Source organism: Leopardus geoffroyi, chromosome D4, assembly GCF_018350155.1.
Source record: "Leopardus geoffroyi isolate Oge1 chromosome D4, O.geoffroyi_Oge1_pat1.0, whole genome shotgun sequence".
Lineage (NCBI taxonomy): Eukaryota > Metazoa > Chordata > Mammalia > Carnivora > Felidae > Leopardus > Leopardus geoffroyi.
In genome coordinates this window covers 87,434,834-87,711,955 of record NC_059342.1, presented here as the reverse complement: position 1 = coordinate 87,711,955, position 277,122 = coordinate 87,434,834, and the positions used below count along the sequence as shown (strand labels likewise).

General features: G+C 53.1%; 11 protein-coding genes and 1 long non-coding RNA gene across 41 annotated transcripts in view; 5 read left to right on the top strand and 7 right to left on the bottom strand.

The window, feature by feature from the left end:
• The window catches only part of IER5L (immediate early response 5 like), a 2,755-nt gene extending 206 nt beyond the window's left edge, over positions 1-2,549 (top strand). The window contains exon 1 of the mRNA XM_045468351.1: positions 1-2,549. This exon is cut by the window's left edge and continues 206 nt beyond it. Coding sequence (XP_045324307.1) covers positions 1-1,218 — 1,218 coding nt within the window. The 3' untranslated portion in view covers positions 1,219-2,549.
• Positions 2,550-21,658: 19,109 nt separating this feature from the next.
• Positions 21,659-51,956, bottom strand: PTPA (protein phosphatase 2 phosphatase activator). The gene is made up of 10 exons (XM_045469475.1): positions 51,645-51,956; positions 46,562-46,659; positions 42,950-43,036; positions 38,231-38,356; positions 36,341-36,458; positions 34,365-34,464; positions 33,351-33,475; positions 32,227-32,327; positions 27,289-27,396; positions 21,659-23,180 (listed from the first exon to the last, which is right to left on the bottom strand). The coding sequence occupies exons 1-10, from the start codon at positions 51,673-51,675 to the stop codon at positions 23,103-23,105; spliced, it is 972 nt and encodes a 323-aa protein (XP_045325431.1). The 5' UTR covers positions 51,676-51,956; the 3' UTR covers positions 21,659-23,102.
• A 105-nt stretch (positions 51,957-52,061) lies between these two features.
• Positions 52,062-65,747, top strand: CRAT (carnitine O-acetyltransferase). 2 transcript variants are annotated; one of them, XM_045469474.1, is made up of 15 exons: positions 52,062-52,622; positions 54,191-54,329; positions 55,027-55,290; positions 57,698-57,816; positions 59,004-59,057; positions 59,575-59,740; positions 60,108-60,282; positions 61,008-61,186; positions 61,703-61,803; positions 62,199-62,318; positions 62,514-62,636; positions 62,738-62,873; positions 63,256-63,318; positions 64,075-64,212; positions 64,876-65,747. In XM_045469474.1, exons 2-15 carry the CDS (start codon positions 54,303-54,305, stop codon positions 65,089-65,091), a joined length of 1,881 nt encoding a protein of 626 aa, XP_045325430.1. In that variant the 5' UTR covers positions 52,062-52,622; positions 54,191-54,302; the 3' UTR covers positions 65,092-65,747. The 2 variants fall into 2 exon arrangements, with proteins under 2 accessions (XP_045325430.1, XP_045325429.1); XM_045469473.1 differs by lacking the exon at positions 54,191-54,329.
• A 4,167-nt stretch (positions 65,748-69,914) lies between these two features.
• DOLPP1 (dolichyldiphosphatase 1) lies at positions 69,915-79,397 on the bottom strand. 4 transcript variants are annotated; one of them, XM_045468281.1, is made up of 9 exons: positions 79,212-79,306; positions 76,519-76,585; positions 75,643-75,743; positions 75,343-75,427; positions 75,155-75,254; positions 74,826-74,924; positions 74,145-74,273; positions 73,620-73,709; positions 69,915-71,416 (listed from the first exon to the last, which is right to left on the bottom strand). In XM_045468281.1, exons 1-9 carry the CDS (start codon positions 79,227-79,229, stop codon positions 71,380-71,382), a joined length of 726 nt encoding a protein of 241 aa, XP_045324237.1. In that variant the 5' UTR covers positions 79,230-79,306; the 3' UTR covers positions 69,915-71,379. The 4 variants fall into 4 exon arrangements, with proteins under 4 accessions (XP_045324237.1, XP_045324238.1, XP_045324239.1 ...); XM_045468282.1 differs by lacking the exon at positions 76,519-76,585 and having other exon boundaries at positions 79,212-79,376; XM_045468283.1 differs by lacking the exon at positions 74,145-74,273 and having other exon boundaries at positions 79,212-79,314.
• Positions 79,398-84,281: 4,884 nt separating this feature from the next.
• Positions 84,282-111,295, bottom strand: MIGA2 (mitoguardin 2). 4 transcript variants are annotated; one of them, XM_045468577.1, is made up of 16 exons: positions 111,167-111,295; positions 108,247-108,486; positions 107,421-107,631; positions 104,913-105,025; positions 103,628-103,757; positions 103,093-103,229; positions 96,724-96,841; positions 94,670-94,770; positions 93,952-94,067; positions 92,691-92,763; positions 92,411-92,497; positions 88,549-88,647; positions 88,106-88,240; positions 87,311-87,364; positions 86,434-86,550; positions 84,282-86,208 (listed from the first exon to the last, which is right to left on the bottom strand). In XM_045468577.1, exons 2-16 carry the CDS (start codon positions 108,340-108,342, stop codon positions 86,002-86,004), a joined length of 1,794 nt encoding a protein of 597 aa, XP_045324533.1. In that variant the 5' UTR covers positions 108,343-108,486; positions 111,167-111,295; the 3' UTR covers positions 84,282-86,001. The 4 variants fall into 4 exon arrangements, with proteins under 4 accessions (XP_045324533.1, XP_045324534.1, XP_045324536.1 ...); XM_045468578.1 differs by having other exon boundaries at positions 103,628-103,745; XM_045468580.1 differs by having other exon boundaries at positions 107,421-107,573.
• Positions 111,296-115,984: 4,689 nt separating this feature from the next.
• On the top strand, positions 115,985-134,329 carry SH3GLB2 (SH3 domain containing GRB2 like, endophilin B2). Of its 9 annotated transcripts, XM_045468564.1 has the most exons (14): positions 115,985-116,199; positions 120,387-120,528; positions 121,356-121,484; positions 127,410-127,543; positions 127,798-127,890; positions 129,363-129,374; positions 130,050-130,112; positions 131,128-131,277; positions 131,678-131,701; positions 132,192-132,281; positions 132,607-132,707; positions 132,945-132,959; positions 133,054-133,294; positions 133,582-134,329. In XM_045468564.1, the coding sequence occupies exons 1-14, from the start codon at positions 116,137-116,139 to the stop codon at positions 133,687-133,689; spliced, it is 1,365 nt and encodes a 454-aa protein (XP_045324520.1). In that variant the 5' UTR covers positions 115,985-116,136; the 3' UTR covers positions 133,690-134,329. The 9 variants fall into 9 exon arrangements, with proteins under 9 accessions (XP_045324520.1, XP_045324529.1, XP_045324521.1 ...); XM_045468565.1 differs by lacking the exon at positions 129,363-129,374 and having other exon boundaries at positions 115,986-116,199; XM_045468566.1 differs by lacking the exon at positions 132,945-132,959 and having other exon boundaries at positions 115,987-116,199.
• An 847-nt stretch (positions 134,330-135,176) lies between these two features.
• NUP188 (nucleoporin 188) lies at positions 135,177-194,127 on the bottom strand. Of its 4 annotated transcripts, XM_045468559.1 has the most exons (46): positions 193,953-194,127; positions 179,503-179,513; positions 179,315-179,369; positions 177,264-177,337; positions 174,620-174,704; positions 172,456-172,536; positions 171,929-171,973; positions 170,834-170,926; positions 170,318-170,437; positions 162,491-162,702; positions 160,881-160,995; positions 159,801-160,001; positions 158,805-158,894; positions 155,967-156,032; positions 154,868-154,987; positions 154,248-154,374; positions 153,133-153,285; positions 152,832-152,958; positions 152,541-152,628; positions 152,371-152,447; positions 151,680-151,794; positions 150,190-150,310; positions 149,996-150,062; positions 149,185-149,313; positions 148,721-148,860; positions 148,042-148,047; positions 147,788-147,894; positions 145,915-146,121; positions 145,632-145,801; positions 144,758-144,827; positions 144,289-144,356; positions 143,666-143,861; positions 141,651-141,728; positions 141,307-141,392; positions 140,944-141,089; positions 140,454-140,635; positions 139,069-139,269; positions 138,790-138,882; positions 138,196-138,354; positions 137,840-137,977; positions 137,081-137,155; positions 136,768-136,998; positions 136,501-136,632; positions 136,161-136,234; positions 135,898-136,027; positions 135,177-135,785 (listed from the first exon to the last, which is right to left on the bottom strand). In XM_045468559.1, exons 1-46 carry the CDS (start codon positions 194,013-194,015, stop codon positions 135,609-135,611), a joined length of 5,301 nt encoding a protein of 1,766 aa, XP_045324515.1. In that variant the 5' UTR covers positions 194,016-194,127; the 3' UTR covers positions 135,177-135,608. The 4 variants fall into 4 exon arrangements, with proteins under 4 accessions (XP_045324515.1, XP_045324516.1, XP_045324517.1 ...); XM_045468560.1 differs by lacking the exon at positions 148,042-148,047; XM_045468561.1 differs by lacking the exons at positions 148,042-148,047; positions 179,503-179,513; positions 193,953-194,127 and adding an exon at positions 189,439-189,517.
• DOLK (dolichol kinase) lies at positions 189,565-191,658 on the top strand. Its single transcript, XM_045468563.1, has one exon. The coding sequence runs from the start codon at positions 189,887-189,889 to the stop codon at positions 191,501-191,503; it is 1,617 nt and encodes a 538-aa protein (XP_045324519.1). The 5' UTR covers positions 189,565-189,886; the 3' UTR covers positions 191,504-191,658.
• Positions 194,128-194,150: 23 nt separating the features above from the next.
• On the bottom strand, positions 194,151-205,764 carry PHYHD1 (phytanoyl-CoA dioxygenase domain containing 1). 3 transcript variants are annotated; one of them, XM_045468574.1, is made up of 11 exons: positions 205,632-205,764; positions 202,923-203,078; positions 200,018-200,093; positions 199,830-199,877; positions 198,494-198,549; positions 198,333-198,395; positions 197,658-197,679; positions 196,053-196,181; positions 195,837-195,953; positions 194,682-194,808; positions 194,151-194,578 (listed from the first exon to the last, which is right to left on the bottom strand). In XM_045468574.1, exons 1-11 carry the CDS (start codon positions 205,662-205,664, stop codon positions 194,533-194,535), a joined length of 873 nt encoding a protein of 290 aa, XP_045324530.1. In that variant the 5' UTR covers positions 205,665-205,764; the 3' UTR covers positions 194,151-194,532. The 3 variants fall into 3 exon arrangements, 2 of the variants coding, with proteins under 2 accessions (XP_045324530.1, XP_045324531.1); XR_006710088.1 differs by lacking the exon at positions 194,151-194,578 and adding an exon at positions 194,973-195,107 and having other exon boundaries at positions 194,695-194,808; XM_045468575.1 differs by lacking the exon at positions 196,053-196,181.
• A 3,295-nt stretch (positions 205,765-209,059) lies between these two features.
• Positions 209,060-239,238, bottom strand: LRRC8A (leucine rich repeat containing 8 VRAC subunit A). Of its 4 annotated transcripts, XM_045467626.1 has the most exons (5): positions 239,129-239,238; positions 235,847-235,953; positions 219,433-219,519; positions 216,250-218,414; positions 209,060-210,962 (listed from the first exon to the last, which is right to left on the bottom strand). In XM_045467626.1, the coding sequence occupies exons 4-5, from the start codon at positions 218,404-218,406 to the stop codon at positions 210,687-210,689; spliced, it is 2,433 nt and encodes an 810-aa protein (XP_045323582.1). In that variant the 5' UTR covers positions 218,407-218,414; positions 219,433-219,519; positions 235,847-235,953; positions 239,129-239,238; the 3' UTR covers positions 209,060-210,686. The 4 variants fall into 4 exon arrangements, with proteins under 4 accessions (XP_045323582.1, XP_045323578.1, XP_045323579.1 ...); XM_045467622.1 differs by lacking the exon at positions 219,433-219,519; XM_045467623.1 differs by lacking the exons at positions 219,433-219,519; positions 239,129-239,238 and adding an exon at positions 238,437-238,893.
• A 133-nt stretch (positions 239,239-239,371) lies between these two features.
• KYAT1 (kynurenine aminotransferase 1) lies at positions 239,372-274,200 on the top strand. 7 transcript variants are annotated; one of them, XM_045467628.1, is made up of 15 exons: positions 241,484-241,519; positions 241,635-241,848; positions 263,876-264,088; positions 265,902-265,960; positions 267,792-267,939; positions 269,848-269,997; positions 270,078-270,164; positions 270,391-270,519; positions 271,405-271,525; positions 271,875-271,951; positions 272,089-272,178; positions 272,299-272,485; positions 272,582-272,661; positions 273,427-273,513; positions 273,614-274,200. In XM_045467628.1, exons 3-15 carry the CDS (start codon positions 263,993-263,995, stop codon positions 273,677-273,679), a joined length of 1,377 nt encoding a protein of 458 aa, XP_045323584.1. In that variant the 5' UTR covers positions 241,484-241,519; positions 241,635-241,848; positions 263,876-263,992; the 3' UTR covers positions 273,680-274,200. The 7 variants fall into 7 exon arrangements, with proteins under 7 accessions (XP_045323585.1, XP_045323587.1, XP_045323586.1 ...); XM_045467629.1 differs by lacking the exons at positions 241,484-241,519; positions 241,635-241,848 and adding an exon at positions 239,372-239,480; XM_045467630.1 differs by having other exon boundaries at positions 240,909-241,848; positions 264,026-264,088.
• LOC123592513 lies at positions 268,795-270,773 on the bottom strand. The gene is made up of 2 exons (XR_006709811.1): positions 270,524-270,773; positions 268,795-270,225 (listed from the first exon to the last, which is right to left on the bottom strand). It is a non-coding gene; the product is annotated as an uncharacterized LOC123592513 (long non-coding RNA).
• Positions 274,201-277,122: the final 2,922 nt, after the last annotated feature.

The window sequence follows — 277,122 nt, the reverse complement described above, 5'->3', positions numbered from 1 at the left end:
GCCCTGGACGCCCAGAGCCTGATCAGCATCTCCCTGCGCAAGATCCACAGCTCCCGGACCCAGCGCGGCGGCATCAAGCTGCACAAGAACCTCCTGGTGTCCTACGTGCTCCGCAACGCGCGCCAGCTCTACCTGAGCGAGCGCTACGCCGAGCTCTACCGGCGCCAGCAGCAGCAGCAGCAACAGCAGCAGCAACAGCAGCAGCCGCCCCACCACCAGCACCAGCACCTCGCGTACGCGGCGCCCGGCATGCCGGCCAGCGCGGCCGACTTCGGCCCGCTCCAACTTGGCGGCGGCGGGGACGCGGAGGCGCGCGAGCCGGCCGCCCGGCACCAGCTGCACCAGCTCCACCAGCTCCACCAGCTGCACCTCCAGCAGCAGCTGCACCAGCACCAGCACCCGGCGCCCAGGGGCTGCGCGGCGGCGGCGGCCGGGGCGCCCGCGGGCGGCGCGGGGGCGCTCTCGGAGCTGCCCGGGTGCGCCGCGCTCCAGCCGCCGCACGGCGCGCCCCACCGCGGGCAGCCCTTGGAGCCGCTGCAGCCGGGTCCTGCGCCGCTGCCGCCGCCCGCGCCCGCCGCGCTCTGCCCGCGGGACCCTCGCGCCTCGGCCGCCTGCTCCGCGCCCTCCGCGCCCCCAGCGGCCGCCCCTCAGGCCGCTGCTGGCGCCTCCCCGCCCGCCTCCCCGGCCCCCGCCTCCTCCCCCGGCTTCTACCGGGGCGCGTACCCGGCCCCCTCGGACTTCGGCGTGCACTGCAGCAGCCAGACCACCGTGCTGGACCTGGACACTCACGTGGTGACCACGGTGGAGAACGGCTACTTGCACCAGGACTGCTGCGCCTCCGCCCACTGCCCCTGCTGTGGCCAGGGCGCCCCAGGACCCGGCCTGGCGTCCGCCGCCGGCTGCAAGCGCAAGTATTACCCTGGCCAGGAGGAGGACGAAGACGACGAGGAGGACGCTGGCGACCTGGGAGCCGAGCCCCCCGGGGTCGCCCCGTTCGCCCCCTGCAAGCGCGCCCGCTTCGAGGACTTCTGCCCGGACTCGTCCCCGGACGCGTCCAACATCTCAAACTTGATCTCCATCTTTGGCTCGGGCTTCTCGGGGCTGGTGAGCCGACAGCCGGACTCCTCGGAGCAGCCGCCGCCGCTCAACGGGCAGCTGTGCGCCAAGCAGGCGCTCGCCAGCCTCGGCGCCTGGACTCGAGCCATTGTCGCCTTCTAGGGACCCCCGAGGGCACGGGGACCCGGGGCCCCGCGGGGCTGGGGCCAGACAAAGACTCGGCCAAGGGGCGAGAGGAGGGAGCGAACGGGCGCCTGGCCACCCGGGGCTGAGCTGAGGGCGAGCAGGGGGAGGCGGCTGATGTTTTATAAATTGTAAAATAAAAAAAAAAAAAAAAAAAAAAGAAAGAAAAGAAATCTATGATCTTGGACTTTATTTTTGCAGAGAGAAAAAGCGCCTATTTAAGTATGCTTTGTGTTTCTCCTACTCTTTTTTTTTTTTTCTTTTTATTGTAGTGATTGCAGTGGTGTTTAGCGAGGAGCCAGCCACGTGAGGGAGGGCTGCTGCCCGGAGGAGGTGCCGGGCAGCCGGGGGCGAGGCAGGGCGCCCGGGCCGCCAGGGCGCGCCGGGGGCGCAGCGCAGGAGGGCGCGGGGCCCGGGACGCCGATTCCAATCAGTTGTCAGACCCGGGAAGCCCGGCGCTCGGTTCTCCCGAGTCCCTCCATGGGGTGAGGAATGGGTCTTGTGAAATCCTGAGCAAAAACAAAGGCAAACTCTCTATCTCCGAAAGGGACGTTTGGGTCACATTTCCTCTCCGGGGGCGGCCTCCAAAGTTCTCAAAATGAGAAGGCAGAAATGAAAACACTTCAACTTTTTTTTTTTTTTTCTTTCCCGGGGCGGGTGTCTTGAACCCCTCCTCTCCCCGCCCCTCTGGCTCCGCTCTCTTCCCCTCCTCCACCCGTCTCCCGGACTCGGGGGGTGGCGCCCGGCACCCCGACACTCCCGGACACCGTTTGGGGAAGGGGTGGGGGGCGGGCACGGCGGACTACATTTCCCATCATGCCCAGCACTGCGGTCCTCACTAAACAAAAAAGGAAGTCGATTCCTTCACCTGGATCCCCGGCGGCCCCGAGGGAGGGAGGGAGGGGCCGGGACCGCCGACTGCGTTGGAGACTTTTCACTAAGTTCCCGGTCAGATGTGGTGTTTGTGTGTGTGCTTCTAAGTTGCACTGTCCTAGTTCAGGCTTCGGTTGCATTTCATGAAACCAGCATTGTTCGAGGCTGTGAGAACCCTGTCCTGTGTCTTCAGCTCGATAGATTTTGTTTAATTTAAAGCCTTTTGTTGTAAAAAGGTGGGGTTCATCTGCAGCCCCTCTGGTTCTCTGCCATCAGCTCCATGTGGACCCCAAAACAAGTTGCCAACCCTTCCTTTCTTGGCCCTTCTCCCTCATTCTTCTGTATTTTTGTGCATACTGAATTGTATATCACCGGGTAAAACTGTTCAGATGATTTGTTTAAATTTATAATCTTAATAAAAAGCCGATTATAGAGGATGGTGGTGTCTTGTTTTCAGATCGGCCTGGAGGTGGAGGGGAGGACAGAGGGAGGTAGGGAGAGACCCCTACCCCCATGCAAATCCCAGCTCTCCGGGGCCTGGGCGGGCGGGATCTGCCCACATCCGCAGGGCCGGGGGTGGGAGAGGGATTGGAAGTGCGGGATGTTGGTTGCTGGGGATGTTAGGGCTGCGCGCCTCCCCGGCCGCCTTCCCCTTTTAAAGGGCTCTGCCCCCCCCCCCCACGGGAACGGCCGCCCCCCGGGGTCTCCAGCAGGAAGCGGAGCCTGCCTTCAACACATTTCCTGCCCGGCCTGGAGCGCAGGGCCTGGTCGGCCTCAAGTCTAAGCCCTCTGCGGCCGGGGAAAGCAGCCTAGGGACCCTGGGAGGGGGGCTTTCTGGGCCACCCACACTCCCCGCCCCGCGCCTCCGCCCGCTCGTCCGCACGTCTCGGGCTGCAACTTGGGGAAGTTTTTTCCTTTTCCCTTTTTTTTTTTTTTTTTTTTTAAGTTGAGTTTGTTATCACTGCTCGGTGCCACTTGGTGGTGTGCTGGCGGCGTCTCCCTCCCTCCTCGCGCCCCTCCCCTCTCCCTCCCGCCTCCCTCCCCCCCGCCTCTCTTCCCTCCCCAGTGGATGGAGGCAGGAAGGCTCCAGGCGCGCTCTCCCCTCTGACCACCTACGGAATGACCTCAGAGTGGGAGAATGTGCCAAGGCCCCGAGGAAGCTCGCGTTCTCCCCACTGGAACCAAATTCACATCTGGAGCCGCGGCTCCGGCCCGGGGGCGCGCGGGGGTGGTTCCAGCTTTACAAATAGGGGATAGGAAAGAAAGACTGAGAAAAAGAAAAAAAAGCCAAGTGGCAGCTTGCTGTTTGTTTGACAGTGTCTCTCGGTGTCCCTCTGGCTCTGGCTGCTCTCCCCAGTGCTCTCGCGCTCGCTCTCTCACCCCTGCGCTCCCCTTTCCTGCGCAAGCCACCCCTCCGGACGACTGGCGTCCCCACCCCCCCCCCTCCTGCCCCCTGCTTCACGCCTCCAGCAGCGACTGGAGGGGCTGCCGCCGAGAGGCCCCACCCCAGCCTCTGAGAGGAGGACGCACGGCAGTCCCAGGGGCCCTCTCGGCTTCGGGTCCCCGTGTCGCGCGAGGCGAAGTTCTCGGGGACACTCCAGAGCGCGGGGGGGGGGGGCCGCGAAGGTCTGCGATGGGGGCGGGGGAAGAGAGAGACTACGGAGGCGTGAGTTACGGGGAGGAACGGCACCTCCACCCCAGCCCCCCCACCACCACCCACCCAGGGCTGTTTTCTCGGCCTCCCACGGGAAGAGTCTGGAGCTGCTGGGGAGGGGGAACAGTGCGTCTCCCCGCTCCCCATTTTCTCCCTGCTGCACAGGGAAGTACCAGGAAAGCTGTTTGATGCACGGTTTTGCTTCAATCCACCAAGCCAGTTGCCAGAGCTCCCCCTAGCGCCACTTCCCGGGCGCTGCAGCGGCTGCGGCTGGGAGTGGGCGAGGCACAGCCGCCAGCGGCGGGGCCGCCGGGGGGCGGGGGGCTGCTCCGCGCCCACCTGGGGCTCAGCGCCCGGGCCGGAGGCAGCCCCGGCTGGAACGGGAGCCCCGGGCCGCGGGCGTCGCCACTCCGGGCCCGCGTCGAGGAGGGGGCACGTGGTCCAGTCGCCTTTGTTGGGAGCGCGGACCTGGGCACGGGAAGGGACCAGCCAAGGGGCTTGGGATCCTGCACCGCCCCCCCCCCCACGCCCCATCCGTCGCCCGGAGGCCTACAGCAGAGGAGTGCGGCTGGTAAGCTGCCAAACAAGAGCTGTGGACCCAACAGGATCCCGGGACCAGCGTTCCCCTCCCTTTTTGCCAGGTTTTCTGAGCTTCAGCAGTGCCGGGAGCCTCAAGCACATGGGGTTCTAACTGGTGGAGGGAGGCGAATGGAGGGCTCTGAGAGCCCCCAGAAGGGAGGTACCCTTCCCCCCCCCCTTATTTTTTCAGGACTCAGGCATCCACGCAAAGGGTTAATGCCCCGAGCATAATAGGCAGTGACCCAAAACACAACCCACCCGGCGATCTACATCTCACGCTAAGATATTCCTTACAAAACAGTTGCACTTGCTACTATGCTGCCCAACACGCGGGGGTGCGGGGGGGGGAGGGAACCACACCCGGCCACACTGTCCCCAACACAAGACGCTCTAAGCAGCATCTTCACTCAAACCCCCAGGGTACTGCACAGCACGCAGCATGCCCACCCAGAACATCCTGAGAGACTAATATTCCTGTGCATAGCACAGACTGAAAGGCTGGGGGCTGTGGAGGATGCCCGGTTATGACAGTCCCCGGGAAGGGGGAAGGGGGCAGGCAGGCAGTCCATCCAGAAGTCCACAGACCCAGATCCACAGACAAGCCCCTCTTTCTCCAGCAAAAAAAAAAAAAAAAAGGCCAAGCCAGACCCCACAAGAGCCCCCAGGCAGCAGTCGGGGTGCTGCTTGGGGAGGTAGGGAGACCCAGGGAGTGATGGGGTGGCGGGCTTCCAGAGCACAGCGGCTCTGGAAGCCAGAACTCCAGCAAACCTCTCGCTCATTCCCCTAGGTCCCCCCCCCCCACCACCACATGCAAACACACACACACTTCCCCCAGCTCCTAGAACACCGCAGATCCTGCTGCCCTTGATACGTGGCGTAGGGTTGAGCCAGGCTCCAAGCGGCGCTCCCAGCAACATAGAGCTGCTGGGATGACAGTCCAGATCCTCAGGGAGCTCCAGGCTGCCCTCCAGAGAAGCCAGGGACTGGGGATGCCCAGGGTTCCCAAGAGAGCCACTGTGCAGGGCGCTGAGATCTGAGTGCTTTTATGGAGTATGCATGCGTGTGTGTGTGTGGGTGGGTGGGTGGGTGTGTGTGTGTGTGTCCTGTGACTTTCTTCTCTGCACTTGAGATTCCCACTCCCCGACTACAGACCCACTTCTCACTACAGCTATAGACGGCAGCTGCTGGTTTCCCATCTCCCAGCTTTGCCACCCGACCGAGACTGTCCTCTTACTGTCAGATCCCAAGCCTGTGTTCTGTTCCCAACCTGGGGCCAGGGCCTGAGGGTGGTTGGTAGCCCCCACGGGAAGCTCCTGGGCAGAGAAGGGGCGTTCTTCTCAAGGAGGGTGGTACCCGGTGACAGACCAAAGGTGTCCAGAGAGAGGGGCTACAAGCCAAGCTAAAGGAAGCTTTTAGCTGTGGGACTTGGGGAGACCCAGGACACAGGCATGGCTGCTTCAGGGCTTGGTGACTAAGTGCAGCCAACACAGCCCTGAGGAAGGAACATTCTCCTTGCTCCTAGCTCCCAGCCAGGATAAGGAGGCTCCAGGGCCATCTGGTGCCTCCCAGGTTTGCCACTCGGGGAACCCCCAGGGGAAGGGAGGCTGCAGCCCCCAGGGCAGGGGGGCAGGGTTCCCCAGCAGGCTCCGCGGCAGGGATAGTGACATGGGCCACCGTTGTGGGGCTGAGGGCAGCAAACAGCCAGCCGCAAGGAGGCCGAACTGGAAGAACTTGGCTGGAACTCCTGTGTGGCCCTTCCAGGCACTCCCAGATACCACTGCAAAGGCTTTGAGGGGAAGCTGGGGTGATGAAGGGGTCTGGCAAGTAGGGATGGAGGGGGAAGGGCCATGCTGAGGTTATCGTGCCCACCTTCAGACACAGACACGCAGCTGGTGGGGTCTGGGGACATCGTCGTCGGGGGGCAGGGTACAGGTGACATGATCTCTCACATGCAGGTGAAAAAAAGGCTGACTAGAAGCTCTAAAATACTTAAGTGATTATTACTAGGTGCGGACTTTACAGACCAGCTTTGTTTGATCCTTCATACATTTCTAGATTTTCCAGATTTTCTGCAATGAGCACGTATCACTTTCATATACTTAGAAGAAAAAACTAACACTACATGTGTCGGAGAAAAATGTGACGTGACAGGTGCCGTAATCGATGTATGGACGGCATGCTACGGAGCAGAGCGGGGGGGAGCCGCTGTATTCAGCCTGTCTGGGCCAGGCTCCCCCCTGACAAACAGAACACGCACCAAAAAGCCTTGATTCACCAGAATTCGCCCTCCTGCGCTCTGTCTTTGTTAAAAGAAGCCTGAGACAAAAAACGACAGCTCATCTCAAGGATGTTGTTGAAGACGCCTTCTGGAGGGAGCCTTGTTAATTCTCACCTCTGACCCCTGGCCCAGCTCCACCCCGTCCTACCCATCAATCATCACCAAATGATTTGCTCAGAGTTGCTAGATTACCTGGAGAGGAGGGTTGTAAGAGCAAATGTGCTTGAGAAACGTTTGTAGCAACTTAAGCCAAAGAGCACTGGACCAGGAGTCTGGAGACCGAGGGGCAGGCTCTGGGTCGGCCACAGGCTTACCTTGAGACCTGGGCTGAGTCGCTCTCCTAGCAAGCCCACATTCCCTCACCTGTAGGGATAGAGTTAAGAGGAGGGGAGTAGGGGCGCCTGGGTTGAGGCAACTTAACTTAGTCGGTTAAGTGCCCGACTTTGGCTCAGGTAGGTCATGATGTCGCGGTTCCTGAGTTCGAGCCCCGCGTCGGGCTCTGTGCTGACAGCTCAGAGCCCAGAGCCTGCTTCCGATCCTGTGTCTCCCTCTCTCTCTGCCGCTCCCCTGCTCGTACTCTGTGTCTCTCTTTCTCTCAAAAGTAAATAAGACATTAAAAAAATTAAAAAAAAAAAAAAAAAAAAAACCACAGCCACCTATAAGCACGGTCAGATGCCTGTTTCACTCATTCATTCAAAAAATCCATGCATTCAGTCATTCAAATATTGATCGAGTACCTATAGGTGCCAGGCAGCGAAGACACAGCCGAGAACAAGACAGACAAGGGCCCTGTCCTCATGGAGCTTACATTCCAGTAGGGGAGACAGACAAGAAGCAACGAAACCAATAAACATTAAGTTACATGTTACAGAAAAATAAAACAGGGCCAGACGGGACTAGGGAGAAGGGGGCGTGGCACCACTTCCGAGTTGGTGTCACACAAGGTGACATTTGCGCTGAGACCCAGATGGGTCAGCTGGATTAGTCAGCATAGGAGAGGCTCTGCGGTGGTAACAAATCAATCCCCAAATCTCGGAGATTTGGCACAACGAAGATGGGTTTCCTGACCCTGCAAAATCCCGCTAAACTGACGATTCTCCGAAGGCTGCTGTCCCCCACGAGGCGACTCAGTGATTCAGGAGTACAGAGTCCCGCAAGGGCCCTTCATCACCTCAGTCAGGAAGCGATTCCTCTCGGGGCGCCTGGGTGGCTCAGTCCGCTGAGGGACCCACTTCGGCTCAGGTCGTGATCTCCTGGTTCGTGGGTTCAAGCCCCGCGTCGGGCTCCGTGCAGAGCCCGCTTCGGATCCCCTGTCGCCCTCTCTCTCCGCCCCGCCCCCGCTTGCACTCTTTCCCACTCTCTTTCAAAAATAAATAAAAAACATTAAAAAAAAAAAGGAAGTGATCTCCCTCACCTATACTCACAGCCAATTGGCCAGGATTAGTCGCACGAACTTGCCTAAGGGCAAGGGCAGTGCTCTTGGGGGCCTCGGAAGGAAAGGCAAGGCACAGGTGGTGGGGCACTAGAAGTCTCTACCACAGCAGCCGGACAAACGACAGCGGAAGAGCAGTCCAGGAGGCAGCAGCAGCACAAAGACACAGGAGCTACTTCGGTGTGTGGGAGGCCCAGGAAGACAGCTTGCATGGCCGAGGCAGAGGGCAAGGGGGTCAGTGGCAAGAAATGGGACCAGAAAAGAAAGCAGGGATGGGAGGATGCGGTTATGACCCACGAAGGAACTTTGAGCCGTGTCTGGCACCCAGCAAGCACCCGAGAAATGGTATGATTACTGGCGTAGGAACTTCCTTCCTTTCCCCAGGTCAGTGGGGGGAGGGGCAGAGGGAGGAGATAAACCAGTACAACCACAGTCCGGGTCAGTTTCCCTGGTCCGGACCAGTTTCCCTGGTCGCGCTGGGCAGGCTGAGGCTCCAGGCCAGTTGGAGCTCTGTCCCTCCTCCTAATGGATTGAGCCCCATAGACGCAGGCATCCAAGGACCCTCAGCAAAGAGGGACGGTGGCAGGGTTGTCCCAGGGCCGCATGAGTGTTCCTTGTGTGACATCCCCTCCCTGGAAGTTGTAATACCAGATGAGCAAAGGTGGACCAGCACACCTAAGGCCTGGCAACCGAGGGCTTCCCGAGGCCACCCCCACTGGGGACGCCCGTCCGGAGCCCAGCCTTGTGGTTCCAGTTCAGCCTCCAGAGCCACACGGGCCGGAGTGCAAACTGGGTTCTGTCACTTTCTAGGGAACAACAGGCTCTTCACTTCCCCTCTCCAAGTCTCCAGTCCCCTGTCCACAAAATGAGGATGTGCATGAGAACTCACCTGTGCAGTGAGCCTTCTAGAACACCTCACCTGGTATACAGTAGGTCCCCGATAAGCAAGAGTTTTGATATTGTCACCACTCAGCTCTGCGCAGATAATAAGCTTTCACTGCAAGATGCAGGACAGGCTTTCTACTGACTCTACTGACTCCGAACAAAATTGACGATCAAAGAATTCCGATGATGTATCTTTTTCCAGAGAGACCCACACTTCTTTTTAACTCTGAGGCCAGGGAAGGAGGGCAGAGAGAGTGCCCCATACACTTTAAACTTTGTTGGATTTTGTGTGCGTGTGTCTTTCCATGATCGGCAGTCATGTTTTCAAATACGCTAGTCTCCAGGAAGGTGCCTAAATATCTTCAAGGTCTGGCTATACCCGACAGTCAACATTTACCCAAGGTGTGTTTAACAATTTCATTCAGGATGTCTGCTTGGTGATTGAATGAATGGATGGATGGATGAGTGGATGGGCTATCCGTCCCATTCATTTTATTTATTTTTTTTTCAAAAAAATTTTTTTAATGTTTATTTTTGAGGGAGAGAGACAGAGAGACAGAACATGAGCGGAGGAGGGGCAGAGAGAAGGAGACACAGCATCTGAAGTAGGATTCGGGCTCTGAGCTCTCAGCACAGAGCCCGATTCAGGCTTCGAACTCACAGACCTTGAGATCATGACCCGAGCCGAAGTCAGATACTTAACCGACTAAGCCACCCAGGCGCCCTTATTTTTAATTTTTTTTTAATGTTTATTTATTTATTTTGAGAGAGAAAGAGAGAGCACAAGTTGGGGAGGGGCAGAGAGAGAGACAGAGACAGAAAATTCCAAGCAGGCTCCATTCTGTCAGCGAAGAGCCCAATGCGGGGCTCGATCCCCCAACCTGTGAGATCATGACCTGAGCTGAAATCAATCATCTGAGGCTTAACCCACTGAGCCACCCAGGCGCCCCCTAAGGAGTGGTTTAAAGGGAAAATAGTTGGTGAGAGATGGCCTGCCTTCCCCTAGCCAGGCCCTTCCCACCCCCCAGTCCCCTCCATCTCTAACCCCTCCCCCTCTTGCCCCCACCCCAGTCATTTCCTGAAGTTTCTTGAACATTCCCACGCACCCTTCCCAGGTTTATTCCCCCACCTCCAGTCACCCTCCAGGACACGACACACACACACACACGCACACACACACACAACCCGGGGTGGAACTTGAGGTTCTCCTTCTACACCCACCCACATCAACCAGCCTGGGGAATGCTGGGAAGGCTGAGGAATAAAGCCTCCCTTTCTCCCCAGAAAGAACTGGAGTTCTGAGACAGATAAAGGACCTGGCTGAGAACAGAAGAGGTCCTCGTGGGGAAGGCAGTTAGATCTCTGGCCTGCAGACATTCCGAATGGATGGACATCCTGTCTCTCCTTGGCCTCTCCTTCAGTTTGCTCTGGGGCATGGGCAAGATGGCCACCGGCCAGGCCCAGCTTCACAGGCCTGTGACCAGTGTGGTCACACAGGGCCTCACGTTCAAAGGACCCCATGCTTGGGGTTTAACGCTCTGCAGCTGCTGTCTTGAAATCCATAACCATTTGTCTTTGAATCTGTGTTTTGTAAGTGACATCTGATGGGACAATGGAGCACGCGCCAAGAACTTGGAGCTTCAAGCCATGTGCTGTCCTGCCTCCTGCCACCTCCCTGCCTCCCCGGGACAGGTTCTCAGCTCCCCCTTACCCCCTGGCACCGTGGCCCCGCCTGGCCTCCCCCTCCACTGACGCCCTCCACCCCGGGGACAGGCACAGGGAGGGTGGGGGTCAGGTATCGGGGGTGTGCCAGCGGCCATCACTGCCCAGGATTGGCAGCATGCACTTGGGCACCCGTGGCAGGGGTGGCAGGGTGCCTGGGAGGGTCTGCAGTATCCCCAAGCCCAATAGCACTCCCTGAAGCAGCTCTGTGTGGTCAAGGATCTTCTTCCTCCTCCTGTAGCCCTCCCGGGACTGCCTTGTGTTTGTCTTCTCTGGCCAGCTCAAGGCACCCTCGGGGACAAGCCACGAAATAAAAAATTGTATACTTTTGGCGATTCTGCACAGGAACGAAACGCTCTGGTTTTGCATTTAAAACCGCTATTGCACAATATGGAGATGAATGGTAAAATTCATGCTAGTCATTGAAAATTTTTATTTTTCTTTACTTAGAATGACATTAAGCAGCAAACAGAAGACACCGTGACAAGTTAGGAGAGAGCCTGTGGAAGTAAAAGCGTTTTTTTCCCGCTTCTCCGGCAAAGGGCCCCGCATTTGGCTGGGCCCCACAAGGACACAGCTGGCCCTGCCACTAGCGTCCCCAGGACAACACCGACCCAGAAGCCCGGCACAAGGGGCATCTACCCAACAGCCCCAACAGGAAGTACCACGGATCGCACTCACCTGCACAGCCTGGGTCACATGCTCATTTCTGAGCCAATCACAGCAGATGAGGAGGCAGGAGCCCTCTGATTGGTCAGGTCTGGGCATGTGTCCATCCCTAAGACTAGGGGATTGGTCAGCCCACCTCAGTGCCTCCCAAGGGGTGCTCTATAGGGAAGAGGGATTCCGTTCCCAGAGGAGTGGGGACTGTCCAGCCACCAACCCCTCCTCCCCTCAACGCTGTCCTTCCTTTACACACTCCTTATGCTTAGTTTAAAAGAGAGAACAGGGGCAGCTGGCTGGCTCAGTGGGCAGAGTGTGTGACTCGATCTCGGGACTGTGAGTTCGAACCCCACTTTGGGTGGAGAGATTACTTAAAAAACAATTTTGGGGCGCCTGGGTGGCTCAGTCGGTTAAGCGTCCGACTTCAGCTCAGGTCACGATCTCGCGGTCCGTGAGTTCGAGCCCCACGTCAGGCTCTGGGCTGATGGCTCAGAGCCTGGAGCCTGCTTCCGGTTCTGTGTCTCCCTCTCTCTCTGCCCCTCCCCCGTTCATGCTCTGTCTCTCTCTGTCCCAAAAATAAAAATAAACGTTGAAAAAAAAATTAAAAAAAAAAAATTTTGACGGTGCCTGGGTGGCTCAGTCGGTTGAGCGTCCAACTTCGGCTCAGGTCACGATCTCAGGGTTTGTGAGTTCAAGCCCCGCATCAGGCTCTGTGCTGACAGCTCAGAGCCTGGAGCCTGCTTCAGATTCTGTGTCTCCCTCTCTCTCTCTCTGCTCATCCCCTGCTTGCACTCTCTCTCTCTCTCTCTCTCTCTCAAAAATAAACATTTTTTTAAATTAAAAAAACTGAATTTTGGGGGGGACCTGGTTGGCTCAGTCAGTTCAGCATCTGACTCTTGATCTTGGATCAGGTCATGATCTCATGGCTCATGGGTTCGAGCCCCAAGTCAGGCACACACTGTCCCTGCAGAGCCTGCTTGGGATTCTTTCTTTCTTTCTCTCTCTCTTTCTGCCCCTCCCCAGCTCACTCTCTCTCTCTGTCTCTCTCCCTCCCTCTCTCAAAATAAATAAACTTAAAAAAAAAAAAAAGGGCTTACTCTGGCCTGCTGCCCCCCCAACTTCCCCCCCCCCCCCACCACCACACTGTCCTTGCTGTCAGTCCCTTGAACTCATTGGCTCCTGCATCTGGAGAGAACAGAGCCTCACACACGGAAGGTGCTCAATAAACTTCCATTGGCTCAACGGCCCCACTTCCTGTAGATCAGGCAGGCATGGGGAAGGCGGCTGTGAATGAACCCTGGCCTCCGTCAATGAAACAGAGGAGGCCCAGGGGTGGGGGTGGGGGAGGACTCAGATGTGGAGAGGCAAGTGGGTGGTCTGTTTCCAGGAGGGGCTTCAGTGCCAGGATGGACACTTGCCCTGCGATGCAGGGTGGCATCTCTGTATTACCAAAAGCAGGGCAGCTCTCGCTCGGTGTCTTTCCTTCCCGCTTTGCCTCTCTGCCCTTTGGGATCTCCCTGAAACCCAGCCTACTCAAGGCCAAGTTCACACAGTCGGCCTCGAGGGTGCCGTGTGAACCACAGAAGCACAAAACCCCAGAGCCTAGGACACTGGGAAGCCATCCTGCCAGGGTGGCCCTCCGTGGGGTCCCAGAGCTCCTGCATTAGAGTTGTCCGGGGAGGGACAACCCGGCACCCAGGGCTCCATCTAGCACCTGTTATCCAGATTTTTCTAGGATTTTTCTATTCATTCATTCACTCAACAAATAGGTATTGGGCACGCACCTACGCTGGGGCAGTCACTATTCCAGGCCCTGGAGCTTCAGTGGTGACCACAATAAACCTGCTTCCTGCCCTCCAACCGAGCTTTACATTCTCCTCAGAGCAATGATAACCAAGTAAACAAATCAATAGTAAATTCAGATCGTGATGAGTGTCCTACAGGCAACTAGAACAGAAGGCAGGTTGGAGAAGAGCTGGCCTGGTGGAGGCTCCCTCAGCAGCAACTCAGAGAAAGCAGGGAGGGCCCCTTGGAGGTGGCGTCACTTGAGCTGAGCCCTGAGCTACCGGACAGAGCCACTGCTCACCCTGGAGCCCGAGCAGTCCCAGCAGAGGAAACAGCAGGTCCAAATGCCCTGGGGCAGGAAGGAGTTGGGCATCTCAGAGGGCCAGGGGGAGAGCAGTGTGACTGGAGCACAGGAAGTGGGGCAGAGCACAAGGACCAGAGGAGTCAGATCCCGTGGTGGATTGATCCGCCAGCAGTGAGAAGCCCACTTGAAGAATATGATGGGACTTAGAGGGCAGAGTGGAGTCAGGAGACCAGAGAGGAGGCTGCCACACTGTTCTAGTGAGAGCTGGGAGCGGCTGAGATGACACAGGGCAGGCAGGGGAGAAGCGGACAGACGTGGGTTATAATCTGGAGAGGGACCCCACGGGGCCCGTTTGCGGGTTGACTTTGGGGAATGGAAGAGAGGCTAATGCATGGATTTGGGGCCTGACGGTTGCTGTCCAGAGATGGGCTGCCCAGAAGTGGAGGACAATCGGGAGCCCGCTGGCCATAGGCAATTTCCACGACAGGGGAGAAGTCTTTCTCTTGCCCAGCAGGAAGTGCCTCATCATGCTGACAACGTAGCTCCCGCGTCAGACAAAGTCAGGGTCCATCCTGACTCACAGGGTGAGCTGGAGACCTTGTGCGCGTCCCCTCCCCACCCCCCGCTTCCTCATCCCTACGATGCGGGTGATGCCACTTTCTCAGCTCACCCTGGGGACTCCGTGAGGGCGCGTGGAAAGCTGTCCTGCAGGCTGACACATGGCTATGAGCCAGAACTGTCATTACTGTCCTTGCCATCCTGCCTCTTCCTTGTCTTTGTGTGGCTGGCCCTGCCTCCCGGAAAGAAATGGGGCTCTGGAAGTGGGTGCCTCTCAGACAGGGCCAGGGTCTGGGGCCGGTCCTGGAGGGATGGACGCTGATGCGGGGGGGGGAGGGGGGGAAAGGGAGGGCTCTCGGGCCGCCTGAGTGGCGACAGCGCAAGGCAGCCAGGGCCACCCGGCAGGTTTCAGGTAAGGCCCAGGGAGGGGCTACGGGAATGTGAGCTTCAGCAGGAAAGCGACCAGCACCTCCCTGGCGAGCCAGTGTCTTCACCCACCAGGGTCTCAGCTTCCTCCTCTGTGAAATGGGGACATAGTCGGCCCATAGTGAGGATTGAAGTGAGACATGCTTTTAAGCACTTCACACAGACACACGGGCTGGGCTCAGGAGCCACCAGCCCCAAGGCCTCTTGGGGACAGCCTGAAGGGTCAGGGTGCAGGCAGCTGCTGGGGCCTGGAGCAGCAGTGGCAGGTGGGGACATGGGGTGGGGGGGTGGGGGTAAGGAATGTGCACGGAGGACTCGCCAGGCCAGCGTGGTCCAGGCCGGAGGTTGGGCCCGGGGTCAGCAGGCGGCAATGGGACGAGCCCCCCACCCCCACCAGCTACACCTCAGAGCCTTCCCGGGGGCCCTCGACACCCACCAGCAAGCCTCCCCCACCCTGTCGTCAGGCCCGTCGTTCCCTAAACGCTCTCCCGTGTCCTTCTAAAACCTCCACGGGGAGTCGACGCCATCACCGAACTCAGTGGCGAGGATGTCCGTGCTGGGGCCCGGCAGCCTGGGGGTGCGTACCTCTTGCCGAGGACGCCCTCGCCCTCTAAGCCTCCGTCACTGCGACCCCCGCCACGGGTGGCTCGTGAAGACTGAATGAGCTAATGTAGGCAGAGCCCTGCACTGACTGGTTCCTCTTCGAAAGATCGTGCAGTCACCCCTGTAAGACCAAACTGATTTGTCCCCAATTTATACCTGAGGAAACTGGGGCTCCGACAGGTTAAGCCACTGGCTCAAGGTCACACAAGGGCAACAGAAGAGCTGACTCCAGAGGCCAGGCACACTTGGACCACTGCACTCCCCATCCCCGGCAGAGACCCTAGAAGAGTCTGCCCAGAGATCAGACCAACCCCCCAAAGCCCCCAAGTGGAGGTCTGAGCAGCCTGGTCCAACTGAGGCTGGACTCCGGTTAGCTGGGGAAGGGGCATCTGCACTCCCGCCTGCCTTGCCGGTGTCCCTTCTGAAAAGCCCCAACATAGTCCCAAGCACATGAGGAGGGAAAAGGGACTTGTCCACACCCATACCTAGAGGTCGGCACAGGTCCAGCCGGAGCGGGTGCTTGGTGTCCCGGAGCGGTGGCAGTGGATAGACGGGAGAGCGCTGAGACCAGAGTCAAGGGCACGGCCGGCCACCCTGTGAGGGGGGTGCACTTCCCACTTCTTTCTGCTTGCGGGGCACCGACTTCATGCCAGTTTCTCGCTGCCAAGGTTCCGAGATGCGAGACGCACAGATGCGAGACCGGAGAGGCTCAGAGAGGTGAAGACCTTTGTCCAAGGTCACACAGATCTGCCTGATTCCCGAGACCTCGCTGCCACTGTGTTCCCTAGAGACCCCGTCCTGTCCCGGGTCCCTGTGGTGCTGGGCACAGTGCCCTCCACACCCCCTGCTCAGAGGGCGGTCGTGGATAAAGCTGGGGCTCCGGGCTCCGCTCCTCTGCTGAGTAGGGACTCAAGCCGTAGGGCTTTGCAGTAGGGCTGCAGGCACTGGGAAAATGGAACCATTCCTCCCTTGTTTATCACCGCCACAGTCCCCACTCCAGGCTGGGGACAGGAGAAGGGCACCTCAACTCTGGCGGGGGGTGGGGGGGTGCTCTGAGCCATACCCTGCGCTGAAAGCTCACCTCCCATCCTTTGTCCCACATATCTGAGTAGGTCCCCTCCTCCCTTGTCTCCCTCCTGCCTCTCTGCCAGAGGTGCACCAGACTCCGTGCTCTTTAAGGGGAACACTTTATCAGGTTTTTTTTTCCTACTACAAAATAGCATGTGGACACTACAGAAAGACTTAAAATTCAAAAATGAAAACCAAAAGGCAAAGTTAAAACTTACCCACAATCATCTTCTCCTTCTTTTGTGGTTCACTAACGTTTAACATTTTCAGAACTGTTTTTAGGGAGCAGGAAAGGCAGTAAGGGTTTTGTGAAAACCCTCATATCCCCACCACCCAAAGATAAGCACCTGGAGAAACGGCCTCCCGGCCCTTTGTCCGTGTGGATGGACAGAGAGACGGATGGATCAAAATGTAGATCGTTGGCTTTCTTACAAAAAGGAGTTATACTTTGCCTACAGTCATTGGAGCTGTTTTGCCTGCTTGGCAACTAACGGGTCACAAGCGCCTCTCCCGAAGAATAGACGGAGACGCGCATCAGCTGAAGGCTCACTGTAGGACTGTTCCGTCCTGCTTCTGATAATCCCCAACTGTTGGACACACGGGGCAGTTCGAATGTCTCATCAGGGCAAGTCATGCTAGGATACGCTCCAGGAGGAAGGGCCCAGTCTGTCTTGCCCACTGTAGCATCCCAGCACCCAGCACACAGCTTGGGAGCAGAGAAGCCTCCGGCGACGTTTGCCAAATGAGTGAACCGACACGAGCTCAGCCCCGACCTGGGCCTCTCCGGCCCCATCTGGCCCCACGAGGTCACCGGGTCCTCAGCTGCAGCTGTCTTCAGGTTTCCCAAGGCTTCCCTCTCTCCTTTCTTTCTCGACCACCCAGACCACACCCTCCTTTCTCTCTCCTCCACGCTCTCTCTCTCCACACTTCTGCCTCGGCCCCAGGGCCCTCAAAACTGTTCTGAGGTCCCCATACCAGCCATCTGGCCTCCCTGCATCCCAGCCTCCTCTCTCCCCGCCAGACTCTCCCGGCAGCCGTGGCCCATTTCCGCACCGACGCCATCCCTCCACGGGGAAGGCTCGGACTCGTGGCGGCCGTTCCCAGATGCGTCCCAGGCCCCACAGCGTCCTAGGGGTGCCAGGAGACAGGCCAGACATGCCAGGAACAGCGACGGTGAGTGCCGTGTGTAGGGGTAGGCTTCAGCCCCCATCAAGGAACCCCACGTAAAGAGAAGCTGTGTCTGCAAACAGTCTCTTGTCACTCCACCTTCCAATTAAGTGGCTGCGCCTCTAACGTCCCCCCACCTAAAGATCTGGGGCTGCCACCGCCATACATGTAGCCCCCACAGCCAGGGTGGGCTGAGTGCTCAGAGCGGGGACAGGCAGGTGGCCATGGGAGATGCAGGGGCCAGGGAAGGGCTCTCAAAGGAAGTTCGGCCTCAGCTGAGCTCTGAAAGATGACCACGGATTCCCAGCAGGGAACGGGGTTCTGGGAAGAGTGCCAGATCCTACTGTTCGGTGGTCCAGGGAGTCTGAGGGACAGAAAGGAGGCCAGAGCAGCTGGAACCCACAGAGCACGGAAGGAAGGGAGCTTGGGGGCTGGAGCACTGCCGGCAGGGCCCGGGAACAAGGGCTCCTGGAAGTCCCTGCAGCCCAGGCTCCCCCACCCCACCGGGACCTGGGTCTCAGCAGCCCTGCCAGGCTCGCCACCAGCCAGGTCCAGATGTCTACCCTACAGAGCTCCTCAAACTCAGCCCCCACAGCTGAGCATACGCACACCCACCCCAGCGGCGGTCCCCTGGGCCACTGAGAACTCATCCCTCTCCCTTGCCACCAGGTCTTACCTGGATCTCCCCCTTCCCAGCCCAGGGCCTCTCTCTGCCCTGCAGACGGCCTCCCACATTTCTGACCTGGGCCGAGTCCCCAGCCTCATCACTGGCACCAGCTTCTGACCCAGCACCCAAATAGCTGTCAGTTCTTCCTAAAACCCAATCTGGCTCTGTCTCTTCTCTGTCTCTGTCTGTCTGTCTGTCTGTCTGTCTGTCTGTCTCTCTCTCTCTCACACACACACACACACACACACACACACACACAGGCACCAATTAAGCATCCTTCCTGGCAACTGACACCATATTTACAGGGTGCCTCCTGCACACCAGTCTCACTGGCTCAGGGATCCAGCATCGAGCGGGTCCCTGTCTTCCTGGGGCCCATCTACTAGCCGCGCAGACAGACGTTAAGCATACGTTTTAATGATAATTACATGCAGTTGTGTTGTGTCGAGGGGATGTGCATCATGGGAGCCTCTTACAGAGGTTCAGAGCCCTCTGCAGACCAGCCCCCATCTGCTTTTCCAGCCCGGCCTCTTGTGACCCACACCGCCACACCTCTGCTCACAGCAGGCCCCACCGGAAGGCCCTTCGTCCTCTGCCCATCATTCAAGGCCCCATTCAAATGCCATCTCCTCCCTGGAGCCTTACCTGAGCTCCCCTTGGAGGCTCTCCTCCGGCTTCTCCCCACGGCTGGCCCAAGATCCCTCTGTTTCCCCCACTAGGTTGAAGTTTCTTTCTTTCTTTTTTTTTTTTAAAGACTTTTTAAAGTCATCTTTACACCCAGTATAGGACTCGAACTCACAACCCCAAGCTCAAGAGTCACACACTCCACTGACTAAGCCAGCCAGGTGCCTCCGTTTAGAAGTTTTTTTGTTTTTGTTTTTGTTTTTTTAAGTTTATTGATTTATTTTGAGAGTCAGCAAGCAGGGGAGGGGCGGAGAGAGGAAGAGAGAGAATCCCAAGCAGTCCCCTCTCTGTTGGTGCAGAGCCCCACACGGGGCTCGAACACCCGAACCATGAGATGGTGACCTGAGCCAAAGAAATCGAGAGCTGGACGTTTGACCGACTGAGCCACCCAGGCACTTCTGGAAGTTTCCTAAAGGGAAGAATCTCGCCTTTTTCATCTCCACATTCCTGCAAATGCCATGTACTCAGCATGTACTTACTGCTTGTTAAACTCAAGAACACGTCGCCTGACTTGGGTGCAGGTCTAGGGCACACCTTTGCTCTCCTTCCAACCGCAGCTCCTGCCAGGGGTTCTGCTAGCGACAACCCCCACCCACCCCCATGACCACGGCCTGGCTTCGGCCCCCTGTGAGCCAGAGTTCAACTTGTTCTCTGGGGCCTCTCTGGCCCAGAATGGGGGGCAGGCGACACCTCCACCCCCAGCTCTGGGAGCCAGCCCCACTCAGGCTCCCTTCAAGCTCGCTGACACTCAAGGGGGGAGACAGAAATGCAGCCGTCTTCCGCTGAGCGCCCGTCCCGTCACCCAGGTCCTGGGTGGGCTTCCCCACCCTGCACTGAAGATCCTGCCCACGTGCTCAGTGTCCAACTATACCCCACACACCCCATCTCCCACCCATCCCACCCCACGGATGGCCTTGCTCATACTTCCTTGCAGAAGTGAATCTGGAACAACACGGGAGTCGGGGAGAGGGTCTGCCTTCCCTCTGATAAGGGACAAGCAGCCTGGCACCTTTTCAAGGCCCTCACTGCCGTCAGCCTCCCTCTCCTGGACCATTTCCAGCACGTGAGGGACACGGAGCACAAACCAGCCTGATGATCCTCCTCTCGCAAAGCCTTCCCAGACGTCCAGCCCCCACCCGCTTTCCCCACCTCTGCTCCCTTTCCGACAAAACTCCGCGAGAGGGGAGTGAGGTGTTGTGTGTGGCTCAGCAACCAGACCATCCAGCTCCACGCTCTTCCTTCCAGGCTGGTGGGCTTGGACCGGGGACCCCACCTCTGTGCTTCCGTGAGCCCCTCGTGGGGACGCAGAAGCAGTGGCTCCTCCTCGTCTGATTCCCATTCCCTCCCCAGCCCTCTTCGGCCCGCCACCCACCCCACTGAAGCAGCCCTGAGCGAGGCACAAAGACCCAGGGCCCATTCTGTCCTCTCAGCCGCGTGCCCAGGGCTCTGACCTTCAGGGTCTCCCATCCCCCATGTCCAGAACGAGCCAGCCCTCTTTTCTCGCCTTCACCCCCACTCCTGCCCTGGTGACCCGGGGTGGGGGATCCATTGCGTGCTGACCACTCCCTAGCCTATTTCAGCAGCCGGACCCGCCCCCAGCTCTAGATCAGCAGCCCCAGATGCCTACTCCAGGCCTCCCCTTCGAGGCTAACAGGCATCCGCCGGGCCCCCAACACCAAATCCCTCTTGTCACATCTCCCCTGCCTCAGTAAATGGCATCAAGCTACACAGGCCGAGAATTGGGGCTGCTCAAGGCTTCTTGTCCTTCTCACACCCTCCTTCCTGTCGGTGATAGCTCTAAAGACAGCCCAAATGGGACCACCATTTCTCACCACCTCCACGCCGCCCACCGTCCTAGCGCCTCCCCTCCTGCCCCACATACTCCAGGCCATTGTCACTGGCAAAGCCCTCCAGCAGCTTCCCGGAGGATACGCAGACACTAAATCCCAATCCTGTCGGAGAGGAGCCCCTAAGACCCTGCTCCTCCCCGACCCACGTGTGTACCCTCCCCAACCCTACTGAGGCGCTGGGCTCCCAGCTGCTCCCCCGCCCTTCAGCCTGCAGCTCTCTCCAGGACTCAGACTCGCGCCTCCTCCGAGGTGCCCTTCCCAACCCTGTAGCTCAAGTAAACCGCGCCTGCCGCCCTCTCTAACGAACTGTGCTATTCGCTTCGTAACACCTACCACTACCTAACGTTCTGGTTTTCTGGGGTTGGCCGCTGTCATCCACGCTAGAACAAGGAATATTCGGCCAGTAACCACTTGTGAAATGACTGGGTCCTCACAATCCATGGCCTGAGTATCATTATGCCCATACTTCAGATTAGGAAACCAGGCTCAGACACAAAGTCAATCACGAGGGCCGCTCAGCTAGTAAGCAACGCAGCGGGCCTTAGGTTGGCTGGGGTTGGCTCCCGGCCACCAGGCTCTCCTGGGCAAGGCCTCCAAGGCCAGGAGAAAGGCCAAGGGCTCATTCTCTGAGGAGACTCATCTATATACCAAGTCCAGGAACACGTATGTCAGAGGAAGGGTCTAAGAAGCCTCGAGTACTGCAGCCCCCCAAATCCCAACTCCAGCACGACACGGACAGAAGGGGTGGGGTGCATCCCTAGAAGCTGCCGGTGCGTGGGTTGCAACCAAGTCCGGTCCAAAGGCTCCCCCGTCAAGCCTGGAGTCCACAGGGGCTGCCTTCATCTAGAAGGGCCATGGTGACCGAGGGCATTTGCTCTGTGCCAGGCCCTGGGCGGAGGACTTCACATCCTTCACTCACTCCTGGCAGTCACCCTGTGATGGTCCCCATTTTGCAGATGAGGAAACTGAGGCTCAGAGAGATTCAATAACTTACACAAGACCTTGCAGCTGGGAGTGGGGACGGCCAGGAGTCGCCAGAGCCTGCCTGGGTGACCGGTGCACGTTCACTGGCTGCCCAGGAAAAGCTTAGCCCAGACACCAGCTGAAACAGTCCCAGCCCCAGACTCCATGGCCCGAGGGAAGGGGACGTGATGGGGAGACAAACAGGCATGTGGAGAAACAATAAACGTGTGGCATGAAAAGACACACCTCACACAGGTGACAGGTGCAAAACAGAGGCTTTAATCCGAACAGCAATGAAGGCGCACGGGGCCAGGGGAGGCCGAGGGGGCAGGGCAAGAGGAGCCAGGAAGGCGGTGATCTGGACCCTGGGAGGGAGGCCAGCACTGGACCTCTCCTAGGAAAACTATTTCTGTGACTCTCGTGGTTCCCGTCCTGGCCTCTGCCCAGGCCATCGGCCCAGGTGTGAGGGTCAAGTCCCTGAATTGTGCTTCTTGGGAGCTCCCCCTTCCCACAGGGGATGTGGACCCAGATAAAGGGCAGGGGTCTGGAGAAGGGCAGGCCTGGACTTTGGCCGGGGGAGCCTGTAAGAGCCTGGCCCAGGAGCAGCCCTAGAAGAAAACTCAGGACCTGTCATGTCAGCATCCCCTCACCTGGCCAGGCCCTGCCCATCCTCACAGCCAAAGCCTGGGCTTGGGGGGGGCCATCGCTGCCTCACCTGAAGAACCGGTGGGTAAGTTCGGGGAGAGGGGAGGACAAGGAGGGGGCGCTGCTGAGTGCTCCGGTGGCCCTTGGCCCATCGCCCCAAAGGGCAGGCAAACAGGGCCAAAGGGCCCTGGAGAAGCAAGCGGCAGGGAGTTGGGAGCAGAACGGAAGATGGGAGAAGAATCCAGGCTCCCCACAACCAGAGCGGGCCCCGAGCCCCTCCCTGCGTCTCAGCCACCCCCTCCCAGCCTGAGAAACTTTGGAAAGGCGGGCCTCACCCAATCAGCCAGTGGGCAAGCCCTGCCGGGGCCCTCCCGAGCGCGCCCAGGGGCTACCCTTGCAGAGGGGGATAGGACCGACTCCGGCCAGGAAACCCAGCAAAGCCAAGGCCAAAGAACAGAGAAGCCAGAGTGAGGAGGCACTAGACACAGGTGCCCGCAGGCCCAGGGGGCAGCCGTGAAGAGGAGCTGGGAGGGTCACCGGCCAGCACAGCCGATGCTTCTCGGCCCCCGACCCCACCCCAGGCTGGCCGCCTGCCTCCGCCTCCAGCCTTCAGAACCCCCAGGCACCCACCCAAACATGGCTTCAGAAACCGACCCACCCCACAGGGAGCAAGCACTCCAACCCCTAGAAAGGCCACAGGCCTTGGGAAAGGAAAGCAGTGGAAACCGCAAGCTCCTCCCCTTTCCAGCGGTGCAGAAGAGCCCAGGTGTCAGACGGGACTGGACAGAAGAGGAAGGAGGAGAGGAAGGCCGAGCACGGGACCAGGGCCCGAGCACACCCTCCCCACCACAGGGAGACAGGGCCCACTTCTCCCTTCACTTTGGGTCCTTCGGCCTCATGCCCTGAGCCTCCGTCAACCCCACACTCACCACCCACCCCAGTAGACAGCCTCTCAGCAAACAGAAAGAACAGAGGGAGGGGGCGGGGGCGGCTGGCGCTGGGGCAGGGGAGGGCAGGCACAGGAACTGCGGCCTGGGTGGCTCCGGCTGCTCAGCCCCTAGCACGAGGTGACCGGATGGATGGGCAGCAGGCTCCCGAACTTGAAGTGCTGGATCACAGGGAACTTCTCCAGGCACTGTGGGGGGGCGGGGGGGAGAGGGGAAGAGCAGAGGTGAGGACTGCACCGCACCCCTGCCGGGGCCCACCCGGCCTCTCGGACACCTCCGGAGGCTCGGACCAGCACAGTTCCCACAAAGTGTCCCCCCAGGGCCCAGGAAGGGGATGATCTCAGAGGAGCACCCAGGCCTTCAGGGAAAAGCAAGGCTTCCGACCCCTTCCCGACCACCCCCTCCTATCCAAAGACCCCCACTCAGTGACAATTAGACCTCACTCATTAGTGAGGGAGAGGGAGAAAGGAAGGGAAGGAGAGCAGGCAGCCCAACCTCACTGCGGGGAGGGAGGGGAACTGGGGACCAGACATGAAAAGAACCCTCCAGACCACTGGGGAGCCCCTAGCCCAGGCCCCAGCCCTGGAGAAAAAGTGTAGGGATGTTTGGACACAAGCTTGACGAGGGTCCAGAGCCCATTTTTCTCCAATTTTCAGTTCTCTGGACTGAAAAAAGGCATCCTGCCACTTGAGAGCAAGACAGTAAGAATCAGTTAACATCCCCACACCCCCAGGGCAATTCCCAGCAGCCCTGTGCATGGGGCAGAGGACAAGAACACTGAACAGGGGCATGGCCTACTCCCTGAACCCAGCCCAGCCAGGACCTCAGCCCAGGGCTCTGGTGGAGATGGGGATATTGGCAGGGCCTACCACAGAAGCTGGCCTGGTCCATGGGCAGCCGGGCCCCAGGCCACACACCTCTGGCCTCTGGCCCCAGCACTGCTTAGCACCACACAAGTCCAGGAAAAGGGCGCGGCCGGGGGGGGGGGGGGGGGGGAGCGGGCAGCTCCCAGCCTCCCCTCACCGGCCCTGGTCACTGGCGAGCTCTCTCAGGCAGCAGCTCTGGGCATGTGAGGATTTGCCTGCTCTCACACCTTTGACCAAGAAAATAACCAGGATGGCTAGGTTGGAACATGACTTATGGCTTCAGATAAGGTGAGCCCCATTCCGTGACTGCGGTCTCAACATCCATCTAACTTAGGGAGACAAAGGTGTGCCACGACTGGCCCAGGTCCCCACACCTCAATGACCAGGCACAGAAACGAGGACGTCTCAGACCAGCTGGGCCTGTGTCAGGTGGGGGCTGATCAAGGCCTAAAGGGGGCCTGGGAGGTGAGCGGGAAAAGGGAAATCTTTTTGTGCAGTGGAAGGACAGGAAACTAGGCCGAGTGTGGGATCAGAGCTCCAGGCCGCAGCCAGACTGCTGGGCCCAGGGCAGAGCAAGTGGGGAGCAGGCAGCCGGGGGGGGGGGGGGGGGGGGGGGGGGGGGGAGTGGGGGGGTGGTCCCTGGTGGGGGGCGGGGGGGAGGAGGAACAGCCAGCAGCTCTAGGCCAGAGGCAAAGGCAGCTGCCAGTGTGCTTACGTCATCAAGGAAGTGGTAGGAGTTTGTAAAAGGGGGCCCCCAGGGCCCTGGAATTCCAGAAAGGGTCAAAGGTCAACCTGTTTCTAGCTCTCCTCCAAGAGAAGCTGCAAAGGCAAGCGGCTTAGCAGGAGGGGCAGGGGCAGTTCTGTGCACTCTGCCTTCAGGGGCCCGGAACAAGCCTCCCCAGGGCCACAGGACAGGAGAGCAACGGGCTAAAGGCCAGAGGCTGCTTGGGGCAAAGGAAATCTTGAGGCTTCAGAACAACAGCAGAAGGGGGCCTCTGGCCAGGCCTTCTCCCAGCTAACTGTGCCCTGGACCAACACCCCCCTGTCCCCCGGACCCCCACTGAACTGGGCAGAGCGAGAGAGCAACATCTTCAGCTCACCCGGCCCCCCAGGGACTTTTTAGCTGGATGCCACAGTGATGCAAGGGGGAGAAGGGGCTCTCCAGGCCCCGACAAGGTCCTTCCGAAGGGAGCCCCGGCACAGCGACAGCCCTTGGGAAAGACAGGCCCCGCTGCCCACAAGGGCACCGAAAGCATTTGGTCGATCGGTTCAGAAAGGCAGGGGCAGAGCCTGGAGACGCACACAGTCCATCCCAAATCCCAAGGCCGCCTAATGCCAGGCCCAGTCGGGCCTCTGCGGCAGCTCAGGCGATCAACTCGCCTCCAAGAGCCAACTGTGACTGGTGGCCTTGGCCGTGGGGACGCTGCTCTGGACTTCAGGACTGGTGGCCTCGCTGGTCCTCCCCATGGACAAAGAGCTGACCTGAGAACACGAGTCCTTCTCCTCGGACCTCTGGGAAGGGAGCATGCGATCCCACAGGCTCTCGGGGACCAAAAACTAAGGGCTATTTCCCAGCAACGCACAAACGAGGGCCAGCCATCAGAGACGTGGCGCTCCTAGACCACCAGTCAGTGGGCTCCAGCACCAGCCTACAGAGAAGTCTGGCCGCCACACAGCGCCCGGCAAGGCTGCCAGCTCCTGTGCCTGAGCACATCCAGAGCTGGAGTTTCGGGAGGAGCGCTCCGGGGTCCACGTGTGTCCCCGCTGTCCGGGCCTGAGCTGGGGTCCCGGTCTCCCCACACCCGCAGAAATCCGACAGCTGTTACGCTGACTTCTGTCTCGTTCCTGTAGCACCGTCGCCAGCCATTTGGATTCTTAGCTTGCTCCTCCCTCATCCTGTCAGCCTGGGACTCCTCCTCTGGAAGGGGCAGGTAGGGGAAGGGGGCAGGGGCTCCCGCTCTGCCCCGAGGGGGACCGGCTCAAGGTAAGTTTAGAGTCACTTAAGTAAGAGCCCTGCGGGAAGAAGAGCACTTCAGATCCCAAGCAGGGAAGGCACGAGAGTCCTGCCCTTGGTGACCTGGTGACCAACCCGGAGTGGGGGTGGGAGGCTGGAGGGCCCCCGCGCTCCCCACTCGCTGCACACGGGCCCCCGCAGTGGGGAGGGCTCCGCAGGGTGATGAGGTTCCCAGCAGCACCCACAGCGGGACCGGCAGGGGGCGGGTGTGTGTGTGTGTGTGTGTGTGTGTGTGTGTGTGTGTGTGTGTCAGGAACAACAGGACGCCCGGAGCGCAGTGACCCGAGCCAGACCGGAGGGCCCAGCGGGCCGCAGCCCGGAAGGAGCCTGGCCTGCGCAGCCCCAGCAGACGCTCCTCTCAGATTAGAGAGGTATGTGGGCCGGAACCCAAACACAGGATGTGAAGTCCAGAGGAAGGGAACCGGAGGGGGAGGGGGCGGAAGGGAGACAGAGGGCCGGGCGGTCGGTTCCAGTGCCGTTAACCCCTTCGGGGCCACGCGGAGGGAACAGGGCCGACCGGAAGCATCTGTGCCACGCAGCCACACCCTGGCCTCCAATACCCTCTCCCCCCTGCTCCCCCTGCCTCCCCTGATGGGATGAGTGTAATGAAGCCGACTCAGAGAACCAACCTCCCTCCCTCCACGGGAGAGGGTTGGCCAAGGGTCAAGAGCCGAGGGGTCAAGAGCACCCACGGGACAGCATCGAAGACCACCAGCCTGAGGGCGAAAAAAGGGGACTCCGGGGACTCGTTAGTTTCGGTGAGGGACTTTACACCCAGGTCCTTCCCTGGCCAAGGTCAAGCAGCTCCAGGATCGGTGTGCACAGACGTGAAAGAAGCTAACAGATGGGACGGGATGGAAAGAAAATGTCTCCTCCCTACCTGCAAGAAAAAAAGCCACCTCCTTGGCTGGGAAAAGGTGCCAAAGAGGAGGAGAGAGGACAGGGGACACCCTCAAGAGCTGGGCAGCCACCTCCCAGCAGGGGGAGCTCAGGGGAGCCACGCCTCACCCTGCCTCTCAGATCTGAGAACTAGAACACCACCTGAAGTGACTGCTAGAAATGTCAGCTCTGGGCCTCCCTCGAGGGCTACTTGCCCAGATATCAGACCCACCAAAGTCTGAGAAGCACCAATTTGGACGATGCCTCCAAAGCATGTCTTCACTTTCGTGTCCCCATGTGAGACACAGCTGTGAGGGACCTCTGGCCATTTGACAGACCCTGGGCAGCAGGGCCTTGCCTCAGTCACTGGGCAGAGCCGGGCCTCAGCATAGGGATTCTTTGTCTGCCCACTCCCCAGACAGAGACTGAGGCCTCGAGGGTCAGAGGGGCTGGCTCAAGATTTGGAGCAAAGCAGCAGGGTGGGGGTGAGGGGATCAGCGGCCCCAGGACCAAGAGTACCAGCCAGCCCCCACTCACCTCAGCCTTATACATGCGGATCAGACCCTGGTTCACTTTGGACCAGGAGGGGACGGCACTGATGTTCCACAGCTGGTTGGAGTGCTCTGCAAAGGGGCCGGTCTTCATCTGAAGAAAAGAATCCAGAGCTGGAGAGGCGGGCCATCTGGGAGCTCATCCCGTTTCCCTGCAGCAAGGCTGTGCACACGTATGTGTGTGTACACACGCACGCATATGTGCACGCACAAATATATGCACACGTGCTAGAGCGCACATACATGTGCGTATATATGCACCTACATACACGCTCACACGTGTACGCGTGTGTGCTTAAGGACCAGGCTGCATCACCTGTAGGGGGGAGGTGTGCACACTCACATGTGCACAAGCACGTACACGCGCGTACCCCCCCCCACACACACAAGCACACATAAGTACCAGAGACAGGGTCTCTCTCGGCCTGCAAGACCCACTGGGAAAACATAACCCCCAGAGTTATCCTCTTTCTCCCACAGCCAAAGAAAGGAAGCCTGATTCCCACCACCCACCACACTCAGCAGCCTCAGAAAAATACAATCTCAACCCAAGCCCCTGCTGAGACTCCCGTCAACTCCCCCCAGCCACGGAGCACTCCAACAGCACAGGGACCTGCTCCCTTCCAGATAAACAGCAGCAGCCTCCCTGAGCCTCCCCGGCCCAGCCCCGCACAGGGTGGGCTCCACCACCGGGCGCTCAGGCTGCACCTGCCACTGGCAGAGCTGGAGAAGCCGGGGGAGGGGTCCGTGCAGGGGAAGGCTAAGGTGGGAAAGACCAAACCCAGGCACCCAACCACCTTCTGAACGGCAGGCAAAAGGCAGGGAGGAAAAGAGGGGGAAAAGAGGGGGGAGACGTGAGCCTCGAGCCAGGGGCACCTGCAGCAGATTCGGGAGGAAGGTCTGTTTAGACGGTCTGCCTGACCTGGCTGGGGGGCAGGGAAGGGATGGCAACGACGGCGGCAAGGGACAGGCAGGGGCAAGGCCAGCTCCATTCCCGTCCCTCCTCTTGCCCAGAGTTCTGACCCTCCAGGAAGGAAAGCGATTCTGCAGCAAGCCCAGTGAAGTTCCCATGACATCAGAAACCACAGCACTGAGACAGGGAGGCTTGTGTGCCTGCGTGGACTCCTCCACACAAGGCCAGTGCATTTGTTAACAGGCGCTTCACAAGGCTGCCTGGGGGAAAGGGGTTCAGCGCCCTGAGCCCCAGGCTTCAGAAGAAAGAGTCTGAAAATCAAAGAGGCTGAGCTGGCAAGGAAGCAGAGATTTGGACCCTGAGGGGGTGGAAGGTTCCAGAAGAGGCTGTGCATGGAGGTGGGGCTGGGGGAGAGCTGCTCCAGGGAGAAAGGATGGACCCAAAGCTCCCTCTCCATATTGGGCCTAAGAATAAGGGCCCAGGAGCACACGACACCCCCACCATTTGGCTGTGGGCTCGTGAGTGACCTGCTCCTACACGCCCCTCACTTCTCCAGCGAGGGCCTCACACCACAATGCAAGATTTAAGTCCAAAGCGCTGCCATTTACTGCTGTCACCTCCCTTCCCTGCCCGAAGTTCCCCAAAAGCCTGTCTCAACTCCCAGGTTCGGTAGCGAGGACCTCAGGCTCCTTCCTCCAGTAGGGAGGCCACAGCCCAAGGTGCTAAACCCACCCTGGTGCTCCCAGGGCTTTTCCAGGATCAGGGTCTACACCCACTTTCTTTCTCTTCCTCTCTCTTTCTAACACTCCCTCCTCCAGGGTGGCTCCCTCCTCCGGTGCCCCTAGCCTATGGGGCCTGGCCTTCGAGGAGCTTTGTTCCAACCATCCTACTCAAGCAGGCTCCGCCCCCAACAACCCGCCCTTCCCCTCACCCCGCCCCTTCCCCCAAGGCTCTCTGCCCCTTGGGGACCAGCAGCAGACTCGTCTTCTGCACACTTCCAGGCCCTGAGAACCTCAGGGACCACTGGAAATGTGTAACCAGTTTCAGTCTGGACAAGGCCCTGTGAACAAACCACCCCAGGGGCACCCTGCCGGCTTCGTCCCCCAGCACAGCTCCATAAGCCTGCTCAGCCAGGGCCCCGAGGCTAGGGCCAGCAGATGACTGGGAAACCAGAGGCTCTGCTTCGTGGGCTAGCCTCAACCACTAGGGGCACAGGAAGGGACCCCAAAAGGCCTCTCTGGCCTGCTCTGACCCCATGGAAAGGCCAGAGATGCTATTTCTTTAGAGGGGCTGCCCCACATCCCACGCCCCCCCCCCCCAACCCCCGGGCCTGCGGTGCCCCAAGGCCACCCTAAGTCCTTCAGGAGGGGACTCTGCAACTCTGGGAAAGGAAAAGAGACGAGGGGAAAAAAGGAATCGGGAGCAAGAAGACAAAAAAAAAATTAGCTCATTCTAGCCACAAAGGGAGAAGAGAAAGAGCGAGAACGAGCAAGCAAGCTGCAGTCCCGCAGTGACCCCAGGGGAATCGTGTGAGTCAGAGCAGCCATATTGAGCAGGAAATTACTCACAGACGCTGCGTTCCTGCCTCTCCACTCCCAAGAGAATCGGCCTTTTGTAAATGGTTCCTCTGTCAGTAACTGAGGGGGGATGGGGAGAGGCTCTGCACAGCGCCTTCCTGTCAGCTCCTTCCCTTCCAGCTGAAATCTGATCCCTCCCTTCCCAAAACTCCAAATTTAGAAGCCAGATTGAAACTGAAATTCTTTTCCTGCCTGCCCTGGGCTCTTAAAGGCGCCAGGGCTGCATTTCCTGAGACAGCAGAAGCCCTGCAAGGTGGGGTCCCTCATCCGGGATGCCCAGGGCGACCAGGGCAGGTCCTGGGAGACGAGCAGGAGACGCCCGGTTCCATTTCACTTCTTGTTGTTTTGGTTTTTTCTCCTAGTTGCACCAGCCATCCTGATCCCCAGGTCTCCAGAGGCAACACCGTCTTTTCCAGACCGAAGCACACAGAACTCTGCACAGACCTCCGGGTCCCTGTGTCCCAGCGACGGGCCTTCAGCCTCCCTGGGTCAGGGTGGGCCAGGCCAGGCCACTCATTCACGGACCAGCAACCAGGACATACTGGTGTGAGGTGGAAGGGGAGTGGGGTGGGGGGGGGGGGGTGGGAGGGGTGGGCGTAGCCCAGACCAGAGCTCCGGAGAACTGGCCCGGCGCAGCCGCATCAGCAACCACACCAGCCAGGTCTCCGCTTGGCCAGGGGGACGGAAGGGAGCCCTCAGCCCTGCCAGCAGTCAGTGTTTACCACCATGCCCCAGCACCTAGACCCAAAGTGAAAACCAGGCCTTGCGGAGAGGGTGCAGAACAAGCAAAAACTCTAGGGTCTGCCTCTCAGCCAAGGAAGTTACGAAAACCTCCTCAAAGTTCAATGTGCCGTTAGTGCCACCTAGTGGCCGCCGTAGGATTTTCTCCAGCAGAGGAACCGCATCCCAAACTTCAGGAAAGCTTTTGGGTTTTTATACCAGAGTAACCAACCAACCAAGTAAAAATACAAAAGTTGGACCTGGAATCAATTCCCATGTTCCCCGAGGCCCGGCCCAACCTTCTTCCTTGCGAGTCACTGACAGGGACCCCGGGGTTTGGCCAGCCACCAGAGGGAGCCAGAACAGCTTAGTCTTTTACCCCCAAGTGAGCAAAGCAGGGCTCAGCCTAGAACGCGCACCCCTTCTCTCTACCCTGCTCCTCCTGCTCCTCCTGGGGTCTCCCAGGGCTCCCCAGACCCTCACAGCCCACTCTGGAAAGGGCAGCACGTGACTGGCTCGTGAGGCAATGAGCCAGGCTGCCCCGAGTCCTTCCGACCTTGGGCCTGCCACACTGCTGAAGGCAGCAGATCTTGGACTGGAGCGGTGGCCGCCCAGCCGTCAGTTCCAGCTCCATTTGCTGACTTGGAAAAACGTGTCATTCCCCTCTGGCCTCTGCAGTTTGGCAGAGGCCTGAGCCGAACGCTGACCATGAGGAGCCTGGGGCTACGGCTGCTTAACCAGGCTTCTCCTCCGTTCAGGGGGCTCAGGGGGCTCAGGACAGGAGCCGAGAGAGCAGCCTCAGTGGGGAGGAGACCACAGTCGTGCCAGGGGCATCACTGGGGCGAGACGTGCATGTGGGTGTTGGAAGAGAGGACAGTGGCAAGACCCTCTCCGGACAGCAGAACCAGGGCGCCCTTTGAAAGTTTCCGGGGTGAGGGGGACAGGTATGCAGCAGGGAGGACTGAAGGCCCTGACAATTCCTGAGAGAAAGGCCCTAAGAGCAGTGAGTCCCCAAATTCCATGCGAAGTCACCTGGCAGGTGTATTTAAATACGGGTTCCTGGTTCTTGTCTCCCAAGATTCTTGACTCAGGGAGCTGGGGTTGGACCCAGGAACGTGCGTTTTAACAAGTTCCCCGGGTGATCTGGGGGAAATGGGAGACCTTGCCTCAGCGGGCAACAGCGCCCAGTTAAACACCCCCCTGCCAGGTGGGCTAGGGGTCCAGGCCGTCTTGGTTCACCTCCGGCACTACATCTGGTCCATGTCCTCAGGTACCGACACAGATGTGTCCCCAGAAATCTAGCCTGCTGTCCACATGAGTCTCTCCAACTCCTGCAACGGCTTCACCCCACACACATCCCGTGCACGTGGCTGGACAGGCCTCGTGGGCCCCACCCACCCCTTCAGACCTGCCGCACGGGTCACCAAGTCCAGCTAGTGACTGTGTCTCAGTCCCACAGCTCAAAAGTTCCATGGGGTTCAGGGGTAACCCCAGACCACTGATTTGGGGGACGAGATCCTGGACAGTCAAAAGCGGGCTTACAACCTTGCAGAGGCCTAGTGTGGCTTCCTTTCCAACAACCCACCTTCTGGGGCCAACCCTGCTGTCTCCAGGCGAGGGCCCTGGCTCCTCTGTCTCACTCCAAAGCCACCAGCCTCAGGTTCCTCTCGGCCTGGACGTGGCCACGGGCTTCTCCCTCACCCCCTCCCCTCACCTCAGTAATAAACAGGATACACTCCAGGAACATGTAGTCCTTGTGGTTCTCGTTCACGGCCTTCTCGTCCACGAAGTGCCTGGGCTCCAAATACGGGTGGTCTGGGAATGGCAAAGAGCCCCAGGGTTCAGAAGCAGGCACTCCCACCACGGAGCACCTCAGCCCAGGGCACTCCACACCCACCCCGGGGCCACAGTCCCGCCTACGTGCCAACACTTGACCTTGTGGAGCAATGAAGGACCTGTGTGTGTATTCCAGTGAACGAGCTTTGGCTCTGCCTTTTTCTAGCTACGTGACCTTGAACCAGTGACTACAGTCCTCCGAGGCTCCGTTTCCTCATCCGTGCAGTGGGGACACGAACGGCACCTCCCTCTCACTACCTGATCGGGGATCACTCGCCATGGTGCCCGCACAGGTTAAGTGTTAGTCAAAGGTGGCTGGTCTCGTGCTGGCAAAGACCCTTCCCAGCGTCGTTGAGAAGGTTCTGGGAGATAATCTACCCAACATGCTTAGAGCAGTGCCTGGCACAGAGCAAAATATTCACCAAGGGTCGTTTATTAATACTATTCTGTAGGCAGTTAATCCTACGTCAAAGCGGAAGTTACCACCCGACCCTCACCCGCTGCAGATCCCAATGCGCCGCCCGAGCCTGGAAAGCAGTTTCAGAGTGGGGGGAACCGCTACACCGCGCCCGCCGGAAGCGGCTCACTGCCCAGCACTTGGTGGCCGCTCCCTGACGGGCCCCCTGGCACACAGCTCGATAATAACAGTGGATGACACCAGTCACCGAGTCAAAAGAGCCCCTCGTTTTCAACATAAAACCCCGCAGCTGCTGCCAGGAGCTGGGGCGCGTTTCACACCAGCCCATTACGCGCCAGGCGAGCGCCCTGGCTCCAGCCCGTGTCACCTTCCATTATCTCGGCACACTCTGCCTCCGCCTTCCCGAGCCCGCCTCACCGGCTCGCAGCAGAAGGTCGACAGCAAACAGCCTCCGTCAATAGCCGGTCTAATGCCTGCTTTACAAGCTGTCACCGTCCGCCCGGAGCGGAAGTAAGGAGGGGAGGAGGAGGGGGACAGAGAACGCACCCTGGGGGGCGGAGGGGTAGGCGCCCCCTGTCCAGTACCTATCAACTGTGAGCTGCCCCAGATGAAAGGCAGGAACTGAAAGTCGTCCAGGCCCCACACTCCCTGGCTGCCGGCTGGCTCCATCCTGTACGTTTTCTGGAGTTTCCGCATAACCTCGAGGTACCTGCGCGAGAGGGAGGTGAAAACAGAGGCAGCACAAAGTAAAAAGGCGGCCTCAAGCCTTCTGCCACTGGGAGCTCATGGAGGCCAGAAATAGCCACCTGAGAGTGTAACTGGTCTCTATTTCAATTAAAATCCACACGCATAAGTTATGCATCAGCTGGTACTCTCAAAATAATGTGGCTTTATTTTCTTCTCCCACGTTCAGCCTTCTTTTGGCCCAGGGAAGGGGGTTTTAGCACCATCAACTCCTGACAACGTGACACCCTGGGCAGGAGCCTCAGGCTCTCCAACTCTGGCCTGCCTGTAGGAAAGTGGCTGGGAGACAAAGCAGATCATCTCCTGGGGCCTGTCGGCTCCCACCCTCCCTGTTCTCAGGGGCTGTGTCAGTTCTGGCATCTGAGGAGCTCTGGCATCGGCATCGCCAGAGGGGGGCCCAGAACAGGCACTGTCAGAGCGCTCCGGTGACCATACCACACCTGTGCTGCCGGGTAGGGGGTTTCGGGGGTGGGGCTGGGGGGGGGGGTCAGAGTCCCTCTGCCTGGGTTCAGCTGGCTGTGTGGCCTCAGTGATCAGAAGACAGCTGATTTCTCTGGGCCTCTGTTTCTTCGTCTATAAAACAGAAACGAAGGCTGCTGGGGAGATCAAGGGAGGGAGCTGCATGGCAAAGCCACGGAAGCACTGGCAGTCGGTACATGACATTTCCTTCCCTTGTTCTTCCTTGAAACTGAACCTGTCAGTCCTTCTGTCTTGGGTGCCCCACCCACAGCCAGGGCTTGATGAGGACGGGCCGAAAGAAGAAACAGGCGCTCAGGAGAGCCCTCCAGCACCCTGTCCTCAGTGTGACAGTGACGAGGAGGAAAGAGACCCCCACTGCCCCTCCTCTCACTCACCGATTGAACACCTTGAAGACGATAGCTATTTGGTCGTCTACCCGGAGCACCCCAATCTTGCAGAGGCAGCAGAGGAAAGCGGCAAAGGCTGCTTCATGTCCTGAGGGAGAAAAGCCAGCTGAGGCCGACAGGCTTCCAGAGAAACGAGTGGGACTGTTCTTGATCTCACCAGAGTGCAAATCACTGATACCTGCCCCCTGCGGAGGGAGGCCAACATGGAGATAATGGGGCCACCTCCCTTTCTAGAAAGACCCAGGCCCTCTTGAGAGCTACCACTAATGTAATTCTATTCCTAATGGGTCGAGGCTGAGGACTTCTTAAACAGACACTTGCATTTTATTTTGTTTAACTCACTCATCAATTCTGTGCTCTCTACTGAGCACCTACTATGACGGCAGCCACTGTCCATATCAGGCACCAGAGAGACTTAAGTCCATGCCCTTGTTTGACAGTTTATGATCTATCAGGATGACAAACATTAAATAGATGATCACTTCTATAATTCTAGCGCTGAAGGAGGATTGAGTGATAATTGGAGGATATCACAGAGGAACCCTGACATAAGGGTTCAAGAAGGTTTCCCCAAGGAAGTAAAAGTGAATCTGAAAGATGAATAAGAGTTGGCAAGGCACTGGGTGTGAGGGAAGCAAGAAGAGCAATCTAACCGAGAAGAAACAGCATGTGCAAAGGTCCTGAGGCAAAAAAAAAAAAAAAAAAAAAGGTATGTTCGAAGAATGCTAAGGCAGCCAGTGTGGCTAAAGCAGAGAGGGCAAGGGAGAAAGTCTAACAAGATGAGGCTGGCGATCAGATAGGCTTTCCCTGCCACAGTAAAAAGCTCAGACTTTATCCTAAGAGCAATGGGAGCCACTGAAGGCTTCCAAGCAGGGAACGCATGGTCACATCACAGGGTCAAAAGGCACCCCCTTCCTTTCCCAGTCATGTCAAATAGGAGTGGGCAGTACTACAGAAACCACTGACTGGATTCCGGGCTGAACGCCATGGTTCATAGTGTTACCAAAAAATATATATTTGGAGGGAGGCAGGGAGAGAATATTTCAGCAACCTCCTGTCCCATCTCTGTAGAATGAAGGTGCCTTCAGGGCCTGGGAAGCTTGTGAGCAGTTTCTCTCGCCTGCAGGCTTTCCCATCTCCACCCGCCGGAGTCCCAGCAACCCTACTCAGGGGCTCTTGCACCCCTGAGAACGGAAGAAACCTCCCCACTTCTGACCTGGCCAGTCTCCCCTCGGGGTTCTTCCCTGTTGTTCTGAGTCAGAGCCCTACCCGCGGAAGTCCCCCAACACTTGATAAACCTGCTCCCCGGCAACAGGGGAGCAGAAGACAAAACCTCCCCATGACCCAGGTCCAAGGGGGCCCTTCTCCCGGCCTGCCTCTACGGCCTGTGCTCCTCCTGAAGAACCCGAGCTGCAGGCAAGGGGAAGGCCCAAAAGAGCAGCCGCTCTTGGACTTGCTGCTTCGGGTCAGGTCAGAAAGCTGGGCCTACCAAAGCGGAGCCCTCCTCAGTTACCCCCACCCAGACAACGCTTCCCTCCTGAGGGGCCTGCCTCTCCCGGAGAACTCAACGCAGACGCGGGGCCGGGGAGAGGGCGTGCCGCGATGCTGCCAAAGGCTACTGAGCTCCTTCATTTCGCAAGGGCCTGGGGAGGGGTTGCCTTGAGATATAGTAAGCACTCAATAAATTATTTTGCGATGGCGATGAGCTCACAGAGCTCGGCTTTACAAAGAAGAGAACCGAGGCCGCACACAGACACCATGCACGTGCCAGCAGCGCCCCCTGGTGGACCACGACAGAGCCGCGGAGGGAGCCCCAGGCCTCCCTGCGCCGCGACCCGGGGCGCTGCACCCAGCTGGCCCTGAAAGGCGGCCTGCTCAGAGGGCCCCGAAACGAGCCAGGGCACGAAGGAAGCAGCCCAAGAAGAGGCCGCAGTGAAGCCAAGGAAACACGGAGTGGCGGGTACCTGTGCCATAGTCGATGCGCGTGGAGTTCCCCACGGACTCCTTTAGGTAAACGGCCACCTCGGGCACGGCAGCTGCCAGATGGGTGGGGACCACCGTGGCCACCAAGTTTTCTGCTTCCTGATAACACAAGAGACACAAAGTGGTGGCAGCAGATGAGGCAGCATCCCGGTGGGCAGGCACCCAGGGGCAGCATTTGGCTGGGGCCCGGCTGGCCACGCCAGGCCGGCCTGGCTCCCTGCTCTGACTGGCTGCAGAAAGAGGAGGAGGGAGACATTTCCTCTGATACCTCTCACGCTACAGAGAGACGACCTGGGGCGGCTTTTAGCCTGCTGAGCCTTCCTCCGGGGGACAAGGGCCTAGCACAAGATAGGAGGGAATGGAAAAGAAGCCATCCAACCACCCCGCCCCAATCTGGTAAGTCACTGACGTCCCCAGGGCAGCGAGGATGTGTGCCACACGTCCACCAAAACACGCGTGCGAGAATGGTCACAGCAGCAACATTTACAGTAGCCCAAATGTGGGCACAGCCCTCAACTGCAGTGCCCATCAGCAACAGATTGTGGGCTGGTTATGTGATGGGGCACCACACCGCAGCGGAAAAGAGCCACTGCTCCGCACAACACGGGTGCATCTCAGAGACGTGACACTGAGCAAAAGAAGTCACGTCTGTCGGCAGTTCAAAAACAGGTAAAACTGGTCTATGGGATAGAAATCAGAGGAGTTTGGGGGATATCAACTCAAGGAGGCATAAGGACCCTGCTAGAAGGCTGGAATGTTTTATCGCTTGATACAGGTGGTGGGTGCAAGCATAAAAACATAGGTTAAGATCTATCGAGGTTGCAGACAGCCTCTCCTCTGCTGTCCTGCCTGCCGCTCCCTGGTGGTGTAGTCAATAAACTTCTATCTCCTTTAGAAAAGAAAGAAAGAAAGGAAGGAAGAAAGATCCATCAAGTTGTACAGCTATGATGTGTTAAACTTCCTTTAAGCCAGTAACTCCACACAATCTTAAAAAAAAAAGACCATGTGCCCTCTTAGAGTCCAGAGGCAGCCCCAAGCTGCTCTTAGGCAGGGACGGTATTTTGTTGGGTCCTTGGGACTCCCCTCTGCTCCAGGCAAAAACACTGAGCCAGACAAATCAGGACCCAAGTTTCTCTAAGTTCAGTCTATGGACACCTGAAAATCTCCTGGGGACCTGTGGAAAATCTGGCTTCCTAGTCTCTACCCTAAAGACTGTTTTTCCAAGGGCAGGGCCCAGGATCCTGCATTTTAATTTTTTTTGCTTGCTTTGAACAGGTATCACCGTTACATGATTCAAAAACAAACGCATTATAAAAGGGATGCACTGAGAAGTTTCTGTCCCCCTCCCCACTCTCCCCTGCCTTCAGAGAAACCACAGCTTTATTAGCCTCTTGTGCATCCTTCCAGTGAGTTTCTTTATGCAAACTGAGCAACACAAACATGTCTTTTTATTTTTCTCTTTCCTGCCAAAAAGTAGCTCACCACATGTCAGAGCCCAGACTCCTCTTGAACGGAACAACAAATCCCAGAGCACCTTCCCCTGAGCTCCCGAGTCAGCCTCCTCGTCTTTCTCAGAGCTGCGTAGTACTCCAGGGTGGATCCACTAGCTTATTCAACTGATGCCCTGCACACAGACGCCTGGGACATTGGAATCTATTGCTGATGCAAACGCGGACCTGATTAACAGCACTGTGCTGAGGAATGGGCCTCCACGGCAGTGATTCCCAGAAGACGGCCGGGGTACAGGGTAAATGCGTTCGTATTTTTGGCAAATGGAATTGCTGTTTAACAAACTCCCCAGTGATTTTGAGATGCCCGAAGTCTCCCACACACCTAGCCCAGCCCCCAAGCATGTCCCGGGGCAGCCTCACCTCGTCGAGTTTGGCATACCAGGTCCTGTAGGCCTTGTTCCCAAATCGAGAGGGCTGGTCCACCGGAGGGGTCTCATCGATCCACCTGTCCAGCGTGTTGAGAAGGGCAACCAGCTTCTCAATGGCCTGTAATGGACAAAATAGAGGGGGCCAAACCACAATCGCTAGTGGCCTCCAGCTAGAGCCACAGAGCGAAGTCCCAACTGCCAGGGGACAATGACCCCTAGGCATGGCATTAAGTGGCATTCTCCTGGCTGTCCCCCTTTCTTCTCGGCCATGCTGAATATGAAGGAGGGGCCGGGGGTGCAGAGTGAACTTAACAGAAAGGGACCAGCATGTGGCTGAAGGGACAGGAGTGGCTTCACCACCTGGTCTCCTAGAGCCAGCCTATCAAGAAGAAGTTGCTGGATAAGCAAGAACCCCAGTCCTGATCTTCTTCAGTACCTTGTACTGGGGTCTCCTGTTGGGTACACGACACCAACTCGTCACAGAAAACAGGCATGTCAAAGCAAGAGGACAAATCCCGCTACCCGGGAATAAATGCTATTCATATTTTAACGCAGTCTCCAATTTTGTCTTTTTATAGTGTTTTCTACTGTTTCTCGTGGAAAGGATTTAAAGGCTGACAGACCTGGATTCAAATCCGCCTGAAAACGCCATCAGGGGCTGTGAGACACTGAGAAAGTGGCTTGAATTCTCAGAGCCTGTGTTTGGGTTTTCTGTTTGTTTGTTTGTTTGTTTAAGTGAAACGATGCTGCCATGCAATATGGGATTAGTCTCTGGTGCAGAACACAGCAATCTGACAACTCTGTAGACATCAAAGCTGTTTCGTCACCTCGGAAATGGGCATGATGATAAACACCTCCTGAGGTTGGGACGGGACCATACCGCAATCCAGAGACTGCCAGTGCCAGGCGGTGGCCACGCATACGTTTATACACACACAGGCTCCAAAACACAGGTCTCACTCACTCACACACACACACACACACACACACACACAAAGAGATCTGCCAGTCTTCATAAAAAAGAAAAATAAAACACAGGTCATGGGACACGCACTGCCTTGTAGCCTTGTCAAGTGCCTCAGGAGCCTCGTTCCACCTCAACACGTAAACTCAATCTTACAATAGCCTTTAATACGCGAATAGCATTTCACTGCGCCAACGTGCTATAATTTTTTACCAAATCCCTCACTGCTAAATGCTTGGGTTATTTCCAAATATATGCTCACTCCCATCAACAATCTGCTAACTCCCACTCTGTGGACCTGCCGGGTCATAGGTACAAACCCCTGTGAGGCTTTGTAGGGCCGAGTCTGTGTGATGCTTTGTGGGGCTGCGGTGTCTGGGAGCCCATCGCCCTACACCTTTCCCACAGCAGGCAGGAACCAAGGCGTGGAATCGGTGCCGCAGGCCAGGGCAGCGTTAGCACACACAATGTTACTCAATGAGGAAACCAGGTGAGGCTATCTGAGACAGAGGTCTGGGAGGGCTAGCGAGAAAAGGGCTCCTTCTTGCCTGTGGCTTGCAAAATCAAGAAATGAGTAAGTAAATAGGCCACGACAAAAGGCTAGCAGAGGGCACAAGGGCAGAGCGTGTGCGGAGGTGGACAGCCCTGGGAAAGCAGCCCTTGCCAAGAAGCAGGTCTTGCCTGCGCCCACTAGGCACACACAGGAACCCATGATACTAGGAGCTACCAGGGTGGGACCCACATGAGAAGCTGTGAGGAGGAAGGCGAGGCAGGGTCAGGTCCACTGCTGCGTTGCAAGGCCCTGCAGAGGAACAGTCTGAGAGCTGGGGGGGGGGGGGGGGGGGGGGGGGGGTGGAGTGGATTTGAGCCAACAGAATACATGTCAGCCAGCGCCCCCACCCTGCACCCTCCCCGCCCACAGTTCCAGGGACACAAAAGACACTGTGGTCCACGGCAATGGCGCCCCCTGGCGTTGTGCAACATGACCTTGGCCTGACTGCTGCCATCCCTCACCTCCCTTTCTCTATGCTTGGCGGTGCAGGAGAGTAAAAGTTACCTGCAAGAGGAGAAGGTCCCTGTAGACCTGGCCGAGGCAGAGGGCCAGGGTGACTAAAGCTGCCCAGCTGAAATGTGACAGAAAGCACTGCCAAAGCCAGCTTTGCGAAGAACCAGGTCACCAGGAACCGATAGGCCAGAGCAAGCCTGACCCCACGCAGCAACTGGGACTTAGGAGTGACGGCTCAGTAATCCTGGCCCCAGGGAAGCACCAGCCTGGCCAACTCCCTGGTGATCTCCGTGGTGGGCAAGGCACTGAAGGGGATAAAGAAGATGCTGGGAGGCTGCGGAAGCCAGGCCCCAGCTGCTGGCTCGGCTGGGGCGATGAATAATTAAAAGGCTCCTAGCTCCTCCTGGAGAGGGCTTTCAGAACACAGGGGCTGCCTCTATTGTCTGACTGAGGCAGAGGGGCTGAAGGTGGGGGCGGGGGGGGGGTGCTGTGGGCCGGAGCCCCCAGGAAGGACAAACAACCATTTGAGCTACCCTCCGTTTCCCTAAACCAATGTTTCCTCTTGGATTTCACGGACCAGTAAAATTTTCTCCCAAATGTTACCTGCCAGGGTTTTTTTTTTCTTCTTCTTCTTTGCCTCCAACTTAAAAATCCAATCGAACAGCAGCAAAACCAAGCCTCTTATCTACTCACATTTTACAAAAATCAAACACCTGAACCCCCAAAGATTAGGACAGATAGAATCTCAAACTTAACGAAAGCCTTCTAAATGCTGGTCTAGACAGCCTCACTACACCGCCCTTGCTCGTTCCCTCTGCTGCTGCTGGTCTGGAGGCCCCGACACCCAAGGCCGTGCTGCCCTCTCCCCAGCTGCCATCCTGGCAGCGGCAGCAGGAAGCAGGAATGGGAGGAAGTAGGAGCCCCGAGCAGCCCGTGGCCCTCGGCCCCCGTCTGTGAGCTGAGACCACATGCCGTGAGCCGCTCCTTCCAATGCCCTAACAGCTGAGGACAGGAGCCGGGAAGGCCAAACTAGTCACCTCTGCCCAGCACATGAGAGGCAGCCCACGACCCCGGCACTGAGATGAACCCCACCCAGCTCAGGAAGAGCCTCCAAATGAAGCAATAACATCACTCCTAGAACTCAGACCTGAGAAACAGCTAGTGATAAGACTTCACGATGACAATGTCACCCCCTGTGTGCAATACGCACCGAGCACTAAACCAACAACCCTACGAGGAAGAGCTCAGTGAATCTCCCCCAGGGGCCATGACTAGGTCTGCTGGCTCCTCCGCCTACAGATGAAGAGCGAGAGCGTGAGAGGGACAAAGCCACTCAGCTCGGAAGGGAGAGGTTATCAAAACCCAGTCGGCCTGCCTCCAGAACCCGAGCACTTAAAGCATGCTGCGATCCTGCCAAAAGAACAGCTCCTGAGCCAGGACAACACCTGGCTGGCGTGGAGTCTACCATCAAAGTGTCAGGGGCAATTATGGGACCTGAGGGGGATTTGGCAGCTCAGGGTCTGCCAGGGTAATTAGAACATCCCCCTGTAATTAGACTTCCTCCACCATACTTCCCGCCCACTGAGCCCAGCCCAGCTTCCCTCACCACAGGCTCAAGGACGAGCCCACTCTCTCCCAACCCACGAAATCACTGGTGGGCCAGCTCCCAGGAAAAGGCTGTCTATTCCTAGCACAGGCCTGGCTCCCCTCCAGTCATAGAACGAGACCTCAGCCACCCAGCAGCCAGTTACGGCCCAGGAAGAGGCAGCTCTCACGGGGCAGGGTGTGAGGGCCAGCGGGGTAATGCCAGCCTCAGGACAGGTGGAGAGACCCGGTCGTGACAGAGCCAGGCCTGGCCCAACAGGGTGGGATACTGAGAGGCCACTTGCACCCTGGTGTCTGAGATAAGAGTCTCAAGGTGACTATGGGCCAACTGGGATAGGAACTGAAGAGGCTACTGGAGGCCTGGGGCCCGGCTGTGGGAGACGGCATCCGGCAAGAGCCAACAGCCTGCAGGCCCCACACCTCCCCGCAGCTCTCGGCCTCTCTTCACAAACACTCTGTCTCCGAAACAGCAGCCAGAGAGCACCCACCCTGCCTTGTGCACCCTCAACTCAACATCCCCACTTCCGGAAGGACTCCTCAGGGAAGAGCGCCCACAGATCTATACGCAGAGATATTCAGAGCAAAGACATTCAGAGCAGAGACATTTAGGGACACAACCTAGAAGTCCACAGTTAGGGGCTGTTTAAGCAAATGAGGGCCGGCTCGATGAGGCAGCCATTTCCATGGTGGCAGAGGGACAGGAGGAGCTCAGAGGGCAGGTCTGGGTGACATTCCCCAAACCGTGCCCAGGGCTGCCCCGGGAAGTTGGGTAGGAGATGGAACATAGGCGGGGGTCAGTTCGCTGTTAATACGCTTCTGTTAGTGACCCTTTCGCTAACAGAAGTGAGCACGCTTCCTTCATTCGCGATCTTTTTTTAATTTAAAAAGTTACGTAAAAACACCAGTTAGCAAAAATGCAGGCTATAAAGCGGCATGTTTAGCTTGATCCCATTTTTATAAACATACGTCAATTCACAGATTGAACAAAACAGAACAGAAAAGATCGGACATACAGACACCAAAGCGCCAACCTGCACGTGTGCTTGGACGATCTCATTTTCTGCCCTGGCCCGCCGTGGGCAGCGAGCACATGACTCTATGGGCTGTTTTGGGAGAGGCTCCCTGCTTGTGCCTACCTCAGAGACTTTGTACTCGAAGGTCAGCTTCTTCCCCTTCACACCTTCGTTGAGGGTCAGGATGAACCCGATGTAGTCAGCGTATGCCTACCAAACAAAGCGGGGAGTGGGGACGAGGAGAGGGGTGTCAGACCCACGGCCCCCTACAACCCGGGCCAGCCCCAGCCCCACCCGGCTACCGAAGCACCCCGAGCTGGCCCCGGCCCCCAGCCAGCCAGCAGCAGAGGCTGAAGGCTAATGCCAAACTCGCCACCACTACCCTCCATCCTACACGGCTGGCAAGCCAGTGACCGCAGTGACACCTGGACCCCAGGCCAGACTTTACTGTGCGCTCACCACTACTGGCAGCAGTTCCTTCACACAACTCCACAGGGCGGACCCGGTCACTCTCCCCATTTCATAGATGAGGAAACCAAGGCTTCAGGAGAGGAGACCCGCCCAAAGTCTCCTAAGACCGAGATCTCATTAGACGTGGAGCCAGGACCCAGCAAGGCCGACTCCAAGGCTGTGTGGCCAAGTGCTCAATGATTATACCCTATCACCAGGAGCGCAGGAATACTGGCAAGACCTGGTGGTCTTCCAGAAGTTTCCCCCACCAGACAGACCAGGCTGTCAGCCTGCAGTGCAGACACCCTGCTCCCAGGAGAAGAAACTGTTTTCTGTCCACGGCCAGGTCTCCCGGCACAGCCATCCCCAGCTTCCAACTGGGCGCTCTCTTCCCTGTTGCTGCCAGCACAGGGGTTAAGAAAGCACCGAGGGGTGCCTGGGTGGCTCAGTCGGCTGAGCAGCCGACTTCGGCTCGGGTCATGATCTCACGGTTCGTGGGTTCGAGCCCCGCGTCAAGCTCTGTGCTGACAGCTCGGGGCCTGGAGCCTGCCTCGGATTCTGCGTCTCCCTCTCTCTCTGCCCCTCCCCTGCTTGCGCTCTGTCTCTCTCAAAAATAAAAAAAAACATTAAAAAGAGAAGAAAAGAAAAGAAAAGAGAAGAGAAGAGAAGAGAAGAGAAGAGAAAAGAAAAGAAAAGAAAAGAAAAGAAAAGAAAAGAAAAGAAAAGAAAAGAAAAGAAAAGAGAAAAGAAAAGAAAAGAAAAGGAAGCACTGAGGTGCAGGCCGCTGAAGAGGGAATTCTGAGAGCAGGTGACTTCGGTTTGGTCCTGTTTCCTCTTCTTCTCTTTCGCCTCCCATCTCCTTCCTTCCTCCTTCTCCAAGCCTTAAGGATGCCAGCAGCAGCCACAGCAAGCCCCGAGAACTGACGACTCAGTGTCTAGAAGGGAGCATTCCTGCACCAGGCCTTTCCTACCGCCCGTGTAACGGCAACAAGTGGAAATGAGGGGTCGCAGAGCAGGTCTGAGCCCTCGGCCCGCCGGCAGCTAGCGTTCACGGTCATTCCTACAAACTACACCGGGACACAGAGACAGGAAGCAGCAAGGGGCAGTGTGGCCCTCCGTGGCCCCTGCTCCCGCACGGGTCTGGGTCTCTTGACCAAAGCTCCGGTCGTTCTTATAAACATGACATGCAAGGTCTCCACCAACACCACCATCCTCATCGCTGCAACAGTAACAACGCTGCCTGCCGCTCAGCGAGGCTCACGGATGCCTAGTGCTGAGCCAGGTACTTTTTGGCCTTTGTGTCATTATGGCCTCCAAACAAGCCCATTTTATGGTAGAGGAAACAGGCTTGGCCAGGTTACGCGAGTTGCCTAAGTACAAGAAAAGAAATGGCGGCCCTGGGCTTCAACCTCTGACCTCCCTGGCCCCAAGCTCATGCTCTTGGCCGCTGCACTCTGCTGAAACTGTGTGGGCCACGGCACAGAGCCATTCATCCACCCACAAGACGCCCGTACACTTGACCGACAAGCGAAAGGCTTCTATCCAGTATCGTTCAACATACACTCCAGAAGAAAAAGTAACCAACGCTTCTCGAAAAATGTTGGTGCCTACACAATGGGGTCAACGACTTTACCTACAAAGGACCAAAGAGTAACGATCTTAGGCTCTGCGGGCCCCCAAGTCTGGCTCACAAATTCTCGATTCTGCCCAACTCTGCCACTGTATTGGGAAAGCAGCCATGGAAAATACTTAAACAAATGAGACTCACCGTATTTCAAACTTTATTTACAAAAACAGGCCAAGGTCCAGATTAGATGAGCAGGCAGTAATTGGCTGATCTGTGGCCTAAAGCATAGCGGCTCCCAACCCCTGGGTCTCTGGAGGCAGAGGACCCGGGAGTGAATCCTGAACCTCATCCCAACCACTTACCAACTCTGCCACCTTCCTAAATTTCTTTATCTCCCGGCCTCAGTTTTCTCACCTTCAAAATGGGAGATGACCACTGAGCCCACTTCCCAGAGTTCTTGTGAAGATTAAATGAGCTAAAAAAAATAATAATAATAATACTTGGCCCACCATGAATACCCAATCCTCCTTGGAAAACATCCAGGGGGAAGGCAAGGAACTAAAGTCACATTTGGGGGTAGACTCATGGTTTTCAACCCAGGCGATGGGGCTCCCAAGCAACTTCTGACAATGTCTGCAGACATTCTGGGTTGTAATAACCAGGGGCAGGGGTGCTCCTGGCATCTAGCAGGGGGAGAGGCCAAGGAAGTTACTAAACACGCTGCAAGGCACAGGACAGCCTGCTACAACAAAGAATCATCCGCCCCAAGATGTCAATAGTGCAGAGGTTTAGAAATCCCGAGGTAGAACAATCGAGATGACAAAAGGACTCAAACTGTGCCCTTTGAGCAGACGAAGGGACTAAGGTGTTTGATCCTGGCAAAGACTTGGTGGGGGAACACACAGAAAAGACATGTTAACCATCTCCAAATATTTAGAAGGCAAGCTTGTGAAAGAGAAGCCAGAAGGCTTGCACAGCTCCAAGAAGGACCAAGCACGGCAACGCTGGGTGGGGGTGCAGGCTCAGCATAAGCCCAGCAGACTCCCCACGGGGAATCTGTCCTTCTGTAGAAGTGACCCTCCCCACCCCCGCTGCGCAGACCAGGTGTAGGCACCTGGCTGGAGCTGGGACCAAGGCTTTCCCTGTGGATCTGAAACTGACTTTCTTTTCTTAATCCCAATCTTTCCACAGCCTGTGCCAGAAGCCTGGGAGGCAGAAGCTGTTATTTTCTGCCCACCATTGGACTGAGCAGCACAGAGGGCTGGTCTGTACTCCTCCTTGTTCTAGGTCCCAGCTCCTTGGTATTTTTAGGCTCAGCCGCCTCCCGGGCCTAAGCTTCCACGCGGTAACCTCAGCTCTCTTTGATACGGTGGCTCCCTGACTGGCTGTAACCTACAACCAAGAATCAAAGTGACCCGTGTCATCATCTAGGACACTCATGTTCGGCGAATACAACACTCAAGGGATGATGGTTTATGAGAACCAGGAGCAGAATTCTCCAGCGTTACCCTGGCCCCAGACCCCAGAGACCTTCCCATTAAAGCGTTCTCTGAGTGCTCCCCCTGAGAGAGAGGGACAGCCGGCTCCCCTGTCATCTCTCTCCCTAGCTTCTAACAGCTCCGGTTCCAAGAGCAAGAAAGGTCAGGAGCTCACCGTCTTTGAAAAAGCCCAAGTTTGTCATCCCAACTCTGACCCTACAGTGCAGATGTCACTGGTACCTGAGAACGCTTCCATTTGCCCATGTCTGGAACCGTGTGGATCTCCTTTTTTGGAATGATGAAGTTCTGAGTGGCTGGAGGGGTATCCTCCGAAGAATCTTGACAGAGAAAGTGAAAAAGCAAACAGATGAATAGACTCTTAGCCCCAACCCAACTTTCTCCCTCTCCCTCTCTCCCTCCCTTTCTGTCTCCCTCTCCCTCTCTCTCCCCCCCCCCCCACCTCCCCCCCACACACACTTTGAAACCAAGGCTCCAATATCCAGTCCCTTCGGTAAACCAGACATATACTCCCAGGACAGAGTAATGGCTTGTTAAGCCTTTCCTTACTCGGCAAGGAGCCCCCACAGTACTGGCCGCCCCCTCTACAAGTGGTAAGTTCAGTGGCTCCACCATGCCCCACCCCTCACCTCCAGCTCCCTAACCAGAGAATGGTTAGAAAAATAAAGCCAAGTCGACCTTTTAGACATAAACAGGCAATTCAAAGACGAGAAGAAAATACAAATGGCTGATAGACATTTGAAAAAACGCTGCCAACCTCTGAATAAGCAAAGAAATGTAAATTGGATGAGATGGCTTTTCCAAATCAGGTTGGCATATTGAAAACATCCAGCAGCGACTGTGAAGGGGAAACAGGAACTTTCCTGCACTGCTGGTGGGAGTCTTGGTAGAATCTGCTGAGGAAGGAACTCAGCACGGGCTTCTGAAGTAGAAACCACATAGGGGCGCCTGAGTGGCTCCAACTTTGGCTCAGGTCATGATCTCAGGGTTTGCAGGTTCGAGCCCCAAGTCAGGCTCTGTGCTAACAGCTTGGAGCCTGGATCCTGCTTCGGTTTCTGTGTCTCCCTCCCTCTCTACCTCTCTCCCACTCATGCTCTCTCTTTCTCTCAGAATAAACATTAAAAAAAAAAAAAACTTAAATAAATTAAAAAAAAAACCATATACCCATTGAATCAACAGTTCTTTTTTCTTTTTTAAAATTTTTTTAAAAGTTCATTTATTTACTTAGAGAGAGAGAGGGGTGGAGGAGGGGCAGAGAGACAGACAGAGAGAGAGAGAGAGAGAGGATTCCAAGCAGGCTCTGCACTGCCAGTGAGAACCTGATGCGGGGCTCAAACTCACAAACCATGAGCTCATGACCTGAATAGAAATCAAGACTGAGCCACCCAGGCGCCCCTGAGCCAAGTTCTACTTGTAGGCATCGACCCTTCAAGTGCTCACAGAAATGCACAAGGAGGTATATAAAGGTGTTTACTGCATGGAGAGGCGCCTGGGTGGCTCAGTCGGTTGAGCGTCCGACTTCGGCTCAGCTCATGATCTCACAGTTTGTGGGTTCGGACCCCGCGTCGGGCTCTGTGCTGACAGCTCAGAGCCTGGAGCCTGCTTTGGAGTCTTTGTCTCTCCCTCTCACTTCCCCTCCCCTGCTCATGCTCTGTCTCTCAACAATAAATAAACATTAAAAAAATTTTTTTTAAAAACTAGCACACAGTACTTTGGAATCAGACAGAAAAAAAAAAAAACTATTTTAAACAGAGTTTCTATACAGGCAGGAGTTGAGGAAAGGAAAACACAGGGCAGTTCCATGTACTGACCTAGAGGCAAACTTAGCACCAAAGCTGACTGCTTGGATGACTGGCCTCTCTAGCCACAAGTCTCTTTCCCACACTGCAGGATCCCCTTCACTTTGTGATGCTGTGAAAAATAAACCCTAAATCTCTATAATTCCAAAATCCAAAGAGCTCCAAATACCCAAAGTTTTAAAAAAGTTCGGCACAAATTCATCTGGTACAAAACTTAAGCCTAAACCAACATGAGGACATTGGCAGGCTTTGCAGAGATCTCTCTTAGGGAATTTACAGTTTGCTGCAAAAGTATTTTTGTTTGATTATGGGGCATTGCTTTCTGAAATCGGAGAAACTCCGAATTCCAAAATACACCTGGAGCCAAGGGACCTGGATAGAGGGGCCATGCCTGAATGTACTGTTGAAGATCTGTGGTATTAGTGAATGCCTCCTTTTGAAAACACAAACTCTCTTGGGGCACTTGGGTGGCTCAGTCGGTTGAGCATCCGACTTTGGCTCAGGTCATGATTTCATGAGTTCCAAACACCCCGCATCGAGCTCTATGCTGACAGCTCAGAGCCTGGAACCTGCTTCAGATTCTGTGTCTCCCTCTCTCTGCCCCTCCCCCACTTGTGCTGGCTGGCTGTCTGTCTCTCTCTCTCTCCCTCTCAAATTAACATTAAAAAAATTGTTTTAAATAAATAAATAAAATAAAAAACACAAACTCTCCAGAAAGAGTCATTCACAACATATGATAAATGTGTCCTAAAACCAAGTTGACACTGGCTGCATGTATAAAGGGGACAGGGCTCTAAGAAGGTTCTGGAACATGTGATATTTGGGAGAATGGAGCATGCCTGGAGAGGCCCTGAGGAAAGGGAAAGCACTAGGACACCTGGAGACCTAAGGAGGAGGATAGAGAATCTGAGATGAGAATAAGACCAACCTCTACCTAATTCAAACTTCAAATCAGAACCCAAAAAACAGATCAGATACTCTCTTCCTCCTCCCACCTGGTCTGCAAGCCCAACTGAGACCTGTACTATTGGTAAATTACTACTTTAAGATGCTCAATGATAAGCTTTATAGGTCAAGCTGGTAACCTAACCTCATTGTTTTTACGAGAAAACGTGTTCCACACTCCAAATAGCCAACTCGCAAATGATCTTTGGGAACAGAGAGCCCTTTTGTAAGTTTGAGAGAGAACTGCTCCTTTCAAGGGGACGGCCCTTCCGAAGTTATTTCACAGGTGGGAAACTCTCCAGGCAAAGGCCAGGCAGGTACCAGAGGGATGGCTACCATGCAGGAAGCATTGCAACAAGGACGAAAGACACATACACACGTGTTGCTACCGGAACACACGATCCCAAATCAAAGAAACAAGCCTTCAAACTGAGAACTATGTTAACAGTCTCTCCAGCTTCAGATCTAATCTCTGACAAAGGTGCCATGGGACATGTGGATACCCTACAAGCTCACTGTATAAGGTGGAACTATCTAGAGTTTTAGAGATGTTCCCAAAACCCCCCAAAAGAGGATAATGTATCATCATCTATCATTAGAGAACCAGCCTACATGTTCAATCTGTACCATCTTTTATTTATTTATTTATTTTAATGTTTATTCATTTTTTTAATTTTTTTATTGTTTATTATTTTTGAGACAGAGAGACAGAGAGCAAGCAGGGAAGGGGCAGAGAGAGAGGGAGACACAGATTCGGGAGCAGGCTCCAGGCTCTGAGCAGTCAGGACAGAGCCCGACACGGGGCTTGAGCTCACAGACCAGGAGATCATGACCTGAGCCAAAGTCGGCCACCCAACCGACTGAGCCACCCAGGCGCCCCTGTTTATTCATTTTTGAGAGAGAGAGAGAGAGAGATACCATGCCCTCGCACGGGGGAGGGGCAGAGAGAGAAGAAGAAAGAGTATCTGAAGCAGGCTCTGGGCTCCATGCTGTCAGGGCAAAGCCAGATGTCGGCTCGAACCCACAAACCACAAGACCGTGACCTGAGCCGAAGTCTGATGCTCAACCGACTGAGCCCCCCAGGCACTCCTGTACCACCTTTTAAAAGGCCAATAGCAATTAACATTTCCGGACTACCCACCACGTGCCATGTTTTGCCCACATCATCAATGGAACACACACTGCAACTCGGTGCAGAAGATATAACAGCCCCAGTTTCTCAAAAAAAAAAAGAGAGAGCCAGGCAGAGCCAGCTCTGTACAACCCTTAAAAATCCAAGGTTTTCACCACTACACTGTCTAAGTCAAGTAGTTCTTTCTACTTGTTCCAAAATGTCCTGTTTCAAACTTCAAAGAGAACCACCTCCAGGGACCTGGCTCTTTCCAGCCATATAGATACCTTCCCTTTATCTCCTTCAGTGCCCGGGTCGTCTCTCCAGCCACCCAACTTTGGAGATGCACTCATCTCCCTAGAATTCCGGTTGGCTTATAGCTCTCACAGTCATTACCAGAACTTCTAAAGGCACAGGCACGGGAGTTTTCTACTGAATGAAGTAAATGGTTTCAAATGCCCTAACAGACCACAGCCAGCTCTTTGTTAATCTGTTGGGGGCAGAGGGGAGGATGAATTTCTTCTTCCTGAGTGAGACCTTCCCAGAGAGCCCCACGTGCAAGACAGAAGGAATATCCAGTGCTTTAAACACATTAGCTGTTGGCCAACCTATTCGCCCTGTCAGAATTTTAAATTCTCTATGGTCAGTCCTTCTTAGCTCGAGAGAGGGCGGCAGGTAACCGCCAACAGACTTCCCCTTCTCCAGGAAAACAGGTCTCTAGAAGATCCCTTCCTTCCCTACCACTGGCATCCGTTATTTGAGATGAACTAAAGCGAGGCCACAGCGCAAGTAAAAGTTACAGATGGCGAGGCCAGGCTCATCTTGCACAACCAGCTTTTTTTAATCAGCGGTTTACACAACCAAGGGCAGGTCTCTCAATAAATTGTCAGCCAATGGAAGAAAACTCCACAGCCCGATGTCCAAGAGGGGAGAGAGGGGTAGGAGGATGAGGGGTGGGAAGGGTGCGGAGGAGTCTGGAAAGCCGGGGCGGGCGGGCGCAGGCCCACTGAGCACCACCCGTCGCCCGCTGGGCAGGGGCTAATAAAGAAGGCAGCCACCAGAATCACTTTCGCCCCCATCCCAGGCAGTTCCCCACCAGCTCAAGAGCTGACTTCACGCGCAGCCCAGATACGGAAAAGGCCTCCCCTTCTGGCCACGGCGCTGCCCTCCCGGCCCTCTGGCAGCCGGGGCCCCCCAAGTCCCGGTGTCGCGCCCCACCCACCACCCCTTCGCAGTCCCGGGTTCTTGGCCACCCCGCAGGTCCCAACATTTCTCTCTTGGGGCGCCTCCACCGGCTCCTCCTCGGGGCCCAGCCGCTTCTGCCGCTCGAGTTCCCCCACCTCCCGACCCCGTCTCCCGCCGAGCCCCCCACACCACACCCTTTCCCCGCCCCCACGCCGGGCGCCGCCCCCGCACCCCCCACACCCAGGCCGGGCCCGGCCGGTCCTACCTGGCGGCGGTTGCCGCTCGCCCTCAGCCATCTTCCTCCCGCCAGGAGCCGGCCCGGATACGTGCAGTCCCCTCTTCCCTTTCACGCCTGCACTCCCTTCCTTTCCCCGGCTCCACCAGGCGCTCAGAGCTTTCTGAAGAGAACTGAGCACCGGCCGGCTATAACCGAAAACCGAGAATTAAAGTCACCCCGGTGAAGACGACCGCCATGCTGGTGCGGGGCACTCAGGGAGCATGCCCAGCAACGGCCGGCTCGCGGCTACGGCGCTCACGGGGAGGCGGCGGCCATGTTGGTGCGGGGCAACTGGGAGCATGCGCGGCAGCGGCCCGCTCGCCTCCCTACCAGCCCACCGTCCGCCCCGTGATGGGAGCGTGGCAGCCATGCTTGTGCGGGGCGCCCCCCACCTGTCATCTTTGACCCTATCCCGAAGCATATTGGCGGACAGTCCCTTGTTGACATGGTTGTGTTTTCCTTTCGCTCTAAGAGTAGCGCTCAAGGACACCAAGCGGACTGAGAGGGCTGCACACTACTGCGTCCAACAGCTGAGACAACTTTTGGAGGTGGGAGACGGAGAGGGGCGCTATGCCTGCGGTTTGCCCCTCTTCCTGGGTTCCACCGCCTCGCTGGGTCTCGGGACCGCTAACTGCGCCCTCGGCCCCGCCCCCTGTCCAGCCCCGCCCCGCGCCATGGCCCCGCCCCGCGCTCGCGCCTAGCGGCCCGGGCCCGCCCCAAGAGTGCTCCTCCTCGGGGCCACCAGCCCGCGGCCCGCCAGGCCCGGTGGGTGGACGCCAGGCCCGGTGGGTGGACGCCGGGCCATCTCTACCGGCCGGCCGCGGTGACTCGACGACCTTGGTCCAGAGGCTCTAGCAAGGATCCAGCGGCGGCGGCGGCGCGGACTTTGCCCAGCGCGAGGAACCTAGTGGACTCTGTGTCCGTGGGAGGGCCGCAGAGATGTTGGCTTTCGCGGCCAGGACCGTGGTGAGTTTGGCCGGGAAACCGGCCTGGCGGGCCCTGGACGTGGCGGGTGGGTCGGGAGTGGAGCCAGACACGCGGCTGCGCCGGAATGGAGTGACAAGCCGTCGAGGCGACGGGGGCAGGAGGCCACCCACTGTCCTGCCTAGCCAACAGCTGCTGGGGTGGGATCGGCAGGGGGCTTAACCCCGCTTGGAAAAGGAGACTGAGGCTCAAGGTCAGAGACCGGATCGAACCCACATCGTGTGGTGCTAAATTCCTGCCACCCGGAAAAGATAGTGGGGACCCAGGGTTCAGGCTGCACCTTCACCCTTAGACCCAGAACCAATTTGCTGGGAGGCCAGCAGTGTCTCTCAGACGGTTATTCTCTGACTCACATACCTGTCGCTCGCTCAGCCTGAGCCATCTATGCCCGGTCCAGAGCCACTTCTCCAACCTCACCCAGTTGCTCAGGTCTCCTGGGGCTCATCAAACGGCCCCTGGGGAATTGTGTGTGGCCAGAGAAATTCATGTGGAGGCCTCCAGCTGGGCTGCTCTCAAAGTCCTCTGAACTAGCCAGAGGCTTCAGGCGGCAGCCCCCTGCCCTTCTTCTCCACCAGTCCCTCCCCCAGTTTTGTGTCTATGCCACAGTGCTCTCCGCAGGGCAGCCTGGAGCCGGCAGTGCTGTTCCTATGATTTGAGTTCCTTTGCTGTCCACTCCAAGCATATCCCTGCTTGTATCTCCTTCTGTCCGTGCCAAGAAGGATGTTCAGATACTACTTGGCCCAGAGGGCTGAGGGTACCCATCCGCTGGCCCAGAGGCTCTTCCAGGTCTCCCAGGACCCGAAGGCTCCACTTCACCCTTGTCACCAACACCTAAATAGTGCCCCCCTCCTACAGACAGCTTCTAGGACCTTCTCGGTGGCCTGATCGCTTTACCGCTGGGGAAACTGAGGCGAGGAGCGACTTGGCCAGAATCCCCTGGCTCCGGTGACTCAAATCTGGCAGAATCCCAAAACTAGCATTCTCCTTCGGTGTATTTTTTTTTAGCGCCCAAAGTCCTTCACTCTTAGCCGCCAGCCGAATGAGCCACAGCTCAAGAGAACCAGGCTTTGGTGGAAGGGAGGCCCAGAAGGGCTCCAAGAGTCCTGGAAGGAAACAGGATGGGGTTTTAGCAGCCACTGTCCACTTGTGGCCCCTTTTCAGCGTCCGCTCCCTTGCGCCAACCCCAATTTTCAGGTCTAATTTCAGGGTTGTGGCGTAACCTCGGTGGCCGGACGGTTTCTGCCTCCAGCCAGGTTTTTGCTCATTAAACAGACCTATACAGATTCCAACAGGTGGATTTTTTAATCCCTCCTGGCCTGCCTCCCTGGCACCGAGCCCACCCAAAGAAGAAAGGAGAACGTGTTCCCGGTTTCCTCCTGTGCCGGTGCCTACTACCAGCCCCCTCACCTGCTCCCTAATCCTCCACTCCTGGAAGCTAGAGAGGGTGCCTGCCACAGCCACAGCCCGAGGTGTTGCCATGGCCACCATAGCCATTGCCATTGCCATCCCTACCACCCCCCTGAATCTCGGCTCTTGTCTTTTCTTTCCAGCCCGGGCAAGTGGCTATCTCTTGCTAGGTTCTGCTCACCCACTTGGTAGCACAGTTAGGCTTAGAGGTCCAGCCCAAGGCAGACAGACAGGGCTCAGAACCTCAGTCCTGCCATGGAGGACGGGCAGCAGAAAGAGAAGGTATGGAACGGATCCTCTGCCACTTGCCTACCCACTGCTTCCAGCTCCTCGGATCTCCTCTCTTTCTGCCTGCCTCCAGAGCCTCCCAGACTTTCTCTGCCACCTCTCACCACACCCCCGCACCCCCGCCAGGCCATTCAGCTCTCGCTTGCCACACGGCTGCCCCAATGTCCCTCTATCCCCACCCCCAGACAGGTAAAAACCGAGCCTTCGCCCTCACCCCAAGGGGCTGTCCTCCTCTGGCTCTTTCTGACTTTCTCTTCTTCCCTCTCGTTTCTCAATGTGGCGAGGGTGGGAGAAAAGGAGGCGGGGACCCCCGGGGGCGGGAGCAGTTGCCTCACTGCTGGCTGGCCGGCTGGCTCCTGGTCCCAGGGGGAGAAAGGCGGAGTCTTGTGCCTCCAGACAGGTGAGAGGCCGCCCTCAGCTCTGCCGCCCCCAGCAGGTGCCATCCATCCCGACTGGGACCAGTGGCCACACCTCCCCCCGTCCCCTAGCCCTCCCTGTGTCTCCAGGCCCCAGAGAGGCGGAGACACTCACTGTATACAGTGTGAGGGCTGGGAAGCCAGGCGGGCACCATCCAAGAGGCCAGCTCTGACCCCACGGAGTGGCACATAAGTGCCCAGTACTGCAGCTTTGGGGATTGACAGGGCCTTCCAGAGCCAGCGAGAGAATGAGCAAGATGTTCTGCTGCCTGCAGGTAAAGCCCCTGGGCTTGCTCAAGCCCTCCTCCTTGGTGAAGGTTTCCGGCCGCTTCAAGGCACACCAGGATTCGCTGCCCCGGCTGCCCGTGCCTGCGCTCCAGCAGTCCCTGGACCGTTACCTCAAGGCGCTGCAGCCCATCGTGAGCGAGGAGGAGTGGACCCAGACCAAGCAGCTGGTGGAAGAGTTTCAGACCGCGGGGGGCGTCGGGGAGCGTCTGCAGAAAGGGCTGGAGCGCAGGGCCAGGAAGATGGAGAACTGGGTGAGTGGACTTCCTCGTTCCCACAGGGGCCCGGGGAGGAAGGGGGGCGGGGGGCACAGGGCCCTCTCGGAGGCTTATGAGAGCACCCTCGCTGCGGCCCGTTTGTCCGCTGGCCTCACACCGACCGAATTTTCCAATACCTGCGACTCGGGGGCATTCACGTGCGCCCTGCAGTTTCTTCAGTGCTTGCTCTGTGCCTGGCACTAGGCAGGGCCCCGAGTGAGCGAGAATACAGTCCGTGGTCCCTTGGGGCTGACATTAACGTAGGGTGGGGATCGAGGTGAGGAAACAGGACACAAGTGAGGGGACGAGGTTCTTTCCGGCAGCGAAGCTTGCCAGGAGAAGAGGAGAGGGGAATATGGCAGTGGTTTGAGGCCGAGTGGGCTGGGAGGGCAGGGAGGAGGCGGTGTTGGATCTGAGACAGGGAACAACACGGGGAAAGGTGGCAACGGCCCAGCGTGTCCAGGGACAGAGGCTGGAATTTAGTGCAGCGGCTTGGGGCTGGGGCGGGGGGCATCAGAGCAAGGAAGGTGGGCTGGAGTTCAGTGGGAGGGGGGCTGGCCACAGGATGGCCTAAAGCAGGGCATTTGTGTTGTTCAGTGACAGATCGAATCGCCTGTCACACAGGTCCACACTGACGCCCCATGCACTCTCCTGTGGGCTTCTTACATCTGAACGTAGTTGGAAAGGACCACCCTGACTGCTGGGAGGGAAGCAGGAATGGGGGCGGGAGGCATGCGAGGAGGCTGGTGCGGGCATCTCCCGCGGTCAGGGTCAGGATGCGTTCTAGAGGCAGCACTAATGGCACCTACTGATAGAGAGCAGTCCTGACTTAAAGCAACGGCAGGGGCATTTGGGGAGGGGCAGTTGGGGGAGGATGGGGGAGACTGACCAAGAAGGGGATGGCCGAGCGGGGAGCAGGTTCTCTGGGAGAGAACCACAGCCAGCTTGTGGCCCTGTAAAGTGGGAGATGCTCTTCTGAGTGGGGTACATGGGAGCGGGGAGTCCTCAACGGGTGGGCGTCATGTACTGAGCCTCGGCAGGCACTTCAGGAGTCTGTGGTCTGGCAGTTTCCCTCCATTTTTAGCCAGGAATTTCTTTTTCCGACAGAAACTTCTAGCTAAAAGGGTGGGGCTACCTCCTTCTCCGCTCACAAGGCCCAGCAGATTCTCAACAGGGGGAATGCCCACATCTGCAGGGTTTCCCTGTATTTCCCAAACTCTGGTCAGAGGCCCTGAGATCCCTGATGGAGTGGGGGCCCCTGGCTGAAGGGCAGCCTGGCTGTCACCAAGGGGAGGGAATTCCTGTCTGCCCCTCCCTGATCCACAGGAGAGAGGGTCTGGCTGACCAGGAGCCTTGTCCTTGGGCCACAAGTCAGCAGACAGCAGTTGCTTGCTGGCCCACTGTGCACCCTGGGCCTGTCATCGTCCCTCTTGCCTTGCCAAGAGCCCAAGGCTGGTGGCCTAGCGCCACAGGCTAGCTGTGCCCCAAGGGGAGCCTGTGTGGTGAAGAGGCACGTCCCACGGCTGTTTGAGATGGGATAGGAAACACAGTGGGGGTCTGGGGTCCCTGGGATTGAGAGACCTGCCAGAGAGGCGCTTGCGGGGGCAGAGTGAGGGGGATATTACAGTCAGCACGTAAGGCTCAAGGGTGATAGTTACTTGGGAGTCTGCACAGCCCCGAGACAGGGGTCTTTAACAGCCTGGCCATGGCTGGTCCCCAGAGAGACTGCTCACCCGATGGAAATAGCCCCTTGGGCAGAGGACAGACCACCAGATGGAGACACAGGATGTGGCACCCACATCTTGTCACTAGGGCAGTGACTTATCCTCGCAGGGAGCTTTCCCTAGATGTCCCTGACCTTGAGATCCAAGGGAGTGTCTGCTCCCCAGTCTGACACCCAACAAAACCGTGGCCAGGGAGGACCAGGGTCCCAAGAACTGCACTGAACCCTGGGCTCCTGCCTCCCCAGAGAATGTCTACCTGGAACCGTCAAAAATACATTCATCAGACTTTGACTTTATATAGATTTTTCCTTTTCTGTCATTCATATATTTTTCTTTCTAAAAATAGTAAAATCATTGCCCAAAAGTGTGTAAGATGAAGGAAAGTGATCCACATTTCTGCCTCTTCCCCTCCCCCCTCCCCCATTTCCTGGCCGTCCTTCAGTCCTTTTCTCTCTAGAATCATTGGCTCCTTTGCTCCGCAGTGTTGTCTAATTTGTCTTGCTAATGTTGATTGCCTCAGGCTAAGAGGAAACGCTGAGGTGCCACAGGTTGGTTTTTAAGGGGGCGGGAGGCTCAGAGGCTCTGAGCGTTCTCTTGGAGACTCCGTGCAGTATCGAGGGGGCAGAGGGGACCCAGCCACGTCCCCACCCGCTCCTCACAGGCTGTGGTCCTTTCTCCAGCTGTCCGAGTGGTGGCTCAAAACAGCCTACCTCCAGTACCGCCAGCCCCTGGTCATCTACTCCAGCCCTGGTGTAGCACTGCCCAAGCAGGACTTTGTGGACTTGCAGGGACAGCTCCGGTGAGTGACAGGGCTCTGGGCATGTCCAAGGCCCTGATGTCCAATCCCCCGGGAGATGGCAGGGGCCCCAGTCCTGTTCATTATCTTTCATCGGCCACCTCCTCCCCACCCCCCGCCGCCCCACACAGCCTTACGAAGTAGGGAGCATCATCCCTATGCCACACATCGGGAAACTGAGGCTCAGAGCAACGAAAGGACTTGCCCGATGTCACCTTTCAGGATTGGCTGAAGCGGGGTCTTCCTGGCTCTAAAGTTTCAAAACTGTTAATCACGTTGTGGACCGTATCCCCTCCCTCTCTGTGAACCTGAGGCTACCCCTCACCTCATTCTGACACTTCAGCCCCTCCTCTCTCTCCAGCTGGTCCCAGGAGTGACCTTTGTACACCATCCCCTTTTCCACTTTCGGCCGTGTCACTTGCCCTGGCCTCTGTTCCAATACTACCAGGGATAAAAATACCAGTGACAGGGATCTCCTGCCCAAGGACCAGACACCCAGGGCCACCACCTGCTTCTCTTAAAGGGGCCGGGGCATCCAAGAATTCAGGCTCAGGCTCTAGCCAGTGGTCCCCATGTTGGGAGCCAGGGGCAGACCAGGTGTCAGGCCTGACTGGTGTGGTCCGGACGACCCAAGCAGGAAGGCCCGGTTGAGGGAGATGGCCCGGAAGACACAGCGGCCCCCAAACAGGAAGGTACCTATCAGAGAGGACACCCTGAGCCGCTGCCCTCCTGTTTATACTCCCCATCCCCCAAGGTCCCGGGTCCCTCTCTAACTGACGCTTCAGAGAAGGGGTGACCTCCTTCCAGGCTCCAGGCTGTGGTTCAGGGCCTCAGGCCCTTTGTGGGTGAAATCAGCCAGTACCAATGAATAAACCAGCCATAATCGCGCTCCCATTCATTACACCTACATCCTTCCAGCATGTAGGTGTCCCTGGCCCAAAGCGTCTCCCTGGGCCCTCTTGGGACCCTCCCTCTAGAGATAAGAGAAAGCTGGCTCAGAAGGGCAAGCCAGGACTCAAACACAGGTCCTACACTTGAACTCCTTCAGGCTTTCTGCCAGCAGTGGGTTCAGAGTGAAGCAATCTGTCTCCTCCCTTGGCTAGGCCTTCCCCTCACCCCACTGGTGTCCCTGGCCTGGGACCTCCCTTGGGGTGTCCCAACAGGTTCTGATCTCTCATTGGTCCCCCCAGGTTTGCTGCCAAATTCATCGAGGGCGTGTTGGATTTCAAAACCATGATTGACAGGTGGGCAGCCTCCCCCGCCCCGCCTCCCCCCCCCCCCCCCCATCCCCGCAGCCACTCCAGCCTGGGCCCAGCGTGTCCAGCGTCTCCAGTGTCGCAGCCGGGTGTTGGACAGGTCCAGATCGCCTCTGTTGGGGTTGGAGAGACAGTATGGGGATTGGGACACTTAGGTCCTCTGCCCCAGCTGCTGGGACCGCCTCCTGGTGACACTGTCCCAGCCAAAGAGGACCCCGGAGGCTGACTCACCGCCTCCTCTCTTCTGTGGCTTAACTGAAGTGCCGAGGGGAGCGAGTTTCCGGGGCGACTCAAGAAGGGCCCGCCCAGGGTGGGATACAGGCCCCCTGAGCAGCCCCGACGCACCTCCCGCTCACACTGAGTCGGGGTAGGGACGCCCCTCGCCTAAGCCCCTTCTCAGCCTGGCCCGGCTCCCAGCGGTGCCCAGCAGCAGCTCCCTGGTGGTCTTGTCCTCCACCCTGCTCCGTTGCCTGGTGGCCCCCTCACTGTCCCTCTGCCCCCGCAGCGAGACCCTGCCCGTGGAGTACCTGGGGGGTAAGCCGCTGTGCATGAACCAGTACTATCAGATCCTGTCCTCCTGCCGCGTGCCGGGCCCCAAGCAGGACTCGGTCATCAGCTTCAGCAAGAACAAGAAGCCGCCCATGCACATCACCGTGGTGCACAACTACCAAGTGGGTGGGCTCCCCCCACTTCCCCAGGGGAGGAGGGCGCAGGGCCAAAAGTCAGCTTCCCCAACACGCATGCCCCTGTGTCCCTGGGATCAGGCGTGCCCCGGGCATCTCTACTGGGTGCCTGGCTAGGCCCCAGCCGGAGGGCACCCAGGAGGGGCCGTGGGCCTGCCCAGCCTGGGGAGAGCAATGCAAGGACCTCCCCACCTCTCGCCCCTGTAGCCTGACTCATCCCTCGGCAGGACCCCGACTGGCACTGGCTGTGACTTCTGGGCTGCCGGGGCCAGGAGGAGGCTGGGGTGGGAGGTGACTGCTGCCTGTCTGAGACCCTCACCCACCTCCCTTCTCCCCACTTGCCGTGCCCGGATAGTTTTTTGAGCTGGACGTGTACCACAGCGATGGGACACCCCTGACGTCAGATCAGATTTTCGTGCAGCTGGAGAAGATCTGGAACTCATCGCTGCAAACCAACAAAGAGCCCGTGGGCATCCTCACCTCCAACCACCGCAACTCCTGGGCCAAGGCCTACAGCACCCTCATCAAAGGTGCCCGTGGGGGGGGGGGGCGGTGGAAGAAGGAGGAGAGGCCCACGTCTTGGCCTCTGCCCACACCAGGCCCTGAGCGGCCACGTTTCTCCCTGAATCCTCTCAACTCGGAGCGGGTGCTGTTGGCCCATTTCACAGATGAGGGGACTGAGGCTTGGCTGGGTTTAGTTTCCCTGTATTAAGTAGCAAGTTACGGTAAGAGTCAAGCCCTCTGGCTGCAGACCCCACCTCTGCCTCCACATTCTTTCCAAATCCTTTGTTGGTCAGGGGCGTCGTCCCTGGAGTCGAACCCCTGTGTTGGATCCCTGACTATCACGCTGGCTCTCCGTGTGACCTGGGGCTTCGGTTTCCTGGTTTTTTTTTTTTTTTAAGTTTATCTTTTAGTAATCTCTACACCCAACGTGAGGCTTGGGATCACAACCCCTAGACCAAGAGTCACATGCTCTTCTGACTGAGGCAGGCAGGCGCCCCCGTTGCCTCGTTTCTAACGTGGGTCCGGTATCGGGCCCCGGCTCGTGGAGCGCTAGGGGGCTACAGGGCCCTGTCAGAAGGCAGCTGTGTTCACCGCTCTGCCACCAACCCTGTCACGAGGCCCTGTTGAGTGCAAAGCTGCCTCTGCAGCCCTCGCCCAGCGCCCGTGAATGCTCTGGAAGCCTCTGAGGCTTCCCCGGGCCTGACATGCACCCCGCCCCCCCGTCTCGCGCCCCTCCCACACGCCACCCTAGACAAGGTGAACCGGGAGTCGGTCCGCTCCATCCAGAAGAGCATCTTCACCATGTGCCTGGACGCACCCGTGCCCCGCGTCTCGGAGGATGTGTACCGCCGTCACGTGGCCGGCCAGATGCTGCACGGGGGTGGTGGCAAACTGAACAGCGGCAATCGTTGGTTCGACAAGACGCTGCAGGTGGGGACTTGGCGGAGCCCCGACTCCCACCCAGGACGCACACCCAAACTTGGCCCACGCAGGACTTCCTGCCCCTCGCCCGGGCGTCCCTGGCCTCCCAGCTAGTAAAGCAGGTGGGAGGCCAGCAGGTGGACGCGGCTGTAATTACCAGGCAGTCAGCCTGTCATTACTGGGCCCGGCCCAGAAACCGCTGTCACCTCGTCAGCACAACCGAGAGAGCTGGGATGTGGGGCCAGGCAGAGCGGCGCGGTCTTGGCCGTGACTTTCCCTCTTTGCGCCTGTGGAATGACTCCCAGGGAGGAGTCATTATAGGGACTCGACGCGGTATACGAGTATGGGACGTGTCGTGGCCTGAAATGGGCCCAAGGCCCCTGGTGAGTGTTAGCTGTTATTAAAAACAATAATAAAGTCAGCATAACCCCTGAGATGGCTTCAGAGAGGCCCTTCCCACGGGACCCAACCAGCAGAGAGTGGCCCCAGGGACCCGGGGCTGACGGGTCCCTCTCCCTTCCACAGTTCATCGTGGCCGAAGATGGCTCCTGCGGGCTTGTTTACGAGCATGCAGCAGCGGAGGGACCCCCCATCATTGCCCTCGTGGACCATGTCATTGAGTTCACGTGAGTGTGCCTGTCCCACCCTCCACCCGGCTCCCGAGCTCCTGGTGACAGGTGATAGTCATGGAGAAACGCCATTCTCCCTTGTGCCTGCAAATCTGTGTTTTCAAAGGAAGCCAAAAGAAGGCATGGGTTTAGCGTCATCAGACCCGGTTTGAGTTCCGGCTCTGCCGCTTCCCAGCTACTTGACCTTGGACAAGTCCCTTCCCCTCTCCAGGCCTCCTCCATGTGGCCACTTGGAAACTGGAGCGAAGGCAGTTTTCTAAAGAACAAACGCACAGTCTCCCCAGGCTGGCTCCCTCCGGCCTCAGGAACCCATGCCCCCCACCTCAGTCCCAGGGGTGGACCCAGGCTCCCGAGGCCCCAGCATGAGCCTGAGGCCCCCGTGTCCCACGCAGGAAGAAACCCGAGCTTATGCGGTCCCCCATGGTGCCCCTGCCCATGCCCAAGAAGCTGCGGTTCAACATCACCCCTGAGATCAAGAGCGACATTGAAAAGGCCAAGCAGAATCTCAGCATGTAAGCGCGGCATATCGGGTGGGTTAAGTCAGGTTAGGGGACTGTGCTCCTCGAGCCCGGCAGGCTCCTGTTCCCGGTCGATCGTGGCACCTGGCTGGTTCTGAGACCGCTCTTGGGCCTTCCCCGGGGCCTCCCCTGGGGTTGGCAGGGGCTGCCAGGTGCCTGCTCCTCACCCACCTCTCTCCCACCCCCCAGCATGATCCAGGACCTGGACATCATGGTGATGGTGTTCCACCATTTTGGGAAAGACTTCCCCAAGTCGGAGAAGCTGAGCCCGGACGCCTTCATCCAGATGGCACTACAGCTGGCCTACTACAGGTGCGCCACGCCCCAGGGCCTGCCAGGGGAGGAGGGAGGAGACCTGGGGGTGGAGGGGGGCAGCCTGCCGGGGGGTGTGCTCAGCCCCCTCCCGCACCCAGGATCTACAAGCAGGCGTGTGCCACGTACGAGAGCGCCTCCCTGCGCATGTTCCACCTGGGCCGCACCGACACCATCCGCTCGGCCTCCGTGGACTCACTGACCTTCGTCAAGGCCATGGATGACTCCAACGTGTCGGTGAGAGGTCCGGGGCGAGGGCAGGCAAGCTGGCCTTGAGCCATCTCCCTTCCTGTACGTTCTGTCACTACACACTGATTGAGCACCTACTGTATTCCAACCCCCCCCCTCCCCGGCCCCCGGGGTGGGCACTGGGAATCTAACAGAAGGTGGAGTCGTGAATTTGGCCCTGAGCTTTCTGGCAGCCAAGGGCAAAAGGGAACTATTGGTTCATTCGCTCATCAGCAGGGAGCGTCTGCCTGCGTGTCAGGCCTTGGTTGAGGGCCAACAGGGGAGGACTGCTCTCGAGGACCTCGGATCTAGTGCCGGGTGGAGCGGGCCATTGCGGTAGGTGGCAGGAACGGGGAGGGAACATACACTTCAACTCCCTCACCCCTCTTAGGAGCACCAGAAGGTGGACCTGCTGCGGAAGGCCGTGCAAGCCCACCGAGCCTACACGGACCAGGTGAGCGAACCCCTGCTGTCCCCATTTGCTTGACCCTTGGCGTTGCCCAGCTGTCCATCCCTGCAGCCGCTCCCCCTTCGCATGAACCACTCCTCTCCAAACCAGGGGGCACCCAGGGCCCCTGGAGTAAGGCTGAATATCCCCATTTTAAAGTTGGGGAAACCAAGACTGAGCTCAGTGACTTTGTTTTGGTCCCAGGTTAGCCTCTGGCGCTCGCATCGTGTTCTCCCCTCGATGGCCCCGGGGCCCCGGATGCTGAGGGCTTGCATGGTCTGGCCAACAGCGGGGTCCCCGCCCTCTGACAGCTTGGGCTGCAGTCAAGGGCGGGAGGTCTAGGTTCCCATCTGGCTCTGAGCACCTGTGTGTGCCAGGCTCTGCCCATGTTACCTGCAGCTGTCCATTTTGCTCCCACTGCCACCCCGGGAGGGACATTCAGTACCCATCCCCATGTTACAGATGAAGACCCCGAGACTCCAAGATGTAAGTGACCTGCCAAGGCCCCGTGGCCGGGATGGGGCCAGGCCACCCAGCTGCAGGCCTGTGTCCTTAAATCCTGCCCTGTCCCCTCCCTGGGCAGGTCCCTGAGCCTCAGTTTCTCCATCTGTGAAGCGAGGGCTCTCCTGTCTGGACCCTCTGGTCTCATGAGTCCGAGGGACCGCTGTGTGGAAGGGACGTTGCTGCCACAGGCTTTTCAGGAGGGCTAGGGGTGCACCCTCTGGGCCTGCAGCCCCTGCCCCTGACGGTCCCCTCTCACAGGCTATCCGTGGGGAGGCCTTTGACCGGCACCTGCTGGGCCTGAAGCTGCAGGCCATTGAGGACCTGGTGAGCATGCCCGACATCTTCATGGACACCTCCTACGCCATCGCTATGCATTTCAACCTCTCCACCAGCCAGGTGGGTTTTCCTGCCCTCCGGGCCCCTGCCACTGCCCTAGGTGCCCTGGGGTGGGACAGAACAGCCCCCGCTAGAGCTGGACGAAGGCTGCACCGAATAGAGCCCGGGTCCAGAACATGGCCAGACTTGGTCGTGGTGTGACCCATTTGGGCCACCCCGGGTCAATGCTGAAACGGCTGAGTTCCGGTGAAGAGCAGGGCCCGGGGGGCCTCGCCGTGACTCAGGCAGGCTGAGAAGGGGTCAGGGCCCCCCTCACAGGAGAATCGACGTGGTTCGTTCACCGGTCAGACACGAAGGAACATCTGAGTCAGGCCATCCTATGCCGGGCACTGGGAAACAGCAGGAACAGACCACCATCCCTGTCCCTTGGGAGGAGGGGACAGCGTAGGCCGGAAGCACGGGGACGGAGGCGGCGATGGCCCCCTGCAAAGTGCCGAGGGTCGGGGGAGCCTCCGGGAGGGCGCGGCTCCCTCAGGAGTGGCAAGGAAGACTCCAGGAAGGGTTGACGCCGGAAGTGCCCCCCAAGGAGCAGACGAAGTAACCCGCCCGCTGGAGAAGGGGGGAAAGGGCACCTCGGGCCGAGCGCAGTGGAAGCAGCGCTGCGGAAAGGCAGGCTGGTGGGGTAGGACAGAAGTCCCGTGCTTAGTCCTGTGCTGTCCCCAGGTCCCTGCCAAGACAGACTGCGTCATGTTCTTTGGGCCCGTGGTCCCGGATGGCTATGGCGTTTGCTACAACCCCATGGAGACGCACATCAACTTCTCCGTGTCGGCCTATAACAGCTGTGCCGAGACCAACGCGGCCCGTCTGGCGCACTACCTGGAGAAGGCTCTCCTGGACATGCGCGCTCTGCTCCAGCACCACCCTCGGGCCAAGCTGTGAGCCCCCTGTGCTCAGGCCTGCCAGCGTCACAGCCAAGCCACCGGGGGTGGGCAGCCCACCAGGGTGCCGCTCCTCTGCCCCCGACCGCCCCCCACCCCCAGGCATCCCCCAGCAGAGGCCTGCAGGCCTGAGCCAGTGCCTTCCGTGGGTCTTCGCCAGCATTTGCTGGGGCCCGAGTCCCGGGCTGAGTCCAGAGGCTAAGACCCGGGCGCCCGCTGTGCCACCCAGGCGCCCTCCTGCAGGGAGAGGAACCAGAGGAGCCTGTCCCTGTCCCTCACCAGGTCACTAGACCGGAAAGTCCTTTTCTTGCTAGCTCGGCTCTAGCCAGCCCCCTGCCCTCTGCACTGCTGGGCTGGTGTCTGTATCCGAATCCCCAGGCTCCCAAGGATCTAGAGGCAGGACTGTCTAGGGCCAGGGGCTCCAGGCCTCTCCAAGGCTGAGGCCAGGGTGCAAGGTGTGCTGGTAAGGGAAGCCCAAGGCCTCGCCTCAGCCCGCCCTGCATGGAAGTACGATCTTCCCCTGCCGTGCTCTTTTGGACGATGTGGCCCGTGAGCCCCAACTCACTCGCTTCCGTTCAGTTTGATTCCTGAACCACGTTCATGGTTGTGTAACAGTAACGTGCAAGGTGATTAATAAAGGGGAAATTTGTCGGTGAAGAGGTGTTTCGGCCCCGGGGGCAGGCAGTTTGGGGCACACGCCTGGCTCTGCCTTCTCCCAGCTTCCCCTGCATCTGGGAACCATGGTCCAAGCAGCCGGTGAGTTCAAAGGCTCCCAGAGCAGCCAGGAGGAGGGTGCTCGGACTTAGGCCAGGGAGCCACGGGCCAGCGCCAACCTCGGGGCACTTGGCCAGGAATGGCACCAGACCCATGGCTGCATCTCCACAGACTTGGGCCTCCCTGTCCCATGGGCTGTGAGTGAGACCGACTCTCCCCGAGGGCTGTGGGGCCACGTAGCCTCTGCTGTGTTGGTGTGTAGCTCACACTCAAGGCCGCCACCTTCACGAACCAACAACAGTGTGGCCAAGCAGCCTTGCTCAGCCCAGCCCAGCCCCAGGTGCTGCCAGGGGCCACCAGACTAGGTCATGCAGCTAGCCGATCAGAGCCCTGTATGTGTCCCGCCCTCCCAGGCCCAGCAGGGCCAGGGTGTCCTGCCCAAATCAAATAGGCTGTTTGTGGAGAGACGTCTCGCTCTCCGAGGGATGCTGGCTCTAAGGAAGGCGGGGGCGAAACCCTAAGAGCAGGATGCCAGGGGGGTGAGGGTGGGAAAGGCCACTGAGCCTGTGGATGAGGTGAACTGGCTGACTTGTGACAGTCACAGGACGGTGGGTCCTGTGGTTTTCTCCATTTTTCAGATAAGGAAACTGAAGCTCAGAGAGGTTAAGGTCACCAGACCACTAAATGGCAGAGCAGAGGTTTCCAGAGGAGCCCCTGTAGCCAAGCACCCAGCCCCAACAACACACCCAGTCAGACAACCCAGGACAGTGGGTGGAGAAAGAAGGAGACCATGGCTGGAAACCAGCCCAGACCCGGGCCCATAAGCTGGTGATGGAGGAAGACAGAGGGCCCCAGCCTGGGGGGCACAGGAAGGTGCCAACTGGACCAAGGCACTGGTCAAGCAGAACTAACCTATGCCAGGCACTGGGGACTGTCAGGCCTGACTGAGCCTCCTCACAGCCCCACGAGGCTGGGGACTATGTGTCCTCTTCTCTCCGAGGCTAGGAGAGGGACTCCTGTCCCTTTACCCAAAGTCCCCGGGAGCCAGAGGTGGGGCCCAGATAACGGGAGGGGGTATGGCCCAGGGCTTGGCCACTCCTCAGGACCCCAGGGCCAGCAGGGCAGGGTAATGCCAAGGGAAGGCGAACGGTAGTGCCCTCTCAGGGCCTTGAGCACGAAGACCTTTGAGAGAATTCCACAGCACACAGCCTTTGCTCTGCCGCTGGGGCGCTTAGGCTGACCCCTGGCCTCCCTGTGCCTGGTTGTCCTCGTCTATACAATGGAGGTGGTGCTCCTCCCTCTGGGGGCTCCTGGGACTCTCAGGAGCAGGTCCCGCAGCAGGAGTTGAACGATTACCTGGTAACCCGCATGGCGGCGGCAGGGGGCCCACACCCAACCCAGCCTGGGGCAGCAGGAGAGCAGGGACAGGGATCCAAGCCAAGGACAGTGCCTGGACAGATGCCCAGGACTCCAGAGGCTCAAGTGCTAAGAACTGCATGAGTCTGAATATAAGGCAAGACCTTGTTCCCCAAAAAGCTAGATCCTTCAGGAGTGAGGGTGTCCCCTTGCACTTGAGTGGTCACAGGCCTCATGCTACAGAGGCTCATTCCGTTTTCTAGAGCCAAAAAGTACCGGTTGGGGAAGACACGTTTAGCAAAGACAACCCCGAGCAGTGTCATGGGGAATGCATGAAGGTCCCCTGGCGGAACTGGTTGGTGGGGGGCAGGGGGAGATGAGGAAAGGCAAAGAAACCATGAAGATTCAGTCATTATTGCTGAGGGCGTGACCTGTGACCTCACCCTCTACGAGTGTTAGATGGGGGACAGGCAAGTATTCTAAAGGCCTCTGGACATTTGGGGAGGTAAGTGTTGGGGAGATCGCCCACTCCTACAGGATCAAGTTTTTAAATCCACCTGTTGGGATGTTACACCAAGAGGCACTTGCGTCTTGGGAAACAAATTCTGGGGACGCCATCGTGCTCTTCGCCAGCAGACCCACAGCACTGTGGGCCCCCAGGAGCCCGCAGACCCCGAGGCCAATGACACAGATGACGAACTCAGTTTTGCGGGTGGTGGTGGGTTTTTTGTGGTTCGTTTGTTTTTGCAAAATACGAGCGCAAAAGAGCAGCCCTATATTTTGTGCGATACATCATTAAATTTGAACATGCAAGACAATGAATGACTGAATGTTACTCGATTTTTTTACCTAGATCCATCCCCTAAAAGTTTGTCCACGTTGGCACGAACTTGATTTGGGCGCTCTTCACTGGGAAAGTGCAGGGACAGGAGTCTGCCAGGTGAGGTGACGGCAGGACCACCTGAGGCCCCATCCGGGGGCCAGGCTAAACACCCGGCTTTCTCCCGAGACAGAGGAGGGTGTTTTAGGAAGGTGCTGAGGAATGCGTTGAAGGGGGCCCGGTTGGGCTGGGGGTGGGGGAACCGTATGGGGAGGCTTCACTGCCTCCGGGGGGGCCTGGCCAGTGGGGGAAGGCCGACATTTCAAACATGCTTATAAAGTAGAGTCGGCGAGGCTTGGGGACCGGACTGCGGGGGACGGGGAGGAGCAGGGCTGCCCGAAGATGGGGATGGTAGGCAGAGGGGGGTCATGGGGAGGGCTGTCAAGGGGGGTGAAGGCAGTGAGTCCACCTGGGACTCAGGGAACCCAGATGTTTATTCATTTTCGAGAGAGAGAGACAGACAGAACACAAGTGGGGGAAGGGCAGGGAGAGGGAGACACAGAATCCGAAGCAGGCTCCAGCCTCCGAGCTGTCAGCACAGAGCCGGACGCAGGGCTCGAAGCCACCGACCGCAGGATCATAACCTGAGCCAAAGTCGGACGCTCAACCGACGGAGCCACCCAGGCGCCCTTTTTTAAATGTTTTTAAAATTTCATTTTAGGGGCGCCTGGGTGGCGCAGTCGGTTAAGCGTCCGACTTCAGCCAGGTCACGATCTCGCGGTCCGGGAGTTCGAGCCCCGCGTCAGGCTCTGGGCTGATGGCTCAGAGCCTGGAGCCTGTTTCCGATTCTGTGTCTCCCTCTCTCTCTGCCCCTCCCCCGTTCATGCTCTGTCTCTCTCTGTCCCAAAAATAAATAAACGTTGAAAAAAAAAATTAAAAAAAAAAAAAAATTTCATTTTAAAATCTGTCAGATCTCACTTTAGTTTCCTGTTCCCTACAGACATTTTCAAGTTTGTCTTTTATTTCCTTAAAACGGTAAAAACGATTCGGCCTGTGCCTGACCGTGCCGGTACCATTCTGGTCTGTACGGGTCTGCCTCCGTTGCCTGCTTTCCGCGGGCTCTCGGTCACGATGCCGCTTCCTTTTGCACCTGGCCACCTCGCTCTGTATCTTGTGCACCACAAATACAAAACTGTTTACATAAGTAACCCAAATCTGGGGTGAAGGTTCCTCCAGAGATTTGTTTGCTCCTGCTGCTCACCTGGGGTGAGGTCACCGTAACTGAACGTCAAGGTTCTGTGGACTCAACAGGGATCTGGCCCCAGCCTCTAAGCTCCTGTGAGGACACACAGTTCTGGTTCACCCTGACCCCGAGGGTGTCTAGTGCAGCCCTATGGCACCTCTGCTTTGTGGACCAAGGAAGGACTAGACTGCCTGCCTGGGGCCAGCCCTTGAGTTGGACTTGTACCCAGCTCACTCCCACAAGGGCCTCCGCAAACATCCGGCTCAGTTCGCAGTTAGTTCTTGCAAAGCAAGATGCTCACCCGTCCACGCGCTCAAGAAAAACAGATTAAATAGAGAGTGGAGGTGGCAGAGGCTTAGGAAGGGCACCCTTGCCCAGTCCTCAAGGGCTGTCACACAGAGGGGGAACGGGCCCGGGAGCAGGGCCAGAGCCAGCCAGGACCACACAGCGGGGCAGAGCAGGACTAAGAAATGGGGAGACTTGTAACTGAACAGCTGACTGCGAGGTCTCCTCAGACACTGGTGGGGAATGTCACAGAGGCGGTTCCGACCCCACGTTCGGGGGCTGGGAGGGACTAGAGGCCTTGGAGAGCTTATGATTTTATGGTGTTTGCCATAGCCTTGCCCCTCAGGGTCACATGTCCCCAAAGGCACCCCCAGCTTCCTCTCATGAGTTCATGTGCTCAGGCCGCCAGAGTTCAAGATTTTATTTTAAAACAATAGTAAACAATTTCATTGATTTTTCTTAAATCAAACCACCTCACACTTGGCTTGTCTCAGGCAAAAAGTAAAAAATAAAAGTAAGAAGGGAAGGGGAGGAAAACGTGGGGACTGACCAACCTTCCCCAGAAATAGGCCCCTGGTCCTGGCATCCGGAATGGCTTTTGGACACTGTCTTTACCAAATGAGAAAAGAAAGCACCGGAATATTGTGCTTCAGCAGCAGATTAGGAACCTCCACAAAGAAAAAAGGGTGGGGTGGGGGGGTGTAGAACACAGCTCCCGAGCAGCTTGGTTCAATTCTCGAAACTTCCAAAGAGTCTGGAAGCATCTCTTCTCCACAACTCCATTTGAGAGTCAGACTTCAGAGATCGGGTTCCATGCTGGACAGTGGGGATCTGGGCACCCACACCCCGGACACAGGCGTAAGGGCACCCGAGCAGGTGCCCAGGCTCTCGGGAGGGCATCAGGAAGGACAAGGGAACGTTCAGAGCACATGGAAGGAAAGGAAGGAAAGGGAAGGACAGGGACATCACGCACCCACGGCTCCACTCCCCTCACCCGGCTCCTGGTTCCTCTGCCCTCTGTTGGGGTGGAGATGAAAACTAACTGCTACTAGATGGCAGGACAAAAAAAGAGCTGTAAACAGCCTGGGTTTGCTCACCCACATGTGCAGGCTCTTTTGTCAGAAGGGGACCATTGTCTTGGGGACAGGGGACCGGAGAAAGCCCTTGTGGTGCAGGGTCGATATGGGGTAGAGAACAATGATAGCAGCCGCCAGATGCGCGCTCTCTCTGGGCCCTGCCCCCCAGACAAGGAAACACTGAACGAAGTTCTGGAATGGCATTGGTGGCACGGAGGGTGTGGGGGGGTGCTCGTCTCCTCCTGGGCCCCCAGGCCACCTCTCAGGCCCGGGGAGCGGCGGTCTGTCCCCTGGGCCCAGGGCAAAGGGCCCCGGGGAGGCTGACCTCAGCCCCTCCTCTGTGTGCAGGGCATCCAGGGCGGAGCAGATGGGCCCTTCCCGCCCCGTCCCCAAAAGCCCATCTGCCTTTGACAAAACCAAAAAATAAATAGTGTGTATTTTTCACGCCACCTGGATTTCCTGGCCCTGTGACCAGGGGTGCAAGCCCTCCTCCTCTCTACGCCACACCCCGGTGCCCATGCTGAGGGCGCTTTCCGCCTGACCAGGGGCTGGCAGCAGCACAGCGAGGGTCTCTGGCCGTGTGCCCCTTGGCAGCAGGCCCTCCAGGGTCCCGGTTGAGGGGCCGGCTCGGCCCTTTGGTCCACCTTGTTCATTAAAATTAAAAGAAGAAAAAAAAGGCTCCACTTGGTGACTTGGGTCTGTAGAGGTCTCTGCTTCAACCCTCTGTCATTCTGTCCATCCTGCAAGGCATCATGCAGGCCAGATCTGGAGGCTGGACCCAGCCACACTCACCGGTCACTGCAGTTTGGTCCCCAGCTTACGTTGTCTGTTCCTGCAAAGTGGGGGATGGGGGTCAAATGTGAGGAGGATTCCGGGGCGGGGGGGCGGGGTCAAATGAGGGGACTCCTGGCATTCAGTGACCCATGCCCTCAGCTGTCCCCTCCCTATCCACGGTCCCATCAAAATGGGTGAATGCCCACCCCGGTAGCTCCAGTGATTGACTCAAGCTGGGCCGATCAGCACCTGGGATTTGGACCCTAGAGAGGATCGGTGTCTCTGGCCCGGGACTGTGTCCCAGACATCTCGGCTCTGGAGTTCAGGAACAGAGCCAGGAGACTGCGGCAGAGGTGGGGCCCAGGACGAGAGACCTGAAGCCAGAGGGACCTGGCTGGAATACAACTAATTATGGGGATTACAGATAGGCCAGCACAAGCAGGGCTCTGTTATCAACAACTGAAACAGACAAAAGATAGCGAGTTCTCCACCTGAAGGACCGATGGATGTTATACAGGGGACTTGAGTTATTTGGTTGGAGGAAGGACTATATCCATGATGGGCCCAGCCACCTGAGGGAAGCAGGGATAGCGTCCCCCATCTTCTTCTTTTTTTTTTTTTTTTAATATTTTTTTTTTTCAACGTTTATTTATTTTGGGGACAGAGAGAGACAGAGCATGAACGGGGGAGGGGCAGAGAGAGAGGGAGACACAGAATCGGAAACAGGCTCCAGGCTCTGAGCCATCAGCCCAGAGCCCGACGCGGGGCTCGAACTCACGGACCGCGAGATCGTGACCTGGCTGAAGTCGGACGCCTAACCGACTGCGCCACCCAGGCGCCCCACGTCCCCCATCTTCTAACGGGGCTCATTGCGGCTCAGAAAGGAGAATGAATGGGCTTGACTAGAGTCCCACATAACTTTCAGAAAATGGGGGCGCCTGGGTGGCTCAGTCAGTTGAGCGTCCGACTTTGGCTCAGGTCATGATCTCGCGGTTTGTGAGTACAAGACCCGCATGAGGCTCGCTGCTGTCAACACAGTGTCCACTTCCGAGCCTCTGTCCCTCTCTCTCTCTCTCTCACACTCCCCTCCGCTGCTCACAGTCTCTCAAAATTAAAGTTAAAAAAAAATTTTTTTTTAATTCAGAAGACGAACCATGCCCACCAGACAGATCCTGCATGATGTGGCCCCAGGCTCATCCCCTGTCCCTGTCCCTTCATTCCCTGAGCTCCAGCCACATCGGCCTCTGTCTATTTGGAAGACTCACCAAGTGTCATCCTGCCTCAGAAGCTTTTCGGGTGCTGTTCTCTCAGGATCTTGTCATGGGCTCTCAGGCCCAGGGCACCGATCACACAGGTGCTTCATTCCTCCTGTCCCCCTTGCTTGCCGTGACCATCTCGCTCTGTGCTACCCAACAGCCCGGCACAGAGCAGGTGCACATGGAAATTTTGGTTGATGAAGGCAGGTGGCGGCCAGCCAGGTGGGGTGGGGCTGGGCCAGGAGGGGCCCTTCCACCAATAATGGGATTGCCTGCCCTAACCCCCTCAAATCCCCTTTCCTCATGGATCCAGGACTTTACCCTTAAGCTCATTAGGATAATTTGGACCACGATGCACCAGACAGATTTCTCAGATGCCACGACACCCTGCCCCAGCCTGCCCCCGGGCTCCTCTCGCCAGCATCCCCCAGGAAACCTCCCAGGCTTACTCTGGAGCCTGGCCTCACCTCAGCTTCCCTTCTGAGCCTGGGGAGAAACCAGGCGTTCCTCAGCCCAGCTGACACCCCACCCAGGATTTGGGGTGAGTGGAGAAGGACAGTCGAGTCAGGAGGCTCCAGAGCCCAGCTTTGCTCCCACTTGCTATGCATCCACGGGCAGCCCCTAACTTCCTATGCCTCGGTTTACCCATCTGTAGGAAAGTGTCTGGACTAAATGACCCCCAGGGGCATCCGCATTCGGCAACCCTGAGAATCTCGGCTGCCCAGCTGTCTGGTTCTGAACTGCGGAGACTACAAGCACAGCTCTGGGCCAGACAGCCTGGGTTTCTTGCCAAGCTCCCCCATCCACCATCTGCAAATCCCCAGTCAAGTGACTCCTCCTCTCTTCCTTTGAGCCTCCGTTTCTCCTCCGTAAAGTGGGCCCCAAGGGAGGTTCAATGAGGTAGTACAAGAAAAGTGCTCAGGCAAGTGCCTGGCTATTGGGGAGCCCTCCAAAACAGGGGGCCCCACTGAGTCAGGACCCAGTGACTGCTGTCCCCTGACTCACCTGGCTTCTGCCCGGGTTACCGTGTACTCAAACCAGAGTACGTTGGGAATGAGGCTCGTGTCTCGGATGAGGAAGAACTCAGAGATAGGCCTGGAGAGACAGACACCCGGAAAGCCAGGACCACATCAGGACGTGAGCCTATCACCAAACCAGACTCCCCCGCCAGTGCCTGGGGCTGGGGATGCACCCTCCCCCACTGCTCAGAGAGCCTTTGCCTGGCCTGTGACCCAGCTGCCGAGAGACCCAGACATGTCGCCAGTGTGACACTCAGGCAGAGGCACTGCCCCAAGGTGTGCATAGCCCAGCAGGCCTCAGGCTGCTTCCTAAGTCCTTGAGAGCCTAGTTGAGGACAGAAAATGGTGCCCTGGCTTCTGGGCTTGAGAAAACCCCTGGGGGAGGAGGATGCCTGGCAAGCAGGGCCTGCAGCCCAGGCCCACCAGACGCGGGGACGCTAGGGCCCTCCCAGGGGGCCCGAGGCTGGGGGCAGAGGCGGGTGGGGCAGCCACAAGGCCAGGAGGCAGTTACCAGGCTGCTATCCTAGGGAACAGCGGGGTGAGGACCTCCTGGGTGAAGACGAACCAGGCGATGGCCATGAGGCTCCCAGCAACGCCCCCATAGAGCACCTGGCTCCAGGTGTGATACAGCAGGTAGACCCTGGGCCAAGGACAGAGGGAAGTTCATGAAAGCCAGCCGGCCACAGGCCTGCACGATCTCCCAGCCTGAGTGCCGGCTTCCCAGGGACCTATGCGTGCACACGGCAGGGACGCACGCAGATGGGACAGACTCCTGCGACCACGCAGCCTCCAAGCTATTTCCAGAAGGAGGCAGGGGGTTGGACCCCAAGGGCTGCTCCCCCAACCACAGAACTGAAGGGCTGGTTCGGCTGGGATCTGCCTTCCGTTCAGCCTTCAGCTCTGAGTTTGTCTCCAAGAAGCTCCTCTGGGACACTGGGAACAGATGGCTGATGTGTACAGGTGTCCCCAGGACCTTGGGCTCAGCCCAGAGGAGAGAGCATGGACTGGGCTAGAAGGGGGAGCCGGAGTCCTAGCCCTTTAAAACCAGGGGCCTGGGACCCCCTTCCCAGCGCTGCTCTACAGGCTGTGGGACTCCGGTCCACACGGAGGTCCAACAGGGACCACAAATCCAGCCAGATCCCAGTGGGCGGGGTGGGGGTGGTGGTGGTAGGGGCTCTCCCTCCCTCCATACCTGCTATAGGAGACTAGAAAGGCCGCGGTGAGAAGACCCAGGGAGAGCACGTGCCTCCACAGCAAGTCCAGGAACCTGGCGTTGTTTGTTTGGTGCATTCTAGGAAAACAGGCCCATCAGGTGGCCTCAGCCCACAGCCTGGAGCCCAGGCCTCCCAAACAGCCCCCGGCCCCCTCCAAATACTGCTTGGACATCTCTTCCTTGGTGGCAGCTCCTCCCACCCCTGGCAGAGGCCAAGCCCCAAGGGTGTCCGAAGGGCTGAGAGTGAGTTCCTGGCAGAGCCCAGCCTGGGCCAGTTCAAGGCCACCCCGGCCAGAGCAGAAGCTTACCTTAAATACAGGAAAAGGAAGGAATAGACGGAGAAGAACCACATGAACTGGGAATGGCTGGAGGGCATCCCGTACTTGGTGCCCACTGCCTCGTGGGGGCCTGGGAGAACAGAGCAGGATGGAAGGATGTAGGCGTCGCGGTAGCATCCTGACCTGGGCGCCCCCAGACCCCACGGCCCAGGCCCTACCTCCACAGGGCCGTGGCTCCTGGATGACGTGTTTGATCAGCCAGTTGACCCCCTCGTTCAGTGCCAGGCCCCCGAGGAATGAGATCTGCCAGGAAGATATGTGGTCAGCTGGGCCTCTGTGCCTACTAGCCACCACCCAGGCCCAGAGACTGTGGCATCTGAATGAGCCTCCCAGCCCAACCAGTAAACAACCCAGAAGGTGAAGGCAGGGAAAGCAAAGTAGCTGGGATTAAACCGTGCAGAGCCCCTCCTCCCTGGCATGGGGGCAGCAGACGGCTGGGCAGGGCCGGACTCACTCACCGTGTGCAGTTCCCGCTTGAATATGATGAGGGTCACAAAACCGACAATGACAAATACAGGGCTGAGGCTCAGGTAGGCAAGGAGGTGGCCAGAGAGATCACCTGGGGGGGGGGGGGTGGCGGGCAGACAGGGAGAAGAGGATGAGCCACGCACAGTAGTCAGAAAAGGGGCCAGCACCCAGCAAGTCAAGTGAGGTCTGAGCCAGAAAGGAGGCCCCAGGAGGGCCCAGAGGGCAGGACCAGGCAGCCATGGACGCCTCAGTCAACCAGGGTACCATACCAACTCAGTCATGGGCACAAGCCCTAATGTGCATAGTTTAAAGCAGGTGCTTCACTGGCCCCATTCTGTGGATGAACAAACTGGGACCCATATGGGTTGCGTGACTTCAGCCTGGAGTCACACAGTGAGAAAGCGATGAGGTCTGGACTAAAATCCTAGCCTTGGGCCTGGTCCAGGTAGTAAACCCATCACCCAAAGCAGGAATTTTAACCCAGCCGGGTCTGAGCTAAGAGGCCAGGCCTCATATCCCAAGGCTGCCCGGCAGGCATACAAGGGCCTCTGGAACACAGTGCCGTGCTGGGGCTGCGCCAGCCTCGTCCTGGGCCTCCAGGGGAACCTGATTGTCTCTGGACCCTGCAGGCTCCCGACAGGGACCAAGTGAGGAGAGGGGCGAGGCTGCTTTGCCCAATATGGCAGCCTCTCCACTGGCAAAAAACTGGCACCTCCTACCTGCTTTTCACCCTGCTAACGGCCTGGAAAGGAGGCCATGCAAGGATCAGGAACCCTTTTGAGAGCTGAGGACACTGAAACCAAGAGACAAGAGCCACTTTCCCCTTTGGTTAATGGCAGAGCTGACAGTGAGTCCAAAGCCCTCACCATCAGAGATTGGACGCTGCGTGGCTACTCTGGGGTCAAAGGGCATGCACGGCTCATGGAGCAGTTCCTGTGGCAGTGAAAAGGGGATATTAGCATCCACATCTTACAGCTGTGTGAGCTTTGATGCGGCCAGGCCTGTGAGACACCCAGCTCAGCCCCTGGCACCCCGGACACTTCCATGTTGGGAGAACCCAGCATGGGAAATGGTCCACACCACCAGCCTGGCTTCACACAGGCAGCAGGAAGGTGCCCACGCAGGGCTGAGCTCAGAGTCCAGGTTGAAGAGATACATGCTCCCACACCTGGCCTCACATCTATCCACGGGAGGACTGGCTTGGGACTGGCATGGGGGTGGGGGATAGGCCAGCAACCTGGGTCAAAGGCTAGTGCTGCCCCAAGCCCACTAGGTGACACTGGGTGAGGCCCTCCCCTTTTCTAGGCCTTTGTCTCCTCCCTCATCTACCTGATGGCCTGGTCCCTCCCAGCTCTGAGACTCTGGGTCTCTTGGCTACCCAGCTGATGCCTGGCCGTCCCACAGCCGATGCTACCCTTGGACCCTCCCGCAGGTGCTGTAGAGACTTTGGCCTCACCACTCTGATCTAAGCCCCTCCATGGTTCCCTCTGCCCTTGGGATGAACCCCATCTCAGCTCAGCTCATCAGGCCCTGCAGTCCTCCCACCTCTGCCACAGTTCCCAGGACAGAACTCTAGTTCCCTGAATGATCCCGGCCCTGTCCCACTTCTGGACCTTTGCACACACAGGCTCCCCCAATCAAGATGCTGCCTGGGTTAATGCAACATAAATTAAGTACCCACCACAGCTGCAAAAAAAAAAAAAAAAAAGAAGAAGAAGAAGAGAGAGAGAGAGAGAGAGACGTTCCTGCCATTGCAGAGCTCTAAGTCTGTGGGGGAATCTGTAACCAGGGCATCGCTTATGATGCACTCGTTAGTATAGATATGGGGCCAGTGTTTCTCCCTCTACACAGTAGGCTCCAGGAGAGCAGGACGGGGTCTCTGCACCCTGCTCAATCCCCCAAGCCCAGTACAGCATCTGGCCCTTAACTAGGCTCAAAACTGATGCTAAACGAGTAGAGAAGGGGTGAAGGAAGCAAGGATCAGTGTGATGAGGGCACGAAAGGGGCTACAGAGGAGTCAGCAGAGGACTAGACCTCAGAGGAGGCCCCCAGACTCACCCAGGTCCCTCCTCCGGACACCCACAGTCCCTGCAAAGGGTCCCTCATCACAGCCTGTGTCATGCTGCTCATGAACACCAGGTTCCTTCTTCTCATTTGTGAGCAGAGAAGCTAATCAGAGGCCACGGAGGGGAAATAATGAAGGTACTAAGGCTTAGGCAAGTTCCTTCCCCTCTCCAGGCCTCAGTTTCCCTCATGTAAAGTGGGTTTTCTTCACAGTCCATAGAGTGCAGGGGGCATATGGGCCTGTTCATCGTTCTAAACGCAGAGCTAGCTCAGGGCCTAGCACCCAGGAGGTGCTCAGCAAATACCAGCTGAATGAATGGTGGGCATAAATGGTGGGTGGGTGGGTGGGCAGGTAGAGTCCAGTGCCTGGCAGGGCTGCCCTGCCCCCAGTATAACCCAGCATACTTAGGGTCAAAGCTCCCTGGCATCCAGCCCTGGGGCCCTCAGCAGGGTCAGGTTCTTACATCTCTGCACCAGAGAGCAGGGTGAGTAGACCCCCCCCACCCCACCCCCGTCCTGGGGCAAATCAGGGTTCCATGAGGGGCCCCCAGCCTCACCCAACACCCAATCATCCTACCCAGGGAGGGTGGGTTGGGCCTGAGGGTCCTGGGAAGACAATATTAACTGCAGTTCCATGCTGAAGGCTCATTGTGTCCCAGGCATGGCACTCAGCATTTCTCACACCTCGTGTTGTTTCTCACATCGCCACTAGAAGGAACGCACTGTGATCAGTCCCACTTTAGAGATGAACTGACTGAGGCACAGAGAGGCGCACTTGCACCAAGCCTCAGCCCGAACTTGAGCCCAGATATCTCTGATCCTAAGGCCCAAGCTCTACACCGCTCTACTAGCCTCCAGAACGGTCGCTAAAGGACCTCTCGGCTGGAAAACACTGCACTTCTAGAGATGCATCTGATTGGGAAACTCCAGAAATCAGATCCCAGGGGCCGCCTGTCCCCTCCTCCGGTTCCCTCTGTCGCGGAGCAGGGCCCTGCTCAGGGCGTGGCACAAGTACTCAAACAACGAAAAGCTTCCCGGCCTCGGTTTGCACACTCCCAGCAATGGGGAGCTTTTTGCAGCCCCAAAGCGCTGTTCGAAGGAAACAGGCACTCCCTGCACGCAGACGAGGGAGTCTGGCTTCTCTGATTCCAGGGAGGGCAGGGAAGAAGGACCCAAGTCCAGGCCAGTCAGCCTTCCCCGCCTCACGCGGACCCCAGCCCCATTACAGCCCACCCACGTCCCGGGACCCGGGGGAGCGGCCCGACGGCGCAGCCGCAGAGTGCGCGAGCGAGCCGCTCACAATTTCGCCCAGCTCATCGCCGCACCACTGCGCCTGCGCGGCGCGCGCGCCGGCCGAACCCCTCCATGGCTCACTATTTGACAGTTCCCACCTCGGTCCCCCGGCGCCCCCTCCGCGGGCTCGCGCTGGCCGGAGCGCCCGGGGCTGATGACCCGGCCCCAGGAAGGCGTCCTGCAAGGCGGCACCGCCTTTTACCTGTAGGATATTCGACATGGGTGAGGGTCACCGGCCGCCATGAAGCGGGGAGCGAGCACTGTCCGTCCGCTGCCATCTTACCCGGAGACCGGGCTTCGCCGAGCAGCCAATGGGGAGCCAGGGGGGCGGTGGTCCTGACCTATCACGCCGGGGAGGCGCCGCGTGCCCAATCGGAGGCCGATACAGGTACCGGCGCAGCCATTTAGCGTGCCGGCCCTGAGGCTGACCCGAGTGGCGAATCAGAGAGCCGGGCCCCGGAGCATGCGAGCCGACCGAGCCGGCGTCCAATCCAGGGCGAGCACAGGTAGGAGCTTGGCCAATCAGAGAAGAGGAGGGTTCCAGCACACAACAGAAAGGAGAACAGCCAATCATAAAGTGAAGCGGGCTCACGATGTGAGCAGGGCGGGCCAATCAGGCTCTAGCTTGGGGGGCGTGTTGAACTTTGGTGGGAGCTTTGGTTTGTCTGCAGAGGCTTCCCCTGCACCCCAAGCCCGGCCGAGTTTGGCGGGCGCTGGGCTCCCGTAAGAAGACATACCCGAGGCGGGGAAGCAGCCTCCGCACGTTGGGGTCAGAGCCGATCCACTTTTGCTTATGAGTAAACTGAGGCCAAAAACCCAGAAGGGACTTCTTTTTCTCTGTTTACTAGCCGGCGGCACTTCTGTTAAAAGTGTGTGGGGTGGAGGAGGGGACCCGCGGGGGCGGGGCGCACACTCCGCGCCCTAAATGCTTTACAGAATGGAAGCTTAACTGATGCTCGGCGGCGAGGATGTTTAAGTGAAGTTGAGAAAGACTCCTTTCTTTCATTCCATTAGTGAAGATGCTTTGATCCAGTTAACGTTTATTTTGCTTTAGGCATCTTGAGAGCATTTTAAACAAGAGGCCGGTTTTTCACCTACAGCTTATTTTCCCGGAAACATTCCTCTCAATGGCCACAAGGCACTGCGTAAACAGACACACCTTGCCACCCACCTTTCCGTCTCCTGTCCCCACGGTCTCTTCGGTTAGATTGAATTACTCCGGCCAAGCAAGATGCCCGGCCCTTCTTGTCTTCTGGCCTTAGTACAGGCTGTTCTGCTACCTGGAAAGCATCACCCCTTCTGCCCCACTTTGCCTAGCCAAGTCTGGCTCAGGTGTCTGTTCTCACTTAGAAGTTTCCGTGGCCAGGTGAGAGGCCCGCGCGGGGTTCACAGTCGCAACCCCTCTTCTCCCTCAGTACTGACCACACTGGACCATTATTGGTCTTGTCTGTCTTCCAGGAAGCAATGATTCTCTGACTTCATGCAGCACCAAGATCAGCTTGTAGAAATGCAGATTTCTGGGTCCCACTGGGGCCTGGGTTGATCCAGACTCCTGGGCCGGAGTCTTGGAGTCTGCATTCCTATGTACTCTGGGGGCCCTGATATAAGTACGTCTAGCCACACGTGGAGAAGCCTGGGCAACTTGAAGACAGGGCCTGTTACGGATTTGAGCCTGGCCCAGACCAGTGCTAGAAGAAATGCTTGATAAATAGCATAAGACCTTGTGACAAGAATAAAGCTGAGGGTTCCACCGACCAGAGGGGCTCAGTCTGCCACAACCGTGCGAGCCACAACCATGTGCTGAGCTGGGCTGAGTCCTGACAGGATGGTGACTCCACCCACCAGCAAGCCATGAGGGCCCACAGATGCTCTCAACTGTACTCAGCTCCCATACGGCCCAGCCTGAGTTTGTCTGGGTCAGCTGGCCCCATCTCCCTGTCACCTGCCCTCCACTCCCTCAGGCACTGCCATTATTAGCCTGTGAGAAGCAGGAGGTGTGAGGAGTGGGCTGTGAGTTTCCCAGAATAATTCTCTGGTGCAGGACAGCCATCCCGAGCCTGGCTGCTTTGCACCTCCCTGGTTGGCAGCCATTTCACTGATGAGCAAATAGGCCTAAAGACACAAAGCCCCTGAAACCCAGACCTATCTGACTCCAGAGTCCTCTTGCCTCAGGGAGAGTGTTCTGGAGGAAGTGACAAAGATGAGGAACTCTAAATTGAGAGGGAGTTGTCCAGAGTGGGATTTTCCTGGCAGAGGGAACAGTATAAGGAACTGTCCTGACCCCACAGTGTGGCTGGATGGAATGGGCAAAAGAGAGGGAGGGGGACGGGCAGCGGCGTGGCCACCTAAAACTCTGAAGATTACCACCGATGGTGAGGACAGAAGAGAGCTCTGAAGGATGGGCTGGTTATTTGATTGGGCTTTGCTTCTTTTTTTTTTTTTTTAATTTTTTTAACGTTTTATTTATTTTTGAGACAGGGAGAGACAGAGCATGAACAGGGGAGGGTCAGAGAGAGGGAGACACAGAATCTGAAACAGGCTCCAGGCTCCGAGCTGTCAGCACAGAGCCCGACGCGGGGCTCGAACTCACGGACTGCAAGATCATGACCTGAGCCGAAGTCGGCCGCTTAACCGACTGAGCCACCCAGGCGCCCCTGGGCTTTGCTTCTTTAAAAATTTTTAAAAATTAGGGGTGCTTGCATGAATCAGTCGGTTGTGTGTCCGACTTCAGCTCAGGTCATGATCTTGAGGTTTGTGGGTTCGAGCCCCACATCAGGCTCTGTGCTGACAGCTCAGAGCCTGGAGCCTGCTTCAGATTCTGTGTCTCCCTCTCTCTCTCTCTCTCTCTCTGCCCCCCCCCCCCCATGCTCAGGCTCTCTCTCTCTCAAAAACATAAACATTAAAAAAAATTTTTTAATACACTGTAACATTCATATAGGAGATTCCGAGAATTAAATGTGTACAGCTTGATGAAGTCCCATAAACTAAGCATATTTGTGTAAGCAGCCCGCAGATCAAGAACCAGGGCTCTGGGAGACCCTGACACCCTGTCTAGTCACTCCAGGGTGACACCATACATTAGGTTGGTCTGAACTTTGTGGGGTTTTTTTTTAATTTTTTAATGTTTATTTATTTTTGAGAGAGAGAGAGAGACAGAGACTGAGCGGGGGAGGGGCAGAGAGAGAGGGAGACACAGAATCTGAAGCAGGCTCCAGGCTCTGAGCTGTCGGCACAGAGCCCGACACGGGGCTTGAACCCAGGAACCGTGAGATCATGACCCGAGCCGAAGTTGGACACTTAACCGACTGAGCCACCCAGGCACCCCTGAATTTTGTACTTTCTATAAGCAGGATCCTACAGTAGGTACTTTTTGCAGGGGGCTTCCTTCACTAGCATTGCATTGGTGAGATGTATCCATGCTGTAGCCTCTAGTTATGATTTGTTCACTCTTGCCGAGCGGCATTCCATGGTGTGAACACCCCACAGTTTATTTTCCATTCGACTCTCGATGGACATTGGGGGGCGGGGGGGTCAGGTTTGGGGAGTTATGAGTAGTGCTGCTCAGAACATCCTTGTGCATATCTTTGCCGCGCCAGAGGACGCATTTCTGATGGAGACATGCGCGGGAGTCGTGGCAGGGTCCCAGAGATGGCAGAGATGGTGGGTCCAGCTGCCATGTGGACGAGAGGCTGGGCAGTGTGGATGTGCATGCTGCAGGGAGGCTCCCGGGAGGCTGCAGGAGCCACCTGCCTCCTCCCTGAGCTGAGGGGTGGACCAGTGAGGCCCCCGGTATCGCTCCCAACAAACCGGGAGGTGCTCCACTCTTGGTCACTTGCACTAACTTCACTACAGCCTGCAAAGCAGCTCTGAATGCGCCCAGTTTATAGCTGAGGACAGTGAGGCTCTTGAGTGTCACCCCCCAGCCCCCATTGGCCAGGTCACCGGGCTAGTGTGTCAGAGCCAGGATTCAAACCCAGGTCTGTCTGCTCAGCAGGACCAGGTTTGGAACCAGCCTGCATCCGATGAGCCCAACTGCTGGCTTCCTGCTCCCACTTGCCGGGAGGAGTCCTCAGGGGAGTCCTGAGACCCAGGCTCTTCCAGAGTCCCCAGGCGTCCCAGGCAGGACTGGTCTTTCTTCTGGCAGGTTGCTCACAGGGCAGTCCTCAGAGGCACAAAGTCCAGCTCTGTGCACCGTACCCCAGCCGCACTGGTTCGTGCTCGGAGTCCTTTAGGAACCTCCCCATCTCTGGGCCTGGTTCCCCAAAATGTGCTGCTGCCCTCTAGATTAGAGGTTCATCCGTTCACTTCAGAAACCCAGTTCTCAGGCAGTGCCAGACCAGGAATGGGCACATCAGGGATGAAGAATGAACACGACCAGTGGGGGGCCGCCCTCAGGAAACTCATTCCAATGAAAGCCTATGGAACTCCTGGACCCCGAAGATGCCAGTTAGAAAGACAAATGGTCTCGGGGCACCTGGCTGGCTCAGTCGATAGAGCGTGCAACTCTTGATCTTGGTGTCGTGGGCTCAAGCCCCACGTGTGGCATAGAGTTTACTTAAAAAGAGGCGGGGGAGGCGCCTGGGTGGCTCAGTTGATTAAGCATCTGACTTTTGATTTCAGCTCAGGTCATGATCTCACAGTTCGTGGGTTAGAGACCCACGTGGGGCTCTGGGCTGACAGCACGGAAGCCTGCTTGGGATTCTCTCTCCCTCGCTCTCTGCCCCTCCCCGACTCGCACAAGCTCTCTCTCTAAAATAAACAAACAAAAAAAGAGTACCTTTCCAATAACCTACCGATGTCTGACTGCCTGTGGAAACATCTACAGATCTGGCAGGCTTAGGTCTGGTCCATTCCTACCTGCTCCAGCCTTTTGCACTGGCTCTCACGGGCTCAGCCATCTACATGACTAAACCTGAGCCTGCCCTCTGCCCCCGACAGCTGGTCCAACACCCGTCTTACAGACATGGACACAGGGGCCCAGAGAGAAGTGACCTTAGCTAGATGCTGCCTGAGCTGGATCCAGGCTGTCCCCCACCAGTGGCCTTAAGCACTGTGCTGACCACTCCCCCACCTCACCCCCAACCCTAGGGGCCCTCCCTGTCTGAGGGACCCATCCACGCTGCCGGGTTGCCAAGTGGCCTCAAAGGGGCTCGCCAGGCTTCCCTCGGCCTTTGCCCTCCCGGAAACTCCACCAACTGCATCCCAAGGAGCGAGTCCCCAGCGATGGCCCAGAAAGCAAATGGACCCATCAGCATGGCAACGTGGAAGGACATTGTTTAATAAATCATTTATTTGACTTGAGGTCGATGCACACACGCTCTACCATACAAAAGTTGGAAGCTGCAACAAATCAAGTGCCAGAGGCAGTGCATGGACGTGTAAACAAAAACAAATGAAAACACTACTCTGAGTGATCTGGGAGCAAACCAGAATAGCTGGGGGGGCCCAGGCTCAAGATGACATTCAGAGTGCAGGGGAAGTGCAAATGAACGGAATGTGGGGCTGGAGGGGAGGAGGGTCCCCCCGGGCCTTCCCATGCAGGAGGCTGCTCCTTCCTGGACACCAGCCTCAGAGTGGGGGGGGGGGTTGGGGCCAGAGCCCTGGCTCAACACAGGGTCCTCCAGTCTGGGGGAGCAGGAGCGAGCGTGCAGGGAGGTGATGGGCCGGACCCGCACCACCCCTCTCCATTTCCCTTCTCTCTCCCTCCCAGGACCCCTTTGCCATTCGGGGGAGAGGGGCCCTGGTCTGAGGAGCCAGTCCTCCGGAGTACGGAGAACAAGGAGGAAGAACTCAGTTTCTCTGGGAGGCCTCTCAGCCTGAAAGGGGCAGAATCACAAAATAAAGTGTTAAGGCAATAAATAAAACATCCCACCTCCGGTGAAAACACTGAGTGAAGTCAGTCTGCAGGGCTCACAGCACCCTGCAGATGTGGGGACAAGGTGGGGACGGCTGGAGGACCAGCCGATGCACAGCTGGAGCGTTTGTGCGTCGAGCCAACGGCAAAGCGCCCGGCAAAGTTTCTTGTCCTAATGAGGGCAGGGGAGCCAGTCCAGCCCTGTACATCCTCTGATCCGCCCGATGTGGTCCCTGGGCCCGCCATCGACGGCAGCACAGGTGACAGGCCTGCGATGAACCCTGGTCAGAGCCTCCAGCTCAGCCCTAGCACCACCCAGGGGGTTCCAGGCTCACAGAGGCAGGTGGGTGGGGCAGGAGGACCAGCCCCACCTGTTCCATCTTTGGTGGTGGCAAAGGGGAAGAGAAGTGACAGTCTTTGGCAGGACGAGGGAATGTCAAGAGGACAGCATCCTGGTTTCCTGCTTGGGTTTGCCAAGGGCCCAGTCCCTGCCCAGACGTGAGCACAAGGAAAGCAGACCCACCCCGTCCCACCCTTGGATGGTCCAGGCCTGCCACCCGTCTAAGGTACCCCCCCCCAACACCAGGCACTCTGTGGCCCCCACCCTCCCAATCTGGAGCCGCAAAGTCTCTAGGGTGGTGGCAGGGGTGGGGGCCAGCAGGCACTGGGCACCAAGAGATGGTCTAAAGCCCAGGTCCCTTCTAGCTCAGGCCATCCGTGGCCTTCACCAGAGCCCCACCACCCCGTCTTCCACCTCTACCTTCCCAGCCCTGTCGTCAGCAGCCCTCCGGCTCTGCCTGTCCCACCCCTCCTCACAACAAGGTCTCTCTCTGACCACCTTCCTCTCCCTCAGGCCCCACAAGCCGCTGGTCCAGCTGCTGCTTTGCCCAGGGACAGCTGAGGGCAGTCAGGCAGGCCCCCAGGACTCCAACCCTCTCTAAGGAAGTTTGCAGGGATTCCCAGATGATCAGGGACAATTGCCCTAGGCCACCAAAGCCCAGGCTCTGCCGACGCTGACAGCCAGGGACACCCAGGCCCTTCGACACCAACCCTAAGGAGGGGAGGAGACGGCCTTTTCACTGCCATCGCCATGTGGACAAGACCCAGGCAGCACCCCTCCCCGAGCGTGCACCCGCCACTACTGGAGCAACTCCGGGGGGCCGTTCTCTCGGGGCAGCGCCCCGTTCAGGCCAATGCTGCTGGCCACCGGCGCCCCCAGGTAGCCAAGCAGGATCTCGCTGCGGCGCCGGGACAGCTGCAGGATGTCGTCTGCCAGCGCCGGCACCGAAGTGTAGCGCACATTGTCCAGGTCAAACATGTCCCTCAGGTACTGCACGATCTGGTGCTGGGGGGAGGGCTGGCGTTGGGCCTCGGCCACGGCCCCTGCCCCCCTGCCCCCCGCACTGACATCCTCCGGACCACCCAAAGCCCCTTGACCCTCCCCCAACCCGTCCACAGGCTCCCGCCCTCCTGGTGCTTCCTCCGGACCCACGTCGGCCAGGCTCCCCCCAGGCACCCCCGCTCACCCCTTCTCGGGGAGCAGCCCAGGCAGGCCACACACTCCGTTTACCTTGAAGAAAGCACAGACTTCAGCGAGCTGGGGTTTGGGTCCGAGGAAGCCAAAGGCTAGGACGGGGCTTACGTGCTCCGATACGGAGTAGAAATGGGAGATGAAGCCATCAGGCACCTGCAAAAGTGGTGAGGCTGAGGGCTGGGACGTGGCCAAGCTGGGGGGGTGGGGGGGGTGGGCATATCAAGAGCTGGGCTTTGGGGGCCTGGCTCAGTCACGTGCTCGCTGGGTGACGCCGGGCAAGTGACAGGGGCTTTCACCTCTGGAGAATGGGGGGTAACCTCAGGGCGGCTGTGAGGACTACACGAGGAAGGGGGCGGGCTGGGCTCCGCACCAGAAGTGCCCAGAGTACTCGGCAGTGGCAGCTGGTATCAGCTGGGCAGCAGGGCCTGGCTGGCAGGGGAGAGCGATAGATCACGGCCCAGTCAGAGCGCCAGGCGCTGCCTGGGAGTACAGATACCGGCCTGTGGGTGGGAGGGAGGCGACTCCACCAGCCACACCCAGACGCCTCCGCCACCGCCACGCCGGCCTCCACCCCTCTTGTGGGCCCTTCCTCCCTCAAGGATGCCCTTTCCCCTCGGGCCCTTCAACAGTTTCCGGTGGCCCACGCTGTGCTGGGTCCTGGAGAGATTAAGCGGACCTATGTGTGCCTTCGAGGTCCCCCTGGGAAAGGGAGAGAGAAAGGGCAGGACAGGTGGACAGTGCTGTGACAGAAGCCAGAAGGGACTGCAGGGCCTGGGGGCTCAACTGGACCTCCTTGCAGTCAGGTGGGGGGGGGGGGGTTGGCATTCTTCTGCCGGGCCCCACCCCCAGCTCAGGCCATGCGGATTGGTCAGCAGCACTGGGGGCCCCGCCCTGCCCCGCGAGGGTCACTCACCATCAGCAGTCTCCTCTTCGCTTTCAAGACTGACCAGCAAGCAGTGGCCAGGGCCTAAATCAAAGATGGGACCCCACCCAGGTTTCAAATGACAGGTCGGGCCTGCAGTCCCTCCCTGATCCCAGCTCTCCCCAACCCAAGCAGGAAGCGGGCGCCTGCTGCCTGAGCTCTGTTGCTTCCTTCCCCTCAACTAGGAACCAGTCACACCTAAATCTGACCTGGACTCTAACCCTTACTGCCGCAGGCCCCTCAACTAGCGGCTGATCTTCCCCAGGTCGCAGTTCCCTTCGCTGTGAAACGGCCATGGCCGAGCACCTCCACCTCATTCAGAGGTCGTGGGGGTCCATGGTCACCGCCTACAAACTGCGGGTAGAAGACCAGCCCCCGGCCATGTAGCACAGCTGCCTGAGGGGCCCTGCACTCAACTCTCTCCTGCTGTTCCTTCCTTCTTCCTATGTCTTAACTTGACTTAATAACGTGCATTAAAACGGAGCAGAATTCACCACGGGAGACCACAGTGCAGAAGGAAATGCCCCCCACTGCGTGGGTTCTAAACGGGCGCAGAGAACATCAGCCTCCCCTGGGAAGTTGCTCCAGCGCAGATGCTGGTCTGCCCAGCCCACAGCCCCACATCGAGCAGGGGAGGGAAGCCTGCCCAGCAGGGTGACCGCTGCCTGACGGCGGGGGTAGGGGGCCCAGCCTTGGTGCCCAGAGCCAGGGACGGAGGAAAGCAGGGTCCAGGCCAACGCGTGGGGTGACGGGAGCGTGTGTGGGATGTGGAGGGCAGCCACCCACCGTCTCCTTGAAGCTGTCTGACAGCCAGCGGTTCCTCAGGACGGCGAGCACCGAGGACGGGGGGTTCTCCAGGTCCTCGAAGGCGTCCATGAGTATGAAGTCCAGCACAATGTCGAAGAAGCTCATGCACACCACCTGTGAGAGGGCAGGGATGCTCTGAAGGCTGCAGGGCCACTGTCCAGACGGGAAGACCGAGTCCAGAGAGGCGTGGGTGTGTGGGGGCCCGGGTGGGAACACAACAGGTGAGTGGGCGCATCCCTGGGCCGCAAATGGGGTACAGCCGGGGCCGTCTCCCCAGCAGCCTGGGCCCGCTGGCAACAGTCACGGAGCCACCTCAGACCCTCAGAATCAAGGCAGAGCTCGGCACAGGCATCCCTTCCCTGCTCAAGGATGTTCGGTGCAAGGGACCCCAGGGCACTGGGGCTCAGCACAAACCAACTCACCCCACGGCCCTCCAGCTCCAGCCGTGTGGTGGCCCAGGTCTCAGGCTGCAGGGCATAGCCCATCATCTCCTCGTAACTCTCCAGGAAGCCTTTGGGGCTCTGTGGGGAGAAGCACAACCCACTCTGGTCATGAGAGAGGCTCTAAGACTCACTTGGACTAGATCACAGGGGCAGGCCTGTGCATGGGGGACGAGCCAAGGCAGGGCTGAGGCCTATCCCCGAGCAGCGGCCGTGGAGGACACCCGGCAAGAAGTGTCCTCTACCCACCGCTACGCGCCTCTGCAGACACCAGGCCACGTCTGGGAGAGGTTCAACAACAGCGCGCCCTGCAACGTCTCAGACCAGCTCACGACGGAGTACCAGGTGCCTTCCGGGAGATGCGCATGACACCATGAGCTCACTTTGCAAAGATGCGTGAGGACAGGAGGTCGAGTCAAGCAGCCAAACATTCCAATCTGCACGACCCCGGCTACCACTGGTGAAACGGGAGAACCTGCGGCCCACACTCACGGGTCGATTCTGGGGGAGTCGGGGAGCTCCGGCTTGTTACACAACCAGCCCGGTGCCTGGGCCTAAACGATAAATAACATACGAGACCTGCTGCTGCCGGCACACAGGACGGGCTCTCCGCTCTCTGGGGCTGTGGGGCGGAGCTGGGGCTAGCGACGCCCCGTGCACATGTGGACGTGCATCTACGGACACGGAAGGCTGGGACGCGCCAGGGGCTGTGCTGATAGGGGCCAACTCAGCGAATTCGTGCGGTCTTACGAGGAATGGTCCGGCAGTATACCCACTTTCTAATTAGGAATACCGAGGCGGGAGATCAGGATTGGGAGATGCGGGAGATCAGTGATGTGCCCAAGAGCCAGGCAGGGTGGAGCTGACACACGACCGCACAGGCAGGTTGCCACCCCTTATAAAGAACTATGGGTGGAGAAGCCACCAGATAGATGTTCGCCAAAATGTGAACAGGGTGGTGGAGTTGGGGACAGTTTTTCTTTTTGCTGTTATATATCTGTTGGGTTTTTGTAAAATGAGCATGAGTATTTCTATAATCATTTAAAGAAAAAAATAGAAAAAACCATTTATATTAAGTTTCAGAGAGAATTTGCTAGGATGGCCTTGACCATGACTTAACCTCCAGAAGCCTCAGTTTCCTCATACGTAAAGGAGGACGATGAAGATAAGGGCTGGCCAAGCATGTCTGACACCATCTCACAAGGTCCCTGGGGCACACCCACTCACACTGGAGAGGGTGCATGTCTGGCCCATGGACACACAGTGACGAAGTGGTCTGATTTCTCAAGTCTAGAGCCTGGGTACTGTCCACAGGACTGGCACCCTCCCAGCTCTGCCTGCCTGCGACAACCCAACAGGGCTGTGTCGGTTCCCGCTCCAGTCCCAGGGCTCCGCATAGGTGAGCTCCGCTCTCCAGAGTGCTAACCAGCCATTCACCAAACCTACGTCCCGCACCCGAGCGGAGGCAGAAAGAGGAGAGCTGTACTCCTGGGCCTCGCAGGGGGCGGCCACAGAGATGAGGCCGTCTGCTAAGCTCCTGGCACTCACCTTAGCCTCACCTGCCCACCCTTCACTTGTCCGTGTCTTCACTCTCTTGGGAGCCCACAGAGAACAGGCCAAGGGCACAACTGGGGTCAGGCCAACCTGGGTTCAAATGCCAACTCTAGCCTTCCCACACTTAGAGACCTGGACAAGTTCCTCTCCTTCAGGCTCTGTTTCCTCATCTGCTGAGTGGACAGTGTAGTCAGGACTAAAGGAGCTACTGGAGGTAGAGACGTGTCTAAAGCTCAGGGCCCGCTGCCGGGTAAACAGCGGCTGCTGGGAGAATAATTATGCACCCTTATGGAGCACCTACCCCGTGCCAGGCCCTGGGGCTGGGCACACCTGTGCCGGGACAGCTGTGGTCCTGGCCCTCACGGAGCTCACAGAGTAGTGACAAAGAGCAACCCACAAATGGGGTGCAGGGTGGGTGTGCTGGCGGGGTGAGCCCAAGGGCTCTTGGCAGAGTCCTCCTGAGGAGACAGACGGGCCAGCAGGGGCTTAGAAGATGGGGAAGCAAGGAAGAGCAAAGAAGGGGGGGTGAGGGGGGCTTCCAGATGCCGCTATAAGTTCCACCTCCTAACCTCGGTGCTGGGCACACAGGGGTTGATCTTCTCATTAAATCCTAGATATCCGTTTTTATACCCTCGTGTGCGAATTCGACAGTAAAGTAGTTAACAACAACAGCATGGAGGATCAGTGTTCCAGGTGTTTAGGGACCACCCTGTGCCATATGCGAAGGCCCGGATCAGGGAGAACGTGTGGAAGAGCCTATACGCTAAAAGCCTGAGCCCTTCGGTCTGGACGAGGCCAAGTGCACATGGCAGCCGGTCACAAAACGAAACTCGGTCTGTACCTCAAAGGCAGCGGAAGTGAGGGAGCACGTCAGGCAGTTGGGTAACGAGATCAGAGGCGTGTTTTCGGAACCATTACTCAGACAGTGAGGTGAAAGTCCTGGGGGTGGGGGGAGGCATTTTCAAGGGCTTTGCTCCAACGAGGGACCGATCAACATGACAACTCAGGCAACCTTATTAATGACGAAATGTGAAGGAATGGATACAACAGATTAAAAGGATCACTGAGACCCAGCATCGGCCAAGACGTAAGGAGACGCACTGTTACACAGCTGGCAGGAGCTTCGGTCATTAAGTTGTTGAGGCATTTCAGACAGCAAACCGGGAAGCCCTTCTAACTGGGCCCAAGACACGGTATTGCCACATCTGGGTTTTGCCCCACGGAAAACCAAAGGTACCTAAAGAGGTCCGTAACAGACAGACTAGAACAGCAGTGTGACGGGGGAACGTCAGACACAACCGTAATGTCCACCCACTGGAGCACGAGCCGAACCACAGTCAGCCCTCCCGACGGACTACTGCGCTATCGGTAAAAGTAACCATACCTGCTGACATGGACAGATAGACAAGATACGCTCTTACACAACACAATAAAGCTGCCCAACAGTTTGCAGGGAGCTTTGGAAATTACACAACCATGTCCAAGGGTTATCAGTCCATGAAACCGAGCAGGAGAAACACCTCGGTCTCTGGCAGGTGGGGCTCATGGAGACCAATGATGGTTTGCATTTTAGAGTCACTAAATGGTGTAAAACCGCGTGATGGTATCATCAGGTAAAAAGCAAGACAGGTCTCTGGGGCGCCTGGGGGGCTCGATTGGTTAAGCGGCCGACTTTGGCTCAGGTCACGATCTCGTGGTCTGTGAGTTCGAGCCCCGTGTCAGGCTCTGTGCTGACAGCTCAGAACCTGGAGCTTGCTTCCAATTCTGTGTCTCCCTCTCTCTCTACTCCTCCCCTGCTTGCTCTCTGTCTCTCTCAAAAATTAAATAAACATTAAAAAAATTTTTTGTTTTAAAGCAAGACGGGTCCATATTTTTAAAAATTAGTACAGGAGGGGCGCCTGGGTGGCTTTGTCGCTTAAGCGTCTGACTTCGGCTCACGTCATGATCTCGCAGTTTGTGGGTTCGAGCCCCGCGTCAGGCTCGCTGCTGTCAGCTCAGAGCCTGCTTTGGATCTTCTGCAATTCCCCCCCACACCCCTCCCCAGCTCACGTGCATGCGTGCTCTCACTCTGTCTCAAAAAAAAAACATTAAAAAAAAAAAAATTAGCCCCGGAAACCCCCCTAAGCCTTTTCCAGGAAACTCCCCTAGAGCCTTCAGGATGAAGTCAAAGTTCCTCAGCTTGATTTCAGACTAGGTTTTGTTTTTTTTTTTTTTTTTAACAGAACCAAATAAAAGTTACAAAAATAAAAATAAAAAAGACAAGGTGAGAAGAAAACCTGAAAAAAGCTACCTTCTCGGCCTTGGTCATCAGGCCCGTCACCATCTGCCGGCCAACCTCCCCGAAGAAAACCTGGTTGCTCTTGTCTTCCAGAAGACCCTAAGGAATGAGGAATGGAGGGGAGCGAGCCGTCGGGATGGCAGTCCCCCAAAGCTGGCAGAGAGGTCAGTATAATGGGCCAGGCAGGTGACTCTGTCTGTGCAGAGGAGCCAGGGGCGGGAGCAGGCCTGGCAGACCTGCCTGACTGTCCCCAGCCCCGGCTTCGTCCTCCCCAGGCGTCCCCGACACCCACCTCGAAGGCTTGCCGCACACAATGCAGCTTGGCCAGAAAGTCCTGGTCACTGTAGCAGCCCAGCAGCTCAGTCCTGTGGGGAAGCACACACAGTCACACCCCCTGGGCCCCGTCCAGCGACGCCCCTGTGGGGTCGGGGTGGAGCCGTGCGTGGCCCCGCCTCAGCCAGGCAGCGTGACTTTGGCCAAGTGCCTGCCCTCCTCTAGGGCTCGGCTGCCCCCAAACCAAAGGAAGAGGCCGACTAGCTGGTCTCTGAGGACATGTCCTCAGGAGCACTGAGTACAGCTGGCCGGTCTGGACACTGGGAGTCGTGCCGGCCTCGGCCTCCTTCAGGCCCCAGCCAGCAAAGGACCCTCACTGGCAGGGGACTGGAATGGCCAAGCAGGTCCCAGCTGGCAGAGTGCCAGGACAGGGGGCTCCCGCCCATTCTGGCTACCCTCATCCACCTCACTAAGGCTTCAACCAGGCTTTCCAGCCATGTTCGGTCAGTGAACTTTTTAAAGTTTATTTATTTTGAGAGACAGAGAGAGAAAAAGAGAGAGAGACAGTGTGTGTACGCACACGTGCGCAAGCACAGGGAAGGGGCGGAGAGTGATGGAGAGACAATCCCAAGCAGGGGATTCGAACTCACGAACAGTGAGCCGAAATCAAGAGTCGGAAGCTTAACCAACTGAGCCCCCGGGTGCCCCTCAGTCAGTGAACTTCAAATGCACATGCTTAAATCTGGAGTCATGGCCAAAAGTCAAGTTCTGAGTTCCATATCAAGTGGCAAAACTAATTTAAGATGAACAAGAAACTGAATTATGCCACAGATAAGAAAACTGAGGCCAAGAAAGGTTAGGCAACCTGTCCTACGCGCGATGAAGGGACAGAACCCGGCAAGGATCGGGTCTGTCTGTCCCCAGAGCCCGGCCTCGGGGCCACTGCCAGGACGGATTCCTTTGGGACACAGGGCTCAGAGAGAGTGCCCACTAACAGAATGGCTAGAGCCCTCTGACAACTTCGCGGAAGTAGAAATCATGGTTAACTCACTAATTACACGGGTCTGTGGTTGCTAGTTTCGGGCCCGTCTGTCTCGGAACCTAAGGCCGTCCTCAGCCCTCCGCGTCTGGGTCAGGAGCACTGTGGCCCTCGGCCAGTCTGTCCAGCTGAGTCCTCACCAAGCACTGCTGGCTGGCTTCTCCGGCCTCCGAGGGGGACAGGGCGCACCCACCTGCCCCCTGCCCCCCCCAACCCCCCGCCTCCTTCCGCACACGCTCACCTGAGGGTCCGGCAGGGCACCTTCCCCTCCTTCACCAGTTGCAAGGCCTCCTCGTAAGCGGCGGCCGGCCTGGAGAGCGGGATCGAGTAATCTCCCACCTGCAGGGACTCAAAGAGCTGGGGGGAGGGTGCGCAGGAAGAGGAAGGTTGTGTCAAAGCCTGTGTGGACCGCATCCCAGCGGGTGAGGGTGCCTGCCCAGGGGACACCCGAGGGCCAACATCTCAGAGGGGATGCCAGAGGGAACAATGAGCCAAGAGGCCAGAGGCCTAGATTTCAGTCCTCAGCATCCCCATCTCCAGGAGCCCTTCCCAAAGGGACCAGCTGCTGGACAGGTGCCCACACTCTCACCACCCCCCCACTCCACCCCCCCGGGCAGGACAGCTGGGCCTGACACGTGTGGCCATGACAGGAGACTAACGCCAAGCAACAGGCATGCAGTCTAAGAAGGGAGAGGTCAGTGTGGGCTGGAGCCATGGGGGTGGAGACCCCTGCCCTCACCCACAGGACCTATGACCCCGGCTTCGCAGGCTCCCCTGTCCCCAGCAAGTGCGTGGAGTCCCCAGGGAGCCGCGCTTGGTAACTGCCAAGTTCCGCCCCTGTCAGAGGAAATGCCTTCGCTTTCCCGTGACCCAGTGCTCACGGTGAGAGTTCACACAGGGGCCTGGACTTCACGCCACCCTGCCCTCCCTCTCTGCCCATCCACCCCGTGCCAGGTCACCTCTGTGGCAGAGAAGAAGGAATCCTCAGAGGTCAGGCTGTCTTCATCGTCCGCCCGTAGATGCAGGGAGCCCTCTGTCAAGGGGAGCATGAGGGTCCTCTCTGGGAAAAGCAGGAAGAGAAGGGCTGAGCTGAGAGTCCGAAATCACCGGGCTTTTTGGAATGTACACGTGCCCAGCTACTAACACGCGATTCCGGGCCAGATGCTGCTACTGACCACACAGCTCCGATTTACTGAACACTTGCACGTGAAGATTCTGGGCTCACGGCCTCAAATGAATGGCTTCATTCAACGGTACGCCATCCTTGGAGGTGGGCGCGGTTAGGCGTGGAACGAGGCTGCTGAGGGGGCCATGCAGCCGCACCCTAGGCCCGATGGCCCCTGAGCTCTGCACGGGCAGGCTCCGCTGTACTGTGCAGCCCCGAGCAAGGAGACTCCCACCTCTCACACACTGAAACTTAGCCACTGGTAAGAGCTCAAGGGAGTCCACGGGCCACCTGGCATTGCCAGCCCCACCCACGCAAGGCCTGCAGGGGTCCGGACCTTCAAGGGCTCTGAGGAAAGGTCTCCCAAATAAGCAGAGACTGTGGCCCTAATGGCCCCACCAGCCTCCTCTGTCACATGGGGAGGCCACAGGGGGCAGGGTTCCTCCTCAGGCAAAGCCACTTGGAGACAGGCCGTGGCGGGGTATGTCGAGGTAGCCAGCCCTTGCCCGGCCCGCGTCGCCGCTGGCAGAGCTGAGGGGCCGGACACGGGAGTCTGATACACCCCCTCGGGGCTGACAGCACCCAGAGAAGGGTCCTGGGGCCCGCTCACTGCGTGCGGTCTGACACACGGCGGGCACCAGGAGAACGATGGCCGTCTGGCTCAACATCTTCATGACCTCTCGGCGACATCATGTACTTGTACCTCAGAGGAGTAGGCAATAAGACGACTGTTTCCTTGGCCCTTCGGCCTGTTTTCAACTAATCTCCACATGAGCCATCCCTTCTGACTACCTGGTGCCCACAGAAGAGGGCTCAAACCAAAAGCCTGGAGCAGCCGTCAGGGGAGATGCCAACATCCACACCTGAAGGTCTGCTCCCGAGGGGAAGGGGCAAAGCACACTGGCCAGGGACTCCCAGGGCCACACCAAGCCCTGCTCCTGTCTGCTACGTGTAAAAGACCGCCACCGGGGCGCCTGGCTGGTTCAGTCAGTAGCACATGTGACTCTTGATCTCTGGGTTCGAGCCCTACGTCGGGTGTGGGGATTAGTTTAAAATGAAATCTTTAGGGGCACCTGGGTGGCTCAGTCAGTTGAGCGCCCAGCTCTTGACTTCGGCTCAGGTCATGATCTCACAGTTCGTGGGATCAAGATCCACATCGGGCTGGCTCTGCACTGACAGTGTGGGGCCTGCTTGGGATTTTCTCTCTCTCTGCTCCTTCCCTGCTCACATTCTCTCTAAGTAAAAAATTAAACTTTAAAAATAAAATAAAAATAAAACCTTTAGGGCACTTGTTGTGATGAGCACTGGGTGTCATATAAGAGTGAAGAATCACTAAATTCTACTCCTAAAACCAAAATTACGCTGTATGTTAACTAACTAGAATTTCAATAAAAACTCGGAGGAAAAAAATGTTCTCAATAAAAAAATGAAAACTTAAAAAAAGAATGCCTTTTTTTTAAACATACACAGTAAGTCTTCACCTTGCTTTTGAGTTGGTTTATATAGAGAGAGCGTGCACACACGAGCGCAGCAGAAGAAAAAGGAGAGGGAGAATCCCAAGCAGGTTCTGCGCTGTCCGCACAGAGCCCAATGCAGGGCTTGATCTCAAGAGAACGTGACCTGAGCCAAAATCGAGAGTCGGATGCTTAACGGACTGAGCCACCCAGGCACCCTAATGCCTCTGCCTCTTGAAGCCTCAGTTGCCCCATCTATGCAATAAGGCAGTGATCAAATGAAGTCCAAAGGCTCTGAGGACTTTGAGGGAGCCCACACCCCGGTCTCTCGCCACCTCCCACCTCCACCCTGCCCCCACCCCATCCCACCCCAGCCTGTACCAGGCCAGCTCACCAAGGTCCAGCAGCATGCTGTCAGAGGGGAAAGTGGACCCGAACTCCTCCTGCAGGTGGTAGGCCCGGTGCAGCAGGGACTCCAGCTTCTCTGCAAACTCCCTTCGCTGTGACTCTGGCTGCAATTAAAACAACGGTTCGATACTCCCCAGGCCAACAGCCCCTTCCCTCACCAATGATGGGGGGGAGGGGAGCAGGCCCTGGGGCCCGGCAGCGAGAGTATGTATCTAGACCTGAGCTGTCCAACACAGCGGCCAGCCAGTCACACAGAGCGACTGAGACTTGAAATGTGGCCTGTCCCAACGGAGAGGTGCCGTAAGTATGAACACGTGCCAGATTTCAAACACTTAGTGCCGGAAACCCACCAACGAACGAACAAAAGTCCTCTGAAACATCTCCATGATGTTCCACGGTGATCGCGTGTTGAGATGACAATATTTTGGATGTACTAGACCACAGAAAATGTATTACCAACGTGATTTTTACCGGTTTCCTTTCGCTTTTGAGCGTGGTCTCTAGGAAACTTTAAATGAGCTATATGGCTCTGCACGGAACAAGGCTGCTCTGGACCCCAGCAGACCTGGGTTGTGTCCTCGGCACCACCAGTTCCAAATGGCGTGACCTCGGGTAGACGACCTCCTCATTCTAAGCCTCTGTTTCCGTATCTGTCAACTGAGATGAGAGTACCTACTTCCTAGAATTTTAGGGAAAACTTGAAGGAAAGAGGGTATGCAAAGCCCTGCACACAAGACTGGCCTGTGGTGATGACCAGTATGTGTTGGCTGTTGTAACAATCATTGTGATACGATACACAACATGCACGCAATGTGGAAGCTGTAATATAATACTCATCATGTAAGACATCTGATATATATATACATGTGTAATAACACTAATACAGTCACTATTCCACAGTTCCCAATTCCACTGTTACTACTAACCGCGTGTGCTCAGGAACGTCCTGCACCTGAGGGGCAGCAGCCTGTGGCTCAGTGACCTCCCCACTGCCCTTGGCCTCCAGGCTGGTATGTGGAAAGAAACACCACTCCTTTGACCCCAGGAGCTTCTCAACCAAGGGGCCAGGCACGGGCAGGCCTGGCTCTGTTTTCCACCAATGCTGCCAGATCCTATGCCTGTAGGTAACCGGACTCTGGGGAGGAGACGAGGGCCGGCTCTGGCCTCAGGCGCCTGGGGACAGAGGTGGAAGGGCTCAGGGGAGGACGGCAATGACGGAGATGGCTGCTTACACTGAGTGCTCACCCGGAACCAGGCACTTCGCTGCTCAGCCTCACGGCATCCTTGAAGGCAGGTGGGCCTACGACCCCGATTCACGGAGGAAAACTCAAGGGAGGTTAAGTGGCCCAGCCTGCCCAGCTAGAGCCCGGCTGAGCCCAGGGAACCTCAGACCCACCGTCCACTTGGCCCAACTCCCTGAGAGGACCAGACCCCGCCCAACGTGGCCGGCAGAGCCTTGTAGCTCTGGCAGAGGTCTGCCAGTTCTCTCTCTGCAAAGCGGCCTCGGGTTAGGGAGCGTTTCTCTGCCGTCATGGTCGCACCGAAAGCGCAAATGACGAGAGAAAAAGGATAGGCTGAACTTCATTGAAATTAAGAACTTCTGTGCTTCAAAGGATGCCATCAAGAAAATGAAAAGACAATCCCCAGGATGGGAGAAAGTACCTGCAGATCCTGTCCCCGATGAGGGACTTGTATCTAGAATGAAGAGCCCTTACAAGTCAATAATAAAAAAATATAACCATCCATCTATGGGTAGACACTTGGATTGCTTCCGTATGTTGGCTATCGTAAATCCAAGTGTCCATCCACAGGTGAATGGATAAAGAAGATGTGGTCTACGAGGGTGCCTGAGTGGCTCAGTTGGTTGAGCGACTGACTTGAGCTCAGGTCATGATCTCGCAGTTTGTGAGTTCGAGCCCCGCATCGGGCTCTGTGCTGACAGCTCAGAGCTTGGAGCCTGCTTCAGATTCTGTGTCTCCCCCTCTCTCTACCCCTCCCCTGCTCACGCTCTGTGTCTGTCTCTCAATAATAAATAAACGTAAAAAAAAAAAAAAAAAAAAAAAAGGAAGTGTGGTATATAAATACAATGGGGTATTATTCAGCCATAAAAAAGAATGAAATCTTGCCATTTGCAACACGTGGATGGATCTAGAAAATATAATGCTAAGTGACATAAGTCAGACAGAAACAAACACTGTGTGATTTCACTCATATGTGGAACTTAAGAAACAAAGCAAAAAAAGAGACAAACAAAAAAACAAACTCTTAAATACAGGAAACAAACTGGTGGTTGCCAGGGCAGCGGGGAGGGAAACGGATAAAGGGGATTAACAGTAGCCTTAACATGATGAGTGCTGAGTAATATATAAAATTACTGAATTAAAAAAAAAGACAAATAGCTTAATTAAAAATCAAGCAAAGGATCCGAATAGACATCTCTCCCTAGACCTACAAATGGCCAATGAGCACACTGTTAGCCCAGGGAAATGCAAATCAAAACCACAATGAGATAACCATTTCATACCCACTAGGAGGCCTAGAACCAGAAAGACGCAAAAAGGAGTGTTGGTGAGGACATGGAGAAATCAGAACCCGCCTACACTGCTGATGGGAACGTAACATGGCACGTTACGGAAAACAGGCTGGAGGGTCCTCAAAATGTCAAACATAGTGTTACCACAGCACCCAGCAACTCCACTCTTAGGTACACACCCAAGAGAGTTGAAATCTCGTGCTCACACAAAAACCTGCACACGAATGGTCGTAACAGCGTTCCTCCGGAGAGCCACAGAGTAAAAACAACCCACGGGCTCGGCTCTGTTGAGCGTCCGACTTTGGCTCAGGTCGTGACCTCGCGGTTGGTAAGTTCGAGCCCTGAGTCGGGCTCTGTGCTGACAGCTCAGAGCCTGGAGCCTGCTTCGGATTCTGTGTCTCCCTCTCTCTCTGCCCCTCCCCCACTCATGTTCTGTCTCTCCCTCTCTCAAAAATAAACATCAAAAAAAAACCCCCACAAAAACCCAACTGCCCATCAATGGATGAATGGATAAATAAAATGTGGTACATCTACACAATTGAATATTACTCGGCAATAAAGAGAAATGAACTAGTGATCCAAGTTATTAGAGTGAACCTTAAAAAAAAATATATGCCATAGGAAAGAAGCCAATCATAAAGGCTATTGATTGCATGAGTCCCATTTATAGAAATGTCCAGAACAGGTAAATCTATAGAGAGGAAAAGTAGATGAGTGGCTGCCTAGGACTGGGGGGCACAAAGGGATGGAGGGGGTCTGACAAAGTACATGGGATTCCTTGGGGAAATGATGAAAATGTTCTAGAGCTCATTGTGGTGATAACCACACAGCCCTCCATATACTAAAAGCCAATGAATTGTACAATTCAAAATGGAACTGGATGGAAATGAATCGTATGGGATACGAATAATATTCTAAGAAACCTGTTAAAAATTCTTTAGCACAGAAAACCGCCTGGAAGGATACCAAGTGGTTATGTCTGGATGAAGGGTCATAGGCATCAATAATACTGACACCAACGATCATTTCTCGAGCAACTACTGTGCGCCGGGGTCCTACAGTTGGCAGTGGCATCCCGCCGAGGGCCCCAGCACGCAGGGAGGAGGAAGGCCTCTGCCCAAGTGACACAACACGAGCTGCGCATCAAACACTGGGCATTTTTTTCCCCCCACTCTTTTCCATTCCTATAGTTTTCACTATTCTTTAGGGAATTCTTCATCGCTTTCAGGAAGAAGACGATGAAAGTTCTAGAATGTTCAGATGCAGTCTTAGCAATCAATACCATTTTGGAACTAAAACTGCCTCCCTTCCCTTCCACGACCTGACAGAGTCCTGCAGGTGTCCATCAGCCGCCACAGGCAGAGGTGACCTGGTGCAGCTCTGCCCTTGGGCACCAGAGGCTTTGTCACCCCCCGGGGACCTTCTCTGATGTTCCTGTAGCGACACTGCTCCTTTTGTGTGGCAGGCCTCTGAGCCAATGTCCCCAGCTAGAGAAGAGGGCACCACACCTTCAGCTGGTGCCAGGCATGTCCTCATCCTTATACTTCAAACTATTTCCCAGGCTCCCCTGCCAACTGGCTCATAGCCAACTAAGGCGCAGGTGGAGGAGGTGTGGAGCGGGGCAATGGGCAGAGAAACTCCTCTCCCAGTCCTGACTCACACCGTATCTCTGCCCCACCCTGCCCAAACGGGGCGACCCCTGCTGGTAAGCCCCCTCCATGGTTCTGGGTTCTGTGGCTCCTGAGCTCCAGCCCGAAAGCTCTCGGCTCCTCCCTCACCTGGGCCACCTGCGTAATTCCCTGGGCTAACCTCCCTTTTTAACACCCGAAGTTGCTTCCGTTTCCTGGCTAGACCCTGACTGACCCTCCAGAGACTGTCAGACTGCTCCCCGAAGAGCCCCCGCTTTGTCCTCGCCCCAGCAGAGGACAGGAGCTCATAGGTTTGTCGTTGTTGTTGTCGTTTAAATACAGAAAAGCACAAAGAGTCAACAACAGTCCATGGGCGCCTGGGTGGCTCGGTCGGTTAAGGGTCCAGACTCTTGATTTGGGCTCAGGTCATGATCTCTCATGGTTCATGAGTTCAAGCCCTGCATCAGGCTCCACACTGAAAGCACGGAGCCTGCTTGGGATTCTCATTTTCTCTCTCTCTCTCTCTCTCTCTCTCTCTCCCCCCCCCTCCCCTGCTCATGCTCTCTTTCTCTCTCAAAATAAATAAATGAACATTAAAAAAATACTAAACAGTCCACAATCCTATCGCCTATACAAACCCTCCCCATAAGCAAGGCTTGAAATCAGGAAAGACAAATGATAAAGTGACATGAAACCCCTTTCCCCCCTTTCCTTGTAGACCCTCTCCTCACAGACCACAGTTAATAATTTCCTGAGTTATCCGTCCAGAGGAAAGGAAAAATCCACATGCATACCAGCAGTTACCAACTGGCACACATGTACATAGATATGTCTTTAAAAAAAATTTTTTTTAAGTTTATTTATTTATTTTGAGAGAGACAAAAACAGCTCGAGTGAGAGAGGGGTGGGGAGAGAATCCCAAGCAGGCTCCGCACTGTCAGCACAGAGCCCAATGTGGGGCTCGAACTCGCGACACCATGAGATCATGACCTGAGCCAAAACCAAGAGTCAGACGCTTAACCGACTGAGCCACCCAGGTGCCCCTGGATATGTGTCTTTTTCAACATGGACACACACAGGTCATGCTATACACATTCCACATCTTGCTTTTTTCGCTTAATGACATATTGTGGAGGCAGCAGCCTATCAGCCTATATAGAGTGTCCTCAGCCTTTTAACGTCTGCGTGGTACTCCAAACCACTTTTTAATTTTTTTTTTTTTAACGTTGATTTACTTTTGAGAGACGAAGACAGAGTGCGAGCAGCGGAGGGGCAGAGAGAGAGAGGGAGACACAGGATCAAAGGAGGCTCCGGGCTCCGAGCTGTCAGCGCCGTGCTGGACACAGGGCTCGAAATCATGAACCGCGAGATCACGACCTAGGCCACCCAGGCGCCCCTACTCTGGACCACTACTGATTTGACATGTAGATAGTTTTCTTTTTTTTTTTTTTCCTGGTCTTTAACTGTTACAAGATAACGCTTCAGTAAACACCCGTCCCAAGAGGTGTGTTTGCTATGCTTTACGCCAAAATTTTTTATTTTAGCTTTCTTACTATCTCCTTTCTGACATTGAAATAAATACTGACTGGGGCACCTGGGCGGCTCAGTCGGTGAAGCATCCGACTTCAGCTCAGGTCATGATCTCGCAGTTTGTGGGTTCGAGCCCCACGTCGGGCTCTGTGCTGACAGCTCAGAGCCTGGAGCCTGTTTCAGATTCTGTGTCTCTCTCTCTCTCTCTCTCCGCCCCTCCCCCACTCACACTCCGTCTCTGTCTCAAAAATAAACATTAAAAAAAAAAAAGAAAGACAGAAATACTAACAGTGCCAAACGCACCATGTAAAGAAAAGACAGGACACAGGCTGTGTGATCCACTCAACCGAACGCAGGCTACTTTTCCCCCCAGTCCTTCATAAAATGCCCCTTTTCCTCACATAGTGGGGATCGGGGTGTGATCATCACCATGGATTACTGGGCAATTCCCAAGTGTCGGGCATGTGCTAGGCACGTCACGTTGAGTATGTGACCTGGCTGGATCGACACCCTGGTCGGGGGGAAAACTCCCACCCAGGACAAGCGACTGCCTGGCACAAGGCCAGGCTGCCACCCTGCCTCCCGCGGCTGGCTGCCGCTCCAACCCCCCACCGACCTCCTCCACGGCCGGGAGCTCAGAAAGACACAGGAGAGGACCACCTACCTCAGACAGCACCTCCGAAGCAGTCTCGGGGTTCCGCAGGCTGTCCCCCGGCGTGGGGGTGCTGCTGCTGTCCCCTCTCTGCCCCACGCTCAGCGCCTGCTCCCACTTCTGTAGAGCCTCCTCGAACAGCTCCATGCCTGAGCCCGGGCAGGAAGAGAAGCGAGAGTCCGACCTCAGTGACGGAGAACAGCTGGGCCCCACGCAGTGTCACTCGGGAGGGGGCTCAGGAGACCAAGGAGGCGGGAGGACCCCCAAAGGACAAAAACGGGCAAGACTCTATGAGCCCGGCCCTGATCACTTTTCCACCGTGGCTCAGGTGACAGGCCTCCGTTCGGACCAGGGTTGTTCCTGGAGACTGTCCCCTGTCCAGAAATGGCTGAACAGCCCTGAATGAGGGTTTGGGCGTCCAGGAGCGGGGTTGCAAAGCGGCACCCGGAAAAGTGTTCTGAGCCCAGCCTGGGCTCCCGAGAGGAGACCATTCTTCCCCCGACTCTGCTCCAGGAGAGCCCCCAAGGCTGGCCTCTTGGCCCCATACCCTGCATGTAGAGACTCTCCGCATCGCCGTCACCGGCGGTCACAGACTCTTCCATCCCTCTGGCATCCCATGGTCCTGAGCACGCAGCCGTGGGGCTGGATGAGTTCACTGCTACCATCTGGGCACCAAGCAGCACAAGGACCCGAGGGCAAGGGGTAAGGCCCTCCCAGGCTCTTTGTAGGACCCGAGCCCCTCCCACTGCCTGATCACGTCGCACACCCTCTCCGAAGACCGTCCCTGAAGCCGGCCCCTGGCACGATGGCCATACCCTCAGCACGGCCTGCTTCCACCAACTCTCAGCCCCTGACGGCCCCTTACACAAGATGTAGAAGTGGGAGGAATGGAGGCCAATGCCCGGCCCGGAACCAGCAGCCTCCAACAAAAGCCGCCCTGGGTCCATTCCCTGCTCTGGGGTTCTGTACTGGGAGGACTAGGAAGACTGAGGGAGCACCCACCACACACAGGGTGGGGCAGAGCCCGCACTCGCCACAATTTCTTGCCCTGCCAGGACGTGGGCTCCTCCAGGCCAAGAGCTATTTCTTGGTCACCCCTGAGTCCCTAGGGCAGAGCCCAGCTCAGAGCTTGCTGAATGGATGGGTAAAGAGATGAGCAAATGAGCCCAGAGCCACTCTCCAGGAGAAAATATGCCCTGTATCTCACTGATCTCTATATCCTCAGCAGAGTCCCCAGCATAAAACAAATGCCTGCTTGGTGCCTGATGAATGAATGAATGAATGAATGAATGAATGAATGAATGTTCATAGACCAGTATCTTCCCCACAAGACCACAAACCTCTCTTCTGCACCTATCCACCTTTCTCTTGCCAATGCCTGGCACTCAGTAAGTGATCAGTGACAGTCTCTGAAAGCCTGCATGGATGGGGCACGTGGGTGGCTCAGTCGGTTGAGTGTCCGACTTCAGCTCAGGTCGTGATCTCACGGTTCGTGGGTTCGAGCCCCGCATCGGGCTCTGTGCTGACAGCTTGGAGCCTGGAGCCTGCTTCGGATTCTGCGTCTCCCTGTCTGTCTCTCTGCCCCTCACCCACTTGCATTCTGTCTCTGTCTCTCTCTAAAATAAATAAACACTAAAAAAAATTTTTTTTGAAAGCCTGCATGGATGGACGAGCGAATGAATGAATGAATGAATGAATGAACGAAGAGACCGAATGAAATCTCTTCTCCCGTCTTCCCACCAGTCTGTAAGCTCCCCGAGGACAGCAACTAGAGCCTAATCTGTGCCAGGGACTGAGCCCAGAACCCCTGGTGCCCTCCCCCAGGTAGTTACCGAAGCCAGGCTGTGGGAGGAGCCTGAGCGCTTGCTGGGCTCGATGGAGGAAATGCCACTCAGAGTGTCGTTGCTCTTGCTGCTGGGGCTCTGCATCCTCCGGCTGGCGTAGCCTGTGAGGAACAGGAGGGCAAGGGTCACGTAGGCTTTGACCCGAGGCTGTGCACAGGCTGTTCCCACCTCCAGGCGATCCTCTCCCTCACCTGGGAGCCTGGACTCCCCACCCTTCTAACGCAGGGTGACGGCTGCCTAGTGCATGCACCTAGCACAGTGCTATACCCCTGCATGTCATCCTGCTCACTGCCATGTCCCTGTCACCCAGTGCAGGGCCTGGCCCAGAAGGCCCCGGATCTGCCAGGCAAGTCTGAGAATGAGGGCTGACAACTTCCCCAACTCCTCCTCACTCAGTTTCCCCTGTGTCGCTGACTAACTAATTTGGAATTCTTCTCCTTCCAAGAAGAATTTGAGACAATGACTTTTTTTGGGGGGAGGCGGGGAGCAGAAGCGGGGGGAGAAGCAAAGAGAGGGAGACAGAGGATCCGAAGCAGGCTCTGTGCTATCAGGCTGACAGCAGCGAGTCCGATGTGGAGCTCAAAGTAACGAACCTGAGATCATGACCTGAGCCAAAGTCAGACGCTCAACTCACGGAGCCACCCAGGTGCCCCAGGGTAGCTAGGTGGCTCAGTGGGTTGAACGTCTGACTTTGGCTCAGGTCACAATCTTGCAGTTTGTGAGTTCGAGCCCCACTTGCGTCGGGCTCTGTGTTGTCGGCTCAGAGCCTGGAGCCTGCTTCAGATTCTGTGTCTCCCTCTCTCTAGCCCTCCCCCTCCTGCACTCTGTCTCTCTCTCTCTCTCTCTCTCTCTCTCTCTCAAAAATGAACATCAAAAAAAATTTTTTTTAATACACACATGGGAAAACATTTTTAATAGGTTTTTTTAAAAGTTTATCTATTTTGGGGTGCCTGGGTGGCTCAGTCGGTTAAGCGTCCGACTTCAGCCCAGGTCATGATCTCACAGCTCGTGAGTTCGAGCCCCGTGTCGGGCTCTGTGCTGACAGCTCGGAGCCTGGTGCCTGCTTTGGATTCTGTGTCTCCCTCTCTCTCTGCCTCTCCCAGCTCATGCTCACATTCTGTCTCTGTCAAAAATAAATAAACTTTAAAAAAAAAAAAAAAAAGAGTTTATCTATTTGGAGAGACAATGCAAGTGAGTGGGGGAGGGGCAGAGAGAGAGGGAGAGGATCCCAAGCAGGCTCCCCGCTGTCAGCACAGAGCCCGACGTGGGCCTCAAACTCGTGAGCCATTAGATCACGACCTGGGCTGAAGCCCTGCACTTAACCGACTAAGCCACCCGAGGCACCCCCACACACAAAAAAATGATTTTAAGTGAGAAAAGTAGGGAGGGGATAATAAGGTAACACCAGAGATGGTGGTGGTGGCACAGGGCAGGTGAGAGGCTGGCGCAGAAACGGCTCCAGGTTTCCCAGGGGTCAGCGCCAGCCCGAAACCCAGCCTCCTCAGCAATTCTCAGGTCCTGATCTAGACTAGCCAAAAGACTCGTTTTTCCACTTGCAAAGGGAAAACTTCCCTTCTGCAATGAGAATTCACAATTAAAAATCATTTTCACTTCGGGGGGGTTCTTTTTTTTTTGCTTCTTAAGCCAGGTTTCTCCCAAGATGTGAGCCTGTGAGAACTTCGTGCCTTGGGAAGAGGGCCACATGACACTCAGGTCATGGCCAATGCTGGGTTGCTGGGTTACAAGATAAACAGGGGCCATGAGGGCTTTGAAAGCCACAGCAGCACACACAAAACGGTTCAGAGGCTACCAGGCAGGGGCTGGGTTAGAGGAGAAGGGCTGACCGCGAGGGACATGGCGGGTGGGGATTGAGAGCACGGCTACGGGTGTTACACAAAATTACGTGAAGAATTGTATGCTAAAGAGGCGCCCAGGTTTAAGCGTCTGACTCTTGGTTTCTGCTCCTGAATCTCTCGGTTCGGGAAATCGAGCCCCACCTCAGGCTCCACACTGATAACGCAGGGCCTGCTTGGGATTCTCTCTCTAAATAAATAAATAAACTTAAAAAAAAAAACAAAAAACACTGCACACTAAAAAGGGTGAACTTACTGTATACAGAGTCAACCTTAACTTTTAAAAGGGGGGGTGGGGACAGAATACCATATGGCTCTGAAAGCACATGGCCCTTCTTGCTCCCACGCCAGGGACTTCCCTCCCTGGGCTGCGTGCCACCAGCCCGCTCCGGACCCCCAGGTGCTCCCAAAGGGTCCTCAGATACTAAGAACAACCGCCACCGACAGGACATGTGCGCCCGGGCGCATCACCCACCAAATCCTTAAGGCGACTCAGGGAAGGGTCTATTGCCATCCCTGCTTCACAGACGAGGGGAAATCAGCTTGGAGACGGGACGTCACTAGCCCAAGATCCAACAGCGAACGTGGGGCCCAGCCGGGACTTGACTCTAGGTCAGGCCCTCCCCCACTGCCTCACACCTACCTTTCTTCACCGACGGCACCTTCCTGGCCATGAGGATGGGGAGGGGCACCGTGCCCAGATGTGCGCCTCCGATCTCCGGGCCGACCTGCTTCTTCCTCCGCCGTCGCCTTTTTAGCTGGTGGGCGGCCAGGGCCAGGGCCACAGTCCCCAGGGCTGTGGCAAAAAGAACCTTCCGCAGGCCTGGAGTCAACCGTAGCTGGGAGAACGCAGACTGCAGGAAGAGAGGGAGGCAGCGGGGCCCAGAGCTCCGTGGCAGGCAGAGCTGCTCTGGGGAGCACCCGAGGGGTGGAGGGTGCCTCAGGCACTCAGGGACTATTTGCTGACCAGGAATGATAGAGAGGCAGTCGCCCCAAGGGGAGGGACCCGGCCAGGACTTCTGAAACGTGGACCACGGAGATGTAAAGAGGGGGAACTGGGGACAGCAAAATGACAAGGCCACAGAGATCACATCTGGGGTCCAGGAGGTGTCCCTAACTCCGCGGGTCATGATCCTAACAGCTGCAGTGGCTTTAAGGAAGTGTCAAAAGACCTGGTCAGTGACAGACATTTGAGGTTGGCAGAGAGGGCATCACTGACCCCTCTTATAGACTGAAAAACTGAGGTCAAGTGCTCACACAGCCCTAGGGTGAAGAGCGGGCTTGGGGCTCCAGACTCCTAACCTAGTCCTTCTTGCTGTGCTGAAACAGGAGACCCCAGAAACCTGGGGTAGCAACAACAATGAGGGAGAAGCTTTCCCAAATGCTAGGGACCCTGAGACGAGGGCCTCAGTGTTTTGGAGACCAGAGGGGTAAAGACAGGACCACAACCCCCCCGCCCCAACCTTTACCTGCCCGAACGTCGTGTACAGGAACACAGGGATCTCGGCCACCGTCATGGCCAGGGCCTGGATCACGGACATGCCCTCGGTCCTCCGGAACGCCATGGCAGGACCAGCACCCTGGGCAAGAGCCGTCGGGTCCAAGAGCTTCCAAGAAGAACGTCTTCAACTGGCTGCTGGCTGGGTCCCAGGCACCGTCCACGCCTCAGAAAGACAGAAATGCACATACCAGAGGGTCCTTCCACAGAGCTGAGAGACGAATGACCAAGTTAGACACAGTGAAATGCTCACGTGAACACAACGAAATGCCCCTAAGAGTGTCCTGCGGGATGAGGTGGGGGCAAAGCCTACCAGTGCAATGCCAGGCCCAGAATAGGGCCCCTATCTTCTGCACCCACCAGCAAATGCCCCACAGACCCTCTGCCCGCCCTGAGTCCTAGGAGCAGAGGACAGCAGCACTGGCATGTTGGCCCAAGAACGGACCCAAGGCCTGGGAGATGGGACAGTCACCCTCAATCCTGGGGCTTTACGCCACACTTTCACCATCTTTTCAAACCCCGCGGTCCATCGGGTAAACAAAAATGTCAAGCCACCAAAGGGTCATGCCCCTGACTGGGAATCATTATACCTTTTTCATCTCCCGCAAAGCCAAGAATGCTTTTATTTCCTGTGGGCTGTATTATGAGAACAAGCAGGGTATTTCCTCAAATAACAACAGCTCCTACACGCTACGTGTGCCCTTTGTGCTGAGTTCTTTGTGCTGAGCTCTTTACGTATGTATGTTAGTTCACTGAATCGTTACAATTCTGTGAAGGAGGTGCTAGCTAGCCGCCCCCCCCACCACCCCATCTTTGCCAATTTCCAATGAGGAATGTGAGGATCAGAGTGGTTAAGTCAGGAGTCCATGGTCATACAGCTAGTATGGGGTAATGTGGACTTGGGCCAAGATCTACTGGACTTTAGACTCTGTGCTCAATACAACCCTTTAGCTAAATCTGACATGGAGCTGGAAGCCGCAGGACCACACACTACCGGGGCAACATTCCCCTGGGGCCTTCTGAGACCCCCTGGGTTCCCCCCGCTGCCCCATCCCAAGCCAGCGAATAAGCATAAGCATCTTAAGCACACTTTGCCCAGTCTCCAAGATCCTGCAGAGTGCTCCCCGCCCCTCCCGCCCCTCCCACAAAGACCAAGGATGCCTTCAAGGTCTCCCGGGACCTCAAGCGGAAGGAATACACAGGCCAGGACAGACCCCATCAACCTGGGATGGCAGCCAAAATCACTGGAACAGCACAAGAAACCGTTTATCCCCAGTGTGCGGGAAGGATGGACGATCCTACCAGTCTAACTCTGGAGCTCGGCTGTGTGCATGAGGGGGCGGCAAGCAAGGGCACAGTCTAGGACCAAGGAAACGGTCGTGTTGTCAAGGCTGCGAGGCTTAATTTGCTTAGCTGCAATTTGCTTAGCTGCAAATTGAGCTATGCAACCTCCAGAGGTCGGGGCCCAGGTTAATATCACAAACCAGCCCTCTCTTCCCCCGCTCCCCCAACCTGGCCTGGACCTAGGAGCAGGGGAGACGAAACCACCAGAACACCAGGGGATCAGCAGCTACTATTTCCCAAGCGCTTACTACTGTAGGCCAGGCTTGGAACAGGCGCTCCCTGGAAAGCGGTGGCCTGTGAGTCTAGTCACTCACAGACGCCCATTGCTTATGATGGGAAAACTGAGGCTATGAGAGGCAAGCGGCCTGAGCGACCTCGCTAACTGACCAAGCTGGGGTGTGACCTCGGCTGCAAAGGATCCCAAAGCTATGGTGTTTCCCCTGAGCTGTCCACTACAACTGCCACCTCCCTCTCCATGCCACACCTGAAAGATTTCGGGGCGCAAGCGAGAAGAGCCCACAAGGAGTAACAACAGTGAGCCTGAACACATGCTCCAGGAGTGAGAGAAGCCTGGGAGGCCAGGTGTTTGCCTGCAGGAAAGTCAAGAGCAGCCTCAGCTGTCCCAAACGAGAAGAAGAGTCGCACGTGCAAGGTGACAACAGGGGCCCCCAAGCCTGCTTTGCTCCAGGGACGGATCCACAGACTCAGCTCAACTGTGCCCTATTCACCCCCGACACAACCCAGGAGAAGCCTCCTCTTCTCTATGACAGCCTGTAGCAATGCTCCCCACCCTTGCACATTTCCAATGCCATTCCTACCTGGACAAGTCACTCTATAACCTTGGACATAAACATCCGCATTCTACCGCCACTGTGGCACTTACAACACCCTCAGCCCGGATGCCCACATCTTGCGCAGGGGCACCTCCTCCCTTGAAGTGGGCAACCCCATTAATGACTCTGGCCTGAGCATCCCGCCTTTCCTCCTTGACCCCATCAATGTCCCGGACCCAGGCATTCCTCTGAACCACCCTCTGCCCAGTCTCTCTTCATTCCACATTAGGTAGCTTACAAGTCTGACCAAGCTGGGCGCTGGGCACGGGCCACTCCCACACTGGGCCTCAGCAACATCCCCTTCTTCAGGGTCTGTTCATTTCATCTCGGTTATCACCCTGCGCAGCCACAGTTCAGGCCCCCTCCCCTCTTACCCGACCCCCGGAATACCCTTGAGGGTCGTCCAGATGCCCACCGGCGACACCTCGGCCGGCGCACCTGCTTTCCCAGCCCAGGTTCGGGTTCCCGCGCCCCTGCAATGTTCCAGGCCCGGGCATCTCCTCACTGACCTGGTACCTTCCGTTCCACCTCTCGCGACGCCCACGGCCCGGGTACCGGCTCATTCCAACCCGGGCCCTTCTAGTCCGGCTGAGCCCGGACACCTGCGCTCCCACCCAGTCCTCTGCTCAGACCCGGTTCCCGCCAGCTGCAAGCCTCCGTCCCAGGCCCTGCCGCGACGCCCGCCGGGCGGGCTCAACCAAAGCCGCCACTCACCCAGGATCCCATCGCTGCGGAAGGGCAGCGTCTCCTTCTCCAGCGCCCGCGCAACCAACCTCGAGGACACCGCGGGGGGGGCGTGGCCCCACGCAGGGCCAACCCTTCTTTGACCAATGAACGTCGCCGAACTGCCCCGTGCGGCGTCGGCCTCTCTCCAATGGGCTGGATCACGTGATCGGTCTGGTCGCGCCTCTCTCGCCCTCTGCTCCGCCCCTTAAAAGTGCGGTTGAAGCGCGGAAGTGCTCTCTTCTCGCTTACCATTGGCCGTCGGGATTCGATTGGCTGCTGTGGCTGAGTGGGGCGGAGCCACTCTTAAAGAAGCTGAGGCGAAGTTATCAGGGCTCTAAGGGTCTTTCTAGGAGGAACCTGCGAATGCTCGGATCCCTATTGGGATTTTCTGCCCGTGCCAGTCCTCAAATTCTGCCCGCCTTTTAAGGGCCCATTTTCAAATGCCACCGCCTCTGACTTCCCCAGCAACCTCTTAACCTAAACTTGCCACTCTCCACTTTCTTATGGAGTTGTTTGAAAGTCTCCCCTACCAGAGACATTGCCTCCCTGAGAGGTGAAGTCAAGTTGATTCAGTTCTGACCGCCCAGCCCTGCCTCGCACGAAACACTGGGTTTGGGATCTGGCGGAAGTTCTGCCACTTAAGCTCTCTGGGGTTCACGCGGCTTACCCCCTCTATAAACGGGAGTGGAATTCCTGCCTTGCCAAAGTCACAAGGCTTTGGTGAGCCTTGGAGAAAATAGTGCGGCAGCCCTTTCATAACTACGAAGAGCTAGGCATCTAACTTTTTTAAGTTATCGGTAATGTCATATTCCTTCATTCACTGGACTACTAATATATCTGTGTGCCAGCCTTTTGGCTGGGCATGGGTGCACGGTGATGGGCAAGATACATGGTGCCCCCAGGGAGTGTACAGAAAGCAGATACTTAATTACAATCTGTGTGATAGTTGCTCTGGTGGGAGAAACACAAGAATGAGGGGGTACTGAGGAGACTCCTGGGCTTGCAGGGGGAGGTGAGAGACTCCTGAGAGAAAGGGATGTTCAAATGCAGACCTGAAGGATGAGCAAGAATTAGCTGGGTAGAGAGGAGACGATGGAACAGCATAGGCTGTGACCCCGAGGCAGGAGAGAACCTGGCATCCAATGAGCCAAGGAAGAGGCAGCCAGAGCAAAGAAGAGTAGTCTCCACAGTTGGAATGCCTGGGTTCTGGTTTAAACCTGCCACTCTTGGTCCCTGTGACTTTGTGCAAATCACTTAACTTCTTTAAACCTCACTTTCCTCACCCCTGAAATGAGGAGGATGGTTTCTGAACTGTTATGACCATTCCGGGTGATTATTCACTTAAAAGTGCTTAGTGCTGGACCTGGCATGGTCTCAGGACACCTGGGCCATTGCTATAAAGAAAACTGTTATAGCCAACTGTAAACCTAGATAAATAGATGAAGCATATAGACTGGGACAGGTATAAGTAATAACTTAACTGCCTACGGTCTCACTCTCTCTCCCCCTCTATTAATTAATTTATTTAATTATTTTTAATAGGCTCTATGCCCAACATGGGGCTCAAACTCGCAAACCCTAGATCAAGACTCACATGAGCTACCAACTCAACCAGCCAGGTACCTCACCCTATTTCCCCTTTACCCTGTTGTGTTTTTCCTCCCAGGACTCATCACCTGACATGTTGTATATTCATTTACTTGTTTTGTTTACTGCTCCGTCCCTGGTGCCTAGAACAGTGTGTGGCTGACAAAAAGACTTTCCCCTTGACCAAACCTGAGTCACGCTCCTCTGAGCCCTCTCCTCAACCAGGCCGACCTTGGACTTCCATCTATGTCCTTGTACAATTCAGTTTTAGCAAGAATTCCCCATGCGTAATATCTGATCACCCTGCATATTTAAACAAACTCCTCACTCTCCACCCTCAATATCTTGGCCTGCCTTCAGAGAGAATCCCTCTAACTTTGACGTCTCTTTTCTTTTTCTTTCTTTTTTCTTTTTTTCTTTTTTTTTTTTTGAGAGACAGAGGGAGAAAGAAAATGAGTGGGGGAGGGGCGGTGGGGGAAAGAGCCAATCCCAAGCAAGCTCCGCCCCATCAGCGTCAGCGCAGAGCCGGACTCAGAACTCATCACAGGGCCCCATCTCACCGTGAGATCATGACCTGAGCTGAAACCAAGAGTTGGATGCTTAATCAGTTGAGCCACCCAGGTGCCCCCTGGACGTTTCCACTCAGTCGTTTTCCATCCACTGGCCCCCTCCCTGCTCTTTGGCTATAAATCTCCGCTCGCCTCCCCCACCCCTTATTGTGTTCAGAGTTGAGCCTGATTTCCCTCCCCTATTGCAAAACCCCCACTGCAGTAGTCTGTCTTGAATTAAGTCTTCCTTACCATCTTTAACAAGTACCATGATTACTTTTTTTTTAACAGTGCTCAATGTAAGTTATTGAATGAATGAATATATAACTATATTGATATATGGTTGTTGAAGATGATAGATTCAATGAATACTGATTCAATGAATGATACAGACTGCTATGGACAGACCCTGGTAAATAAGTGAAGGATCAGTACAGATGAATAAAAACACCTAGTGATGGCTCCAAATAGACCATAACACAGACACATTAAATGGGTGCATATTAAATCACCTGAAAGCTTTTCCAAACTCCCCCTGCCCGAGCCTCATGCATGCTAAGAGAACCAGTCTGGGAGTGAGACTGGGGTCTGGATTTTGAACAAAACCATAGGTGACTGAGCTCACCCTGCAGAGACAGGCTGGGGAGGTGATGGGGACCTGGGGTAAGTATATGGCGATAAGTAAGCCAGGCATCCAAAAGGATGGAGCCAGGGAGGAGACAGCACCAGAAACAGAGCTCTCCACTGCATTAAAAAATGAAGCCTCGGGGCGCCTGGGTGGCGCAGTCGGTTAAGCGTCCGACTTCAGCCAGGTCACGATCTCGCGGTCCGTGAGTTCGAGCCCCGCGTCAGGCTCTGGGCTGATGGCTCAGAGCCTAGAGCCTGTTTCCGATTCTGTGTCTCCCTCTCTCTCTGCCCCTCCCCCATTCATGCTCTGTCTCTCTCTGTCCCAAAAAAATAAATAAATAAACGTTGAAAAAAAAAATTAAAAAAAAAAAAAAAAAGATGAAGCCTAGAGGTAGAAAGCAAGGAGAGGCAGAGACAGGTAATAAGCCCTCTTCTGTGTCCCGTGAAAAGAAGGATGTAACTGTAGGCCATCCCCCAGGCGCTGTGACGAGGGAGGTTCATGATCAGCAAGTGTCCATGCCCCAAGGGCAGCCTATTCCTCTACCTTGGCAGAACCCAAGCCTTCCCCACCTCTCCTCCCTCCCTCACAACCCCTTCGCAAACCCTCACCCAACTTTGGTGAACCAGAAGGTTTTTGGTTAACAACCAGAGGAGCCCCCAGCTAGCCTGTCCCCTGGCTCAGGTCCAAGCTGAGGGCAACGTACAGGCTAACAGCAACCCCCACTGCCAGGTGGAATATGTGTGACATTCCACAGACACTCCTGGCTACCCAAGAACAAAGGAAAGGGGTTTAAGTGCTTGCCATGGTAATGTGGGAAACTAAGGCAGATAAAAATTAAATTCCCTCGCTGCCTATAGCCCATTGACAAGTCCTTGAAACTGGCAGAGTGACCTCCCTCTAGGAGTTCAGGTACTTTGATGATGACATGATGATGACATTTTGCCCAGGGGCAAAAGAGAATCTTAGTTTAACATTATCCCAACCTCACAGATCCTGTAAACCTACGTTAAAATATAACAATTCCTTTGGCAACTTCCTGTGTCTCAACTCCCCTAAGATATATGTAGGCAATCATGCTCCAAGCTTAGGGCCGTCTGATATACATCTGAAGGGTCTCATGCCTGAGGTTTTAATAAACGGTAATGAATGGCCTTTTCCTAGCAACAGCTCTCCCTTCAAGGTCCTGGAAACCTTTCTTCTAAAATTCCTTAGAGAATTACTCTATCCCTAACCCCCTCCCAACCTGAGAGTTACCCCTCATGACCCCAGTGCAGCGCTTCTGCCCACGGGTCCTGTCCCTATGCTTTAATAAAACCACCTTTTTGCACCAAAGATGTCTCCAAGAATTCTTTCTTGGCCGTTGGCTCTGGACCATCCCACCATCACCCCAAAACTTCATCACTTCGTGCCACCAAGGTCAGGGGCAGAGGAAGGGGACTATAAAGGTCAAGGTGGTGGTGGTGGTGGGGTGGGCTGCATAGAGAGACCCAAAGCAAAAGAGGCAGAGAAATAGGAAGCTAGGGGGCCTAGTAGATGAGTGGGCTGCGAATGGTCAAGGGGTGATGAAGAGGAACAAAGGGGCAAGGGGCTGTGGGACAAGGAATGGAGAGAGGCCCGTCAGATGGCAGGCGGAGGCCGCAGGGGGCAGCAGCCAGCCGCAGCAAACCTGGCGGCGTCCAGCTGGGCCCCTCCTAAGGCTCCACCCCCTGGCCCGCGCCCCGCCCCGCCCCGCACGCCCCGTCTGGCTCCTCCCCCGCGGCCCACTCCCCGCCCCGCACGCCCCGTCTGGCTCCTCCCCCGCGGCCCGCTCCCCGCCCCGCGCACCCCGGCTGGCTCCTCCCCCGCAGCCCGCTCCCCGCCCCGCGCACCCCGGCTGGCTCCTCCCCCAGGGCCCGCTCCCCGCCCCGCGCACCCCGGCTGGCTCCTCCCCCGCGGCCCGCTCCCCGCCCCGCGCACCCCGGCTGGCTCCTCCCCCAGGGCCCGCTCCCCGCCCCGCGCACCCCGGCTGGCTCCTCCCCCGCGGCCCGCGCCCCGCCCTGCGCGCTCTGGCTAGCTCGGTGGCGGCGGCTGCGGGCAGGCGGGCGAGCTGAGGGCGGCGGTACCGGCAGCAGGTGGGCGGGGTGCGGGCCGACGGCGGCGGGCAGGGGGCGGCCAGGCCTCGCTCGGGCCGGGCGCGGCCGGCCGTGCGGCGCGCCATGGACTTCAACATGAAGAAGCTGGCCTCGGACGCGGGCATCTTCTTCACCCGGGCGGTGCAGGTGAGGCCGTGCGCCCTGGGCCTCGCGCGGCCGGCTCTCGGGGCCCGGATGTGGGGCGGGCCGGGAGCGCCCCTTCGGTAGAGACGGGGGGCGCAGGAGAAGCCCCTCGGGCTGCCACCTGATTCCCCGCAGCGGGGATACCCTCCCCCCCCCCTCCCCCCTACTACTGCGCCGCTCAGAAGAGAGAAAGAGCCCGTGGCGTCTGGCCACTCTGGCCGCACCCTCAGCGTTGTCCAGGGCCGGGGACCGAGCCGGGCCTCGATTCTGCTGCCTGGGGCGAGGTATCAGGATTTACTGTTTCGACTGGCTGGGTTATCCGGCTTCCGTGGCGCCCGTCCCAGGAGGGGAGAGAGCACCGGGAGGCTCCTGCCTCCCCGCCCTTGCCCAGCAGTGACTCTGGCAGGCGCTTGGAGGCCTGAGTCCCAGGCCCAAGGACCGTACACCCGCCACGACCCCTTCCCTGAGCCTCAGTCTCTGTACCTGTGCAATGGCCTGGTGGTCCTGATTCCCTCAGGTCCCCATTAGACGCTTGGATAGTCAGTCCGGAAGCCAAGACGGTTGGGATTATTTCCTTTCTGCTCCATGGGAGGCCTGTTTCTCTTATTTCTCTAAGCCTGGGGGATGGGGAAAGGGCTGAGGTCTGGCTGGGTTCCCTCCTTGGGAAGCTGTCCAGGCCGGTGATGCCGGAATTGGAAGAAGTTCTGTCCATTCCGGGGCCAGGAGAGAAACTGAGGCAGTATTGAGGAAAACTGAGAGTCAGCTATGGGCATGGATGCTCCCCCTCTTGTGACCTTGAGGAAGGGGCTTCATTTCTTAGCCTCAGTTTTTCAACCTGAAAAATGGGATTAGCAATCCCTCCCAGGATGGTCGTGAGGGTTCCGTGGTACCCTGCACGTACATACTCACCAAAGGCAAGCTTACTGGTGGTGGTAATGTAGGTACTATTGCACCTGTGTGGCATGTGACCTTGGGCAAGTCACTTACCTCAGAGCCTCCATGTCCCCTCCTGTCAGTCGGGTGTTAGCACCAGTCTGCCTCCAGGGGTGGCTGCAGGCTTGGGGCTTGGCCTGTCGCAGTGCTCTGGGAACAAGTTCTGTTGTTTGTCCTTGCTGTTGTCGGTTCTCTGGAGAAGCCCAGCCCCAGAGAGTCTCTTGGAAACCCATGTGCCCGTGTTTACTAGAAAGCACCATATCCCGTGTCCCATTGAGGATTAGTGCCCCAGCGAGGATTTGCTGCTTGCTGCTTGCTGCTTCAAGCCCAGCAGGTGACCCCAGCCCCAGTGGGGATGCCAGGACCCCGGAACTCCTTGGTTATCCCCAGCTCATCTGGAAGGTGGGGAACCCTCCCCAGTGTTGATATGGCAACCACTCTATCTCCACATCTGGGAAGAACCTGATCTGCCAGTTTCCCCGATACGTGGGGCCCTGGCACCTGACCTGGCCAGGGCCTGCAGAGCCTGGGGTGTGGGGAGGCTTGGGCCCCGTGGCCTCACTTCTCCTGGTGGGGGCAGGCCCGCCGGGTCGCCCATACTGGAGTGGGAGCCAGCGCCCAGGCTCCCGACTCCCGGGTGGAGGAGGGAGCTGGGAGCTTTATAAATAGAGGCTTTCTCTGGCTATGCACGCCCACCCTTGAGGCTGCCATCTTGCAAGGAGCAGCCTCGGACTCTGCAGACATCGGCCCCTAAAGCAAGAGGCTCTTTGTTTTTGTAGGGATGGGGCAGGGGTAGCAGGCCAAAGGAGAGAGAGGCTTGAAATGTGACCTGGGTAGGAGAGGACCCTTGAGGGACCCGCTGAGGTCAGCCTGTGCTGGGATAGGAGTCAGACAGGAGGGATGGACGGGGGTCTTTCATATCAATGTGTGGGCAGCTTCTCTGCATAGGTGCCACCTTGCCATGTCCCAGGGCATGCTGGGAAAGCTGTCGGTCCCACCGTGTGCCGGGGACACCTTTAAGAGCCTTGCCTCACCCCCATCCAGTAGGGAACAGGAGCTTGGTCCTGGGAGAGAGCACGATCCCTTTTGCATGGGTGATTCCGGGATGGCTTCCTGGTCCCCGAACCGTGCCTTGGAAGTCAGGAGGGGTTTGTGAAGTTGGCCCCGGGGGGCCGGGAACAAGGCAGGAAAACCTAGAGCATGTTCGAGTAAGATGCTAGTGCGGGTGAGAGCGGGCAGTGGAAGTGGGATGGGTGCCCAAGAGGTTGGGAAAAGCCCAGTAGGAATTTGAACCTGCGCAGATGTGGGGTGTGAGGGATGGGCACCCCGTGGCTCAGTGGGGAGTGGCTGCCGCTAACCTCGGTAAGCAGCAGATATGCTGAGGCACGCATTTGGGTGACATGGTCGCCTAAACTAGGGTGATTGGTGCCATTGGGGTGAGGAGGTTCTTAGGTAGCTCCGAGGAGGGACGTGAATGGGGCCTTTTATTCACGGTGGTGACGGCAGCCGCTGACATTTATTAGGCCGGTGCTGTGTGTTTCCAAAATATTCCGTGAGACTGGGCCTGTTATCTCCGTTTGCCAGGGTGGGGAACCGAGGACTGAAGGGTGGTTTTGCCTTTCTAAGCCTTGGTTTGCTCATCTGGAAAGTGGGGCTGATGCTACCCCTCAAGGGGCTGGGTGAGGTGAGGCCTGCTCAGGGCCTGGCTCTGGGAGGCCCCAGTGTGGGGAGAGGTGGGAGGAGATGGGGGTGGGGGTGGGGCGGGGGAGCAGCCGGTTCCCAGGTGGGGAGCTGCGGGCCATAAGCGTGGCCCACCCAGCCCTGCAGGGTGAAACCCAAGCCCTGTTGCATAATTGATGGCTGCCAAGCTGGAGCCGACTCTCTCCTCAGCAGTGGCTCTCTGCGGCTGGGCTGGAGCTTTCCTTGGCCTCTGGGTGATTTATCCTGCTAAGTAGTCTGGGAAGGGCCTCCAGACTCCCAGCCCATGATGGCCCTGCCTTGAGCCCTTGCTTAGCCTCAGTGGCATCATCTGTGACATGGGAAAACTCGACCCATCTGCCTTGGAGGGCTACCGGAGGTGGGTCATTGGTGGCTTACTTAGCCCCGGGTTGGGCTCTAGATGTGGCCAACAGTATCTATTGCCGTTACTACTGATCTTACTCCTGTGGTCTGAGCCCTTTTGTTGTTTGGCCATGACCTTGAGCAGGCTCCTTCTCCTGGCTGGAGATGGCCTTCTCGATAAGAGGGGCCAGGACGTGGGCCGGTTGCTGGTTGTTCCTGTGCGGCCTACACAGCTTCTGGTGGCTCTGACCATGTGACATCCTGGTTCTTGCCTGGCCTTGAGGCGGGGCTGCTGAGCTCCTTGGGCCCCGTGTGTGGGGCCCAGGCAGTTGGCTCTGATGGGCCAGTGGTGTTCCCCGTCCACTCACCGGGCAACCAGAGGCCAGCCATGTGGCTGTCCTGCCCACATACACTCCCTTTCAGTCCCAGCCTCCTCTCCGCCCACCAGCTCTACACAGCAGCACCTTAACACCGAACACCGACTCCCCGCCAGACCATGGCCTTCATGTCTTACCCACATCTTTCTTATTTCATCCTATTTCGGCTGTGAGGGAGCTGCTGTTATTTATTTGGCTCATTTTCCAGCTCTGGAAACTGATGCCAGAGAGACAAAGCCACTTGCCCAAGGTCACGCAACTCTTCGGTGGTAGAACGGAGACTGGAATCAGGTCCCTCTGCTTCTGGGACCGGGGTTCCTCCCACTCGTCCCCTGGCACTCCCTCCCCGGTGGCTCCCAGCCCCCCATGGAGCCCTAAGATAACCCCAGACTTTGCTTCAGGCCCCATTTTTTCCCTGTGCACCTGCTACCAAGTGCTTTCCTTCAGAGTTGGATTAGGAGGACCCCCAGAACCAGGCTCCCAAGGACTTCTTATTCCCTCCAAGTTATATGCCAGATTTTCTGCAAATGTGCATTTTTGTTGGTGGGGGATGGAGGGAGTCTATAGCTTTCATTGGATTTCTAGAAGAAGCCACGATCCCCGAACTCTGGTCCAACCTAATTTTACAGAAGGGCAAACTGAAGCACAGAACAGGGTTGTAACTTGATCAAGGTCACAGAACAGGTCAGGGGCAGAGCAAATTTCTTAACCTTGGGCCTGGTTCTAGCCGGTGGGGGAGGCGTAGAAGGGTGGGGCAGGGGCATTCCTCCCTTCCCCGCTTCTGAGTCCTCCCCACCTCTCTCGATCCTCCCCACACAGTTCACAGAAGAGAAATTCGGCCAGGCAGAGAAGACTGAGCTTGATGCCCACTTTGAAAACCTTCTGGCCCGGGCAGACAGCACCAAGAACTGGACCGAGAAAATCCTACGGCAGACAGAGGTGCTGCTGCAGCCGAACCCTAGTGAGTGGGCCCGGGGTGGTCCCGGGCGACGGGCGGAAAGCCACTGGCGGCAGGCCGGGGCTGCAGAGACCACGCGGGCGGGACTGGGCGGCAGGTGGGATTTGGTTGCTGGGGCTTCTGAGGCCTGCTGGTGGGTGGGGGGTGGGCAGTTAAAGAAATCAGCAGACTAAGTGATGGGCTCCAGGATGCACTCTCTGGGGCAGCAGAGGTGTTAAGTTTTGCACAGAGGAGTTGAAGAAATGCTTGAAACTAAAACACGCTTGGGAGAAGAGGTAGGGAAAACATGAGCCGGGTCTTTTGAGAGGGCAGCGAGGCTCAGAGATGGAAGAGGGCTTGCCCAGAGTCTGCTGCGAGCATGAGCAAAGAGTGAGCACAAGCAAAAGGCCAGGAGAGCCCAAGGGGAGGGTGGGGTGTCTTGGGGTCGTGATGCTTGTCTGCCTGTAAGTCTGCTACCCAACTGTCTCGAGGGCTTTCTGGAGCCAGCACCAGGGCCCTGTCCATATGTGTGTTAGGTTCTATAAATCCATATTGTCCTGAGGGAGAAATGAATGGGCCTTGACTTTGGGCCGGTCACCCCCAGCCATGGGACCTGGGGCGGGCATGTCGCATCTCTGAGTTGTGGCTTCCTCCTCGCCAGAGTGAGGGGTCCTACGAGGTTGAGTGCCAGTGTCACAGGGTTGAGGTAGGCACCAGGAAGAACATTCTGCAAGTCACCAGGCCAGGCACCCCGTGGGCAGGCCCTGCGCTGCGTCTGTTGCTGTCGCCGTGGCTTCTGTCCTCGGGTTGTACTGAAGAGCCCTGTGGCTTTGGCTGCTGTCTCCCTGCAGGTGCCCGAGTGGAGGAGTTCCTGTATGAGAAGCTGGACAGGAAGGTGCCCTCGCGGGTCACCAATGGGGAGCTGCTGGCACAGTACATGGCAGAGGCGGCTAGTGAGCTGGGGCCCACCACGCCCTATGGTGAGCCAAGCCCCATAGCCAGGGTCAGGGGTCATGGTCTCTTGCTCTCGACTTTCCCTGTCTCTCCCTTCCCTGCTTTCCCTTTTTTACTTTTTTTTATTAAAAAAAATTTTTTTTAATGTTTATTTATTTTTGAGAGGGAGAGAGGGAGACACAGAATCCAAAGGAGGCTCCAGACTCTCGAGCTGTCAGCACGGAGCCCGACGCGGGGCTTGAACTCACGGACCGCGAGATCATGACCTGGGCCAAAGTCAGACGCTCAGCCGACTGAGCCACCCAGGCGCCCCTCTTTCTCTGTCTTTTTTAAAGTACACAAATAATACCTGTGTTCATCCTACCTGTACAAACCTCAACGTAAATAAAAATGGAGTGAAAAATGGAAGTGTCTCTCAACCAGTTTTGGTTTGAGCGCATTTTTTAATGGGATCGTACTGTGTGTCCCATTCTGCGGCCTGATTTTTAAACTTGGCATTGTTTTAGATACCTCTTCACCGTGGCGCTTATGGAGCCACCTCGATCTTTTTTTTTTTTTAACTTTTAAAGTTTTATTGTGGTATAATTTACATACCATAAAATGCACCTGTTTCAAATGTGTAATGCAATGATTTTGAGTAAATTTAGACTTGTGCAAACATCCCCCCAATCCGATTTAAAGAACATTTCTGTCACCTGCAAAAAGTGCCATGTCTACTTAAGAGTCGGTCCCCAGTCCCATCCCCTGCCAACTGCTAACGTGCACTGTGTGTCTGTAAGTTTGCTTTTTCTGAACATTTCACATAAATGGAATCAGACGTTGTGTCGCGTTTTTGCATCTGGCTTCTTTTCCCGAGCGTAATGTCTCTGAGGTTCATCCTTGTTGTAACAACGTGTTTAAAGATTTCACTCCCTGGGGGTGCCTGGGTGGCTCAGCCGGTTAAGCGCGTGACTTCGGCTCAGATCATGATCTAACAGTTTGTGGGTTTGAGCCCCAAGTCAGGCTCTGTGCTGACAGCTCAGAGCCTGGAACCTGCTTCAGATTCTGGGTCTCCTTCTCTCTCTGCCGCTCCCCCTCTCCCTCTCTCTCTCAAAATTAAACATTTAAAAAATGAAAAAAAAAAAAAAAGATTTCACTCCTTGTAATTGTTGCATAGTATTCTATTGTATGGCTAGGCCACATTTTCTTTATCCATTCACCATTTGATAGACATTTGGTTTGTTTCCTTATGAATGTTTGCATACAGAACTTTGTGAGGACATAGGTTTTCACTTCTCCTGGACATATATACCTAGGAGTGGACTTGCTAGGTCACATGGTAAACTTATGTTTAACTTTTTAGAAAATTACCAAACTTTTTCAAAGTGGCTGTGTGCAGGTGGTGGTTAATTTCCAAATATTGGTGGATTTTCCAAGTTTCCTTCTGTTGTTGGTTTCTGATTTCGCTCAGGTCAGAGAACATGCTTTGTATGATTTTAATCCTCTTACATTTATTAAGACTTGGCTTAGTCTGCAGTCTCTCCTGGAGATTGTTGGTGTTCACTTAAGAAGTTTGTATGTTACGTTGTGGGGTGGAGTGTTCTAGAGATGACGGACTAAATTGGTTCATGGTGTTGTTCAAGTCTTCTGTGTGCTTGCTGATTTTGTCTTGTTCTGTACATTATTGGGAAGTGCTGAAGTCTCCCAACTATTTCTGTTTAATTGTCTGTTTCTGGCTTCTGTCTGTGTTTGCTTCATGTATTTTTGGAGCTCTGTGGTTAGGTCTGTATGTTTATTATTGTTGTATCTCCCTAATGAACGGGCTCTTTTATCATTGTAAAATACTGGTCTTTGTCTCTGGCCATATTTGTCTTTTTTTTTTTTTAATTTGGTCACGTTTGTCTTAAAGTCCATTTTATCCGATAGTAGTTCACCCACTCTTCTCTTATGGTTATTGTTTACATAGTATATCTTTTTCTCCCCTTTTATTTTCAATCTATTTACATCTTTAAACCTAAAGTCTATCTTTTATAGACAGCATATATTTTGATTTAAAAATAATTCAGTCTGACCATCCTTTGATTGGAGTGTTTAATCCATTTATATTTAATGTAATTATTGATGTGGTTGGATTTACAGATGCCATCTTATTATTATTTTCTCTGTCTCAGGTCATTTTTGTTCATGTGTTCCTCCTTTACTCCTTCTGTCATGTTAAATAGAAATTTCCAAGTGTAGCATTTTAATTTCTTTGTTGCTTTTTAACAAAAAGCTTTTCTTAGTGGTTTTACAGTGTGTAATTTAACTTATTGCGGTTGGCTTCAGAATATTGACTTAATTCCAGTAAATATAGAAACTTTGCTCCAGTATAACTCCATCCCCCTCCCTTCTTCCTTTGTGCTATTATCATATAAATTTCATCTCTGTTTTGTATAAACCCAACAATACAGTGTTATTGTTTTGTTGTTACTGTTTTTGAGAGACGCAGTGCCATCGGGGGAGGGGCAGAGAGAGGACGACACAGAATCTGAAGCAGGCTCCAGGCTCTGAGCTGTCGGCACAGAGCCTGATGCAGGGTTTGAACTCACAAGCTGTGAGATCATGACCGAAGCCAAAGTCGGACGCTCAACCCACTGAGCCACCCGGGTGCCCCGTATAGTTATTGTTTTATACAGTTGTCTTTCAAATGTAAGAGTTAAGGAAAGAGAAAAAATATGTATTGTTTTTTATATTTGCTGATGTAATTCCCTTTGTTGGTTGTCTCTATTGCTTTATGTGGGTTCAAGTTACCACCATCTGGTGTTATTACCTTTGAACGTGAAGTATTCTGTAGCAGGTTGCCTAGCAATGTATTCTCTCAGTCTTGTTAATTTGGGAATGTCTTTATTTTATGTTCACTTTTTTTTTTTAATTTTTTTAAATGTTTGTTTGTGAGAGAGACAGAGGCAGGGGAGGGGCAGAGAGAGAGGGAGACACAGAATCCGAAGCAGGCTCCAGGCTGAGCTGTCAGCACAGAGCCTGACACGGGGCTCGAACTCATGGACCACGAGATCATGACCTGAGCTGAAGTCAGACGCTTAACCGACTGAGCCACCCAGGCGCCCCTATGTTCACTTTTGGAGGACAGTCTTGCTATACATAGAATTCTTGGATGAGAGTTTTTTCATTTTATCACTTGGAATATCATTTCACTGCTGTCTGGCCTCCATTGTTTCTTTTTTCTTTTCTTTCCTTTTCTTTTCTTTTTTTAAATTTAAGTAATCTCTACACCCACCGTGAGGCTCAAACTCATGACCCTGAGATCAAGAGTCACTCGCTCTTGCAGCCAAGCCAGCCAGACACCCATTCTGATGAGAAGTCATGTGTTAATCTCATTGTGGCTCCCTTGTATGTGATGAGTGGCTCCTCTCTTGCTGTTTTTAAGACTTTTTGTCTTTGGCTTTCAGCAGCTTGACTGAGGCGTCCCAGCGGTTAACGGTCCATCTTATTGTATTCATCCTATTTGGGGTTTGTTGAGTTTCTTGGATATGGACATTAATGTTTTCCATCAAAATCAGGACATTTTCTGCAATTATTTCTTCAAATATTTTTTCTGTCCCTTTCTGTCCTCTTCTTCTCTCCCACTGCTCATATGTTGGTTTGTTTCATGGTGTCCTGTAGGTCTTTGAGATTCTGTTCATTGTTATTCACTCATTTTTCTTTGCGTGCTTCAGATTAGATCCTCTCTGTTGATCTGTCTTTGAAGTTGCTGATTTCTCCTTTGGCTAGCTTGGACTTGCTGTTGAGCCCTTCTGGTAGATTCTGTATATCAGTTGTGGTGCTTTTTAACTCCAGAGTTTTCTTTTTAATAGTTTTTATCTCTTTCTTGATATTTATATGATGAGTCATTGCCATCACATTTTTCTTTAAGCATTAAATATATATATATATATATGTATATATATATACGCACGTTATATATATATATATATATATATATATATATATATATATACACACACACACACACACACACACACATATACATATACGTTTTATATATATATGTGTGTGTATGCACCTGGGTGGCTCAGTTGGTTGAGCATCTGATGGCGGCTCAGGTCATGATCTCGTGGTTCATGAGTTCGAGCCCCACATGGGGCTCTGTGCTGACAGCTTGGAGCCTGGAACCTGCTTCAGATTCTGTGTCCCCCTCTCTCTCTGCCCCTATTTGCTCACACTCTGTCTCTCTCTCTTTCTCTCAAAAATAAATACTTTTAAAAAATATATATATGTATACATATACACATATAGCCTGTAGCCTCTTAGGAGTCTTCGCTAAATCTAACGTCTGAGTCTCCTTAGAGACTGCGACTACTGATTGCTTTTTTCTTCGTGTATTGCCCATACTTACCTATTTCTTTGCATGTCTTAGAGTGTTTTACTAAAATCTGGACATCTACAAAAATTTTAATACTTTTTTTTTTTTTTTTTTTTTTGAGAGAGAGAGAGAGAGAGAGTCGGGGAGGGGCAGAGAGAGAGGGAGACAGAGGATCTGAAGCAGGCTCTGCACTGACAGCAGGGAGCCTGAGGTGGGGCTCAAACCCACGAGCCATAAGATCATGACCTGATCTGGACATTTTAGATAATAGAGTAGCTGTGGATTCTGAATCACTTGGGGGTTGTTATTGCTTTGTTTGTTTAGAAACTCGCCTGAGCTAGTTGTTTCGAGTCGGTCTTCCTTCCAGTATGCGGCTACTGCTTTCACATTTTTTTAAGTCATTCTTTTTACTTTTAAGCCAAGCGTCCTGGGGTTTGCTCCTGGGTTAGCGTATGCTAGTCGTCAGGCAGTGATAGTCAGAGGTTGCGCTTAAACATCTTGCACCATTGAGGCCTTACCGATGACTTTATGGCTGTATTGGGGAACACATTCGAAATTCAAGCGGTTTACACGTCTGACCGGCTTTTGCTCTGTGTGTAGAGTCTCCTATTTGGCCCGGGATGAGTAGGGTTCTCTCCATTCTCTCTGAGTGTGCTGCACACACACAGGTATAGCCTTCCAGACCACCAGAGATATCTGCGGGTTCGTCAAGGCCCAAACGACTATCTTGTTTCCAGAGCTCCTGATAAATTTCTGGCAGGTCTGTTCCAACCAGTGTTCCCTGTTCAAGTCAGCTATATTGTTGGCCTTTCCCAATTATTTGCCGTTGACATTGCTGTTGTTCTTGACCGCGTCCCGTGGATTTCTCTGTGCTCCAGCCCAAATCCATTCGGCCCTAATCCCACTACCTTCCCCACCCCCCACCCCTGCCCACCTAGCAGTGAGGCTGCCGAGAGGAGATGGGAGTCCTCCCAGGCTAGAAAGCCACAGGCTCCCACTGTTCTTACTAAGGTCCGGTAGCTCTTGAGTAAATATCCTCAGTTTATTTGCCTTTGGCCAATTTCCAGAGTCCAGAAATGTTTGCTTTTGACAACTGCGTCTACTTTTTTTTTTTTTTTTTTTTTTTTGAGAGAGAAACAGCGAGCGGGGGAGGGGCAGAGAGCAAGGGGGACAGAGGATCCCAAGAGGGCTCCGCGCTGACAGCAGAGAATCCTACACGAGGCTCAGTGGGGCTCGAACCCACCAACCACGAGATCCTGACCTGAGCCGAAGTCAGACGCTCAACCGACTGAGCCACCCGGGCGCCCCGAGTCCACTTTTTTTCATTGCTTTTTGGGAACGGGATTTGTCGAGCTCCTTTCTCTGTTCTGGAAGTCCCACTCCTACCCCCTGTTTGTAATGTAGTGCTCTGTGCTCTGGATGCCCCACTATTTACTTGTCAGTCCCCAGATGATGGATACGTAGGCTGCTTCCGCGTTCTTCCCAGCCAGCCGTTCTGTGCTGGGCACACGTGCTCATTCCTCCTCGGCACGCCTCTGTCCGGCCTCTCCCCTACTCCTGGGGGTCAGAGCAGCCTGCGCCTCTCCCTCACCCTGAAACTCCATTTACTCAGGGAAGACGCTGATCAAGGTGGCAGAAGCTGAAAAGCGCCTGGGAGCCGCGGAGAGGGATTTCATCCACACGGCCTCCATCAACTTCCTCACGCCTCTGCGCAACTTCCTGGAAGGGGACTGGAAGACAATTTCGGTGAGAGACCTAGGGCCACTCTGCGTCCTGGGAGCCGTGGCTTCCTTCTCCTCAGAGCTGCTGGGCGTAGGCTCTCCTCCCGTGTCGGGAAGCTGGCACTCCTGGACCTCCTCAGACGTGGCTCCTGTGGGCTGAGTGCCATAGTGGGTGACCTCCCCTGTCTGGGCCTCAGTTTCCCCATGTGGACCAGATGGCCCAGTGGGATCTCCCAAGGCTGCCCGGGGTCTCACTCTTCCCTTTCCCCTGCCCCACAGAAGGAGAGACGTCTTCTCCAAAACCGCCGTCTGGACTTGGATGCCTGCAAAGCGCGGCTGAAGAAGGCCAAGGCCGCAGAAGCCAAAGCCACGGTAGGTGTCCCTGCTGGTCTCCTGCCCCTGCCCAGCTCTGTTTGGAGCCAGGGAGGGTGAAGGGACCTGATGTTTGGCATGACCTTTCTTCCCTGTCCCTGCCTGGAGAGGCCTGGCTTGGGGGGCGCTGGTCCTGGCTGACCGCTTTGGGTCATGCCTCTCTGCCCCTACAAGGGAACCCTGGCGGCCCAGAGCTCTGGGTCCCGGGGCAGACATTTACGGGGTGGGCTGAGGGCATGCCACAGCCTCCCCAGACAGACAACCAGTTGGGAGTTTCTCGCATGGCCCTGCCCTGCCCTCCCCGGATGCTCGGCTCTGTCCCCCGGCTCTGCCCGGGCATGGCTCCCCCTTACTAACTCCCCTGCCCGCTGCTCCAGTGCTGGTCCGGGGGTGCCCTGATGGTGTGAACCCCGGAGCTAGACCACCCACCTTCTCAGGGCCCTTCTCAGGGCCACCTTCTCAGAGGCATGACCGAGGACCCTTTCAGGTTAGCCCCATGACATGGGGTCGGGCCGGGACCTCACGGTTCTCTGTTTACTGTCGGCTCACTGAGGCCTGCCCAGCCTGGCCAGGCCAGTGGACGCAGCGTGGCGCAGTTTGACCAGGGCAAGGCCAGGGTGGGGAGAGTGGGCCTGAGGGCGAGCATACTCCTGGCATGCCGGGCTACTTGGGGGCACGGGGGCCTAGAGGCCACCTTGCACTCTGAGGAGGGAACTCCCAGGTCCAGGGAAGGCCGGGGGTACCACCACCTGTGCCTGCCCAGCTCTCAGCTGCCCATGAGGGTTCTAGCCCCAAACCCTCCTTGCGTTCCCCTCCCACAGTGTGGCCACTGGGGACCATGGAGCCTGGGCCTGCACTGCCTCTGGGGACAGCCAAGGGCAGGGTCTCACTCATCCAGGTGTGTGGGGCCAGATCAGAGGCAGGTCTCAGCCACTGGAGTCCCGCTGTGGTTGGGTAGGATGACGTGTGGCCACAAGGTTGACCTCTCTAAGTCACCTGGACAGGACAGTCTCCCCATCACCCAGGGCTAGACCGTCTCTCTGGAGTACCTTGGCCAGAACAAGCTCATCCTCCATCAGTCAGGCCAGGGGAGCCTTTCCTTAGTCACTGGAGCGGCAGGACCCCTTCTCCAGTTGTCCGGCCTGGACAACCTCCAGCCTTTGGGTCAGACCAGGATACCCTCCGCAGAGCCAGGCCCTGGGCAGCCCAGCTGTGGCGAGCGTCCCAGAGGACTGGAGGCTGGCAGGTCACACCCTCACCCCACGCCCTAAACACACACAAACACATACACACGCGCGCGCGCGCACACACACATAGCAGGACTCCTTCTGGAGGGCAGGGTCAACTGCCCGCCCACCACCTGCTGTCCCCTCCCGCCGGGGCCGGGGGGGGGCCTGCTCCCGCCTGCGCTGTGGACTCACTAACTCTTTGTTTTTGTTCCTTTCCGTTCTGCTTTGGGTAACTTGGCTCAGTGTGAGGGAGATGTGAGTATACCTGTCCCACGTGCTGTGCTGCTTCTGGTTTGCCCGTCCCAGCCTCGGGCCGCAATGCCGTGGCTGGCCCAGGGGACACATCCTGGGCATTTTGCAAGCAGCTGGTCTCCCCACCGGAGCCTCTGCCACGCGTAGCCTCTGGCTTAGGGGGACGCCAGGCACTGGAGCCTGTGAGTCAGCTTTTTGCAAATGTGGGAAGCCTGTCACCCTGTCCATCCATGCATCCACCTGTCCATCTTGTTGTGGGGGAGGGGCCCGGTCCTTGCTGCAGGAGCGAGAGATGTGCTGTGTGGAGATTCTGGGCCTGAGGAAGCTGGGGTGGGAGACGGGTTTTGTCTGGAGGGCTGTGGCTCCAACCGGGGCATCTGAGTGAGACTGGGGTCCAGGGAGGAGGGGGCCAGGCCCAGTCTGCGACTCACTCGGAGGCTCCCTGGCATCTGCTCTCCTGGGCTCCCAGTGTGACCACCCACTTGGACTTTGTCTGACTCTCCGCGTCCCTACGCCCACCTCGCCCCCAGGAGGTTGGAGCAGGGAGAGGGGTCCGCGTGGTATGTGTCTGCAGCCTCCCGTCCCTTGGGCCGGGGCTCCTGGCCTCTCCTTGTGGGAGATTCTGGGGCGGCGCCCGGCCCCACTTGACCCCCTTCCCCCGTGACCTCTTCCCGCCAGACGGTGCCTGACTTTCAGGAGACTAGACCTCGTAATTACATTCTCTCGGCCAGCGCCTCCGCGGTAAGCGCCCCACCCCGGCCGCCCGGCCTCCCTGCGCCCGCCCCCCCCCTGGCACGGGGCAGCCACACAGCACAGCAGCAGGAGCACAGGGCATGTCCTGAGAGCCGGGAGGACTGGAGGGCCGCAGCCCTGCCTCGGGCCCTCTGCCTGCCCCCCTGCGCCCACGGTGCTGGCCTCGCTTCCCTATGCGCCCTGCTGGAGGCGGAGGCCGGGCCAGCCGCACCGGACGGCACAGGGAACTGCGGGGCAGCGGACCCGTCCCCCCCACCCCCCCGCCCCCGCCGGGGCCCTGAGGTCTGCCCCTCCCCCCCCACCGCCCCCGCCGGCCCTCCATGGGTTCACAGACCAGGACTGGAGACGAGGGTGGTGCCGTTCCGCCTCTCTGACATGGTGTCGTGGCGGCGAGGAAAGGCCCAGAGAACGAGCAGGGAGAGTGGGGGGCCCCGAGGGAGGGGGCCGGCGGGCGGAGGATAGAAGGAAGGAGGTGGGCAGGGTGGGGTCGCGAAGGGTTCCGTTGTCGTGGGATCTCTTCTTCACCGCTTCGTCCGGCTACTACGTGTTTACCTGTAGTTTGGAGCATGGGCCACCCACATCCGTCCCATCGTACCTGTGGCCACCACAGGTGGCTGTGCCTCTTCTGCCTTTTTCTCCCACCTTCCATTTCTGCCCTGGGCGGCACGCCGTGGCACAGACCCCCTGGCTCTCCTTCACCTCTGTCCCTGCATGTTGCCGCGAGTGTCTGTGCACTCACGCGGTGGCTGGGCCATCGTTCCCCTGGGGCGGGGGCCCCGGTTCACTCCACCAGGCCCCTCTTGCTGGGTGCCCTCTATACACACGCGTGGGGGCCGCTCCCCACGTTTTGGTTTTCTCAGTGGCACTGTGGCGGGACACCTCGGTCCACAGAGCTAACCTTGTCTTGCTTTCAGGTTATCATCTTAGGATAGACCTCCCACACTGGGCAGGAGAAATGGGTCTCCTAAGTCGTGGCGGGGGGAGGGGGGTCTTTCTTCTTTAGACTCTGGATGACACTTCCTGCCCCCTTTCCTGGGCCGAGTGGAAGGAGGAATATCCTGGAGGGTGGAGACCGCCCTGTTTTTTTCTTTTGCCATTGAACCCCAGTGTGACTCGGGCACGAGGCTGCCTTTCTCTGCAGAAGGACAGAAAGGTTCAGTGACTGGCCTAGGGTCACACGGTCCTGCGTCCCAGCCCACCAGCCTTAGCTGAGTGTCAGGGTGGGACGGGGGACGCTCGGTCTCCCGTCAGAGCCCGGGGGCTTACGCTGTAGGAGAAACCCCGGCAGGACTTCCCAGCTGGCTGTGCCCCACCTTCCCTGCATGCGGCATGTTGGACTGGACCGTGGTTGTCCGCGCCCCTGCTCACACCAGGCCACGTCCCCGCCTCAGCTCCTGGTTGGGTTACGGGCAGGGTATGGGGTGGGAAGAGGTGGGCTCTCGGGGAGCTGGGGCAGGACGCGGGCTCTGGGGTTCAGCTCTCCTCCCTCTACTCCCCCGCTGACCGGTGCCCCCTCCCTCCCCTGCTGCGCGGTCCTGTTGCGGTCACTGAAGCTCTGGAATGACGAGGTGGACAAGGTGAGTCTGGGCTCGGGAGGCTCGGGAGCAGAGGCTTGAAGCAGGTTGGGAGGGGGGAGGGGTCAGATTGGTTTCTAGTTCTGGGTTCTGTCCTGGGTCGGGGCCACTGTGAGGGTATCGCTTCCCCTCTGTGGGGGACTGCCCCCACAGTCCCTCTGGGCACACGGGAGTGGCGCTGTCGGGTGGCGAGGTACCGGGTGTCAGAGGTCCTAGCCAAACACCCGTGGGTCTGTCTCTGGCCACTGGTCACAGCATAGGTCCAGAGGGGTCCCAGCAGGGTTATGGCTGCCCCAGGGGCCAGGGCTCCAGGCCTGAGAAGCGCACCCCTGCCTCCAAGAGGTCTGTCTGTGTCCCCAGGGGGAAGTGCCATCTGCATCCAGAGTAGAACAGGGCTGCTCCTGGTGGGCGTCGGGGCCGCGGGAAGGGGTGGCAGGAAGGACGGCGGGGGCCACTGCTGCTGTCCTACATTCTCACACTGTGCCCTTCCCAGGCCGAGCAGGAGCTCCGAGTGGCCCAGACCGAGTTTGACCGGCAGGCAGAAGTGACCCGGCTCCTGCTGGAGGGAATCAGCAGCACTCACGTGAGTCCTGCCCCATGTCGTCCTTCCATCGTCCCCTGTCTTCCTGCCCCTCCCCGCCCCCCCCCCCCCACCCCAAGCGGTCCACAACGAGGCAGGCGATGGAGTTGGATCTCAGAAGCAGGCGGTGAGGGGCAGCGCTGGAGCCCATGGTCCTGAGGGTGGAACTTGAGCTCTGTTCCAGGTGCCACAGAGCAAGTGCCAAAGGCTGGATGGCCCTCCCCCCTGCTCCAGGGGGGCAGCAGGGAGCGGGGTGGGGGAGGGAACATCTCACCTCCCGGGCCACCGCTCACCCCGCTCACCACGGGCACCGCTCTCCTCCCTGCAGGTGAACCACCTTCGCTGCCTCCATGAGTTCGTGGAGTCCCAGACGACTTACTACGCGCAGTGCTACCGCCACATGCTGGACTTACAGAAACAGCTGGGCAGGTGCCCACTGGGGTCCCCTGGCTCCCAGGCCTAAGCTCAGAAAGCTCTATGACACACAGGGCGGGTAGAGGGCTGAACCTTGTGTCGGGGGCATCACACCCCCCTGGACAACAGTGAGGTGGTGGGCCTTGACCTCTGAGCGTGGTCTCTCAAGAACGCCCGGGTGGGAGGATGGCAGGGACTGGGCGGTGCATCTCACGTTTTCCCTTGCCTTGCTTTTCCCCTTCACGCTGCCAGCTCCCAGGGAGCCATGTAAGTAGCGGCAGCGGGCCCAGGCGGAGTTTGGTGGGACGTGTGGGACTCCCGTGGGGACGTGGCCCCCGGCTGAGATGTTGCACCTGTTCAGATTCCCAGGCACCTTCGTGGGCACCACGGAGCCCGCCTCCCCGCCCCTCAGCAGCAGCTCACCTACCACCGCCGCAGCCACTATGCCCGTGGGGCCCTCTGTGGCTGGCCTGGCCCCTCCAGGGGAGGCTGCTCTCTGCCTGGAGGAGGTGAGCCCACCTGCCAGCGGGACCCGGAAGGCCCGGGTGCTCTACGACTACGAGGCGGCTGACAGCAGCGAGTTGGCCCTGCTGGCTGATGAGGTAGGCCTGGTGCCACAGGGGTGGGGCAGAGGGCGGGCCCAGGAGCATCAGGGAACCAGAACGGGGAGCCCCCCAACCACTGCCTCCAAGTCTCTGAGGGGCCCTGGGGGTGGAGCTGGGGGGTAAGTGGAGGCAGCTCCAGCTCTGAGGAAGCAGGCTCTAGGTAGAGCAGGTGAGTTCCTGTCTCTGAACATGCAGATGTCCGGTGTCATGGGACTGTGGCAACCCCGTCCCCACGCCGGTTCTGCCCCTGCTCGGGTGTGACCTTCCCTCTCTGCCCTCTTCAGCTCATCACCGTCTACAGCCTGCCCGGCATGGACCCTGACTGGCTCATTGGCGAGAGAGGCAACAAGAAGGGCAAGGTCCCGGTCACCTACTTGGAACTGCTCAGCTAAGCAGGCCCCTCCAGGCCCCCCCGGTTCTGGCCCGGGCGGGAGAGGACGTGTGCGGCCCCACCACCTGTCTGTCGGTGACTCAGCTGCTCGGGGTGGGGAGACCAGCCCCATTCCGTCCACATCCCCGGTCGCCCAGCTGTGAGGGGGCCCCAGAGGCTGAATGGTCCCAGCCCCTCCCCCAGCCCTGCTTCTGGAGCCCCCGGCGCTGTCTGCATCCACTGAGCTCCCCAGCTCTGCGGTCCTCCCCGCTCCTGCTGAGGGGCGGCTGGCTGCAGTGCCGCCCCAGGCACCTCGGCTCCCCGCGGGGGTCGGAGTGCTAGGCCTGCAGCAGCCTGGGGCACACCCTTGGCAAGAGAGCACCTGCCTTTTGGTTGCCAAAAGCAGCAGTGGGGGGAAGGTGGGCAGGTCTGCGGCGGGCCTGGGGACGGGCGCCGGCCCCTCTGGGTGGACTGGAGTGACGGGTGCCTGGCCGGAGTGGCATCTCCTGGGTGCTCCCCTCCCCTCCCCCCTCAAGACCGCTCAAGCCAAGTTCGGTGGCTGCAGCCTGCACCTCTCCACACTCACTTTTTAACTGATCTTTTTACTCTGCCTGTCTGCTTGCTGTATAGCCAGTGACAAATAATAAATCATCCTTCACGTGCATGTTGCCTGGGCTCCTATTGGGCTGCGGACCCCACGGGCTGGCCTGGAGGGTGGGAAAGGGAAGTAAGCATTCACATGCCAGCTTCCTCCTCCTTCCTTCACGGGCCTCACTTTCTCCCACAGGGCCTGTGCTGCTCAGATGGGACTACTCTTCCTGCACTTGAGGCTGCATTAAGAGACATTTTATCCCTAAGGAGAACTTTCATAAATTTGGGCCGTGGACTAAAATTTGCATGAGGGTTTCAGCTGGTAACTGCCGGCTGCCAGTGCTTCCTGTGGCCGGCCACTGAGCCTCGCCCGTTCACGTGTTCTCGTGTTGTCCTCACAGAGGAGGGAAGAAGAGATCAGAAAGAGTCACCTCCTCAAGGTTCTGTAACTGGCAAGTAGCCATGCAGGGACTCTAGCCCAGGTCACTCTGATTCTAGAAACCTCTAGCGGTGGCTCTGGCCTGCAAGCCAGGTGTCAGATTAAGCACTGAGCCCAGCACTCTCGTGATTAGGTCCTGAGGAGGCCAGAGGCTGGCAGGCCCACAGCCCGGGCTTCTGAAGGCAGGGGCAGGGGAGGCAGGGGCACAGAGCTGTAAATAGGAAGGCGTGAACTTCAAGCGAGGCTACACCTGTGGGAAGCTCAGCCAGCGGGTAAACGGAGCGTGAGCGTCAGGGGTGAGGTGTGGTGGGGACGAGAGCTGGGCGGGCCGGGGAAGGGAAAATTAAAAGTGTCCGCCCGGCTCCTCTGCTTCCCCAAACCTCCACTCCGCTGCTCCCAGGCACCTGGCCAAGGAAGACTCGCTTGGTGCTGAGCGCCGGGTGCTCGTCTCCAGGCCCTGAAGGCACATCACACAGCTATCTATAAACAGTATTTTAATATTTGTATAAATAGACCACAGTATTACCAAAAACTGCAAGAACAGAGCATGGAAAACATTTTCAGAGCCGTGCACACAGCCTATCCTGGTTGCATTTGACACCGGCTCCTGGCCTCTACTGGGCCGGGGTCAAGTGCAGGGGCGGGGATGCTTAAGGGAAGTACCACACCCTGGGACATTCTGAACTTGAGGGCGTGAGCGCGGTAGACTCGTGGCTCCCACCTGGCCGTGGACCTCTTGATCTATTATAAAAATAATGCCAGTGGGTGGGCAGCTGGAGTCGTGTGGCTGCCCTGGGGGGAGGGGACAGGTGCCGCTCTCAGTCCACACGGGCCGCAGGGCCGGCCCGCAGCACCCCCGCTGCCCGGGACTGTGGTGCAGGCTGCCGGAGCAGGGCGCGCGGGCCCCCACCCTATCTTTGCACGTGCCGCACGAAGGCCTGTACTAGCTGGATCAGAGGCTCCTGGCTCTCCGGGCTGGCCTTGGAGAGCGAGGTGGACTTGCCCTGAGGCGAGGGGAGGACGCCGGCAGCGGGGGAGCTGGGGCCTCCCCGGCGGAAGTAGCGTGAGAGGCTGGAGAGCAGCGTGCTCTGTGAAAGAAAAGGTACTAGATGAGGGCCCCGCGAGACGGGGGGGCCGAGTGGGAACCCACAGGCTCGTCCCCACCAGCGCCCCTGGTCAGAGCCCTCTACCCGTCTGTACCAACTCCGAGCTGAGCTCCTGTTTCATCCGCTGCTTGTCCCGGGGATGTACAGCCGGGTCCCTAAGGTAGCGCACGGCCTGGGAGATGAGCAGGTAGAAGCAGTTTTCCATGGTGAACATCAGGAGGGACCTGGGGAGAGGGCAGGGGGCCCCGTTGCAGACAGCCGAGCCGGCAGGGACGGGGTGCACCGCCGAGCCAGGAGGAGGGCTGACCCACAGCTGCCCTGACCCCAGATCAAATTCCAGAAGAGGGGCTTTCTTACTTCAGCGTTCTGGTCCCTTCCGCCTGTGTGCTGAGCCCCACGGCCTGGGTGAGGGGCTCCTTTTTCTTGTCCAGCTGGAGGAAGAGACACAGGGTGAAAAGAGAAAGTGACAGTAACAGGTGTGGCTCCCTGCGAGCCTCCGACTTGGCGGCCCTGCACTAGCAGTTGGCCAGCTACTCACTCAGCCCCCACAGTGCTCCTCCCAGCGAGGTCCTGCCAGCTCGCTCAGGAAAAGAACCAGGCTCAGGCAGGCTGACGTGCTGGAGGCCACAGTTATGCCATGGGAGATCGGGGGGAAGACTGGGGTTGAGAGGCCAGAGTCTGACAGCACCCAACTTACCTCTCCAAGCATGTTTAGGGCCACATTCACCGTGGCCAGAAGGGTCCCGAAGGAGGGGGCCACTTCTGAGTCAAAGGTGGGAGTGGTGAAGCTCAGGGCAAAGAGGAAGTTGTATTCAGCAAGGTCCAGGGACTGCAAGGCAAGACAGGAGCAATCTGGAGCCCAACTAGGACCCCAGACGGCTCTTAAGGGTAGAGCAGAGCACAGGAGAGCCTCTGCAGCTCACCGCTGGGCAGCTGGCGGCACAGCACAGGGGGCGGCTCGTACCTGATCCAGCAGGATTTGGCAGACGTCTGGGGTGAAGTGGCGCAGAGCCGCCAGGGTCCTGCTAAGGATCTTGAGAAGTCCGTACTGGACCGTGTGTAAGGCTCGCTGCTCCGAGGCCTCCGTGTCAGCAGCGGGCTGCTTAGAAGAGCAGGAGGGGGCGGCAGTGGCAGCAGCGGGCAGCCGCTGAACTCGGGGGGCGACAGCCGAGGGGATGCCGTCCCCGTTTTTGTTCTGAGGGAGACAAGAAATGGAGGTGGAGTCCAGAGAAGCCGGCACGAAGCCCCGCGGGCAGCCCGGCAGGGAGGGCGGTTACCTGCAAGCAGTGCTGCAGCATCTTGCGGCTGTGCAGGAGGGAGGTGCAGGCCTGGCACAGGTAGCCCAGGTTTACCTGCAGCAGACACAGACGTGGGGCGGGGGCAGGGAGCTCTCAGCAGCGGCCCCACCAAGCAGGCCCCCCTCAGAGTCCCAGTGCGCTTCCTCTCAGCTCCTACAAGGCTCACCTCCCTGTGTTCTCGAGCTGCAAATCTTACAGCCACAGAGTATGCCCGACTCCGGACTGGGGCAAGGGATGCCTGGGATCTTTCCCTGCACCCTGTGCCGTGCCACCACCTAGCTCAATGTCTAAGATCAGTTCTTCAGTAAAGAAATAAGATAGGGATCATTTTCCCGTTTTACAGAAGAAAAACCTTCAGAAATAGCAAAGTAACGTGGCCAAGGTCACACAAAGGATGGATGCCTGTCTGGCTCCAGGACCTGTTCTCTCCCTGACTCCCCAGACCCTGGCCCCGCTGGTCTCAAGCTTCAGGCCTATTCCTAGGGGATGTGAACCAACATCCATCCAACTGAGCCCAAGTTCTTAAGCTACAAGGCTGCCCTTTATATATATTTATATATAAGGAAAACTTTAGCTCCAGGGAAAGCAACACGAAGAAACCAAACCCCGTGTTCACAAAGCAAAATGCCCACGTTCCAAGTGCCTGCTATTCACCAGAGGTACCCCAGACTGTGCCCACCACCCCATGCCCAAGCACTTCCCCAGACCCCTTGCAAGGAACCATGTCCAAGGACCCACCTGGACATCTCGCATAAGCTGAGGCAGGTGGAAGTGCCATTCCTTCATGAAGTTGGAGAGCTGCAGGATGAAGCCCACAGTGTGGTCTGCCTCCTCCAGGCAGGCCAGACTCTGTACTGTCCTCACCGCACTGAGGCACTGAGAGGGGAGAGACAAGGATGGATGGAGTGAAACAGGGACCTGACCTGCCTGCTCTTCACCCTCCCATTGGGAGGACAGGTTCTGGACCCACAAATGCTGAGGTGATGGCACATCAGACTCTTCTAGGCTCAGAAGTTTCTGAATGGTCCTGAATGGCCCAGACCCCCCTATTACCCTGAGCCCCCTGAGCTCCTATGATGCTGGCAGCCCCTCACCTGTAAGGTCCGCTCCTGGTGAACACCCACGAAGTCCAGGGCCTCGGTCAGGAAGTTGTAGCGCAGAGTTTTGAGGAGCCGCTCCATCAAGGACATGGAGAGGCGGTAGACCCCCGGCCAAGAGGGGGCATCCAGAGACTTCCGAGAGGTGCTAGGCGTCTAAGATACAGACAGTAGATGAGATCAGGACACGGCACCAACGAATCCAGCTGACGGGTGTAGCGGGACCTCCGTGCAACACGGCAGCTAAGGCAGCCTGGCTGCTCGGAAGAGAAAACCTAGAAAAGGGCACAGCCACTGCCTGGTGACCGGCAGGGCCACAGGGGGTCCGAGGCCAGGGATTACGAGGAAAGAGCACCAGGCAGATACAAAAGAATCCCAGGTTCTAGACTCAGGTCTGCCATTAACTAGCCATATGAACTTCTCTTACTAGAAATCAGTATGGGGGCAGTGAGGAGTCTACACCATCAGTGCATCAGACAAGCCATTAAAGAGCAACTCCCAGGGTGTGTGAAAGATCAAGGACAGGGACACTTTTCCCCTCAAATTGCAGTCTGGCCAATCCAGGGGTCCTGGCGAGTCACTGGCACTCACCTGCACTGTCCCATTGGAGCTAAGCTGGTACACGCTCAGGAGGGGCAGACAAATGCTCTGGGTGATGCCAGCCCCAGCTACTGCTGTGGCTCCCTGGGAGGGAAAGACCTGGAATGAGATGGAACTTACCCGGCCCCACCACTCCTGGAATCTGTCTCCTGCCCAGGGGCAGCCGAGCTCTCAAGGCAGACCAGAGCTCCTGGGAGAATCACAGGCTGTGCTGGAACCCACCCAACACAAGCAAGGAGGCTCCCTCCTGCACCCGGGCTGGCCTCCTACCTGCTGGGTGCGAGCCAGAGTGAGGAGCAGGTGCAATGATGCCTCGGTGAAATGCAGGTTCTGCTTCATGCGAAGGCTCACCTCCAGAGTGGTAAGGAGGGTTGGCAGGATGGGGAGCCTGCGAGTCACCTGGAGCCATGAGTCACCGTCTTCGTCCACCTCACACAGCTCCTTGGCCAGGTGCAGGCCCAGGACACACACCTGCTGGGGCCCAGGGGCAAAGATAGGCAAGAGGGAAGGAAGCAGTGCAAGGGCGGGGATGAGGGGGGGAGGACAACAACAGGCAGCCCTGCGCCAGGCTGCCCCAGCCCTCACTCGGTCACAGACATCTCCCAAGTGAGCTTGATGGAAACGTGGAGTCTCTCCCAACCTGGCTGTACCCACACCCCCTAATGGGGCACAGCACTCCCCCCAAGCTAACATACCACCCCCCAGAGAGAGTTCTAGACTCCTCCCTCCCCCACTACCTCTCAAGCTTCCCGACTCACACCTGCTCACTGCGCCCAATTCTACCCGTCTTGCTGCACCACTGCACCCGCCTCCTGAAAGGTCCTTCGCTCTCCTGGACCCTCTCCAATCAATTCTTCATACCGGTGGCTTTTCAAACTGACTTTTGACCATGACGCACAAGAATAAATACTTTTTATGCTGTGTCCCCGTATACACACGTTGATATATTTTCCTACCCTTCCCCCCACCAACAAAACACGGATATTTTCTTTTATACTTTATCCTCCTTTGTTAAAAAAAAAAAAATGCTGGTTATAACCAAATGAGTTCATCTCAAGACCCACTAACAAGTCATGACCCAGTTTGAAAAACACTCTTCTATGCTGCGTCCAGGGAGATCTTTGCACATTTCTCTCCCTTGCTTAAATCCTTGAGTCCTTTCTTCTTTCACTTGAAACCCACATCAAAGACCCTGCTAAGGCTGCCAGTCATCCAGCCCCCAGCTCTCCAGCCTCTCACTGCTTCGCTCACCACAGCCTTTCCTCTGGCTGCCAGGGGACTCGTACCACAGCAAACCACCCTGTTCTCACTCCCAAGTCTTCCTCGCTCCCTTTACCTGCCTGACTCTATCAATGCTTTAAATTATGGCTGAAAGGGTGCTATCTCGTGGAATCCCTAGATTAGGTGAGAACCCCAAGCTACACGTTCTCCCAGTGTTTCTCCTGCATGGGACTTGCCACGATGGAATTCCGACACATCTCTGCATGGGCTCTGATTTGTTCATGTTCTCCACTAGGCTATAAACTCTTCCAGTGCAGTGACTACATGTCTCATTCACTAAGCACCCCGAGGGCCTGGCACAGGGCAGGCAAGGCAGTTGGCACTTGCTGGATGTGCGTGGGCAGGACAACCTACTCCCCAGGGCACTCCCTCACCCCATCACGCTGGTCCTTGTGCCGGGGCCTCGAGCAGTCATCAGTCTCCATGCTGTCCTTGTCCTCTGCGGCACCACCTGACGCCAGACTATGGCGGGTCTGGTCGAAGAGAGCAATTACCTCTTCCTGGAGGGTCTCACAGACATTCAGCACCAGCTGGGAGTACTGGGGGATGTCACTCACTGCAGAGCACAGGCAGGGAGGGGACACAGTGATGCTCACTCACCATGTCAACTCTCGCTGCTGCACACCGAGGTTCCCTCCCCAGGCAGGCACAGGGGAATGTATGCTGCTGAGAGAGGATCCACCCGCGTGGGGAGCAGGAAGTAGACAGATGGGGGAGAAAAAGTTTTCTGGAAGACAGGCATTCCAAGACTGACAGCTCAAACCGCAAAGCAAAAACGTGTGGCTGGAAACCAGGGGAAGCCCCGCCAGACCAGCTGCCAGTGGAGCCGGGGGACCGCTACCCCCTCTCCCCTCTGCTCCTCACCTCTCATCTCCTTCATCTGCAACACTGTGATGAATGCTGAGAACACCTTGGCCTTGGTCTTCTCCATGAGTTGCTGGTCTGCCTGTAGCACTCCCTCCAGGATCTCCGTCAAGGGCCCAAGGATTTCATCCACAGAACCTAACTCCCTAGCAACAATACGGGGCAGAGAAGGAAGAACACATGCCAAATAAAGGCCACAAAGTGCCCTAGCTCTGACTCAGAGGTGCCCACCGGGCAGCCTGCCTCCCTCTGTTTGCTCGCGATGGAAAGCGAGCCCGTCTCACACCCATTTTCTCCCCTTCGGGAAAGCGAAGGGCCGGGAAGGAGGAGTGAGCAGGCCCCCTCCCCTGGCACGGTGCTCACCTCTTCCACTGCCGGAGGAGGATAAGCAGCAGAGTGCACATCATGGATCCGAGGCGGAGGCAGTTCACCGAGGTGGGGACCAGGAGCTGAGGGGAGACAGCAGACCAGTCAGAAGTCAGGCTTCCTGCGAGCTGACGTGGCTGGGAGATTCAAGCTCCATCCGAAGGGCACCTTTCAGACTCATGCCCTTCTTTCCCAGCAGCGAGCTGACAGGGGCGGGCCCGTGGGAGAGACCACGGCTCGGCACTGTGGCCTCAGGCCTCCGAGGCCGACTGAGCCCCTTGTCCTGACGTTTGTGAGACCTTCTCCCTAGGAAGAATGAGAAACCTCCCAGACACACTTACTAATGCTTTGGTCCCATCAAGCACGTCAAGAAAGAGCTGGCGACGCACTGCAGGGTCAGTCAGGTGCATTACCTCTGCCTGCAAAGGAACAGGGAGAAAAATGTCATTTGGGAAAATTCCCCAGACTACAAAAGCCACAAGACGTAGGGTCCTCTGTCAGGCAATTAGTCATTGGTTAGTCACGGTCTTCCTAATTATTGCCCGGTTGTTTTTCTGTCCACCCTTAGACATGGTCAAAATCGGGTCAGGTTCACCACCTCCTCCTGACAACACCCCTCTTCTCAGACCCTTCAACGGCTTCCCAGTGCACTAGAAATACAAACGCCTCACAACAAGGCCTAAGAGGGCCCACGGGATCTAGTCCAACTGATTTCGGTATCACCACTCGTGCTCAGCCTATTCCAGGCCTACTAGTAGGACTTCTTCTTCCTGCTTAAACCATACCACACTCTTTTCCGCTCTGGACCCTCACACATGTGACACCATGTGCCTAGACTACTCTCTTCCACAGGCTCTCCACCTGGAAGGCTCCTTTGCACATCAGGTCTCAGTTTGGATGACACCTCCTCAGAGAAGGCCTTCCTGACTGCTCCTACTTAAGCACTCACTACCACAACATCCCGATTATCTCCTTCATAGTGAATTATCACAATCTTGAACTGTTTTTCTTTATGGATTTGTTTACAATTTGCCTCCCTCATGGGCCACTCTCCAGGAGATCAAAGACCTTCTCTGCCTTGTTCACTGCTGTATCCCTGGGTGCCTGACACATGGGGAACATTCCGTTAATATCTGTTAAATGAGTAAGTGAATGGTCAGTATCCTACACTTAATCAGATAGTTTTCCTAAGAAAAAAGAGGTAGCAGGATTTTCAGAGCTACGATCCATGAACTGCTGCCTATGGCGTACAACATAGGAAATATAGTTAATAACGGCCTTGTATGTTTAAGAGACAGTAACTAGACTTAGCATGGGAATCATCTTACTGTGTATGAAAATACGGAAACATCACGATGTCCACCTGAAACTAACAGAACATTATATGTCAACTATACTTTAATTAAAACAAAACAAAACACCTGTTGCTTAGCTAGGGCCTAAAAGGCAAGTGACACACAGGCTATCCACTGAGGAATCAATCATGCTCCAAAGATGGCTGAGCCTTCTGGTGTGTCTGCAGTCTCAGGAGTCTACAGCCAATGTGATGCAGAAAAGTCCCAAAGTCGTGGCCAGTCAGGCACTGGGAACACGTCACTCATGGAAGACATAAGAGTATGCTTGGAACAAGGGAACATAAGAATATGCTTGGAACAAGGGACATCTACCAAGTTGTAGTTACTAATGAAGCAAAGATAGTAATCTGGATTCCCCAGGGAAAAACAATTCAAAACTAAGCCCTTATCACACAACAGGACGGTGCAGTGTGAAAGCACACACACGCACGCACAGGAGAAATGCAAATTCTTCTTAAATGCTAACTTTCTCTCTCTAAAAACCAACTCAGTAGATACACAGTGCAGAGACAATGGCCTCTGCTCTTTTTCTAAAACCAGGAAATGCAGTTTCTAGAACCCTAGAGAAGGTGCTGCCACAGCAGTCACAGCTGTCTGTTGACCAGTCTACAAATATTTACCTAGTGTCGACAGGGGACGTGCCTAAGAAGGTGACTCTACATGTGCGTGAGAGGCAGACGAAGGAAGGGGGCCTCTGAGACCTGTTCAGGGCCACAAGGGCAGCTACAGGAGGCTTTTATGGATGCTATTGTTTTATGAATGTTTTAAATTACTTCTCTGCATTTTCCTTCGAGGTCTCTTGAATCCAACACCCTAAACACCCCACAGCAGCCCCCCATCTACCAGCACAGAACTGTTACATTTTAGCTCAAGAAAAAATCCCTGATTTGTTCTTCATCCCAAGGGGTGTATCCGTCAGGCATCCCAGCACACGGTTGCTAGGACAGCAAAGCGAAACCCGGCCCCCGCCCGCCCCCCCGCCGCCCCCCAGAGGCTCTTACATGACTGGTGGCGATGATGAGGAGCATCCTCCAGGCGGAGACGAGCATCTGATACTCTACCAGGGAGGTGCAGCTGCTGCCCTCCGTGTCTGCTGTGTGAACTGCCAATGACTTGACATATCCTGACCAGTAGGCAAAGCGTTTCTCGCTGGAAAATTTCTTAAGTGTATCTTTTAAAGACTGATCTAAAGAGCCCCTAGGGTGTCAAGAAAAAATAAAACCTATGATTAGGTTCTGAAAGCGGACATAAATGTGATGGGCACAGACCCTTGTCGAGGCAGAGAAAGCGACCTCACTTGGGCTTAAAGGCAGACGGCTCCAGTCACCTCCACTGTGTGGGGCTCATACTTCTTGCTCAACATAATGGGTTAGGTTGAGGCCTTTTCCAGGATTCCTCCTCCATGAAATCCCAGGCACATGGAGTTTGCTTCACAATAACTCTCTCTGACAATCATAAATGCCATCAATGGACCGGCCAGGGACACAACTCAGCGGCCCTCCATAAATGGCTCCAAACCAGCTCTCTCCTCTGCCTTGGCTCAAAGAGCCGTGCACCCAATGGCAGGCCACCACACCCCCACCCCAAACCTTTAATTCAAACCTCAAAAGGGGAAAGGACTCACTTAACTACATAGTATATTTCCAAGCAAATTATCTTCATGATGAGGGCACAGGTTTCCAGGACGCTGGGCTGTGGAGGGGAGAGCAGAGCAGACACCAATCACGAGGAGAACCTCTTCCCTGGTGGCCCCCATGAGGGAACAGAGCAGGGACCTGATACTTGGAAAACAAGGAAGCACAGTCCCTATCGAACGTGAATGGGCATCTGTAGTGTCAGGTCCACAGTGTCTCCACGCGAGCGGAGAAGACCACCGAGCCATCAACACAGAGCAGGGCATGCCACTTTCCTTCCCAAGCAAGACATCACAGGGAGAGGAAGCAGGCACTCCTCTGAGAAAGAAGTTTCCAGTGAAGAAAACACTCTGGTTGCTTAATTAGGGGAGATATCATTTTCTACACCTCAGCCTCTCGCAGCCCAGCCTGTCCTCCCTGAGACTTTCCATCACCGTCCTACCCTTCACCCCAGCTTACCTCAGATGTTTCTGAGGGAGGAGAAAGGGTTCCAAACAGTGGACTGGTTAAGTTCTCCCAAAATTTGGGTCTGAAAGAAAAATACATTTGGAAATCATCCTTTCTCCCAGGCAGTCCTTCCTGAAGTTCTGTCCACCTGCCTTGGGTGGTTCCTTGCACACCCAAGTCCTAACACCCAAGTTACCTGCCCAGTCTTAACATGTGTCTCACAGGTGACCTGCTCCTATGTAAATATAAAGGGTTCCATAGATACAATTATGCTTTCCCGTTAAGAAACACAATCATATGTTATATGCATATTCTAGAGTTGAATGGTAAAAATTCTCATGATCTGTGCCGCTGCACATGTCCCGCAGCCCCAGAAGGAAGAGAGAGGGAGGGGAATAAGGACGCAGATTCCCATGGTTTGCCTTTTTAATGTTCCTTCCCTTTGTGTGAACAGGGTTCTAGAGAGCAGGGGACTCATTCAGCGAACAGGGTTCTAGGGAGCAGGGGTCTCATTCAGCAAATAGGGTCCTAGAGAGCAGGGGTCTCATTCAGTTCAAGGGCTGGAAGAAGTCACTCATCGGAAGGCATTTCTCAAGAATAGTGGGTCTGAAGGAGTCAGCAGAAGGCAAGAATACAAAAGGCAGGAAAAGATGGGCACCCTAAGGTAAACACGCCTCTGCCCTAGAGTAAAGATGACACCTGCTGGCAGCAGCATAAGAAGCCAATGACGAAGAGTGAAGTTCCTGCACACTGAACCAGGCTCCTAGCACTTTCTACACATATGCTAAGTGAGCTGTCACAACAAACCTCTGAAGTATGAAGTATTGTTACTCCCATTTTACAGACGCAAGCCTTGAAAGTAAATACCTCCTGGAGCCAGACTTACTTAGTTCTGAGGACCAGCATGGCACTGTCCCGCCGGTCCTGCCACAGGGCATGCAGAAAGGCAATGGCCGCACGATGCAGCAGGGGCGGACACCAGTAGCGGTCCTGCTGCTGGGAATCGATCAGCTCCAGCACGGCGTGGAGACAGCTCCATACCCCAAGGCTGAATTCCTGCAAGAGGGGCGAGAGTTCAGGCCCTGGCCACTGCCAGCAAGCGCACCCGTGGGGCCTGTACCCACCTCCCAAGGGGCCGCCCCCCAGCTTCATCCCAGGTGCGGGCTCACCTTGGAGCCATCGCTGCCATCCTTCACCTCCAGATTCAGAAACAGTTCAATGAGGCCTGGCTGAGTCTCTACTGCAACCGTGAGGAACTCCAGAATCATGACTTTGATGCGCATGTCCTCAATCTTGCTCTGCAGTCGGGTCAGGAAGGCATCTCGAATGGCAGCCGCATCATTGCCCAGGCAGGCGTACACTGACATTGGGGCCACCTGGTGGAGACCAAACACAGACTTAGAGCTCTACTTCCAGAAAAACCTCAACGAGCTCCTGCAGAAGGGTGCCAGAGAACTCTCAGAAAATGGGCACAAAGGGAAACATCCAAGTATGTGGCAGTGGGTTAAAAGGGACATTGCTTCAAACTATGGTACAAAATGCCCAGTGATTCACAAAAGAAATGGTAATCAACAGAAAAGATACACAATAATAACGATAAATGCAAAGTAAAAAATGAGGTAATACTGGTTTGCCTATTAGATTAGCAAAGATTAAAAGACTGACAGGGCCACTCTGGCAAGGATGTTAAGACTTGGTGTTAGGAGTATAAACTGTCGGGGCGCCTGGCTGGCTTAGTTGGTAGAGTGTCAACTCCTAATCTCGGGATCATGAATTCAAGCCACATGATGGGGGTAGAGATTACATTAAAAAAAAGCAGGGAAGGGGGGGGTGTGCCTGGGTGGCTCAGTCAGTTAACCGTCCGACATCAGCTCAGGTCATGATCTCGCGGTCTGGTCCGTGATTCCGAGCCCCTTGTCAGGCTCTGTGCTGACAGCTCAGAGCCTGGGGCCTGCTTCGAATTCTGTGTCTCCCTCTCTCTCTGCCCCTGCCCCACTCGTGCTCTGTCTCTCTCAAAAACAAACGTTTAGGAAAAAAATTAGGAAAAAGGGGGGAATATAAACTGCTACAGTCCTTTAATTAAAAAAAAATTTTTTTTTAATGTTTATACATTTTTGAGAGAGAGACACAGAGTGCAAGCAGGGCAAGGGCAGAGAGAGAGGGAGACACAGAAACCGAATCCAGGCTCTGAGCTGTCAGCACAGAGCCCGACGTGGGGCTCGAATTCACGCATTGTGAGATCATGACCTGAGCTGAAGTCAGACACTTAACTGAGCCACCCGGGCATCCCACCCCCTTTTAAAAAAATTTTTTAATACAATCCTTTATAGAGGCCAATTTAGAAATGTCTACAAAAATTAAGATGTTCACTAATAACTAATATTCAGGAATTGAAAACAAAAGTTCATGGCGTTCTATGGACAACAATGTTCACTGCAGCACTGCTTGTAATAGTGAAAGACAAAAAAAAAAAAAAAAAAAAAAAAAATAGCCCAAATAAATCAGGATACATCCATTCTGTGGCTCATCGTACAAGCATTAAAGACAATAAAGTAGGCCAAATGTGCCCACATGGAAAGACTGTAAGATCTGTGGTTCAGTGAAAAAAGCCAGTCACAAAACAGTATGGACGGTGCAATTCTACTTTTGTAAAGAACAGAAGAGCACAGCAAACATCCTTCAATACAAAAGCACAGATAAAAAGAAATGTGGATCAATGCATACCAATCTGCTCATAGGGAGTCTTGGAACGAAGGGATCAGAGTGGACCTTAACTTTCTATGCTACATTTACCTGTAACGTTTAAATATGTAAAAATGAGTATGCATGTCTTTTGTAATCAGGAAAAAAAAAACAACCCTCACAAACCACAATTTAGGTGTGGTGTGGACAGCAACACAATTTGTGTGGTGTGTACATGGCTGGGTCACTGTAAAAGTCAGGGCTAAGTCCAAGCTAGCTGTTTCTCCTGAGATAAGGCAGGGGTGGTCTCATGCACAAAGTCAGTTTTCTGGGGCTTTGGCTGATTAAGTGGGATCCTACCGTGGCCAGACGTTTCAACAGCTGGATGGCAAGACGTGGCAAAGCAGGATCATGTTTGTGGTAGATGTATTTGGCAAGAACAGCAATGAGGTTGTTCCCATGGGCACCTGAAGAAGTACAGGAAACAGCTGAGACACCAATGTGCCCGATTCAAGCTCCTAAGAGAGGCTGCTATTCAAAAAGGCTCACGCACGTGAGGGAATTTACTGCCCTCAAGTACTTGGGAGGGCCAGAGCGAATCCAGGTGGCCATACCATTCTCTTTTTTCAGTAGCCAAGGGGATATGCAGGATTTGGAGGTAAACAGCCCAATCCAATTCATTAAGAGCAGAAAGAGAGACATTTTGGAAAACAAAACAAAACAAAACAGTCTCTTAACAAACAGGTTAGAAAAAGACATCACGTTGAAATGCAAGAATCATCAAAATCTCAAAATGATAGTTAAGAGTAGGTCTTAGGCATTATCTAAACACCTACTTGAAAATGAGGAAACAGGGTCCCAAAGGTATTAAATGAGTAGTGTAAGGTCAAAGAATAAAACAGTTAATACTAAACAGGTACCAAGAACTTCCCTCCATGATTTACACGTAGTAACCTTACCTCCGTCGTAATTGTGTAAGGTAGGTATTACTATTATCCCCTGAGGCAGAGTTGTTCAATAATGTGCCCAAGGTAACATAGCAGATTAAAGCCAAAATGTGAGCCAAGGCAGTCTGACTTTGAACACGGATTCTTAACTATTATCCCGTCATCAACAGGAGGCAGAAATGAAGGACATTCCAGCCCTCTCGCTTCTAAGTCCGGGATGGGGACTGGTGATCATTCCCAAACTCCCTCCAGGAATTAGTCAGAAAATACTGCTGGCCTCTAAGAACACAGCCTGAAGTACGTACTTGTGGGCAGAAGCACTGCTGTTCGCAAGAGCAATACATACCATGCTGTGTGAGAGCCTGTTCCAGGGGGGACACCACATTAGAAGGAGGTTTCAGCCGAATAACATTGTTGGTGACGGAGAATGCCAGTTTCACTGTCTTGATCAGCAGCTGGCCCTGCCCCTGGCCCTCTGCCCCATCACTAGGGTGCCAAATGGAAACCAAAGTTGATTCAGACAACATGACTTCATTCGCAACATATGTGCTCTCATGAATTAGATTCCAACAATAATCCCAGAGTTCAACAGCTTCTGTTAGAGGCCCCAGTCCAAACTAGGAGAGAGGAGGAGCAATCAACTCCCTTTGCTATGTGCCAGTCTACGCAGCAGCCACTAGATTACATACAGGCTACATCCTAGGGGAAATAAGGCTGTCTTTAAAAAGCTACCGCACATTAACTCACACTGGAGTTCTCAGGACATGCAGGCACACTAAGATAAACGGGGAAGGGAAGAGGGAGCCCCACCTGCGGGGCTGGGCAGCCATCACCATGTCGATGGTGTCCACACCGATGCCCATGATATTGATGACTGTCTGTCCTGCTTCTGTGTAGGCCAGGCTGCAGATGCAGAGAGACTGCAGGCTGGGGCTGTGACTGCAAGACAGACATGTTCTGAGTTACCAGGGAGCTGTCAAGTTTATTACTGCAAGAGAAGGGCACTATCCAAACCTAACTAACTGGACATCAGTGATACAGATCAGCTCCGTGTCAGATGAACACACTCTGATCACTTTCCTTAAGTAGACTTGATCTTAAAAACAACCCAGAGAAGCTATCTAAATGTCCCAACGATTAATGGATATATCTACTGAATTGAGTCATGATTAATTCATACAATGGAACGCATGGTACCACTAAAACAAGACAGATCTATATGAAGTGGCATGGAAATAAAATTATGGAGCAGTTAGTACAAGCAAAGGAAAACACCTAGTAGAATACACACGAACTTCCTAGTCATCTCTGGAAACAGGTTTAGGAAGGACATTTTCACTATTTTCCTAATGAACATGTGTAACTTTTCTAAATATGATAAAAAATAATTTGTGTATATGTATGCGTGTGTGTCACTGGGAACAATCTCATCCCCATTTCATTTGCTCTTCTCGACTCACAGGGAGAAAGGATACAGTCCAGTGGAGAGCAAACGAGAACCTCCAGAGTACTGAGCTCTGGGTTCAACCCAGCTGAGTTTTCTGAAAGGATGAGCAGAAGCCCGCCCTTGGGGAGCGGCAGCGTCCAAGAGTACCCGGTTCAAGCAATCACCCCCTCATACCTGCTGTGCAGGTCTGCCTCATGGCACAGGTTCAGTATTGCATGAATCAACTCCAGGATCAGGCAACCTGAACTCCGGAAAAGACACAGGAATGAAGTGGCCTTGTGTGATGACCCTCATCCCAACAAAGGGAAAGATAAGATCTCCAGAGAGCCAGGAGTGGCTCAGGCCTTCCCTGCCCGCGTGTCCCTTACCAATCTGTTCCCTCACACCATGGGTGTTGTAGCGCCACTTGTGGTAGCCAGGAAGCATCTCCTTCAGCACAAACATGACACAGGGCGCCAGCCCTTGGCTCTGGGTACTCCCAAGCTGTCCCTATGAGAAACCATGCTGTAAGGACTTAAACCATTTAAGGAAGTCATTCAGCTATCACAGATTTTACTCTAAAACTACAGGTCCAAAGGAAATCTAGGCAAACCCTGGCTGTCAGTAAGAGAGAAAAAAAAAATCAGAACACTCTAGTTCAACTGGGTCCAAGCTGTGGATTTCTTTGAAATAGAGAAAAAGACTAAAAAGACAATGTCTCAATGTCACAGAAGGCACCTACGTGAAGGAGACAGAAGAAGGTTAAATCTGGCAGAGGGAGGTACCAACCATGAACATGAAGGACGTAGGACTGTTAGCAATGGGGAGTGCTGATTTCACTATCATGATGCCAGCCATTCGCCTAACCTCTACCCTATCTCTGGGACACTGGAAAGGAGCTCTCATACTCACAATTCTTTGTCCTAATATTCAGCTTCCTCACCTTAAAAATGGGAATTCTTTACTTACGTATAAACATCTATAGCTATATTCCTATCTCTGGACTGTTTCTACCTTTTCAAGCATTCATTCATTGATTCTCGCAGCCAGAAAAGTTGGCTGAGTGCTTCTCATGTGTGGCCCTCTCAACAACTCCAAGGAGTAGAGACCATGTTATTACTCCTTTTTTACAAAGGTTCTAAGAAATTCCATGTTTGCCCAAGCCCAACACAGTTAGTAAGTGGTCAACCTGACATGTACACCTAATTTTGTCTGACTCCAAAATCTATGCTACAACAGTATTTTTCAAACTGAGTTGTAATCCATTAGTGGATTGTGAAATCAGCTTATTAGAAAATACCAGAGTGCCTTTTGCGTTGTCAGAGAAGTGCTGAATTGTGAAACTTTGCTTCAGAAGTACGTACATACACACACGGATACCGGGCCTAGATATAAAACATATGTATTGCCCTGGGCTACGATGAAAATAGCTTGACAGTAACCACATCATACCATCCTGCCTCTGAATATTAAATAAATTACACAGGGGCGCCTGCATGGCTAAGTCAGTTAAGCTTCCAACCCTTGATTTTGGCTCAAGTCACGTTTCATAGTTTGTGATTTTGAGCCCCACATGGGGCTCTGCACTGACAGTGCGGAACCTGCTTGGGAAGGGATTTTCTCTCTCTCCCTCTCTCTGCCCCTATCCCAATGTGCTCTCTCTCTCTCGCTCTCGCTCTCTCTCAAAATAAACAAACTTTAAAATTTTAATTAATTAATTAACACAGATAAAGTACCTGCTATAGAATCTGGCACATAGTAAATACTCAATACACAGAAACTGTTAACACTATAACGTCAGGACAACTGCTGTGCCCAAAGACAATGACTACGGTAGAAGAGAAACTATTTCAGATATTTCCATCTGACCAGCGTTTACCTTGACAAGAGTGGTGATCAAGCGTAGAAAGGCAACAGTGACGCCGTACTCGCCCTGGGGCTGCTCACTATTCATCAAGAGGTTTCCGTACCCTCCAGCATTCATCCCCTCCGCACTGGGGAAAAACAGAGGCAGAGTGAATCAGGACGGGGCAATCTCAAGGTTTCAAGAAACTCATCACAGAGCATTCTTATTATCTAGATAGCTTGGACCCAACATAGCAAAGCTCTCAAAAGAATGAAGCAAATCTAGGCTATTTTATACCCAAGATGAACACTAAGAGAGTACTTTATTAATGTACAACCTCAAGAGCTTTAAAATTCAAAAAATCAAATAAACATCAGGAAAACATCGTTGTCTAATAAGCAAGAGAAGGCAAGGAGCAAATGCTCAAGTAGGAAAATGGAGCCTATGTATAAATAATTGTCCTACCACGCAAGTTCAAAAAGCCATGAAACAAGGAAAAGTATAGAGTGACTACAGCTGAGGAAAGGGAAGCCACGTCTCTGGATCCAGACAGCTCTGTATTCTCCAACCTGGAAAATTAATTCCCATGTACCTAAAGTGGTTGCTGCTGGATGAGAAATACTGCACAGGGAAGCTTCTTTAAAAGTAATGTAGCTAGCCTGGACCCAAAATGTATATGGCACTCCCGGGGAATACGCTCTACCCAACCCAAGACCTGGCTCACCTAATCATCTGACTCATGCTGGAGACCTGGTGGGCCACGAATGGTAAAAAGCCTGTGTGACGAAGATCGGTCCAGACCTGAGAAGGGAAAAGAGCTCAATGTCCGTGTGTCTTCAGGTAGACACCAAGTGCAACATTTTTTGGCTATTTTGAAGACTTGGTGTGTCTCACCTTTGCAGGGTTCCGGGCAGCCAAAACAGTCAAGCAATTGACACAAGAAGCAATGACATCCACCGGTGGAGAGATTACTGTCGTTAGCCTAGTTGGAGAATAGTGTACTCTACTCAGTGAAATGAATACAACGCATCACAGATATTTTCCAGCTCTGTCTGCCCAAGTCTCTCCTCTCAGTAGGGATGGAAAAATAGGAAAACCCTCAGCTGGGGACAGTATCACACCAGGGCTTCCCACAGAGGCACAGATGCGGACTTTAACCTGGGGTGTGTGTAAGCTGATGCTTACCGCTGTAGCAGCATGTAGATACGGGATGTGATGGGCAAGAGACAGTCTGCTATGGACAGATCTGTGCTGATGACCTTATGGACCAGATCAATGATGGGTCTGACCCGCTGGCAGTGCTGGATCACATCTGAGGGGAAAGAGAGCAACAATTCCTTTAAGATTACCGAACAGTCTCCCAGATAAACATTACACGGATCCCAGTCTGGACGGTTCTGAATTTTATCCTGAGATTCTCTGTCCCCCAATTCTAAGCGTGTCTGTTTTTCTTCCCCACAGTCATGTCCCCCCAAGCTGACCTCACCTGCAGTGGAAACAACATGCAACAGCATTTCAATCTCGCAGGTAAAGAGGGTCCAGCTACTGTAAGAGTACTCCCAGCGTACCAGGTAAGCCCTGTCGTCCAGCACTACCTGGCCTACTGTGCCCTGAGGTATGCGAAGGTTGGTCTGACCCCCTAAGGAAGAGAGGAAGAGAAATTAGTCTAATATCCAGCGATACAATAGGAAAAAGCGACTCCTACATCAGACAACAACATTTAATCACACAGAAATGGACAGACTCTCGTCCCACTAGCTAACACTGCTGTGCTGGGGTCACCCATGTATAGCACATGTGTCAGAATTCCCTTTCTTTTCAAGGCTGAATAATATCACACTGTAAATACATAACACATTTTGTTGATCTATTTCATCTGTTGCTGACATGTATTTCAAATTGTTACTGTATATATACCCTTTTACCCATTTAAAATTGTTATTTTAATATACCCTTCTACCCCACAAAATTATTCTCGTATATACCCTTTTATCAGACAACCCCGGTTTGAGGACTCTATGTACTAAAAATAAAAATACCAGTATATAAAGTACAAGTACCCAAAGGAGCATTGTTTGTAGTGACCAAAACCCAACATAGCCTACATGTCCTTTAGAAGGAAAAAGATACAAAATGATGGAATATCTAGAATAATTCTGTAGTTACTAAAAGAGAACGAGTCAGATCCACATATAAGAAAAACGAGTTGCAGAATCAATCTAGGAGAGTGTACGGTGTGCACAGGGACACATGCCAGCTCTTAACACTGACTATCTGACGGACAAGTCTGAACAGATGAACTTTACTGTAAAGTGTCTATCTGTGCTGTTTCTCTTTACAATGAACACCCATTATTTTTTAAATAAAATAATCTGGGGTGCCTGGGTGGCTCAGTCAGTTGGGCATCTGACTCTTGATTTCGGCTCAGGTCAATCTAATGATACAAAAAAGTGAGAAATAGACTAATAATTCCTCAACGAGCACAGCGGAGAGGAACTGCTTTAAAGGCAATGAGCATGAAATGGCTCAAAAAGCAGTGCTGAGGTCTAAACAGAGGCTGAGGAGAGGTGGCTACTGAGCCAGGGAGGGTCTCCATCTTACCAAGAGGGTAAAGGAGTTTGGACGTTTGCCTCCGCCAGAGAGTTCCATCTTCGTGGGAGATCACATCATGGGGCTTGTGCTTGTAAAGTTCATTGTAGAAAGACATCTTATCCAAGAAACTATACACCTGCCAACACACAGAAAAAAATCCAGCCGCACGCTTACCTCGGGGACATGTAAGGGGTCCCACATCTGTTCTGCTCTTTTGGTCAGACTGTGTCTGACTCTCAAACTTCTCACAAACCTGCCACCGTGACTCTTCTTAGAATTGCCTCCATGCTCCTTGCCAACCCTCAGCACCCTTTAACACTTAGCTCAAGGCCCCTCACTCCACAGACTGCTGGCTCTCAACAGTAGGTCTTTACTACTCAAATGGCATTTACCGTATGGCTGTATCAGCTATTTCTTCCTTGTATCTATTGTTATTCTCTTCCGATGAGACAGTAAGGAACTTTATACTGTGTCTCACTCAGTATCTGCAATAGGTACTTAATTTAAGAGAACTTAAGCACTATCTCTGGCACTGTTCGTTCAACTTCAGACTAATTCTTGCCATGGCAGTGGCATCCCCCAAAACCTCTCCCACAGTCTGAAATCAAGCATCTAACTGAACAACCTACCTTTTTGGCAGTAGACTTTCCTGATACGAGGGCTCGTAGCAACTGCAGGAGTGGGGAGAGGAGATGGGGAAACATCCCACATACACTGTCCAGAATGATCCCGAGCCCAGAGGTTGGCTCCTGTGGCAGAAGAAAAGAGGTCACTGACCTTCAACACCATCCGTGAATTAACACATCTCCGAACTGCCCAGCAATCATAAGAAAATCTAAAAACAGTCCTTTCCTCCGGGCAGACATCACCCCTCCCTAACAATTGAAGATTTCCAGAATTTCACTGAGAAAGGCTCTCAACATCAGATTTATCAGGACCTGAAAAGAGAATACCACTGCCTCCAGTGACCTTTTCCTGGCCATCCTCCCAACAGGAAGACAATGCTATCCGCCATTGCGGGAGAGGTTTTGAATAATGTGAAAAGCGGCCAACAACATGTTAGCATTTGGCCACCACACACGAGTATCAGATCCTTAATCTAAATATTGTTTCAGGCCACCCTCTCCCAGGAACACTGTTCGAGACGACAGTGACTCAGGAAGAAGAGGATAAGACCTAGAGGCATATCAGTCAGGCCACAGTACAAGAGAGAACAGACTTATTCATCAGCTGGACCCTGGGGCTTTGGACTGGTGTTAATTCTAAGCCTATGTACTGGTGAGAAGCTGTTCTCTCTGAAGCCAAATTCTTATCTAACTTGTTAACAATATTCTGACAACTCAGAGTTATAGTCCCCCACTAGCATGTTCAAGACTTACAGCACTACTGGTGCCTGAGACTAACAATGTGAAAAAAGACTTGGTGGGTAGGATACAGAACATGCTGGTTAATAACACAGACTACAGACTGAAGTCAGCCAGAACTGCTTCCTGAGGCTGGCTGTTCATCTAGCTGTGTAACCTTAGGCATGTCACTTCATATCTCTAAGCATCACCTTTCCTCATATGCAAAATGGTGATTATAATTCTATCTACTTTATAGATTTTCGTAAAGAGTAAATACAAAATGACATAAACGCTTAATATGAGACCTATCACAAACTAAGTGCTTGATCAATTGTTTTGCTACTAGAATATCTTATAGCATAATTCCCTCTGACACACTTACTGTTCCCCAGAATAGTTCTGGAAGAGAAGGATCTGCCAGGACTTCACATGCTGTGTCAATTACATCCTGTTGGGGGACGGGGAAGAAAATAGCTTAGTTTCCGTAGCTGACACAGTCATATCTCTTTTACTGTATCTCTGTTCAAATCAAAACATCAACAATATTTCCACATACTAGGTCAGAAAGAACTGTGGGTTTAAAAAGATTACACCCCATCTAGGGTGTACATTATGCCTGTTGTATGGTGTTAGACAAGTGAACCTCTCTGAACTTCAAAATCTTTAGCTATAAAATGGCGACAGTATTATCTGCCTCACAGCACCGCTTTGAGGACGGAAGAGGACAATGTGTACGGAAGCGGACCGTAAACTGTAAACATTAAGGTGCTAGTAAAGGTGAGGTGCAACTAGGCTAGGCTGAACTGTTCTCCGAGAGGGCAAGAGTGGCTCTTCAAGTTTTTAACCCTCAGCACCTAGCACAGAGCCTGGCACACACTGAGAATGATTTCTTTAAAAAACCCAAGTGCTAGGACTCTCACATCCTTGGTATGTTAATACCAGTCCTCCCACTACGTACATTGAGGTCCACATGGGACCAGAATTTTGGCAAAGGATGCAAAGCTCATGCTATGCCCCTGGAACTTTGGAAATGGAGTCCTCCAATGAACACCAATTTCTCTTCTAATGATAATAAATTTTCAGTTTCTGCAACTTCACCAATTCCTTCAATTTCCAAAACAAGTCATTAAAAAAATGAATACAAAGACTTAGTTATAAAGAACTCCTCAAACAGCACTCTGCACTGAAAGGAACCAGGCTTCCTTAGAGAAATGGCGGATTCCAGGTCTGGGGTGAGAATCTTGTAAGATAATCCTACAACAGTGTGTCATACCCGAAAGCAACAGAGCTATCAAAATACATAAGAGCAGTGCAGGACAGATAGAGGGACTCTTCTGGAAGAGTTCTTACTGGCCAAAGATGGGTAATTTGAGCCTAAGAATAGTAACAACATTAGATTAAAACAGAGCTAACACATTTATACCCATGAGTTCACCATGACATATAAAAACTTAAAAACCTCATTAGCCACCTTTACAGGATGGTAGGGAAAATTAGTAAATACAGGAAAACGAGCAAGCACCGTACTCTATACCAGAGTATCGGATAGCAGTGAGAACAAAAATTATTTGAGGTATAACTAACATATTACATTAGTTTTAGGTGTACAACATAACAACTTAATATTTGCATACACTGTGAAACAAATTTTTTATAGCAATGTTCCAACCAATAAATAAGATAGAATAGTGCCATTTTGTAACTCCTAAGGAACTAATGGATTTAGACCATCATTATCTAGACAATGATGTGGCTTGGGTCCACTACAGTGCAAAGCACAGGTGACTAAAACTTTGGACAGAGTTATCAACCCATAACATGTGGACCTTATTTATTTAGATCCTGATCCAAACACACAAACTTATAACAAATTTATGACATTTACGAATTAACTAGACATTTAAATTCTGACTTGATATTTAAAGATACAGGGGCACCTGGGTGGCTCAGTCGGTTAAGCGTCCGACTTCAGCTCAGGTCATGATCTCACAGTTTGTGGATTCGAGCCCTGCTTCGGGCTCTGTGCTGACAGCTCGGAGCCTGGAGCCTGCTTCGGATTCTGCGTCTCCCTCTCTCTCTCTGTTCCCCTCCTGCTCATTCTCTGTCTCTCTCTGTCTCTCAAAAATAAACGTTTGGGGCGCCTGGGTGGCGCAGTCGGTTAAGCGTCCGACTTCAGCCAGGTCACGATCTCGCGGTCCGTGAGTTCGAGCCCCGCGTCAGGCTCTAGGCTGATGGCTCAGAGCCTGGAGCCTGTTTCCGATTCTGTGTCTCCCTCTCTCTCTGCCCCTCCCCCGTTCATGCTCTGTCTCTCTCTGTCCCAAAAATAAATAAACGTTGAAAAAAAAAAAAATTCAAAAATAAACGTTTAAAAAAAATTTTTTTTAAAGATACAGCTTGTTAGTTATGGTACTGGTTGTAAAGTTTTACTAACTCCTCGTTTGGTTCATCGAAAATTCATAGATGAAACTTATGTCAGGGATGTGCTTCAAAATAATCAAGGAGGGAAAGACCACCAAGATCTGCTGTGAGTTGATAATTTGGAAGCTGGTAATAAGATTGTTTAGGAGTCTGAAGTTTGAAATGTTTCAGGGTTTTGTTTTTTTTAATGTTTATTTAGTTTTTGAGAGACACAGAGCACGACTGGTGGAGGGGCAGAGAGAGGGGGGAGACAGAATTGGAAGCAGGCTCCAAGTTCTGAGCTGTCAGCACAGAGCCCGATGTGGGGCTCGAACTCACAAACCATGAGATCATGACCTGAGCCGAAGCCAGACACTCAACTGACTGAGCCACCCAGGTGCCCCTGAAATGTTTCAGGCTTTAAAAATATTGTAGAAGAATATTTTATTAGCACCCACAGATGTTTGGGACTGATGCACCATTCCAAAATGAGATTACAAAGCAGTATGTACGTTGTGATTCCAGTTTTAGAGACAAATGGTTATATTTTTAACATATATATGCAGAAAATGTTTAGAGGAGAACGCATCATAATATTAACAGAAGTTGTCCTGTGTGGTGGGATTATACTTTTTTCTTTTTATCAGCACCTTCTGATTTTTCTATCGTCCATATGTATCATATATAATACAATAAATGCGAAGAAACAGCAATAAACAAATGAACACCAGAGGTATGTAGGTGTGTGCTGTATCAGCTCCAAAGGGGTATCTTAGGGACATGACTGCAATGCCAGAAAGTCTCACAAGAACCAGGTACTAACCTGCTGGTTGCCCAGTGTGTGCAGCTCCAGCGAGGTGAGAACGAAAGAGAGCAGTCCATACACACACATGCACGCGGTGCTGGTGGTACACTGCAATGGCAAAGGAGTCAGTGAACAATTCTGAATAACAAGTCTTCCCCCGCAGCTTCGGCATAATCCTAGCACATTAATCAGGTCTCTATAAACAAATGGAAGAGAATCCAAGGCTTTATAATTCTTCCGATTTAGTCCCAAGATCAGGAAGGCGAGGGGGAGAAATGAAAAAGCAGGAACCATAAATATTACAACATAGCCAAGAATACAATGAGAAAGGAACCATTCTCAAAATGATTAGTTTCGTGGGGAAGAAAACCACACCCAGTCTAGAAAAGAGGATAAAGGGTCTCTATGCGCTGGTATGAATGCAGCAGGCTGAACTATCACCAAGATAAATGAACCAATGCCAACCAGTGGTGCCTGCCGGCAGAGGTTTCCTGTTAGTGTGTCAGAACAAGCTGACAACAGTGCCTCTGAAATTAAGCCCAAACACCAGCCTCAAGAGAATGGCTAATACATCCTGCTACAGTTGAATGATGAAGCTCCCCAAAAAAGATTTTTCCAGTCAATATGGCCAAAGCTATCTTCCAGACTACCGTACTGGCATAGTATCCTATACTGGCAGGCAGAGTCAGACACTGTGGGTTCAAACTGCATCTACCACTAGTTGGTGGTTATTGTTCTTGTGAACAAATTACATCTCCCTGAGTCTCAACTTCTTAATATGTAAAACAGGATGAAAATTCCTAGTGCAAATAAGCGTTATAAGGATGAAATAAAGTAACGTATAGAAAGAGCTAAGCACAGTGTCTAGTCATAGCAGATGCTCTACAGAGTTGGAAACACCACCATCATTATCTACATCACTACTACAATTATCATTACTACTATCATGATTCATGAACGAGCTCTCCCCTGCTCTCTGCTCATCTGCTCAAATACCAACAGCCCGAGCCTCACATCATTTCCCCCACTGGCCAGCGAGCGGAGCAGTCGGGTTAAGTACTGAAATACGTTCAGCTGGATGGCTGTGCCGCCTATCTTTCGGACAACGCTGCTGGTCTCTTCTGGATGCAGGGTGTGACGGAGAAGAGCCCAGGCCAAAAGCACTGGGGCATGGTGTGGAATGTCCCCGAAGGTCAACATCAAACGGTCCATATCCTGATGAAAAGAAAAAACAAAATCTGTGTCACTAAAACAAAGGGTCAGAACCCCAGATGGGACCCTCTGTCACATGCAGTAAGTCTTACAACTGCCCAGTGGCCCCTTGCCCCATTTGGGTACGTACGCCTCCCCACCCCCCAGCCACCTCACTAATAAACCCTTCCGCTACTCTTCCCTGTGCCCACACTTCGTTTCTTCTGACTGTAAGTAGTCGAATGTAACGTTGTAAAATACATGTTCAAGTGGAACTTTCTTTAGAAAATTTCCCAATCCTTCTTTAACTTTTCCTGATCTTTCCCCATTTTGTATCTAACCATCGCATCTCAACATGCTTTCCCTTTGATCTTCTTGCACAAGCTCCATAAATGAAGACACGCCCCAAGGTTCTGTCCTTGGGCCTTTTTTTTCCTAATGCCATCTCTCTGAGTGACTCCACTCTTTCTCACAGATTCGACTATCACCTATGTGATATCAACTATCACCAAAACCTGAGATTTCTTCCAGATCCAGTTAACTTTTTTTTTTTTTAATTTTTTTTAATGTTTTATTTATTTTTGAGACAGGGAGAGACAGAGCATGAACAGGGGAGGGTCAGAGAGAGGGAGACACAGAATCTGAAACAGGCTCCAGGCTCTGAGCTGTCAGCACAGAGCCTGATGCGGGGCTCAAACTCACGGACCGCGAGATCATGACCTGAGCCGAAGTCGGCCGCTTAACCAACTGAGCCACCCAGGCACCCCACCAGTTAACTTCTTAACAATGTAGGACCTCTAATTCCACAAGGAAAGTTTCAAGGGGCAGTACAGTTGAAGGGTTAAAAACATACTCCTAACTCTAAACTGTCTTCAAAGAGAAATGCAGCTATTCCAAGTTCACCTGACAAATAAGCCCGTCCTGGGCAAACTGGTGCAGTTCTCTTCTGTCATCCAAAGCACACTTATGCAAGGATTCAATATCCATGCCTTCCACCAGGATAAGGGCACTGAAGTAGCTGGAAAGGAAAATGGTATCATGATGTCACATGTGCCACTTTGAACCTTGAAGGAGAATAAGGTGAAATGCAAGGTGCTTTAATATCAAAAAAATTATTTTTTTCAAAAAAAATTATTAATGGGTTTTTGTGCTTTTTTTTTCATACTAAGTCTTCTAAACTCAGTATGTATTTTACACTTCCAGCACACCTCAGTTTGACCAGCCACATTTTTTTTTTAAGTTTTAAGTAACCTCTACACCCAACATGGGGCTCGAACTCATGACTGACCCCAAGATCAAGAGTCACATGCTCCACCGACCAAGCCAGCCAGGAGTCCCTCGACCAGCCACATTTAAAGTTCCTGACAGTCACGTGGGGCTTGTGCCTGCCAAAGCACAGATCCAGGACTGGAAGTTTCTATAGCCACCAATTACATCTGCCCCAGATAAAGCATCTCACCACTCAGGTGTGTATCTTTGTTCACAGAGGAAACAGGCCTCAAAACGTGGATATATATCCATTCTAACCACAATAACATCATCCTTTTTGTTAAATGCAGCTGAATCTCCTCCTCACTGACACAGATGCGAACAGGCAGCTCACCCCAGAGGTTGCACCAAGAGCAGGTAAGAAAAGCTCCACATCACGGATAACCCGAGAAAGGCAGATCAGTGCACCAAAGGGATCAAACTGAGGGGGGCGACAGACAGTATCAAGGGTTTGCAAGGTTGTGGGGAAACTGGTTCTCTCCTCCCACTGTCGGTTGAAGTGTAAATTGGTACAGACTTTGTGGAAAACAATTTGGCAAAGATATTTTATAATACAAAGGCACATACCCTTCAATCCAACAATTACATTTCTAGATCTTTATTTTAGAGTTGTACTCATCCAGATGCACAGAGAGGCTTGTAAAGAATGTTCTTTATAAGCATTATTTGGAATGTGCAAAATAGCTAACTGCCTACCATTAGTGAACCATGAAATAAACATCCATACCATGTATTAATATGCAGCAGCTAAGAAGAACATCCTGAGATGAAAGAGTTCCAGGACATCTAGTTATGTGGACAATTTAGTTGTAAAAGCATATACCATTTATGTCAAAAAACATCAACAATGTATTTTCATACATATGAAAAAAAGATGTGGCTCTATTCACTGCCATAAAATTCAAAGTCCGTAGATGAGGACTTCAAAGAGGGCAGAGGACACATCTGCCTTGTCATTGTCTTCTTAGCATTTGCACTGGCCTACCATTGACACTCACTACATTTTCTGTTGACTAGATGAACCTCTTAAGTGAAGATAGTAAAAGATGAGAACGGAATACGTATTTTGAGAAAACACGTCCCTCTCAGTCTCAGTCTTTACTCCCTGTAAGACTGGGAACGTGAAGCACACCCATCTGTTTCCCTACCCACTAAGTGAAAAGCGCATCTAGACTCTCCCCTCACCCATTCACAGGAACTAGAATATCAATGTTCTAAACACTGCACAAGTTCAATAGACTTACCCAATCCTATCCACGAAAGGGTCCATGGTCTCATCCACCAGGTGCCTGTTGGTCTGCCTACTACCAAATCCTTGCTCTTTAAACATCTTGGTTAATGCCAACAGATCACTAGGTGCCATCTCAAAGTATGCATAATAAAGGAAAATAATTTCTAGCAGCATGGACTGTTCCCGAAGGCACTGAACAAACCAGCGAGATACCTGGCGCTCAGTCTGCACAATGAAGGAAAAATGGGAAAAATAAAGTCAGATTTTAAAACATAAAACATTTTAAAGTTACTTTTATTAGATAATACATGTATAAGAATAGAGTAAAGAAAAAAAAGCCTCCCTCTTTGTTAAATATTAAGGATCTATTAAAAGATTACAGAAAAAGATTTTGGAAGCGACACCAAAAAGCCTGCCTCCCTACAATTCCCAATGCCCAGTCATCCAAACCTGTCCCTAGAGGCAACCACTGTCAGAGGTTTTTTTCTTTCCTTCCAGTAATATGCCACACACTCCTTCTTTCATTCTACAGTCTGTCCACCCACCTACCTACCTATGCATCGAACCATCCATCTCTAAACCAAATACACTATACCAACTATTCCGCACCTTACTTTTTTCACTTAACAATGTATCTTACAGATTATTTCCTCTAATAGTACATTAAGAATTTTCTTATTTTTCATTATCAGTCCCCTCATTATTTTTTAAAGTTGCACAGCACTCCACCACATGGAAATGCCATATTTATTTGTTTGTTTTGTTTGCTTGGCCATAATTTATTTTACCCAGCTCCCTTGGATGTACAAACAAGTGTTGGTGAAGATGTGGGGAAAAACAAACCCTTGCGCACTGTTGGTGGGAATCTAAATTGGTGCAGCCACTGTGGAAAATAGTATCAAGTTTCTTTAAAATATTAAAAAAACACAAAATACCGTATGATACAATAATTCCACTGTTGGGTATTTACCCAAAGAAAATGCAAACACTAATTCAAAAAGATACATGCACCCCTATGTTTACTGCAGCATTATTTACAATAGCCAAGATATAGAAGCAAACTAAGTGTCCTTCTTAGATGATAGATGTGGTACACACACACTCATGCGTGTGCACATGCAATGGAACACTACAGAGCCACAAAAAGGATGAGATCTTGCCACTTGCAACAACATGGATGGACCCAGAAGGCACTATGCTGAATGAAATAAGTTAGAGAAAGACAAATACCATGTGATTTCACTCATATCTGGAAACTAAGAAACAAAACAAATGAAGAAACATACAAAAAGCAGAATGAGACCTGTAAATACAGAGACAAACTGATGGTTGCCAGAGGGGAGGGGTTGGGGAGATGGGCAAAATGGGTGAGGGGAGTGGTAGATACAGGCATCCAGTTATGGAATGAATAAGTCATGGGAATAAACACAGAGTAGAAAATATAGTCAATGATATAATAACACTGTGTGGTAACAGATGATAGCCACACTCGTGGTGAGCACAGCAAGACATGCTGAGACGTTGAATCACGATGCTGTACACCTGAAACTTATGTAACATTGTGTGTCAACCAGACTCCAAAAAATTAAAACAAATAAATAAATAAAACCAACATACAACTGACAGACCAGACAAAAAAACTGGCAAAACCACACAACTAAATAATCTTGACCTGACTGGTATTTTGCACAATCACACCCAACTACTTCCGAATACACATTCTTTTATGTGTTCGTGGTACATTCACCAAGATATGTCATATAATGGGCCATAACCCACGGGACAGTAAATTTTAAAAGACCCAAAATAGGGGCATCTGGGTGGCTCAGTCGGTTAAGCATCCAACTTTGGCTAAGGTCATCTCACAGTTCTTGTGTTCGAGTCCCTCTTCGGGTGAGCTTGGGCCCACTTTGGGCTCCTCGCTGACAGTGCAGAGCCTATGTGGGGTTCTCTCTTTCTCTCCCCCCCCCACCCTGCGCGCTCACTCATGTCCTCTCTCTCTCTAAAACAAAAAATAAAGTTATTAAAAAAAATAAAAAGATCAAAATGATACAAAATATGTTCTTCGATCATAATGGAGTCAAATTAAAAATCAATAAGATATCTAAGAAAACATCCAATGTTTGGAAATTAAACAACACACTCTAAATAATACAAGGGTCAAAGGAAATCACAAGGGAAATTAGAAACTATTTTGAACTGAATGATAGTGAAAATCCAACATACCAAATTTTTAGGATACGGCAAAAAGCAATACTTAAAGCAACATTTATAGTTATTTATTAGGAACATTCTAAAATCTGTTCTCTAAGTTTCTATCTTTTTTTTTTTTTTTTTTAATGTTTATTTATTTTTGAGACAGGGAGAGACAGAGCATGAACGGGGGAGGGTCAGAGAGAGAGGGAGACACAGAATCTGAAACAGGCTCCAGGCTCTGAGCTGTCAGCCCAGAGCCCGACGCGGGGCTCGAACTCACAGACCGCGAGATCATGACCTGAGCCGAAGTCAGACGCTTTAACCGACTGAGTCACCCAGGCGCCCCTCTAAGTTTCTATCTTAAAAATTAGGAAAAGAATGTGGCACCTGGGTGGCTCAGTCGGTTAAGTGCCCCATTCTCTCTCTTTTTTTTAATGCTTATTTATTTTTCATAGAGTGAGCAGGCACACGCGCACATGAGCAGGGGAAGGGCAGAGAGAGAAAGAAAGAGAGGACAAAGGATCTAAAGGAGGCTCCGTGCTGACAGCAGAAAGCCCAGATTTGGGACTCAAACTCACAAACCATGAGATGGTTACCTGAGCCGAAGTCAGACACTTAACTGACTGAGCCACTCAGGCACCCCAAGCGTCTCACTCTTGATTTCAGCTCAGGTCATGATGTTCCAGTTGTGAGACTGAGCCCCATGTCAGGCTGCATGCTGAGCATGGAGCCTTTTTAAGATTCACTCTCTCTGTCCCTCTGCTCCCTCCCCCACTTGTACACTCTCTCTAAAATTAAGAAAATAAAAATTAAAAAAGATTAAAGAAAAATATTTACAAAAAAATATTTTTCAGAAATATTTTAAAATAAAATATTTAAGAATAAATTTAACAAAAAATGTGTAATATGTGAATACTGAAAATAAAACCTTACTTAGGTAAACAAGATATACTAAATGAAGAGATATACCCGGTTCATGGATCAGAAGACTTAATAACATTATTAAGATGCCAATTCTCCTCAAGTTGATTTATGGAGTCAACAAAATTCTGACCAAAATCCTAGAAAGCATATTTTTTTGGAAGAAAGAGACAAGCTAATTCTAAAGTTGCTGTGGAAAAGTAAAGGACCTAGAATAGTCAAAACATTTTTAAAAAGAATGAGGTTGAAAGAATTACACTACCTAATTTTAAGATTTACTAATAAAACTATCTTAATCAAGACAGTGTGCTATTAATGTAAAGACAGATGTAGAGTTCAATGCATCAGAGGTAGATACACATTTTATGATCAATTGATTTGTTTACAAGATGCCAAGATAATCCAATGGGAAAAGACAAGTCTTTTCAATAAATGGCACTGGGAGAAGATCTCTGTATGGGGGAAAAAAATTAATCCCATCCCTTACCTCAACACCATACACTAAAATTAACTAAAAAGTAATTACTGAAGTAAATAAATGTGCTAAAAATATTACACTTCTAAAAGAAAACGAATAAAATGTGACATTAGGTTAAGCAAAGATTGTTTTTTAAGTTTAAGAGAGAGAGAGAGAGAGAGAGAGAAAGAGAAGAGAGAGAGAATCCCAAGCAGGCTCCTTGCTATTAGCACTCAGCCCCACTTGGGGCTTGATCCCACAAACCATGAGATCATGACCTGAGCTGAAACCAAGAGGCAGTCAGACGCTCAGCTGACTGAGCCACCCAAGTGCCCCTAAGCAAAGAGTTCTTGAAACAAGGCCCAAAAGGCAAGAATCTGAAGAGAAAGAGACTGGTAAAACAGATTTTATCAAAATTTAAGTTTGGTCTTAAGACAGTTTAGGTGAAAAAAAAGGAAAAAGAAAAAGAAAGAAAGCCATAAAGTGAGAGAAAATATTTGTAAAACATTTATCTGTCAAATGGCTTGTCTTCAGAATACATCGAGAACTTTTTCTTTATGTTTATTTATTTATTTATTTTTGAGAGAAAGCGAGTGAGCATAAGCAGGGGAGGGGCAAAGAGAGAGGCAGACACAGATTCTAAAGCAGGCTCCAGGCTCTGAGTTGTCAGCACAGAACCCAATGTGGGGCTCGAACCCATGAATCGTGAGATCATGACCTGAGCCGAAGTCAGACGCCCAACTGACTGAGCCACCTGGGCGCCCCTACATTGAGAACTCTTAAAATTCAGTAAGACAAATAACCCAGTAAGACCATGGGAGCAAAGATTGGATAAACACTTCAACAAAAATATAAGCAAATAAGCATGTAAAAAGATGCTCAACATCACTAGTCATGTGGGAAACACAAATTAAAACCACAATGAGATACCACTACACATCTGTTAGATGTTTAAAATTAAAATCAGAGAGCCAAAGCATAAGAGACTCTTAAAAACTGAGAACAAACTGAGGGCTGATGGGGGGTGGGAGGGAGGGGAGGGGGGGTGATGGGTATTGAGGAGGGCACCTGTTGGGATGAGCACTGGGTGTTGTATGGAAACCAATTTGACAATAAATTTCATATATTTAAAAAATAAATAAATAAAATTAAATTAAATTAAATTAAATTAAAATCAATGACCTTACCAAGTGTTGGTGTAGATATGGAAGAGAATGAGTTCTCAAAAATGCTGTGACAAATGGAAAATGGTAGCAGCGCCTGGGTAGCTCAGCCGGTTAAGTGTCCACCTCTTGATTCCAACTGAGACCGTGATCTCACAGTTTGTGAGATGGAGCCCCGTGTCGGGCTCTGTGCTGACTACATGGAGCCTGCCTGGGGTTCTCTCTCTCCCTCTCTCTCTGCCCCTCCCCTGCTTGCACACACATGCTCACTCTCTCTCAAAATAACTTTTAAAACTTAAAAAAAAAAAAAAAAAAAAAGAATGGAAAATGGTACAGACCCTATGGAAAGCAGTTTGTCGATACCTTATAAAGATAAAAATACACACTTACAACGTGACCCAACAACCCAACTCCCAGATATTTATTTATCCAAGAGAAATGAAAACCTACGTCCTATCCATAAAAAGACCTGCATGTTAATGTTCACTGCACATTACTCATTACTGCCAAAAAACAGAACTCAAATATGTACCAAATGATAAATGGATAAACAAAATGTGGTATATATCCATATAATGAAATAACATTCAACCACAAGTAGGAATGAAGTATTATTACATGAATATGACCTGGATAAATCTCAAAAACAGTATGCTAGTGAAAGAAGCCAAACAGAAAAGACTCTGTATATATTATATGGTTCTATTTACATGAAACTCTAGAAAAGGCAAAATTATATTAACAGTGACACCTATAAATGCTTAAAAACAAAAAACAAAAAACTATAGTAACGGAAAGCAGATTAGTAGTTGTCTGGGGCCAGAGGTCACAGATTGACCATAAACTTTCTAGAGGAGACAGAAATATTCGATATACTAACATGCATACAACTACATACAACTGTCAAAACCATACACTTAAAATCAGTGAATTTTATTGGATGGAAATTATACCTGAATAAAGCTGGGGGGTGGGGAATGCTACCAATTTGTCATTACACAAGTCGTTTCACACAAGTATGGATGTATTTATAGGATAAACTCTTAAACTGGAACTGCTAAGGGGCACCTGGGTGGCTCAGTTGGTTAAGCATCCAACTTCGGCTCAGGTCACGATCCCATGGCTTGTGAGTTTAAGCCATGCATCAAGCTCTCTGCTGTCAGCATGGAGCCTGCTTCAGATCCTGTCTCCCTCTCTCTCTGCCCCTCCCCTGCTCGCTCGCTCTCTCTCTCTCTCAAAAATAAACATTAAAGAAAAAAAAAAAAAAAAACTAGAACTGCTAGGTCAAGAAATATGTGCCTTTCAATTTTTAAGTATTTTCATAATATTTTCCATTAAAAAAGGACTGTTTATACAGCAAAATATGAGCACCCATTATCCCATCCCATGGGCAAGTGTGTTGCCACGTGAATTTGTTCATTGCCTTGCCCTGTTTTTCTATTGGGTCTTAGTGATTTAGAGTTCTTTCTATTTGAAGAACCCAATATGAGTTTGTCTTGACTTTGTTTACTGCGCTATTTTTGTTTTTGACTTTTCTGCCTTGCAAGTTTTTGATTTGATGTTTATAATTATTTTTCTTTTATGGCTTCTGAATTTTACTTTAAAAGTCTTCTCCACTCCAAAACAAACCACGAGAACAAAACCCACCTCCCATGTTTTCTTTCTAATACGTTTATAGTTAATTTTTTTTTTAAGTAAACTATATGCCCAATGTGGGGCTCGAACTCATGACCCCGAGCAAGATTCACATGTTCCACCAACTGAGCCAGCCAGGCACCCCTATAGTTTCTTTTTTCAATTTAATATATATATATTTTTTTCAATTTAAATCATCTACATGATTTTCTTTTGGTAAAAGATAGAAGATAGAGTTTATTTTTCCTCCCCAAGGCTATCTGGTAGTTCAACACCATTTATTGAAAAATACAACATTTTCCACTGATTGAAATGCCACTTTTATCATATGCTAACTCAGCATTTGGGTCTATAGACCCAGATGTTCTATTATGCTCTATTTATAAGTCTATTCATATGTCAATGCCATGCTTTAAATTACTGTAATGGTAATTATCTAACAAAAGTAATTTTCCTTTTTCAAAAATTTCCTGACTATTCTTACTTATTTTTCATATGACTTTTAGAATCAGCTCGTTCAGTTCCAAAATAAAAGGCAAAACAAACACTTATTTGTATTTGTTTGTTTGTTTGTTTGTAGGGATTACACTAAATTTATAGGTTGGGGTGCCTGGGTGGCTCAGTCAGTTAAGCGTTCGACATCAGCTCAGGTCATGATCTCACAGCTCGTGAGTTCAAGCCCCATGTCGGACTCCGTGCTGACAGCTCAGAGCCTGGAGCCTGCTTCAGATTCTGTGTCTCCCTCTCTGTCTCTGCCCCTCCCCCACTCATGTGTGCTCTCAAAAACAAACATTTTTAAATATTAAAAATAAATAAAATTATAGGTTTATATAAGAAAAACTGACACTTTTATGGTGCTGTCTTTATATTCAAGAATGCAGTGTGTTTCTCCATTCGGTTATGACTTTTTTATACCCTTTATAGAATTTTAAAGTTCTCTTCAGTTAGATTTTGGATGGCTGCATGCTTATTCCTGAGAAATTTATGCTTTTATGGCTATTGTAAATGGGCCCTTTACCACTATTAAATATTTTCAATAGTTACTATCCATGTTTTGGTTACGTTGTTTTAATAACCATGTATTATTTTCAAAACAAAAAAGATCATGTTCTAATTTATAAATGCTTTATGATTTAGGATAAAATAGACTAGTGTCACATACTTAACAGATAATGATAATAAAGAGGATGAAATCTTGAATTTAGAGTTCCATTAACAACTAAGGGAAGATTTTAGGTAAGAACAGAAAACAAATTAACTGAATAGACAAAGTCAAGTGAAAATGCCCAGAATTAAGTACCATTACTTAGAGTCATCAATATTTTGATCCATGACATATTTAAACTTTTTGGAAGAAAGATAATCTATAAATGTTATAAGTTAATAAATGAATAATTTAACTTAGAGCTCTATACACAAGGGTTTACCATTCTTATAAGAGTTACAGGAGGGCCCAGTAACCACATACCATGAGGTTTCCATGTGTCTCCCAAGTTGGTGCTTCAGTTTTATAAAGCTCTTCGAACTGCTGTCTGTATTTTGTGACTAGTTCCTTCTCCAATTTATCAACACAGTCTGCATATTCAACCTTAAAAAAAAACAAACCCTCAGAGTAACTTATACCTAGAGTACAAGGTTAATATTCAAATGAATGCGAATATGAATAATATAACATTTTTCAAAAGTATTGAATTTCAGGGGCGCCTGGGTGGCTCAGTTAAGCGTCCGACTTCAGCTCAGGTCACGATCTCGCGGCTCATGGGTTCAAGCTCCACATCGGGCTCTGTGCTGACAGCTCAGAGCCTGGAGCCTGCTTCAGATTCTGTCACCCTTTCTCTCTGCCCCTCCCCTGCTCACACTCTGTCTCTGTTTCTCTCAAAAATAAATAAGCATTAAAAAAATAAATAATTAATTAATTAATTAAAAAATAAAAGTATTGAATTTTATAGGATAAAGAAAAACCAAGAGGACTAAATGGGCTTACCCTATAGGGGTGTCTTTCATCTTGGAAATAAGTGAGAAGGTGTAAGACACAACGAAGAATACAGGTTCTTTCTTCATAGTAATAATCTGCAATCTGGGAAGAACCCAAAGATGCAAAATCATTTACTGACCTTTACACAGAAGACACTCAATTTTAAATTTATTGATAAGAAGATCACTTAAAGATATGAATGGAAGGGGCGCCTGGGTGGCTCAGTCGGTCAAGCATCCGACCACTTCACTCAGGTCATGATCTCGTGGTTCGTGAGTTTGAGCCCCGCGTCGGGCTCTGTGATGGCAGCTCAGAGCCTGGAGCCTGCTTCAGATTCTGTGTCTCCCTCTCTCTCTCTGCCCCTCCCCCGCTCATGCTGTCTCCCTCTGTCTCAAAAATGAATAAACACTAAAAAAAAAAAAAAAAAAAAAAAAAAGATATGAATGGAAAAGTCTGACTTCTACAAGCAATCACAGAAATGGAAAGTTTGTGTTAGGCCAAAAGAAAGCAAAAGAACTTCATGAAATAGGATAAAAGTCAAGTCCCTCAAGATAAAAGAAATTCTATAAAAATATAAACAAGTTTTCTAGCATGACTTCTCAGAGCTTTCAAATAACACACAATGCTGTAACTGACAGGCCAAATAAATGAAAACAAATATAAAAATAACCCTCGTATATGTCCTAACTGCTTGTTACTAATGTACTTAATTCTCAATAAACACCAAAAATAGGAAACCACTTCAGAAGTCACAGTCAAATTCCACTTTATATGACATCCTCAATGTGAAGGTTGATTTGGGGGGTAGGAGGAGATAAAGGAATAAAAAAATATAAATTAATATTCTTGCATTTAGACTGAGAGGAAAACTACGCATGAACCAGTTTTCATCCCCAGTAACCAAAGAATCTCCTTTGGAAAAGGTCTCAGCTGGGTCCAGTGGATAAAAGCCTCTTGTTTCACAGTGAGTTACTAAGCTACTTCACTGAGGTCTCAATGCTTCCCCAACAAAACACTCAAAAGCCAGCAATGCCCAGGAGAACAAGGTCAAGACGCCATCACCCAATTTCACATCAAAGAATGAAAACAGTGACTACTACTAACCTTCAGGATTAAGGCCTGGCTCTGCCTCTCATCTTGCAGTACCGTCTGAAGGAAAAAAGAAGTCAAGAAGCCATCGTATAAGCAAAGCTCAATTAACAAAGAAAAAGATAAACATCTTCACCTCACCCTTCAAGATTATAACTGCCCATTCATTTCTGGACGCATTTTTTACCTACACGTATCCAAATGTGTACTCAAATCCCCGCCCCCTCCCCTTGACTCCACTTCCTCTCATATGTAGAATGTTGGGTTAGAGAGGCGAGATACCGTACCAGGTGGTTCTCAGCTCTGATGTCCTGAGACTCTATGATTAACATGTCAGTCTTTGACTTTTCCGGCCCCCCCAAGTCTGACAACAGACCTTAGTTGAAGTACATGCTTTTTAAGCCTTTAGAAAGTCTTTCCTGAGAATGACTGTATCTGACCACCCACCTGCTGCAAAGAACCACTACCAAAACCCTTCAACACCTAACACCAACAAGGAAAAGGACAAAGGCAGGAGAAAGCAGCTGGGCATAACTACAAACCTTTAGTGAGTCCCGAGTACCTCTATAATCCTCTTGAAGGTAACACTGGAGCAACTGCACACTCTGTTCTTCGTCAAGACCCTGAAATACAGGGGCCGTAAGTGAGGAACAGCCACGTCAGCTCAGAAAGCACACAAAGGATGCATGACGTCCTAAAGGCTTATCCTCTAGAATGAATAAATATCCTCTAGAACTTGAATAAATAAAAATCTTTTTTTTTTTTTTTTTTTTAACACAGAATAAACTCAGGTATTGATGCACATGCTGTCGGGGTGAGAAGAGAGGTCCAGGTTCATAGTAAATCCTTGCTCCTTGCTCCTTTGGAGCAAGTTGTGGAAACTGAAGTACAGGCAGACATTCCTGCTTCCAAAGGCATGATATGTCTCCCTCTCAGATGAACGACAACCAGGTACTGCCCCATCCTTTGATTTGCAGTCAATGAAAACTACTTCAGGTCAACAGAATTTTGGTTAGTTATTTATTTAGTCACAAGGACAGAATAACCTATACTCTGTTATCAATGGTGAGCTGACAAAAATGAAATAGTCCAAGTGTTTGGTGAAAGTTGGTAAAAAGTTGAAATGTGGGGGTGTGTTACCAGACAGGGATTTCCGTGACAGAATACTGCTTGAATGTGCACAGGTCACTCAACAAGCACGGAGATAGGTCTGTGATTGACAGATGAGGAAAAGAGGAAGGGAAAAGAGACTGAAGAAATCACAGAAACCTCATTTCCTCTCTCTTCTCTCCACTTCCTCCCTCAAGCCGTCAGTCTCAAGGAGGAGTGTGTTTGAGAGCTTCATGTTTTATATCTGTAAGTATTATAATGGCGCATTTATTATAATGAGCACGCCAGGGAAGAGACAGTGATTGCCCACTACTAGTTTGCAATCTATCAAGAGTATTCAGAAAATATACAAATAGATGAAACAGGTAGAGGGCTGTGTGAATGCTGGGCATAAATAGCAACAGGTTTAACCACTCCTCCTGACACTGGACACATCAGTACTGCTTCTCAGCTTACAGATACTGGTTGTAAAACAATGTACACCTAATGTTTTGATCTATTTTAGACTAGGTTTTTAAAAATCATGTTTCAAATATAACACTATATTTAAGCAGCCAAGTTGTCAATCAGTGGTAAAAGACACATAACTGAAAAACACTGTAAATGGTGCTATGGACAAAATACCTAAACAAAAATCCTTTTAAAAGATTTCATAAAAGATGATGTTTACCCCAAATAGAAGAAAAAGAAGCCAGTGACTGACATGTAATTTACATGACGATCAAATTTACAACGTCAGAAACAACTGTGCATATCTGCCGAACAGTTAATACAGTAGCAGGCATGATCTGCGTTTCCAAAATAAAAAAAGAGGGGTGCCTGGGTAGCTGAGTCAAGTGAGCTTTCAACTTGGGCTCAGGTCACCACCTTACAGTTCGTGGGTTTGAGCCCTGGTGTTGTACTGACAGCGTGCAGCCTGTGCAGATTCTGTCTCCCTCTTTCTCTCTGCCCCTCCCCCACACGCTCTCTGTCTCAAAAGTAAACATTAAAAAAAGAAAGAAAATAAAAAGAAACAGCTACATATTTAAATACAATCTCAGGGTGCCTGGGTGGCTCACTCAGTTAAGCAACCGACTTCAGCTCAGGTCATGATCTCACAGCCCGTGAGTTTGAACCCCGCATCAGGCTCTGTGCTGACAGCTCAGAGCCTGGAGCCTGCTTCGGAATCTGTGTCTCCCTCTCTCTCTGCCCCTCCCCCACTCATGCTCTGTCTCTCTCTGTCTCAAAAATAAAAAGAAACATTAAAAAAAAATTTAAATACAATCTAGTCAATTTAAGGATCACCACACGCATGCTGAAGAAAACTCCAGTGCGTGCATGCGTGTGTGTGCGTGTGTGCGTGCGTGCGTGTGTGTGCGTGTGTGTATAGTAAACATATACACATATGGTAAACATACATATATAGTAAACAGGTCTGGCAACTTAATTTGTAGCTTTTTAGCAAGAAGAGTTGCAACTTGAATATATTTGAAACATAGTATGCTCAATTTAATCTCCAAAACAGAAATACACTGAATTTTCACTAACAATCACTAACAAAACAATGGACATCTGCAGTGCAGGTAGTAAACTGAGCCAGTGCTAATTTTTACTCACCAAAAACTTGCTGATTCTTAAACCCAGTTCCTTCAATGGTGAAGCCACATCTTTATTAGCTTTCACTTTTTCAGCTGAATTTGGACTATGAAAAGAACAATGAATCATTTCCTCATTCTCAATGACCCTCTCAGGATTTTAAACAAAAATGCTTAAAGATATGTTTACAACAGACCTTTTCTTGCCCTTTAGGTGCCTACAAAATATACACACAACCACAACTTCATCTCTACACATTTTATAACACAGAACTACTTATGCCTAAATGATAAATACAGTAAGTGTCTGTTACAAATTACAGTTAGAATAATAAATGTGGATATAGTAAGTTGTATTATTCTCGATCCTTACAACTATCCTGAAAGGTAGATATTACTATCCCCATTTTACAAGTGGAATTACTAATACTCAGAAAGAATAAATAACTTACCAAAAATCCCACAGCTAATAAAAAGTGAAGGTGAAATTTAAAACCAGGTCTGTTAGTATACAAATACATATTGCCTAGCTGAGAGGGCCTAGAAGCTATAGCACCCCAGTAGCAGTGAGCACACCCAGCACCCAGATCTTGGTTTCTCATACCATTATCTTTTCTTTTTTTTTCTCATACCATTATCTAATAAAAGTTACCAAGACTCCTTAGAGAAACAGCTAACTCTACAGCTGGGGCGGGGAAAATAAAAGATGAGCCTGGAGCATCTTGTGATGTCAGAAAATAAGAAAATAATTCAGGAAAAAAAAGGATGGAAAATGTCAAGATTACATAGAAGCCAACCCGAAAGAACTCCCAGTGACCAAAGCTAAAACAAAGTATAAACAAAGTATAAAATAAATATACATGTGCCCATGTAAATAAATAAATTAATACAGAGAAGGAAAAAAGCTTCCTTAGAGAAGAAGTCCAAATAATACATAGAGATGCTACTCCCTTCAGGAAGTAGAATTTAATTCCACTATACCCCCAGCTAGAAAGTGGGCTATGCTTAGTGACCCACTTCTAAAACAGAGTAGGGAAAGGAAAAACAATGACTTGACAGAAGAGAAACTTGGCAAATACTACCTTGCCCAAATGAGCAAGATCACCATCACCAGTGATTTCATGTGGATTACCACATCCTCTGTTATGATAAGAATGGTACTTCATTTCTGTGCATTCTTCCCAAAAACCCCCACCTCCAATCTAATAATGAGAAAAACATGAGACAAATCCAAATTGAGGGCATTCTACAAAATACTTGACCAGTCCTCCTCAAAACTATTCAAGATGATGAAAATTAAGGAACGACTGAGATGCTGTCACATCTAAGAGCTAAGGAGACATGACAACTAAATGCAACGTGGGACCCTGAATTGGATCCTAGAACAGAAAAAAGACATTAAAGGGGAAAAAAAAGTTAAATTCAAATAAAGGCTGACGTTTAAAAAAAAAAAAAGTCTGTCAGACCTCAAATCTCATGCTACTGACAAAGAAACTTTTGTCTTTAAAAAAAGAAAGTAATGCCACAAATGCCCATTCTGTGAACTACAAGCATGTTGTTGTTGGATTTGATTTTTTTATAGACTCTCACATTTCACAGGAAATCCACAACACAAAGGCTACTATAAGGTTAAACAGTAAGTTCTGAAAGAGGCAACACAGAATGAGGATTAAGAACACAGACACTGGAGTAAGACTGCCAGGTTCAAATCCTGGTTCTACACTTACTAGCTGTGTGACCTTGGGCAAGTTACTTAACCTCTTTGTGCCTCAGTTTCCCCATCTGTAAAATGGAAACAATAATAATAAAAGTACCTATAGGTGATAATATAGTGATTAGCTTCTCTTTTTTTAAGTCCATATATTTTAGACACACAGAAGTTACAGATAAAACAACACGACGTCTGGGAGTTACTTCAAATAAGTATGGGGGAAGGGGTAATGAACAACAACAAAAAAAGAAAGTTCTTCACTAACCTAAGAAAATGAAGATGGAAAGTAATGTAAAAACAAAATCAGATGTTCAGAAGTAGAAAGGAAATGAGGGTGGCTTGGGAACTCCGACGCATAACAGAATGCAATCTGGACTAGGAATTAAGGTACAAGAGTCTAGTCCTACAAGGTGTACTCTCTTCTTTTTTAAAACTCATTTATATTTGATTGCTGTTGTTTTTCATTGCCCAGAGGAAAAAAAAAATCTATATATTCAAGCAAAGAATAAAAACAGTAGCTATCTTAAAGAGCTGTTATAAGGATTAAAGAACTTCTGCTAAGTGCTAAGAGTAATAGCTGGTACCTAATAAACATCATAAGTGGTCAGCTACTACTGTCACTGTCCACTGCCCTATCCCGGCACTTGGTGCTGACAATACTTCACACAAACATGGTGGAACGAGATAAATAGTAGAACTATTCACTGATGAGTTAATGACTCTCTAGCCCTAGGCACTAGGCTTATATAACTGCCTTCGGCAAGGTTGTATTTCTAAAAGGAATTTCCCTTTCAACAGACAGTACAAATGCGCCTGACTCTTTTCCACTGGTGACCAATTTGTATTCTCTGTAATCTACCTAACCCAGCAGCATCACCAAATCGTACAGGAAGAGTTTCTCTACCCCAGCTTCCTCAGTGGAATTACTCTAACCAGACGCATGGAATAGCCATACCTGGGAGGTTTATAGTAGGACAGCCCCTCTAAGAGCCGCTGCCAATGTTTATTCAGTTCTGCCTCAATCTGATTCTGGAAAAGAACAAAGAAATTATACAGGGATTTACACATTCCTGGTCTTTTTAATACGCTTCTCCCCACAGCTGAAATCATTTTGGATAGAGAATTATGTAGCCTCCTTTCCCTTGCTTCACATTCTAACAACGATTTAATCTTATTATGAAAATCTTGATAAACTAGCTTTCTGGGGTGCCTCGGTGGCTCAGTCGGTTAAGCGTCTGACTTCGGCTCAGGTCATGATCTCATGGCTCATGAGTTCAAGCCTCACATCGAACTCTGTGCTTATAGCTCAGAGCCTGGGGCCTGTTTCAGATTCTGTGTCTCCCTCTCTCTGCCTCTCCCCTGCTCATGCTGTCTCTCTCTTATAAAAATAAATAAACGTTAAAGAAAAAATTTTTAATGTCCTTTCTAGTGGTTGCATGATATTTTATCAAGTAGCTAGCTAATAATTTATTTACCATGTCTCTAACGTTAGATATACTTAAGCTGTGATTACTTAATATATATAATGCTATGGTAAAGAGCTTTGTATACAAAAATTTTTTCAGGATTTCTTTCTTGTAAGATATGTTCCTAGAAGTAGAATTATCAGATGAAAGCATATCAAAATGTTAAAGCTCTAGGGCTGCCTGGATGGCTCAGATGATTAAGTGTCTGACTTCACTTCAGGTCATGATCTCACGGTTCTTGAGTTTGAGCCCCACGTCTGGCTCTGTGCTGACAGCTCGGAGCCTGGAGCCTGCTTCAAATTCTGTGTCCCCCCCTCTCTCTGCCCCTCCCCAGCTCGCACTCTGTCTCTTTCTCAAAAATAAATAAACGCTAAAAAAACATTTTTTTTTTTTTTTTTTTTGTTAAGGCTCTAGAGGTGCCAGGCTGGCTCAGACAGTAGAGCATGTGACTCTTTTTCTAAGTTTGTTTATTTATTTTGAGAGACAGAGAGAGCAGGGGAGTAGCAGAGACAGAGGGAGAGAGAGAATCCAAGGAGGCTCCACACTGTCAGCACAGAGCCCAATGCAGGGCCCAAACCCACAAATTGTGAGATCATGACCACAGCCCAAACTAAAGTCAGACATTCAAATGACTGAACCACCCAGGTGCCCCATGACTCTTGATGTCAAGGTCATGAGTTCAAGCCCCACACTGGACACGGAGCCTACTTTATTTATTTTTTTTTTTAATTTTTTTTTTCAACGTTTATTTATTTTTGGGACAGAGAGAGACAGAGCATGAACGGGGGAGGGGCAGAGAGAGAGGGAGACACAGAATCGGAAACAGGCTCCAGGCTCTGAGCCATCAGCCCAGAGCCCGACGCGGGGCTCGAACTCACGGACCGCGAGATCGTGACCTGGCTGAAGTCGGACGCTTAACCGACTGCGCCACCCAGGCGCCCCTTAGCCTACTTTAAAAAAAAAAAAAAAATGTTAAGGCTCAAAAAAAGGTGTGACATTCATTATGTTAATTACCACAATAACAACAGTGATAATTAAATATCATCTTAATGCTTTACCCTCACAAGTTAAGGCCACTCAAGGATTAACATGAAGAACTGTGCTTTACTGATTATATACTTGGAAATATCCTAGATACCATAGCCTCTGTGACCTAAGGAGCTAGCTACATGGAAAAGGAAAAAAAGGCAAGGAAAGTATGAGACAGAGAAAAAGCCTAAGAATCTTCCTTAGCCCTGAAGTAGCAGAAAGGTATTTTACTCCAACCCTGAGCAGCCAGCCAAGCAGCACTGGTATCTTTTCAGGTAAGGAATCACTAAAGGACAAAGAAAGGTAGAGATTTAGAAAACTTCAGCAGATAGGCTATAAAACACACCACATTTCAGCACAGAGAAGCAGGGAATGCATAATGTTTACAAAGATATAGGAATAAAAAAAAATGTGTTTACTTCCTCCTTCAAAGAGAAGGCAATTTCAGGGGCTCTTTGTAATATAAACTATACAAAAACTACAGAATCCACCCAAGAATACCAGCACTTACCAGCTCTCTCAGAGCTGACCTTCCAAGCAGAATTGTCCACAGTTCCCTGCTGCTCCTGAAAAATGACAGAAAGCAGAGGTAATTTTGCACTTTTATTTTTTTTTTAATGTTTTATTTATTTGGGGTGGGGGAGGGTAGAGAGGGGGAGGACAGAGGATCTAAAGTGGGCTGAGCTGACAGCAGTGAACCTGACACAGAGCTCTAACTCACAAACTGTGAAATCATGACCTGAGCCGAAGTCGAATGTTCAACTGACTAAGCCACCCAGGTGCCCCTGCACTTTCAGAGAATACAAATTTGACTAAGCTGTCTCACAGTATCTCATCTATTCTCTGAAATCAGGAAACTCAATGTATAAAGCAATTTGATGAAATTCTAGACATTAATCCTATTCTATTTTTCTTATAAGTTTGATGTTCAAAGTAGAAATTAAGAAACTAACATATAACCTAAACCAAGCAGGTACTATTAAAAATGAGAATGGCCACCACATTTCAATGCATTTAAGATGCCATTAATTGAAGGATACATAATTATTTATGTTCTGTCAATAATAAAATGCATTGCAATTTCAGAGGTATTAAAGTATGCAAAAATGTATATTTTAGAATTAATGAAATATAAAAATTAGTGAATTATCTTACATCTTCTATGCTAAGGCACCGCCTCCATGCAGCATTTTATTTCTACCTCCTCCCCTCTCATTGAAATGTAGTGACAAATAAGGAGAATCTAGAAAAGGAGTATATCGTGGCGCCTACGTAGCTCAGTCAGTTAAGTGTCTAACTTCGGCTCAGGTCATGATGTCACAGTTTGTGAGTTCAAGCCCTGCATCAGGCTCTGTGCTGACAGCTCAGAACCTGGTGCCTGGTTCTGACTCTGTGTCTACCTCTATCTCTGCCCTCCCCCAAGCTTACTCATGCTCTCTCTTTCCCAAAAATAAACATTAAAAAAATTTTTTTTAATAAAAAATAAAAAAGGACTATATTTTAAGCCGCCCATGACTTCCAGAATTTTTTTTTTTACCATTTTATTAATTTTTTAAATTTACATCCAAGTTAGTTAGTATACAGTGCAACAATGATTTCAGGAATATATTTCCTTAATGCCGCTTACCCATTTAGCCCCTCCCCCCTCCCACAATCCCTCCAGTAACCTTCAGTTTGTTCTCCATATTTAAGAGACTCTTCTGTTTTGTTCCCCTCCCTGTTTTTGTTTTTGCCTCCCTTCCCTTATGTTCATCTGTTTTGTATCTTAAAGTCCTCATACAAGTGAAGTCATACGGTATTTGTCTTTCTCTGACTAATGTCACTTAGCATAATACCCTCTAGTTTCATCCACGTAGTTGCAAATGACAAGATTTCATTCTTTTTGATTGCTGAATAATACTCCACTGGATACGCATACACACACACACCACATCTTCTTTATCCATTCATCTATCGATGGACACTTGGGCTCTTCCATACTTTGGCTATTGTTGATAGTGCTGCTATAAACATGGGGTGCATGTGCCCCTTTGAAACAGCATACCTGTATCCCTTGGATAAATACCTAGTAGCGTAACTGGTGGGTCACAGGGTAGTTCTATTTTCAATTTTTTGAAGAACCTCCATACTGTTTTCCAGAGTGGCTGCCCCAGTTTGCATTCCCACCAGCAGGGCAAAAGAGAGCCTCTTTCTCCGCATCCTCGCCAACATCTGTTGTTGCCTGAGTTGTTAATGTTAGCCATTCTGACAGATGTCAGGTGGTATCTCATTGTGGTTTTGTTTTGATTTCTATTTCCCTGATGATGAGTGATGTTGAGCATTTTTTCATGTGTCAGTTGGCCACCTGGATGTCTTCTTTGGAGAAGTGTCTATTCATGTCTTTTGTCCATTTCTTCACTGGATTATTTGTTTTTTGGGTGTTGAGTTTGGTAAGTTCTTTATAGATTTTGGATACTAACCCTCTATCTGATATGTTGTTTGCAAATATCTTCTCCCATTCCGTCAGTTGCCTTTTAGTTTTGCTGTTTCCTCTTTTTTTTTTTTTTTAAGATTTTATTTAAGGAGGGGCACCTGGGTGGCTCAGTCAGTTAAGCACCTGACTTTTGATTTCAGTTCAGGTCATGATTTCATGGTTCATAGGATGGAGTTTCACATTAGACTCCATGCTGACAGTGCGGAGCCTGCTTGGGATTCTCTCTCTCTCTCCCTCTTTTTTCTGCCTCTCCCTTGCTCGCACTCTCTCTCTCTTAAAAGTAAATAAGGGGCGCCTGGGTGGCTCAGTCGGTTAAGCTTCCAACTCTTTTTTTTAAATGTTTATTTATTTATTTATTTATTTTTCAACGTTTATTTATTTTTGGGACAGAGAGAGACAGAGCATGAACGGGGGAGGGGCAGAGAGAGAGGGAGACACAGAATCGGAAACAGGCTCCAGGCTCTGAGCCATCAGCCCAGAGCCCGACGCGGGGCTCGAACTCACAGACGGCGAGATCGTGACCTGGCTGAAGTCGGACGCTTAACTGACTGCGCCACCCAGGCGCCCCTTAAATGTTTATTTTTGAGAGAGAGACAGAGCACAAGCGGAAGAGGGGCAGAGAGAGAGGAAGATGCAGAATCCGAAGCAGGCTCCAGGTTCCAAGCTGCCAGCACAGAGCCTAACTTGGGGCTGAAACTCAAGAACCGTGAGATCATGACCTGAGCCAAGGTCGGCTGGTCAACTGACTGAGCCACCCAGGTGCCCCAAGCGTCCGACTCTTTTGATATCAGCTCAGGTTATGACCTTATGGTTCATGAGTTCATGAGTTCAAACTCCGTGTCAGGCTCCAGGTTGGCAGCGCGGGGCCTGCTTGGGATTCTCTTTCTTGCTCTCTCTCTGCTCTTCCCCCATTCAATCTCACTCTCTCTAAAATAATAAACGTTAAACATTAAAAATGAATGAATGAATGAATGAATGAATACATACATACATACATACATACATACATAAGGGGTGCCTGGGTGGCTTAAACAGTTGAGCCTTCGACTCTGATTTTGGCTCAGGTCATGATTCCAGGGTCATGGGATCAAGCCCCGCATCACGGTCGACATTAAGGGTGGAGCCTGCTTAAGATTCTCTCTCCCTCTCCCTGTTCATTCTCTCTCTAAAATAAATGAATAAATAAATAAAAAATTTAAAAAAATTGTCTCTCAGGGTATGTCTGGCTGGCTCAGTCAGTGGAGTGTGCACTCTTGATCTCAGGGTGGTGAGTTCAAGTCCTATGTTGGGTGTAGATTACTTGAAAATAAAATCTTTTAAAAAAATTGTCTTTCAGGATTTTCCCATCAAAGAGGTTTAAAACCTAAAATTATAAATCTCCTTTCTAAGGGTTAATGCTTGTAAGGAAACTTCAGTTCTGCTGAATTAATAGACACCAACTCCCAGAGCTGCACTGTCGAATCAGTAATCATTTATCTGATGACAAGAGCATTACAGCATTCACTATTCAAAAACTGGCTTTGGATCAGGTCACGATCTCACAGTTCATGGGTTCCAGTCCCGCATCTGGCTCTGTATTGGCAGTGCGGAGCCTGCTTGGGATTCATTCTCTCTCCCTCTCTCTCTCTCTCTCTGTCAAAATAAATAAACTTTAAAAAAGAAATTAAAAAATTGAAGGTCTGAGGCACCTGGGTGGCTCAGTCGGTAAGCAACCGACTTCAGCTCAGGTCATGATCTCGCGGTTCGTGAGTTCAAGCCCTGCATCGGGCTCTGTGCTGACAGCTCAAAGCCTGGAGCCTGCTTCAGATTCTGTATCTCCCTCTCTCTCTGTTCTTCCCCCACTCACACTCTGTCTCTCTCTCAAAAATAAATAAACATTAAAAAAAAAAAAAATTAAAGGTCTGAGTAGGGGCACCTGGGTGCCCAGTCAGTTAAGTAACCAACTCTTGGTTTCGGCTCAGGTCATCATCTTGAGATTCATGTGTTTGTTGGGCTCCGCACTGAAAGTGCTTGGGATTCTCTCTCTCTCCTTCTCTCGCTGCTCCTCCCCCACACACAGGTGCTATCTCTCTCTCTCTCTCTCTCAAAATAAAATTAAAAAAAAAAAAAAAAGATTCTCTCTCTTTTCCTCTGCCCCTCCCCCCTTCTCTCTCAAAAATCAAAAAACAGCATACACTTGAACTTTACATAGGATACCTTCTGATTTACACAGAATGGATTAGGTACCTACTATATAACACATAGCTAACAATAGGGCTGACAGTACATCAAAATTAACAGAAAGAAACTTATCATTAATTGAAGGCATTTGTATGCCTGAGCTAATAAATCAAATCACTCTTGATCATTCATCTTCCAATTTCAAAAAGCCTGGGGCATCACTGAGCTTTCATTTATCCACATTTGCTTTCAGAACTTAAGTCCCTAGCTACAGAGGTAGCAGTGATTCCCAGAAGAAACTCCAAAGACCACTGCCCACACTATGTAGTGCCCACACTATGAAGCCCTGCTGCCAGGGCCTAGAATTCCTTGTTTTGTCAAAGTCAAGCTGTGGGTTTTGGTTACACCAAAATCTGTAGTTTTTGCTTTAAAAAAAAAAAAAAAAAAGATTTTATTTTTAAGTAATCTCTACACCCAACATGGGGCTCAAATTCACGACCTGGAGATCAAGAATCACATGTTATAACAACTGAGCCAGTCAGGCACCCCCTTTTTTTTTTCCTGAGAGTGAGAGAGAAAGACAGACAGAAAATCTTAAGCAAGTTCCACTCCCAGCTAAGAGCCCTCATGACCTCATGACTGTGGGATCATAACCTGAGCAAAAATCAAGAGTCAGAAGCTTAAACAACAGAGCTATCTGGCAGCCCCGCCTTTTTTTTTAAATAAAATGTCCCGTAAGAGTATTTCTCAACTCGTACTTGATACTCAGATCACATACAACAAAATCACCTGGGAACAACACAGCAGTACCACAGAATCCTGGTCACAACTTAGAGCTACTGTTTCTCAAAGGACAGGCATGGGGAATCTACATTTTAAAATGACCACACAAATGAATTCCTAAATCACCACTGCTCTAGGGTATCAATTTATTTCAGAGGAGCAGGTAAAAGACCGGTCAGTACAGACCCTATCTGCCTTTTATGTTTGATATATAGTATTAGCCTTTTTTTGGCAGAGAGAAGGGGGGAGAGGAAGAGTCTGTTAACTAAACAAGATTAGAGAGCACTGTGCTAGACTAAAGCAGTAACTTTTATACTTGCTACTCAAAAAAAAAAAAAGTGTTCCTTTAGAAATTAAAATTTTATTGGCAAAAAAAATTTTTTTAATTGGCAAAACCACGTCACGTTCCTTTTGTTACGTCAAAAATAGGGGTGCCTGGGTGACTCAGTCTGTTGAGCATCGGACTTCGGCTCAGGTCATGATCTCACGGTTGGTGAGTTAAGCCCCGCATTGGGCTAGCTGCTGTCAGCATACAACCCACTTTGGATCCTCTGTCTCCCTCTCTCTGTCCCTCCCCTGCTCACACTCTCTCTCAAAAATAAAAACATTAAAAAAATAATAATAAGATGTCAAAAATAATAACGTCTACTGATATGAGTTTTTGATAAAAAGAATAGCCAACACTAAGCATTTATAGTATACAGACACTGTATTAAGCATTTAACACCCTGTCTTATTGACAACTTACTGACAACTCACTTATGAAGCTGATACTGTTATTATCCCCATTATTTCTTCAGGAAATTAAGGCCTAAGAATACTTAAATAATTTGTCTAGTGTCACAAAGCTAACATATAATAGATCCAGGGCTTGGAGCTACGGCTTGAACCCAGGTTTGCATAATTCCAGAGTTTAATCATTACATTACATTCACTGCTTCAAGTTGCACTCAAGATTCATCCTACAACAAGCAAAGGCTGAGGAGACGCTTCTTTTCTACAATGGCAACACATACCCTTAACACGGTCGCTGGTACAGAGGAGAGGCTCAAAAAATACATGCTGGGAGGGAAAAAAACAACCATGCTGATGGGGTGCCTGGCTGGCTCAGATGGTAGAGCATGTAAATCTTAGTCTCAGGGTCATGAGTTCAAGCACCACGATGGGCAGGATGGGCAGGCTTGGAGCCTATTTAAAATAATAAATAGGAAAAAAATAATAATAATAATAAATAGGGGCGCCTGGGTGGCTCAGTCAGCTGAGTGTCAGACTTTGGCTCAGGTTCATGAGTTCAAGCCCAACACTGGACCTCCTGCTGTCAGCGTGGAGCTGGCTTCTGATCCTGTCCTCCTCTCTCTCTGCCCTTCCCCCTGCTTGTGCACGCGGGCTCGCTCTCTCTCAAAAATAAATAAAGTATTTTAAAAAATAAAATAAAATAACAAATTCTTAGGTGAAAAAAAAAAAACCCACAACATGCTCATGAATTAGTATCAAAGAAAGAATGACGAGTCCCTTCTCGACCTGCAATGCCTACAGTCTAAGTGGAACAGAAAAATTAGAAAACCAAAATTATATGTAGACATGCCAAGAGAAAGGAGAATAAAGGAGAAAACGGTAGTTTATCAGGAAGGACATCCTTGTGGAAACAAGTGTCTCTGGTTCCTTGATTCCTACACATTTTCCAGCCTACGAATAATGAAGATACAAATGAATCTAAGACCCTCATGATCCTTATTAAGTTTAGCGTTGGGAATGACAAAGGACGTTAAGCACACATTATACAATCGGCGATAAAGTAGAAAGTAACAAAAAGCATGATCCTAACAATTAGACACTACAAAGGAATACAACCACAGAAGTAAGACAGAAAACAGTCAGGGAAGAGAGAGATCACTGGGAATTTATTCAGGAATCAATGCAAGACTTCACCTCAAATTGGAACCTTAAGGTTTAGCAGGTAATTCTCAAGACTCAACAGCCATGGCCAGAACCGTGACGTCTAATCCAAAGCCTCAGGGAGACATCTTCTATATATGTTTTCAAGAAACAAAATATTCTTGGGGCATCTGGGTGGCTGAGTCGGTTAAGCGTCCCACTTCGGCTCAGGTCATGATCTCACAGTTCGTGAGTTCAAGCCCCGCATCGGGCTCTATGCTGACAGCTCAGAGCCTGGAGCCTGCTTCGGATTCTGTGTCTCCCTCTCTCTCTTTCTCTGTCCCTCCCCCACGCATGCTCTATCTCTCTCTCTCTCAAAAATAAATAAATGTTAAAAAAAAAAAAAATTCCTGAAGCCAAGACTACACTGTATGTTAACTAACTTGAGAATAATAATAAAAAGAAACAAAATATGTACTGTAGTGTCTCTCACCTATTTTCACAATAAATAAGTCTGAGCTAAGTACTTGGAGGAGAAACCAAAGCACAGAAACTAAATACCTTGCCTCAAAGTTAAAGTTTTAAAAATGTACTGAGGGGCGCGTGGGTGGCTCAGTCAGTTGAGCATCAGACTCTTTATTTTGGCTCAGGTCATGATCCCAGGGTTGTGGGATCAAGCCCCATGTCAGGCTCCATGCTAAGTGTAGGGCCTGCTTAAGATTCTCTACTTCTCCCTCTGCCCTTGTCCCCTGCTCGCACTCCCTCCATCTCTAAAATTAAAAAAGTAAATAAATAAAAATAAAAAAGTTCATTGACTTTCGGCCCAATGTTCTCGCAGACAACATAGAGCTCCATTCCTCAAAGAGCTGGAGTCCATGGAAACTGGAAATTATCTTCCCTAGAGAGATCCATGTGGTTGGAAACCTCTCGGTGAAAGCTACTAGGAGGTTAGGAAGAAGAGCCTCTACGACTGAGTCCTTTTGGTAGAAAACTGAGACACAACCAACCTACTCTGACATAGTTCTTTTGAGAAACACGGTGATATTCCACAGTGATAATAAATAAAAGTGGCCACTGTCCCTGGATGCCCGGACCCCACAGATGAGGTACACACCTGTCATGTGAACGGACATGTAAGCTTCCCAGGACAAGCTTTTCGAACCACAGCTGCTGTGTTTTCTTAGCACACACACACCGCTCAGACTTTTACGAACACACTAACCGATGAACACAAGAGATACCTTAAAATGCCAATATTCAAACTGACTGTCTGCCAAACCGAGTGACCTTCCCAAAACATTCAGTGATGGGGGCGTATTACTCTATTTTTGGCTACTGCCAGCTCCTGTCAACATACACAAAGATTCTCCCTACAGGCTTCAGAGCCACCTCAATACTGTTCTGACAAGGACTCACATTTGGAGAAACAGGCCTAAAGGGTAAAGCAGACTGAGGTCACTTACAAATCAGCAGGCACCGGGAAGAGAAATTTAAGTTTTCTCTTAGTCCAGACCTCCAGGCATTTCAAGCAGAAGGCTGCTGCTCAGTAGAATTCCAACTGTTGTAACGTGCTTTCCAGCAGAAAAGGGGAAGATTACTTTAACACACGCCCTGGGCGAAGCACTGCTTAGAAACCCGAGCGTCATTCCTTCCATCTTCAGGTCTGAGTCTGGTAGGTTCCCCAGGACGACCGAAGCATCTCTCAGGCAGACCAAACCCTTTCCTTGCCTTGTTCGCGTTCACTGAGGAGGGGGCCTTACCTGGCAGGAGCTAAACTCTACCCAACCTCCACGACGACTGTGAAATAAAGAAAAGAAAAGGCAGGCGCCGCGACCCCAATGCTGCCAGAGCAAAGAGCTAAGGAGGAAAAGGCAAACTCATCCTCACAAAGTCCAGAAGGAGTCACGGAAGAGCTCCAAAGGGGCTCCTGGGCGGCTCGGCTGGTTAAGCATCGGACTTCGGCTCAGGTGGTGATCTCACACAGTTGGAGAGCTCGAGCCCCGCTTCGGGTGAGCCCAGCTTCTCTCTCTCTGCCCCTCACTCATTTGCACCCTCTCTCTCAAAATGAATAAGCTACTAATAATTACACCTACATGTATAATAAGAAATATACGTACGATAATGAAGATATAGTAACTGTAATAATAATATATACGTACAAAAAAAGAAAGCTCCAAAGAAGAAGAAAATCTTCACTAAGAGCTGACAGGGGAAGGAAGTGATATCCGAGATGGGCAACGTTTGTAGTATTTACTGAGTGTCGAGTACATGCTCGTCTGGGTGTAGAGGATACAGCAGTACAGAAGACCCCGCCCCCCCCCCCCCAAAAAAAAAAAGTGGGGACAGCGTGCGGGCACAGTAAGTGACTGGGATGCTGAATTTTAGGCCGGGGGATGGCAGGGCCGGCCGGAAGACGCTTCGAGCGGGTACGTGGAAGCCGTAGGTGTGGCGATCTGGTTCAGGCTTCGGAGTGGGGCCGCCTTCGGTGTGAATCCTCCCTTTACCCCTCGGCTAAAGTCCTCGGATCCGCGAGTCGTCTGTAAGGGAGAAGTTGCCTCCCGGCCTCGAATCCAAGGAGATGACGCTTCGCAAGCGCTGGGCCCGGGTCTGGCGCCAGTAAGCAAGCGCTCTTCCAAAGTAAGAACGGTCTCCTCCTTTCTAACATTTCATCTTCGCGTCCCCAAAGTCCAGGACGGTGCCCGGGACCTCTTCAAGGGTTTGGGCCCGTCGGCTGGCGGAGTCAAGGCACCAGAAAATGAATGGATGGGTGGATGAAAGGCTGCGCGGAGAAAGAGGGCAGAGACCGCAGGGAGGTGGCTCGGCGACCCCCGGAACAGACCTCCTAACGAGCACATGGAGGAACCCGGGAACGTCGCCGGAGCGGGGCACCCGAGGCTGCGGCGGGCAGGGGGGGAGGCTGCGGCGGGCACGGGGGTGGGTGGGGACTCCCCCGGGCGACCGCGAAGCGCCCCGTCGCGCCTCGAGGGAGCGTCACGCCAGACGAGGAAGCGCGGGGCGGGGGGGGCGGGGGGGGGGAAGGGCGGGGAGCCGAGGAACGCGCCCGTGGGGAGAGAGGAGGAAGGGAAAGCGACTGGGTGAGGAGACGCGAGGCCGGCGCTGAGGGAAGGGGGTGAGGCACCGGCCCCGTCTCGGAGAAGTCGCCTCAGATCCCCGCGCGCGAGGACCGTCTGGACGTAACCGCCTCCCGGTCTCGGCGCCCGTCCACCTAGCCGGGCTTCGCCCCGCTACCGCGGCCACAGCTCGCCCGCAAGTCCCGCCCGGCTGCCGCTCGACTCAGACCCCGCGCCTCACAGCCACCCCCGCCGACCCGGCCCGCTCCGCACCTCACACACGGCCCGCCGGCGGCCGCCGCCATCTTCGCGCGCGCGCGCGCCCCAGCCCCGCCCCCAGACGCCTTGCCCACGTGACCGTTCGCCTCCGGCCGGGCTGTGGGCGGTGCTCTTCGTCACGTGACGGCGGGCGGGGTCAAGATGGCGACGCCCAGAGAGGTGAGGAACCTGCGGCGAGGGCTCCCGAGGCTGTAGAGAAAGCGGCCAAGTGGCAGCGTCTATGCCCTAAGTGGGAGGCACTGGAGGGTGCCTGGGCGCCAATTATCAAGCCTCAGAGAGTGGCCTGCCCCCCAGTGGAGCTTCCCTCCTCGCCGCTGGAGAACGGAGAGAGAAGGTGCTGGCTGTGTGAAGCTGTCGCTGTCGGCCTGGCAGGGCTTGAAGGACCCAGAAGCCAAGACGTCGCTAGTCACCCCGGTTTCCCCGGGGCCCCAGGTCTAGAGACATGACCCGAGAGTACGCTCCCCCGGCCTCGGGGACCGGCGCTCCGTTGAGCGGGTCGGTGCTGGCAGAGGCAGCAGTAGTGTTCGCAGTGGTGCTCAGCATCCACGCAGCGGTGTGGGACCGATACTCGTGGTGTGCCGTGGCCCTCGCAGTGCAGGCCTTCTACGTCCAGTACAAGTGGGATCGGCTGCTACAGCAGGGAAGCGCTGTCTTCCAGTTCCGAATGTCTGCAAACAGCGGCCTGCTGCCGGCATCAATGGTTATGCCTTTACTCGGACTGGTCATGAAGGAGCGATGCCAGTCTGTGGGGAACACGTACTTTGAGCGCTTTGGAATTGTGGTGGCAGCCACTGGCATGGCAGTGGCCCTCTTCTCCTCAGTATTGGCACTGGGCATCACCCGCCCAGTGCCCACCAACACTTGTGTCATCTCGGGCATGGCTGGAGGTGTCATCATTTACATCATGAAGCACTCCCTGAGTGTGGGCGAGGTGATAGAGGTCTTGGAGGTCCTGCTGATCTTCGTGTACCTCAACATGATCCTTCTGTACCTGCTGCCCCGCTGCTTTACCCCTGGGGAGGCACTGCTGGTATTGGGTGGCATCAGCTTCATGCTCAACCAGCTCATCAAACGCTCTCTGACTGTGGTGGAAAGCCAGGGTGACCCAGTGGATTTCTTCCTGCTGGTGGTGGTGGTAGGCATGGTGCTTATGGGCATCTTCTTCAGCACTCTCTTTGTCTTCATGGACTCAGGTACCTGGGCTTCCTCCGTCTTCTTCCACCTCATGACCTGTGTGCTGGGCCTTGGTGTCGTCCTGCCCTGGCTGCACCGGCTCATCCGCAAGAACCCCCTGCTCTGGCTTCTTCAATTCCTCTTCCAAACAGAGACCCGCATCTACCTCCTAGTCTACTGGTCTCTGCTGGCCACCTTAGCCTGCCTGGTGGTATTTTACCAGAATGCCAAGCGGTCGTCCTCTGAGTCCAAGAAGCACCAGGCCCCCACCATTGCCCGGAAGTATTTCCACTTCATCGTGGTGGCCACCTACATCCCAGGTATCCTCTTTGACCGGACACTGCTCTACGTAGCTGCCACTATCTGTCTGGCAGTCTTCATCTTCCTGGAGTACGTGCGCTATTTCCGCATCAAGCCCCTGGGCCACACCCTGAGGAGCCTCCTGTCCCTTTTCCTGGATGAACGAGACAGTGGACCACTCATCCTGACACATATCTACCTGCTCCTGGGCATGTCTCTTCCCATTTGGCTGGTCCCCAGACCCTGCACACAGAAGGGTAGCTTGGGGGGAGCAAGGGCCCTGGTTCCCTACGCAGGGGTCTTGGCTGTGGGTGTGGGCGACACTGTGGCCTCCATCTTCGGCAGCACCATGGGGGAAATCCACTGGCCTGGAACCAAAAAGACTTTTGAGGGGACCGTGACCTCTATATTTGCGCAGATCATTTCTGTAGCTCTGATCTTAATCTTTGACAGTGGAGTGGACCTAAACTACAGTTATGCTTGGATTTTGGGCTCTATCAGCATCGTGTCCCTCCTAGAAGCATACACGACGCAGATAGACAATCTCCTGTTGCCTCTCTACTTGCTGATACTGCTGATGGCCTAGCTGCTGTGCAGCAGTGATGGAGGAAACAGGGACATGGGGAGGATGAGGGGTCCCCACAGCAGCCAGCCACTTGGGCATGAAGAGCCAAGGGGTGAGAAGCACATTGGATTTTTCAGTTCATTCAGATTCAAAATAAAAGTCAAAGCTCTCCTGGTTTTAGTTTTGCTGATATTTAAAAAGAAAGTCTTTTTTTTTTTTTTTTTAAGAAAATGACTCTTTTTTTTTTTTTTAATGTTTATTTATTTTTGAGAGAGAAAGAGACAGCACAAGCAGGGGAGGGGCAGAGAGAGAGAGGGAGACACAATCTGAAGCAGGTTCCAGGCTCCGAGCTGTCAGCACAGAGCTCGACACGGGGCTCGAACCCACCAACAGTGAGATCATGACCTGAGTCAAAGTCGGACGCTTAACCGACTGAGCCACCCAGGTGCCCCAGAAAACAAGGTTTAAAGGATAGCACAACAACACAAAGAACTTGTGTGTATTCTAGCCGCCCCCCTCCCTCCCCCCCCCCCCCCCCAGCCCGCCCTACCTCACCTTGTGATCCTGGATGCTGGACGCGATAGAGTGTAAAGGTTACCACTTCAGGTTCTGGAGTCAAACTAATCTGGTCAGAGTCCTTGGCTACACTATTTTACCCACTCTGGGCCTCAGTGCTCCTGTCTGCAAGATGGCAATAGGAAGAGCCTGCACCTCACGGGGTGCTGTGAGGTGAGATGTGTGAACGATCCAGCCCACAGCCCGTCCATAATGAACAAACAGTAAGGGAAAGTGTCATTATTACCCAAGGCCAGTCCTCGTCCCAGCAAAACGGCAGGCAAGCCAAGAGGTTTTATGGGCTGTACTTGGAGACCAGAGTGACCTTATTCCCCTGCCTACATTTGGAGGAGAAGCCAAGAGGAAATAGCCAAGCACATGTGCTTTCTTCACTTGGGCCTAGGAAGCGCTGAAGGCGAGAGGTGAGATCGTCTTGTAGCAGGCCTGGAAGGGCTGGAGGAAGACTGTCGGGCCGGGGCTGACTTCCTGTTTCAGCCTGCTCCACCCTTGCCTCACAGCCTCTGCTGCCTGGCTGAGCGTTGCTGACGAAGGACAGGTTGGACGGCCCATGGTCCTTATCAGAGGGGCCCTCCTGAGACCCTCCCACACTCCAGTCATGTCCAAACCTGTGTTTCTTCTCTTGGTAAGAAACGAGAGACCGGGGACTGGCAGGGTTTACCGAGAGTTCTACTTGGGGCTCTGCTGTGGGGCCCACACCGGATGCTTACTGTCTGTGAGGGCAGAGCCCAGGCTCCCCACCACATCCCCGCGTGCCACCAGAGCCTGGCATTGTAGGGGGAACCCAGTGGACATTTGCCGCGTGGGTGAACAGTTCCCATCAGTGGGAAGATAGCATAGCGAGTTGCTCAAGGCTGGACAAGGTTCTCCCTTCTCACCCAGCCCAACAGGGAGGGGCCTGGCTGGAAGACACGCGAACTTTGGCCCACCAAGAAGCACAGCTGTAGCAAGCTTGTGCTGACGGCTGGGGATCCCTGCCAAGCCCTGTCCCTCAGAGGAAAGTGTTAGGACATTCCTTTGGGGCTCAAAGGAGACTTCACAAACCCTTCCGTTCTCTCGGGCTCCCTTCTGCTTGCTAAAAGAGGCAGCAAAACGCCAGGGAAGAGCTTTGCCTCACTGACTCCCTGGGTGGCCTTGGGGAAGGGCTCTGTCCCCCCTCCCTGGGCCTCGGTTTGCCCATGAATTCAGAGCGGGGGGCTGAAAAGTAAGGTCACAAATTCATACGGCTGCCAAGGCCAGGCAGGTAACGCAGTGGAGGACGTGGGAAGTGAGGACCACAGGCACCTCCAAGGAGGCGGCTCTGCCTGGGCATCTCCATGCTCTACCATAAGCCCAACGTTACTGACCTCGTTCGAGGAAGCTCAGAAACGTGCGCTGTTAGGTGAAACCTCCCAATTTTAAAAAAGTTGTTTAAAAAAAAAAAAACAAAAAAAAACCCACAACACTGAGGCCCAGACAGAAACACATCTGCAGTGTAGAATCAGCCGGCGGCCCCAGTTTGCAGCCTCTGGCCCAGACCCCGGCGGGGCCGGGTCTGGGTTTGACAGTTGCTCCTGCGGAAAGTCTACGTGCCCGCCAAGCGTTTCCAGCGAGAGGGACCGTGGAGGCCTAACCTGGCCCCGTTGACTGCACAAGTGGCACATGGGGCCCAGAGAGAAGAAGGGCCTGGCCTGAGACCGGAAAACAAGTTGGTCACAGAGCCAGGACCAGAATCTGGGGCTGTAGTCCTAGCCCTGGTCTTCTCCCCTCCCCCAGCAAGGAGTCCTGGGGAGCACAGAGGTCAGAAGCACGGGCTCTGGATCAGGCTGACCTCGCTGAACCGCCGGACAGCGGCACGACCGCAGGTCAGTTAAACTTCCCACCCCTGGTGTCAGCTTCTTCGTCTCTAAGTGCCGACGGGAAGAGCACCTAACTGGGAGCCGTGGGGACACAGATAAAGCGCGTGCAGCTCCTGGCGCATGAACGCCCACTCAATGTTACAATTGTTGAAATCATGCAGACTTCTCACTGGGCGGGGCTGGGGTACCTGGGATGATTTTCAGCAGGGCTCTCATCTTGAAAGCGAGGCTGTTTGGGAAAGAAGGATCGAGAAGCCGTATTCAGAAGTCGCTTTTATTGAATGTCCTGCACCGTAATAATCAGAATTCCCTCAGAGGAGAGAACAGTGGGAAGCTGGCAGAGAAGCAGCCAGAACTCTTTCATAGTAACAGGCTGCCTCCAGCGGGAGGTTGGGTTGGGGCAGGGGAGAGGAAGAGGAGACAGAGGTCTCCGGAAAGCCATGCGGTGCAGGCTCCCGCTGCCCGCCTGCCACCTCTCGCCTGCCTGTCTGCAGGGCCAAGGGGCACAGACCCTGGCAGGGAGAAAGCACCGGAGGAGAGACTCGACTTCCCCTTCGCAGCTGGGCAGGGGGACGAGGTGCTGGTGCTCGCCCGGCTGCAGCTTCGCCCGGACAGACCGGGCCCGGCCCCGAGAGGATGTTAGGTATACAGGCGGGGAAAGGGGAGCTCAGCTGTTGGCTGGAGCCTGCAGAGACAGAGAGAGCCTTGAGGTGCCAGAGTCACTGCTCTCGGCCTCCAGGACCTCTTCAGGGTCTGTCCAGGGCACACACACACACCCTGCCACCTACCAGTTCTCCGGGCTCCAGACGGTGCCCAAGGCCTCCATGAGGTGGAAAGTGTAGGCATGGCGTGAGCGGTCCGAGAGGTTCTGCTCGCTTTTGTGCACCACCTCTCCGTGGATTAGGATGAGGTCCCCTGGCGGGAATGCCGCAGCAGGTCAGGAGAGGGGACAAAGGGTGCTCCTCCCTCTAGTGACTCTGTGGCCCGTTCATCCCCACTCCCGTTCCTGAAAACTCGGGGCCCTGCAGCCTGCCCCAGGGTCAGAGGCTCCCCTGGGATCAAGTCCCTTCTGCTGTGACCCGGTGCCCTCGGCAAGCCTTGGCAAGGGTATCCCCTTCTGTGGTGTTTGCAGGACCAGGCAGAAGCATCTGTACTGGGCCCGTCAGCTGGGACCTTGCGAGCAGATGCCGGGCTGCACGTCTCCTTTCCCTATTCTACCAGGAACAGCGGCATCTGGTCAGCATCTACTGTGTCCCACATCATCTATACGTCATCCATCTCACGGACTTCCCCGCTTTACATTTGGGGAAGCTGAGGCTCAGAGAGGTTCAGTCATTTGCCCCAAGAGACAGCCCGGAAGTTGCAGGGTCTGGATGCTAGCCTGATCTGGGAGGCCATGCTGTTTTGGTTCGTTCCGTTTTGAAGTTTTCTTTCGTTAGGTCATCTCTGCACCCACATAGGGCTCGAACTCATGACCCCAAGATCAAGAGTAGCATGCTCTTGGGGCACCTGGGTGGCTCAGTCGGTTAGGCGTCCCGACTTCAGCTCAGGGCATGATCTCGCGATCAGTGAGTTTGAGCCCTGCATCAGGCTCTGTGCTGACAGCTCGGAGCCTGGAGCCTGCTTCAGATTCTGTGTCTCCCTCTTTCTCTGCCCCTCCCCTGCTCGCGCTCTGTCTCTCTCTGTCTCTCAAAAATGAATAAACCTTTAAAAAAAAAAAAAATAAAGAGTAGCATGCTTTTCAAACTGAGCCAGCCCGGCACCCTGGGAGGCCTTGCTGTTAATCAGGCAACTTTGAGACTTCCCAGTACCTGTCTAGCCCGGCCTCCCATTCTGTGGCTTCACAGCCCTCAGGTGAGCTGGGTGGTCAGAGCAAGCACAGACCCACAGGCGTGGCCCCAGAGCCTGCCACCCTGCCACCCTGCCGCCGGCATCCCACCTACCTCTCCGCACTGGTGTGGGCACAAAGAGGCTGTTATCCCGGGCAGGCTCAGACCCAAGGAAGCTGGTGACAGGTATCGAGCCAGCAGGGGCCCGGATCAGCCTTCTCGACACCCCACCTGCAGGTCAAGGGGGAGCCTTTAGCCTCTCTTTTTCTCCAAGTCTCTCTGCCATCGGGGGTGGGATACGAGTGGGCAGGGCGAGACCGGTGTCCTTACTGGTGTGGGAGCCCGGGATGAACCAGAGGCAGCCATTCTCCAGCGTGGCATCCTCCAGTGCTATCCATATGCCCAGCAGCCGGCCCAGGGGCTCCGTGTACAGGAAGGTGGCGTCCTGGTGAGGAGTGACTGCAGCAGCACCCCCCCCCCCGGGCGTGAGGAACCTGGCCCACCTCACCTTGGCCTTGTTCCCCGCTCCCTAGTGCTCTCAGAGCCCTGCAGGCCGAGCCTTCCCGTGGTCTGTTGGAATCCCAGCGCTTCCTGGCATAGAGACTGATGGCACGAGACTTTGGCTCTCAAAACTTCAATCTCTAGACCTTGAAGCAGCCTCGACAATAACCTACTTCACAGAGTCGCTGGAGGATCCCACAAGAAAACGTGTGAAAAGTGCTTAGTACAGGGCCGGACGCTCTAATGGCTACAAAGTGGCTGTGATTGTTTAATCCCAGCCAGGCAACTAAGGTCACTGTCCTTAACCAGGACAAGCATCTGCAGCCACCAGATGATCCGCTGGTGTAAGACTGGGGAGTTGGGCGCGAAAGGAGACGAGGCAGTGTGACTGGCCCCCAGCCACATTTTAACCCCCTCTGGATGATGCTGGGCCCCAGCCAGGATGGAGGGCTGCTGAACAAAGGACTTCAGTCTGTGGGTGCTAGTCTCCCTTCCTTCCTTCCTTCCTTCCTTCCTTCCTTCCTTCCTTCCTTCCTGGGGAACTGTGTGTTTGCTGAGCACCAAACTTGAAGAGGGACTTGGACAATCCAGTGTCCAGAGCAAGGTGTCCTAATGGCAGGCACTCCAAAGCATTTGAGGGAAGGGCCACTGAAAGAAGTATGGGTGCTGAACTCAGGGAGGGCCTGCTCGCCCCTCGGGCTGAACGGTGGGGAGGAGCCGGTGGTCACAAGGAGGCTGACTTGGGCTCACATGAGGAAGGAAAGGGCTGGCTGTGAGGGGATGAGCCCCCTGTCACTGGAGGTATTCAAGCAGAAGTAGATAATCGCCCACAAGGGAGGCCACAAAGGGTATCTATGCATCAAGAGGGCTTTGAAATTAGATGGGCAATTTCTCTGTTAAATCAGTCCTCCAGGAGGGGCGCCTGGGTGGCTCACTCAGTTAAGCACCCAACTTCAGCTCAGGTCGTGATCTCATGGTTCATGAGTTAGAGCCCCGAGTCAGGTTCCACGCTGCCCATGCACAGCCTGCTTGGGAGTCTCCCTCCGCCCCTCCCCCACGCACACACACACACACACACACACACACTCTCTCTCTCTCTCTCTCAAAATAAATAAATAAACTTAAAAGAAAAAATACAGGCTCACAGGTCTTTGCAGCCCTGCTGCCTAATGGTCTTAGGGCCTGGGGCCCTGGGATCTGTATTTTTAACCAGGTAGGGATTGCTCTAGAACCCAGGCTCGAGAACCACTGTGCCAAGGGCCCCAGGACACCCTCCCAACCAACTCTTCCACAAAGGAACCGAAGGTAGCTTCTCCTTCCTGCCCCAGGCTCTTGCCCATGGACATCTCCCCAAGCACCATCCCTCCCAACCACTAATGTCCCAGATCTCCCGCGGTGGCCTTTGCTGGGCCCCACAGCCTGTTCTCCGCTTACCTTCGCCACCAAGATGAGGTTGCTACAAGAGAAAAGAAGGGCCAGTGAAGCCGGGGGCGGGGGTGGGGGTGGGGAGCAGGGGCCACTCCGAGTTTTGGGGGATGCTCTGACCCAGCCACAGGTGTTTACCTCCAAGGATTTCACACCAGCACCCAGCTATGGAGTACCCACCATGTGCCAGGCCCAGGAGGGCCGCAAAGAGAAAAACCACGCTGCCTGGCATGGTGCTCTGAGTCTGAACACACACGTGCCTACCAAGAACAAAGCCGAAGGGAAGGACAGCAAGAGTGGCTGGGGCCCAGGCCTGAGGTTAAGCCTCTCAGCCCAGCCAGGGTCAGTGATGGGTCCCTCTCTTCCCAGGGGAACACTGGAAGACTTCTTGGAGGAGGTGGCATTGAGCTGGGCCTTGAAGTTGGGAGCAGAGCATTCCAATGGCAAGAGAAGGGAGAAGAGAATCCTGGGGGTCTCCTTGCCTCCTGCCACCAGATTTTAACTGAGCACCGACAAAGTGCCAGGCGCCTTACCCAGAGGAGACGGATTTTGCACGTTCTCCTCAAAACTTAGTAATTCTTCAGGGAAGCAGCTTTTTGGCCCTTCGTAAGGAGGGGCTTGATGTGAGTACTCTGCGTACATTACAGAGGGTAAACTGAGGTCTGGGGAGGACAGGGAGCTCACCTTGAAGATGTACATGCTCTGCACCACCACGGGCATCTGGAGGCCCAGACTTTTGGCTAAGGCCTGGAAGGGGGCAGAGGTCAGACTTCCAGCCTACTCTCACTCACATCTGGGCCACCCACCTGCCCACCCCCCTCACCCTCACCCTCACCTCTGCTCACCTGCACTTTGGGAGAGTGTGTGACACTCCTGAAGACAGGGTCATGGGCATGCAGAGCTGTAGGACAGAGGCGGGCTGACCAGCCAGTCCCCAGCCCCCACACGTCCCTCTGTGCCTGGTCCCAGGCACTCAGACACAGGCCTCACTTGGACTTCTCACCCATTTGCACACATCAAGCTTTCTGCTTGTTTATAACCAAGGGATGGGCCCACGATGCCTGCACCTCACTCCACCCAAGACCTTATTCTTGACCTTCCAGCCATCTGGGAACCCCACTCCAGACCTGACTCAAAGGGGCCTGGAACTTGGTAGCAATCTCAGTGCTGCTACTTACCCTAAGCTACTTCGAGTGACCATTTATCTCCTATAAGCCTCAGTTTCTCCTCTGTGCTGCAGATCCAGAAGACCAGCCCTGCCTCCCAGGCTACCATGAGGCTCGATGAGCAAATGCATTTGCAACGCCAGGCCAGGGCCTGGCACAGAATACCTGGGCGTCTCACTCTCTGCTATTATTGTTGTTGTTACAAAGACTGAGAGCCGAGCACACTTAATGCCACTGAATTGTATACACTAAGATGGTTATGATGGTAAATTTTATATTACATGTATTTTGCCACAATTTTTTTTTTTTTTTTTTTTTACAAAGCTCCCATGATATAACTCCAAGCTTAAAAATAAGTGGTCTGTGGGGCGCCTGGGTGGCGCAGTCGGTTAAGCGTCCGACTTCAGCCAGGTCACGATCTCGCAGTCCGTGAGTTCGAGCCCCGCGTCAGGCTCTGGGCTGATGGCTCAGAGCCTGGAGCTTGTTTCCGATTCTGTGTCTCCCTCTCTCTCTGCCCCTCCCCTGTTCATGCTCTGTCTCTCTCTGTCCCAAAAATAAATAAACGTTGAAAAAAAAAATTAAAAAAAAAAAAGTGGTCTGCAAAATAAATCAGAATGTATGATCCCGAAAAAAAAAAAAAAAAAAAAGAGGGCCTCATAGCTTCATTTTTGGGTCTCAGAATAGGGGCCATGTCAACATGTTAGGTGCTCCTCGAGGAGGCTCCGGGAAGTGGTGGGATCCAGGAGTCCCCCCATGCCCGGGGCCTGGATCATCCCCAGGCCGGGCAGCAGAGAGTTGAAGGGTCTGCATGTGCGGCTCTGGGGCCCCTCCTCCCAGTGCTGTGGTGGCAATGTCGTGTGATTAGCGTCATAAGGCCAGAAGAGCAGGTCCAGAGGGGAGCTGCAGCCAGAAATGCCATTTGCCGGGCCACTAACTTCCTGTGAGCTTTGGGTTAGGCTCCTACATTCTTCAGGCCTCAGTTTCCCCGTTTCCTTTTCCCGGCATGCCTGCTTACCATGGCCAATTTTGTTGATGGATTTCTCGGGAGGGACCAGGAAATCTCCTGTAGCACAAGGAACAGGTAAAGACGAAAAAAGCTGGCGTCCACCCTCCCCTGGGCAGCTGGCCTCAGCGCCCACCCAGCCCTGGGGGGAGATAACCCAGTGCCGCCCTTCTCACACCTCTGGGACCCCAGCTCCGAACCTTTCTCATCAAAAACGCCTTTCTCAAAGAAGAATCGAATCTTGTCACCACTGTTCCAGAAATAGTCTCTGTTGTCCTGTGGAGAGGGGACATCAGAGGGACTGAGAGAGCATCACGGGGTCAGAGAGAAGGGGACACTCATGCTTCCTAACCCCACAGGGCTGCAGACCCCGCTGGTGCTTCTCACACTCGCCCACTGAGGCACAGACAGTGAACAGGAACCCCGGGTGCCCCGAAGCACTGTCAGAAGCCACAAGCATAAAATTTCTCAGAAACCTCTTAATTAAGTCACATGATTCCTATGCTCGATATGCTATGATTCCGAACATAGACACCGTAATCAAATAGCCTTGGGTCCCAGGTAGCCTTGGATCACCTATTTTTACCTTTCAATGCCTCAGTTTCCTCTTCTGTAAAGGGAAATAATAGAACTGACCTCCCCTGGGTTGTTGGAGACTTCAGCCTCTACAGGCTGAATCTTACAGTAGTTGAGAACCCAGACCCTAGAGCTAGAATACTTGGGTTCAAATCCCAGCTCCGCCACTGAGGTGCTGTGTGACCCCCTACCACATTACTGAACCTCTCTGGGCTTAGTTCCCTCATAAAATATAGATGTTATTGAAAGTATCCCTTAGGGTGTAGAGATTATGAATTGGCATACATAGAGCACTAGAACAGTCCTTGGAATATGGAAAGTGCCACATGAGTATCTGCTTTTATTATTATCATTACTACTGCTGCTGCTCGAGGGAAAACACTCAGCAAGGGCGTGGCTAACTGCTTGATGAATATAAACTATCACTCATCTTTTTCTGTTTTCTTAACAGCCTCTCCTTGTTAATGTTAATATGTTTTAGATTTCTTAGCATCAGAAGAAAATGGTGCTTCAGGAAGATGCGTGATTTTTTTTTTTCCTTATGGTTTTAGCTACCCTTGGCTACCATCATATAGATCTCCCTACCTTCCTAGGTGGTGGCACAAGTCGAGGTGAGGGCGCCCACCACCCTACCTGGGCTCTCCACGTGGCACAGCCCTCCCCCACCTGCCCCTGCTCCCCTCACTTGTGTACATCTGCTCTCACGCGTGCCTGTGGGGCTCTGCTGTGACTTGCCTGACCCTTTCAAGCCCTTCCCACCGAACACTATATGGGTTTTTTCCCCCAACATTCTTAAGTGTTCCGTATCAGGATCAGGGGTGAGGGAAACAAGTCAGGGAAGCATAACTGATAATAATAATATTAAAGATAATGGGGACACGTAGGTGACTCAGTTAAGCATCTGACTTTGGCTCAGGTCATAATCTCATGGTTTGTGGGTTCGAGTCCTTCGTCAGGCTCTGTGCTATTAGCTTGGGATTAGCTTGGGATTCTCTCTCTCCCATTCTCTCTGGCCCTCCCCCGCACTCTCTCTAAATAAATAAATGAATAAGCTGAAAAAAATAAAGATAATGAAGCTAAACATGCCAAAGGTTCTGCTTAACTTGTTAATTCACAAGGGAACCAGTAAGATGTTCGAAGAATTCTAAGAAGCACATACAGATAGGCAATAACAAATACCGAAATGAATTTGCAAATGGATGTGAAACGGATCGATTGGCAGGGCAATGATTCCATTCTTCTGGACCCAGTTCATACCCATTTCTGTGGACGTTATTGCCAGCTTTTTTTAAATATTTCATTTATTTTACTTTTTTAAAGTCATCTCTACATCCAATGTGGGACTTGAACTCACATGCTACCAACTGAGCCAGCCAGGCGCCCCCATTATTATCAGTTCTGTACAACTCACAGAGTTGGAAAACTGGACGGGACATTCATTGATCTTTTTCCTTTTAATGCCCATTTCAAAGTCTTTGACAAGATCAGCGGTGAATACTGAGGGTTTACCAAGTCCCAGGAACTGTGCTGAGCTCTTTGCAAGCATTATAAACCAAGATACGTACACTTTATTCTCCCACCCGCCCCCCCCCCCCAACCCTTCCCTGGTCTCTAGAACATTCTCAGAAGGCAGCTTGGAGAGCACAAGATCGGCCCCCTCACTCCTTGGAGTCTTTTGAGTGACCGGTCTCTGGACACTGGACCTCCATCTTTGCTGTCCCCATCTACATGGCTGGGGTGTGGCCGAATGAAACCTACTATTTGGAGGAAATTATCATTCGGTAACCCTTTGCCCTTCTCAAATGCCCCAGCCCCACTCCCTGGGTGGCAAGTCTCCCGGCCATTGTAATTCCCCATATGTCCACCAGATGGCAGGAGCTCCTCAGCGTGAACGAGCCCCGTTAATGGGCCCAGACCACAGCTTTGGCTTGAGTGCCACACCACAGGCAGGCCCCCGAAGGGTTAAGCAAACTGTGCGGGAGAACCCCTGAGTCTCAACTTACCCATCTCAAACTGCACTGAGTCCTATTAAGTCACAAGGGGTGGTGGGTGAAGAAGGTGAGTTTCTAGTCTCACTGGGGGGATAAGGCTTACACAAGATAGGTCCATCAGGATCGCCTGGCTCATTCTGGGTTGCTGGCCCCAAAGGAGGCCCTTGTGGCAGGAGAACTACCGAGGAAGCACAGCAGAGCAGTGAACAGCAAGGACGTGGTATCAGGCAGATCTGTGTTCAAATCCTCGCTCATGAATTACTAACAACATGGTTTGGGGCAAGTGAGCCAACCCTCATTTTCCCCACCTGTCAAATGGGGGTAATAATACCAACCTTATAAATCCAGAGTGAGAAGCGAAGGAAATATGTACGGAAGGCACTTAGCCTGGCACAGGGAGGGCTCAGGGCCTGATTTGTTGTCAGAACAAGCCCATGGGCCTTGGGGCCCTCCCTTCCACACTGCTGCTGGCTGAGGACTGAGCCCCACATCAAAGACCAGATCCTGTTCTCACAGATCCGATGCCCCAGACACCTACCAGGACCTTCAGCTGCTCGTCCTGGGTGGAAAATATCGTGCGGCAGTGGAGAGGGACATCCATGTTGGCCACTAGCTCGCCAATCCTCTGTTGCATGGCTACACATTCATCCGCTGACAAAAATCCTTCCAGCACCAGGAAGCCATCCTCCTGAAACTGAAGGCAGGAAGGAAATTCAAGCTTCTCCCTGTCCTCAAACGCTCTTTCTTTTCATTTCTTTCTTTCTTTCTTTCTTTCTTTCTTTCTTTCTTTCTTTCTTTCTTTTTTTGAATGTTTATTTTTGAGAGAAAGAGTGTGAGTGGGGCAAGGGGTAGAGAAAGAGGACGACACAGAATCCGAAGCAGGCTCCAGGCTCCGAGCTGCCAGCACAGAGCCCGATGCGGGGCTCGAACCCGCGAAGGGTGAGATCATGACCTGAGCTGAAGTCAGACGCTTAGCCGACTGAGCCACCCACGTGCCCCCAAACGCTCTTTACGAGGACTGGCGTGGCCCCCTCCCTCAAACCCAAAGCTGTCTGAAGGCAGGACCCAGTGCCCTGTTCGTGGCTCTGTTTCCCCATCCCCCGACCCCACCCTGGAGCCACGGGGTCTGAAATCCAGGGAGGAGCAACCAGTATTGGTTGTTTGAATGAAGGAAGGAGGAAGGGGAGGTGTCCCTATCCTTCCTCCACCAGTGGGCTTGGACCAACCTCATTCATTCATTCAACTGAAATTTACTGAGCATCTATCTACCACGTACGAGACACGGTTTTAAAAGCTGGAGGTACAGTAACGAGCAAGCCAGCCACAGTGCCTGCTGTCCTGGAGCTTACAGTCTACTGAAGGAGGCTGATGTCAGACAAACCAGCATGCGGGGGAGATGTGCTGTCACAAACGGCTGCGTGCAAGGAGGGAGAGGGCAGATTCAAGAGCTAAAGGCAGAAAGTGTCTCATGGAAACCAGATGGGGTGGGGGGGGGGGACAGAGCAGGGCAGCAGCTCTGAGAAGGTGGCATTTAAAGGGCACCAGCAGGTAATGGGAGTTGGAGAAACAAGGATGAACATTCCAGACCGAGGGAGCAGGGTGTGTGAAGCCCCTGATGGAGCAAAGTGAGGGTGGGGACAGAAGGGACACAGGAGGGAGGTGGGGGCCAGGGCAGGCAAGGAGGTGGGTGGGCAGCCAGGGGGGAGTTAAAACAGCTAGCTTATTCAGATTTGCCTCCAGACCTCTTGTTCTGTGGCTGTTGAGAAGGTTAAGACGAGAGAGAACATCTCCATGTTTGCATGCAGACCATTATAAAGTTTTAATGTTGGAAGTCACCCCTTGAGCCCACTGTGAAAGTATCTGATTCCCAGTCACTGACTTCCCCATTCCCTCCCTCACATCCCCCAAGGATGCCCGGTTCTGGTTCTGGCTTCCACGTGTGGGACACGGGGACATTTATGACCACTCACCATGGGCCCTCTTGTCTCTAGGCAGCTCTACGTGACAGACGCTTAACCCCCCCATCAGTATCAAGCTGAACATTTCCTCCTTGGGAACTGGGTCATCCACAGCAAACCGTGCGTCCCTGTGACCCAGCCGATACACTTGGTCTAGAACTTCCTGAGATAGGAAGATGGGGGCTTAGCAGATAGGGGAGCAAAGATGTTTGTATGGGGGTATCCACTGAGGCTTGTGTAATGAGAGCAGTAAATCAGAAACAACCTAAATGCTCAGCACAGGGAGGGTCATTCAACAAAGCATGTTTTTTCTGTCTGGAACACAACACAGCTGACAAAAATCATGTGGCAGAAAAATATTTACTGACATGGGCATATGTTCCTGATAGACTGGGAGACGGAAAGAAAAAAAAAAGGTGAATACAAATTAGTATTTTAGCCCTTGTGAGATCTTGGGTGAGTGTTTTCCCCTCTTTGGCCGTCAGACTGTCAAATCCAGTAGCGCCCCCTTTATAAAACATAGCAGTAGCTATTATAATGGACTTTTAAAGATTCTAGGGCTGTATACCAAAATACTAAGTCTCTGCATAGGAAATTACAGGTGGTTTTTCATTTTCTTCTTTGAGCTTTTTGGTATCTTCCGGCATTTTTCTCGTAATCAGGAACAAACAAGGGTCACGATTTTTAAGCCTGGGTCACTCTTATTCTCAAGGGTTAGCCTTTTGTGTTTGACACTGTGCAAATGCAGTGGAGGGGGGAGGGGGATGACCCCACCCCCCACGTGGGGCCCTGACTCTGCCATTCTGCCCCAGGCTTCCTTGGCTCTTGGGCCCTTCCTCCTTGGCTCTCAGGGACCAGGCCTGGCCTGGCTGATCTTTATTCCTTTTTTTTTTTTTAATTTATTTTTATTTTTTAATATAATTTATTGTCAAGTTAGCTAACATACCTTGTATGCAGTGTGCTCTTGGTTTCAGGGGTAGGTTCCCATGATTCACCGCTTACATAAAACACCCAGTGCTCATCACCCAACAAGTGCTGATCTTTATTCTTTATTCTGGTTTCGGTCACACATACACATTCCCACCACACCCCTGTCCTGCGGCCCTGACGCCCCCGGCTGTGTGCGCAGAAGTTAAAGGTCCTGGTTGGAAACTGACCACTCTGGGTTTCAGTTATCTCTTCTGAAAAATGGCAGAGGGTAGGATTGAGTTCCCAGGGTCTACGATAGTTCCAGAGGCGCCCCCAACACTCACTTGACCCTCTCGGACCCCCACCCGGCAGGCCCCTACCTTCTGGAGCTGCGAGGAGCTCAGGCAGGCCATGAGGACGAGGCAGGTTCCTTTGGGTGCTGTGCCGTGCCCCAGGCTGGAGAAGAAAAAGTACACAAGTCCAGAGGTTAGAGGGGCAGTGAGGATGGGGTAAGGAAAGGAGAAGGGGGCGGGGACGGGCACACTAGCTGGAGCCCTGGGAGGCCTCGGAGGATTTAACTCGCCTACCTAAAGGAAACCCAATCCCAGCTCTCCTCCCCCAAGTACACACAGGCCAGCCTGGACCCCCCCCTGACTTCTGTGCCTGGTTGGGGCCCTTGCCTCTGACCCAGCTCAATACCCTGGGTCCATCCTCCCAGTTAATCCAGGATTAGCCCTTTTCAATCTCCCTCATGGTTTTTAACAGCTCCCTCCCAGGTTCTTTCCAGAAACCACCCTACTGTGACTGCTTACCAGGTGCCTAGAAATTGTATTCCAGGAGTGTCAGGGCAAAGAAAGAAGCTGGGTAGGCAGGAGGACCCCTGAGTCCCAGACCAGCCACCACCACTCACTGTGACCTCTGATGAATGTCAGCCCCTCTCTAGACTTCACGTAAGGATTAGAAAGTCCTCAGGCTACCAGCATCAATATGGGGTGGGGTGGGGGTGCAGGGTGGGCCTGGGGGATCTGCACGTCAGACTGGTCAGATTGGGCCAAGTGGCTTTACTTTCCAAAGGTGGAAAAGGTCCTCAGAGAATTATTTGGGCCCCTCCCGGCTCTGACGCTCTGAAATTCTCCCAGTCTTGGGAGGATTAAAGGAGGGGGTAGGGGTCAGCCTATGGCTCAGAGGAGGATAGCAGATAAAAGGGAATCTTAGCAGAAGGGGCTAGGGGCTCCTGGCTGGCTCAGTTCAAAGAGCTTGCAACTCTCCATCTCTGGACTCTTGATCTCTGGGGTGTGAGTTCAAGCCCCACACTGGGTGCAGAGATCACTTAAATAAACTTTTTTTTTTTTTTAACGTTTATTTATTTTTGAGACAGAGAGAGACAAAGCATGAACGGGGGAGGGTCAGAGAGAGGGAGACACAGAATCTGAAACAGGCTCCAGGCTCTGAGCTGTCAGCACAGAGCCCGACGCGGGGCTCAAACTCACAGACCGCGAGATCATGACCTGAGCCAAAGTCGGCCGCTTAACCGACTGAGCCACCCAGGCGCCCCAAACATTTTTTTTTTTTTTTAACGTTTGTTCATTTTTGAGAGACAGACCATGAGCTGGGGAGGAGCAGAGAGGAGACACAGAATCCGAAGCAGGCTCCAGGCTCTGAGCTGTCAGCACAAAGCCCAACACGGGGCTCAAACTCATGAACCTGAAGATCATGACCTGAGCCAAAGTCGGATGCATAAACGACTGAGCCGCCCAGGCGCCCCTAAATAAATCATTCTCAGAAAAAGAAAAGGGGAGGAGGGGGCTATGGAGTGGGGGGCTGTGTCTTCAGAATGAGGAAGGGAAAAGCTCTAGGTTCCTCTTCCCCACCCCCCAGGCCGAAGATGTTTGGCGTCTCAAGTCTGGCTGGCATTGTGGAGACCAGCCGTCAGAACAGCACCCACCAGACCTGCTCAGCAGCTAATGGGGCCATTCTGGCTGCAGCTTCTGAAAACTGGCCACTGGACTTCCCTGAAATGACGTTTTCCTGAATGGTAAAGGGACAGACTGTCTTGGCAGTGAGCATGGGGACGTGAGCTCAGCCTTTGGGAGCCTTGGGCCCGAGTCATGTTTTCTGGGCCACGGCATTGTGAATAGCTGCTTGGTGTCGATTCCTGAGGGCCAGGAGAGGGTGGCCAGGCTCCTGAGAATGGAGAAGAGGTTCTGAGGAGCTAGGCTGGGGGAGCAGGGCAGGCGGAAGACAGAACCATGCAGGAGATACAGGTGAGACGGAGCTCACTTGAGGCAGGGCGCATTCCCCACTGTCCTGGCCCCATGTGATGCAGTGGCCCGAAAATACAGACACCGACCATGTGCCAAGAGCATAGTAAGGGTCCGATCCTGCTGGGCTAGCAGCTTCCCTGGGAACCCCACCAAAGTCTTGTAGTGGAGCTCAGGGAGGCAGACCAGGTCTCAGTCCAGGCCTGGGCCCTGTGTTCCCCATCCTTAATTTGGGGATAACATAAATACCTCTCATAAGGAGGAAGCTCGGTACTTTACCTCTGATGAAGAGCTTGGCACAGGGCCTGGCATTTACTAAGTACCTACCAGCTGTTCACCAGAAGTTAGCAGGGGCTGTTCTGCGTGGAATGTGAGGATATTTTTATTTTATTGTTGAACTTCCCCCAGTTTTCCAAACTGCTGTTGTAATCAGAGGAAAGACTACCACTGAGGTTTGGAGCCTAGAGCCTGGGGGGTTAGGGGGGGGAGGGGAGGAGGAGGGGTTGGACCTCCCAAGATTTGTTCATTCATTCTGCTCAGGCTTTGGGAAGTGGGTTTGCATTGTGGTTTTTCCCAAAAGCTAACCAGCTCCAGATGCAACACTCCTCTTTCTGGGGTCGCTGGGCGGCCCCAAGGCTGGATGGGGGAGCGGGGGTTGGGAGGTGCCAGACCAGACAGGAGGGGAAAACACCTCCACCGTGGCAATACAGGAGGGTCTCCGAAGGGATCACAGCCCACCAAGCAGCAGCTAAGGCCTCATCGCCAAGATCCAATGGCCTTTCTTCTTCACCAAAAGCCCCCTGCCCCTGGGTCCCCAGGTCGGCCCAGCGTAAGCCTCACTGGTCCAGGTGGACAGTATCAGTTATTGGGCACTAAAAGCCAGGCCCTCTGTTCAAAACTCCACCTACCACATAATTGTCACCAGTAAGCCTCAGAACAGTCCTGCAAGGTTGCCAACGCTAGTCTGATTTTACAAACGAGGACTCTGTGGCCCCACGTCAGATAAATGGCAGAGCTACGATTTGAAGGCAGCTCCGCCCTTGACCCCTGCCCCTTCAGCAGGCTCCCAAGGGGCCAGGAGCTGGTCAGGTTCTCTGCAGTGACTGGCCGCCCCACCTCTGAGGAGCCCAGGGGAATGGCTGTTAGGAATTACAAGGGTCCCTGTGAGGGCACAGAGTGGAAATGCCCATTGCATAGATGGGGGTATGGAGGCCCTGGGAGGGAAGGGATCGGTCTGGCTTTGTGCAGGGATAACAGAGCTGGGACAAGGATGGAGAGTATTCCAGTGCCCCCACGCCTTCCCCCGCCAAAGCTCACGAAGGTCCAAACCACAGGCGACTGGGCGGCCGTGGGATCCCCGGCCTGGGCCACACCAGACACGCAACAGACGCTGCCTCCACAGGGCTTGCGGTCTCCCCCGGCAGGGAGAGGGGCGGTGAACCATCGGTGGCTGTTCCACAAACTAGTCCACAGGGCCCAGCGGGACTCAGAGAGCTGAGGGAAGCCCCCCCCCCCCCCCCAACCACGACACAGAGACCTCCAAAGGCTACTTTCTGTTATAGATTTATTTGATATTTGAACCGAGTCTACAAGTTCAGACCCTCATGTAACGGATTGCTTCATGGTCGTCAAAGGCTAGTGTGCATTATTTCTGAGGATTACATCCGCCGATATGACGCAGGAAACACAAATGGACAGACAAATGGACGTAATCATTAAAGACAAGAGACGCTAAAACGTGCCTTAGTGTCCAAGTGATTGATCTAAGGGGGGGACCCTTCTAACGCGGGGACCCCGGTGACTGATCTAAAGTGAGGTGGCTTCCAGCAACCAGGTGCTGAGGGGGCTGTGTGTGCCAGACGCCCGGGACAGAAACTGGAACTAAGACCTGGGGAGCCCACCCTCCCAGCAGCGACCTCCCCACCCACGACCCCGCCTCCAAGTGTCTCTTCTTTAGGACCAGGTGGTGACAGGGCTGATGTCAGCAGCTGAGGCTAGCGGTGGCACTGGGCAAAGTCGTGACACGTGAGGTGGGAAAGCAGAGTCCGGGCGAGGTAGCTCCTCCTGGCTCTTTAACACTGAGACGAGGGACGGGACGATGGAGCACCGTTCATCCGGGGATTAGCCAACCCGAGTCTCCTCCTTTCTTGGCAGCTCTAGAACATTCCCTCTGGCCAACAGCCACAGAAATGAGTGCCTGCCAAGACACATGGAGGAGAAAGAAAACAAGACACCAAAAAACAAAACAAAACAAAACAAAATTCCCCGTCCTGGGAGAGGAGAGGAACAAACAGAACTCCTGGACCGAGGTCACGCCAGACTCGGAAGACATTCGGCAGCCTGCACCCGGTGGGGAGGAGATACAATTCTGTGTCTTGCTGCTCTGCTCTGAAGCTGCCATCCTGCCCTGAGACCCCAACTCACTGGCCTTCACTGTCTTTTTTTTTTTTTTTTTTTAGTTTTTTTCTTTTTAATACCCAAACCATCAATTTTCAAAGCTTTAAAAAAAAATTTCTTTTTCTTTTTTCTTTTTTTTTTTTTACTTAAAAAAAAAAAAATCTAAAACTGACGAGGCAAGCCCCAGGCCTGGCCTTTCTACCCGGCGGCCTACCGTCCCCTGGGCCATACCGCCAGAGCCCATCCCCCGCACCAAGGGTGGGGGGGGGGGGGCGACTATCCACGGCTGGTTCTCCCTGGACCACTCTGCTCAAGTCTGGGTGTGTACCGCCGGTGGCATCACCAAAAAAAAGAAAAAGGGACACTGCCCACCCTTCCTTCAACACCTCCCCCATCTGAGCTGGACTTTCTTGGGAATGTAGAAGTTATCCGGAGGGAGGGGTGGGAAGTGGCGAAAAATAAATACCAAGAGCTAAGTAGGTGTCCCTGGGCCTCTGGCAGCAGAGATGGCCTCCAGGGAAGAGGCCCTGATTGTCCAAATACTGCACTCTACCACTTAGGTCTCTGATCTCCCCGACAAGGCGCCCGCCCTGGGGGGCATGAGTCTCGAAGGAGAAAAGGGGCCAGCCCCTCAGGTACTGTCCTGTCGCTGCAGCCCAGCCGACGTCCAGCCCCGGGCTCCTGGCCTGGCTGAGACCTGGCTGGTTGTCCCTGGGTGCCTGGGTCCCTGGGTCCCAGGGCTCCTCGGTGGCCCCGTGCTCAGCCGTCCGCCAGCACTCAGGCCTGCTCCTTGTCGGCCCTCCACAGCCGCTCCTTCACCTCGGGCGGCAACGTGTTGAACAGGTCCTCCTCCACCACCAGGCCGCTGCGCTTGAGCAGCGGGCACTCGCCCAGCTCCACGGGCAGACACTCCAGCCGGTTGCCCCGCAGCTCGATCTGGGTCAGGTTGGTCAGCTCGCCCACCCTGGAGGGCAGTGACTGCAGAACGTTGTTGCCCAGGTGCAGCGCCCGCAGCTTCCGGCACTGGAAGAGTTCCGGGGGCAGTGCCTCGATCTGCAGGGGAGGAGCAGAGGGCCCGAGTGAGGGGCACAGCACAGACCCGGGGCCTTGGCCGAGGCTTCTCCCCGCTCCCCCGGCACCAGTACCGTCCGGCCCGAAGCCCAGCTGACTCCCACCTGTACTTGAAGACTCATTCCGTACTCACCTCTTCCAGGAAGCCTTCCCCGGCCTCCCGGGGAACCTATGGCCCCCACGGCCCCCAGAAGCACCGATCCCTCTGTGGGGAAGCTGCTCGGCCACCGGTCACTCCTGGACTGTGGGCTCTGGGAGGGCAGGATGGGGGCCACCTGGGTCCCCGCTGTCTCCCAGCACCTGGTCCCCCCGCACATCACAGCAGCCAGGCCAGCCACTCTACTAACCACTCCACACCCCCTCCACTGTCCAGGCCTCACCTGTGGGTCTTGCCTGATTTAAGAACAATTTATGAGGGGTGCCTGGGTGACTCAGTCGGTTAAGCGTCCGACTTCAGCTCAGGTCATGATCTCACTGTTTGTGGGTTCGAGCCCCGCGTCGGGCTCTGTGCTGACAGCTCGGAGCCTGGAGCCTGCCTCGGATTCTGTGTCTCCCTCTCTCTGTCTCTCTGCCCCTCCCCCACTCAGCTGTCTATCTCCTTCTCAAAAATAAAGAAACGTTTAAAAAAAAAAAAAAAAGACCATTTAGGAAAGGGAGAAGCATGCCGAGAAAATTGTACGCCCTGAACTGTTGCTGAGAACTGGAGACAGTGTGCCAGTACAGGTGGGGACCCCAGCTGTGTCACTTCCCTGTCCTGGGCCTCAGTCCCCTCAAGTCACACCCTGACCACGAGTGCCGGGAGCCCAGTATTGGCCATTCCCCTCCTATTTTGCAAAATCTGAATAATGGGCAATGCCCACATGCAACCTCCTACACACCAGGCTCGATCAGAGCACTGATACTTTTTTTTAATGTTTATTTGTTTTTGAGAGAGAGAGAGAGAGAGAGAGAGAGAGCGAGCGAGGGCCCAAGCAGGGGAGCGGCAGAGGGCGGAGGACAGAGGATCTAAATCAGGCTCCACATTGACAGCGGAGAGCCTGATGTGGGGCTCAAACCCATGACCCTCTGCTATCTGTCCACACCATCGGTGGAGCAAGGAACAAACGGTGGAGCCCACATGGGGACCTGCTGTGTCTCTAGGTGCATAGGAAAGGCCGCACAAATGCCACCTCCCTCCCTGCCCTTCTGTGAGGAATCAGCTATAAACACGGTTCTTGCTGAACCTGTTTTTGCCAAAACAACCTCCTTCAGGTACGAGGGGCAGGAGGCACCCCACTCGATCCCGCGTGAGGACAACGGAAAGACCGTTCAGTAACCTCTCTGAGGCTGCTCTGTCCCCATCCCCATTGTCCTGCTGAGGCCTGGAGAGGCGAAATGCAACGTGTCCGAGACCGCACAGCCAGAAAGGTCAAGAGAGGATGTGAGTAAGCCTAGCTTCCTCTAATTCGGAGCCTGCGCTGTGCTCCCATTGTGCCAAATACAGCGCTCCCTGCCAGTGTAGCCCTGGGCAAGTCCCTTTCCCTCCCTGTGCGTCAGTTTCCCCCTCTGTATAATGAAAGGGTAGGACTGGAAACGCATGTCGCCTTCAATGTTCTGTGTCTGAGGATGTTTTAAAAGAGACTCCTGCCCCAGGCCTCCCGAACCAGCCCCCGTTGTGCCCAGCGGTCAGGGATGGGGCCAAGGTGGCTTCTAGGTGAGCAGGACTGACGCTGAGGGACATGACGGTCAGAGGGATGATGGGAAGCGGGCTCTGGCAGGACTGGGGGGGGGGGCCTGAGCCCCCCAGAGAGCCCGCTCACCACCACAGTGGCCTCTTCTGACGACTCAATGGTCAGGGAAGCGTGAGAGGCCTGGCCCAGTGAGTGGCACAGCTGGGGTTCACGTGCAGAACTGCCTCCCTAAAACACCGCATCCCTGGAGCACCCCTGCCCCATCCAGCGAGCTCTCTCCACGTCCCACAGGAAAAAGGGAAGGTCCCTCCAGTGGCTTGGCGCCCTGCCACAGCCACCCCTGTCCTTTGGGCCTGTCCTTCTTCCCGAGGTGTCACTCAGCTGCTGAAGGGTCGAGGTCCTTTCCCATCATCCCAATCCTGCCCTCTCCTATGGCCCAGGGACCTCAGTGGCTCCACTATCAGCACTGAGGTGCCCTCAAGTCCCGCCGGTCTTTGAAAAAAAGCCCCTCCCAGAAGCCTCTGGGGTTGCTCCATGGCCCTCCACCCCTCCCAGCAAACCATCTGGACAAACACTGTCTCTTGCTTCACTGTGATCCAGCTTCTGCCCCTGTCCACCCCTGAAACTATCCGGCCAGAGTCACCAACAGTCCCTCCTAATCTGTTGGACCCGAACCCATTCTTTCACCGCACTGTCCCGCGTGCCGTAAGCCCACGCTCTCCTGCCTGGTCTCTTTCGCTTCCACCCTGAAGGCTTGAGCCAGAGTGTCCTCTCTCCCTCCATCTTCTCCCCAGTGATCTCGACAAGGACCTGTCTTCACGCAGGAGCCTGGGTGGGCACAGGGCAGATTCCCTGGGCTTCAGGCTGACTCGACATGAACATCCCTTGGATGTCCCAGGGGCACCAGACCCTCAACATGGGACATACGCTCTCCCCTCTGAAAACCAGTGACTCCCTCTCCATCCCGTTTCAATGTCCCATCTTCCCAGGCGGCCAAGTGAGAAACCCAGAGTCACTCGGAGCTCTCCCCTTGTCCCGCATCCGATCTAGCCCCATCCTGCGGATTCTGCCGCCAACATCTCTCCGCCCGCAGCAGCCTCTGTCACCCCCCGCCCCACCGCCGGTGGCTGCACCTGGGTTTTCTGCCAGCTCTTGACCTCGCTCATCTTGTCCCTCAAACCCACAGCCTCACACTGCAGCAAGATCAGTCTCTCCCAGTTGTAAGTTAGGTCGTTCTTTCATCCACTCAATCAACCAGTATCTGGTAAACATTTCCTGTGTGCCAAGAGCCACGTCACCAGACAAGGGGCACAGGGACGATCTGATGGAGACAAGGAAGAAGAACAGGACTCTCCTACCAATCCTGGCCTCAGGCTGCTCCTCCCCCGTGGACAGAACCTACTGGACTCTCCCCTTTCCTCTTCATCTGGCGGACTCCTCCTCGTCCTCAGGGCCAGGTGAGATGTCCCTTCCTCCATGAGGCCCTCCTGACCTAAATCTGGGTTGAGGCCGCTCCCATGTGTGCCCAGGAGGCTCCAGATGGGCAGCCAGTGGGCCTTGTTCGTCCCTGTGTCCCCAGCACCTTGTCCCATGCTAGGAGTGCTTGAAAAGCATTTACCAAATCAATGAAAGAATGAATAAATGGATTTGTGGACAGATGAACACCAGTTTTCCGTGTCTATTCACACGAGTTTAAACCTGCGAAAAGAGCAGCTAAGGGCCAGAGCCAGGTCACACCCACCCCTCCCTGTCCACCTGCAGCCCCAGGGGTGGTGGGTGCTCACAAAGGAGGAGGAAAGGGGCTGCAGCTTGAAAGGATGGGCCTGACAAGGATCCTGCCCAAGTGAATTTTTTTACAGAGGCCTCTGGCATTCCAGGGGCGGAGACAGGATGTGATTAAACAGTGTGCTAAATAGGGCTGCAGAGGGTCTCCTTCCTCGGGACAGCCACAGCGTGCCTGTCTGCCTGTCGCCAGCTTCTTTCCTGAGGGGTGACCTCAGCCAACAGGCACGACCTAATAGGCCTGCTAGGGGTGAGCAGCGGGGGTTAGTGGATGGGACTTCGAGCCAGGCTGGACGTCTGCTGCACCCTCCATCAGGAAGGAGGGCCCAGCAAGCTGCCCCACGCCACCCCCCAGACAAAGGGTTGTGAGATGCCTTAGTGGACCCAATTCCAGGGGCAATCTGGCCCCACACTGTGCTCTGGGGAAGCCGCTTGGTCCCCCTCCACGTATTAAAGGAAGTGTTGGGGTCTGTCTGGTGCTGCCCAAATGTGGCTTCTCCCCAGAGGTCCAATTTTCCTGATCAGTGGCCTGTCCCAGGCCATGAGGGCAGATTCTCCAGTGAGGCAACCTGGGACATGACCTTCGCCCTTGTACGCTCAGTCATGATTTGGGGGAGGAAGACAGGATTTGTCACCACCCCTGATCTATGGAAGCGTCAGGTTGGTTTGTACTGAGAGAGGCTTAGGGTGGAGGAGAGGGGGACCCAGACCCTTCAATCTGAGTGACACTGGAGAAGGTGTGTCCTTTCCTGGGGCAGGGGCATTTCAGGGACTGCCTGAAATGAGAGAGCTCCTGCCGGGAGCTTCGTGCCCTGCAAAGGGTGGGCCGCTTTGTGCACCTGGCCACAGGGCGGCGCAGGGATGGTGTCCGAACCGGGTCTCCAGAGTTTGCACTCCTGGCCTGGGGCTCCCACCGCCACCTGCCGCACTGCCGGTCAGCAGAGACCAGGAATGTGTCTCCCCTCCTGCAGGTGCGCAGGAGGGGCGGGCAGGGGGAGGTCCTTCCAGTGGCTGTGGCTTTGCTTGCACTACAGAGACCTGACCACAGGGCCACAGGAGCACCCTGCCCTCAATGCCACCCGCCTGCCTCTGAGAAGGGGCCCTTGGGTGCGGGGCTTCCCTGGGCAGGCGAGGGGCTAGCACACAGGGCTACCAACGATTTGTAGCCCTGCAGGGCATCGCCTCCCACACTGCTGGCCTGAAATGGTTTGTACAACTTCCTCTCCAAAAAGGCAGGAGGCGACAAGCCCGACTGTGCCCTCTACCACCCCAAAACACAGAGGGGAAAGGGTGTGAGCAGCGCAAAGAGTTGCAGAAACCACCCGGTTTCGCCTCGGTGAGCACCAGCCACCCACGGTTTCTGTCTCCAGTGGATCCAGATTGGCCCCTCGACTCCAAATGCGATCTAGAGCCAGCTCCAGGCTGGGTCCTGCCTCCCACAACCCAGCCCTCGGACCTCCTGCCCCAGCACACCCCTGCCTATAAGGAACGTGCCCCGGGTCCCTTCAGGGACAGGCCCCCCCCCCCCCCCCCCCTTACCACACCAGCCCTCCCGACAGAAGGACTCTGCAGCATCCTATGGCAAAGACAGGCTCCCAAGCCCAGGTCGGCAGGACTGGCCTGGGGCCCGGGAATCTGTATTCCCAACAAGCTCCTCCCGGGTGCTTCTGGGAACCACGGGGGTCAGGGAGGACCGCCAGCCCAGGAGCCTCAGGCCATCCCGACCACCCCGAGACACCGAGCCTCCTGAACACCTCCCCCTCCTCCGCCAAAGGCCTCCGCCAGGCCCCCCGCGGAGCCACGGCCAAGCCACTCACCCGGTTGGCCGTGACCGCCAAGTTCTGGAGGTTCTGCAGGAGGCCGATATCGGCGGGGAGGAAGGTCAGGTTGTTGTGGCTGAGGTCCAGGTAGCGCAGCTTGCGGCAGTAGAAGAGCTGGGTGGGGATCTTCTCGATCTTGTTGCGGTTCAGATAGAGGCGCTCGAGGTTGGTGAGGTTGCCGATCTGGATGGGGATGTAGGCGATGTGGTTGTACCACAGCTTAAGGCAGGTGAGGCGGTGCAGGTGCTGGAAGCTGATGATCTCCTCGATGGTCTTGAGGTTGTTGTCCTTGAGGTCAATCTCCTGCAGGTTGTGGAGGCTGAAGATGGAGTGTGGGATCCGCTCCAGGTCGCAGCGGATCAGCTCCAGCTCGGTCAGGTTCACCATCTTCTTGAGGCTGTTGAGGACGATGAGCTTGGTGCCCTCGTTGTTGATGGACAGCTTCTGCAGGTGCACGCCCACGTCGGTGACCACCTGCGGCAGCTTGCTCAGGTTGCTCTTGAGCCGCAGCACCTTGAGGCGCTTGAGCTCGCGCAGCCCGTCGATGACGATGTAGCGGTTGTTCTCCGCGCTCAGGTTGCCCGTCAGGTGCAGCTCCTCCAGGGTCTTCAGGCTGTAGATCCACAGCGGGATCTCCTTGATGTCCGTGAACTTGATGTGCAGGGCCCGCAGGTTCTCGCGCAGGAAGGCCAGGGCGGGCGCCTCGATCTTGGCCGCCGTGTGGTACAGCCACAGCTCCTTGAGGCCCGTGAGCTGGGCGATGCTGGGCGGGATGGTCACGTCCGGGATCAGCTCCAGCTTCAGCACCTCCAGCTCCACCAGGTCGAACACGGTGTCGGGGATGCCGCTGAGCATGAACAGGTGCAGCTCCAGCTTGTCCTGCGCGTTCTTGGTGAGCCGCTGCCGCAGCTTGTCCAGCGTCCACTCGTTGTTGAGGTTCAGCTGCCGCAGCTTGTTCTCGCTCACCTCCGACAGGAAGACGGCGAAGCGCTTCGAGTAGAGCGGGTCGTACTGGTCGATGAGGTGGAGCATGAAGGCGAAGTCGTTCTTGACGTCGGGGATGTCGCTGTAGCTGCTCTCCTCGCGGATGGACTCGAACGAGTACTTCTTGAGGGAGCGCCGCAGCATCCACCACAGCGTGTACATGCAGATGAGGCCGTAGAAGATGACCAGGCTGATGTAGAAGGACGCCAGGATCTTGAAGAGCGTGGCCAGCGGGTGGGCACAGCGGTAGGTGCGGTAGCCCGTCAGGCTCTCGATGTCCACGGTGCAGTCCACGTCGAACTTGATGTTGTGCACGTAGTAGACGGTGTAGCAGATGATGAGGATGAACTTGACCACCTTGATGATGGTCTGCCGCATGTAGAGGCGGTACACGATGTCCCCCTCCTCCACGTGGGTGCGGAACTTCTTCACCTTCTCGAACAGCGCCTTGGCCTGCTCACCCTCCTTCTTGTCCAGCACGCCCGTCTCCGAGCGGTCCACGATGCCCTGCTCGATCCGGGACTTGGTCCGCTGCAGCATGGGCACGGTGGCCTCCACGTCTTCGCTGACCGTCGACGACTTCTTGTCCATGGAGCCGTTCATCTTGCTGAAGGCCGGCTTGGGGTCGCTCTCTTCCACCACCGTCTCGGACAGGGCGCGTGTGGTCCAAGGCGAGTCGAAGCACTTGAGCAGGATAGACACGAAGTGCTCCAGCTTCGAGCTCGTGCGTGGAAACTTGAACCAGAAGTTGCTGCAGGCCAGGAAGATGAGCGTGTGCAGCAGCACCAGGTAGGGGAAGTACTTGGCGAACCAGTGCAGGCGGTTCTCGTAGCACACGGCGTCCACGTAGTTGTACTGGTGCCGGTCCAGGTCGTACTTGATGCCCGTGGGGCCTGCGCCGGGGGTCGGCAGGACCGTGGAGTTGGGGTAGGTGGGCTCTGGGCCAGGGGCTGCCCAGCCCCGGAATGAGTCGTTGCAGGAGTCCTTGGTGACCCACTTACAAGGCAGGCAGATCATCTTGTCCTGGGTGACCTGCAGTGTGCCCCCAAAGACCGCGATCATCAGCATGACAATGGAGATGTAGTCGGTGAACACGTCCCACCATGGCTTCAGGATCCGGTAGGCTGGCTGCGTGTCCGCAAAGTAGCGGAGCTCTGTCACTGGAATCATGGTTCAACCTGAAAGGGACCCACAGGAGGGGGTTACCACAGGGCGGCCTGGCTGTCTGGGACCCAGGAGACGGCGCACCCATCGTCCGACATTCCACCTTGAGTCGGGCTTGGGAGTCACAGCCTTGCCACGCACAGGGTGGCCCACCGATCAGCCTCTGTCCAGAACTATGTGACCACCAGGCGGCTGGGACACCAGCACAGGGGAAGGCAGGCGGCCTCCGGACTTAGCAGACGTGAAGACCAAGAACTGAGGTCGGGACCCACGCCGACAGATGGCTAAGGTGGCCTCGCCCTGCATTCCAGCAGGACCATTTGGGAATTCCTGTCCCCAGGCTGCATCCTATTAACGATCAGACTGACCAGAGGGGCTTGTTGAAAACTCCCAGTTCACTTGGAACCAGGGCCGTGATGCTGCCCCAGTGACCCGAAGAGGTTTCCTCCAAGTGTGAGAAATCCCAATGGAGAAGAGGGGGCTTGATGTGAACTCACTTTTTTCTTTTAAGTTTATTTATTTATTTTTGAGAGAGACAGAGACAGCGTGAGCAGGGGAGGGCCGGAGAGAAAGAGACAGAGAATCCCAAGCAGGCTCTGCATTGTCAGCACAGAGCCCAGTGAAGGGCTCGAACTCACAGTGAGACCATGACCTGAGCTGAAACCAAGGGTCGGACGCTTCACCGACTGAGCCACCAAGGTGCCCATGAACTCACTTTTGTAAGACAAATAGGGAAATTCAAAAAAATTCCATGAGGATGCATGTAATTATGTGTAATTATGTCCCTACTGGATCCTGAAGGGAGTCTTTCTTACACACACACACACACACACACACACACACACACACACAGTAGGGGGTGCGGCCAAGCAGAGAGAAGACAAGAAAACAAGACTGACTCCGCCGCATGCTGGATGATATCACAATTATTATTATTATTATTATTATTATTATTATTATTATTATTATCATCTCTGGCCGTGTGCATCTGCATGTGTGTGTATAAGGAAATTAAAAATAGCAGCATATTATCTCCCTGGAGAGTTCAATTCGGCAGGTCTCAGGTAGAGCTTACACTTGACTCTGGTGACGCTAACGATCAGCCAAGTTTGGGGAACACTGCGTAAGAAGCCACATTCAGGAAATCCAGCCAGTGACATACAGGAGGAGTGCAACAAAATGAAGGTGCGAAAGGAATCCTGTGCCTGGGCTGTCTGCAATCACCCTGCCAAGATACACTGCCCTTACAACTACTGGTCTGCAAGACTGTAACGAAATTTTTAAAAGTACTCTATGTTCACCAGAGAATGCTTGGGGAAATATAAAAAAGCATAAACACAAAAAAAGAGATCCCTTGTAAGAACACTGCCAGGGATCACCCACTGTTAACTTTTCAATGCGTAATAACCTTCCAGTCCTTTCTGTGCATATTTTTTAAAATAAAATTGTGAATTTTATTTTACTCCCTATTTTCCAATGTAGAATCTAGATTTTTTTTTTTTTTAAGTTTACTTATTTTGAAAGAGAGAGAGAGGCAGAAAGAAAGGGAGAGGAAGAGAGAATCCCAAGCAGACTCCACACTGTCAGCAAGGAGCCCCACGCGGGGCTCGATCTCATGCACCATGAGATCATGACCTGAGCCGAAGCATGACCTGAGCCGAAGTCTGGCATTCAACTGACTAAGCCACCCAGGTGCCCCTAGAATCTAGACTTTAAACCAAGGTTTAAGTATTGTATTTTGACAGACTGGTCTGTTTCTCTTGGGAGATGAACCAGGGTGCCCAGACTACGGGACTGCCCCCCTCATTCTGACTGTTGGTAATGTTAATAATGACCACGGTAATGAAACATTCATAAAACGGGCCTCCCTGCAAACGCCAAATGTGTTCCATCCTGTCTTTCCAGGGCACACCGGGATGGGTGGGAAGAAAGCAACCCAGGACTCTGAGAGGGAATCGGGGCACTCAGATGGACGTGTGCCAGGCACTGGGCTAGCCCATACCACGGAATCCCTTCGATGCCCACGCGCAGGCCTGTCTTTGGCCTCGTTCCACAGACGGGGGAACTGAGCTCAGGGAAGTGAAGTCACCTGCCACGGACACTCTACGACTCAGGGCAGAACTGGGACCGAACCCAGGCCTGTCCCTCCGCCTCCCCACTTGGGTCGTCACTGCTGCACGGGCTTGCTGTCAGCGTGACCGTGCCAAGAGACCACACCCGGGAGTCCAGCTTCCCTGCCCCCCCTGGGGTTCCCAGAACTCAGGTCACCACGGGGCCAGTAGACACAACCACCCTCCCGGGGCCACCAGCTCCAGCCCAGGGGTCAGCCCTCCTGGCGAGAAGGCCTGGGCCTCTAATGACTGGCTGGCTCCTTACACCGCCCACACTCCTGAGGAGGGGGCACCCCGGGGAGGGCTCGCTGAATCACGCAGCCAGCCTCCAGCTGAAAGAGACCCAGATACTCGTCCCTCCCTCGCCAGTTCCCCAAGCCCACATCCAGGCAGGCACCCAAAGGCTGGGGACGGGAAGGGAAGGGAGGAGGGGCCGAGACCGAGCGCCCGAGGGCGTGCACCAGCCTGCCCCGGAGATTCCAGAGAGAGACGGCCACGGCCACGGCAGGACGCCAGACGCTGGGGGCGGTGCAGTTTACGACCAGGCAGGATGTGGTTGCAAACTCACAGTTTTGGAGGGAGGTGGGTGTGCCAGCCTAGTGGGGACACCCGGTCTCACGGTGAGGAGTGGCCTCTGGGCCCTGCCGTCCTAGGGCTTTGCACATGTGGCTTCCTGACTTCTGAGGTGGGAACTGTGCACAGCTCCGTTTACAGGTGAGGGAACTGGAGGCCGACAGAGGGAGGAAACAGCCCAGGCCATTCCAGACCGGTATGTCTGGCTCTTAGCTTGCCCCCGACCCCAAACACCTGGTCTCAAGCACATCCTGAACTCGCTGCCATCCAGCCCTTGGCTCAGCCTTCTGGGGACGATAAAAGTGCCCAAGGTGTGTCCACGCCTCAGGGGCCTCTGTGTCCAGTGGGAGCTCATGGGCAGTGGTGGGAGAGACAGATGCCGCCTCCCTGCTGAGAAGAGCCTCGTGGAGTCTCAGGGTGCAGAGCCAGGGGCCCTGGCTGGGAGTTCGGTGCAGGCCCGGCCCCATGGGGGTGACCCTCTAGCTGCACCCTATTTCTGCCTCACCTCTGCCACCAGCTCACTGTGGAACTCTGGACAAGGCACTGCCCCTCTCTGCTGGGGTTTTGGAAGAAATCTGGAAAGAAGGTGCAGGCACCAAACCCCAGGCTTTAGTCCCCAGGGATTTGAAGGAGGGGTGTCCGCCCCAGGGGCCCCCGACAACAAACAGCTAGGTGGTAGGGGCAGTCCCCTCCCAAGCAGCTCTTGTTGAGGCTGGGGGGGGGGGGGGGGGGCAAGCCAGTGGCCAAGAAGGCTGAGCTGAGAGATCTGCCAGCCTCGACCTCGCTGCAGGACCTTGGGCAAGGTCCTCGCTGGCTTTGGGCCTCAGGTTCTGCACAGACACCTCACAGGGCTGCTGGAAAACGTCCACAGAATTTCACGCTTTTACAGTGCTTAGCGCAGAGTGGGGCGGGCAGGCAGGCGGTTCAGGCACCTCCTCGTCTTGCTCCTTCAGGGCAGGAGTCTTTGGCGCATAGTAGGTGCTCAATAAAATCAGTGGGTCTCAAGAGAGGGCCCGAGAGGAAGGGGCAGGAGTGGGACGCAGGGAAGGGCAGGGCCCAGGCATGGCGGGGAGGGAGGGCAGCAGCGAGTTTCAGGTGGATGTGGGCAGGGCTGCACATCCTGACAGGGAGGAAGCGGAGGCTCCGCCCAACCCCGAGGGCCCCTGGGAAGGAGACAGAGCCCCTCACACCCCACCCTGCCCCAGGTAGGGATCTCCAGTGCAGGGACCCGCCCCACGAGCCAGTGACTCAAGAGCACTGAACATCCACAGGGGCAGCTCCTCTTCCCAGACTAAAGACTCAGGGCCAAGTCCAGGATGAGCACATTGTTCCAGCACCCATTTTTTTTTTTCTTTTTTTTAAGGGAGCTCTACACCCAACGTGGGACTTAAACTCATGACCCTGAGATCAAGAGTCATGCTCTACCGACTGAGCCGGTCAGGCACCCGCCCCCCCCCCACCACACCCATTTCTTTTTCTCCAAATTTCACTGTGGTAATATACACATAACATAGGACTTACTGTTTTAACCATTTTTAGGTATGTCATTCAGTGGCATTAAATACACTGCCATTGTCGTACAGCCACCACCACCATGGGTCTGCTCTGTCCCCATTAAACACCAACTCCCCACTGCCCCCTCCCCCAGCCCCTATAAAGTTGACGATCCCAGGTGCTTCGTGAACGGAGACGTGCAACAAGATTGTCTCTTTGTGTCTGCCGTATTCCATCTAATACAGGGCCCTCAAAGTTCATCCGTGTCTTAGCACGGGTCAGAATTCCTTTCCCTTTTAAGGCTGAATAATATTCCCCACAACCATTTTACAGATAGGGAAACTGAGGCTCAGAGAGAGAAGCCATTGGCCCAACTTCACACTGGCTGTAAGTGACAGAGGCCACCTTCAGAGCCAGATCCACAGCGGAGCCCGGACCTGCAGCAGCTCCAGGGGGCCACCCGGGGGGAGCAGATCCCACCTGGAAGCAGACCCCTGTGCTCAGGAGGGCGCCACAGGGAAAGGGAGCAGGTTCAAGGAAGTGGGGATCTCGTTTCCGGTTACAGAAAGCACTCCGCCCAGGACGTTTCCTGGAGGCAGTGTGTTCCTCCCCTCCCTGCACTGAGCCCCTCCCCAGCTTGCATCGCCTCCAGGCAGGGGTCTGGAATAGCTTGTCTCCCCCATGGCCTGTTTCCCTGTCCCAAAGGGGGCAGAGACTCTGTCGTGGATATGCCAACATCTTGTAAAAGGTGGTCAAGGGACCGAGGGGCATGTGATCCCAGGCCTGTGCCTGCCTTGGGCACCTCCTTTCACGCTGTCTGTGGCCCACCCTGAGGTCAGCCAGCAAGGCTTGGCTCTAGAGCTGCCGATGCCACCAAACACCCCCTTGTCCTGGCCACCCCTGCCTGCAGCCAGCAGGGAGGGAGCAGTGTGTCCAGGAGCCAGGACTCCTTTCCCTCGTGGCACGTTGGTTTCCCCAGCCATAAAATGGGGGGTGGGGCGGGGGACACAGATGCCCTGCCAAGCTCTCAGGACTATCAGAAGTCACTGAAATGAATTTTCCCAAACTGCCTGTGTATGGCCCATCGGTCAGGTGGAGAGCAAGCCCCAAGCTACATGATGTGAGCTTAGAGCTGGAGGGATGGCCGGGCTAGTCTGGGCTCTGTCCTGAGTGGTGGAGTGACCCTGGGCGGGCGCCTTCGTGTCTCCGAGCCTCAGTGCGCCCCCATCTGTGGGATACGGCTAAACCAGACATGGGCCTGGCCCCCCAGAGCAACCCCGACTTCAACAGACAGTCAGGGGTGGCTGAAAAGTGCACAGAACAGGAGCACAAAGGAAGGAAATGGAAGGAGGAAAACCACCCAGAGGGCTGGCAGATACCAGGCAAAGAGACACCGGTGGGTGGGGCCTGGCCCACAGTGGGCGGGTCTGGACCACTGTGGGCGGGGCCTGGACCGCGTGGGCGGGAAAGAGGATGCGACCTTTTCAATGGAACGAAGTAGCTGTGTATGTAATACCATTTTGGAAAAAAAGCAAGATCCAGAAAAATAAATAAATATAATCTCATTCTGATAAACCCTTGACCCACAGTCCCTGCACCGTGGGGAGGGGCTCCCTCTCCGAGAGGGAGTAAGAAACAGAATGAAAAGAAACTAATTTTTTACCAGCATGCATTATCTTTGTGATTGATAAAATACTAGAGTTCAAAAGAAACAGAGCCTTAAAAAAAAGAAGAAGAAAAAGAAAATCAGTTCTCATGTGGGGATCAGGTGTTCTTTTGAAGTTCTGGGAGGGCAGTTTGGGGAGGGCAGTGGGGAATTGGGTCAGATCAGGTCAGGTCTTTGGCCCAGGAGATGGAGAATTTGGAAAGGATCCTGAATAGAGGACAAAGATGAACAGGTTGAACTCAGGGAACCGAGAAGACAAAAAGGCAATGTGCCTTGCTGTCCTCTGAGCTCTGGGCTGACTACTTCTTTTCCAGAATGGACGCCTCACTCTGAGCTACAGACTGTGCCCTCCTAGAAGTCAGGGGTTAACATCCACCAGTGAAGCGGGAGACCAATGGCTGCACCCAAGTAAAGCTTCAGAGGCAGTGGGCAAGAGGCCACCCAGGGGCCGGGGGCCAGGGAGGCTAGGAGTCCTGCAGGACAGAGGCCACCCCAGACTCATCCGGGGCCCTTGTGCAGAGCCCAGAATACAGCAGTGGAGACAAGACCTGCCGATCTGGGTGGAGCTCAGGAAGGAGGCCGTAGGAGGAAGGATGGCAGTTGTCTGCGAAAGAACAGGACAAAAGTCAGTTACAGGAATGTTCATCAGAGTATTATTTATGCCCTGGGAAAATTGGAAACAACCCAGATGCCCATTACTGGGTGACTGGTTAAAGACTCATTAAATGATCAGATGATAAAACACTATGAAAGAATGAAAACTTGTCAGAGCAAGACACTCAATGACTTGATAAGGGGAAAAACGTCAGAAGTATGCTACCTGCAAAGAGTAGGTAATAACACTGTGGTGGAGTAATTCTTCCGTTACGAGTTTTATGTATACAAATAAAACTTAACACATACATTTGAACCATATTGGCAGTGACATCAGACTGCTGTTTATAATCTTTTTTCACTCCAAACTTACCTCTATCTTCTATTACGCTAGTCAGGTAATGAAGTTTGGTTTTTTTGTGTGTTTTTTTTTTTTTTTAAGTTTATTTTTTTCAGTAATCTCTACACTCAACATGGGGTTCGAACTCATGACCCCGAGATCAAGAGTCACATGCTCTTCTGACCGAGCCAGCCAGGAGCCCCGAAAAGATTTTTTTTTTAATCACAATTCCAAGGGCATCTTTTGGGATGAGCACTGGGTGTTGTATGGAAACCAATTTGACAATAAATTTCATATATTTAAAAAAAATAAATAAATAAAAGATCAACACTTCAATTAAAAAAATAGCAATAAAAATAAAATTTTGGTAAAAAAATAATAAAATAAAATAAAATAAAATAAAATAAAATAAAATAAAATAAAATCACAATTCCAAGGGATCAAGCATAGCTAAGACAATTTGGAAGAACAAGGTGAGAGGAGACTGACCACAAAGATATAGGAATTCAGCCAATGTGGTATTGTGATGTAGGGATAGACGGATGGATCAAAGGAACAGAAGGGCGAGCCTAGAAACAGACCCTGAAATGTCTGGAAACAGACATGAAGAGCGTTAGCTTTGCAGGTAGAGGGAAAGAATGGGTGTCCATGAATGGAGCTGGCTCTCAGGTACTCACATGAAAAAAGGCATAGCCTCATCTACTTCCTTAATATGAAAATAAATTCCAATGAACCAAAGACCTAAGACAAAAGCTCCAAGGAGGCCAACATGGGCAGGGCTCGATCCCACAACCCTGGGATAATGACCCAAGCCGAAATCAAGAATCAGACCCTCAACAAACTGAGCCACTCAGGTGCCCCAAAAGTTGAAAGTGTTTAAAAAAGGGGGCACCTGGGTGGCCCAGTTGGTTAAGTCTCCAACTCTTGGTTTCAGCTCAGGTCATGATCTGGTGGTTCGCGAGTTGGAGCTGTGCATCAGACTGCACTGACAGCACAAAGCCTGCTTGGGATTCTCTCTGTCCCTCTCTCTCTCTCTGCCCCTCCTGTGCTCTCTCTCTCAAAATAAATAAACTTTAAAATTTTTTTACGTTTATTTATTATTGAGAAACAGAGACAGAGCATGAGCATGGGAGGGACAGAGAGGAGGGGAGACACAGAATCCGAAGCAGGCTCCAGGCTCTGAGCTGTCAGCACAGAGCCCGACGCGGGGGCTTGAACTACAGAATGGTGAGATCGTGACCTGAGCTGAAGTCAGACGCTCAACCGACTAGACCACCCAGGCACCCCAAAATAAATAAATAAACTTTAAAAAAAAGAAGAAAGAAAGATCTAAGAGATCAACTTAGGATGAGAAAGGATTTCCTATCACAAAGAGTACAAATCCTTACAGGAAGAGATTGATATTGTGATCACATTAGGTTCAAATAGGGGCGCCTGGGGTGCCTGGGTGGCTCAGTTGGTTGAGCGTCCAACTTCGGCTCAGGTCATGGTCTTGCAGTCTGTGGGTTCGAGCCCCGCATCGGGCTTTGTGCTGACAGCTGGGAGCCTGGAGCCTGTTTCAGATTCTGTCTCCCTCTCTCTGCCCCTCCCCCACTCATGCTGTCTCTCTCTGTCAAAAGTAAATAAACATTAAAAAAAATTAAAAAAAAAAAATAGGGGTGCCTGGGTGGCTCAGTCGGTTAAGCGTCCGACATTGGTTCAGGTCACGACCTCACGGTTCGTGAGTTCGAGCTCCGCATTGGGCTCTGTGCTGATAGCTCAGAGCCTGGAGCCTGCTTCGGATTCTGTGTCTCCCTCTCTCTCTTTTCCTACCCCGCTTGCACTCTGTCTCTCTCTCTCTCTCTCAAAAATAAAGATTAAATAAAATAAAATATATGCATATCAAAGAACATAATAAAAAAACAAGTAAAAAGAATGCGCAGATTTGGAAGAGCTATTTACAATGTGTGTAACTACCAAAGGATTACTATCCAGGGCAAATACAGAATTCTTACAAACACAAGAAAGAGACAATCCAAAAGAAAAAAAAAAACGGCAAAATACACGAACAGACAATTTACAAGAACAAAATACAAATGGAATTTAATGTATGAAATTAATTCCTAATCTCGTTACCAATCAGGGAATGCAAATCAGATGCCACTTCATTCCCCTGCAACTGGCAAAAATGCTGAATTCCTAGACGAGGAGTTAGGATGCACATATCCTACAATCCAGCGACTTCTCTCCTAGTTATAGATCTCAGGGAGTTGTTTTACACACATGAGAAGTCACGGACAAGAATGCTCTCTAAAGAGTTGCTCCTAACAGCCCCAAATCAGCAGCAACCCATCCATCAACGGGAGAAAGGATAAATCATTACCGTCGTACAACGGAATGCTAAAGCAATGAGTTAATGATCTATACCTACATGTACTAACAAGAACGGACCTCAGAAACAATGCTGAGCCAAAAACAAGCTACAGAATAATATGTTATGTGTTATGCAAGGTTTTCTATAATGTAACATATCCATGTGTAGTAAAGCTATAAAGACATGCATGGAGAGCCCCCAAATCAAGATAATTTCATCCAGAGAGGTGAAGCAAAAGGGCTCGGGGAAGAGGCTTCGCTTATGTCTGAAATAATTTGAGACAGAGACAATCTAGCTAACGCAATTACTGTAAAAATTAAGGACCGACAAAGCTGAGTCCTGGATACAAAGATATTTGTTCTGGTTTTATACTTTTCCGTGTGCTTAAATTATTTCATACGAAATTTTCCAAAATCATCCTCCGTTTCTACCCCCTCTGGCGGGTCCTCTCTCTGGTCCTCACACCTGCCAGGCTCAGCTGGAGGCGGCTGCTCTGGACCTACTGCTGGGGCAGCAAATTCAAATCCTCCTTCCAACTGGCCTGCTCCTCACCTGTGGTCTCTGAGGATCCTAGAGAACACGATACCACCCCTGCCTGGTCCTGCCCTGTGCCCAGCAAGCTGCCGAAGCGGGAGGATGCAGTCAGACCCTTTCCACATCACAGCAGACGCAGGCGGGGAGAAGTGGGAAGGTTCCTGTGGCAAGGCCGGAATATCCCTGTCCCTGGAGAGTCCCTATCTTCCCCCTTGGTGGCAGGCAGATCGCGGAGGGCACAGAGAGCAACAGCTTTGGATCTGGGAAGACACAGGTTCAAAAGCAGCTCTCCTCTGAAATCATTTTCCTCTGGGAAAATTATTAGCTCAAGCCTCTGTGTTTACAATTTAAAGATAAGAATTGGGGTGCCTGGGTGGCTCAGTCGGTTAAGCTTACGCATGGGACTTCAGCTCAGGTCATGATCTTGTGGTTTGTGAGTCTGGGCCCTGAGTCCTGCATCAGGCTCTGCACTGACAGTGAGGAGCCTGCTTTGGACTCTCTGTCTCTCTCTGTCTCTGCCCCTGCCCGACTCATGCTCGCACGCACTCACTCACGTGCTCTCTCTCTCTCTCTCTCTCTCAAAAATAAAATAAATTAGGGGCGCCTGACTGGCTCAGTCGGTTAAGCGTCCAACTTTGGCTCAGGTCATGGTCTCATGGTTCATGGGTTCGAGCCCCACGTCGGGCTCTGTGCTGACAGCTCGGAGCCTGGAGCCTGCTTTGGATTCTGTGTTTCCCTCTCTCTCTGCCCCTCCCCTGCTCACACTCGGTCTCTCTCTGTCTCTTTCTCAAAAATAAATAAATGTAAAAACATTTTTTTAATAAATAATTAAATAATTAATAAACTTTTAAACTGAGAATAATGCTACCTACCTCATACATCTGTATACAGTGACCCAAAAGATGTACTAGAGGTATTAAAAAAAAAAAATCGGGGGACGCCTGGGTGGCTCCGTCGGTTAAGCGTCTGACTTCAGCTCAGGTCATGATCTCGCGGTCCGTGGGTTCATGCCCCGCGTCGGGCTCTGTGCTGACTGCTCAGAGCATGGAGCCTGTTTCGGATTCTGTGTCTTCCTCTCTCTCTGACCCTCCCCCATTCATGCTCTGTCTCTCTCTGTCTCAAAAATAAATAAACGTTAAAAAAATTAATAAAAAAAAAAAAATCGGGGCGCCTGGGTGGCTCAGTCGGTTAAGCGTCTGACTTCACCTCAGGTCATGATCTCACCATTTGTGGGTTTGAGCCCCGTGTCGGGCTCTGTGCTGATAGCTCGGAGCCTGGAGCCTGCTTCGGATTCTGTGTCTCCCTCTCTCTGCCCCTCCCCTGCTCGTCTCTCTCTCTCAAAAATAAAGTTAAAAATATTAAAAACAAACAAACAAAAAAACAAGTACAGAGTCTCAGGTTTGCAAGATGAAAAAAATTTCTGGAGCTCAACGGGGGTGAGGGCCGCAGAATAGTGTGAACGCATTAATGCCACTGAACTGTGCGTTTAAAAATGGTTAAGATGATAATTTTACTTGTGTATCTTACCGCAATTTAAAAAAAAATCAGGGCAAAAGAGGCATGATCCTATTCTTGTTTTAAAAAAATTGTATCCCTAACTTATTACTGTATGCATAGAAAAATCTGGAGAGCTATACATAGAACTATATGCAGTTAAGTCTGAGGGCGGATCAGATAGCAGAGGGTTGTCTATACCATACACTCTTCTGTTACTTAAATTTAGTACTTTTCTGAGCAGGAAAAATACCTGAGAAGAAAACCAGAAGGCCGTCCTCACTGTGCGGTTTCTGACGACTGTAAAAGTTTACCAGAAGTACCTGCCGTGTACTGTGTTAGGAAAAGGTTGGTCCACCCCTGCCTGCCCCACCCAGGTGACCGACACTCCACGGGGTGCTGTCCTCACTGCTGGGAAGCAGCACCCCAGGTTGGGTCGGCTCAGACCCTGGGGACAAATGACTTTTCCTCTGAGCCTCAGTTTCCTCAACTGCAAAATGGGAATATTACCGTACCTGCCTCAGAGGCTTACTGTGACTACTCAACATAATGCACCGTGTGGCACAGAGGAAGGTGTTACGCTTACCACAACCCACCTGTCACTGCAGAAAACCCTCCCGGAACTCAGTGGGGGAAGACACCCAGGTGAGGGCTGAGCCACAAGGAATGGCATCTCCAAGTACAAACCAGACCCCCCAGAGCCCTCCAGAACCTGCCCCCGTCTCACAGACCACACTCAAGGGCCTTGAGCTTCTGGAGCCCCACCCAGGCTCAGGACCCCAGGAAAGGACGGAGGTAGAGAGCTGGCGATTTACTCTCAGAACCACCCCTTAGGTATCAACCGATGTCGTTGATTTCCTCCTGATGCTTCTTACAGAGGGGGAAGGGAGTAAGCAATGATGTGCTGCCCTCTCCATCCCGGAGGGTGACCACCCAAGCATGCTCCTGCCCCCGCGTCGGCCTATGGAGACTTGGCTTTCACACTCAAGCCGTGGCAGGCCAGCCAGGCTGCGGGTAAACAGGGCACAGTGAGCCTTTTGTTAAAGCCCAAACAGAGATGCTGGGCAAGCTTCCCAGGCAAGAGGGGAGGCAGGAGGCTGGCGCCCCTCCTTGTACCACACTTGGAAAGGCTGTCTCTCCAACACTCTCCCAGGGAAGGGGGAAGGGCCCTTCCCAAGAGGCCTGAGGAAGACGGTGGGTCGATGGCCCTGTCCCGGAAGGGCTCTGGGCCTGTGAATCTGCTCCTCGGTCAGCACCCCTGGGCCTCCTCTGGTCCCAGAGCTGGGAGTGGGAGGAAAGGTCGCACCTCGCCATCTGGTGCACACAGCCCCCACCCACTCAAGAGCAGGGCATTGCCCTCCAGGCCCCCACACCCACTTGGGGTGAGTCAGCAGCGGGCCGGGGGCACTGCCTGGCTTGGCACTCAGCCTGCGGAGCAAGGCACACCCTCACTTCCCGGGAAAGGAAGATGGGAGACAGTCGAGGCGGGAGGGGGAGGGAACAAGTTTCACTTCCAAACTGCTCTCGTGTTTGGGCCGGGCCTCCCAAACAGGTCTGTCCTCATACAATCTCGCAAGGCTGCGGCCTAGCTTACAGGGTGAAGGGTGACAGGTGAGGGACACCCACCTGGGGCTCCTGGACTCACAGAGGCAACAGGCCAGGCTGGAGGCTCAAGCCACCCCGTCACCACACCAGGCTGGCATTAGCGCTCCCGGCTACTGGCGGGGACCACATGCCAGCACTGAGCCCAGCACTTCCTGTGCCTCGGCTCCCAATCTCCACGAAAACCAGGAAGGTGGCTTTCCAATTCACCAGTGGGTGATCTTGGGAAAGTCCTCTTACCTCCCAGGGCTCTGGGTTTCCTCATCTGTAAAATGGCTTGTGAGTTGTAGTGAGGACTGAAAGAGGGAGTCCGTGGAAAGCTTCTGGCCCGGTGCCTGCCACGTATTAAGACTCTGTAATGTTAGCTGCTGTTATTGTTATGGGAGGCGTCCTCATCAGTCCCTTTATGGGAGAGTGGTTAAGCGACCTGCCCAAGGCCACAGAGCTAGAAGATGGTGGGAAAGATCACCACCAGTCTGCCTTTCCATTACGCCAATCTGTGTCGAAGGCTAGTGGGGCTCCTGACCCTGGAAATGCTTCCTAAGACAAGACCTCCTTTTCCCGAGGGGTACATGGAATCAAGGCTTCTGCAGGGAACCCGAGCAGAGCATACTCAGACGCCTCTGGTGTCTCAGGTATAGCTTTAAGGAGACTCTAGAAAGGAGCCCTGCTCTGTCGGGTCTGGGCCCAGAAGCCAGATGCCAGATCAGGGTCCGTGGTGGCAAAGGGGCCTTGGAGGTGGGCCTTGGTCTGCTATGAATGCCAGCACTGCCTGCCTGGACAGGTTACAAAATGGGGGCAGGAGCGCCTAAAGGAGGCTGCAGACACATCTTCTGCTGAGATCCCAGGGGACTGGGACTGAGGCCAAGGTAAGCTGCCTGTGGCCCAGCTCTCTGGGCTGGAGGGGGGTGCTGCCCCCAGAGATCCCAACACAGGGCACCAGGGGGGAGGGGTGAAGTGCAGGACCCCCGTGCACCCAGCTTCCTGCCGCCCCCCCGCCCCCCACCGGAACATTTGTCAACAGCCGACTCCGGAGTTCGGTGCTGGCACCTCTGAGGGTGTCCAGGTGGCATGTGAGAGCTCTGGAATTTTAGAGCCACTTTTACTCCGGTGGAAGGCTGCTCCAGGCAGGAGGCTATATTGCAGCAGCCTATTTAATTTTGAGGTTTTAGGCCCTCAAGAGACAGTTAAACATAGAACTTACTACGAGATGCAGCAGAAACACATCAGGAGAGATAGCAGGGGATGTTTGCGGCTGGGAGTAAAAGCCGTTCTAGAAACCTCAGTCCCAACACATCCTAGACAAGGGATGGTTAACCCCCCGACACGTTCTGGGAAGTCACTAGAATCCCCGCTGCTGAGGACAGCTCGGCCCTGCTTCTGTACCAAGGGTGTCAGATGCACGCCTTTGCCAGAGGTGGGGACCAGGGCTGAAAGCATCACCCTGCTCAGTGTCTCCTGGGATGGTCCACAGACCGGCCGCCTCACGACAGCCTGGGAGCGTCCTCAGGATGCAGATTCCTGGGCCCACCCCTGCCCAGGTGTGTGGCGATGGGTCCCCGGGGAAACAGCATTGTCAACAAGCCCCCCCACCCACCCACCCAGGGGAAGCTCCGAAGTACCTCCAAGCCTGAGAACCCGGAGAAAAAGAAAAACGGAAGGTGGGGTGGAAAAAGCACAGGCTGCCAAAGCTAACAGCTCCGGGTTCGAGTCCCAGCTGTGGTCTCTGACGGTGGAGCCATCTCATAGAGGAGACCGTGGCGGGGAGCTGCCATACGTATGCAGTGACCCGACATACCACCCAGTGCTCCGACTGTGGCCACTGGGGACAACTGGGGGACAGGAAGGCCCTGCCGTTAGAACAAGGGAGAAGGAGGACAGCCCAATTCCTGGAGCCAAAGTGTCTCCAGAGAGAAGGAAAAGAGACTGCAGGGAAAGAACAGGAGGAGGGAACCCGGTGAGGAAGAGGGTCAGGTCAGGGAGCCTGAGAAGGCCACCAGGTCAGGGACACCTCGTTCTCAGCTCGACCCTGCCAGACCACAAAACCAGGCTGCCAGGCCTGAAATCCCTCCTGCCCCAACAGAGCACCTTCAGACCCGGGTCACAGGGCAGGCCCTCTGCCTTCTCCTCCCCTGCCCACCGTCAAGGTTAAAACCTGAAAGGAGAGGGGCATCTGGCTGGCTCAGTCGGTGGAGCATGTGACTCTTGATTTTGGGGTTGTGAGTTCGAGCCCCGTGTTGGGTGTAGAGTTTACTTAAAAACAAAATCTTTAAAAAAATTTTTTTAATGTTTATTTTTGAGAGAGAGAGAGAGAGAGAGAGAGAGAGAGAGGGAGGGAGGGAGGGAGGGAGGGAGGGAGGGGCAGAGTATAAGTGGGGTAGGGGCACAGAGAGGGGGAGACACAGAATCTGAAGCAGGCTCCAGGCTCTGACCTGTCGGCACAGAGCCCCACACGGTGCTTGAACTCACGGACTGCGAGATCATGACCTGAGCCAAAAGTTGGATGTTTAACTGACTGAGCCACCCAGATGCCCCCAAAATAAAATCTTTTTTTTTTTCAACGTTTATTTATTTTATTTTTTTTGGGGGGGGACAGAGAGAGACAGAGCATGAACGGGGGAGGGGCAGAGAGAGAGGGAGACACAGAATCGGAAACAGGCTCCAGGCTCTGAGCCATCAGCCCAGAGCCTGACGCGGGGCTCGAACTCACGGACCGCGAGATCGTGACCTGGCTGAAGTCGGACGCTCAACCGACTGCACCACCCAGGCGCCCCCAAAATAAAATCTTAAAAATAAAACAAAACAAAACAAAACAAAACCCAATAGGAGCATTCCAAAGGGACCAAGACTTCCCCCAGGAATTGCCAGGGTCAGTGAGTCAAGGCCAGATTCAGGCAACACAGCAATTCGTGCATGTCCCTTCCAACCCCCCCAACCTGGCCCCTGCCCTAGGTAGACAGAGGAGGCCGAAACCTCTCAGGCCAGCCCAGGCCGTTCTCTCCAAGCTGTCCCTGGCACAGAGGAGGATTTCTGATCTCAGATAAGTAGGACCTGCTGCTTCCTACTCGTCCCTGGCCAGAAGAACTTTGGCTCAGGCTTCCCCTTCCTCTCCAGGAGGTAGAGTTCCTCAAAACCAACAGGAAACTCCTACAGGGCAGGGCTGGGGTTTGCTGACCTTGTCTCAATAAACAGGAGAGTCCACAAAATCACACACCAGGTATTTCCTACCCCCCTCGGTGCTGTTATCAATGCGCTAACAGCTCAAAACCCCAGAAAGGTGAGGATGGGGGCAGTGGGGGTGTGCTGATGGGGACTCACACACGGGACTCACACACGGATCCCCCGTGCCTGGGAAAGAGGGCCTGCGGGAACCAGGAAATGAGACGAGCAAGCTGTGAACCAGCCGCCCTAGCAAGACTTGACATGGGGAAAATAAGCAAATAGTAACACCACATGTGGAATGATACCCTCCTCGCCATTCACCTCTCCGGAGATGGGATGGCGGGAGACTTTCGCTTTCCGTGACATCAAAATCAAAATGTTATAAAAACATATAATGAACATGCAACTCTGCTGACAGTTAAAAAAAAAAAAAAAAAATTACTGTTTCTTTTAAAATCCAGGCTGGGGAGGGCCAGGCCCTCCTTAACAAAAAGCTGAGGTGACAGGTGGATGCAGCGAGGCCTGGGGCACAGAACAAAGGACCCTGGCTCAGGATTCCAGGATCTGGTTCCAGCCCCACATCCCCGCCTGCCTTCCTGAACTCTTGGGCAACTTTCCCCACTTTGAGCTTTAGTTCCCACATCTATAAACGAGGGATGAAGGCCACTGCCTGAGTTTCCCCAAATGATCAGAGGAAATCATTGACAAGGGTGCGTTTTACAAATGATACAGCAATCTATCCACGTACGTACCCGCTAAGGTTATAAGACACGTCCTGGGACACACGCTGCTAAGTGCCTTCCCTTTATCAACATATTTAAAGCAAGATGAGGTTCTAAAATCATCACCTTTTTATGGCTAAGGGAACAGAGGCTCAGAGAGGTACAGCGGCTGGCCCACAGTCACTCACCAGACCCACATCCCAGACTATGAAGTCTGGGTCCCAACCAGCGCACTTTCCCACCTTTGGGAACTGTTTTCCAAAGCGTGGGTCAAGGAACCCCAGTCCCCAAAGACGTCCACGTGATCAATTAACTGTGGCGATGCGCAACTTTGCCGGCCCCCTCTCAGAGACTCATCGTGCTCCCTTCGATGCGGTCAAGGCTAAGAAGCCCCACAGCAAGGTCAAGTTGTTTCCCAGAGTCATCCAACCACTGCGACCACAGGTACGGGCGTGCCACGGAACAACACCTTGGGAAATGTGGTCGCAGGACGGTCCGGTTAACAAGTCAGACCGACAAGATCTGGGCTGGGGGAGACAAAAAACAGAGGTTCGCAAGGAAACCTAATGTTGGCGTTTGAGGTACAGCTACCACATACTCCTCAGCTGGCCACGGAGTCGGGAGGAGGAAGAAGAATTCTCTCCTGCCACCTTTGCCCTAGATGCCCTGGACCCGTAGTAAGAATAGCAAAGGACCGCAGAGATGGAGATACTGCCCTTTGCCCCCTCGGCTGGGGCAGACACCTGACTGGAGGCTGGCCTGGCGGCGGGGGGCGGGGGGGAGGGGGGGCCCAGTCCTTACCCCTTGGACGGTTCTGCTATCTGCGTGCTGGCTGTCGGTGCTGAGGCTGGCCCACGTCTGTCTGGGCAGGGTCCTGGCATTCCTCTCGCTCCATGGAAGCTGCCTCCCTACGAGGAAGCAAGAGCTACTGTCAGCAGGGATGTGTGTGGCTATCAAGAGTTACCTGCTGTGCTGCCAATATTTTCTGAGTGCTTGCTCAGTGCCAGGTCCCGGACTGGGCTCTGGGGTGACAAGAGAGAACCAGACAGCCTACTGGGAGACGCCAAGGCAACGATTACAGTCAGCTCTTGGGAGCCCAGGGCTCTGCTGGGGGTACCCGGAAGCTACGGGGACCCAGAGGAAGCATGAGACCCAGAGCGGTGGGGTCAGAGAAGGCTCCCTGGGAAAGGTGTCACCTGAGTTGACTTCTAAGGAAGAGCAGAGGTTGGAGAAAGAGTACAAGTTCGCCTGGAAGGGAGAGAACGCGACATCTAGACAACGCTGAGTGGTTCTGCCTGGCTAGATCTAGGACCGGAGGTGGGAAGTGACGGGACGTGAGTTCCCGTGGGGCGAGCTGAGTCCAGGCAAAGGCACAGCTTCAGCCCAGACACACGAGTTCGACGCATACACAAAACCCAGCTAGCACCTGTTAGTCAGGAAGCATTTAGTGAGTATCTAAACACGCGAGGCACTCTGCTCAAAACCATTCACAAGACTGGAAAAGACAAGTTAGCAGGGTGGGAACAGAAGTGTGATCAGACTACAGTAGGGGTAAGGGGGAGTATCCAGACCACTAGGAGTTGAGACTGTGGCCCCCAGCCATCGGGAAAGGCCAAAGGATATGCAGGAGTTAACAGGAAGGAGGGAGTGCAGGTGGGGAGTGCACGGGCAGACAAAGGGACTCAAATGGCTCTAAGAGGGACTGTGGAGCCTTTTAACGACTTATGCCAGTAAGCATGTAAAGACACCTACTCAGTGCTAGGCACCATGCTGGGAGGAAAGAAGCAGAAGACAGTCTCCAACCCAGAGGAGAGGTACAGAAGTCAATAACCCAGCAAATCCACACAAGGGAGACGGCCACTAGCAGTAAAACACCTAGAGCTGTAAAGGCACGGAGGCCACTAAGCCAGACTCTAAGCCACCCCACCCTTCTCAAGGACAGGATACCCACTGAGGCTGGGCAGCCCAGTCACTTGCCCAGGGCACAGCCCGGACCAGAAGTCAGGCCTCAGGACTCCCTGTCACTGATTCTTCTAGTCTCACCTCTTCCAGGAAACACACACTGCACACTCCCAACATATTCACCCTGAGCTAATGCCTCCTTCCTCTGTAATATTTCTATTATTACGCTGGCCATTGTATCAACGTTTTCCTGCCTGCCTCTCCTCCCAGACTGCAGCTCAGAGGAGGCCAGGGACCATGTTCTCTCGCATCATTTCTGGTCCAGGCCAGGCACTGACTAAGGAATAGCTGGCTGGCTGGCTGGCTGGCTGGATGAATCAAGGGATAGAGACATGGTGTACTGGGCTCTAGGGCCACCCGACTTCTCATGAGGTCTTAGACCATTAACCTGTGCTTCAGTGTCCCCATGTGAAAATGTGGAATCACCGCCACTCTCAGGAGAGGCAGTCAGGAACCAGGCCAATCCCTTCCCTCCAGCTCCTACAGGTGAGGTCCAGGCCAAGCCAGATAGCAACCCAAGGCCCAGCCACTTCCCCACGTTCTGACCTACTGGGGCAGTCCTCAGGACCCTCTCCTGTCTAGAAAGGCCACTCAAAGTTTGCAGAGGAAACTGCTTCCTAGTGGGTGTGCCCAAGGGATGGAGCACAAAAGCATATGGTTGAGTTTGGGGGAGGAGGGAGATTGGGGGCAAGAGTCACAAACATTTCTTGGGCCCCTGCTCTGTGCCCTGGACGGCAGAGAGATATTAGACCCTACCCCAAAGCACCACTAAGACCGGGAAGACAGGGAGGCAGAGGCCCTTAATTCATGCCCCAGCATCTCTCCAGCCCTCCAGAACAAGTCATTGCCTTCCCTCCAGAGCCAGAGAAAGACTTGACCTTCACGAAGGCAATGTTCAGTGTGACTGAGCTATGGGCACTGCCCAGTCCCTCTGAACAAACTCCCACCCCCCCCCAACCCCCTCCACAGGAAGTATCGCCAATAGCAGACCTCCTCCTCCTCCTGCCTCCAGTCGGTCTGACTGCTGGTCTCTCTGTTCAGAGGGGTTAAAGAAACTCCTAATGGAAAAGGTGGGAGAGACCCATGGAAGCCTTTCGGCTGCACCGAATCCCTCCTCCACAATCTAGGCCCAAATTCCCTTTCCCTCCCCAAGCTCTCTCCCTCCTCATCCTCACACCTCATTCTCAAAAGTCTTCCTGGAGTAGAACTGGGGAAGAAGCATCAGAGGAGTGTGATCAGCCCCACCCTTCCAGCCAAGTCCTGATCAGAAGGCTGTTGGACACCACCCCCCCCAACCATCTCTCCTCCTTCCCAAAAAAGGCAGTAGTTGCATCAGCTGAGAACCAGCCGAATCTTGGTTCACTACAGTCCAGACCAAGGGGAAGAAGCAGTCAATAAAAGAAGCAGAATCATCATGAACCCCAGCCACCTCGGCCATGCTCCTTCAGCCTGGTAACCAACTTTGCTGGATCTCCAGCCTGGACCGCATCAGATCTGGTTCTCAGGCCCATATGGATGCACAGGACGTGGGCAGGGCCTGGAGTCTAGGACCCTGAACCATTCTTCCTAGGAACCCCTGTTCACACGGGGGCCCAAGATCTTGGCCAGGGATCCTGCCCCCCAAGTCAGGGCACTATTCCCGCCTGATCAAAAGGAGGGAGGGGTCCCGGGGCCAGGAGCCCAGGAGAAGAGAACAGGGGAAACCTCTGAAAACGAAATGAAAGCTGCCAAGCAGAAAGCTCAGAGGTGGAACCTCTAGCAAGGGGGGAGTGTGTGCGTGTAGAGGTTAGGATCTGAGGGAAACCCAGGGGATGACAAGGGGACCTGGGGGAGCCCAGGCGGAAACTCCCGGTCTGTAGAGCACAGGGAGGCACTGGGGTGCCTGGGAGGGGGCTCGCGCGCCCCGGCACCGGGGAGAGGGTGGGGTCCCGGAGACCTGGACTACCCGGGAGCCTGGAGGTGGGCCAAATTGAGCCGCGGCGGGGGCCCCCAGGGAGCCAGCCCGGGCGGGCAGAGCCCAAGCTGCCCGGGGCGCCGGGGCCGGGCAGCTGGTTGGGGGCGGGTAGGAGTGGGTTTCTAAAGGTGACAGTTCGCGCCCCTTTCCCCACCCCACCTACTCACCTTGTCCCGTCGGGTCCGGCTGCCCAGCAGGCAGCCCCGCGCCCCGGCCGCTCCGTCCCGCCGCCGGCCGCTGCGCCCCTCCGGCGCCTCCTTTTGTTTGTCCCTCACTGCACCACTCAACCTCCTCCGCCCCGGAAGTGACGTCACCGCCGGCTCAAGCGCGGCAGCTAGGGCGTCGCCATTTTTTTGACGGGAGTTCTCTCCGTGCCTTCACACCCTCGGCTCCCTACTGGCGCCATGTTGGTTTGGGGCGGAAGTAGCGGAACCCGGACTCGGCCCCCTTAAAGGGACAGGGACTGCTGTAACCTTCGGGGCTCGCCGGGGGACGAGCGGTAAAGCCGCCGAGGCCGGGGTGAGTATCCGGTGCCTGCGCGTTGCTGCTGCTCCGATGCCGGGTGCCGAGGCCGGACGACCTGTTAACCGGTTCCGAGATCGTTTGTGCCAGAAAACTCGCTGCGTTTGGTGCTGCTGGTACGGCGGAGTGGCTGCGCCGAAATCTTAACCCAACCTGGAGCTGCCCGGGGGGATAAATTGCACGCGCTGGACGCTGACCCGCACTTGGACGCTGGGAACCTGCCAGGCAGGTCCTCTGCACCCATATCCTACACCCCCCATCCCCCTTGATAGTACCTGTGGGGAGCATGGAGCCCCAGGTAACTAGGTCATTTATAGGCAGAGCCGGGACACAGCTCTATGGAGCCCGAGTCCTCGCAGTTCCCACACTGATGATAGTAACAGCAACCACATTAAGAAATAATCCATACAGTGGAATGCTGTGCAGCCACTAAAACGAAAAATGTTCAATATGCACTAACATCGAACGAGTTCCAAGATACCTTAGACTTTAAAAAAACAGGAAAGGGCAAAAGAACAGCGTAGATCGGCGCTACAGTTTGTGTAAAAGAACGTGTGTAAGGAGTGTGCGTGTCTGCGGGTGTGTGCAGCAGGCGTCTGGTAAAATGCGCAAGAAGTTTTAACTGTGGTGGCCTCGGACAGAGTTGGAGTCCTGGGTAAGAGTTAGGGAGAATTTACCAGCATGTGCACAGGTTAGTTATTTTTTGAGTAAGATGATGTGTAAGATAATAACTACTGGCATCCATCAAGTGTGGAGCCAGTGCCTGGTTTCAGCCCTCCTGCTGGAAGGTCCGATTTTTCCCTTGTCGTGAGAGGAGGAAATAGGCTCAGAGATTAGGGACTTTAGTAATATCTCACGGCCAGCAAGAGGAGAAGCTGGAATTTGAGCCCTGGAGGGTTTTACCCTTAATGCCCATGGTCTCCAGGCCCCACTTCTTAGCGGGAAGCTTTTTTGTTATTAACCACACAACAGCCAGTGTGGAGTCTGGCACACCGTAAGTACCCAGTAACTGTTGAGTGGCTATTTACTGGCTGAGCAGGTAGAACAAGAATAGAACGAAGAGAAGAAACACTGGGGGCCAGAGCCCAGACTGGAGTCCAAGGCTTGTCCCCATCCATCTTGGGGGCTGTGAACCTGGCATATCCCTCCCTGAGCCTCCATGTCCCCATCTATAGAGCTAACAGTCATGACCACCACCCCTGCCACCGGTGCTCCCACCTGTCCTACCCTGTGCATTACACGCAGATCCATCCCATTTTACAGATCAGTAAGTGAAGCATAGAGAAATTAAGGAAGTTGCCCAAAGAGGGTCCCCACAAGGCCTGACTCCTCCACTTCACTGACAGAGGTTGCGGGGCTCCTGGGTCTCTCCCTCAGCCTCCAGGCACTAATGCTTTGAGAGACCTACGCTTCTGGTTGAGCTGCCAGAGACTGAGGATCTGGTGGGGAACAGGATACACGGTTCCTGTCCCTGGAGTCTAGTGAGGGTGACGGACAACCCAGCAGTTAACGTCCCTGATGAGCTCTGTGGTGGATGGAAGCTCAGGTCGTAGTTGTACAGTGGCAGGGGCATCTGGCTCCGTCCGTCCGGGTGGAGTCAGAGAGGGCGTCTCAAAGTAGGTAACTTAATCTGTGTCTGAAAGATGGGCAGGGTGTCCGGAAGGAGGAACGATGAGACCAGAGACCCAAGCAGAGCGGTGACCCACATGATCAGAGACCGCACAGGTTGGAAATGTTCAGTCTGGCTTCTGCACGAATCACTCCTTGCTCCTGGAGAATGCCTTCTCAGGACCACATCTGTGGCTTTTCCACCCTCCACTCTACACTTCACCTTTGGTGCAGCTCCAAACAGGAGGATGCCCTGATTTTATAATACAGGTGGGGGCGACAAAGGAACAGGGGAGAGTTCATAGAAAGGAGGAAGTTCTTTACGGACACACCCACCTCCCACACAGACCCCACCCCCACCCCATCCCCCAAATTCCTCCGGCCTCCAGATTGGCGGCCAATTTGCTGTAAGCAGAAACTCTGCCCTCGTGAGTAAAGGCGTCAGCACTGGGGGCTCCCGTCTTCCAGGCTGCTTAAGCCCGCTTGGTTTCTCAGGTTGAGTGCTGGCCATGACCCCTCCCCTTCCCCCCTGGTTCTGTATAGTTCTGTAGCCAGCTGGGCAAAGTCACACCAGCTACGGTGGGAGAGGTACTCCTGCCCCAGCCGACGTGGGGCCACATCCCACTGCCAGACGGCACTGCCAGATCCTTGAAAAAACTACCAGATGGTCATTCTGCTTCCTCATTCCTGGACAGCAGTGTAAGCTCTGGATTTACAGCTGGGGTCCTTCTGTGATTTTCTAGGACTCTGACTTTGGGTAAGTCATTTCCCTGCTCTGAGCCTTAGTTTCTCCATCTGTAAAACTGGTATGACTGTTTCTAATGTTCTTGCCAGGCATTAAATATATAAACATAGAGGGGCACCTTGGTGGCTGAGTTGGTAGAGCATGGGAGTCTTAATCTCAGGATTGTGAGTCTGAGTCCCATGTTGGAGTACTCAAAAAAAAAAAAAAAAAAAAAGACCCTTCCTTTATTAAAAAAAATAATTTTTTAAATTGAAAAAAATAAATGTATAAACATATATATTTTCTCCCATGTGTAAAACTACCTTAAAGAGTGAGGTTTCGATTTTGGATCTGGGTCCTGTGCCAGGAGGAAGGAGTGGGCTACCTCCTGTCTGTCTTACTCAGGATCTCCACCCACCAACCCCCCTGGCCCAGAAACCTGCCTCTGGGCTTCAGAAGTCATTTCTCTCTCTCCTTTGCCGGTTCCAAAGTCTAGGGAAAACTATGTGTAAGTCAGTGTGCTTGTTAGATCTCTCCAGACAAGTTGTCACTTCCCTTGGGTCAGAACCATTGACTCAACAAGTTTTCAGGAAACATGTGTCTTGTAGGGATTATCTGCTTTTAGATTTGAGAGAGAGAGAGAGAGAGAGAGAGAGAGAGAGAGAGGAAGAAAAGTCAAAATTCATTTTCTGGCATGAGACTTTGTTGCCCTGCTTGATTAACTAATTTTCATGGACACCATATTTGTTTCAGTGTCAACAGCTTCTTATTGATGGGTTCCTGTGGGCCAGGACCTGTCTTGAATGCTTTCTGTGAATGACTGCATTATGGCTATCGCCTTGTACAGACAAGGAAACTGAGCCTAGAGATCTGGCTTGTGGCATGGAATGAGCACGGTCCAGAGTGGAGCTTGGGACCACTCCATCCATGTCCAAGCTTTCATTTTCTGGGATTGTTCGTGGAACAGGCTGGTCTTGCCTGGGCACGGTACCCCTTCCCCAGGCCCCTTCTCCAGAGGCACCATCATTTCTGTTTTCTCAGTAACTGGGAGCATCTGACGTTTTGAGCCCAGAGGATGCTAAACATCCTTCCAAACACCGGATAGATCTTCCCAGTAGAGAACTGACTCACCCCAAATACTAAGTGTGCCCCTTTTGAGAAACACTGAAACCAACTCTCTGTATTGCATAGAATGGGCTTAGGTGATGTGGGCCCAAGCCAAAATACCCTTGCTTGCCTCGCAAGCTGCCATGTGGTATGGAAGCCCAAAGGACATGACTCCAGTCCCCCGGGGAGCCAACAGAGGTCAATACCCACCTCCTGAAAAGAGGGATGTTTGGGGCAAGACTTTGGACTTTGGAAGCCTGCGAACCCTAAGATTTGAATCCCAAAGTAGGCTCTCAGCTGAATGACCTTTTTGTTCTCCTTTGAGAAAAATAGGGATGATAGTGCCTTCCTACTAGGTTTTTGTCAAGATTACAGAAGTGCTGGGGCACCTGGGTGGCTCAGTCAGTTAAGTGTCCGACTTCGGCTCAGGTCATGATCTCACGATCTGTGAGTTCGAGCCCCACATCAGGCTCTGTGCTGACAGCTCAGAGCCTGGAGCCTGCTTTGGATTCTGTGTCTCCCTCTCTGTCTGCCCCTCCCCCGCTCATGCTCTGTCTCTCTCCTTCTCTCAAAAATAAATAGACATTAAAAAAAATAATAATAATTAAAAAAAAAAGATTACAGAAGTGCAGGGGTCAGATGTAGAGTAGGTGATCTCTGAGTTCAGAGGAAGTCCCAAGTGGACACGGAGGGAGAGACGAGGCAGGGCTGAGACTGGACCCTGCCAGGGAGATCAGACTGGGGGCATGCAGGGCAGGGCCACAGACGTCTATTCGAAAACAAATTAGGGGCACCTGGCTGGCTCAGTTGGTGGAGCATGCGACTCTTGATCTCAGGGTCATGAGTTCAAGCCTCACGTTGGGCATGGAGCCTACCCAAAATAAAAAGTTACAAACAAAAAACCAAAAGCAAACAATTTGTATGCTCGGAAGAGGAGAGAACATAGAACCTGCAGAACCTGCAGAACATAGTCTGCATTCAGGCCAACTCCAGAGGCCAGCTACCGGGGCTTTGGATCAGGTATTAACTCGGGCTTCTTGGCAAGACTGATCCAATGGGACACGTGGCTGACATCAGCCACCAGAGACTTCGTCACTGAGGCATTTCCCAAGGGGTCATTCACCTGCTGGCCAAGAGGTGGCCCAGGATCTGCCCAAGCTGGTAGAGTTCTGTGTTGGGGGAGGGCACTAACCACTGGCACCCAGCCCCTGGCCTGGCAGCAAGGAAGCCTGAGACCTTAGAGGCCGGGGGGAGCGGCCCTGGAAGGTGTCCTAAAGGTCATCTGGTGCATTTCTGCTCCCCTCCAGGCGGGGCTGGCCTCCCCAGTGGTGCCATAGCGCCTGCCTTGCCTACAATGCTTATGGGACTAATAGTTGAGGACTGATGATAACAATGACGACATTTGTGGAGCACAGATTCTCTGCGGGTACCGCGCTAAACGATTTTCTTGTGTCCTCTCACTGGCTTCTCGCTACAACTCTGTGAGGCAGGTGCTACCGTCGTTCCTACACAGAAATGATTCTTAGAAAAACAGAAGTGTGTGGGGAGGTACACCTGAGCGGCTCAGTCAGTTAAGCCTCCGACTCTTGATTTCGGCTCAGGTCACGATCCCACGGCTCGTGAGTTTGAACCCTGCGTGGGGGCTCCGTGCGCTGACAGTGCAGAGCCTGCTTGGGATTCTCTCTCTCCCCCTCTCTCTGCCCCTCCCTTGCTCTCTCTCAAAATAAATAAATAAACTTTAGAAGCAAAAAAGACACGCTTCTCAGAAAGGTTTAATACTTTGCAAAAAGTCACACGGCTAGTAAATGGCTTCAGTCCAAGGTCTGTCTGATTCCAGAGCTTTACAGCCTTGTTAAAAAAAAAAAAAAAAAAAAGTATACAAGTTTATAAGACCCCAAATCCAATCCCAGAGAAAGCCACTATTAATAATTTAGTGGTGTCCCTGGAAACAGCCTTCTGTACAAATACACACATGATCAAGCTGTCCTTGCTTTGCACGGCAGAACGAGTTTCAGACACCGCGGTTCAGTGAAATAACGCCAGCGTCTCAACAACACGATTCAGATTTCAGTTGCCATGTTCTATGAACTATGAGCAGTTGCATGAAGTACAAACCTTCCTACCCTTCAGTCCACCCGTGACTACGGCAATATCGGGTGTGCTTGGTGGTCAGTGACTAATCACATTGCTTCTTCCAAAGCCTGACCTTGATGGGTCACGGTGCACGGTATTCAGTTCACACACCGACCCCAAAGCTCGGGGTCGTGTTGACCTCTGTCTCCCAATGATAAACCCAGACGACAGGCTACAAAACCGGATAATCAGATGAAGGAACCGGCCAACAAAGACGAAAAGTGCAGCAAAGAAATGCAGAGTGTCAATGGGTGATAAAAGAAATAGCCCGTTGTGGGGATGTTGACACAGCAGCTCATTGCTGTTCCAGAAACTCCAGATGTGCAACCAGAGACCCTTAGTGAAGGCAAATTGATCGACATAGGTGACGAATGTGGCTCTGATGAAGGATGAAGGTGTCCCAGAGGAAGTGATGCCGGCACATTAAAGGAACTCCCGGATATACTTCATGACATTGAAGTACAAGGGATAAAATTGAAGTTGATCTAAACTCAGAAAGGAGTGTGTTCACTCATCAATGCTGAGAAAAGATTCTTGTTCCGTATCCTAAGTTACACAACTAGAAAGCAAGCATTGTTCAAACTACTCTCAGTAATTCCCCCCCCCCGATTTATTGAGTTATAATTGACAAATAAAACTGTAATACATTTGAGGGACCTGGGTGGCTCAGTCGGTACAGTGTCCGACTCTTGATTTCAGCTCAGGTCCCAGGGTCATGGGATCGAGCCCCAAGTCAGGCTCCGTGTGGAGTGTGGAGCCTGCCTGGGATTCTCTCTCTCTCTCTCTCTCTCTCAAAAAAATTAAAATTAAAAAATTATTAAGTTTGTGATACATTTAAATTATACATGATGATTTGATACATGTATATATTGTGAAGTTATTCCCACAATCAAGTTAATTAATACATCCATCACTTTACATAGCTATCTTTCTTTTTTTTCTCCCCCCCCCGCCCCCCCTTGGTGAGAAGTCTTAAGATCTACTCTCCTAGCAAATTTTTTTTTTTTAATTTTTTTTTCAATGTTTATTTATTTTTGGGACAGAGAGAGATAGAGCATGAACGGGGGAGGGGCAGAGAGAGAGGGAGACACAGAATCGGAAACAGGCTCCAGGCTCTGAGCCATCAGCCCAGAGCCCGACGCGGGGCTCGAACTCAGGGACTGCGAGATCGTGACCTGGCTGAAGTCGGACGCTCAACCGACTGCGCCACCCAGGCGCCCCTCTCCTAGCAAATTTAAATTGTACAATACAGGGGTGCCGGGGGCACCTGAGTGGCTCCTTCTTTTTTAAGGCTGGGTAACATTCCGTTATATACATAAACCACATTTTCTTTCTCTTTTTTTTCCAGTTCACATCAGATTTCCTGTTTCATAACAATAGCATGCTTGAGGACAATCACATCACTAAAACATTATAGGACATCAAATGACAAGCTTCTGGAACTCCATTTTTAAATATTCCTCTGTTAGCATTCTGTGAAGGATTTTGAATGCGTTTGCTTTCAATTCTTTCCTTGCAGTTAGACTAGGACAGTGAATTACACTCATTGGAACCAGTACTCTGCATCTCCTCACTTGTGGGTTTGCATGTGTGTATGTTTTGGGTTTTTGACAACGATGTAGTGTGGTGCTTTAGTTTTATTACAAGACATTTAGGAATCACATTTGAAAACAACGAAAGTAATCTGTGTCCTTCCTTTATGTGTGTGTGTTTTCTAACAAGCAGAACTATGACCAACCTTAGTAATTCTGTTTCTCACTGCTCTCTACCGTTTCTCTGCCCAAAGTTCTTGCTGTTCCTTGTACAAACTTAATAATTTCCTGGCCACATGTCTTTGCTTTGGCCGTTTCTTTTCCTTGGAATCTCCCCCTTAACCATTGTCAAATCTTACTCATGTTAAACACCCACACATAAAACAAATGAATTCTTTCTTCATTGTAGTTGGGGTAATTATGCTGTCCTCCAGGACTCCCTTTGTATTCTTTTTTCTCAGGTACCTCATGCTTTCTGCCTGTGATACTGTGGACTCTCTGAGCAAATGACTTGTCATGTTGAGATTATGTTTGAATACGAATAGTGTTTATAATAATGGTATACCTTATTTTTTTATTTTTTCCTATCTTTTAAAAAATTTTTTTTAATTTTATTTTTTTAATTTACATCCAAATTAGTTAGCATCTAGTGCAACAATGATTTCAGCAGTAGATTCCCTAATGCCCCTTACCCATTTAGCCCATCCCCCCTCCCACAACCCCTCCAGTAACCCTCTGTTTGTCCTCCATATTTATGAGTCTCTTATGCTTTGTCCGCCTCCCTGTTTTTATATTATTTTTGTTTCCCTTCCCTTATGTTCATCTGTTTTGTCTTTTAAAGTCCTCATATGAGTGAAGGCATATGATATTTGTCTTTCTCTTACTAATTTCACTTAACATAATACCCTCCAGTGCCATCCACGTAGTTGCAAAAGGCAAGATTTCATTCTTTTTGATTGCCGAGTAATACTCCATTGTATATATAAACCACATCTTCTTTATCCATTCATCCATTGATGGACATTTGGGCTCTTTCCATACTTTGGCTATTGTCGAGAGTGCTGCTATAAACATGGGGGTGCATGTGTCCCTTCGAAACAGCACATCTGTCTCCCTTGGATAAATGCCTAGTAGTGCAATTGCTGGGTAGTAAGGTAGTTCTATTTTTAGTTTTTTGAGGAACCTCCATACTGGTTTCCAGAGTGGCTGCACCAGCTTGCATTCCCGCATAAACCACATTTTCTTTATCCATCCATCCATCAGTGAACACATAGGATGTTTCCATATCTTGGCTATTGTGAATAATGTAATGAACATGGGAGTATGGGTATCTCTTCGAGAGAGTGATTCTGTTTCCTTTGGAGAGCCACCCTAAAGATTATCCTTGATACATTTTTTTAAAAAAAATTTTTAATGTTTACTTTTGAAAGAGAGAAACAGAGACAGAGTGTGAGCAGGGGAAGGACAGAGAGAGAGGGAGACATAGAATCTGAAGCAGGCTCCAGGTTCTGAGCTGTCAGCATAGAGCCCAATGTGGGGCTCAAACCCATGAACCATGAGATCATGACCTGAGCCGAAGTTGGACGCTTAACTGACTGAGCCACCCAGGCACCCACTTGATACATTTTTTTTTTTTTACAAAAAAAATTTTTTTTTGAGAGAGAAAGAGCCTGCAAATGGGGAAGAGGGGCAGAGGGAGAGAGAGAATCCCAAGTGGGCTCCACACTCAGCACAGAGCCCGACACGGGGCTCGATCCAATGACCCTAGGATCAAACTCGGGAGTCAGACACTTAACTGACTGAGCCACCAGGGTGCCCGCATTTTCTAAAGTAGGCTCTACACCCAACGTGGGGCTTGGGCTCAGGACCCTGACGTCAAAAGTCACATGTTAGGGGCGCCTGGGTGGCGCAGTCGGTTGAGCGTCCGACTTCAGCCAGGTCACGATCTCGCGGTCCGTGAGTTTGAGCCCCGCGTCGGGCTCTGGGCTGATGGCTCGGAGCCTGGAGCCTGTTTCCGATTCTGTGTCTCCCTCTCTCTCTGCCCCTCCCCCGTTCATGCTCTGTCTCTCTCTGTCCCAAAAATAAATAAACGTTGAAAAAAAAAAAAAAAATTAAAAAAAAAAAAAAAGTCACATGTTAGATGCACTGAGCCAGCCAGGCACCCCACTGATACATTTTTGTAAAGGAAGAAAACACTTTAGGGGCGCCTGGGTGGCTGAGTTTTTTGTGTCTGACTCTTAATTTCACCTCAGGTCATGATCCCAGGGTGGCTGGCAACACGGAGCTTGCTTGGGATTCTCTCTCTCTCTCTCTGTCTCTCCCTCCCCGCTCTGCCCCTCCCCTGCTTGTACTCGGCTCTCTCTTTCTCAAAATAAATAAATTAGCATTAAAAAAACGTTTTAAATAAAAAAGGCAAATGGGCTTATATTGTTCTTCAACAGCTATTTTTTATCACCCCACCTTATAAAAATTGAAGTGAAATTCACATAACCTACAATCAACCATTTTAAAGTGTAGAAGTCAGTGGCATTCAGTGTATTCACGATGTTGTGTGCAACCTCCACTCCTCTCTAGTTTCAAAACTTTCTCATTACTCCAGAAAAGCACTTCTACCCATTAAATGATCACTCCTCGTCTCTCCCTGCTGTCTCCTGTTTACTACTGACCTCCTTCAGACTGTATGGATTTGCCTATTCTAGATATCACCTATGAAAGGAATCGTATCCTGTTGTCACCTCCCATGTCTGGCTTCTTTCACTCAGTATGTTTTCAAAGTGCAGCCAAGCTGCTGCATGAGTCGGTATGTCTATTGTTCCTTTCTATGGCTGAATAATATTCCGTTGTGCGGACATACCACCGTGGACTCGTTCATCCACTGATGGACACGTAGATTCTTTCCACCTTTTGATAATTATCAACGGTGCTTCTGCGGACGTCCGTGTACACGTTTCTGTGTGAGTGTGGATTTTCATTTCTTTTCAGTATGTTACCTAGGAGTGAAATTGCTAGGTTGTAAGGTAGTTCTATGTTTGGACATCATAAAAATTGAAACTTATGCATCAAAGGACACTAGCAAGAATGTGGTCAAGGTCGTTGATTCCCTTCAAGTCCAACTCCATTCTTTTGTGTATGGCTATCAAGCTGTCGTAGCACATTTGTGGCAAAGATTGTTTCTTCTTGAATCCATTGAATCGTTTTGTCACCCTTGTCAAAAGTGAGCTGACCAGGGGTGCCTGGCTGGCTCAGCCATTAGAGCATTCAACTCGATCTCAGGGTCGTCATTTCAAGCCACACACACGTTGAGGGTAGAGATTACTTAAAAAAAAAAAAAGACGTGTGTTTAAAAAAAAATCAACTGGCTGTAGATATTTAGGTTTGTTTCTGGGCTGTCTGTTCTGGTCATTTGGTCTGTATGTCTGGGTCAGTGCCACACTGTTTTGGTTACTGAAGCTTTGTAGTCAGCTTTGATATCAACCTGCCTTTTTCATGTAACCTGAACCTCTTGATGGAACCTTTCTCATGGATTTTAAAGTGATGGAACACGGATGGTTCTGGCAGGCTGCCTCGCACAGAGAAAGTGTGCAGTAAATAAAAGGTCTTCGGTCTTAGGACAGACCTCAGGGCTATAGAGCAGTCGGCTTCCTAGAGGTTGAGGGGTGAGGCATGGGGAGTTGGAGGCGAGTGGGGCCTGAGAAAGGCCACCTGCAGAGCCACCAGGGGCCTGTGATGAGGCCCCTGGCGGTCCCTGGGTTGTCCCAGTCAGTGGGAGGACTCTGGACTGGAAGGTCAGCAGGCCACGGTAGGCCCGGACAAGCACGCGACCCGCTGTGGGCCCCCTCAGTGCAGTGAGGCCACAGTACCCTCCTGTGGCACAAAGGTCACCCTCTGCCCAAATGTGTGGAGTCCCAGGGCCAACTAGGCTGAAGTCTAGGCAGTGCCGGTTCCTTGCGCCCCCTGCTGGCATCTTCCAGAACAACAAGTCCTTCAAACCCTCTCCTTGCCCAGGGCACCACTTTGAACACCTGGTGGTGTTCCTGGGTGAGGGCCACCCACAGGGCTACCTGTCCCTTCCTGGCCTCGGATCAGACCCTCAGTGCCTTCTCCCTCCCCTTCAAGTTTCTGGAAACTGCCCCCACTACACCTGCATGCTCACAGACAGACACAGAGAGGTGTGCACATGCTCAAATACAGCCACTCATATTTGCACGTGAAGTCGTAACCACAAACAATTTACCTATGTTCAAGGTCACATTGTGACTTTCATGGGGCCCCTTCTCCATTAAAAGAAGTATAAATTGTATTTTACAACCATGAGGTATAAAGAATGAACATCATCTAGACTGGATTTGTTATTATACGTTCATCATTATTATATTCCTTTTCCCCCCCCCCTTATTTTAAGATAAAACTCGGGATGCCTGGGTGGCTCATTCGGTTAAGTGGCTGGCTCTTGACATTGGTTCAGGTCATGATCTCACGGTTTGTGGGATCAAGTCCCATGTCCAGCTCTGTGCTGATGGCACGAGCCTGCTTGGGATTCTCTCTCCCTCTCTCTCTGCCCCTCCCCTGCTCATGCTAGCTCTCTCTCTCAAAAATAATAATAATATGCTCTGTCTCTCTCTGTCCCAAAAATAAATAAACGTTGAAAAAAAAATTAAAAAAAAAAAAAAAAAAGGGGCGCCTGGGTGGCGCAGTCGGTTCAGCGTCCGACTTCAGCCAGGTCACGATCTCGCGGTCCGTGAGTTCGAGCCCCGCGTCAGGCTCTGGGCTGATGGCTCAGAGCCTGGAGCCTGTTTCTGATTCTGTGTCTCCCTCTCTCTCTGCCCCTCCCCCGTTCATGCTCTGTCTCTCTCTGTCCCAAAAATAAATAAACGTTGAAAAAAAAATTTAAAAAAAAATAATAATAAGTAAACGTTAAAAAAATTAAAAAATAATAAAATGAAATAGATTAAAATTTAAAATAAATTAAAACACTTTCGTGGCCTCCTCAATGTATAGTAGGTCCTGAGCACTATGCCTTCTGCAGAAGTTTGATAGAGAAGTCAGCCCTGCCAATGAACGTAAGCGAATTCACACACATCTAGCCCCACATGTCATAGTTCCACTAGTGACCCAGTGAGCATTCATTAAGTGCCCACTCTGTTAGGAATATCTATCATTTGCTGGGCATCTTTTATGTGCCGGGCACTAAGGAAAATGCTTTCCATGAATTATCTTATTGTTATTGATTTTATCCACAAGGAGACTGACATTCAGAGAGGTGAAGTGACTTGCCTCAGCTCACACGGCCAAGATCTGTGGGATACCAAAGTCTGTGTTCTACTCCTCCCCGCAGGGGACTATTCCAGGCTCAGTCCCGGGCAGGCACAAAGGGTCTGGCAGCAGTAGGACAGATCTGCCCCACAGAGGGTGCAGCGTGATGCTAACTCCCATTCCCCAAGACTCGCCCAGGACACACGCATCACCGCCTACAGGACTGTCCCCTGTAGTGAAAGCCGGAGCCTGGTTTCCAGCTCGAGCCCCGAGGCGGCCAGACTGGTTAAGTACATCCTCATCCAGCACGGGCTCTCCTTGCCCTCTGTGAAGCCAGGGGGCCTTGGCCACCTCCAACCCCAAGACACCACCTTTCCCCAGAGCAGGCAGTGCCCAGAGAGGGTGAGAGGGGCTGAGGTTGTGGCAGAGGAGGGGGAAGGGCCATGAGCTGGGTGGGATCTTTTCCCTTGTGAGTGTAACCTTCTGCCCTGTACCAGGCAGTGGGTGGTGCAGACCCTCCTTCGACCTCCAGAAGCTCAATATGAGCGTTAGTTGTTATATTATGTTTATTACCGTGTTTTTGCCTGTTAATGGAGGTGAGGAAAGCACGTTCTTTCCAGGCCTTTTAAAAGGGTCTGATGATCGGAGCGCCTGGGTGGCTTAGCTGGTTAAGCCTCTGACGTCAGCTCAGGTCACCATCTCATAGTTTGTGAGTTCGAGCCCCACGTTGGGTTCTGTGCTGACAGAACAGAGGCTGCTTTGGCTTTTTTGTCTCCCTCTCTCCGCCCCTCCCCTGCTTATTTTCTCTCTCTCTCTCTCTCTCAAATATAAATAAATAAACATTTTTAGAAAAGGGTCTGATGACCTACAGTCCTTAACACAGAGTCTGGTACAAAGTAAGCACTCAGGAGATTAGAGCTGGTTGTATTAATATCATTCCCAGTGCTGTAATCCAGTGAGATGATAAAGGCATAGTTTAAGGCAAAAGAGCTGTAGTCACTTTATTTATTTATTTTTTAAGTTTATTTATTTATTTTGAGCAAGAGAGTGTGAGCCAGGGAGGGGCGGAGAGAGATAGGCAGAGAGAATCCCAAGCAGGCTTTGACCATGTGGAGCCTAACGAAAGGCGTGAACTCACGAACTGTGAGATCACTATCTGAGCCCAAACCAAGAGGTGGACGCTTAACTGACTGAGCCACCCAGGCACCCCTGGATGTAGTCACTTTAGGAGAAAGGGCAGAATTCATAGACATGTAATGATGTGGGCAAGGGTGTCAGAGAGAGGATCAGCCCGCTGGACACCCGTAGATTTTGGTCAGGAGGCAGCAGACAAGGGTCCTTCTAGAGGAGTCAGCAGAACCTTGGGCCCAGAACAGGAGCAGCCATCCCTGCATTCGGCCAATCCAGGGAGACCAGCCTTCCCCATTTGCCCAGGATGCTCCCAGTTTTAGCACTGAAGATCCCATGTCCCGAGAAACCCCTCAGTCTGGGCAAGCAGGACAGTTGGTCCCCCTAGAACATGTGGCAGGCACAAGTCGTCTACTGTGACCAGCGCTGAACAGCGCTGAACTCAGACCTGGCCATGGGCTTCATGTCCCGGGGCCGAGTGAGGCTGAAGCATGCTGGCACCTTCCCCCTGGTATGACACACTGTGGAATATCCCTCCTCGGATAAGAATCACACTACCCTTTGTTGCTGCAAGCTCTGGGTCTTAGCTACGGGGATCAGGGAACACTTCCTGCAGGGTTCCCCTGGGAAGCGACTCAGTTCTGAGAAATTAGAGAGTAAACTCTGGCCAAACTGACTTCTGGGCTCCTGGGATCTCCTAGCGCTCTCCCACTCCCGGGCCTTTGCACCATCCTCTCCGCCTGGCACACTTTCCCAGCTTTGGGATTCAGCTTGAATGCCCCCTTGTCTGGGGAGCCCTCCCAAACTCCCAGCTATGGGGCAGGTGCCCAGGGCGCCCCCTAGTGTCCCAGCGCATTAGTTTCCGGAAGCTACCGAAACAAAGTACCCCAAGCTGAGTGGTTTTACACAACAGAAAGTTTTTCTTTCACAGTTCTGGAGACTAGAGATCCAGAAGCAAGGTGTCAGCAGGGCCATACTTTCTCTGAAGGCTCTAGAGGAGAATCTGTCCTGTGCTTTTCTCTTAGCTTGTGGAGTTGCCAACAATCCATACTGTTCCTTGGCTTGAAGATGCCTCACCCTAATCTCTGCCTCCGTCCTCACATGGCTTTTTCCTTGTGTGTCTGTGTCTCTTCTATCCCCTCCTCCTCTTCCTCCTCCTTCCTCTCCTCCTCCTCCTCCTTCTCCTCCTCCTTCTTCTTCTCCTCCTTCGTTTTAATTTTTTTCAAGACTTATTTTTGAGAAAGAGAGTGCAAGCAGGGAAGAGGCGGGGTGGGGGTGGGGGGCGGGGACAGAAGATCCGAAGCGGGCTCCACGCCCACAGCAGCAAGCTCCATACAGGGCTTGAACTCATGAACCACAAGATCATGACCTGAGCCGAAGTCAGACGCTCAACTGACTGAACCACCCAGGTACCCTTTAAGTTTTTTTTAACGTGTGTTTATTTTTGAGAGAGAATGAGAGAGAGAGAGAGAGAGAGAGAATGAGCAGGGGGGAGGGGCAGAGAGAGGACCGAGGATCTAAAGTGGGCTCTGTGCTGACACCAGAGAGCCCGATGCAGGACTCGAACCCCCAAACCCGTGAGATCATGACCCAAGCCAAAGTCCAATACTCAACTGATTGAGCCACCCAGGTGCCCCATCTTCTCCCTACTTCTGAGGACACCAGTCCTACTGGATTAAGGTCCAGTATGACCTCATCCTACATTGGTCACCTCTACAAAAATCCTATTTCCAAATAAGGTTCCATTCACAGGCACTGGGACTCGGGACTCTTCAACACATACTTTCAGGGGACACATTTCAAACCATAACACGTGCCTTCGTGCTTGTCAGGAAATACTTGCTGGATGTATGAAGGAGAGAGTGCTTGTCAGCCTCTTGCCTCCCCATCCCACTTCAACCCTCCACCCTCGCCCGGGGCCCAGCAGCTCGTATGGTGGGGCCCTGCCAGCGTCTGGTCCCTACAGTAGTCTCAGCCCCTAAGCCAGGGCACGGCCGGAGAATATTAAAGCTTCTGGACGCAGCTGACGATTAAAGAACATAAGGAGGATGTGTCTCACCTTTGGACAGATGGCTGGTGGTCAGCGCTCAGAAATGCTTTGGGTGACTGTGAGGGAAGAGCCTGGGCTGGGTCAGGGTTTAGAAGGGACAGGCTAAGTAGCTGCACTGGTCAGACTGAACTTCTTAAAAGCAGGTGAAGCAGCTGTCTACTTCATGGAATCTTCTAGGGTGGGCAAGCCTGACTATTGGGTTCTAAATTATTTTCCTTCATTTCTCCTTTATAGTGAAGTTAGAGTATTATACTGACAGTTACGAGGTTATGTGAACAGGCAGGCTATATTGGACTTCTGACTTCCAGTCCCACATGGAAAGAGCTTGGGACGTCATCACTCCATCGTAACAAGCAGAAAGCTGAACCAACCGAAAAACCAACACCTCTCCTTAGACCCATTAGAGAAGAGAGGTCACAGGGCAAACCACTGCCCCCAAAATTAGACAAACCAGCAGATCCAGAGAATCACAACTTAACCAGAACAGAAACCTCCACATGGGCCCCGTTCAGGGGTGGGAAGACCTAAATGTGACTGAGAAATTGCCAGAGGCTAAGTGTGGACGAGTCTGAGAGTTCAAGATTCCAGGAGGGCCCACAGTCCGGACCTGGTCTGCCACCAGGGTTTTTCAATACAGTGTTACTGAGACGCAAGCTCATTCATTGGTGTATGTGTTGTCCAAGGTTTCTGTCTCCCTGCAACGGTAGAGCTAAGGAGCTGTGACAGAGACGGGATGTCCTGCAAAGCCCACAGTATTGACCCTGGCCCCATATCGGAAAAGTTCTCTGACACCGCTCTAGAAGGAGAGTGGATACAGGGACCCAAGTAGACAGGAATGACAAGTGTGGCTGGAGGAAAACAAGTGAAAGGGACAGGGGCAAGACGTGACCCGGGACAGGTGGCCTCACATCTGATTTAACAGGGCCTTCTAGTAGACGGTAAAGACTTTGAATTCTATTCTTGGTTCCAGGGTTTAGGAAGCGAAAAGCAGCTTCTGGAATCCAGGAGCTGGCCTGGCACCCAAAGATAGGACTTGTGTTCTCTTGAACGTGGACAACCGCACAGAAAATCGATATCCAGGAAGAACATTCTGTAATCACGTCTGAACACAGACCAACGTGAACATCTTCGAAGCCACACAAAACCTAGCGCCCCCTCTCCTGGCACATGTGGGGGGCCGCTTCTACACCTGTGACAGCTAGCCTCGCTCCAGCCCGCCTCCCTACAAATAAGATTTGTGATATCCAACCATAAAGTGATCCCTGCTTCTGAAAGCGCCAATCCAGACCAAAGTCCTGCTTCCCTGGACCCTCCCCCAAATCACTCCACCACAGTCCAAATCCTGTAATAAGTTCTAACACCCTCTCACTGAGACCTCACAGCCCCGTGGTGTGCACATTCCCTCACTCTATCGTTTCAATCACGGCTGTGCTCTCGGTGGTTTGGAGCTGACGGTATTGATTGACAGGGTTTAGCAATCAAATTAGGTGAGGCCTAATTTGCTGTGAATGAAAGAGAACCCCAAATAACAGCAGCTTAAGCAAGATCTTCCTTCCCCTCGAGCCCCAACTAAATCCAGAGATAAGCGATGGTTCCTCGAGCATCAGGGGCCCAGCCTCCTTCCATGTTGTGGCTCTGACTTCCTCCTCATGGGTGTGGAACATTTTATTTTTTATTACTGATATTTTTAATGTTTATTTATTTTTGAAAGAGAGAATGCGAGTGGGGGAGAAGCAGAGAGAGAGAGGGAGACAGAGGATCCAAAGCAGGTTCTCTGCTGACGGCAGCCAGCCTGACGCAGGGCTGAAACTCACAAGCCGTGAGATCATGACCTGAGCGGAAGTCGTATGCTCAACCCACTGAGCCACCCAGGCACCCCGGCAACATTTTAAATACATACAGAAGTAGAGAGTAGAGTATACTGACCCTCCCAGTCTCAATCCATGGCCCAGCTTACTTTATCTGTCCCCCCATCCGTTTCCTGTTTCCACCATCTGGATCATTTGGGATTAGTTTGAAGCAAATCCCAAATATTTTGTCGTAAATACTTCAGGATACATCTCTGAAGCATGAGGACTGTTAAGAGGAAAGAAAGAAATCCCCAATACCATTAGCACAGCTAACAAATGAAGGATTTCTTCATACCCTACAATACGTGGTCAGTGTTCACGTTTGTCCCTCAGACCCACCCCTAACATTTGGGAACCCTCAGTGGAGCCCACACAGCAGGTGTCTAGATATTTACAAGTCTTTTTCATTTTAATCTTATTTATTTATTTTGAGAGAGAGAGACAGTGCGATTAGGGGACAGGCAGAAAGAGGGAGGGAGGGAATCCCAAGTGGGCTTCACACTGTCAGCACAGAGCCTGATGCAGGGCTCAGTCTCACAAACCATGAGATCATGACTTGAGCCGAAATCTAGAGCCAGCTGCCTAACCAACTTAGCCAGCAAGGCGCACCTAGATATTTACAAGTCTTATGAAGCCTCGCTGTGGCATTCCCACCCAGCGTCCCACAGCCCACTCCCTGAGGACCATTGGCTAAGGACGCTGTGCTCTGCCCAACCTTTGCTGCCTGGCACAGATTCGAGCCTGAAATGAAGACTAACTAGTCCTAACTAGCCTAGTCCAGCTCCCAGAGGACAGGGGACGGGTCCCAAAGGAGGCTAGGGCACCATTACCTGGCAAACCTGGGGTGGCTAGCTCAAAACCAAGCAGCCTCTTTCTTTCTGTTTCCCCAGAGCAGAGGTGGAGTGTTCTCTGCCCACACTCTTCCAGTGTGCGCTCTCTCTCTCTCTCTCTCTCTGGCTCTCAGCCCCACATCTTTGGGTCAGAGAGGTCCAGTTCAACTCATTCTTCCTTCTCCTATAATCCTACTTTCTCAATCAGTCACCAAACTCTCCTAAGAGATTCGTAAGGGAATAAGCACCTTAGTGGGTTTTTGTTGAGCGCTTGTCTTGGGGGGCGAGGGTGGCACCTTGACAGTCATTTCCTCGCTCGCGCTCCCAGGTGCCCGCGCACCGCGTCTGGTTGGTACACCTGCCCCCTTTGCCTCTCAGCTTTCTGTTCCGAAAAAGTCGGATCTACAGAAAAGGCAAAAGAACCGTGCAGTGGCCACACCATGCCTCCCACCTAGCGTCAGCCCTCGCTCGCAGCGCACCGCATTTGCTAACACCTCCCTCGTTGCCCTGCCCTTGTGGATGGCTGTCTTTGCTGAATCTTTTGAAAGCAAGTTGCAGGCATCCTGACCCCTCACTCCTCAATACTTCACGTGCCTCCTAAGAATGCGATCCGTCCCCCCAACACAAACAGCCCTCGTTATCACCCCAAAGAAACTGACCATTGATTCAGTGACGTCAGACGTACAGGCCGTATTCAGATTTCTCCCACGGATATGTTTTGGGAACTTTCACTGCCTTAGTGCTAAGGATGATAGATGGATTTCTGAGTATAGCCATCCCCTCAATCAGGCTCCTGCCAGTAAGAGAGACATTCCTGTGGCCACCACAAGGGCACTGCCTTTTATTTTGTTTTATTTATTCATTTTTAATTTTTTTTTAATTTTTTTTCTTAATGTTTTTATTTATTTTTGAGACAGAGAGAGACAGAGCATGAGCAGGGAAGGGGCAGAGAGAGAGGGAGATACAGAATCGGAAGCAGGCTCCAGGCTCTGAGCTGTCAGCACAGAGCCCGACGCGGGGCTCGAACTCACAGACTGTGAGATCATGACCTGAGCCGAAGTCGGACGCTCTACCGACTGAGCCACCCAGGCGCCCCTCATTTTTAATTTTTTTAATGCTTATTTATTTTTGAGAGAGAGAGAGAGAGAGTGCGAGCAGGGGAGGGGCAGAGAGAGAGGGAGACACAGAATGCGAAGCAGGCTCTAGGCTCCCAGCTGTCAGCACAGAGCCCAACGCGGGGCTCAAACTCATGAACTGCAAATGTTTTTTTTAAGTTTATTTATTTTTGAGAGAGAGAGAGAGAGACAGAGAGACAGAGCAATAGGGGGAGGGGCAGAGAGAGAGAATCCCAAGCAGGCTCTGCACTGTCATCTCAGAGCCCAACGCCGGCTTGAACTCACGAAGCATGAGATCATGACCTGAGCTGAAACCAAGAGTCAGATGCTTAACCAACTGAGCCACCCAGGCGCCCCTATTTTGTTTTTTTAAAGATTTTTATCTATTTAAAAAAAATTTTTTTTAATGTTTATTTGTTTTTGAGAAGAGAGAGACAGAGCACAAGTTGGGGAGGGGCAGAGAGGGAGGGAGACACAGAACCTGAAGCATACGGGGCTCGAACTCATAAACTGTGAGATCATGACCTGAGCTGATGTTTAACCGACTGAGCCACCCAGGCGCCCCTATTTTTAAGTAATCTCTACACCCAACATGGGGCTCGAACTCACGACCCCAAGATCAAGAGTCACACACTCCACCCACAGCGCCAGCCCCTAAACCTTGGTGATTTTTTTAAAGTTAATTAATTAATTAATTAATTAATTAATTAATTAATTTGTTTATGTATTTAGAGAGAGCACGAGCACGCACTCAAGTGAGCACGGGAGGGGCAGAGAGAGAGAGAGAATCCCAAGCAGTCTTCTCTGTATCGACAAGGCAGAGCCCGACGCAGGGCTCGAACCCACGAACCTCGAGACCATGACCTGCGCCAAAACCAAGGATCGGGCACTCAACCAACTGAGCCACCCAGGTGTCCCTAAACCTTGGTGATTTTTAAAAAAGTTTTATTGAGATAGAACGAGACGCATACCAAATAATTCAACCATTTAAAGTGTACTGTTCACTGGCTTATGGTATATTCACACCACAGTCTAGTTTTAGAATTTGCCCCTCGCACCAAGGAGATACCCAGTAGCCATAGGGGTCATTCCCCATTCCCACCCTCAGACTCCCACCCCCCCAGTGCAAGGCAATCACTGATCTACTCTATCTCTATAGCTTTGCCTCTTTCATACAAATGGAATCATGTAAATTGTGGGCTTTTGTGACTGGCTCCTTTTACTTAGCATAACGTGTCCAGGTGTATCCGTGTTGTAGCCGAACCTCATTCCCTTTTTTTGCCCAGTGCTAGTCCATCATGTGGATGTACCACATTTGGTTTATCAACTGACGTCCATCAACTGACAGATGGTTTCCGCTTTAGGCTGTTATGAATAATGCTGCTATAAAAATGCACGTGCGGGGCGCCTGGGTGGCGCAGTCGGTAGAGCGTCCGACTTCAGCCAGGTCACGATCTCGCGGTCCGCAAGTTCGAGCCCCGCGTCGGGCTCTGGGCTGACGGCTCAGAGCCTGGAGCCTGTTTCCGATTCTGTGTCTCCCTCTCTCTCTGCCCCTCCCCCGTTCATGCTCTGTCTCTCTCTGTCCCAAAAAAAAAAAAAAAAAAAATGCACGTACAAATCTTTGCGTGGGCGTAGTTTTCATTTCTCCGGAGTCTACACCTAGGAGTAGAAATGCTGGGTCATGCGGGGAGTCTATGTGTAAGCCTGGAGGACCCTGCCAAACTGTTTCCACAGTAAAACAGCCAAATGTAAAATGGCACATCTGCCATGTTACATTCCCAGAAGCAATGTGCCAGGGTTCCAGTTTCTCAGCATCCTCGAAGCGTCTTTCTTTTTTTAAGTGTATTTATTTGTTTTGAGAGAGAACAGGAGCTTGAGCGGGACAGCGGGAGAGAGAGGCGGAGAAAGAATCCCAAACAGGCTTCGTGCTGTCAGCACGGAACCCGACGTGGGGCTCAAACTCATCAACTATGAGATCGTGATCTGAACCGAAATCAAGAGTCAGATGCTTAACCGACTGAGTCACCCAGGCGCCCCAATTCTTGAAACATCGTTAAACATTTGTAATTGTCTGGGGCACCTGGGTGGCTCAGTCAGCTGAGCAACTGAGTTTGGCTCATGAGGGTCATGACCTCACAGTTCGTGAGTTCAAGGCGCACCTCCGGCTCTCGCTGCTGTCAGCCTGTCAGCGCAGAGCCCGCTTCATATCTTCTGTCCCCCTCTCTCTGCCCTTCTCCTGCGTGCGCTCTCTCAAAACTAAATAGCCGTTAAAAAAAAATATGTAATTATCTGACTCTTGTGGTTGATTATTGGTTGGTTGGTTGGTTGGTTTTTTTCCTGGTGCCCAAGACTATTTAATGCACCCTCTGGCAGTTGGGCCAAAGAGAGACGGGGACGGCATTTTGGGGGAGGGGTGGCAATGCAGTTTCTTTTTGCATTTTGATCTTAACTCTAGCCACCTTGCTGAGCTTTGGTTAGTTTTAGCGTTTGTGTATTTGTTTGAATCACTGTGTGCAGTCAGCCATAGCCCTTGCAGATAGTGGTGGTATTATTTCTTCTGGGTCTTATACACGTAACTTCCTTTTCTTGTCCCACCAGCTAGGACTTCCAATATGGTGTTGAAGGAAGTGATGATAGAGACCTCTTTGAATTTCGTTCCTACTTTAAAGGGAACTTGTTTTGCTGGTGTGCCTGGACGGCTTGGTCGGTTGAGCATCCTGAGGCTCGGGTCATGATCTTACAAATCAGTTCGTGAGTTCGAGCCCCGCGTCGGGCTCTGCGCTGACAGCTCGGAGCCTGGAGCCTGCTTTGGATTCTGTGTCTCCCTCTCGCTCTCTGCCCCTCCCCCACTCGCCCTCTGTCTCTCTTTCAAAAATAAACATTAAGGGGCGTCTGGGTGGCGCAGTCGGTTAAGCGTCCGACTTCAGCCAGGTCACGATCTCGCGGTCCGTGAGTTCGAGCCCCGCGTCGGGCTCTGGGCTGACGGCTCAGAGCCTGGAGCCTGTTTCCGATTCTGTGTCTCCCTCTCTCTCTGCCCCTCCCCCGTTCATGCTCTGTCTCTCTCTGTCCCCAAAATAAATAAACGTTGAAAAAAAAAATTAAAAAAAAATAAAAATAAAAAATAAACATTAAAAAACGTGTTTTTTTAAATAAAGGGCATTTGTTTTGCCATTGAGTTTCTAGTTGATAAACTTTCTGTATCCTTACAACACTTGTAATTATCCTTGTTATTTGTAGCAGCCTTCTAGTGGTATAAAGTGGCCTTTGCCCAGTGACTAAGGATGCTGAGCACCTTTTCATGTGCCTGTTAGCCGTTTATCTATCTTCTTTGGAGAAATTCAGGTTTATGATTTGCAAATATTTTCCCACCATACTTTTGTCTTTTCACTTTTCTTGATGGTATCCTTTGAGGCACAAAAGTTTTTAATTTTGATGGAATCCATTGGTTCTGTTTTTTCGTTTGTTGCCTGTGTCTTTGGTGTTATATCTAAGAAATTGTTTTCTCACTGAAGATCACAAAGATGGGGCACCAGGGTGGAGTCAGTCGGTTAAGCATCTGACTCTTTGTCTCTGCTCAGGTCATGATCTCATGGTTTGTGGGTTTGAGCCCCGAGTCAGGCTCTGTGCTGACGGAGCTGAGCCTGCTTGGGATTCTCTCTCTCCCTTTCTCTCTCCCCTCCCCCACTTGCACTGTCTCTGTCTCCCTCAAAATAAACTTTAAAAAATTCCTTTAAAAAAAATCACAAAGATATACTCCTCTTTTCTTCTGGGGGTTTTATAGTTTTGGCTCTTATATTTAGGTCTGTGATCCACTTTGAGTTAGTTTTGTGTATGGTGTGAGGTAGGGGTCCAAATTCATTCTTCTGCCTGTGGATAACCAGTTGTCCAGTACCATTTGTTGAAAGACTGTTCTGGCCTCACTGAATTTTCTTACCATTCTTGTCAGATGGCAATTGGCCATAAATGTGTGAGCTTTATTTCTGGATGCTCAATTCGATTCCATTGATTTATACGTCTGTCCTTATGCTAGTACTACCCTTTGTTGGTTCCAGTAGCCTTTCAGTAAGCTTTGAACTTGTGCAGTGAGTCTGTCAATATTTTTCTTGCTTTTCAAGACATTCACTTTTTAAATGTATACCTTTAAGTCTCCTTTAACCTATCGTGCCCAAGATAGTTTTTTCCTTTGCACTTTATTTGTTGAAGAAGCAGGGTCATTTGTGGATCACCTCTCCATGGTGTCATTTAACATGTTCTTCTGTCCCTTGTGTTCTAGTAATCCAAAGGCATGGTCTGATTTAGATTTGGTTTTAGCACAGGAATAATTTGCAGGAGGTGTGTGTGTTTTCAGGGTCAGCACAAAATGTGGGGTTGACTCTCCCTGTGATGTTAGGAGCCATCCATGATCTTCCCCTGGATCTTTTTTTTTCATTAGAGGTAATTTACATTTTGAAAGGGTCACTCTGACTGCTGGGGATGGAGGAGTTGTAGGTGTGAGAGATAATCATGCAAAAAAGCACTTGTGGGGCTCCTGGGTGGCTCAGTCGGTTAAGCATCCGACTTTGGCTCAGGTCATGATCTCACGGTTTATGAGTTTGAGCCCTGCATCAGGCTCTGTGCTGACAGTGCAGAGCCTGCTTGGGATTCTCTCTCTCTTCCTGTCTCTCTGTCCCTTCCCCACTTGTGCTTTCTCTCTCTCAAAATAAATAAATAAACTTAGGGGCGCCTGGGTGGCTCAGTCGGTTGAGCGTCCGACTTCGGCTTGGGTCATGATCTCGCAGTTGACGAGTTCAAGCCCCACATCGGGCTCTGTGCTGACAGCTCAGAGCCTGGAGCCTGCTTCTGATTCTGTGTCTCCCTCTCTCTCTGCCTCTCCCCTGCTCATGCTCTGTCTCTCTCTGTCTCAAAAATAAAGGTAAACATTTAAAAAAAATTTTTTTAAGAAATAAATAAGTAAACTTTAAAAAAAAAAAAAAGCACTTGTTGCCACACCTCGCACACAGTGACCACTCAGTAAAATTGCCCTTACTGTTGTTGTTGTTGTTGTTGTTGTTGTTGTTGTTAGAGCTGTGTGTGTGGGACCCACGCCCTGGGCTCGGAGCCATTTTCTGGCCAGAGCATTCTCCTCCCTCTCTTCTGCCCCTGGAGGGGAAGTTGCCAGTGTCCCGAGGCTCTGGGAGGCATGTTCAGGAATGCGGCAGCCATCTCTTTACAGCTGATGGGGCCCCTCCAGAGAAAGAAGGCTGGAACTTCTGTCACTCGGTGCTTGCACCAGACTGTAAGTGCTCCAGCCCCGTGTGATTTGCCACTTAACCTGGGGCCCCTGGGATCTGGCCTGGTCCTGGCTTCAGAGCTGTGCATGAGCTTCCTCTTTCAGTAAGCCTTCCTGGACTGCAGCCTGGCTGGGGACCCCTCTCTTGCTCTTGCCTCTACTGTAGAACTCAGAGCTTTGCATCTGAACAGTCTGCATTGTGCGGCTGCCTCCCCATCATCCCCGGAGCCCAGCCCCGGGTTCGGGTTCGGGACGAGGTAGGTGCTCAGTCGACATTGGCCGAGGAATACGTTATGCAGAAGTCCAAGCAAGAACAGGCACTGTTTCCTCACTTATGCAGTTACCGTGTGACATCCTTGCAGGTCATGCCTTTGCCCTCCCAAGTTTCCGCGGTTCCCCCATTATTTTTATCTCCTTGAACCCATTCAACTCCATTCACCTCTTCTGTACTCTCTCTCTCTCTCTGCCCCTCCACCCCCTACTCCATACCCCACCTCAAACTTCCCTCAAGTCCACTTTCTGTCCCCCACCGCCACCCCAACTTATCTTTGTTCTGTTTTTTTTTTAAGAAATTAAAAAAAAATGTTTTAATGTTTATTTATTTTTGAGAGACAGAGAGAGACAGACATGAGTGGGGGAGGGGCAGAGAGAGAGGGAAACACAGAATCCGAAGCAGGCTCCAGGCTGTCAGCACAGAGCCCAACGCGGGGCTCGAACTCACAAACTGTGAGATCATGCCCCGAGCCGAAGTCGGACACTCAACCGACGGAGCCATACAGGCGCCCCCCAAACTCTTTTTTTATCTATTTGTACATGGTCACAGAAAAGTGTATGTATATGCAAATATATATTAGGGGACATCTTTTACAAAACACAATTACATACCACACATGCTGTTTTGTAGTCTGTTTTATTGATGTCAGTATAATACACTAATAAACATTATAAAAAGTGATTTTCTCTGGCACCTGGCTGGTTCAGACAGTAGAGCATGTGACTCTTGATCTCGGGGTTGTGAGGTTGAGCCCCACACTGGGTGTAGAGATTTAAAAAATATATATGTATATATTAGGTATATTTTATAGATGAGAAAATCACATTACAAATATATATATATATATATATATATATATATATATAGCCACAGTTCAGTGTTCACAGAGTGTCTCCTCTGTTCCAGGCCCTGGGACAGCTCACGATCTGGGGAAAGGCAGACAAAAAACTATGAGCCGGGACCTTATGGTCTAGTGGGAAAAGCAGACCAAAACGAACAAACAAAAGCAGAAAACAGGCAGCTGATATGCTGTGATAGAGGAGAATGGGATACTGTGGGAGCAGAAAGAAGGCAAGGAAATCTGGGGGAGATCAGGGAAGCCTTCCTGGAGGAGGTGACACCTAAGCTGAATCCTATATATATATATATATATATTTTTTTTTTTTTTAATGTGATTTTCTCATCTATACAATGAGCCCAGCAAGATTGTTCTGAGTTTAGCCAGACCTCTGTAAGGGAACCTGCTGCTGTCACCTTTACCTTTGTGCTTCTCCTGCCCTCTTCCCCCTTCCTCTTGCCCCTCCTCCTCAGCCGGCCTGAATCTGGTCTGAATCTGGTCCATTTCAGAGCGCGCAGAATCCAGACGGGCAGGTTGGGCCAGTGAGGCTGTTGGGATGGGGCGGAGCCAGGTTTCGAGGGTTGGCTGGAGCCCATCCTGCTATTGGGGAGTGCAGATCTGCATCTGCCCCCCAGAGGGGCGGGACTGTGGCCAGAAAAGATCTGCACGTCCACCACTCTGACTTTCTTCTGCTCTTCTGTCTTCAGCTCACCATGGCCAAGAGGGTGCAAGCTCGCAGGCTGGACGGGATTGACCACAACCCATGGTGAGCTCCGCGGGGCTGGGGAGGTGTGCGGGTGTCCCGTCGGGCGTGGGGGCTTGGGGGCGGGGCGGGACGTCCCTGGGTTTGCAGGAACTCAGCGGAACCCAGGAGGGCCCCCTGCCTTGCCAGGACTGTGAGATTTGCAGCCACGGCCTGTGAAAGGTGAGACTTGAAGCAGCAGGCCTGGGTTCGAATCTCAGCTTCACCCCCACTTGGCTGTGGCGGGGGTGGGGGTGTGGGTGCCGGTGCAGTGACTCATGTGCTCTGAGCCTTATGAAAGCTACCGCCATTACCCAGGCACCCGGCTCAGGGCTTTCCACGGATTTTATTTCACACTTAGTACGGAGTAAGAGAAGGTGAGATACAGGCAGCTCTTTACTGGGCATTTGCCGAGGTTAATTTCTTTTTTTCTTGACTTGTTCTAAATATGAAAGGAACATGTGCCCACTGTTACTAGTGACACAACGGATTGCAGTGGGAAGGTGTGTAAGAAAAATGTAGGGAATCTTCTTAATCCCTCCCTGCCTTTGGCCAGCGGCATTGGCCTGTACTTAAAAAAAAAAAAAAAAATGTTGGTAGTTGTTTTTATAAAGCATGGGACCGTTTTTTCTTTCAAACTCCCCTCGTGAAAGCTGCCGCCTTCAGTCCTCTGTCTGAGGGAGGCTGGACAGCCTCGCAGGCTTTGGCAGGTAGGGTAGAGTCCAACTTGGAGGGAGGAAATGACAAGGGGGCAGTACTCTTTCCTGGCTCACAGACCGGCAGACTCTTGGACCCAACACCCCCACTGAGGCCAGGAGAGGTCAAGTCTCATGCAAAGGCAGGGCAGAGCAGGAGCGGGCCTGGGGGTTACGTATGGGGCAGGCGGGGGGGGGGGGGGGGGGGAGGGGCGGGTGCCAGGAGGATGAGACCAAGAGAGTCAGGACAAAAAAGGGTCCCAGGTTCCTGCTGACCCGAGGGTGGTGGCCTGGGGATCAGGACCTGAGAGACCCAACCCAGAGGGCAGCTGGACTCTGTAGGGCATTTGAGCCTGGCTGTCCCCTGTCCCCATCACCCAATCACCATGGAATGTCCACCAGCTGATTTTGCCTCTAAGCTCTGCTATTAGCTGCTGTGTGACTCTGGGCAGGTCACTAGCCTTTCTGAGCCTCAGCAGCTCTGTGTATCTTCAGAGGCATTGTGGGGCTCTGGGAAGAAAAGGACAGATTTTCGATGGAACAGTTATTTATTGTTATGCAAATTCAACTCGGCCAAGCCTGACTCCTCTGCTCCCAACCAACCTGCAGACCACACACCAGCCTCCTCATCCAGCCTCTCAGCCTCTCCCTCCATTTCCCTGAAGAGGTGGCCACCAGGTAGGGCCAGAAGAAAGGTTGTCGGAGGCCAGAAGTGGCTGATGGGAGGCCTGGTGGTCCAGCTGTGGTGCCGACAGATGCACTAATGGTGTGTGAAGTCCACCTGCGGAGACTCCACAAATATTTCCAAAGAGTAAAGTGGGATGAGGCAGGGCAGGATAGGCTGGGAAGTCCTGTGATTGACCACACCGGAAGGAGAACACGGATTCCATGTTTGTGCTCCATGGGGTTTGTGATGTGAGCATTTCTTACCATGGATCCTGGTCGGAAAGTTGGAAATCCCGGGGGCTAAGATGTGGGATTGGTACAGTGCTTGGCCCACCCGACCTCAGATCAGGGACCTGTGGGTTTGGACCCTCACGCAGGTCTCGGGCTGGGGCAGGTGCCAGCTCTCCGGTGGTTCTGGAATGAGCCCAGTGCATCATCCTGTCCTGGAAGCAGGTCCAGGCGGGCAGGTGCTGACTCTCCCATTTGTTGCTCAGGGTGGAGTTTGTGAAAATGGCCAGTGAATGCGATGCTGTGAACTTGGGCCAAGGCTTCCCCGACTTCCCACCCCCAGATTTTGCTGTGGAAGCCTTTCAGCACGCCCTCAGCAGCGACTTCATGCTGAACCAGTACACCAGGGCATTTGTGAGTCTCCCAGCCCCGTCCAGAGCCCCGAGACACAGGTCTCAAGGAAGCCCCCGGGGAGGAAGGGGCAGAGCCCAGGGAATTGAATGTGGCCACAGTTCAGTGTTCACGGAGTGTCTCCTCTGTTCCAGGCCCTGAGACAGCTCACGATCTGGGGAAAGGCAGACAAAAAAACTATGAGCCGGGACCTCATGGCCTAGTGGGAAAAGCAGATTAAAACAAACAAACAAAAGCAGAAAACAGGCAGTTGATACGCTGTCATAGAGGAGGATAGGATACTGTGGGAGCAGAAAGAAGGCAAGGAAATCAGGGGAGATCAGGGAAGCCTTCCTGGAGGAGGTAACACCTAAGCTGAATCCTGAAAGGCAAGCTGCTGGTTGATTTGACTCTAAGTCCAAACTCTTCTGGTCAAGGTCACAGAGTAAAATATCCACCAGTTCTTGGAGTAAAGGTCCCTCTGGCTCCACCATTCAGAGATAACCACGCCCAACAGTTTGCTACTTTGCTGAAGAGTGTTTAGACTTTTAAACTTTTTAACTTTTTAAAGTGCTTATATAAACACACACACACACACACACACACACCCCTAACATGTGAGATTTGCATTTTTTAAATCCAAATGGACTCATATACTGTAATATTCTGTAACCTGTTTATTCCACTAAACATCGTGTCATGGGCAACTTGCCACGTCAGAATAGCCAGCATAGCCGCATTCTTTTTAATGGCCACATGGTATTCCATTGCTTAGCTGTGCTATAATTTATTTAACAAGCCCTGCACTGATGGGCTGGCTTGGATATCTCACTATTATAAGCAATGGCACAGTGAATATTTTTGCACGTATATCTTTGTACACCCGTGTGAGTGTTTCTCTTAGATCCCTGGCAGTAAAACCAGAGAATCAAAGGGTCTAAGCATGTAAACATGTGGTAGACATTGTCAGATTGCCTTCCAAAAAGGCTTACTCACATCCCCACCAACAGACTGGTCGCAGACCTGGCAGGAAAGTTCGTTCTGTAGACAGACCACCCATTTGTCCTAGACTCTTGCCAATCTTTTTAATACTGATATTATATTCTTATAATATTAGAGCAATCTTTCAATGTTGCTTTTATTTGCTTTTCCTCAATTATATGTGTATTGGGCATCAATACTTTTTCTGTCATGACCTACTTCATTTTTTTCGTTTAGGTATATATCTTTGTCTTGTTGTTTTGTAAGAGCTCTTTATATATTAAACATCTTACCTCCTTCTCTTAACTTGCAATGTTTGTCTTTTCATTTTGCTCATGGTATATTTTCCTGTACAGAAAATTTCCTGTGGTCAAATCTGGTTTAGTGGATTATTTAGTTAAGTTCTGGACCGCGGGTTTCCGTCACTTGGCTTAGCCTCGAGTGTTTTATAAGTGTCCTCAGCAAACAAGCGTACGGATCCAACCTTCCTCTCAAAGCAGGGTGCTTCCAAAGCCGTGATGTAAAGGCCTATTCCTGCACCTCAACTGTGCATGACCTTGAGCAAGTCATTTCCTGTCTCTGAGTCTCTGTTTTTCTACCAGTCAAATGGTGGGAATCATGTCTTGCAAGGCTGCTGGGATGATCAGATGGCACGAATGTCCTTCTTAAACTGAAATTGTGGAGTTGCCGCTACTGTGGGGCTCTGTTGGACTGTGCTCCGCGAAGGCACGCGCTCTGTCTGGGTCTCCACCAAATGCCAGCCCTGGGCATTGGGACCGCACAGAACAGGCTTGATGACAAGCACTGGTAGGGGAGATAAAAGAACTCACCCAACTTGAGCCAACATTGCCTCAGGCCTATTGCTAGAAAATGCTAGAACCGCCTGGATGCAGCTGAGCGGGAGGGTGGGCCCAGGCCGAGCCAGGGGGCTGACCGCTGCTGTCCTGGCAGGGTTACCCACCCCTGACAAAGATCCTGGCAAGTTTCTTTGGGAAGCTGCTGGGACAGGAGATAGACCCGATCAAGAACGTGCTGGTGACTGTGGGTGCCTATGGGGCCCTGTTCACAGCCTTCCAGGCCCTGGTGGAAGAAGGAGACGAGGTGAGTGATCGAGGCTCGGGCCCGGTGGGGATGAGGGTCGGGGGCCGTACTGACCCCAGCTAATCAGATCCTTCCGCTAGGTCATCATCATTGAGCCCTTTTTTGACTGTTATGAACCCATGACGTTGATGGCGGGGGGTCATCCTGTGTTTGTGACCTTGAAGCCGGTGAGGACGCTGGTTGGGGTGTGGTAGGCGGAGGGGTCCCAGGGGTGTGCTGTGTTGGCCCCTGGGAGGTGGCAGAGAAGGAAGAAAAGGAGGCCAGTTTCTCCGGGATGGGGGAGGCGTATCCAGAGTCCCCGAGGAAAAAAGGACTGTGGGAAGGAGGGTCAGATCCCTGGAGCTGAATGTCATGTTGGTGATTATTGCCACCACACCCCGCCTCCTCTTACAGGGCCCCACTCGGGATGGGGAACTGGATTCCAGCAGCAACTGGCAGCTGGACCCCACAGAGCTGGCCAGCAAGTTTACCTCTCATACCAAAGCCCTAATTCTCAACACACCCAACAACCCTGTGGGAAAGGTACCTGAGAGAACTCCTTCCGGGGGCCCCTCCAGACGGGGTTCGTGTCTTTGCTGTGTCGGGCGCCTCAGTTTCTTCGTCTGTGAGATGGGAGGTCAACCTGTAATGTAAGCTGAGGACCGAGGTCCCAGGGACAGGGGCAGGAATCCCCAGGGAAGTGGGGCAGGCTGGGTGTCTCCACGACCTCCCTGAGACCCTGGGACCGTGAACTCGCCTTTCGGAGTGTCTTCTCCCGTGTAAAATGGGAACGTGACAGAACCGATGTAGAGGAAAATCCAGTCTTCCAACTGGGTATCTCTCCTCTCACACAACCACTGTGCTTACCACACTCTGACCCCGGACTGGGGGGGAGAGGGGGGTCCCACACGCAGCAATTCTGCAACACCAGCTGGAGTAGCGTCAGGTCCCGCAGGTCAGGGCTCCGTCCCACAAGGCTGCCCACCCTTCAGGATGCGGGTGGGGCTGAAAATTCCGAGCTTCTAATCACGGACCTTTCTGGTGACCGGCCCCATCCCAGAGCCACCCCGGTGCCTACCCAGGGTGTTGCCTCATTAGAACAAAAAACAGTGCTCTTATCACTTGGGAATTTGGGAGGGTTTCGGGAGCCCTGTGTCGGGGACGGATGGGGGTCCGAGATCAAATATTAGGACAAGATAGGCTCCTGGCGCTCTTGCTACTGAGAGATTTACGAGGGTTTTAGGAGCGCTGAGCCAGGAACCTGGTGCAGAGACCAGTATGTATATTTTCTGTCATCTGGCAACAGACCTCCCGGGGTGAGAGTTGCCGGGATTCAATGAGATGGGGTGGAAGGGCCCTTGGCCGTGGGTTGGCAGTACCTCCTCATCCCTCTGAGCAGGCCTCTCGGTTCGGGGTCGGTCCCCACAGGTGTTCTCCAAGGCGGAATTGGAGCTGGTGGCCAGCCTGTGCCAGCAGCATGACGTGATCTGCATCACCGACGAGGTCTACCAGTGGCTGGTCTACGACGGGTACCAGCATGTCAGCATCGGTGAGCCAAGCCGACCTGGGTGCCCGCGTTTCCCCCTGGACTTTTGTGGCCGGGTCCCGGAGCCCAACCCGGAAGTCAGTGCCAGCCCGGCCAGTTAGGACCCGTGGGTCTGGAGCCCCACCGGTCGGGTAATCTGGGGCGGCGGCCTCACCTCTCTGAAAACAGGGTGGCACAGTGGTGCCGCCTCCAGGGCTGCCATGAGACACGCGCTGAGATAAGTTCGGTAAATAGCTTATTAGCACGTGGAGTCCAGAGTGGTGCGAGCCCGCGTGCCCACCGGGGCCCAGCCGCCGCCGCTCCCCTGCCCCTCCCCCCGGGCTCAGCAGCCGCTCTCTTTGACCTTGAGCAGCCAGTCTTCCCGGTATGTGGGAACGCACCCTGACCATTGGCAGCGCTGGCAAGACCTTTAGCGCCACTGGCTGGAAGGTGAGTCGACGAGGGTAGGGGTACCACCGCCCCGCCATGATCCTGGGAGGCCGGGTGAGGCTGCCCTCCCTGGGGACTGAGAAGGGGTGTGGTGAGGCCCCGAAGGGCCTCACCGCCTCCTCGTGTTCCTGGGCCAGGTGGGCTGGGTCCTGGGCCCGGACAGCCTCATGAAACACCTGCGCACGGTGCACCAGAACTCTATCTACCACTGTCCCACGCAGGGTCAGGTGAGGACAGGCAGGGGACCCCCGCCGCGGGGGGGGGGGGGGGGGGGGGAGCAACGACAGGCCCCAGGCAGCCCCGGGGTGGGATCGGCCCCAACCTGTTTGTCCGTCCACCCTCCCCAGGCGGCAGTGGCCCAGAGCTTCGAGCACGAGCAGCTTCACTTTGGCCAACCCAGCAGCTACTTTGCGTGGTTCCCGCAGGCCATGCAGCGCACCCGTGACCACATGATACGCAGCCTGCAGTCTGTGGGCTTGAAGCCCGTGGTCCCCCAGGGCAGCTACTTCTTCATGGCGGACATCTCAGACTTCAGTGAGCCGGACTGGCCAGGCTGAGTGGTGGGGGGAGGGGGGGCGGGGAGGCGGCGCTGGAGGCCGCCCAGGGCTCAGCGTGGCTTCTGTCCCCCAGAGAGCAAGATGCCCGACTTGCCCGGTGACGTGGATGAGCCCTACGACAGACGCTTCGTCAAGTGGATGATCAAAACCAAGGTGGGTCTGGGACGCCTGGGTGGCTCAGTCGGTTAAGCTTCTGACTTCGGCTCAGATCGAGATCTCACGGTCTTGTGGGTTCAATCCCCGCGTCGGGCTCTGTGCTGACGGCTCGGAGCCTGGAGCCCGCTTCGGATTCTGTGTCTCCCTCTCTCTCTGCCCCTCCCCTGCTTGTGCTCTCTCTCTCTCTCATTCTCAAAAAATAAGTAAACATAAATAAAATAAAATAACATCTTAAAAGAAAAAAAGAACAAGGTGGGCCAGGCTCTGCCAGGGCACCTGTGTGTGGTTGTACAGGCTGGGCCCAAATCCAGCCCAGCCTCTGCCCTCAGCCCTGGTACAGGAGTGTGTCTATGACAAGGAATGGGGAGTCTGGAATTTGCAAAAAGACACCGTGCGGGCTGGCAGGAATCCCTGCCCTCTCTCGGCCTCAGCCTTCCCATCTGTGCAGTGGGTGCAGAGTTGGCTCGTTAACTACGAGCTCAGCCAGCTCCGAGCTCTGACCCCAAGTTTTATTTCCTCTCTTGCTCTGCCCTAACCTGCCACATGGTGCTCCCCTCTCCATTTCCCCTCCCTGTGTACTACCGGGAGGAACCGAGAACGATGCTCTGGGATTTTTTGCCTCTGACCTTGACCCAGCACCGGAAGGTGCTCCACTGAATGTTCCTTCTTTCCCCCACCCCATCGAGAGAAGCTCTCTGTCCCCAGAGCCAAGGATTACCCTGCTATGGGGCTGTGTTGAGACGTGGGCTTCCTCCTCCCCAGGGCTTGGTGGCCATCCCCGTCTCCACCTTCTACAGCGTGCCTCATCGGAAGATCTTTGACCACTATATCCGCTTCTGTTTTGTGAAGGTAAAGGACGGGGATTTTGAGGGAAAGAGGGCCCCCTCAAGCTCCCCGCAGCCCACTGGTGGTGTGGGGAGAGGGGCTGGACCGATCTGTGTTGGTGCAGGATGAGTCCACACTCCAGGCCATGGATGAGAAGCTGCAGAAATGGAAGAAGGAGCTCAGGCCCTGACACCACCTGCTCGGCCCTGCCCCACCTGGTTCCCGCGGGCTCTGCCAGGCTCTGCCTTTGTCCGGGTTTCAGCCATTCCCAGGTTGGGCATATGGAGTGGGGGGGGCCCTTCTCTGGGACACAGGATGTCCCCCGGGCAGAGCTCTCTTTCTTGATCTTGGTGGATTCGGGAGCACCTATATTGTGTGCCTATATTCCTGTCCTGGTGGTGAGGTGTACCTGAGCCAGGCCTCTCCCTGCTCCTCCCTGGGTGGGGTGATACAGTCCTGGGCCCCCTCTGTATTTTTCCCAGTCTTGTCTGAGGCTCAGTGGACAGAGTCCAACAGGGTACTGGCCTTGAGTCCCAGCCCTGCCCTGGCCCCAGCCCTGCCCTGGCCCCAGCCCTGCACTGGCCCCAGCCAAGGCTTTAGCATCCCTCCCTTTCCTTATTTAACCTTCACTTTGGGAAGCGGTCTCTAGGCTTGAGTCCTCAAGCTGGTACCTTTCACCCGTAATAAAGTTTTAAGTTATTTAGACCCTTATTTCCTGCTTCTCTCTGCTTCACACCCTGGTGCTGATCGACTTGGTCAGCATGGAAGGCACCTTGGGCACCTGGCTGGCTCAGTCAGCAGAGCATGTGATTCTTGATCTCCAAGTTGTGAATTCAAGCCCCACATTGGGCATGGAGCCTATTTAAAAATTAAAAAAAAGTAGGAAGGCATCCAGTGAACCTTAGCTCCCAGCCCCTCTTTGTACAAATGTGTTTTGTGGAGTAAAACTGAGGCCCAGAGAAGGGCAGAGACTGGGGACTTGTCTGACATCACAGTTAGTTAGTCAAAACCAGTCAAAACCAGTTAGTCAAAACCTAGTTAAAACCAGGCCTGGAACCCAGGGCTCAGACGGTTGTGTGTCCCTGGGGTATGCGTGCATGTGTATGGGAGACAGGGGCCCCAGCTGAGTGTCTCACAGGGAAGATACAGTCCTATCCCACAGGGGTCAGAGTCCAGGGCAGGAGGGCCAGGGAGTTTAGACAGAAGGGGAAGAAAGTAGCTTCTTGTTTTGTACTCCTGTGTGCTAGGAGCCTAGATGCCCACCATCTCATCAAACAATCCTTCAGGACAGGAGTTACTCTCTGTATTTTACAAATGAGGAAGCCACTTTGGAGGTGATGTGGGTTGCCCAAAGCCATCGAGCTGGCAAAGGTAGAAGCGAATTTGCTCCCAGGCGTGGGCCTCTCGCTGGGAAGTCGCGGTCACGGTAGCTCCCGAGTTCATTTGGAACTCTTGAAGCTGCATTACACGGCAGGCCCAGGTGTCTGCTCATGTGATACATGTATTCGTAATGGGAATATATGATACAATAAAATGTACTTGGTGTTTGTCCTTGGTTCCTGGCACAGAGCTCCTAAAACCCTTGGAATTCCCTGAGAGATAGGACTCGTCCTTTGTTCGTAATTATTATTCATAATAAGCCCCTTTGACTATGTCATTAGAGGGTCAGAACTTTCAATACCAACTCCTGAGGGAGGAGAAAGAGACCAAACATTGGGTTCAGTCACTTGGCCAATGATGTAATGAATCGTGCATACGGAATGAAACCCCACATAAAAACCCTGAATCAATGAGGCTCAAGGAACTTCTGAGTTGGTAAACACATCTGATGAGCTGGGAGGGTGGTACATCAGGAGAGAGCATGGAAGTTCTTCTTCCCCCAAGACCTTACTCTGTGTACCTCTTCCATTTGGCTGTTCCTGTGTTGTATCTGTTGTTTTGTTTGTTTTGTTTTGTTTTGTTTTTTAAAGTAGGCTTCATGCCCAGTGCAGAGCCCAATGCGGGGCTTGAACTCACAACCCTGAGATTAAGACCTGAGCTGAGATCAAGAGTCAGATGATTTCTTTTTTAATTTTTTTTTTTTTTTTTTGAGAGAGAGAGAGAGAGAGAGGGAAGGAAGGGGCAGAGAGAGAGCAGGAGGGGTACTGAGGATCAGAAGTGGGCTCTGTGCTGACAGCAGACAGCTTGATGTGGGGCTCAAACTCACAAACCACAAGATCATGACCTGAGCAGAAGTCTGACGCTTAACGGACTGAGCCACCCAGGTGTCCCAACATTGTATCCTTTATAATGAAACCGTGACTGTTAAGTATAGCACCTTCCTGGGTGCTATGAATCATTTCAGGGAATTACTGAACTCCAGGCAAATGGTGGAAATGCCCAAATCTGTAGTCATCCAAGCAGAAGTATGAGTAGCCTAGAGCCCCCACTTGCTGATGGCATTTGAAGTGGGGGGCATTCTTGTGGGACTGAGCCCTTAACCTATAGGATCTGTGCCACCTCTAAGTACCTATTATCAGAATTGAATTGAAGAGTAGGACACCCACGTGGTGTCAGAGAATTGCTGCTGGAACACATTTTGAGCTAGGACATAATACACTTCCCTCCTTCTCCATCCAAGCTGTGACTTCGCAGTACTACCACAGTTCCAAAGTCAAGATCGTGACACAGAATACCAGCTCAGAGGCTCAGGCTTGGAGCCCCTTTGCACATACATAGCCTGACGGTAAGAAAGTCCCCAGTGGGGCAAACCCATGGATCTCACAGGGAGAACCATTCCAACCAAAGGTTCCATGTCTCACGAGCCAATCCAAAATCTGCCCAAAACTGAAATCTGTGATTCTACAGAAGTTTGAGATCTTAGACTGAGTAACCTCAGCCAGCCTGAGGAGGCAGATTGGACTTAGACGCAGAACCAGATGGTGGAGGGAGGAAATGGTAGAATAAACACAACCCTTGTAATGTCAACACATACATTGAATTAGAAATTAGTCTTTCCTTGGGGTACCTGGCAAAACATACGACTCTTTTTTTCTTTTTTTAAATGGTCTATTTAGTTTTGGGAAAGAGAGAGAGAGACAGAGCATGAGCAGGGGAGGGGTAGAGAGAGAGGGAGACACAGAATCTGAAGCAGGCTCCAGGCTCCGAGCTGTCAGCACAGAGCCCAACGCAGGGCTCGACTTCGTGAACCGCGAGATCATGACCCAAGCTCAAGTGGGTCACTCAACCGACTGAGCCACCTAGGCGCCCCAAAACATATGCCTCTCCACATTGGGGTTGTGAGTTCAAGCCCCATGTTGGGCCTAGAGCTTACCTGAAAAATGAAACGGTGAGGGGCACCTGGGTGGCTCAGTTGGTTAAACGTCCGACTTTGGCTCAGGTCATGATCTCACAATCCATGAGTTCGAGCCTTTCTGACAGCTCAGAGCCTGAAGCCTGCTTCGGATTCTGTGTCTCCCTCTCTCCGACCCTCCTCCGTTCATGCTCTGTCTCTCTCTGTCTCAAAAATAAATAAACATTAAAAAAAAAAAAAAAATGAAACGGTGGAAGCAATCAAATGTCCTTCAAAAGAGGAATGGATAAACAAACTGTGGCATATCCATGCAACGAAATGGTCCCCAGCAACAGAAAGAA

What these genes read in the sequence shown, in the direction of transcription:
- PTPA (XM_045469475.1), bottom strand. Translation starts at nt 51,675, where the DNA reads ATGGCTGAGGGCGAGCGGCAACCGCCGCCAG. An exon ending in GTCTTCAAGGTGTTCAATCG is followed by an intron (nt 33,476 to 34,364) that starts GTGAGTGAGAGG and finishes CCTCTCGCGCAG; the next exon opens with GTACCTCGAGGTTATGCGGA. An exon ending in GTATCCTGTTTATTACTGAG is followed by an intron (nt 27,397 to 32,226) that starts GTGAGGGGAGGG and finishes TCTTTTCTTCAG; the next exon opens with ATGAAGACCGGCCCCTTTGC.
- CRAT (XM_045469473.1), top strand. Translation starts at nt 52,596, where the DNA reads ATGTTGGCTTTCGCGGCCAGGACCGTG. An exon ending in CTACAGCACCCTCATCAAAG is followed by an intron (nt 60,283 to 61,007) that starts GTGCCCGTGGGG and finishes ACGCCACCCTAG; the next exon opens with ACAAGGTGAACCGGGAGTCG. An exon ending in GGTTCGACAAGACGCTGCAG is followed by an intron (nt 61,187 to 61,702) that starts GTGGGGACTTGG and finishes TCCCTTCCACAG; the next exon opens with TTCATCGTGGCCGAAGATGG.
- DOLPP1 (XM_045468281.1), bottom strand. An exon ending in GCAGCGTCCAATCTCTGATG is followed by an intron (nt 75,744 to 76,518) that starts GTGAGGGCTTTG and finishes CCCCCCCCCCAG; the next exon opens with GTGATCTCTCTGGCCACCTC. An exon ending in TCAAGCGGGAACTGCACACG is followed by an intron (nt 75,428 to 75,642) that starts GTGAGTGAGTCC and finishes TCTTCCTGGCAG; the next exon opens with ATCTCATTCCTCGGGGGCCT.
- MIGA2 (XM_045468576.1), bottom strand. Translation starts at nt 107,907, where the DNA reads ATGACCCGCGGAGTTAGGGACACCTCCTGGACCCCAGATGTGATCTCT. An exon ending in GGAGAGTCTCTACATGCAGG is followed by an intron (nt 103,230 to 103,627) that starts GTATGGGGCCAA and finishes GCCCGGGCTCAG; the next exon opens with GCATGGAGCTGTTCGAGGAG. An exon ending in CCTTCTTCTCTGCCACAGAG is followed by an intron (nt 94,068 to 94,669) that starts GTGACCTGGCAC and finishes CCCTCCCCCCAG; the next exon opens with CTCTTTGAGTCCCTGCAGGT.
- SH3GLB2 (XM_045468564.1), top strand. Translation starts at nt 116,137, where the DNA reads ATGGACTTCAACATGAAGAAGCTGGCCTCGGACGCGGGCATCTTCTTC. An exon ending in CTCTGCAGAAGGACAGAAAG is followed by an intron (nt 131,278 to 131,677) that starts GTTCAGTGACTG and finishes CGGTCACTGAAG; the next exon opens with CTCTGGAATGACGAGGTGGA. An exon ending in TGGCCCTGCTGGCTGATGAG is followed by an intron (nt 133,295 to 133,581) that starts GTAGGCCTGGTG and finishes TGCCCTCTTCAG; the next exon opens with CTCATCACCGTCTACAGCCT.
- DOLK (XM_045468563.1), top strand. Translation starts at nt 189,887, where the DNA reads ATGACCCGAGAGTACGCTCCCCCGGCCTCGGGGACCGGCGCTCCGTTG.
- NUP188 (XM_045468559.1), bottom strand. Translation starts at nt 194,015, where the DNA reads ATGCGCCAGGAGCTGCACGCGCTTTATCTGTGTCCCCACGGCTCCCAG. An exon ending in GCCAGGCCTTAATCCTGAAG is followed by an intron (nt 170,927 to 171,928) that starts GTTAGTAGTAGT and finishes GGTTCTTCCCAG; the next exon opens with ATTGCAGATTATTACTATGA. An exon ending in CTGCCCGGAACCCTGCAAAG is followed by an intron (nt 152,448 to 152,540) that starts GTGAGACACACC and finishes TTCCCTTCTCAG; the next exon opens with GTCTGGACCGATCTTCGTCA.
- PHYHD1 (XM_045468574.1), bottom strand. Translation starts at nt 205,664, where the DNA reads ATGGCCTGCCTGAGCTCCTCGCAGCTCCAGAAG. An exon ending in CACACTCTCCCAAAGTGCAG is followed by an intron (nt 198,396 to 198,493) that starts GTGAGCAGAGGT and finishes GCCCCCTTCCAG; the next exon opens with GCCTTAGCCAAAAGTCTGGG. An exon ending in AGAGCATGTACATCTTCAAG is followed by an intron (nt 197,680 to 198,332) that starts GTGAGCTCCCTG and finishes TTTCTCTTGTAG; the next exon opens with CAACCTCATCTTGGTGGCGA.
- LRRC8A (XM_045467626.1), bottom strand. Translation starts at nt 218,406, where the DNA reads ATGATTCCAGTGACAGAGCTCCGCTACTTTGCGGACACGCAGCCAGCC. An exon ending in TGGCGGTCACGGCCAACCGG is followed by an intron (nt 210,963 to 216,249) that starts GTGAGTGGCTTG and finishes CCTCCCCTGCAG; the next exon opens with ATCGAGGCACTGCCCCCGGA.
- KYAT1 (XM_045467629.1), top strand. Translation starts at nt 263,993, where the DNA reads ATGTTCAGGAATGCGGCAGCCATCTCTTTACAGCTGATGGGGCCCCTC. An exon ending in TTAGCGCCACTGGCTGGAAG is followed by an intron (nt 271,952 to 272,088) that starts GTGAGTCGACGA and finishes TTCCTGGGCCAG; the next exon opens with GTGGGCTGGGTCCTGGGCCC. An exon ending in GGCGGACATCTCAGACTTCA is followed by an intron (nt 272,486 to 272,581) that starts GTGAGCCGGACT and finishes TCTGTCCCCCAG; the next exon opens with AGAGCAAGATGCCCGACTTG.